Consider the following 274784-nt stretch of genomic DNA (forward strand, 5'->3'; position numbering starts at 1 on the left):
TTCAGGGGAGATGGAGGTCGAACATACACGAATCACTGTGTACTTTTGACACATCAATTCGTCAATTCGTGATGACACGCCCCCCTTAGCTATCACTGGCTGCAGGTGATCACATGACGCTACATCGATTAGCCTACCTGTGCTACATGGGATTTTGCGCACTCATTAGTCGGTTTATGCCTGTCATTATGGTATGTCATCTGATTGCTTTCTTAATATTTGAATTCATAGTAACTATGTTGAGCAAAAAAAGGAAAGTGGTCGGACAAATATGTGCAACCTGAATTTACATGTACTGTATAACGGAACGTGATGGGAGTCAGCGTTCTGCATGATTTGCAATGTCAAGTTGAGCAACTCTAGTCTTGCACTGGCAAAATTAAAGGAACACTTCCTTAAGATGCATGGGGAGAAAAAAGAAACAGACTTTGCTGTGAAAATGACATCAGAGTAGCACCTGTCAAGGTGAAGCTACTCATACCTGAACTGATCTCTCAATAACAACAGCAGAAGTCACACTGATTTGCAGGTAGGTCATTTCATGTGAGTTCATGCACTTTCTTGGTTTTGTTCCTTGAAAAAGGTGACATTAATGCATAATTCGTTAAATACACCAGTATAACATATACTTATGTTTTAAATTTTGAAAACTTTTTTTTTTTTTTTTACTAAAGAAGGGCTCGGTGATTGAGCATATGAAACCGTCAGGGTTCGGTACCACCAACAAGGTTAATCAATCAATCAATCAACTTTTATTTATATAGCGCTGAATCATATCAGAAGACATTTCAAAGCACTTTACAGATAGAAAGCCAACAATGCCCTCCAGAGCAAGCATAAGCTACGGTGGCGGGGAAAAACTCCCTCATTGAGGAAGAAACTCCAGGCAGGACCCAGGCTCTGGAGGGCGGTCATCCGCCTTGACCTGTTGGTTGGGAAATAGAAATACATTGGGGAAAGACATAGGTCAAGTAATACAGAGAGAGTGAGAGAGTGGCAGATAGGCCAGTTTGAGTTTCATGTCCATAGTGCGCTGTTGCTGAATTGGGGGCTGGATTTCCAGGCCTTTGGGTATCCTGTCTTCCATCCGCGTTCTCCACCTGTGGAACAGAGGCGCAAAGACAGCATCGGTATCGTGCAGACAGAGAGTGTGATTTGACAGTAGTAGTAATAAATTCTAGGAGTAGTAATAAATTCTAAGAGCATAGAAAGATGAAGAAAGTGAAGGAGAAGTGACAGACGCTTCAGAGTAACCACTATAACAGGTATAGCAGTGGTTAAGAACCACTGCTATAGAGTTTCTCTTTCTCGCTCAAATACCAAACCAAAGTTCATACTTTCTTTCCTCACTTGCTTTCAATTAGTCATCTTGTCCATTCCTTATCACCTCCTCTTAATTCCGTCATCCTTTCAGTTCTTGCTTCCTTTTAATTTTCCCCATGTGATTTTCAGTTTGCCGTCACAACTCCTCTCCCTCGTCTCTCTCCGTTTGTCTCATTAGGCCTCTGCCAATCTATCTTCCTCCTTTACTCGTTGTTTTTCATTCTGCTCTGCTTCTGTCCACCTCCCTGTCTTGATTTACTATGCACAATACATTTCTCCATTTTTCTTTTTGTTTCGTTTGTGTTGAAAAAGTTTGATTTTTAAAACCCAGTGGAATATTCAAACAGTGAGGCAACCTCTTTTTTAAAATCCAATTTTGCTGCTGGGCAAAACAATGGTATGATGGTTATCACTGTCAGAGGGACAGGGACCTTTCTTTTTGAAGCTACTGTGTTCCATGTTTTTTATTAAAGTTAGTCTAGTTTCTTTCAGGAATCTAAAAATATGTAGTTGTACTGATGATGACCAATAGGCTCTACACTCTACTCGTATATTAAACATTTGTGGGACAGGATAGTGATGATGTAGACTGTTGAACCAGTTTGTTTTTCTATTTTCAAGAGGACTACAGAATAAGAAATTTCATTTAACTCAGTGAATGAGTTTAGCCTGGTCCAAAAAAAAGATCCCAAAAATGTTGGAGGGAATCCAATTCCCTGTGCTGATTCACAAACTATTTCAATGAATAGGACTTATATGCCGGTTTTGTCCTTTCTGGACAGTTTGAGGAGCAGCGATCGAGTGAGTTGTACAAAAAAATGAAGAGAGGGAGCTACTAAAGCACAAAACAGTGAATTGAAAAATAATAACCCAACTTTCTAATAGTAAAAATATTACGTCCTGGAGTCATCTTAATCAGACTACTTTTTTGTAACTACAGGGGTGCATCCAGGATGTACCCCACCTCTCGCTGGTAGTCAGCTTGGATAGGCCTCAGCAACACCTGTGACCTGCAAGGCGAAAAAACGTCTGAAGCCAAGACGACTACTGTTATCTCATCTTCAAGAAGATGGATGGGTGGATGTTGCCCATGAAAAGAAAAAATGTCAAGGTCGTAGCAGCTTCAGAATCTTCATCTCTGCATTTGACTGAGGGCAGGGGTTAGCTCCTAACCACATCCACACTCTGCAATGGACAGCAAAGCTGATATGCAAAAGAGGGAAGAGTGACAAGTAAAGTAAATGCAAAATCTTGAACTGAAAACAACTCAAATAACCATAAACCTAACAATTTCAAGATTGGTGCTCTTCTCAATTTAGGTACAAGCTGTGATGGCAGCCCTCACTCCAAACCAGAACTTATCAAAACTCTTTTTTCCCCGCAACTATCTGTCAACATCTAATCTGATACATGCAAAAATGTTTCGACTCCAACTATGAATGATGCGCAAGTAATTAAATCTTGGGGAAATTATTCTTTGGAGACACTTTTTAAGAGTAAGGAATTTCCAAGCATAACATACAGTAGATTAGATCAGGATGTGCAACAGGATATCTTCTTTGTGGATGAGACCTGTTTCACATCAGTGCACACTATGATATCATTTATCAAGGTTTTTAATACAATACCAAAACATGTATGCTGGAAACAAACCCTGATTTCAAATTCAAAGACAGTGAGAGAAGGAAAGGCAAACAGAGAGAGGTGAAAGAGCAAGAAATCAAAGCAGAACAAAGAAACTGATTGAATCTGGCTCGTTGTTCTTCATTATAGCTGTCACACACACACACACACACACACACACACACACACACACACACACACACACACACACACACACACACACACACACACACACACACACACACACTTTCACCTGCAGCATCTCTCTTTGCAGGACACCAACAAAATTTCCATACTATCCTGCCCTGAGGTGAGAAGAATATGGAGTCTGTCACTGGGATTCAGTAGAATTGGAAATGAAGTGATTGAAGTAGCCTGACAGCACATTCAAATCAGGTTCATAAGTTGATCAGTTGAATTCATAAACTTTACACAACACTAGGTGACATTTTCATGAGCTCTGTTACAGAATATATAATTTATCTTCTCCATTTTCTTTGGCATTGTGCTTAGAACTGATGTGAGATACATAATCACACAAGTGCTTTGACATATAAAAAGTAAGGCACTGTAGATACTTTTGATGTTTTCTCTTGGTTACTGTTGTGTGTTGAGCTGCTGAGGAACAAGTTATAATTCTGCTCAGTCAAATGATTGGAAAAAGTTACTCTCTAATGCACCTTATGCTTTACAAGCACCTCCAGTTTTCCTCCTAAAGAAATACAAGTATTGCAATATTGCCAGTGGTGTGGTGTTGCAATTACACTGGTCTTGGCATAAAAGCAAGAGTTTTCTGTGAGCTCTTGTAGCAGCGATTCTTCCCAAAGCTTAATCACAATAATGGCTAACATACGTAAAACAGACAAACACACACACACTTGTTATTGTAACATTAGAAGCCATGAGGAGGGGAGATTTCTAAACAGTATGAAAAGTAAAATAGAACATACATGTTCGCAGTAAATTTTATGCTGCGCTGATGCAATCCATCCTCTGAATGAGGACACATGTGGCTTCCATGTCTTCCTTTTTCATTTTATACTGATTTCAATACATCTCCTTCTTTTTTTCTCTCAGACAAGGATTTTAATCTGAAATTTTTGGTTGACGTCTCCAGTTGAACAAAATGCCCTCCTACTCCCTTAGATGAAGCTTAAAATTCTCTTTTTAATCAGAAAAAAAGGCCATAAATATTTAGCATTGGCTAGAGGCTTTTAAAATAGTGACCTGTCATCTTTCTCAGGGACCCTGCATATTTTCATTTGATAAATGGATTTTTTGATAGTTTCAGAATGGTTTTTTTCCCTATTTTTTGTAAAGGTTGTAGTGCATATGACAAATCCATCTGAAGTCAGGCTGCAACTTATGCAGCTTGGCACATTGCTGTAAAGCTGTAGCCATACATCTGTGGCCTCATTTGAATGTAAAATACTTTTTTTTTTAAAACTTTCCCCATGTTGCTGAAGGTGACTGAGAAACATCTGGAGTCATGATCATTTATTATCAAGTATGATTCATGTCAAAAGAGAGTCTCAAGTCAATAATGACGAGTTGCACATTTAATCTAACAAGCTCACGCGATTGGTAATTCAATTGACCTGCTTGTTTAGAGCAGACTTGGATACAGCATCTTGCTCAAGGACACTTCAAAAGGCAGTCAGGAGCTACTAAACCAGGATAGGAATGTAAACCAATCAAGATTACCCAATGGGAACCCAATGACAATGTGGATGGATATTCATACATGTGAAAACTCATGATTGAATTCTTTGAATTCATGTGTTAAAGATTCCGTTTTCAAAGAACAGTGTCTACAGTTTTGAGTTATCAGCTACTGTGGGGTACTAGGGGGTAGAAAGTTTGATTTGCTGGTATGGTTAAGACACTATTCTGTGATTAATAGCTGATTTATGGTCTCTTAGAGAAATACACAACTCTTTTCTTTCCTGACTGGGAAATCATATCAAATATGGGGAAAATACTGTCTGGTGGGCCATTGTGTAGAGAAATTCAATCATAAGAATTTTGAGCTTTGGTCAAGGTGAGCTACAAAACCACGGTGTTTGCTTTTTTTGATGCAGTTTCTGCAGTTCTAGACAAAACCTCAAAGAAATATGAAACCATAAAGAAGAAAAATGGAAATCTTTCATCCGTACTATCACAGGCCAGCAATGCACTCGTCATCATGAGCATATTGTGACCAATTTCTTTGGGACGGTGTCAGAGAGATGAGAGAGGATCATGGCACTCAGTAGAGTGCATTTATGTCTGTCATTTCAATCAAGCCATGTCCTCATAACACTACAACCATAGTTTAATGTCAGTGGTTAGACAGCCAACCATTTAAATCAAGTGGATCCAGACCAAATGCCAAAAATACCTAGATATCATACAATAACCATGCATCTCAATTATTGAAATTCAAGTTGTACTCAAATAGAGTTACCCAAGACCCATCCTCCCACCAAGTTTCATTGAAATGTGTTGTTTAAAGGTTTTGAAAAGTCCAAGCAACCAATACGCTCAGTGAAAACATAACCTCCTTAGCAGATGTACCAATCTACAGCCTCAGAATTTGAATATCAGTCAAACCACTTCCAATTAGCAGCTTCAACATACGAACTACAGGGGATTTTGTGCACTGGTCAAACGATGATAATATATTATAAGGTTATCAGATATTGATTTTGGATGTCCATGACATATTTAAGCACCTGAAAAAAAACCCTTGTCCTCACTCACCTAAGACTGCATTGTTATCTCAACCTTTGCTGCTGAGTGCGTACGAGGAACATTGTCACAACTCCCCTCATGTCCTATCCCATCCTATTTCTTCTTGTTACATCCTATTGTTTCCTGTCGTATGTTGTCATTATCCTGTCCTATCCAATCCAATTCCGCCACTTACTCTTCTATTTTAGTCAGTCCCATCCAGCTATGTTAGGCAACCGCGTTTCTTGCTCTTGTGCATAGTAAGGATCAATTCACCAACCTGTTGTTCCAAAGCGATGACCTCAAACCCATCTAGCTGCATATGTAATGTATAACATCCTGTCAATGTCATCCCATCCTAGTTTCTTCTGTCCAATCCCGTCTCTGCTTCTCCTATCCCATCATATCCTTTCCTGTCTCAGCCTTTGTTGTCCTATCGTCTTTTCTCCTATCCCACTGAGTCCCTTCATACTGTGTTCTGTCCTATCTCATCCTATCACTTCCTCTCTAGTATTTCAAACTTTCTCTATGTATTAAACAACTGAATTCTGCCCTTGACTCTTGTCTACTCTGTAGATATGTAATTGTTTGGGGGTTTTATTTTGTGTGTATCTGTGTGAGCCTGATAGTCTTGGAATTTGCTGACTGTAAAGCTAAAAGTTTTTTTTTTTGTTTGCTGGAAAACTTGTGTTTAAGTTGTTTCTTTTTTTGAAAATAAAGATTATTCCCAATTAAAGAGATATCGCTGGATCGGTCATGAAGAGGAACGCACACTGTGATGGCAGGAAGAGGTCACTGCTACAGTTCAGTCGAGTACAGATGCACCTAAGTGGTTTTGGACAGATGGACATTAGACATAAGATGTAATCTCATTGCCTACATGTCCAGAGATTTGTGTTCTCTTCTTGAGTTATCAAACAAATAACTCAATCTTTGCATATTCACATCATTATGTCATCGAGATTACTGATCAGAATGTTAAATTATCTTTTATTGACATTTTAATCCCAATGGATAACAATTTCAGTACACATCCCTTTATGTGATTGGAATTGGCTGCTGATTCAAGAACCAAAACTGGAACTGTCTCCAATGTCAGATTCAATGACATAAAGGTCCTCAAAATTATTCTTGGACATAATATGTTAAGAATTTTGGAGTTGATTCCATCAGTTTTCTTTTTATAAATGGTTTGATTAAATGGCTTTTTATGCTTACAGTTTAAAAAAAGTAAGTTTTTGAAATTGACTGGATCAGAGTAGAAATAATCTCATGCGGCTACCACTGGAATCCAAGTGTACAAATGGAATGAATATATTTATCAGCCGATATTCAGGGTGTTGTATGAGGTTTAATTTCATTTTAATATTTCATCACTTCTCCCTTTCGATTATAAAGGTTTTGAACAATGAGTCAATATAGTCTGTCTACGTGTTTCTACAGCAAGTCATTATTCACACAGTCCATATGGCCACTAACTGTAGTGTGACATTGACGCTGACATTTCAGTGTAACTAAAGAGCCTTGTGTCTGTCCTTACTATTGATCTGCAGTCTCAGCTGTGAGTAGCAGGATGATGCCCTGTGTCACAGACCATAGAACAGGTGTTATAGAGAAATATCAGACTTATGCCCGACATAACTTCTTGTAGACCGTTTGCTATGCTCACCATTTTAACAATAGCACTCAAATTAAAACTCAAAAATTCTGTTTTGGGTCCTGTGTCCTCTCTGACTTCTGTGTGTAATTCTTGTGAGACTCTACTTTAACTTAACCACCTGAAGGTGGAGGGAGATAGCACCACCATGCCATATGGCCAGCGTATTATGCACCACCAGAGCGTCTTAATGAGACAGAGTGCACTCCCCACACATGCACACATGGTTTCATACACACACACACACACACACACACACACACACACACACACACACACACACACACACACACACACACACACACACACACACACACACACATGCACACACACACAAACACAGAGTGAAAGTTTGAAACTTGAGAATAAGCTACAATAAAAGCCCTGTAGTGACACCCAGTGGTAACAGTCTCCCCAAACTTGTGATGACAGCCCTTAACAGAAACAATTAAAAGCTTTCTGATGTTTTGGGGGGGTGGTAACAGCTGTTTAAGCTTTTGACACACAAACAAAATGGTACATTACATACTAAAATGATTTACATTCCACAAGAAAAGAATAAAATATCATAATACTGAACACTGTGGCAACCCAACATGCTTGCATTAATGTGATTTGAACATGGACTTTATAACCTAAAAGCACAGTTCTGGATCTCACAAGACTCTGTAGTCAAGCTGTTGCTCATCGACCTCATCAAACACTTCTTATTCAAGGATCAGGTACGATGTACCACACTGGATACCATATGGCCATATACAATCAAAGGTCATTTCTTTATTTCATTTCTATAGATATCACATCATATTTAATTCTGAATATATTCACTGTCACAAAATGTCACATTTGTCTCAAGTGGCCTTATAATCTGTGACATGCTTCACAAAATTTCCTTCGGCATAAATAAAGAGTCTGTCTGTCTGTCTATCTATCATCCTTAGACCCTCTGATGTGATTAAAAAATAAAGGCAGTGTTGACTCCTGAAACAGCATCAATGCTTCATAGAGCACTTTCTTTGCCCGGGGTTATCTTCAGTACAGAACAATCAGTTTAGGTGAGCCTTAGTTAATTAAGAGAGAGAGAGAAAGAGTGACGTCTGTGTGCTTGCGCACTGAACGGGTGTGTGTGTGTGTGTGTGTGTGTGTGTGTGTGTGTGTGTGTGTGTGTGTGTGTGTGTGTGTGTGTGTGTGTGTGTGTGTGTACATGATCCTTGTACCTTTTATTTTCCCCTCGTAAAAAGTGGACGGATTACCCAACTTTTTTTTCTTTTGAACACATACACTGACACATTTTATGGTCTGAACTGCTTACACAAATGCTGACACACACACACACACACACCTGGAGGGGCTGAACCTGACCACGTAACTCTTTCACAAGGTAGTGATAATACAACATAAGAAAAGCACATTATTGGACAGGGTGACAGAGAGTTGGTCTCCAGTACTTTTGTGAATGTCAATGTAAAACTGTTTGCCTCTGGATTATTATATTGCACTTTGACAGAAAGTAGTCCGCTGGTAAATGGTGGCTCATTATCCAAGTTGATGTGTGAGTAAAATGAAAGTAGAGCTTCTGTAAAGACTTTCAAAGCAGCCTGAGGTGGACCGATGAGGATTTAAAAATCTAGATTTAATCGACCGAGGAATTGAAGATATCAAGGTAAGCTGTTTTCTTAGATTTTAACATGACTTAATGAGATCAATGCCAGTCATAATTTAATGAAATTCTATCCCTCCTTGTGATGATGTTCATCCTTCAAGAAAAAAATTCTAATTTAGGCTCTGTTTGATTACGTTTCCTCTCTGACTGGCAGATTACACCCACCAGGAGTGTAGTGGACGATGGAGGAAAACAAGACCAGAGCAAAGAACAGACACATACGGCACAGGTAAAATGATATGCTTTTTAAAGGTGGTAACGGATGTTTTTTGGGTGGGTGGGGAAGTGATGAGAGACAGAGGGTAGTAATGAGATTATCTTAAATACATTTCACATTTATTTGGTGACAGCATGCTGAGCCCAGCTATAGTTTGATCTTAATTAGTTCCACTGATCAAATATATCAATAGGAAGAGAGGATTTTCATGCTGACTCCTTAGGTAGAAGGAAATGTTCTCATACTACATGCTGCCTTTGTTTTATTTAGCGGAACGTTGAACAAAACTTTCCTGCTGTGGAGGCATACTAGCATTCTGTATTCTCAGGTCGTAATACAGTAACATCTCTATTCCTATACAAGTCGGTACAGCAGGGTTTTTTAATTAATTATTGTGTTATTTTTAATGGCCTCCTATTCCCTTCCTATGTAAAATTGCAACTATCAAAACAGTCATAAAACTAAAGACCTCCAGCAAAGTCACTAAAAATTGAACTATATTAAAACAGTTTCCGGGCTATGCTGAAACAAAGCCCTCTGTGAAACTATGTAATGAAACTATCAGCAGATAATCAGTTGTTTCGCTTGACCCAGGGCATAGATCACAATGCTGTGCCCGTAATCAATATCTGTCCCATGCCAAAGCAAGCAATCCATCTATCCCGGAAACTACCTCTTTGAAATATTGTAATACGTTAATCCTCCTCAATGTCTCTGATCACCATGTCTGGAGTCCTCTCCGTTACTGTAAATTCAATGTTATCATGTTACAAATAAAATTATCATGTCACAGTTTTAAATCTTTTTACAACAATAATTTCCCTATGGGGATCATTAAACTGTACTCCTTCTTCTTCTTCCTCTTAACTTTTCAGGATATCTTGTAGACAATCAAATTAATAAGCAAGAGTGATCAGATCATTGGTGATAACATAATATGTTAACCAAATATTAAAGTAACCTCAAAATTAAATGTTTGGTATTACTTTTTTTAAAAATGCTTTACAAAGGTCCAGGTGGAAACTAATGAAAATGTTACAGATTTCTTCTTTTTGGTAATATTAATATATTTACAACATGGAGCGAAATTAATTTACTTTTTTTTTTTCTTTTCCTTGATTCATGAAAAAAGTCAGATTTACTTTTTCTGGATACAAATAAGAGTTGAATGTTCACATTTGACAATTTATGTCTTTATTTACTCATTTATTTTGCAATTTCACTTGATAAATGTATGAAAATCTTGATTGATTTTTACAAATGGTTACCAAACTGCTTCTCTTTTCATTAACAAATGGATTAATCACATGTTACACATCCAATCTAAACTGGGAGGAGCCATTATGTACAGCTGGACTGACTTTAAATTTCTCTCAATGGTCTTTTGTCTGGTTTGGCAGGTTTACTGACAATGGCTCAAGGAGACAAAGTGTTGAATTTGAGCTCTTTGGACCCAATTTAAATATTTGTATTGGTTTGTCTCAGAGGTGTTACATGTTACATGTTGAATATTGCATTTCACAAGGGGACTCCTGGTACCACTGTCAACAAATTAATGTAAGATGATGGAAAATATCGAGTGGTGTTTGCATAGGCTCATGCTGTAAATACATATTTATTATGTATATGAATTATTTTATCCAGATTGGTTTACTTGTTAGTGAGATGGTTCCAGAAGGAAATTGATGTTTTGTACTGCATGACATTTGTGTTGAGCAGTTCCAGGCAAGAGGCAAAGGTTACAACTTAACGACAACTGCCACCTCTTACTGGAAATCTAATAATTACACAGTGATTTTATTCCCTGACTACTGACCGGTTCAGATAATAAGTAAACCAAAATCTTATGCCATCGAGTTGAAAGGCCGTCTGTAGTTTTGAATGAAATTAATATTACACACCTTGCAATGAGATGCTTATTTCTTCCTGTCAGGAAGCACACAATGAGTGCTTATCGCCCGTTCAGCATCGTTAGGAGGTACATTATTGGTAATGGATATTATCAGTAGTCAGTGGGTATTGTATTACCACGTTTTTATTTGGTATAATTTACAGTTTGAGGAAACATTTAATTTCCCTTGTGCACTGCTGAGCTTGTATATATTACCGTGGCTAATATTATCCCATCAGATGCTGAGTGCTGTTAGGGGAGCAGTGCTCCATTTATATCCTTAATTACATGCTGCAGTTTTAATCACATTTCATCTTTGTAGGTCTGCAGTACAAAGAAAAAAACGGCCATTTCTGTGTTTTCATTTATTCATTTCCTTATTACCAATAAACCACTCACCACTCTTTTCACATAAGAATACCAGAGAGCCAACAATAAAAAATGAAGCAAGTTGAAATGATCTACTTTGTTCTGACGTATGAAGTGGAAGTGTTCCAGAAATGACTCAAACACAAAAACCAAAGTGGCATGTTGACAAGATATCTTAGGAAGGCTATATAAAAGTACACATATTTAAATCAATACTACACTGAAACAAAGAAATCGTTTTTGCACATTGAAAAGATTGTTGTTGGACTCAATTTTTTTTCATCTTTGTATAGATAGAGACCTGGTATAAGAAAAAAAAATATTTGAGGTACACTATGCCATAATGAAAATAAACTCAGCGTCACTTCATTACGTACACCTTGCTGGTACCGGGTTGGACTGTCTTTTGCCTTCAGAGCTGCCTTAATAATTTTGGCAAAGATCCAACGGGGTCCTGGAGACATTCCTCAGAGAGTTTGGTCCTTGATAGCATCAAGCAGTTGCTACACATTTGTCGGCTGTACATCCATGATGCAAATCTCCTGTTCCACCATATCCCAAGGTGCTCTATTAGACTGAGATCTGGTGACTGCAGAGACTATTTGCATTCACTGAACTTATTGTCATGTTGTAGAAACCAGTCTGAGATGATTCCAGCTTTATGACATGGTGAGTTATCCTGCTGGAAGAAGCCATCAGAAGATGGGTACACTGGTCATAAAGAGATGGACCTGGTCAGTAACAATACCTGGGTAGGCTGTGGCATTGAAATGATGCTCAGTTGGTACCAAGGGGCCCAAAGTGTGCCAAGAAAATATCCCCCACACCATTACACCACCACCAGCAACCTGAACCGTTGATACAAGGCAGGATGGATCCATACTTTCATGTTGTCGATGCCAGACTCTGACCCTACCATCAGAATGTCACAGCAGAAATTGAGACAAACCAGACCAGGCAATATTTTAACAATCTACTATTGTCCAATTTTGGTGAGCCTGTGCAAAATGTAGCCTCAGTTTTCCTGTTCTTAGCTGACAGGAGTAGCCTCCGATGTGGTCTTCTGCTGCTGTAGCTCATCTGCCTCACGTTTATGCCCTCAGAGATGCTCTTCTGCATACCTCGTTTTTATTTATGTAAAATATTTTATCCTAAATGTATTGAGTTGCTGCCATGTGATTGACTGATTAGAATTTTGCATCAAAGAGCAGTGGGGCAGGTGTGCCTAATAAACAGGGTGTAGTTTATAATAGTATAATAGTACTTTTAACCCCCCCTTAATTTAAACTTTTCAGCCTGTTTGTCAGTGCTATTGAATAAGATGATGCCATAGTGGAATGGTAAGTATCAGGAACAAACACAATAATTCAAGGTGAAACAAAAAATGGAATTTTGTATAAAGGTGGTACTGAGTTTCAGACTCCAAAGCTGTGGGAACCAAACAGAACACAGAGTAAATAAAATATAATTTAACCTCGATGCTCCGTAAATATAAGTACAACAAAAGCGAGTGATTATGAGAAATGTTAGAAAATATCAATCCCAGCTACTCTGTTTGGAGACGTGCTTTAGGTTACAATACCGGAAATAACTTTTCTTTGAAAATTGTGGGGACAGCCTGACGACATCAGTACTTTGGAATCCGGATGAACTGAATGATCGTGATCCAACCTTGTGCCGTATCACCCAACAACGCCCTGATGTCTACTTAGTTTTGATTGTTGCTATAACAAATTCTAAGATAATGATCAGTGTTATCAACTCAAGGGAGACAACCCACACCCTGATATTTATTGTGTACTTTACATTAATCACCTAGCAGTCGAGGAAGACATGAGGGGTTGATACACACTCTTTATGTCTCTATACGCACACTCAGACGTATTCCATTAGTTCAATCACTCTAAACACCTGCTATATAGTTTGTTAAGTCAAAATGCCCTCTGGGAAAAACAATCATCGATCATCTGTGTTCACATATAGGCTAATACCTTTCATGATGCAACCATTCCAATGGACTAGACAAATAGGCACACTACACAAATATAAAAAAAGAGAATAAGGCAGTGTTATACATTGAGATCTGTATTTTTGTCTCAGAGATACGTGGGATCCTTTCCAGCTGAACCCAGTAGGGGCTGAGAAGGAAGGGAAGAGAAGATGTTTCCAACTGGCTCAGTACCTAGTGGCTGTTATTGTGGGGTTATCGGTCATAACCTCTGCAGTTGTCTCTAAGGTATGACCATCTATTTATGTATCTATTTTATCATTAATTCTGTGCAGAAAGTAATGTTTTTGTGTTTCCCTCAGTTAATTTCCTCTGAGAAAATAGTAAAACTTGAGTGTTGAAGGAATGAACATGTTCATCTTCAGCTTTGAGTTCATGTTGTTCTAATCATTTTTTTTAAATTTGTGAAATTTCACTGGGAACATAGATTTGGATTAAAATGAAATAACCTTCTTGAAAATTAATAAAGGTTTCAGAGATTAAAAAATAAACTGTCTCAGAATATTCAATTCAAACAAACAGCAATGTGCGTGCGTATCTTCTCTGTGCATAATCTCCACATTATTTCTGCTGGTGTGGCTAGAAGATATTAGCACTGTTTATTGCAGGGCAGGGCTGAAATTGTGTGATCCCTTTGTACCCAACTCCATGTTGGCCCACATTATTTTCATTTCTACCCTATCAATGTTTAACTCTGCAGTATAAACATATTTGTGTTTTTACTGTCTGCCTTTTGGATAACATTAATATTAGATATTTGCTTATTTCTCTTGAATATCCTGAACAGTCTGTCTCTGTCAAAACAGGGCTCTCTCCTGGTGTTGTCGACGTTATCCAGTCCCAATTCAATGCGCAACCACAAGGAAAAGCAGTTTTACATGCTGATGCTGGTCTTCTGCCTGGCCTGCCCTAACGTACTGGTTTTTATCAAATCACTGTGGAGGTGCGCCTTCAAGAACTTTGTACAACCCAACATGAGGACCATGGCATCTGTATGTTCTTCAGCAGCATTCATTGTTTATCATTCAATCTGTTTCTCATGTAACTGATGACAAATGTGAATCATGAATTAGAATCTAAGTGACTGAACACCACATGAATCAGCTACCTCATTTACTGACTGTTAAGTCAATCCTGAACACAGGAGCATTCATAAATAGCAGCTATGCCAATATTATGCTAAGTAATTGCAGTGCTGTTTGTCTTTTCCAGATTTGCGCCATTGAGTGTCTGGTGTCTTTTGGTACTTCGGTTTTGGTGCTGGTAGTTATGCCTCAGTTTGATGTGCTGACTAATCTCTTCATCAGTGGAGGAGTCTGTATTGTGTCTGCCCTTCTGCAAATAGTGTTCAGACTGCAGGAGGACAAATGGAAAATCATTTTCCCTTTCTGCTCCCTCATTCTCACTGTCGCTGGTAATTTATTTTCATATTTACTAATTAAAAATGAATTAAGTTACTTGCATTTCAATCACTGACATCGTTCATCGGAAAAAGAGCAAATAGATAACAGTTTATTTCCTAAACTAACTGACAGGTTACTGCCTCCTCGGTGCTGACTACTACGTTCGTGTATCGACATACGTGGACGGACAGGGCAAAGATTGCTTCCTCTATGTTGGAATTGGTATTTTTTCTTCCTTCCTTGTCTCCTTCTGCTGGTGGGAAAACTCATTTCAAGCTGCCAACTTGAAACAGGTAATTAGTTATTTGCATGAAAATTTTCCATGGACCCTTTTTTTTTTTCTCTTACACTCATTAGATAATTGACTTTTTTATATATTATACTAACACTTGTGTACTAACATTTGCAGCACTGGTATATACATATATTGAATTGCTGTAATCAGTTCCATGTTGCCCCCATCACTATCTTTTTATCCCTGCAGGAAACTTTGTCGGATTTGGACGGTTTCAGAGACTTTGTGTTTGTCATCAGTAGCATTCTGAGGATAGTAGTGATAGGTGAGTACCTGGCATTATTGTGACAGTCATCATTGTCCCTATCACCTGTAATCATACATGCTCTTGAAATGTATTACCAACTCGCAACACTGCTGTGATTTGCCACAATTACCTTGCAAAACAAATCCTCATTTCCTACCTTGACACTGGAGAGCAAACATCTGCTTGTGATGTGGTGAATAAGTACAGATGAAATATTGACATTGTCCTCAGGCTATAATGAAAGCTTCAGATGTTGTTTTGAATTTTGTAAACTCATCCACTCTCTTTGGCACAGTATATTCCAGTTAATACCACAACCTAATTTCCTTATTTCTAGTTGAAACCTTTCTTACCGTTACAGATCAGAACCCCTATTTCAGACAGACAACTCATGAATTTGAAGTATTTATTATTACAGCAGCAGAACATGGTTTTGAGTTTGCATCTAGACTCTGACCTCATCACTTCCAAAAGATATGTTTAAGTGGACTGACCTCTAAACCTGAGCCTACCGGTGGATGCTGGGATGGTGATGCTGAAGAAACATAATGTGTCTTCTGTTACATACCGCTTCAAAGCGTTGATGTAATGTAATTGTCAACATTTGTGTGTTCGTCCGTTCATCTGTTTGTTTGTCCATCCGTTCGTCCGTTAGTCTATCAAATATCTTCGCAACCGCTGCAGATAGAAAGATGAAACAAAAAGCGCATTACTCGGTCGGCAAAGGATATGAAAATGAGATGATGACCTTGACCTTGAGAAAACTATGTCAAGGTCAAATTTTTACTTTTGTATACTCAGGAACCGGATAAGATAGAAAGACGAGGGAGAAAGCCAGTGTGAGCAAGACCATAGGTCAAAGCTAGTGCATTTATCAATGACAGTAGGTCAGAGCACTAGCTTTGATCTTTGACATATGCAACTAGGTCAGGGTAAAATTTTGAATTCAGGGGTGTCATGGGATGTTGCAGTTTGTGACTGCATTGGTTCTTGTTGATTGATTTGATTTGTTTGATACAGAGTTCTTACTTTGTTCCTCATATTTTATTGTATTATTATTTTATCTTTTTATCAATGACACTTTGTATTTTCTTTTAGGAGGGGTATACCTGTTGTACCAAGTGTTTATTCAGAAATCCATAAAATGGTCAGAGTTCATCATGAAGGATGATGACTGGGAATTACTGCAAGTAGGGCTGGGCTTGTTTTTCTTACAGGTAGGTGAGAGAAAGACAGCTTACCTTTAACTTTATTTTTTTGAGTTAATGTAAAACTCAAAAACAAACTAATACACACACACACACACACACACACACACACACATGTAAGTTGTAAGTTGGACTGTCTTAATCAAAGCTCATTTGGATTCTTTTCTCAGGCTTTCTGCTCTGCAGCTTGCCACTGGTTTGGTGTGGTGGCCTGTAAGATTCATGCAGTCAGGATGGGCTTTGCTCTGCCAGTCTGTTGCACAGGACCGGCGGTACTGCTGCTGGGATTGATACTTTTCCTAACCCAGGCAAAAGAACTTGGTGGGGACAATCATGGGAGCATGACAGGTGAGGAATTGTCCTTGTAATAACCTGATGTTAAAAATCATTTTGATATGCCAGTTAGATACTAAATGACATCAACAAAATTCTCCAGATCCAGATATGTTTAGCTTTGTTGTCATTACAGCCTTTTGTGAAAGCCTGGTCCATGTAAACCAGGACAACGTATCTGTGGTTTTACTGGAAATCACAAAGAGCATTTGTCACACTTCCCTCGCCAGGTACATGTGTGAGCATGAATATGCACATATTATTAATTGGGTGTTTAGTGTTTCCATTCAGCTTTATATTAACAGTAGTATTTAAAATTTCCCTGTGACATTTTTATACCATTTCTGCTCATGTGTGTGTCTTTAGTGACTTAATAAGATGCTTTAATCTGTCATAAAACTACGTACGCTATCACAGTGCTATGATATCCTACAACACTGAAATGTAGTCAATATTAAGAGTAAATCTAAAGGGTTTTACAAGCATTCAAACTATCTGTTCTAACATGTTTATGGATTATTTGTCTGACAGCTACTACGTACCATGGACTTTTTCAATGCTGGTACTTGAGGGAGTGTGTATGTGGCTGGGTTTTGTTGCGTGCACCTACTATGTGTGGGGGATTAAGGTATGAATATTAATCATTATGCACACACAAACAGTCCCTTCTTTTTAACTGCATTTTATTTTGAAGCATTCAAAAAATACATTCTCCTGCCAAAGAGACAAAATCACAACATGACATATTCGTGAAATTTAAAGCAGTTCACCTTGTCATGTTCACGTAGGTCCAACGAATAGAGAGAACATCTCAGCTCTTTGTTCGTCGCCTCTATGAATCTGCATTCATTGACTTGTCTCTACTGCTCAACACCAAGATGAAGGGGCCAAGAGCCCGAAACCCAGAGAGGTGAGAGGCTTCTTTGTCAGATTATTTGATTTGGTTTTTCATTTGCATATATTCTGTGTACAAATTACCAGTTAGTGCCATGGTGACTATTAATATTTATGCTGAATTTTTCTCCCATATCTTCTCCTTGCAGCAACAATGACATACAGAACACCGTGATCTATCTTTGTGCCACCATGTGGCACGAGACATATGATGAAATGTTGAAGATTCTCACCTCCATGTTCAGGTTAAAGACACTTTCACAGCAGAAACCAAGGCTATTGCACAAATACATAAACGAGTTTATTCTCTTTTTCCAATACCATTTAATGAACTGAAAGTGATTTTTTTATGTTCATCCCAGGGTTTTAGTACACTGTGGCATTACATACAGTGCATGGGAATAGGGGCGCTGCAGGATACTGGTTCACTACATTTTAATGACGTATCAAATTTGACATCAAACTGATTCAGCACATTTTCATCCAGGAAGAGACCCAAGGTTCAAGTAAATGTATGATGGTTTATTACATCAGACCACATGTGATAATTACTCTTTCAGAAGGTCTTTGGCACTCAGACTATTCTGGGACATTGAGATTGAAGGGCATCTGTCCTGAGCAGAGCAGAAGATATATTCCTCTCCTTGGAGTTCAGACAGTGGTGGTGGTGGCTGATGACTAATGAAGGTGAAGCTGATGAGTAATGAAGTTGGTGAAGCAGGAATGAATCAGAGGATGACAGTGCCATGTTCAAAAATACAGTAGAGAATAAGGTCAGATGATAATGATGGTGCATACCAGCTGATGAAACAGCTGATTGCTCAAAAAGCTGCCACAGAGATAGCAGGAATTTTACACTCAATGTGCATGAAAAGCACAAATGACAGAATGGCACACGGGATCATGTTTGGACCAGAAGGTCCACCATGAAGAATGAAGCACTGCCAGAACTTATTTCTCTTATTTTCTTTCATTCTTTAACCACTATATAAAGAAGAAGATAATACGAGAAGAGGCTTTTGCAGTGTTGCTACATTTCTTTGATCATTTGTCTGTTTGCTGTTCCAGGTTGGACCGGTATCGAGGGGATCCAAAACAGGAGCATAAAGATCGTTTTGACTTTGAGTGTCACATTTTTGTAGATGATGCCTTCATGACTGAAAAGGAAACAGGAAAGAGACTGGTTAATTCTTACGTTAACGACTTGATCCACGTAGTCATTGAAGTTTATCGGTGAGAGTATTATTATTTGTCTATCCATTTATCGAGCTATGCCTGCATGTGTATCTAACAATCATCCATCCCTCCGTCCATCCATTCAGTGTGTTTACCAACAAAGAACCAGATGATTTGTCCATCATTGAGATGCCTTATGGTGGCAGGATGATGTTTGTATTGCCTGAAGAAAACATGCTGTACATTCACCTTAAAGACAAAAGTCTCATCAGGAATAAGAAAAGATGGTCACAGGTATGTGATAGTAGCGAGGGATCGCTATCCCATCTTTACCGTTTACTGTCTGTCTGTAGAAACAGGTTAAGTCATAACCTGACATGTGCAATATAACATTGCAGATACAGTATTGTCGTCTCTGTCTGATATGTCTCAGATAATCAAATGATAGCACAGGTACATGACAGATGACCACTGTTAACATTTCTGTGAGGATAAATACTCATTTTTTTATAGAATTTTCCACCTGTCTTTTATGGTCGGTCATTGATTTTCACACATTATTGTTCATGACTTTCAGATTATGTATATGTATTATTTACTGGGATGGAAAGGCTACATTGTCAAGAACCCTCAGAAGATCACGGTGAGAATAAACTGCTTTTTATATGAAATGTACACATATTAGCATACTGCCATCATGAATATAAAATATGTGTTAATATCTATCTTTTTTTCCATCCAGCGTCAGAATAATCCGTGCAGAGAGAGTATGGTCTCTTTGGATGGTGAGATTTTCCTGCTGCCGCAGTATGACAATGACAACAAGAGAAGAAACATTTCCGATAACAACATTTACATCCTGGCACTGGATGGAGACACTGACTTCCATCCTAAAGCTGTGATTTTGCTGGTAGACAGGTTAGTAGCACACAACTCAAACAACTGGTTTATACAATCATAACTCAGGAGAGACACCTACCTTTCAAGATAAACAGACAACTGATAATGTCTTGGTTTTGTAAAAAAAAAAACAAGAACATTGATGTAGTATTCCTTAGGGTTAGTGAGCTCATCTTCCATAGCTTTAGGTATGTTTTTCTTTTGGTTCAGCTTGTTCTTTCTTGTCGTCTCCAGGGATCATAACAAAACTTTATTCCTACATAACCTACTGTACCAGAGTGTATTACTTATGTTAAACTTCTAAAAATATATATATATATTTAGTTTGTGGGTATTAACTGTAATTTCATTTTTAATAATCTAAAAAATTTAAAAAGTAATAATTCAGTTTGATACTTAATATGTTTCACAATAATTTGACACATATTCATTTTGTCACTTGGTTTCTAATTCAGCTAGCTTGGATTACTGGTTTTTAGTTGAAGGCACAAATAAAGATTTCTAAAAGTGGTACAATCTGTGTTTCCATAACAGATTGAGGATGTATGACAATGTTGGTGCAGCATGTGGTAGAATCCATCCCACTGGTATGGGTAAGTACACATTCATTGTAATGCCAAACTACAGTATTACGTACTTGTGTTTTTTCTCCTTTTATTTATGGTAGAACAGTTTCTCTGTGTAGTTGTGTTCTAAAAACTGTGTTATTTGGCCTCAAGTTGTCATGACAAGACAAGCCCTTGATTTTACTTAAAGTTGCTTGTCTTGTGCATCTGACCTATGAAGAGGGCAACAATCACATGAATTAAGGTGTTACCGTTAACACTTGCAAAGTAACTACTAGACCTGAAAAGAGCAAAACACATAAAAAGTCAGATGTCGGCCCTTTATGTGTGGAGCTTAAATGTTGTCTTCATGTCGATGGATGGATGTATGGATAGATGGATCGATCGATAGATAGATCAATCACTCCTGTCTGCTTTCCTAACCAGGTCCGATGGTCTGGTACCAGAAGTTTGAGTACGCAGTAGGACATTGGCTCCAGAAGACAGCAGAACATGTGTTTGGCTCTGTGCTGTGTAGTCCGGGATGTTTCAGTCTATTTCGAGGGTCGGCCCTAATGGATGACAATGTATTGAAGAGATACACAACAACTGCAACCAGAGCATCTGAATACGTGCAATATGACCAAGGTTGGTCCAGTTACACAAGTGCACTCATTATTTGTCCATTACCTAAGTTAGTCTTATTTTTTTCTTTAACCATTCTCCTGCCTATATATATATAGGAGAGGATCGATGGCTGTGTACTCTACTACTGCAACAAGGCTGGCGTGTCGAATACAATGCAGCATCCGATGCTTTCACTAACTCACCGCAAGAGTTTAAGGAGTTCTATAACCAGAGAAGACGATGGGGACCATCTACCCTGGCTAATACACTGGATCTATTGCACAGGTTACTCTCATTTAATATTGTTCAGAATGAAGTTACCATCTGAGGTAAGGTATCTTTCTTCTAGAGGAGATCCAAATTTATTTGATTGGTATGATTTGATCTGAACACGTTTCCTGGTGCTTCACGGTCATGGTGAATAAGCTGTTTGCCCTTACAGTGTATTAATATTAACCTTCTGTGGTTGTGACTTAAATTGCAGTTCTCAAGAGACAGTGAAGAGAAACAGTTCCATCTCCAGACTTTACATCTTCTACCAGATGTTTGCTGTTGGCTCCTCTATCCTAGGTCCAGCATCAGTGACTCTGATGATTGCAGGTGGGTTCAGGTCTGTTTATGACCCTACAAGACCTTTCTTCTTTTGGGGTTGGTCCAACGTCTGCAGCTAACATTTACTTTCTTGCTGCTTTTGTCATTTCCATTTTTCTTCACATTTGTTTCACTTCATCATAATTTTGTCCATGAAGGTTGACTGTAAGTCAAACAGTTTTTGTAATGACACTTCAACCAAAGAGGTAATGATAGTATGAACAGTTTTTTTTATTTGCAGTGAGGTTCAAGGGTTTTTTATTGTGTAGCTAAAAGCATACTCACTTTATCCTGCAGATCTGTATAAATAATCCATAATCATCCATAATAATTTTTTCACACTTTTTCATTTTTCCACACTGTTTTAATCTGCTGTCATGCAGGAGCTTTCCAATTTGTCTTCAAAATCAGCGCAACGCTCTCCATCATCATTGCAAGCATTCCCCCCATCTTCTACATTATCGTCTGTTTTGTAGCGAAGCCTAAAAACCAAATAACCATTGCTGCCATTATGAGTGTTTTGTATGCATTCCTCATGACTGCATCATTCTTCTCTATCATAGGTGAGTAAAAGCATTTTCTAACTTCCCATTTCTCGGCAATATATGGTTATTATGATTGAAAAATATTTTACAAACTTCCTGATCTGTATACAAACCCCACATTTCCTATTTTAGGAGATATGGTGTTACAGGGCACCTTCCTGACCCCCACTGGATTGTTTTTGGTTTCTATGGCAATTATGTACATGGTGACAGCAATACTACACCCGGAGGAGTTTGGTAAGGTTATATTAATGCTATATAATTATGTTTGTGTTATGTAATATTTGTGCATGTTTGTAAGCAGATTTCTGATGTGTTGTGTTCTCCTCTAGGCATGATAATCTATGGTTTGATGTATTTCATCTGTATCCCCAGTGGGTACCTCCTTCTGACCATCTACTCACTGGTTAACATGCATGTTGTTTCCTGGGGCACAAGGGAGTCCAACAAGTAATGTAGTCGTTTTGATTAGAATTCCTTTGGAACCATAATCAATTATTTTCCTTATTAATTTGTCTTCTTTTAATTGTCTTATAATTAGAGTAAGGAAACAAACATCACCGATCGATCATTAAACTCATGTCATTCAGCAGATTAAGTTAACTAAGATTTTAGCAGTAATGTTCATTAAAACAAAAGTTAAGGGTCGCGAGATAGGAGGAATGATGTGTGTGTGGGGGGGGGGGGTTCTGGGGAGGATGTGTGTTATTTCAACCATTTTCAACTAAACACGTGAAGCAGAGAAGAATTGGTTACTATTCTTATCATATAAACCTATTGATCACCCCTGACAACTAAAGGTGCATAAATGTATCTCTGATCAAGCGCAAGTACATAACCAATATAGCACTTAAATTTCGTAAAATTTAATAATTGACAATCACACGTTCAGCCTTGGACTGTTCGGTTGGAGTCAGCCTTTATTCAGTGTGTGTGTGTGTGGTGTGTGTGTGTGTAGCGGTTCGTACTTTGCGACTGAGTTAACATAAAATGAATTGCCGAGGAGTCCTTATCAATGAACAAACAAAAAAAAAAAGTTTTCCCGACTAAACTAATTAATACTGGTGGGGGATGGCTACATACCTGGCAACACACAAACCATGTGCGAATGGCGATCACAATCCTCATCAAACTACCTATTGGGGGAAAAAGACAACTTAAATTTAAACTGTTGCGGTGAAGCACAACGTTAGTCAAGACCTTACGACTGCCACCGCTAGTTGTCTAGCCCCCCAACAAGGACGACCGACGGAGTACCATAGGGGGCGCTCTAGCAACTTATCAGCCAATGAGAAGTGGAAACAACCACTCCGCTACATGTGCGTGAGTGGTTGTCTGTATTTCATGTGGCTATGTGGTGCACTGCGTCGTGCTCCAAGTGTGCCCCGCCTCTCGCCCCCAAGGACATCTGGGATAGGCTCCAGCGACCCCCCCCCCCCCCCCCCCCATCCCAACCTGCCATAAGCAGAACAAGCGGTAGTTGATGAATGACTGGTGTAAATATAATGAAAATATCAGACAGTAACAACCAACAAACTGTGTTGTTGACATGTGACACTTATGTAAAAGTTAAGATATTGAAATCTATCGAGTCTATTGGCTGGATAGATTCCAGCCAGTAGACTAAAGCAGTAGAGGAGTTATTTGTTTTCATTTATGACAACCAGCAGCTCCATAGTATCTATTTGTTTCTTTCTACCAGAGGAGGGGAGGAAGTAAAGAAGAACAACAGTCCTTCTGTGTGACAAAAACTGTCAGAATCTGCTGCTGGACATGAAGATACAGGTGTGATTAGTTACGGATATTAGCATGTCTTCAAAACTGTCGAATCTGCTGCTGGGACATGAAGATACAGGTGTGATTAGTTACTGGATATTAGCATGTCTTCCACCCACCAAATAGATGAAGACATTAATCACTTTTAACCTGCTGCTTTACAGATAACACAGGAAACAGAGAATGTAATGATTCAACAAATCACAGGTCAGACTGTACAGCATGCCCGTCTCATTCCTGCTACGACCCAGAAAACAACTCAACGGGCTTCCGAAAATGTGGAAACTGAAACCAAAAAAGACACAACCACAGGAGAAACTTTGGCTGAAATAGAGAGCAAGAAACTGCTCAATGGCAAACCCGATATGAAGGTGGCAAACGAATATGACGATTCCAGTGACAGGTACTTGTGTTTTTTCTTCCTTCAAGTATGCCCAGCATAAAAAGTATTTGCGAGAGTTTCCCAAACCAGGTAATAGAGGTGATTTACCAATATACTAAATGTCTTAAATACTGTATAATGTAGTATTTGATCTTTTTAAATGTTTTTGTCAATGTCATACCAGGAAACAAAATACCTGCTGCTTAAAAACATAATATATGTATTCTAAAATTATAAAAAATCATGACAAATAATCTATTAGACTTTATTGTTGTTGTCATTGTTATTATCCTTTGGTTCAAGATGCCATCTTGTTTATGTGCTATGAATTCTTTTGAGATTTCATAAAGCTTATACACAGAACCTGCTGAATTTAGAAATAATAAAGTTATAAAGTGGAGATAAGCCAAAGACTCTGTGGGACAGAGTAAGGTTCAAGTATTTCTGCTGTCATACAAGTAGTAGAAATGGTACTGAAGGAAAGATTTGTACCACTAAGAGAGTTCAATTTGTTTGAGCAAATAAACAGTTTGAACTAAGAACACAGAACATCAATTTGAGAACAGCAAGCTGGAGTTCCTGTTATTGGAGCTTAAAGTCAAAATTATACAAAAAAATTTATAAATCTATTCACATCCATTCCACTGGCGATTCCATGCACTAAATATGTGTTCCTGTGTGCAGTGATGACAGTATTAACAAGGATTATTCAGATAATGACTTCAGTCTTGATGGATTGGAATCAACAGAAGAGATCCCCGTCAGCGGTGAGAAGCTTTTCACGCTCTACAATGAGGCCTAATCAAATATGAACACCATTGAATAATGGAGCTGTGTTTTTGTCCATGTAGACTGGGTGATACCAGTGAGAGAAGAGTTTTTGAAGAAGCTGACTTATGCCAACATGAAGAGAAATCTACAAGAACAGATTCGGTATGAATTCGCATCAGATCACAAAGATCATCAGATCACAAGTTAAATAAAAGCATTTTACAAGAGCTGCAGATGTAGCCATTCTTTATTTTACAAAGACCCAAAAATCCTGTATTAGCAAGAGCATGGAGACAGTGGAGAGGACAACCTCCTTCTTAACAGGTAGAAACCTCGAACAGATCTTTAAAACTGACAGCAGGCGCCCCTTTGCTTTGACCGGTCAGAGTGCACGTGCAACCAAAATAACCGTTGCAAATAATATTCTAGACAAATGACTGTTTGTGATTTTTGTAGTTACTATTACAAGGACAAAGACAATAACAGTAACTTTAGAAATAATTGGAATAGTAAGGGTGAAGTCATTTAGTCAGACTTGGAAAAGTAATCTCAAGATAAACTAAACATTACTGCAGGCTGTCTTGGTAATTGACTTCTTTGTCTGGGAAAAGAACAAACGAGCAAAGCAAATCTCTATTACATGAAACTGTTTAACGATGAAATTCATGACAATTGCATTCATTATGATAGTCTGCACAGAAGTGTATTATTGCCTCACAATACTAGCTGATGATATCCCAGATTAGTTTTAAAAGGTTCTGTTTTTAAAAAAAAATTTGCATAACAAAAGTATAAAGTGTTGTCCATTGAAATATTATTTTGCATACAAACTGTTAAACATGTTTGCTGTGCTGTCCCTGCCTTTAGATACGCATTTCGCAACAAAAATGACGACGATGTGTGTGAGGACTTGGTATTAATGTTGACAGACACTATGAACAGAGAACTGAGTGAAGTGGGGCCTGAGGATGTTCTATCAGAAAGCCAACTGGAGGTGTTACAATCTGCACTGGAACAGCAGGTAATGATAATAATATTAGGAGTTCATATGAAGATAATCTGATTAAGTAAATGTGTTGTTATGGGTTGTTAGATATTTAGCAGCAATAGTTCAGTTAGGTTTCATTTAACATACACATTAAATAATATGCAGAATTATATCACATTGAATTTGAGTGTTTTTAGGCAAACAAAATTTAATTTGCTCCAATTTTTCATATTTCACATAGATAAATTAAGACCTCATTATGTAGTTAAAGATGTTTTTCTCTCCAATTTTACGCACTGATTTGTTTAAATCAAGTTAAAGACAATCCCTTCACCTCAAAGGTGTAACAGATAGATTATGAATGCACATAAGTAGAGTGCATGCACACTCCTTTTATACAATAAAATTTACTTACGCAATTGTAAAATGATTTGGTCACAGAAGCCTCAAACAGCAGAAAAAGTTTGGAGTCAGGATCAAGCAAATAGTCAAAATCCGGTGCGATGACCGTATGCTCAAGATGATGATGTAAGTCATTGTTGGTCCACTCCTATCTTGTCTGGAGGCCATGCAAGAAGGGAGGCTTTCAGCTTACAGCAATTGCATACATATTCTTGCAACACAAGTTAAACATTATCATTCTTCAACACAAGATGATGGAAACTATTAAATAGGTGTCAGAATTACTAAAATGTATCTGTGTTCATTGCCAATAACCCCATTGCCAAAATTGGTCACTCACAAAGTAACATCTGCAAAATGATTCCACATGCTGATTTCCATCTGTCCAATATAGTGTAAACCAGTAAATTATTCAACACAAACTGCTGGCAGGTCAAGGGCAACCAAGACGATGAACTGCCTCAACTGCTTGAGGAGAAATTCTTCAGCTGTGTAAATCATCTTTCACGTGCGATACTAAGCTGTCTCAGACAGACGAGCAGATATAAAAGCTGGATGTGGTGGTCCTGGGCTGGGGAGGTTGCATGTGGTTTGGGGTGGTGAGGTCAGTTGGATGTACTGCCAAATACTCTGAAACCACTCTGCAGATGGGAAAAGAAAAAATTCATTCACAGTGGATCCGCTCTGTTTGACATCCCCGCAACCAACACACCAACGATGCAGTCTCTAAAAGTCTAAAAGTGGCACGTTGTGATAAAACAACACATTTTGGTTTGAAGTTAGAAATGGACCTCATAAGGTATAATAAATAAATCATCTTGGCAAACTTGTTACTGGCACAAATTTGAATATGAAAATCTAGGAAATAAATTTTTCATGTCTATGAAAAAAAATTAAATCTGTTTCTTTGTCGTGTGGGGAAAATAGAACAAAAGGAAGTGTTTACAATTTTGTTGAGTGTACTTGAGAGGCTTTTGTATCTCATGTAACCGCCTCCAGGAGAAATATGAACAGATCAATGAGTAATTGACTTCTTTTATCTGGCAGGCTCGTCATAGCCTCAAGACCAGTCGGATGGAGAGATATTTAAAGAGAGCAAAGAGAGCCATTGCTAAAACACTGGCTGCCCCTCAAGTCCAAAAATTAGATGAGGTAAGATGCTGATGCCTCTGATTGGTTCTGTGAGCAGAAATCAATCTACACCCAAAGACGTCCGGTAATACATGATGTAGATGACCTGAAATTTTTGTAGTACCAAAGGCATATCATTAAAACGTAAATAAATAAATGATCCTCATGAAATATTTCATGATTGTCTCTGCGATGATGTCATGTCATTCCAAAATGTAAAATGGCACTTTATTATACTATAGGCTGAGTATGACTTCTGGGACAAGTTAATTCAGCGTTACTTAAAGCCCATCCAAGATACCAAAGAGCATCTGGAAGAAGTCACCAGAGAACTGAAGTCACTGCGCAACAAGGTCGGTCATCTGTATTTATGGTTTGTTCAAACACGTGTTTTGGTTGTGGCTATGTTTCACTTGACAATATCAATATTTAAATGGAGAAATAGAGAAATTGTCTTTGAGACAGTTTAGATCTCTTCACCTAATTTTGGGAATATTTAAGCTTTTCAGTATGCTGGTAACGCATGAAAATGTTCTCCTTCCACCCCACAGGCAGTTTTCCTGTATTTCATGGTCAACGTGCTGTGGGTGGTGGCTACCTTCTTCCTGCAGGCCATTGGGAATGAAGTTATCAGTATAAAAATTCCCAAGTACTATCCAAATGGGACTTTATCTGAAGAATACCTCATGGTTGGACGGACACACAGTCCTACATGATACATATCCTGCAAAAATCAATAATTTAAATATGTGAGAGTAATGCTGTAACTCGTGCCAAAAGTAATCATTGTCATCCTGTTGTGTTGACAGGTGGAACCTCTCAGTTTGATGTTCCTGTTGTCTTTTGCTATACTTCTCCTTATCCAGTTTCTGGCCATGTTATATCACAGGTATATAAATGCACAGGAAATTCCAGACTTTCTGGTTATGTCAGATTTATTCAGAAATGGTGTTTATATGCATAATGTTAAACTTCCAAAAGTATGAGGCAGGAAGCAGAACCTGTCACTGACAGTCTTGTATCTTCTTCTGTTAACACTTCATCAATGTGTGCGTTGTGCAGTTCTCAAAAATGCATTACTTTCTTTCAAAACAAAGGTGCATTAAAGATGCACACTACTGTGCCATTTATGTTTCCTCTATATACAGTAGTTGAATGGTTTATTCATTGCATTTGATATGTAGAGCGGAGCAAAAATCGGTCTTCAGACAAGAGATAGTGCTCAATCAAAGGAAGTCACCTAAATGTAAAGACATGTTTGTTGCTGGTTCATATTTTAGTTTTAGTGAGGATGGTCACAATAACAATATCAATGCAATGACATGAAATTGATTTGAATATTGCCTATTGCTGTATTTGACTGGAATATCTTAATGTACAGTTTTACAAATCTACCTACTTCTGTTTCATCTTGGTCTCTCTCTGGTTGCAGGATCTACACTATGATCCATGTCGTAGCTTATCGGACCACAGAGAAAGACTACATACAGAAGGTTTGTAATAACTGCAGAGAATTAAATGGGATTCTTGTCTGTTTAAATTATATGATGCTATGCAGCTTGGGCCTATAAACAGAGCTTTGTGAAGGAAAAAGGAGTCAATACAAAAAATAAACTAAATGTCATCATTTATTCAAGTTATTTGCAGCTGTTTTGCTCAGCTCTTTAATCTAATCCTGTTCAAGAAAACCATGAATATAAAAAATGTAATGAAATTTTTACAGTATAAATAGTAGGTTTTTTTTAAATGGCTACATTACCTTAAATTTTCAAATTTGAAGATTAGCTTTTCCTTCCAACTATGTATTATTATATATACAGTATATATTATTATTTTGTCTTGTGTAATTTTGCAATAAGCACCCCGATTCCTGTTTTAAATACAAGCAACTGAAATATTCCATTATAACTTGGTATAAGATTCAATCAAATTCCCAGCTGAGGAAGCCTGGATGATATCAGATTTATCATCTTATGATATTTTGTGTTTCTGTATGTTTGTGTTTGTGTCTTCTTGTCATTTAGGATGATGACGATGGCTTGATTCTGGAGAATCTCAATGCCAATACTCTTGCCTTTACCAGTGATGATATGTAATCCAACAAAAGCAACTGCATCTGAAATCAAACAAGCACATACACACATCAACGGCGGTCTCAAAATTTCAGCACTGGTCTTGAAATACTTGATCTTTTTTCAACTTTTATTACGTATAAATAATCAACACTTTTGTGTCTAAGATCCCAGAGTGGCCTGTCAACCCTACTTAGTAAAGGTCATACGGTATAACCTTTATAATTCAGGACTGCTACAGCATTTTTAAAATCATATAGAAGAGTTGAAAAACCACCAAAAAAAAAGAATTTTACTTACATGTGTTTTCAGAATCTGGGTAGATGGAATAACTGGAATCTTTTTTTGTATTAGGGTTAGGGTCGGTGTAAAATACTCTACATTTGAGACAATTACCTTTGACATTTTGTTTTGACTTAATATATTTATTTCCAAATTTAATCACTGATGTAATTCACTTTGATATGTTGAATTTTGATACTTTGTAAAGACAAGTCTTCACAAAAGAATGAACAATGTATTTCTTTTCCAACAGATACTTTGTAACTGTAAAATAACATTTGATTCAAACACATCATAAAGCATTGTGTATGTGTGTTAACAGTATTTAATGCAATGTAATTAAATGCTTTTTATTTAATGCAGCTCATAGGCAGCACTTTTTTTTTACCTGTGTATATTCTGTTCATTCACATTTCAGGCCTGTATCTTGGTTAATTTACCTATTCCTATTTTAGGTGTTTGATTGCAGCAGCTGCTTTTGAGCACACAAAATTATATTAAGCTTCTCATGCCACACCCTTACTCTAGTGGGTTGTTTTTAAGTGCAACACCTGGGTTTTTTTTTATTTTTTATAAAACTAGTTGACTAGCCTATGCTAGAGTTCGAGTGTATTGTTTTTTCTATTCAATCCAGTAATTTTGACTGTGTATCAATTTTGCACCCAGACCTTGAAGGCGATTCGAAGTGGGTAGCTCAACAAAGGATCCGGTTTCTCTTCAGTCTGGCAATCCCAATACCACTACATAAAATGTTTAGCTGTTGATGCCAGTCACATAATGTACTTTCAATGTTATCTTTTTAAAGGCCTGCTCACCAAAAGATTCCTGTTCAGGAGAACACTTAACATTGAAAATCACATACTAAAACAATTGTGTATTCTGATTGCACACCCCCTCCAAAAGACAAAAGACAAAACACAGTCAGAGTTGACCTTTTTTTTTAATGGAAAAGTCATTTCATTCAAATGAATGGAAGAAGCAGACGGTTATTAAATAAAGGCAATTGCAAAGCAATCATCCGATATATATTTGGGGAGAGTTTTCAGCTGAGAGTAAGGCAGCAATTTTTCATTGAGCACAACTGTAAAGGTTAACACCCATTTCATCGCTATCCTGCGTGCCGTGAGCAGAAACACGATACCTCCCACATTATGAGATTGCAGTACAGTCCACCTTAATGGCACCACAAATATCACAGATATCATGTTTTCAAGTCGTGGGGTTAGAATAGTAAGTCCTCTACATTGGACCACGTCTCAGTTCTGACTATCGTCCCAGTTCCCCAAAGACCCAGAAAAAAAAAGTGAACACTTGTCCTCACTGGATAATGCCATCACATGACAGAATTAGGCTGTTCAGTACATAATTTCTTGAAGAAGCATACAATGCATTGTGAAAAGACTACCAGTTGGACTGTGTTAACATAGCATACACAAGAAACCCCATTTTAAAACCAAGAGATGGATACTTGGACAAACAAGTCCTCAGGTAAGGCCTTTACTTAAATTTTGCATATTGGGCATTTAAACTTTTAAATATTTCATTTTGGTTTGTATCATATGATCGTAATTTCCACCTGCAGTAGGAGGTTATTCTCATTTAGAGCCAATAAAAAAGGAAAACCACCGCTGGATCACCCAGATATATCAGTCCACAGGTCGGCATTCGATGATCAGAAGGCTTTACTGTAGCTACGCTTTTGTCCTCTGTTGTTGCCGTTCCGACCATTCCCATTTCGGGGGCCACCGAAATGTCGCCCCCTTCCCCCTCTGAACCTTCCCCCTGCTCCTCCTCCTCTTCCTCCCCCTGCTCCTCCTCCTCCTCCTCGTCGGTCAGAGCGTTTAGGGAACTGCTTCTCTTCTAACTCTGGGAGCTCAGTGGCTACAGTCAGCTGCCAACGACGACCATCAGTCCAATTTTCCTGTTGACAGTGAAAAGCGCATTAGAAATACAGCTAGCTGTCGGCATCGATAAAAAGTTTGACTTTAAGTAAGTGACTTTCACTAATCTAATCTTCGAGAAATTTAAACATTCCTTCAGAGACCTCAGATGAGTTGTGATGAGTTCCAGCAAATTCTTTTGGTTTCAAAATTTAAACAGAACTGCACCACATGAAATCGATTTCACAGACTTGTCAAAGGATTTCAGAAACTTGCATTATCACTTGTGAATTCACAAGAAAATATATGAAATATTGTCTGCTTGTTGCACGTTTGCACACACAAATTGAGGTATGGCGTACACTATATGCTATTTGGTAACATAACATTATGTCGATAAACACTTGGTGCTATGAGTTGCACTACAAATACCCCCAAGCAGCATTAAACAAATGTTAGCTATCGCTGATGTTCTCACCTGAATCTCCTTGGCTTTGTCAGCTGGGACATCGAAGCAAACTCCCTGTAATAAACAAAGTGATGGAGATGGTGAGTGTTTCTGACTCCAGTCTTTCCTGTATAGGTTCGGTGCCCTCAGGAGGAGAGCCAGAGAGGCGCAGAAAGGCCTCCGATGTCTATTCTGAATAACAAAACTGCATACTTAACGAAAAAATTACATGCATTCTTCTGTTTCAATTTTGAATTACAGTAATCCCTCGTGTATTCGCGCTTCAAGATGCCCGGCTTCACTACATCGCTGATTTTTAGTAGGTAGTCACGTGATGCTGGATGCGCATTCTATTGGCTGACAGCATCCGGAAGTGCGCTACGTTCCGGATGCTCACAGAACGCAGTGCACTTCCGTGTATTATAGAAACAGTTAAAAGCTCTTGAAACAGTCTATAAGAGTGTGGGAAAAGGTAATACAGTGCAGTATTTTCCGCACTATAAGGCGCAGCTAACAGCCTTAATTTGTCTCAAAAACCGAATGTGTCCCTTATAATCCAGCGCGCCTTATATATGGAAAAAAGTTTTGGAATAGGCCATTCATAGAAGATGCACTTATAGTCCAGTGCACCTTATTGTGCGGAAAATGCTGAAATCCTCAATTACTCGTGGTTAATGCGTTCCAGGACTGCCCGCAAACAACAAAATTCCACAATATGGAGAAGAACTATTTTGTTATTTTTGGTAATTTAAACGTGTATGAACCCTCCCCATACTGATATTAAACCACAGTCTATCTGTATTACCTTTACCTACACTCTTATAGATTAAAGTACTTTTAAGTGTTTCTTTAATAGACGGAAGTGCACTGCGTTAATGAGTCTCTGAACGCAGCGTACTTCCAGACGCCGTCAGCCAATACAATGCGCGTACGGTATTCACGTGACTTCCTAATTCGCAATGAGGTGAGGCCGGGCATCTTGAATGGGATTACTGTACAGATATAAGGTGGTTTAATATCAGTAAGGGGAGGGTTCATAAACGTTTAAATTAGCGTAAATATTAAGATAGTTTGTCGTTCTATCGTGGAATTTCGCTTTTTGCATGTGGTTCTGGAACGTATTAACCACGAGGAACGAGGGATTACCATACTACTAGTCAAGACAATACTAATCCACGAGGGATCTAACTGTAGCTGATGGTGGTGGGGGTGGCTCTTACTCAACACTCTCCATCATCAGAACAACCTTGTGCTCAATGCCACAGACACAGTAGAGGTGGTTTTCGGCTTCAGAACGAGCCTGTACCCCCATGTACCCCCATTACCCAGTGGGACAATACATTCTTGACTCCTGTCAACAATTTTCTTCTAGAACTCTAACAATGGGAGATCAGCTCCCTCGCCAGGAAAAAAGTACAACACAGAATGTACTTCCTGCAACATCTCAAGAAGTTCAACATGTCAAAATCCATCTGTGACCTTGAACACTGCTTTGACTGACTCGATCCTCTCCTCCATCACTTTCTCTAGCGCTGCAGTCACTGCCATAGACAAAGGCAGCACATCCCTTCAGGAATTGTTCACCTCCCAGAAGCAGGAGGCAGCAGTCCTTCAGGATCAAGACCTAACAACAGTATTTATCTCAAGTCAAACCAATACCACACAGATGGCTTAGTGTCCACAGGTCCTAAATAGCCTCCTGCTGGCGTTTCCATTTATGCCGACTTCATGTTAGCACGATGACACCATGTCAAATCCCCTGTGAGTTTTAAGAGCTCATAAATGTGTCTGATTGCTCATGTCGCGTATGCACATACGGTTTTGTCTTTGAGGAAGGTCATTCTGTGGATGTGCTTCTCAATCTCTTCACCAAGCTGTTCCTTGATTGTTTTCCAGGCGTAACCCATATTATGCATCTCCTGAGAACAAGCCAGCTGCATGGTGGTGTAGCCCTACAAAAGAAAATAAAAAAAGGATGAGACTGGATACAACTGGAATTGGAAGCGGCATCGTAAGCTGTGGATGCATCCTTTTTGTTTTTCATTTGATAAGTGTGTTATTAGTGGGTTATTTGTGATAATAAAACCCAACTTACGGCATCAGAGTTGAGCATTGACCTCTGTTCTAGACTTGTGGCCCCAGAAATATGGGCCAGGGCAGCTGCTAATGCTTCCACAGCTCCTCTTTCTTCAATCAGTTTCTGTGCTGATTCTCTGAAGTAACTGACAGCCATGACTGGAACAGAGTCCAGAAACCTAAATGCATTAAAAAAGAAAAAAAGAATATAATCTGACACTTTACTTTCTCTCTTTTTGGGCAGTATCAAAATCAAGGAAATGAACAGAGGCTTCTTAGGGTCACTGCAAACTCTATTCCTCTATATTTCCTGGTTAAAATTTATAAGGATGCATTTGGCTCTCACTCTCAGGTCACCTACCTGACGGCATCTTTGCTTGACGACTTGATGATTTCATTTGCAGTGGGAACACCGACTCGTCTGAATGAGATGCACTGGAAGAACAGCACAAAATCAAAATGTTGTTTGATCCGCAACAATTAAAACATCCGAAGTATAAGGATTCAAACTAAAGAATGTTTAAAAAATATCTAATTATATACATACATTATGTGTGTGTGTATGTGTGTGTGTGTGTGTGTATATGTATACACACATATACATAGTTTGTGGGGTTTTTTAAAAATAATTTTTGCAACAGTGCTTAAATAAACATTGCTCCTCTTTAAAAGTCTGTCTCATACTACAACGGAATCTAGAGCGACGTACTGCTTTGTTTTCTACGTAGCGCAGCTGGTCCTCCTCTCTCCTCTGGTAGAAACAGATGCAGACTCCGGTCCTCCCTGCCCGGCCAGTACGTCCTGAACGGTGGATGTATGATTCCACATCCTAAAACAAATGGTGACAAACATTTTCAGAAAAAAAGTACGCACTTTCATGAATCATAGAAATCAACAGCTACTCCATCCGGTCAAACAAATACTGTTTCCAATTTCGGTTGAAGGCAACTCACAGAATGCAAATGTTGATTTTGAAATGTATAACTGTTTGATATTAGGTTCTACGCTTTAAAATAGCATACAAAAAATATACATCATAAAGGCACTTTAGAAAATTGCAATGCTATCCTCATGTCATAAAAGCCTTGTTGACTACTGGCAACACTTAACACCTTAGGTGGAGAACACTGGATCACCAGGTCGACTTCAGGGATGTCCAAACCACGGGCAGCGACGTTGGTGGCAACCAGAACCTCAAAAGTCCCGTTCCTGAATCCCTTCAGTGTCATCTCTCTCTGTTTCTGAGGAATGTCACCGTGGAGGGACTGGGTACTCTGACAGCACACACAGAAAATCTCATTAGAAATTAACACTAGAAAATTTGCTTGACTTCCAACAGTGGGTTGGGTTTATATTATCGCGTGTTACATGTTACGTTATGTTATAAGCTTTGGAGTGGGTGTGAGCATGTCCGAGCATGCACGTCTACCTGTTTGATGGATGCATTCAGCGAGAGTTCATTGGCGTCTTTCTTTGTTTCGCAGAACACGATGGTTCTGCCGTGGCTGCCGCTGTAGACCTGGATCACATCGCCGAGAACGGCTGCACGCTGTGACCAGTGGCACTCTATGGCCAGATGCTACAGAGGAAAAGAACAGAGGAAAGACAGACATTAAAGAGAAATACCAAGAAGGGTGAACATGTAAAAATTTTCATTAATTCAGTTGGAAGAGTTTTGCTTGGCCTTCATTACATTTCTATTGGCGTAGACGATTATAAATAATGCTGTTTTTTACTGCAAATTGACTCGCTGGCCTTTCTTGATAGAGATAGGTGAGGGTATTTTATAGTCTCAATGACTTACTGTCCCTGTTTACAGGCGACTTTAAGAGACCCAGCCATTAGAAATAAGATAGCTGTAATGCTTGCTGAATGGAACCCGTGAAACACCGGACCTCTTCAATGTATCACAAAATCTCTCTCTCTTACACACACAGACTTACTTCGACAGTTGTTGCAGCTTTCTGTGTTTTCTTGCCAATCAGGTCGATATGCTTGCACTCTGGTCTCATGTATTTCTTGGCCACATCGTAGACCCAGGGGGGGCAGGTGGCAGAAAACAGAAGCGTCTGCGGGTTGGAGTCAGAGTCTGGACAGGAGCACAAACACGACTTACTAGTTTTACATACATGGCCACAAAACCTCAATCACAATGCAGCGCGCAATCCTGGCACTCCAATCTGAACACTAATATGGACGTGCAGAGAACAGGAATGCTTTTCTTATATTTTTACTCCTGTTTTATATTTTTTTACTTACCCTTGCTATATGATGTGGACAGAATTTCTTCAACCTGTTCAGCAAATCCCATGTCCAGCATTTGGTCTACTTCATCCAGGACAACATGCTTCAGTTTAGAGAGGTCCAGTTTGTGGTTCTGGAGGTGATCTTTGATGCGACCAGGGGTTCCAACCAAAATATCAATACCATTCCTGATAGCATCAACTGGATAGGAAGAATGGAGTTAAACACAATGGTGAGCAGGTGGTTAACACAAAGAATACCTGATGACATTAAAACAAAAAAAAAAGTTTGTGTGAGGGAAAATTTGTGTTTCTGACTTACGCTGTGGGTTGTATGAGCTGCCACCATAAAAACAAGAGATTGCAAGTCTCTTAATGATGTCTTTGAAGTCCTTAGCAACCTGGATAGCCAACTCTCTGGTTGGAGTTAACACCAGCACCTAAAGCCAGAGAAGACACAATTATAATAAAATTAAAAGCTGTTCACATACAACTCGAAATAATGAGATTTCAGTCAATGTAATGAACATATGTGGCTCACTCATTTTATGTCCACCCGTCAAAGTAGAGCTACGACGGGCAGTAGATGAAATATGTATCTACGAAGTTATTGCCATTTGTCACATCAGAGGATCAAATGTGAGAAGATGATCAGATCCTTTATTTATTCATTGACCAAAATCAATGAGAACTATGTCAATCACTCCAACAGAAGGTTTTTTTTAAATTTTATTTTACTCTTGTGAAGCCAGAAGGGAAATTAGAAGCACACTGTCGTCACTCACATGCACATACATAGTGTGTACAGGCCCACTAGGGGTCTGTAAGCATGCAATGGGGTGGGGGGATTAGAGTAGCGGGCAACTCCATTGCGTTGCGCCCCAATGAAGGGGACGGCGCCTTGTTCAAGGGTGCCTCGGCAGTGGTCGGGAGGTGACACCTCCCACTGTCAGCTCACACCACTGAGCCACTGCCGCACCCATGTTGATCAGTGTATTTTACAGATAAATGCCCGGTTTGCTCAAGGAAATACCGCAGCACTATATACTGATATGCTGCTAGATTATCAACTTGTGACAAAAATGACCTAACAGAACAACAAAACAGTGACAAACTCCATGAGTATATAAATCACATGTTTCTTAAGTACACCTTACAACAATGCAGTTACATATTAATTTATATCTATACTAGTAGGAACCCGTGGAAATTCCACGATAAACAATAATATGACTTCATACCAAACATAATGTATGAAAACAAATGTATTAGTATTATAAACCAAGCACACCCAACATATTCAAAAATCTACGTGGTGACGTAACGACTTTGTGTTGGCAAATCAAGGATTGTGCTGGCATTGAGAAGCCATAGATAACTGGAGAAAGAAAGCTAACTATGGTGAGATTGGGAAAGGAGCTCACGTTAAAAGAAAAAGCAGCCGTCAAAAGAGCAAGTGGAAAAGAAATTTTAGAGAAGTGATGGTTCTGTTAGCTGACTACATGAACAGAACTGTATGGAGTTACTAAAGAGTGTTCTGTCAGCTACCGGTCCGTGGGTCATTTGGTATCGGGCCGCACAGAATTAAAAAATGATTTACATTACTTCCGTTTTATTTATTTCGGAGTCGGGAAAGATGTTTTATTTTGTAAAGTGACGTCTGTCAAGCTTGACCGGTCTCGGTCACGTGACAGGTTACCCCTAAATTGAGCGCCCTCCACCGGTCCAGTGTACTGGATTAAAATCAAAGCAGATTATCCTGAGATTGCCCAAAAAGTATCGCAAACCCTGTTTCCATTTCCAAACTCCTGTCCTTGCAAAGCGGCATTTGTTTGTTTGTTTGTTTATTGTCTGTTGATGTCTGCATTTCACATAAAACCACTGCGGATGATTTATTATTAGACTACAGCTGTCCTGGCGTCATTAAGGATTATAGAGCACATGAAGGCCAGTCCGTGAAAAATTGTCTTTGATGAAACTGGTCCGTGGCGCAAAAAAGGTTGGCCTTACGCCATATCGTTCATGTGATTCCTTCTGGCATATGCACCGTCATTGGTCGGGCACTGTGATCGGCTGGGCGCTTGATTGACAGGTAGTGGGTGGAGTTGGTGACAGTGTGACAGCCTGAGACTTTTCAAGTGAGCTTATTCAAATATATAGGGATTAATTAATAGGGATTAATCAGTTATCCCAGTGATTGTTTTTAAATATTGATTTAAAAATATTTTACATTTATGCACTTGTGGTATTTTCTATTATTTTATACCCCCTGAAAGCTGACATGCCAGATGACCACCATCAATCAATCCCCAGAGAAACGGGACACACTACACTGAAAGCCACAAAAAGGAAGGGTCCAAACGAGAGCCTGAAGTTGGTACCGAGGGGAGGCAAACTGGGAGTGGGCCTTTGTGTACAAACCTTTGGAGCCCTGCCTCTGGTGAAGTCTGCATCTTTCTGAAGCTTCTCTATCAAAGGGATGGCAAAGGAGAAGGTCTTTCCTGTTCCTGTTCGGGCTTGGGCGATTACATCCTCTCCATCATACACATGATCAAAGGTTTTCACCTGAATGTCAAACAGGTAAGAGACTCCCCGAGCTGTAATGGAGACCGACGTGACAGTGAGGTGAGGAGAAAAAAACAATGCCAGTGTATGATATATACATGTTCACCTCTGCCTTAATACCTATAGTTAAAAACCAGTGTATGCAAACGTAAACATGAAGCTCACCTTTTAGTTTACTGATGGTGACGTCAGAGATGCGGAAGTTGGAGAAGGCTCCTTCCCTCTGCTCTGGAGTTTCCTCCTTAAACAAATAACTACAGTCAGTCTCTATAATCTTTCATGATATCTCACCTGCATACCCAACAAGGGTCAAGGTAAAGACTTATGAGTCAAATTCAAATCAACATGAGGAAAATAAGCCCTTTAAATTAAATTAAATGACTTTATTCACAGAATTCAGGAGTATTGTAATTAGTTGTTAGTTCGTAGTTGTGACATAACTGATCTGTGTTTTAGACTGTGGGCCAGTCTATTCTTGTATAAATAGCCAAACATCATACTGGTACTTGCCACTATCAATAGAAACTATCCTATAATATCAGTGTTGTCATTTGCATGCGTCCTTGTGTCTTTGATGCACATTTTCTGACAGGGACGCACAATCCTCCGTGCATTTAAAGCTCCCTAGGACGCAAGCTTTACATGCACTTCAACGAAAATATTCACAATTTCTCCACTTAAATTTCAAAATCGCCATTTTTTTTAAAAATCTTGCGCGAGTTTCTCGTCACGAGACTCACCTGCGTTATTCTGCCTTATTAAAATTGACGTCTGCTCTTTTTACGCGCCGCAGTGAGAGTGAGGAGTTAGCTAGACCCTCCAGAGCAATCATAACGTGTCCCTTACACTTGGAGAGTCCTGATTTGGTTTCTCTGTCTGTTAAAGCGCTTTGAAATGTCTGCGCTATATAAAGGTTGGTTGATTATCAAAAAAGATGCAAAAGTTGGAGAAAAACCAAGTGACAATGAATGAAAAACAATCAAAAGTCAATCAAGAAAAACAAATAGATATTACTGACAGAGAAGGCTCTGACAGCTTGGTGCAGTGTCCACAAGTGAATACGGTATATGAACTACAGGCAAAGAAAACTATTTAGTGAAAAGCAAATGTAAAAGAGTATTACTTTTTTTTTTATTTCTTAAACTTTTTTAAATGACTACCAGGCTTAAACATGTTGATAAAACCAATATATTTTACTTTTCTTTCTTTTTACTCTAACAGTTATGACGTAGTTATTACTTTGAGGTAAAATTAACCCTGTAATATTCTAATAAATAATGAAAACTACATGATGGAACTTAAATATCTGGGAAACAACTTCAAAACTGAACGAGTGAAGGGATCCACTCTAATGACTGTAACACAAAGCCAAAATATATTGTTCATCAGTCTATGAATCATACCGTTTCTCTTTCACTGTCTGATTCTCCACTTGATGGGGATGGTGTCTGGAGAGGTGTCTGAACAGGGGTCTGGAGAGGGGTGTTTGGAGTGGAATGTCCATTGATTACTTCTTCTTCCATTATCTTCTTTTGTTTCTTGCTTTTTTTCTACATCCAAGATAAAAATGAAGTCATTGTCTAGTGACGACAAAGGCAAATTTTTTATAGCAGTTGATAATCTCATTACAGAATCACAAGAGAGACTTTTACGTATTTTTTAGTCATTTACTCCAAGTCGTAATACTTTTAAATGCCCACAAGATGGTGCACTTTTGCTGTACGAGAAGCCATACTATATATCATATTCTCACACACTTCAAGTTTTATGTGTTTGGAGTGGAATATCCATTGAAAGCTCCTTGCGCCATAACTTTTGTTTCTTTCTTCTACAAATGGGATAAATAGTGAATTTACTGCTTGGTAAAGATAAAAGAAAATAGAATTACATTCCTCAACATATCCGGACATACTAGCATGTTTCAAACATTTATGATTAAGAAAAATTCTCATCACTGTAGTCCTCACTATATACCGGAAGACATCATCTGGTGTCCCACAGCACAACTTGATGGATTATTAATGTAATCCTTAGCCGTTTTAGATTTAAGAAACTGCCAATTTAGCATGGATATCTACCCAGCTGGTAACACACATAAAATAACACATTCATACCTCTGTGTCTACTTCAGTGACCTTTTTGGTCTTCTGCTTTGGTGCATCAACACCATTACAGTTGCCGTTCATGTCTGTGGCCTCAACGATGTGTCCATTCAATTGGTCCGCTGTCAGGTTTCCCTTTTTCTTTTTCTTTTTTGGTGCTGGAGGTTCACAGTCTGGGTCCTCCTGTTCTTCCTGGTCCTCCAGCTGCTTTTTCTTCTTCAGTTTCTTATCCTCCTTGCTCTTGTTCTTTGATCCATTGTTAGCAGAAAAATAGAACGGGAAAAAGGTTTACATTGTGCTACAGAGAAAAAATTTACAGCAACATCACTGTGCGTGTGTGTACTGTATTGCTCACGATCAAAACGATTTAATCAATTATTTGCATTTTGTAATCGTTCAATCAAATCCTCTATTCACGTACAGGTGGTTATAGTAATCGAAGGATTCATATTCAACACTGGCAACAATCTATTGAACGTCGTGCTTCAAGTTGCGGTTTACTGTTTAGAAAAAATGATGGCTAATAGACGCTATAAACGGTGTCTTCATATATTTTTTTATTTTAAGGTGTTAAGCATTTTGTTTTGTCTACCGTAACAACTGACGTTAAACTACGAGCAGAATCCTGTATTTTTCCACGTGTTCAGTCCGCTAGTCCATGTGATCGGAAAAACAGTCAAGCTAGGCTACCGGCTACGCTACCCACGTCCACTAACATTATCTTAATAAAGAATTTTATCGACTTTTGATAACATATCGTTGCCTATTACAGAATATTAATACATTAAAATTAATGTGAATCCATAAACAGTTTTATTCATAGCTGGCAAGCCAAAAGTTCGCTAGCTAGCTAGCGTTTGGGTTAGCACACTCAACCACATGTTGTCAAACATGGAGCAGCTGGGCCTGACGTCGAACGATAGGGACGGATTATTTACTTCATTCCCGGAAAAACAAACAATTCTGCTCACCTTTACAATTCTGGCCCCAGCGGCGATGTCTACAATGTCTTCCATGGTTTGATCTTCGGTTTCAAATGGGATTTTTGACGGCATTTCGCTTCCCTGTTGGTACCCCTCAAGAGCAGACACGTACGCCGAGCGGGCTCGCGCGGATTAAAAGGAACGTTGATAGTCCCGCGCGCCCTCAGGAGGGCGTGCACGAGCCCCGCGTCGGAGAGAGGACAGACGGGAGTCGGTAGAGGAAGAGGGTGCAGGACCGCCCCCTTGGAGAGGTGCGTAACATTATATTTCATTATTAAATATCGTACCTGTTGGGGGAAAGACTGCCGTAATAAAATTGTATGTGTTTGCAAAATTGTATGTGTTATGTAAAAGAAAAAGAAAAAAAAAAAAGAAAGTGTCACAGAAATATTGAGAGGACAGAACAGTGTTGAAAGTGTTGTATTTTCTCAGTTGATAAACTTGCCACATAATCGCAGATGAATCCCGAGACTTTTACACACATCATCCGGTAGAAGGGTAATCTAAGATGTAATGCTTGTTACTGACCACATGGTGGCGCACTGGGGTTGTTTGTTTTGAGAGACCATTTAAACCAGGTGCTCACACTTATTCAGCATGCAAGCTGTTTATAAAATGACCAAGTCAAAAATAACGTACCTACTACAAAAATGCAAACCATAAATTTCTTTTTTAAATTAATTGAGAATTCTTTATATGTACAATGTATGTTAATATACATTGTACTGTATACTGTAACGGCAGGAACCCTTTTTGCACAACACAGCCCAATTAACTATGTGCTTTTTTTGTCATGTCTGAGTTCACTCTGGTGACTTACACAGAACGGAATCATAGTTGTGTAAAGAACTACATGTGAAAGAGTATCTATCTATCTATCTATCTATCTATCTATCTATCTATCTATCTATCTATCTATCTATCTATCTATCTATCTATCTATCTATCTATCTATCTATCTATCTATCTATCTATCTATCTATCTATCTATCTATATCTATCTACGTCAGGCAGATTGAATCAGTCCTAATTGGAAATAGAACTGTACTGATAACTATATATACTGGATATATAATTTTAAAGTTTCTCTTATATTGAAAATGTGTTACAGTGATACATGTATTACTGAAGTAATGGTTGAACCACTGGTGGATTTGATGTCCAATATTCCAGTAACTGTGTTGTACAGTACATTCAATGTACTTACATGAACCTACATTTTTTTGACATCATAAACAATAAAATATTCAGAATTATATCTGATCGTCTCATTTGCTTCAGCAGTGGATATATGATTGTTTGCCAAGCATTACTGAAAAAGTGCCTGTCTTGTCATCCAATTTTGGGTCCTTGCTTACCTTCTGAGTGAGGAAATGCCAAGCTTCAATCTGGATGTCTTTTTTATTGGAATATCTGGATGTCTTTTATTTTATTGCGGTCTTTCTCTGAGTCATTACAGATTCATGGTTTGATGTAATCTTGAAGATATTCTAATATTTATATGGCACTAGATGTAATGACATACCTGTGCCAAGATAATGGACCTTGGTTTACGTTGAGGTTATTAGCACTGAGATGGCAATCTTTGAAGATCTCAAAAAATATGTTCTGTTTTAGCAGGATGGGATTCATATTTCTATTCTTCTTCTTTTCCTTTCGGCTTTTCCCTTCAGGGGTCGCCACAGGGAATCAATTTCCTCCATCTAGCCCTGTCCTTTGCATCCTCTTCTCTCACACCAACTACCTTCATGTCTTCCCTCATTACATCCATAAACCTCCTCTTTGGTCTTCCTCTAGGCCTCCTGCCTGGCAGTTCAGAACTCAGCATCCTTCTACCAATATATTCACTATCTCTCCTCTGGACATGTCCAAACCATCTCAGTCTGGCCTCTCTGACTTTATCTCCAAAACCTCTAACATGTGCTGTCCCTCTGATGTACTCATTCCTGATCCTATCCTTCCTGGTCACTCCCAAAGAGAACCTCAGCATCTTCATCTCTGCTACCTCCAGCTCTGTCTCCTGTCTTTTCCTCAGTGACACTGTCTCTAGACCAAACAACATCGCTGGTCTCACCACAGTTTTGTACACCTTTCCTTTCATTTTAGCTGAAACTCTTCTATCACACATCACACCTGACACTTTCCTCCACCCGTTCCATCCTGCCTGGACACGCTTCTTCACCTCTTTTCCACACTCTCCATTGCTCTGGACTGTTGACCCTAAGTACTTAAAATCCTTCACCTTCTTGATCTCTTCTCCCTGTAACCTTACTCTTCCACTTGGGTCCCTCTCATTCACACACATGTACTCTGTCTTACTGCGGCTAACCTTCATTCCTCTCCTTTCCAGGACAAACCTCCACCTCTCTAGCTTCTCCTCCACCTGTTCCCTGCTCTCACTGCAGATCACAATGTCATCTGCAAACATCATAGTCCATGGAGATTCCTGTCTAACCTCGTCTGTCAGCCTGTCCATCACCATAGCGAACAAGAAGGGGCTCAGAGCTGATCCCTGATGCAGTCCCACCTCCACCTTGAACTCCTCTGTCACACCTACAGCACACCTCACCACTGTCTTACAGTCCTCATACATGTTCTGCACCGCTCTAACATACTTCTCTGCCACTCCAGACTTCTTCATACAATACCACAGTTCCTCTCTGGGCACCCTGTCATAAGCTTTCTCCAAATCTACAAAAACACAATGCAGCTCCCTCTGGCCTTCTCTGTACTTCTCTATCAACATCCTCAAAGCAAATACTGCATCTGTAGTACTCTTTTTTGGCATGAAACCATACTGCTGCTCACAAATGTTCACTTCTGCCCTTAGTCTAGCTTCCACTACTCTATCCCATAACTTCATTGTATGGCTCATCAGCTTTATTCCTCTAGTTGCCACAACTCTGCACATCTCCCTTGTTCTTAAAAATGGGCACCAGCACACTTCTCCTCCATTCCTCAGGTATCTTCTCACTATCTAAGATCCTGTTGAACAACCCAGTCAGAAACTCTACTGCCACCTCTCCTAGACACTTCCAAACATCTACAGGTATATCATCAGGACCGACTGCCTTTCCACTTTTCATCCTCTTCAGTGCCCTACTCACTTCATCCTGACTAATCTTTGCTACATCCTGGTCCACAACAGCCTCCTCTTCTAGTCTTTGTTCTCTCTCATTTTCCATGTTCATCAACTCTTCAAAGTACTCTTTCCATCTTCCCATCACACTACTGGCCCCTGTCAATAGACTTCCATCCCTATCCTTAATCACCCTAACCTGCTGCACATCCTTCCCATCTCTATCTCTCTGTCTTGCCAACCGGTATAGATCAGTCTCTCCCTCCTTACTGTCCAACCTAGCATACAAGTCATCATAAGCCCCTTGTTTGGCCTTTGCTACCTCTACCTTCACCTTACGCTGCATCTCCCTGTACTCCTGTCTACTCTCCTCAGTCCTCTCAGTGTCCCACTTCCTCTTAGCTAACCTCTTTCTCTCTATACACTCCTGTACCTCCTCATTCCACCACCAAGTCTCCTTATCTACTTTCCTTCCAGATGACACACCAAGTACTCTCCTACCTTTCTCCCTGATCACACCAGCTGCACTTTTCCAGTCATCTGGAAGCACCTCCTTGCCACCCAGAGCCTGTCTTAACTCCTTCCTAAAAGTCATGCAACACTCCTCCTTTTTTAGCTTCCACCATTTTGTCTTCTGCTCTGCCTTTGCCCTCTTCCTCACCACCAGAGTCATCCTACACACCACTATTCTATGCTGTTTGGCTACACTCTCACCTACCACTACTTTGCAGTCACTGATCTCCTTCAGGTTACACCGTCTACACAAGATGTAGTCTACCTGTGTGCTCCTACCACCACTCTTATAGGTCACCCTATGTTCCTGCCTCTTCTGGAAGAAAGTATTCACTACAGCCATTTCCATCCTTTATGCAAAGTCAACTGCTATCTGTCCTTCTGCGTTCCTCTCCTGGATACCAAACCTGCCCATCACTTCCTCATCACATCTGTTACCTGCACCAACATGTCCATTGAAGTCTGCACCAATGACAACTCTCTCACTTCTAGGCATGCTCTGCATCACTTCATCAAGGTCCAACCAGAATTTCTCCTTCTCCTCTAGCTCACATCCTACCTGTGGAGCATACCCACTAACAACATTGAACATCACACCTTCGATTTCTAGCTTCAGACTCATCACTCTATCCGACACTCTTTTTACCTCCAGGACATTCCTAACACACTCCTCCTTCAAGATAACTCCTACGCCATTTCTCTTCCCATCTACACCATGATAGAACAACTTGAACCCTGCTCCTAAACTTCTAGCCTTGCTACCTTTCCACTTGGTCCCCTGGACACGCAGTATGTCTACCTTCCTCCTCTGCATCATGTCAACCAACTCTCTACCTTTTCCTGTCATAGTTCCAACATTCAACGTCCCTACTCTTAGTCCTATACTCTTGCCGCTCCTCTTTTCTTTCTTCGTGCAAACGCCTCTCCTTCTTCGACCAACAGTAATCCAATTTCCACCGGCGCCCTGTAGGTCAACAGCGCCGATGGCGGTCGTTATTAACTCGGGCCTCGACCGATCCGGTATGGAAGTCATAGCTTTGATTCGCATCTTTGATTTGGCAAAAGTTATACGCCGGATGCTCTTCCTGATGCAACCCTCAGTATTTATCCGGGCTTGGGACCGGCACAATAAGACACTGGCTTGTGCCCTCTTGCGGCTACATTGGGATTCATATTTCTATTGTACCTTAAAAATAATTACTATCCAAGAGTGTATAACGATGTGGAACAGTCTTGCACAGCTAGGAGAGCTTTTTGCCTTTTAAGGAGGGCTATTTGCACTAGTGGACATAGTCAAAGATACCATTGGCCATGACTGAATTTCCTCTATCGGTGTCAATAAAGGTAGGTCCTGTCTTAAATTGGCGTCATTCAGTTTTATTGTGCTGGGTTTGCAGTAATAAATGACATGATAATAAAAAAACAGTCTGGGTGGGTTTCTTCACAAAGCGTTACCTGGTCTAGAGAGAAGAGAACCTAAGAGGCAGCTTGAGCTACTGTTCACTTGTAGTACTGACAGCACCTTTGTCACATAACCAGTGTATTTTTATGTGTGACATTCATCAGATCAATTATTCAACATTATCCATATCAAATTTAAATAGGATAATGATGAACTCATTGCTTCACCTCAGTTTTCTGTTTCTGCCACAAGTAATAATGGAGCCATTCTGTTTGATACATCATGTAGGAACACTGTTTCTCTCATCTTTTCTTTATTATCCCATATTGTCTTCTGTTTGGGATGTAAAGAGAACAATTGCAACACCTCTCGATGTAAATCATTGCTACACCACAGTGGCAACAGGACACTATTAGTGGAGAATCCCAAAGAGTACATTGAACTTTTGTTGGCACTAGTGAGATTTTAAACACCTTAGTGTATCTAACATAACTCGTGGGGGTTTGTCTGATTCAGCTAAATGATTACAATTTCTAAGACAATGACGGTACTGCCTTAAGCAACCAACCTCTGTTCAAACACAGTAACGGATGTCTTTCAAGGAAAGAAAGATGACAAACTTTAAGTAGTATTTCAGATGAACATTAACTTCCAGAGTCTGGCAGACATGTACAGTAACTCCCAGTGGTGTGATAACATCGCCAATGTTTGACTATCAGAAGGTAAGGTGGCTGACACGTACATTTGTTTTCTGGACCATTTTTTCCGAAAAAAAGAGCAGACGGGTAGAAGTCAATAGGCTTGTGAAATTCCCGTCCCCCAGAATAAACAAACATCTCTCTCATTTGAATATGTAATCACCAAACTCAGACATTAAAAGTTTTCAACCAGTTCATACATTGAATTTTGACAGACGTTCATACCCTAATCCACTTCCAGATATTAGCCTTTTACCCTAGAGTATAACCATGTTTACATTCTTCCTAGGAACACAAGGTTTGTTAACATCATGGATAGTCAAAACTAGACGTTGACCTTGCCAGTGTTCTCTACAAGAATATGATTATCATATTCACCTCTTTCAGCAGACAGTGTTTATACAAGAATTAACCAGTTTGTTGCAGACACTTTAACAGTTTTACATGGTATTATATTGTCAAAAGATATCAACATGCTCTTTAAAGTCTCTAATTTAATGTTATCCCATGTTATCACAAATCTGTGTTTTTTGGGGGTTTTTTTGTTTTTTGTTTGTTCATTAGTCCATGTTTCTGACATTGATGATGATTTTTTCAACTGTTCCATGTAATACTTGACTTGTCCAAAATTGTAGAGCTCCCAATATTGAAGTGATTCTGTTGTACAGATCTTTGGTGTAGTAACAATTCTTGTCCGTCTTTATTGCTTATATTTCACCAACTCCTCTGCACTCCTGATCACCATTGTTTTCATCTGCTCTGGAGAAAGCCCCTTTGTTTTGATGAAGATCCTGCAGTTGTTCGTCCAGGTGTTGTCGATCAGCCCATTCTTCTTCAGTTGTCGAGCTTTTTTAGCGATATCAGCATTCTTTTTAGTAAGATATAATTACTCTGTGGGGGGAAGAGGTTACTGTCGAGATTTAAATCCCATGGCTTCAAATAAAAATAGAGGCAGACTATTTCTATTTAAGAAACGAATGCCATTAATGTGCTTCTTTTTCATTGAAACTCAATTCTTCACAAATGCAATATTAAGCTGCCCGCCTCTCTACCTCCCCCCACAGCATGCCCACAGGCCCTCTGTGTGTGTGTTAAGGGCCTGTACACACTATATATACATATGCATGTGATTAACTAACTGTGCGCTAGAGAATGCCAATAATTTCCCTACGGGGATCATGATAATACATTTATAATTCCATGCTGATATCCCAGTTAACATGGTCCAGTTATTCTAGTTATTCTGGGTAAATAATAATTTAAAAAAACGACACAGAAAGTAGGCCTAAACTTGGTTTCCTGTATTTAGTTCAGCTGAACATTGAGAGAAGCTTTCTGGAAACCAGCTGAAAGAGGATAGTTAGAGAAAAGGCCAACTCTGACAATGTTTAAAATCACTTGGCGCTTAAGGTTAGTACACGACGTGAAATGTCCTGATTGTGATGAGTCAAGCCAACACTCTGTCTCTGTCTCTGTCTCTGTCTGTCTCTCTCTCTCTCTCTCTCTCTCTCTCTCTCTCTCTCTCTCTCTCTATCCCTCCCTCCCTCCCTCCCTCCCTCTCTCTCTCTCTCTCTCTCTCTCTCTCTCTCTCTCTCTCTCTCTCTCTCTTTCTCTCTCTCTCTCTCTCTCTCTCTCTCTCTCTCTCTCTCTCTCTCTCTCTCTCTCTCTTTCTTCCTTTCTCCATGTGCAGTATGTTCTCCATCTGCGTAGGTTCTGGAAATTTCTCATGCATAGCCTGTTAAATTTATAATGGAAACGATTGTGTCATTAGTTTAGCTTAGCCTCTGTTATGTCATTTTTATGATAATTGAAAGTATCAAGTGACAGATACTGTTCGACTGGACAATAGCCTAGCCTGTCAACTAAAAAATCTGATATGACGCGCAACATTTCCAGGACTAGCATCTTGGCAATTTTTGCCTTTCTTCTCATCATTATGGGGTGAGTAGCAAATCTTCATCACAACATACATGGAGTAATGTACAGCAATTAGGAAAACAAAATATAGAATTTAAACAGCTATTTTTAATTTGAAATGATATTTATTATGAATTTAAACATTTCTACATATAGCTCATGAAGTTTATCTTACCGGGGTTTAACCAGGATGGTACCAGGATGTTCAATTATTGATATGAACACTCCCAACAATCAGTTTTTCTGGTTCACTTGTTGCTGTATGTTTTCACAGGGTAGTCTATATCTACACAGGATACAGTATTTCATCTGTGAGGTAAAGTTTCCATAGCAGAACATGAAGAACAATAAACCATTTTATCTGTTTACTTTACTCGGACATATCTATCGTGTGTCACAGGTCACTTTGGCCTTTGACCCAAGTTAATGTAAAACATACTCAATGTCAACAAAAAATGAATACAAAATTTTTTTCACAACATTTTTACATACATGGATGTACAGCCATTTCTACTCATACCTCATATCCAAAAACGTCAGAGTAGCAGCCCACAAGCTACAGTCAGCAAGAGAAGAAAACATTTTGTATCTGTAAGCTCTAACTTCACCCAAAAAGAGGAGTAAAGTCATGTGTTGTGTTCACATTATCTTTGATGAATCCCTCACTAGTCCATTCTGTCAAATTATTTAGTTTTTTTCATTGTCCATTTCATCAGTTCAATCTTGTCATATTTCTCATCACCATTGTGTTCTCGTTTGAAGTTTCTGCCGACCGCTGGATGGTAATTCTGAGCCAGAGGTGAGTCACGTGACGGAAGCAGAGAGGGATGTCATGACAGCAGTTTGCACAGAAAACAGCAGCTGGACGACGAGAAGCCTAGAAATGAAACCTGGGTGAGAATCTATTTCATTTTTGACTCACAGAAATGAACCCTCGCTCAAATACGGTTACCAAACTTCCTATAACTCCTGACCTGTTAAAGAATAATCCTCATCAAGTCATAAAAGTCAAGGCAGTAAAGCAGGTAAAGAAGATTTATTTTCTGGTCCCATTTGGTTTTACAATACCAACAAAGTTAGGCTTCTTGTTCCGCCCCAGCAATGCTGTGCCCCGGCTGGTTGGACTTTGAGCTTTATCTTTGATCAAACTGATGTGCACACATGAGGTTAAATACAAAGTGTGGCATTTTATACATAACTTTTGTGGTTAGTTCATTTATCTAATTTCTCGATCTGCTTATATATCCCGTCACTGAAGGCATGCTGCATTCCCAGTTGCATCTGACCTTCTAGTTTGTTTTTGTCTAATGGGTCATCACAGTTGTATTTAATATATGTAATCCTTTACTTTATGTGTTTTCTATATATTATTGAATCTTATTGTCCAGAAGTTACTCTTTTGTGAATTTAGATGAATATCATTTAATATTTTCTCTTGTTTTTCAGAGTGAAGTACGCTCAACCAAGCACACAGAAAGGGTAAGGTAGTAAAGTATATTACAAACTGTTGATTGTGGCCTTGTACTCTGTGCCATCAATTGAACCATGACATCATGCACGGCAGTAAATGGCTCAAAGCAATAAAAATGTTTGATCTGACAGAATTGGATTCATCCATCATAACAAAAAACTATATAAGCAGAACTATCAACAAATTTTACATTTCTGCATTTATGTTTACTGGAATGAAAAGAAAATGTCTAGCATATTTGTATCAAGATGGATCCAAGCACAATTCAGTTTTTGGTGCTACTTTGATTTAAAAAAAAAAAAGAGGGGGGGGGGGTTTGAGCGTGCCAGGGCCAAATGTAGATTGGATAGATGTTACATGCTGCTAAGTCTTCTTTGGGTCATTGCAGGTTATGGTCCAGAATTTTACGTGTGTTAAATATGTCATTTGACTATCAATCAGTCAATCAATCAATCAATCAATCAAACAATCAATCAATCAAGTTGTATTTTGGTAGCACTTCTCACAGAGAACAAAAAATAAGAACAGTAGACTAGATGTAGACTGTAAATGAAAACTGTGGGCATGTCCTTCAGCTTGCCCGAAACGATATTCACGACAGTTTTACACAGCAAGCTAAGACAGAGGAGTTCAAGGTAAAGGATAGGCTGACAGATTAAGTTAGACTGGAATTACTATGGATCATGATGTTCACAGATGACATTGCAATCAGTGAAAGCAGGGAGCAGATGGAGGAACATTTAGAAAGGTCCCGGTATGCATGAAGAGGAGGGGAATGAAGAAAAAAGGAAAACAGAATATTTGTGCATAAATGAAAGGAGTGGTGATGGAAGAATGAGGCTACAGGGAGAAGAAATACCGAAGGTGTAGGACTTTAAATACTTGGGTCAACAGTTCAGAGCAAAGGTGAGTGTGGTAAGGAGGTGACCAGGTTGGATAGGATCAGAAAGTAGTTCATCAGAGGAACAGCCAATCTGAGATGTTTTAGAGTCAAAGTTAGAGAGAGCAGACTACATTGGTTTGGATATGTCCAGACGTGAGATTGTGAGGATATTGGTAAAAGCGTGTTTAAGATGTAGCCACCAGACAAGTTGGCAAGAGGAAGACCAATGAGGTGTATGGATGTAGTAGGGAAAGACACGAGGGCAGTTGGTGTTAGAGAGGAGGATGCAGAAGACAGGCTGACATGGAAAAGGATGGTACACTGTGGGAACCCCTAACAGGACAAGACGAAAGGAAAAGAAGAAGGTTTTTTTTGATTTTTGCATTTTTAATCACATTCAAACATTTTACAATTTTACATTAGATGAAAGCACTAAAGTGCTTCAGAAGAAGATGTTTTTGCAAAAACACTTCAATCACATTCAGAACATTTTACAATTTTTCATTCGATGAAAGTACTAAAGAAGAAGAAGAAGAACAACAACAACAACAAAAGTGAACAAAAAAAAAACATTTATTCTCAATGCTGAATTATGTCATCTATGCCAGCCTTCTTGAGATCACTTGGATCAGCCGAGGATATATCAGCGAACGTTTAATCCATCTTGATGAAGCCGATGTCTTGAGCGTATTGCCTGAAGCACTGATGGCACATGTTGAGCCCGTATTTACGAATCAGACCGTGTCTGTTCGAGCAATAAAAAAAAGAAGATTTGATTTTTAAAATTACAATTATTTATTCATAAAAGTCAAATTACAAGATGATCACATTGACACAAAATCCAAAAGAGATTCACACAAAAAGGAATTCACATCAAAAACGAACATTACTGTGTGTTTCCTGAATGAAGAAACCTAACATTTATCAAACTAAAAACAGAGGCTCGTGTCTCCTTGTTGAATATGCTCCATTCATAGTCAAAGTACAGGAAAAGACTTTTCTCACGAAGGGGACAGAAGGGACACTGGCTTGACACAGCAGGGTTATAAACAGAGATGGGTCAGGTCCATTTCCCGTCATCCTGTTGGCCCAGGTAGTGGGTGCTCTGTTACACAGGTTTTTCTTGTTGATCACTTTTACACATTGTTTGTACAGTATTTTTTTGTTGGCCGTGTGCAGGCTGATCTGTCATTCATCTCAGACGAGAGGACCCTCCAGTTCTCCAAACAGGGGACTGATGTGGACCTCTGGGAAAGGATCTTTGCTGTCTGGTACAGTCCCTGTACTATAGTCCAGGAGGAGGCTTCTCTCCCTCCCGGAGAGTCTTTGCCTCCACAGTTGTAGCACCCTCTGAGCCACCCTGGTGGACTGGATGTTCAGCAGGGAGCTCACAGCCTGGGCATCCGCCAGCGCAGGCCCGGCGTTGTCCACCAGCTGCTGGAGGGTCAGGGTCCTGGTTCTGCAAAGGGCTGCTTTTAAATAGGGCCCATGACTTAAAAACACCATGATAAAAAGGAGGCAAACCGTTTAACTTTAGAAACTTGGAGTCCATTAAAAACAGTGCAGCATCCAGGTCCAAGTTACTCACTCATCTGAATATGCAGCTGGCCACCTCTCTCCACGTCAGATCCGCTGGTCCGGTCAGAAACCGCTGGATGAACTGTAATCTGAACGTGGCTGTTCTGCTAGCCAGGTGGATGAGGCCCTGTCCCCCCTCCTCTCTTGACAAAAACAACACTCCTTGAGGCACCCAATGCAGCCCATCCCAGAAAAAGTTAACAAGTTTGGTCTGGATTTGGGCTAGAAACCCTGATGGGGGGTCCATACAGGCCAAGCGGTGCCACAGCTGTGAGGCCACCAGAAGAAGAATAAGAAGAAGAATTTAAGACGCAAATTTGAATGAGGGACAACCCTAAAGTCGTGCCTCTCATTCAGTATGCATAGATACAAACAAACTATAACGTGTTTGGTATGGAAAACCATTTTTTATTCGATCTCCAGCTCAAAAGGGCCAGTGTTCACCATCTAGTGGTCAAAATTGAGCATTGCATTTGAACTGTCTCAAATTGACATATAATCTACAATAATAATAATAATAATAATAATAATAATAATAATACACGCTGGCACAGTGGGTAGCGCTGTCGCCTCACAACACGGCGGACCCGGGTTCGAGTCCCGCTCTGTGCGGAGTTCGCATGGTCTACGTGGGTTCTGTCCGGGTTCTCCGGCTTCCTCCCACCTCCAAAAGCATGCGCTTCAGGTTGACTGGCCGGTCCCAAATTGCCCGTAGGAGTAAATGTGTGTGTGAGTGGTTGTATGTCTTTGTGTGGCTCTGCGGTGCACTGGCGTCGTGCCCGGAGTGTCCCCCGCCTCACGCCCTATGCCACTGGGATAGGCTCCAGCTCCCCGTGACCCGCTGTGACGGATATAGCGGTGGTAATATGAAAATGACTGACTGACTGAACAATAATACATCCCCGTGTCTGCATGGGTTTTCTGGGAGTTCTCCGGCTTCCTCCCACCTCCAAAAACATGCGCTTCAGGTTAGTGTGTGAGCGTACGCGTGCATGGTTGTCTGTCTTTGTGTGTGACTCGGTGGTGCACTGGCGTCGCACCCGAAGTTTGCCCCGCCTCACGCCCTAAAACAGCTGGGATAGGCTCCAGCTCTCCGTGACCCGCTACTGCAGATAAAGCGGTTCGGAAGATTAATGAATAAATAATAATAATAATAATAATAATTCACATTACTGTTTATTTTTATTTTAATCACGGGGTTCTCCCGCTTCTTCCCACCTCCAAAAACATGCGCTATAGGTTAATTGGCCTGTCCGAAATTGCCCTTAGGAGTGAGTGTCCTGGTTGTCTGTCTTTGTGTGTGGCTCCGTGGCGCACTGGTGTAATGTCTGGAGTGTCCCCCGCCTCATGCCCTATGCCAGCTGGGATAGGCTCCAGTTCCCATGTGACCCACTGCGGAGGATAAAGCTGAATAAAATGGATAGATGGATAGCAAATGACATGAAGCCGAGGAGGCATGTTGTTTATATCATAGGCTATACAATTGAAACCAACACCATGACACCTATCCCAATCTTGGATGACACAAGTGGGCCAATATTATACAGGAGGGGACGTATTTCATTTTCAAGCCCAAAAAGGGTGTAAAATTGTATTGCTGTTGCTTCTATAAACACACTCAAGATCCAAAACAAACAGTAGATTAGGAATGAGTCCAATTTAAACAAAGTAATATAAACATCTTCTTTTAATGCTTGCTTGCTGCTTTCTAAAAGGAATTGCCATAATGTAATAATAATCCTGAAAATGACATACAATTTAGTATTAAACATAGAAAGCCAAATTGGCAAAAATTTTATGTTACTTATGTTCGAATCCACCATTTCTTAATCTTCCTCAGACGCACGGATGTGAACTCAGTGACAAATTGGAACGCTCCTCTGGTTTGGGAGGGAACCTTTGACCCAGTGGTTATCGATGCAATCTACAAGAAGATGGACCCAAGAATCGCTGTGGTGGTGTTTGCTGTTGGGAAGTAGGCACAGACTCATTTGGCTTTATCCCCTGCTTAGCTGAATCTCAAATCTTGAAATCTTGTCCACTAACCCTGTTGTGAGGCTACTAATGTGACCCAACTGATTATCTGCCTGATGTTCTGGTATCATAACAGATACACGCGTTTCCTGAAAGGCTTCCTGGAATCTGGTGAAAAGTACTTTTTTGTTGACTTCAGGGTCACTTACTACGTCTTCACGGATAATGAAAAAGAGGTTCCACATGTGAGGCACTGTTTGTTAATATATATAGAATCACACAGAAATGTTAAACACTAAACACACCCCATTAATGCTGAAGGTGTCATTTGTTATTTATTTGTTTTATTTTCACTTTTAATTTTTCTGCTCAGATTAACCTGGGTAAAGGTCGGAAGATTTTAGTGGTTAGTGTCCCCAGTGCCAACCGCTGGCAGGATGTAGTGCTCGGCAGGATGAAATGGGCCACCATCTGTATTGACAAACAGGTAGGTTATATATAATCTGCTTCTCAAAAAAAAAATACACTCTGTTTTTTCATTTGATGGCAGTAGGAGGTGGTTAAAAAATGTCATAGCTGTGTTCTTAGTCAACATACAGTTGTTATAGAAAATAGACACCGCTCAATTGCTTTCAGATTCGTGACGAAGCGGATTATCTTTTTATGATGGACATCGACAGCATCTTTCACAACCGTTTTGGAGCAGAGTCGCTCAGTCAGCTGTCCGTCGTGCTTCATCGAGGATATTATAAGGTTTTACACTTTTTTGATTTCACAGATAAGCCACTTTATTCATTATGTTATGTAATGCTCTGATTTTTTTAATAAAGGAGGTTTTTGCTTTGCCTACTTTTCATTGATTGATATACTCTTGTAAACCATGTGTTGTGAAGATTTGTGGCTCACTTTTTATTCAGTTGCAGGTTTACCTTTCAGTTAATCCCGAACTGAATTCTCTTCCCCACCTTTTTTGTCAGAGTACAAAACGAGCAGATTTTCCATATGAACGTCGACCCTTGTCAAAGGCCTACATTCCTCTTGATGAAGGAGACTACTATTACACGGCTGCTGTCTGGGGTGGATACCTAGAAGACATGTACAAGCTAGTCAAGTAACCAAAACCAAATCATCTTCCAAGTTATTTTCATGTGAAGGACAGCATATTTTAGATTACAATATAGTAGAATTTAAAATTTAGACAATCAAAGAAAAACATTGTCTTTCAAATACCTCAATTTTTTGTTACAGAGGCTTTAATTTATATATTTTCTTACAGCATGCATAATGCTGTTGTTCAAGAACCTTATATAGTTTTAAAGGTTATTCCACTAATTTATTAGGTTTTTCATTATTCAATCTTAAAATAAATTGTTACTCTTACAACGTGATCTTAAATTTCTACTCCTTCTGTTTTTATCAGATACTGTTACATGCAGTCAGAGGAAGATGCCAAGAATAAGATTGAAGCTGTGTGGCAGGAGGAGAGTCATCTCAACAGGTACGGTATCACTATAATTCAGTCCCTATTTTAATATATCAACAAAACTAATACTAAAAATAAAATGTCAGTTATAAAGACAAACATTTTCATCAAGCAATTTCATTTTTAAAAGTTCCGTTAACACTGAAACAAAAAATTAGCTTTGAAAATAATTCAAAATATTCAAAATGTCATTTGATTTTTCAGCTAACTAATTCTCCATGTCTGTTTTGTTTTGTTTTACAATTTCCGCACTGTATATATCAGTGTCACTGGTTTTCAACCCTGTGATACTGTTTAAACTTTCACACAATGGTTTTAGGTGAGATTAAAGACTTCAAAATAATTGCCACATCACATGCTAGTGAGAAATGTTATACATATGTACTATTAAAACCTGCTGTAAAGCCTCACAGACCAGTCATCAGTACACACCCTCCACACAGCTTCCACGAGTTCTCCTGAAACCACCAAAGGCTTGTTTGCTGAGTTTGTTGCATTCCGCTGTTGTTCCTTTTTTCACATTTTAACTAACCGACAGAGTTGAAATTGATACTAAATAAATACAGTGTAACAAAGTGAATAGAGAAGGTAATGACAAAGTGTAAGATTGCAAACTAAAAACTGCAAAAATATTAAATATCAAAAATAAATGTGAAATATTTATTAATTCTTTTATATGAAATATTTTGTGATGTCCCCATTTTGTCATTCTGTTAAAGTTTTTGAGAGCGAAGAGTTTGCGTCTCGTGTTAAAACAACTACATTACTTCAAATGAAGAAGTTTAAATGAGTTTTTGCGTTACAGGTCAGGTTTAGTTTTCAGTATTTTTAATTTCAGTGCAAAGCTTCATTGTCTGTCTTCAAGCCACATAATTTTGTCTCTGTAATGCAGGTACCTGCTGTACAACAAACCAACCAAGGTGCTGTCTCCAGAATACCTTTGGTCCGACTATGATCGTGTGCCCTCAGACATTAAAGTCGTTAGGATATCCCAGCTTGTGAAGAATTATAAAGAAGTGCGACCCAATGGTGGACGATGATGTGAAGTCAGTGACATTCGTGGCATTATTACATGCTCAAAAAATAAGAACCAGGACTGTTGGTTTCTATGTCTGTATTTTGTATTATATAATTGAAGGGTTTGAAAAACAATTATTTTAATCTTGGTTGGTTGGTTGGTCGGTTGGTTGGTTGGTTGTTTGGTTGGTTGGTTGGAAGGTATCTGTTATCAACAATTTTTATGAACATAAACTTGCTGTATGACAGGAGCTCAATCTCCTCACTCAAGTTTTCATTCCAAAAGCCAGGATGTCAGAACTCTTTAACACACATTTTCTAAGAGACCAAAGTAGGATCTCAAATGTCTCTATGTTGTATTAATGTATAGGCATCCATAGAACTGTAAGGATTTTACAAAACGTTTCAGGGAATTTTCTTGTGTGCATAGTATTAAATGTTAAATACTAATGCAATCATATTTGACATTTAGTTTAATGCTTGAAGATGGTTGTTTGCTGGTTTGCTGTCTATGCTTTTTGTTTGCTTTTATCTTTACTGGGATAAATTATTGTGTGAGATTGTTTTTGTTTATACTGTATATTTATTTGCATTAATGTAAAAGTTGTTATTGTATCAATGAATGTATTTTATAAAATCTAACTTTTACAACTATTTACAGTGATTGTTAATATGTATGCATTACATAAAAGTGTCATTGTAGTATTTGGACATTTTCACTAGATCAAGTTGATCAAGTTATCAAGTTACACACGTAAGCTTTGTAAATACTTATCATATGTGAGTATACAGGCTATGTTTATTATTAGAAAACATAACACTATTGGTAAGTTATCCTGCAATATTCACAAAAAAGTACTGTAATAGATTGCTGTTACAAGAAACGAATGATTCACAATCACTGAAAGATAGGGACTACTATTGTGTTGATATGAGATTATGAAAAGCAAAATAATAATAATAAATTTACAAGAAACGTGCATACACATAGATTTATTATTGATCCTTATGTCCGAAAAAAAAACTAAACCATAATCTTTGCCCCACACCTGAATTACAAAAAATGCTAGTGAAAAAAGTGCGTTTTTAAATGTCAATGTCTTCCCATCATGAACGCCTCAACGTCATCAGCCCAAAGCAGCCTGTGACGTTGTCGTGTAATTGCGACAGTGTCGTAAACCGCGGTTGCGTTTGGGATTTTGACCAGTCGCCCTGTGAGCGTTCCTCAGTCGTCCTTCAACATACAGTACAAGTTATTTGGGTTTTTTTTTTACATATCTAAAATTGACACCAACCAAGCATTAAAATTATGGCAGGAACACTTGCAAGGAAAGCTATCGACTACGTAAAGAGCAAGGAGTTCAGGGAATATCTGATGAGGTCAGTATCGGTATTTTATAGCTATATTTTCAACTAGCATGAATGCTAAATTAGCTAGCCGGGTTACAAGTCATAACGAGGTGAGTTAACGTGACGGGCGGCTGAATTAGTCGTTATTTAACAAGAGCTTGTATTTTATTATTTATAGCATTGACATCTCTCATATTGTACTAATTTTCGTCTTCTGTGATCGTTTTCTGTCGTCAGTTTAGTTCCTGCCGTTTCCTCCAGTTAAACTTGTGTCTTCCAACGTTTGTTGGAAGAAGACTCTTATGACTTCATAGGAGTCTAAATGTAGACGTGAAACAATCTAGTGTGTTTACAATGGGTCACAACGTGTCATCCGCTCAGTTATGGTCGGTGGTGAAACAACAACTTTGTGTTGGTGCATTTTTAAAAATGTGGCCGGTCATAAATGTGTTTTTGACTCAAAAAAAAAATTGTTCAGATGTTGGTGTTCAGGATTTTTTTGTGCGTTTCCATGAATCGGCATCATGTTTCAAATAATATAGAGTAAAGGCTGAGTTGTGACCGTCACCTAAGGAGGGGGGCGTTTTTGTTTATATGTGACACAGAGAGAGATGGGTGTTTTATTGCCTTGCACACCATGTCAAGTGTTTCTTGGGGTTTCTGACAGTCTGTGAAATACAGCAATAAAGTTTATCAACTTATTTAATGAGTACTATAGTAAATGCTTGACTTTCTTGATGTAAAAACAAAGCACGATTATGCCATTTGCAGGACATTTGTTACATCCCGCTTCAAAGCGGTGATGTAATTGTCGGTGTTTGTCCGTACGTTTGTTTGTCCACTAAATATCTTCGCAACTGTTACAGATAGAAAGATTAAACAAAGAGCACATTACAGCAAAGGGGATGAAAATGAGATGATGACCTTGACCTTGAAAAAAACTAGGTCAAGGTCAAATTTGAAATTTTGTTCACTCAGGAACCAGATAACATAGAAAGATGAAGAAGGCCAGTGTAAGACCATAGATCAAGGCTACTCCTTTGATCAATGACAGTAAGTCAGAGCAGTAGCTATGATCTTTGGCCTATGCAAGTAGATCAGGGTAAAATTTTGGATTCAGGGGTGTCACGGGATGTTGCAGTCTGTGACTGCCTTGTTTTAATTGTACATGTACTCTAGTCTTTTGTGAACTGTGTAAACCAAACTAAATCAGCTCTTGTTTGATTTGCACAAATCAATTTGATGTTTTTTTCTTTTCTATGTTGACCTGGAAATAATCTGCAGCACGGTACGTACCTACTCTGTTTCGTTCTGTCTTATATTTTGGGCTTTCTGGTTGTGATTGTTTGTCTTTGATCTGTGCTCTACTGTACAGTAATTACAGTGTCTTTTTTACTGTGCATCATTTTCAAGTAGTTCTGTTTTTTTCTTGTATATTATGGATAGAAGTCTTGTTTGCAGGGATTTACAATATAGATGTTGCAAAGTATTCAAATGATAGCTATTGTGTGGTTACATTCTACTTTACAACCAATGAAGAGAGATAACCAAAGCTTATGAAGTTTATGGGATGATGCATATTTTGTCATTTTATATGTATGTGTACAGCATTTCTGGGGTCCAGTGGCCAACTGGGGTCTTCCTATAGCTGCCATCACTGATATGAAGAAGAGTCCTGAGATTATCAGTGGCAGAATGACCTTTGGTAAGACACACAGACGAATGAACATAGACACGCACATGCAGGGTGCACACTATGCCTTCATCGTTTTCAATTTTTTCAGGTTACGATTGTAGCTTGTTCACCACCTCAAGATTACGTAATAAGACATTCTTTATTCTTACACGTAGTTGTGTGTTTTTCTCTCCCAGCTCTGTCCTGTTATTCACTGCTCTTCATGAGGTTCGCCTACAAGGTGCAGCCACGCAATTGGCTGTTGTTTGCTTGCCATATAACCAATGAGAGTGCACAACTTGTTCAGGGAGCTCGTCTCATCAAATATAAGTAATCACTATTCTTTTATTTGTTTATAATTAAATGTGATTGTGAAATGATGTATCATGAAACATTGTACAAAGTTTTCCTGTGTTACTTTTAAACATTTCCTCAAACTTTCTGACTTGGTGCCAAAGTTAGCAGTTTTCAGTTACGTGGTCATTGGAGCAATCCTTATCTTTTTTTTAATCATAATTCCAGTGTGGTTTATTTGCAAGGCTGGAAGTAACTGAGAGGCCTAGCTCTTATATCACGGTGTTTACACTGTCATGAAACTTGCGTTTTCATAACAGGTTCATGTCATGTCATCTATGTTCCTTTTCTCACGTAGCGACAATAATGACTATTGATGATTTGTATAACATGAAACTCACATCGGCACATGATAAGATGATAAGATTTAAGATTTTGCTGTCATTATGTTGCATGGATTCAAACATTTTTGTATGCGCCTTGACCTTTTTTGTTGGTTTGTTTCAGAATGGAGAAGAAGACAAAATCTTAGGGGCACAATGAAGCAGATGCAGAATGGTCACTGCTGAGTGACACAATGCTGCTTCAACCATCCTAAACCTGAACATCTGAACATCCCATATAAACTATGGTATTCACACAATTTTAACCTGATCTTTCACTATTAATAATTATGTTTTAGTTGTTTTAGAATACAGATTGAAAAAAACAGATGTGTCCCTTCAAGAATAACGGCCAATTGTTGACTTTAGATTTTTGTTTCCTTTTATCTAGATTTCTGCAATATTATACACGGCAACAAAAAATTGTGAATGTATGCTAAGTTAATCAGCCTGATAAATGATTTGCAACATTGGATCCACCTGTGGGGTCACACTGAGACACTAGGCCAAAGCATCACCCTTCACATATCATGTAATTTCAGGTCTTCATCATTGATATTTTAATGCTTTCTTTCTTATTAGGTCACTGAAATATTACATCACCTAATTTGACTTTGGGCAGATAGCCCCACAGTATGACAGACTAACTCTTGCTGTTTTTTTCTACTACCCTGAAGCTAGGAATTGTGCTGTAAATGTAAGATGGAATTTGGCATGTTGTTCTTGTTGTAAAAAAATATCAGAGATATTTCAATACAATATATAGAAAGCGCCCCAAATACTGTATAAACCTGTAGAAGAAGATGAAATAGCCTACTGTAGGGAAACTGGACAGTTTCTGGAGGCAAGCTGCTTCTGTACTGTGTTGTCATGTGTAATTCACATTAATTTATTGTCACTGTATAGTGTACTTTAATTCTCCCTGATAAATGGGTTGATTCTTTTGGTTTGTAAAAATAAAAGTTTCACCATCTTGAACAGCAATATTGAGTGAGTAATTGCGGTGTGTGCAAGTGAGGGTATTGTTAGGATCATGTAATTTCTACGACATGAAGACATTTCTCCTTGGTACTGTTAACAAGGTCAATGGTTTGTATTTACACTCAACAATTCGCTCCGAAACCTAATACTCTTAACAAAGGAGGCTTTTCAAAGTCATTGAATACATCAGACATGGCACATCACCCTTTAATTAAAAACAGACTTAACATTAAGCAAATAGGAAAGAACATTTTCAAACCAGAGATGTGTGATTTAAATCCTTTTATTAGATGGAAATATCACAAAGTGAAAATACTTCTTTTAGTTCTGCAACAAATAATGCAGAATGAATTCTCATGGATTGTAAAATGGAAATACTGTATTAACATCAGCAGAACAAATGGAAATGTACATACTCTTCACTCTACAAACAAAGACTTGCAAAATAAACTGCTCTTGATTTATAATCTGAACATTTTTTGAATATTGCTTGGAAATGAAGTGTTGATAAGTGAAGTTACCAAGATATCATCAGAAATAATTAAATAGAACTGAAAATAGTTTTTTCTAGTTTAAAACTTGTATATGCCTGTGAATATGAAAACATATTCATTGAAAATCTACTCTTAATATCATGAAAATTGCATTTCTATGTAGTATGCATACTGTTTATAAGCTGATTTTGTTGGTGCATTTTATGATTTCCACTCAATAATCTAAATTTGCTGTAAAGTAAATGAACAACACAATGCATCATGGTTTATTCATCATGTTTCCTTTTTTAAAATTTTGTAACGCTTTCAAGTAACTACAATAATCACAGAAATAAAAGCAAATGAGAAGTCATTATATTTCCTCCTTGCACGTGGAGATTCAAAGTTTGAAATTCCAATTTGTTAGTTAAATTATGGTGAAAATGTTTTCTGTAATTCATTACTGATAGACGTGCAGTACTGTTTATTTATGGGGTGACAAAGGTGAAAAAGAAGTTCCTCTTTACTTCCAGTAGGTGGCGGTAAAAAACTAAAATTACAAAGTCGATGTCAAGCCGTAAACGAAGAAGAAATCCAACATGGCGTCCTCAAGCAGCGACGAGTGGAGAGCCATCTGCGACAAATTCACCAACGCCCAGTTTCTGAGTGATGTTGAATCAAGAAAAGACCCCAAAAATGACCCGTTCCGCTCCAAATATAAAGCCAGGGAGCTCCTTAGAGACATTTACAGCTCACTGAAGAGTTTCGATGCCGGTGAGGGTGACGAGGACTGCGGCGCTGAGAGCTGCGAACAACGGACGAGCGGGCCGCCGCCGGACGGTCAGCGGGACCATTTGTTCAAACGGGGATTCAGTGGCGACTCCCCGGCCGGGCTCAGAGCCGCAAAACTCGGGGCTGTGGAGTACTATCTCGGCGTCAACCATGTCGATACGGAGGAGTTGTCGGCCGGGGACGAGCATCTCATGAACTGCATGAAGCTGCTGGAGAGATGTCGGGCATCGCCGGAGAACGTGTCGCTGTTGATCCACGTCAGGGTAAGGGTGACCCGGTCTGGAGGGCTGTCGGTACCACCAGTACCACCATGCTAACAGCGTGTCACACATTGACAATCAATAATCAATCAATGGAAATGGCCTGTGGCAACACAGACCTCTCTTCTTTCATTTTAAACTTATAAAGATTTGTCAGATTTATTCACACTCCATCAGAACCATCAGGTGATTATCAGAACATAGAAATCTAGAAAATTACCAATATTCCTGATTTTACTGCAACAGGATAGTAGATGATCCTGTTCACATGATCAATGTCGGTGTTGTCAGAACCAGCTGGGCATACTTTGGGCAAGCCGGGATGAAACCGAGACGGCTCAAGGGTTCCTGGAAATGGCAGAATTCATCTACCAGCATTACATGAAGGAGGTATGGCTGTTGGAAATCACTCAATTAATTGATGATGGAGCAGTAGAGACGGTAGCACAGCCTGAACTGACTGGTTACAAGACCAAAAAATAAAATAATTTTTTTTTAAAAAGCCAGATTGTTGAGCCAAATTAATCAACCTTTTGTTTTTCATGTTTTGACATTTTTTCTGTTCAGGATGGAAGTCCTCCCACTGATATGACAGAGTATTTTACAACGGAGGAAAAGCTTCTAACGCATCAGGAAAGGATTAAGAGGTACTTTCTCTATAACGAACCACATGTACAGAATTACATCTGTTCATATTGACACTGCTATCCCAGGGTTGTACGTGACGTGGCTCCAACTTTCTCTTCTCAGGTTTGAGTTTGCCTACACACATACCATGTACTATCTTGCTCAAGTATATAAAAACCTCGGTGAGTCTGATCTTGTTTCAGTCAAACAAGAGTAAGGATAATATACTCTTCTTTATTCGTGTAAATGTGCTACTTGAATAATAAACACGTAAATGAGAATTTCTCTATAAACTGTTTAAAATCCACTTGCATCCTATGATGATCTCTTGAATAATATTTGTTTTGGAAGTAATGTTAATATATATTTTTGTTTGATTATTCATGTGACTGTTTTTAAGGTGAAACTGAACGTGCTGCTACTTACTGCCACAGTACACTGCAGAGACAGCTGCAGTTAAATCAGTTCAATCCAATGGAGTGGGCTCTGAATGCTGCCACGCTGTCTCAGTATTACATCACTAAGGTAGGATATGGATGTCTTTAAAGGAGCAGTGTGGGTAACAGAGTTCACAACCTGGGAAATTATGAATGCTTTAAAGTATTTTGTTGTTAACATTGTTTTAAGGCTTGATATGGAGTCAGATATATAAATAAGTAAATAAATCATTTAATAATCCCTGTAGGGAAATTAATTTTTTTCCCCACCCTAAATATTCACACACTTTTAATAAACGTTTAAAAAATAGAGGTGACGTGATGATAAGTTGCCCACGGGTGTGAATGGCCTTGTAATAAACTGATTAATGGACACATGAGATAATGAACGGCTTTCACGGTAGTTTGCTTATGATTCAATTGCGGTTGTATGTGTGTTTGATTTTAAGGGCCGATACATGGAGGGGAGACATTGCCTGTCAGCGGCTACTGTCATCTCAGCTTTGGCAGGAGAGATTCCTTCTGAGGCCGCAGCACAGGAAAGTAAGCATTTAGTCTTTAATATCAAAATAAAATACCACTTAGCTCTTTTGTGTAGCTGTTAATATTATGTATCAAAATATGCCTTGAGTTTTGTGGCCAGTCTCTATCCTCAGTCATTTCCCCTCTTCCTCATGCAGATTCCTTCCGTCTCTCTCCTTCCCATTACATCCCTGTAAAAAAAAAAGTCTCTTTCTCCTTTCACATCTTACTATCAGCTTCTCAATCTTTTTGTCCCAGGTGAGACTGAGAGTGAACGCAGAGAACAGCTGACTCAGAAAAGAGCAGAGATTGCACGATGTTGGATCAAATACTGCTTGAACCTCTTGCAGGATGCTAAGAAACTGCTAGAGGTAGTGCAAGGTTTTATGTTCACTTGCTGTGAATATTGATAAATTCTTTGCAGTCAAGTAAAAATCACTTTTCTCTGTGACCAGGACAACATTGGTGAGCTGGATACTGATCGTCAAGAGGAGTTGAAGAGAGCCAGAAGACAAGAGGAAGAGGAGGAAGAGAAGGGAAGGAAGAGTGCTCTATTGTTCGGCTCTGAAGATACCTTTGACTCCATTGCAAGCCTGGAAGAGAAGGTCTTTATACACTTTTTACATGAGGTTGAATTGATCATTGCGGATTGTTGTAGTTGAGAGTGTCTTTGTAGTAGATGAGATCAAACTTTTGCCTTTCTGTTTTGTAGGTACGCTGTTTAATCCCCCTGGACTTTCCTGAAGCCAGAGATGTATTTCTGGTGGGACAAAATTATGTCAAACAGGTACGAGCGACACACATTTCAACACAACAAGCATACACACACTGACAGTTGCCGACAGTGACACTCTCCATGTTTTTCCTCCCTTACAGGCCAAGGAATACTTCCAGATGGACGGCTATGTGACAGACCACGTAGAGATCTTGCAGGATCACAGCGCTCTGTTCCGGAACCTGGCGTTCTTTGAAGAGGATATGGAACGGCGCTGCAAAATGCACAAACGAAGAATTGACATGCTGGAACCCATCTGCAATGGTGCTTCACATGTTTGTCCTCTTTGAATATTTTCATAAGATAGAAGACACTTTGTAACATAATATATGCTTTCATTTTAAGTTTAATATTCGCTGTGTGATATACCCATTACAGGACTAATTTTTTGTGTATTTTTTTATCATTTTTATTTGTTTATTAGATGTGTGTTTTATCCTTTTTACTGATGGGACACCTAATTCTTAATTTCTCTGTATGTCTTCACACAATGCCTCATGAAGGCTTTCTGACAACAGATGAAACAATAAGAGCTTCCATGTGTTGTGGTGTAATTGATTGAGTTTGAATTTTTCTGACTATATTTTCTTGTACAGATTTAAACTCCCAGTACTACCTGTTGCTCCGAAGACAGATGATGTTTGAGTTGGCTGAGACCTACAATGAAATGATGGATTTAAAGCTGACATTGGCCAACAGACAAGCGGATACACAATCTCTGGATAACCACACTATCAAGAAATTCAATCACCTCTGCTCTTCCTCCATCAAGTGTGTGTTTGTGTGTGTTTGTGTATTGATGAAGGCACACATCTATCTATGCATCGACACATATTTAATCAAAATTAAATTGAAATCCTTTGTTCTCCTCTCCAGATACTTCCAGATGTTTCTAGATTCTTTGTGTTCTCCAGAGGGAAAGTTTCCGGAGCACCTGCAGGAAGAGGTGCTCAGACCGGCTCTGGTGGCTCGCTTCAGAGTTGCCCGACTCCAAAGCCAGCTGATCTGTCCCCTGATTTCAGATCAGCTCGCCAACCTAAACAAGTCTTTGGAAGATTACAAGTATGTTGATGTTTTCTTCTCATGCATTCAGACAATTCCTGGATTACATATTGAAAGATGTTCTCTCAGCAGAACTTCTCAGTATAACGACATAACAGTAATAGATTGTTGGTAACGTAAAAGTGTAGGAAATAAGAATAAATGAAAGTTGATGATTGCATTAGAAAGGATGTTGTTGCAAATAGATCAAATCAGTGGAATAAGGAGTGAAGTCTGTCTTTACTGTATAATCTGTTGATAATCACTGTCCTCTTCCTCATTTTGTGTAGATATGTGGCACAGTATTGTGAGGCTCACCCTGAGGCAGCTTCTGCTGTGGAGACGGAACTGGAGCTGAGTAAAGAAATGGTTGGCCTGCTGCCTCTCAAAATCAACCGCCTCAAAGCAAGAATGGCTGCAAACAACTGAAGGACGCCACTGTTCACCAACCGTTTTCTTGCTTTCCTGGTTGCTCATGACGGGCGGTCGAAGCCGTATGAAGCTGTAGGTTTTTTATTTTGCTGTTGAAATAAGATCTGATGTTTTTGAGCTAGTATTTTTCAGCAGTATAGTTGAACTTGGAGCGTCCCTTCATCCGAGACACTACAACATGTCTGTGATTATTCTCAAAAGTGCATAAAAGACTCTTTCTGCTCCATTTCATGAAAATGATATTGTTTGATGTGCTACAGTTAAATAATGTATGCCTTTCCAAAAAATGTAAAATATTTCTGCTGTCACTTAATTACGAATGTACTGTAATCATCCTATGTCACTGTCGGCTAGTGTGTATTATTGTCAGGGCCTTTCTTTAAATTTCATTAGATTCCCAATGAAATGTTAAACATATTATAATGTATATACCTTAACTTATCGCTGTGTCAGTTTGTCTATTAGTCAATTGGTCTCTTATAGTCTCATCAATACATTTTAGAAGTTGTTAAGTTACCAAACTGAGGTGAATTGAAGGTCATCCTGAATCAATAGACATCAATAATGGGGTATTCTTTTATTTTAAATAGTTAATTTCATTCACCGCTGCAAATATCAGCCATCTATGGCATCCATTTAAATGACACCTTTTAATCGATGTCTATCCCCAACAATTGGAAAAACTCCTTCACAGACTTCTGCCTGTTTAAATTGTTGGTGTTTTTGGGGTTTTTTAGTTTTGCTGTTGTCATGGAGCAATTAGGATCTTCTAACACATGGCATGCTGTACAAATGTACTCCTCTGTAGTAGAAAAATGTGACAACTGAAGTTTAATTCGCATACCAAATCAAATACTGTGTAACGACACTTTATTGATCCCTCAGTGGGGAAATTATCTTTTTCTCTCATGCATATATATACAGTATATATACTGTAAATATACTGTATATATGAAATATAGTCCATTAAAGATGAAAATCATCTGGTTTATATTCATTTTCTGATGTTATCCATACTTGTTTTCATTTAATGTAGCTTATTTTCTGTGAATAGTATCAGTTGTGATTACAAGTAAAAGATTAATACCCCTGTATTTTCCGAGTATAATAACAAAGACCAGGTACAGACCATAACTGAGTGAACTGTCAGAAACAACCATTCCTGTGGTATTAACTATATTGTACTGTACATCTAAATTTGCACGATGCTGCCGAAGTCCAGCTTGTTTTATTCCTGTCTCGAAGGAATCAAGTGTCAAATTGTGTTATGTGCTGTAAATATTGTATGTAATGACAAAAATTAATAAATGCAAGTATCTATACAGAAATGTGAAAACATTTTGAAAGAACAAGCTGCTTCATTTTAATATTCCTTTAATACGTTATTTTATATAGACAATGATGATGTTGTGTTCTTGTGCAATCATACAACACTCATTGTGACAAACGGCTGCATTGAAATTTCCATCAGTGTTCAGGTCATGAAGGAAGACGGACAATTTGTTTTCAACACAAACATTCCATGTTGAGTGACTGTGAAATCATCAAAATCAGCCCATTGGTGATGAAGGCTGTGCTTTATTTGGCTCTTCCTCTCCAAAAACTACTCATCACATTTGGCATACTGTCTTCATTATCATTACTGTCAATTCCAACTTTGGTCGGCTCTGCAGCATCCCAAATATATTTGGCAGTCTTTGTTTTTATGTCTGGTTTATGACCCAGATCTGGATCCAGTTGTTAAGTGATAGGATTTCATGTCTGGGTGTTTTTAATTATGATCTGCCCAACATTTTTTTTATTGAACTGACAAAACACTACCAAAAAAGGTAATACCCTATGTCGTAATGTAGAAGACAGTGATCATGAGTACAAATCTCTGGCCCAGGTCTCACCGTGTAATGAAAAACTGAACAACTTTTCAGGTCTTCGCAGGAAAACAGCACATTTTGGTAAACACAAAGTCTTCAGACTCTGGATTTATGAAAGGGAAATACGAAGAAAGAAAGAAGAAGTAGGTTTTTGTCCCTCATCAGTATTAGCACTTCATGTTGTGTGTGTTTGTGAATGGTCATGTGTACTTGAGTTTGGGAGGGCTAGCGCGTCATTTCCTGCAGGAAAATGATTTTTTTTTAAAAAGAACCCTCATTTGACCACTTCCTGCAGCACTGTGCTGATGTCTTGAACAAATCTCTTTCTCTCCCACTCATTTTCTGATGCACCCTTTCTGCAATAGTGCGTCAAACAAAGTGTGGTTTATGATCTTTAGCGTGTCTGTAGTTCAGTTTGATGCTAATTGTCTACGTGTGAAAACAAGTCACTGAAGGAAAGAAATCAAATGTGAAAGAGCATCATAAAACGAATGAAAGAGAGAATTCTTTTGTACAATGCTTACATCTAAAATAAAAGTAATGTGAAATTAGTTAGGGTGACTTTGTACCATGTGTGAGTTGGTGGTCAATCGATAGTGTGATCCTTTAAAAACTGCTCACTTGTGGGACAAAATCACGGAATTTATCAACTAAACACGTCACTAAATAAATGTGGGACTGTTTTTGGGACGTCAGGGGACGTCTGTAGAGGGAGGTGTTCTGTCACGTCTCTGGACTGTCATTATCCTGTTAGTTTTCCAGTCACTAACATATCATCATGCTTTTTCAGATCCGGTCCCACTTGCAGTCAGTTCATTCCCTCCACCTGCTTTCCCTTCGCTCACCTGCAGCCACTCTCTAATCTGTCTCCAGTCCTCACATACCCAGCTCAGCCCTCAGCTCTCCGCCAGATTGTTAAGTGTTCGCCCTGACTCCTCAGCCTTTGATTCCTGCCTGTTATTCTGATTCCTGTTATTGACCCAGCCCGTTTCCCAGACCCTGCCTTTCGTCAACCCCTCTTTGGATTTGTCTGCCTGGTTTTGGATTGCCTTCCTGTGTATGACCAGGTCTGGTTTTTGGACTCTGCCTGTTCTTCTGTCATTTGGTTTGTTGGACTGATTACCCAGTACCTGACCCATGCCTGTATCATTAAACCCTTTTTTTGAGTCTTTACCCGCCTGCTACTCTGTCGTGCTTTTGGGTTCCCCTTGCCAGTCGTGTTCGAGTCGTGACATTCTCATCCTCTGCAACATACCGTATTGGCCCGAATATAAGACGGTGGTTTTTGCATTGAAATAAGACTAAAAAAGTGGGGTTCGTCTTACATTCGGGGTCTAGACGTTATACCCATTCAGAACGCTAGATGGCGCCAGATATCTTTAAAGTGAATGCTGAACTTAATTCCCCAGGCCAAAGTGAACCCTTGTGACGAAGAAGAAAAATAAAAAATAGCAGTAAGAAAGAATAGAAAATAAGAGAAGGGATAACACAAAATGGAGAAACGTTGCGACAAACTGGAGAAAAGTGGGTAGGTTCTCGGATGATAGCAAGGTTGGTGCCACTCAGTCATTTAAAAATGTGATTGCACTTCAGTTTACATATTTAAATGTTCAGATATTAAGATGTGATAGTTTTTTCATGATTCAAATGAGGCAAAATAACATGCTTTTTCTCTTGAATATATTGTTATAATCATTTGTTTCAGATATACTGTATATTTTCTGTATAAGTCTTTAAAAAGAGGGGGTCGTCTTATAATCTGGGTCATCATATATTCGGGCCAATACGGTATTTGAAGGACTGTTTACACATGTCAAGACAAATTAAATAAAGTTATATCTTGTATAAAATAACACATGGACCAGTGCTTTCAAGATGGCTACCAGGCAAAAAGATCTTTTTTTCCTTTCACCATAAAAGTAAAATTTTCTGCAGCCAGACTGCTTACACGACAGTAGTGGTTATTACTGACACAGCATTTTTTCTTTATTTAAAAAAATTTTAATTGATTTTTTTAAAATGAAAATAGACATTAATTCCTATTTATGTGCATGGAGTAATAATTTACTTAGTCATCATGGCTTCTCTGTTGTGAGATAAAAACAGACGGGTTGGGGCTCATATGTGAGCGCCTGGTGGCCGGGCCTCTGCCCAAGGGGCCCGGCCAGGCCCGAAAGGACGACTTAGGCCCAACCTCCGGTATACTCACCGTAGGGGACGGTTGCAGTGTGGATTGGGTGGCAGTCGTCAGCATGGGGCTCGACAACCCAATCCACAGACAAAGAGTCTAGCTCTAGGGACATGGAATGTCACCTTACTGGGTGGAAAGGAGCCAGAGCTTGTTAGGGAGGTTGAGAGGTACTGACTAGATATAGTCTGGCTCACCTCCATCCACAGCTTGAGACTCTCCACTTTTCTGGTGCTGCCCAAGGTGAGAGGCGGCGGGCTGTTGTCAGCTTGCTTGTGGCCCCACAGCTCAGCCGTCATATGTTGGAGTTCACCCCGGTGAACGAGAGGGTCACGTTCCTGTACCTTTGGGTTGGGGATAGGTGTCTCACTATTGTTTCGGAATACGGGCCAAATGGCAGTGCAGAATACCCGGCCGAGTCCCTGGGAGGGGTACTGAATAGTGCTCCAACTGGGGACTCCATTGTTCTCCTTGGGGACCCCAACGGTCACGTGAGCAATGGAAAGCGGTGATTGGGGTGAAAGGCCTCCCTGATCTGAACACAAGTGGTATTCTGTTATTGGACTTCTGTGCTAGTCACAGTTTGCCCATAATGAACACCTTATTCAATCACAGGGATGTCCATAAGTGCACATGGCACCAGGACATCCTAGGCCAGAGGTTGATGATCGACTTTGTTGTCGTGTCATCAGACTTCCGACCGTGTGTTGGACACTCAGGTGAAGAGAGGGGCAGAGCTGTCAACCGATCACCACCTGGTGGTCAGCTGGATCCGCTGGCAGAACAGTGGGCTGGACAGACACAGCAGGCCCAAACGTGTTTTGAGAGTCTGTTGGGAACGTCTGGCAGAACCGTCTGTCAGTGAGGTCTTCAACTCACACCTCCGGGAGAGTTTCTCACAGATCCCACAGGAGGCTGGGGACATTGAATCAGAGTGGACCAGGTTCTCCCCTTCCATTGTCAAAGCGGCTGCTAGGAGCTGTGGTCACAAGGTTTCTGGTGTCTTTTCAAAAAGAGGGACCGAAAGGTGTGTTCCAATTATAGGGGGATCACACTCCTCAGCCTCCCGAGGAAAGTCTGTACCAGGGGAGGATTAGACCTATAATCGAACCGCGGATTCAGGAAAAACAATACGGTTTTCGTCCCGGTTGCAGAACACTGGATCAGCTCTACATTCTCCATCGAGTGCTCGAGGGTTCATGGGAGTTTGCCCAAACAGTCCACATGTGTTTTATGGTTCTGGAGAAGGCAGTCGATCGTGTCCCTCGTGGTATCTTGTAGTGAATGCTTTGGGAGACCGGACAGCTTTTTTTTTGCTTTAAAATCAGCAAGGGGTCTGAATACTTATGACCATGTGATATTTCAGTTTTTATTTTTTAATAAATTTGCAAGAATTTCTACATTTAGGTTTTTTCTGTCAAGATGGGGTGCTGAATGTACATTAATGAGAAATAAAATGAACTTTTTTGATTTTAGCAAATGGCTGCAGTGAAAAATTTAAAGGGGTCTGAATACTTTCTGTACGGTATGTCAGTTTTAAATAAAATACAAAACCTACTAGGTTGTAGAATGTAAAAGGTGTAAATTTAAAAATGTAAATTTAAAAATATTTTTTAGGACACAGTTTTAAGTAGTTGTGTATGACTTAAAAATCCACTTTTGAAATTTAGAACAATAATTGGCTTTGTTTATGGTATTGATCTTTTCAGTCAGTTGTGGTAATGAGATTTTTAAGGTCATATTTTGGAAAATATGTTCAAAAGATGTTAATTTGTTTGAAAATATTTTTAATTAACAGTCATAAATACTTCAGACTTTGTTATTGATGCCTAAAAAAGGAAATTTGTTGATGCAGATATTTTTAAAAATTCCATTCTTGAAATCTTTGAAACCAAGATTTCGTGAGAATGACCAATTTAAAAAACCTTCCTCTTTGAACTTTTTTCTTAACCCCGTAAGTCCTCTAGTCTCTCTTTATATCGCCATCATTACTGTCCTTAAAATCACATGAACATCCCATGCTTACACACAAGATATGACTGTCATGTCTTTTTTCTCAAGTTCCTCTTCCAACGTTTTCCAAAGTAACCTCTGAGACGGCATTGCTGGTCTTACTCTGATATATAAATAAAATGCTCCATCTGCCTGAGGCTGTTTCAATAGTGAACATACCAGGTATTAACTGTTAAAAGACTTATGTTCATGTTTAGCAGCATTCCTATGTTACGGCAAGCCAAACCTGATCTTCAGTTAGAGTGAATGCTATTAAAATATAGAGTAAATCTACTGGTAGGACTGCAACTGGTATTATATTGTAAAATTGCAAGAATTCAGTAATGAACTCATTCAATTCTGATTGTATACTCTAATCCAATCACAACGTAAAACTGCAGTGCACACACGTTCGCAGTATTAAGCTGGGCTGAATTTAAAAGCAAAAGCTCTGACAGGTGTATCATTTGTTATAAAATTACATACCTGTCATAACAAATCCTGCAATTTTTTTCAATACCTGTTTTCAAACATACCTATTTTCAAACATTCTCCTGCAAGCCACTGTCTAACAATGCTGATTTATCTACTCTGACACAAAAGAAGGTGGAACCACCAATCCCTTAGGCAATCCATAAGCCATACATACTTTATTAGACCTTTCTCACTTCTTGAGTTTTTGTCTGGTATCACTTTTTCAGAGAAGTTTCTGTTCCACCATGGATTGATTCTCAGTATTCCTATTGGAACTTGAAAAATGTCCGTCTTCATCACATCTGTGGCAAAATTCTAAATCTTTATCCTCAGGACCTCATGTGACATTTCTAGATGCGTTTATCACCAAAGCAGCAGCTGCACAGCCCAGTTCTGCTCAAGTCTCAAGTAAACCCACTTCACAAGAAAAACTTCTTCAGATCGTCGTCTGGCTTGGATGCCTGTGCTCTGCAGCTTTAGATGAGGTAATAGTCACTGTAGTCACCATGGACTTCAGATTTTTTATCTCATTCTTTAATGCATGAATCTCCTTTTTGCTGTCGTTTCTCTGTCTGTATTGACGCTATGCACAGCGTACTTTTGCCAATGACACCTCATACTCTTTCTCCACACAGATTTTACACAACAAATCCAACAAGTTTGGGAGTTTAGTCGTCCTCATTCTTCATCTCAACTGTTCCAAATGCAATGTGTGGAGCTTCCAAACACTAGGCTGGACCTACATCTGCACCGAGATTGCGAGCCACCTTCACCACCTCCAATGCAGCCCCTTTCAGGCTTTCCAAGGTTTTGCATTTCTTCTCCTTAGCAGAGGAGTCACTCTGATCTACCAGCAGCATGGCTTGTTCACACCCGTGGCGCAGACGACTGACTCTGAGGAAAGTGACAGTACTACCTAGTCTAGTTTGCAGGTCATCCGTAGTTTACTTTCTTGCACTCAAGAAGTCCTGCAGTTGATCAGTGAACCCCTTTGGCTCTGGAACAGTCTTAAAGATTGTAGTAAGTACCCAAGGCTGCTCATGTCCTGGAGACATAATATCAGTAGGAACACTGGGGGGCTCGACTGTTTCTCTGGATTCACATGAAGCCATCCAAATGTTTTTCTGAGTATCCCATTTCCTCCCTCAGACACGCACTCACCCCAGACATTTGACAGTATTTCCGCTTCAGTTTCAGCTTCTGCTGAATCTTTGTTGACAACTAACAAAAAAGCATGAGTAACATTATATCACCATCGCATGTGGCCTTTACCAATCTCATGCACTGTTCATCTGTGTGTGGCTTCCCTACTGCTTAGTAACTGATCCTGCATTTTTTTGCACTCATACTGAGATGATGATGATGATGATGATGATGATTATTATTATTATTATTCCGACAACCATGATCACTCACCTTAGAAACTGACTGGCTAATATTTAAATTCAGAAATGAATTATTTGACTCACTTTGTTATATTTCCACATGAGAAAAGAACCAAATACAATCATTCCTTCATCAACATTTTATAGGGTTATCAGTAAATAATACAAATATAATACATTTTCTGCTTGGCAAACAGACATAAAAAAATCAAAGGAAACTTAAATATGTATTTCCTACAGGGGTTACAAATGTAATATAATATACAGTAATGTAATATAATATGACATCATATAATATATGATAATATAGCATGGTATAATATAATATAATACAGTATATGATAATATAAATGAGAAAAACTAGCGAGAATAAAAACTTTCTTCCTTTCCCTTTCCATACTACCATACCTGGTCTTTGCTGCTCAAGTGTGTCATTTTGTGTTTTGCAGCATTCCTATGTTACAAGTAGCAACAGACAAACCTGATCTTCTGTTGGAATAACTGTTATCAAAATAGTAAGTGAATCCAGTGGCAGGACGGTAACCGGTATTGTGTTGTAAAATTACAAGAATCGAGTAATGAGCTCTTAATTGGATTTTTGATTGTCTACTGACCCAGCTGAGTGAGGGGCTGACAATATAACCTTATCTCGACTCCAGCAGGCCCCTGACCAGCAAGGCAGACAGCTGGCAAGCAGTGGATAGATGGATGTTGTACACAGTAAGAAATAGTAAACACTACTTTGTAGACAAAGTTGTTATTCACAGTTATTTACTGTAACTTACAGTGAAAACTTTATGTTGTATTTTGCTTCCCCCTATCTCTACCAATAAAGCAACATAAAGGTGAATAACATGCATATGCATAATACTGCAGCATAGACACCTTCACAGTTTTCAGCTGGACTGAATTGTAAGAGCAGAAGCCCTCATAAGTATGTCGTTGGTTTATAAAACTAGCCAATTAAGTGAAATTGTCGTTTCCCTTTGTTCTAATCAGAAACACATTATGAATCTTCTGGTATTTCCCCAGATCTCTCTTCCAATTACGCAACCACGATATCTGATGTTTTACACATCTAATGCAAAAGTTTCCACCCAGGATGTTAAGTCATTTTGTACCAGAGAACACTTCAGGAAACCATGAGTCACTCAGAGGGCTGAACTTTTCTAGAGGGGAGTTTAACTGTCTGGGCTCGATATTCTTGTTTCACTCTCAGAAGACGTTTGGAGAAGAATTCAACACGGTCTTGTGATAAAGAAAACTCAAGCTGAAGATGAAACTGATTGCGTTCCTCATCATCTCCTGTCTCGCCTTTCATACCGGAAAGGGTAAGTCGAAGGATGGATTAATCTGTAATCAATAACCTCATTGTTGTTATTATTATTTTACATTGGGGATGGACGTCGTGTGGAGGTTCTTATGACAGTTATGGTGGACATCATTTCGCATCCTGACATTTCTACAATATCAGTGAGCATCCAAAACTGACCATTCAAGATGTTGTGATTGAAAAGCAAATTTAAGAACCATTCACTTCACTGATATTTCACACCTTGTGCCAGAGTACTGTGATTAATGTCAACTCTGACAATTTCTTAACGTCAGTGTTTCTCTGATGGTCTATTTCCCCACTGACTTCACAAAATATACCTGAAATCTAACTTGACACAAGTAAAACTAGACTTTATAAAAATTGAAATGACGAGGGAAAACTTTGACAACCCAGAGAGGAAATGTGGGAACAAAAGCAAATGTTTTAGTTTTCAGAATGAGAGTCAGATTTCAGGGCTTTTTGGAAAGAAACCTTGGTAAATAAAAATCTGATAATGTGATATAACATAACATAAAATAGCAATATTATATATATAATACTTATGAGGCGGCACGGTGGTGCAGTGGGTATAGTAGAGCTGCTGTCGCACAGCAAGGTGGTCCCGGTTCAAGTCCCGCTCTGTGTGGAGTTTACATGTTCTACCCGTGTCTGCGTACGTTCTCTCCGGGTTCTCCGACTTCCTCCCACTTCCAAAAACATACACCTCAGGCAAATTGGCCAGCTCTAAATTTCCCGTAGGTGTGGGTGTGTGTATGTGTGCTTGTTTGTCTATATGTGGCTGCACGATGCACTGGCATCACGGCCGGAGTTTCCCCTGCCTCACGTATATGTTTTGTTTAGTTTTCCTGTGGCCCTACAATGAGCTGGTGTCCTGTCCGGTAAATACTTATCTTTCACCTGGTTGATAGGCTCCAGCACACCTGACTGTAAAACGGGGGAAATGGATGGATGGTCTAACTTTCAACAGCTGTAAACCAAACAAGAAATAAGGGTGTTTTTGAGCCAAGAGTCGGGATTCTTACATCTATAAGATGATATCAAAGTCAACCATGGAGCTGTAAAGAATAAAATATTCTTTACAGCTCCATGGCAAACACTTGAGACACCATCACTTGTGTTAATCTGCTAAATAAAAAAATATGACTGTTACCTTTGTTACCTTACCTTTGTTCCCAAGTTCCTCTTCAAGCTCTGCCTAAAGTAACCTCTGAGATATCATCATTGGTGTTACTCTGATAAGTTAAAAAATTCTGCTAAAATATCTCAGCATGTGTTCAGCAGCATTCCTTTGTTACGAAAAGAAAGATGTGTTCGTAAAACTGATCTTCTTTTGGAATAAATGTTTATTAAAATATGCAGTAAATCTACTGGCAGGAATGTAACCAGTATTGTGTTGTAAAATTAAAAGAATCCAGTAATTAACCGACTGCCAAGAACCCATGATCAGATGTTTAATGTTGTCGTGTTTAATTTGGGGGCAGATAATGCAATTACCTTGAGCTCATTGCAGTCAAACACTTGATAGAAGTCAATCTTCAGCAGTGGAAAATAACCTCTTGTCAGGATGAGGTCAGATCGAAGACTTAAGTTAAGGCTTCCATGTTGTTATTTTTTGTTCTGTCACATTACTGAAGAGAGGAATCCGCCTGCTCACCCTGCAACATTATACAAATACTCTGACTATAAAAACCAGGTTGTGAAATATTGCCCAAAAGCATTTTGCATGAAGTCCAGAAAAATGAGTATAGCAGCCTTGTCTTTCTTTGCATCTCTAGGAGCACCGAGAAGGGCTGTGTATAAGTTTGTGAAATGTAACCCTGAGGGCAACCAGGCCAACTGCATAACTCACAAAAGTGCAAAAATGGCGTGGAGTCCAGAGCTGCCAACCAAACTTCCTGCTGCAGATGCACTCTATCTGTAAGTAGTCATAACTCGACACAGTGTCTGTGTGTGTATAACATGTGTATAACTGCATGTATTCGTGTGATGATTTCTGAAGTGAGTGACTAAGAAAAGCTGAATTATAGAAGACAGCCTGGAGGAATAAAAAAAAACAAACAGGGACTGGAAGACAAAGGACAAGGAGACGAGGGTTGATCATGGGTCAATCATCATATAGTCACAGACTGCAGAAGTAGGGGCACTCATGGTATACACTGTTAATGCTGATCGCTGACAATTTTACTGTATGTAGTACAAAGGTCAAGGTCAAGTGTGTGTGTGTGTGTGTGTGTGTGTGTGTGTGTGTGTGTGTGTGTGTGTGTGTGTGTGTGTGTGTGTGTGTGTGTGTGTGTGTGTGTGTTAGCCATCAATTTCCACTTTTAGACTTCCTCTTAACTGACATTTGGCCTTCTAATTACAACCTAAAGTAAGAAAATACCACAAACCACAACAGTGGTCCACTGCAATATTGTTGAAATCACACACTGTATTTCTATTTATTTCAGAAGCTTTAAAATTGTATATATACCTGTACCTGGAACACAAATAACAATTTGAACTCCCAAATAACTGTATAGAAGCCAATTATGTACTTGAGTTCCACTGAGTTCCATAGAAAAAGTGAAAGAAAATGATACATCATATATCACAGTTTAATGTTTCTCATTCCCAATAAGGCCAAGAAAACGTGAATGGTATTAATTATAGAAGCAATTAACTAAAAATTGAATAATTTGACATCCTGGTTGTGAACTTTTTGTGTACTATTTTTTATGTTTAGGGCCTAAACTTTAGGTACAATAGAGTGGCAAAACACAGAGATAAGTAAGTCACATGGAATTTGATTTGGAGACAGGTTGACTGAATGTGAATATTATTTTTTTAAAATAATAAATCTTATTGTTATTAATATTACTATTAATATCAATATTATTACCAACCATTTGAAGTGGCTTTAAAGTCTAAGGCTATAGCAGCTGCCTCTCTTGTGCAGCCTTGAACAGGAAGTCAGAGGGAAGTCTTGAGAGGAAGTAGGCTGTGACATTTGGTGGGCTGATGCTTCTGGTCTATTGTTTTGTAACTGCATTTGCGTTGGCATGATTCACGTTTGACAAACACTGGAATACAGTACATGTAGTGTACACATTTATTAAACTGGGCGCTGTAATTTTTTTGGGATTAATTTGATTAATTTATTGTCAATTATCTTTTAAAGATAACTTCTCTACAAAACAGAATATAATTAAATCAAGTTGAGATGAAGCTATGTATTGCCCAAAATAGAAGATTCGCTATTTGGAAAGTTGAGAACACAAATATAAAATATGAGGTTTTGATTGCTGTTTACTGATGTAGGCTGCCTTGACACACCTAAGTCCTTCACTGATTTTTAGTTTGTAACTCTGATTCCAGAAAGGCAAAGCCTGTTGAGGAAGAGCATCCACTCAGGGAGGAGAAAGAGAAGAAGGAAGAGGAGGCGGGGGTTAAAAAGGACAAGAAGGAAACACTGAAAATTGAAGACCTGGAGTCACATACTTCTGCATATTATGAAGGTTCTGGACTTGGCGATCTGTCAGAAGACCGCCCCATTGTGAATGCTGAAAGTGAGACAGGCTCTGGTGGTTTGTGGGAAAAGGAAGATGTGGTGCAAAATAAAGGTAATTTTTCTTATTTGTGATTTCAATTACTTTACTTGTCTTCCTGATTCATTACAAACCCCTTATTTTTCTCACTGCAGCGCTGGATGTGATCATCAGGAACTGGATGTACCGTAAGGCTAAACCAGAAGAATGGGAAATGAGAGAAGAACAATTTCTGAAGCTGTAGACAGATACACAGCTGTAGATCTTACACACACGTACACCCACATATACACACACACACACACACACACACACACACACACACACACACACACACACACACACACACACACACACACAAAACATTCAATGCATATTGCATCTGATGGTGGAAACCAGATAGTATAAAAAATGGTCTGTCTATAGAAATTCTTCATCATCCTTCCTTGTGAGGAAGGATCATCCTTGTGATGCTACTCATTGTACATTCTCTGTGTACTACGTTTAGACACACACTGAGCACTGCCGAGGTGCCCTTGAGCAAGGCACCATAGCCCACAAGCAGCTTGTAGTGGTTACCCTTCACTCGACCATCTGTCTCCCCAACTTAGATGCTTACACCCCCTTTCTGTTTGAGTGTTGTACCTGCATTTGTATGTATAAAAATGTCCCCACAGGGATCAATAAACAAATAAAGAAAACAAAAGCAAAAAAACCCAAATTACAGTATTCTAGTCAGTGTTTCAATGTATTTTATGAGGCCTGTTATGTTATTCGTTCTGTTATATTCTGTTATACATTTATACACACACACACACGTGTCTTCAACCGGTGAAGTGAAAGTGTGAAGTGAAAACCATCAAATCAGGTGATTACCTCTTGAAGCTCATCGAGAGAATATGGAGAGTGTTCAAAGCAGTAATCAGAGCAAACAGTGGCTACTTTGAAGAAACAAGCATGTAAAAAGTGTTTCCAGTTATGTCACCCTTTTTCGTTAATTACATAACTCCATGTGTTCATTCATAGTTCTGATGCCTTCAGTGAGAATTAACAATGTAAACAGTCATGAAAATAGAGAAAACATGTTGAATGAGAGTGTGCTTAAACTTTTGGCCCGTGCTATATAAGTGTGTGTGTGTGTGTGTGTGTGTGTGTGTGTGTGTGTGTGTGTGTGTGTGTGTGTGTGTGTGTGTGTGTGTGTGTGTGTGTGTGTGTGTGTGTGTGTGTGTGTGTGTGTGTGTGTGTGTATGTGTCTTTATACACACACACACTCAAAAATTTAGGGTCACTTACAAATTTCCTTCTTTTTGAAAAAAACACAGTTTTTTTTAACTCGATAACTTTAATCAGATATACACTCTATACATTGCTAATGTATGGAGAGGCCCATTTCCAGCAACTATCACTCCAATGTTCTAATGGTACAATGTGGTTGCTCATTGCATCCAGAAGGCTAATGGATGATTAGAAAACCCTTGTGCAATCACGTTAGTGGAGCTGAAAACAGTTTAGCTGGTTAGAGTAACTATAAAACTGACCTTCCTTTGAGCAGGTGTAGTATGTGGAGCATCACGTTTGTAGGGTTGTTTAAACGCTCAAAATGGCCAGAAAAAGAGAACTTTCATGTGAAACTCAGCAGTCTATTATTGTTCTTAGAAATGAAAGCTAACCATATGAGAAATTGCCAAGAAACTGAAGATTTCCTACAACAATGTGTACTACAGTACTGTATCTCTTTAGAGAATAGCACAAACATTCTCTAACTGGAGTAGAAAGAGTGGTGGGAGGCCCCGCTACACAACTGTCTCTAGTTTGAGAAAGAGATGCCTCACAGGTCAACTGGCAGCTTCATTAACTACTTAAGGGTTCATTTTGGTTAATAGTTACTATGTTACGTTATGTTATGTTACGTCCCTTGGCTTGTGAAGGTAAAGGGAACGCAACATAAAACCAGATTTCAGATGTGTAAAGTAAAAATTTGTATTCGATACAATGTGATTTAATTGACATAAACAAAACAAGGTGTAAAAACCCAAACTAAGACGGACCAATGGGTGATGCTCAAAACAAAGAATAAATATAACCCAAAGAGACTCGCAAAGGAGCTAATACTTTCGTAAGATTAAATAAAAATAAACAAAGTGGACAAACCCAAACTCTGAACAGTTATTCTGTTGATTTACTAATAGAAAACAAGATTAAATACAAGGGGGAGCCAGCACCCCTAAACCTAGTGTGTTCTAACATAAATTACCTACTTCTAATTGTTGCGTCGTCAGTTTTTAAAACCTTATCCCTGACCCGTCTCGTCACACAAATCCAAAATAATTAAGTGCCTCAGTAACACACAAGAAAAAAGAAGTCCCACAAAATCAAGAGTATATACTGTATATACTGTGTATATATACACTGTATATTATACACACACACACACACACACACACACACACACACCTGTGATGATTATTTGAATGGAAAAATAATTTCTCCTGCAAGGGAAAATAAATTTTTGATTATACAATTTATTAATAATGATTAATGACACTGATCTCTGTGACAACACAGATGTCATCTGTTCCGGATACCTCCTGAGGCCTGTACCATAAAGCTTGATGAACCTAGCCGAGCTTCCTCTTACTTATCTGGGTTCACTTACCGAGACATCCGCCCTCCGGATTTTCGGTACCATAAAGCCGGCTATTAACTCACTAATTCAATTCAGGCTTGTCCACTCTAGATCTGTGCGCGCTCACATAAAAAGGGCGGAGGTTGCTGCATGCGACCAATCGCAAACATGCAACAAACCGGCCCGAGCCGCATATTTCACAACGGAGGAGCAAACAATAATAATTAATAAGTGCGAGCAAGACAAATCAATAATCCAGGCAAAAAGCAACACAGTTGCAGCTGCCAAACGGTGCAAAGATCGCTGGCAAAAAAATCACCGACTGTGTCAATGCGGAAGTTAGTGCCATTATAATATTACTTCCCCACTATGACTGCACTTGTATATCTGACTACAGTAACATTTGTGTGTTCCATAAATGTATGTGTGTACGACATTTTTCGTTATGGCATGTGATTGTAGCCCTCTCGACTTTATGAACAGCTCTACATACTGTGTTCTTCCCTAGGTTTTTCGGCATCGCCAACAGAATACATAAAAGTACCTATGAATGAATGAATCAATCAATCCATGATTTACTTAAACAAATAATTGATTAATGGCATTTTATCTGTGGCTTGCTTGTAACCCATCCAACGAGGGATTTAAGGACATCATAATAATTACGAACATCACTAAGAAATATATTAACTGTGACAAAAAACCTCAGTGCAATGCACACTGTCTGCGGGACTGTCAGCACGTGGTTGCGGTGCGTTACATTACTGATGTCAGGCTCCATCAGCTGACAGATGTAATGTAACCCCTCTCCCCAAAACCCGTACCTTTCGTACAGTGATTGTTCAGGCATTCCAATGGATTACAGCCATTTCTAAATATTCTCTCGCGCCTGAGTGCTCTTCGCACAAGCTGTGCACCAAGATCCACCGGGTTCTCATAAAACGGACAGCCCATTTTCCAAGAGAACTGATTGGTCAGTAGGTGGGGCTGTTATACCTGCTGAGCTCTGATTTGTCAGTGGGTGGGGCTGTTATACCTGCTGAGCTCTTATCCTGAATTTACCCTGCTCCAGAGCAGGTTAGGTGTTCAGCATAGGTTACCGCGACAACGTGGCCCGATAGAAAGTCAGCCACCTTTATGGTAACGAAAATCCAGGGTTAAGCCTGAAGTTATCTCGCTAAGCCGTAATCCAGCATTATGGTACAGGCCTCAAGAGGCCTCCATGGGTAGATGTTACGGGCATGTCCTACCAGGCTGAGCTGGAAGAAGTGTCTGGGGAGAGGGAAATACGGGCTGAGATTGTTGCCTCCATGACCTGTTGCGGATAAGCGGTTGAAGATGGATGGATGGATGGATGGATCTGTGCGGACGCTGATCACATAAACAATTACAGTACTCATAATAACATTGACAACAAGGTGGGATATCATTCCCAACTTGATATTATTCCCATAATATTCAGCACTATTTCTATCAATATCAGTGATTGCTAACTTCTCACATGATCACAGTTTACATCACTACATTTTATAGGAAAAATGTCCCATTTTCAATAGCCGCTTACTAACCATTTTATCAAATCAGGGATGTGAATAATATACTGTAGCTCCAAGCCAGCTGGGATAGGCTCCAGTTTATTTAATTATCCGTTTTCCCCCAAGAATCATCCCCAAGAATATTGTAATCACTGTAACAATTCTAACCTTGGATTCAACATTCGATTAATCACCCCTTTGAAGGTTTCCTTTTAGCCCCGCCCACACATGTGATCCTGGTCACGTGACGTTCGTCTTGCCACTACCTCCTGGTTCAGACAGGGTGGCTCCGGTCCAGGCTAGTTGTTAGCTTCAACTGTCTAGACGGCCGACATGGTAAGTGTAAAAACTAGTACTATCTATTCGCACCAAACTCAGATAAACAGGCTATTTATTAATAAATACCTAGTATTGCAACCACCCTCGAGTTTCATGTCACAGTCACTATTTAAAACTTAAAAATGTAGGGAAGGCTAGCTGGACGGAGGCAGCTAGCATTTATATGAGGCCGTCTTCGCTTTCCCGGTGTTTTGTTTACAGCTATGGTGTATTTGTCATTAAGATACCGACTAAAATTATTGGCAAAATAAAAGTTTTCAACTTTTAAGTTTTCGGTTTCTAAGACGGTGACGGGACAGCTAGAAAATGTTATTCTTTAGAACATGTAACATGTGTACCCTATGCCAGGGGTATTCAATTAAAAGTCACGGAGGTCCGGTTATAAAAATGTCCTCTTCGTAAAAGGTCCGAACCCAAGTCCAGTTTGTGTCTTATAGCCGGTCCTTATGTCCACATTATCATTTATTATCAATTTTCAATGCAGGTTATGTTTAAATTAGTGCACAGCTAGCTCTTTGACCTCACCATAAATAAAAGTACACCCAGGCAAATAAATTCAAAACTTTTATGTTAGGTTAAAGAACACACAAACCTCAGAATTAAAAATAAAGTGCAAATAGAGCTGAATAATCTTTTTTCTCGTAAATTAAAGACATCCCACCCTAAAGAACTGAAGGCCTTAACTTCATGTATAAAACATTAACATGTTCAGAAAGCATGAATAAAAACTGGCTCTTCCAGGAGGAAAATTCAAAGAAAACTTTCTTCATGATAGAAAGGGGCTTGTGGCCTGCCAGTAACTTACTTATGCACAAGGTGACTTGTTCAAAAGGTGTGCACAGAGCGCACCTGGACTGTTTTGGAAAGCTCCCACTGTTTGGCACGGCCCCCCTCTTTCTTTCCCACCATGACAAGGTGGTGGAAAAAGAGAGGGCGGTGGTCTCTGTCATCGGTGGCGATAGAGACCACCCGCTTCAGATCTATGTCCCCCTTTGTCAGCATCTTGTTGCTGCATACATGTCCCCTCCTCTTGTGTGTGTTAGTGGTGTTACACCCAGCAAAGAGCTCCTTGTCTTAGTGAAGGAACCTGACACACACAAAAACTGGACATTACCAGTAACATCTGTAATGGCCACAGATATGCATGGTGCTCTCTAAATAGCTGCATCAAGATGTTAATATTTCTGATTTTCTGGTTGCTGTTGAATCTGACATTGGGAGTTTTTCCACACATCTCATCTTTCTGTTTTCCCTCAATGTGTCAACAACAGCGTTTAAGCACTCCTTCACAACTGTCCCATCACTTCAAGGTGTTTTATCACTGTCCCTTGCTCTGTGCTTCTGTAGCGGATGGTAAACTCACAGACAGACAGGGTAAAGAAACGATCTGATTGACTGAACTTAGTGGCTCTACTACTGTATTAACTGGAGGAGCAGCGCCCGCCGTCTGCAGCCGTGACCGTCAGTATCAAAATGCGTAAAGAAAATCTACTTTCGTGAATTTATCTATTTATCACACAGTCTGGATCCGGACCGCGGTCCGCCATTTGGTGACCCCTGCCCTTTGCTGTATGCAAGTTGAAATAGTGACAATTCTTGAAATAGTGTATTTTATCAAGGTTTATTGTTTAAAAAATGTTTTTTTTTGTGTGTAACAGCTTTGCAAGTTATTCATTGTGGTAGTTATTGACACACCCTTATACGTTCAATGTTACCCCCTGATTGGATGCACTGTTGCTGAGTTTATCGTGACAGTCCCTCCTGGGCAGCACACTTTATCAATTTTAGCTTTCTAATTTAGAGCCCCCTTTAATTTACGGTCAAGAGATTTAAAATTTACCACTTTGAGGTCACTTGGGGACAACCCTTTGGCTTCATCTGTATGTAGGACAGTCTTTGTCACTATAATTCCTTTACTCAGCTGTTCCCAAATGACCACTCCTTTTTTACACTAACCTAAAATATCCCTATAATAAAGGCAAAAAGAGCGGAAAGAAATGTCACTGTTGGTTGACAGGATTGTACCACTGGCATGTAGAAAGTATCATTGTAGTTGTGGATTAGCCTGAGATGAGCCCTGACCCAAAACCCAGTCTGGGTTTGGTTGAGTGGGTGAGTAGAACTGCATGATCATTCCTCACAGACTCAAATCTGCAATTTCAGGCAGCTCTGTCAGCTGTGTCAGACCATGAGGAAGAGGATTAGTGCTGTAATCAATACTGATCATGTAATGTGTTGTGTTACAGTTGTGTCACCCAAGAACATTACTGTGCTAAAATTTTGATTTTATTTTTTCTCTGCCTCTGTTTTTTTCTTGTTTTTTACAGATTAAGAGAAAATAATTAACTGCCATCTCACAGTTAATCTCAGAAATGTTACACCAACTTGATCCACTAAATGCGCCTGCTAAACTTTGCCTATACATTTTGTCTTAACATTTATTGAAATCTGTTGATTTCTTTGGTCTAATCTTCAGCACAGACAACTTAACCTGTTTTTTGGTGTTGTCTTATGTTTGATGAAATGCTTGTGAATATGTGTCATTGCTGCTGCACAACCAGTTGTCCGTCTAGCTAAATGACTAAATGCATGGTTGTTGCTGTTTCATACAGCACAAACTATCCAAGCAAATTTGCAAATACGTTGTACTGTAGTGCATTTTTAAGTCTCAAGTGTGCAAAATGTGACAGGTTAAAGCATTGTTCAGACAGTCATTGGTTCTCCTGACATCTAGCCCCTCCTGCAAGCTAAAATGTGTGTTTGTGACTTAGCTCTAGCCTCAGGGGAAAAACAATGTGTCTTTGCAGCGCGTGATAAATGAGTAAACCAGTGTAAATACAGATGGGGGAAATTGATTGGATTAGCCTGGCTGCAAATTATGTCTGTGTACAAAGGCAACATTCCCAATCATGTACAAATCCCATGCTTGAACTCAAGTATTTAATTTAATATCTTACTGCAGCTAGCCAGATACCTTGGCTGTCATCGTGATGTGTGCTAATAAACTTTAAAAACCTCAGTTCAATCTTTTAGAGGTTTAAAGTACTTATATAACATATGAAGCAACTTGAGCCATGATTAAAACTATGAGTGACTCATTTTTAGTTTCTTTTATCAAGACAACCACGTAACATGTTGACAGTAGTGGATTTCCCTCTTTTGTGTTTGACAGTACATTATAACTTTGGGGTTTTAAGCTGTGGACTGTTTTTTTCTTTTTTAATTTTATTAACTGTTTTAATCCTCAAAGGGAAATTAAGAGTCCACTCTACACACAGGTTTGTAGATACATGCATATATAGTGTGGACAGGCCTATGTGTACAGGTTTGATGCTATGTTGTCCCCTACATATAACTTCATAATTCCCAGGTTCAGAAAAAGTAAGCTTCCAATGTAGTTACTGTTACTGTGTGTAAATTAATGTATTCTGAGGTCTGCTTTATATTCCAGAGTTTCCTGGGTGGTTTGTTTGGGCCAGTGTGTGAGATCGATGTGCTGCTGAATGATGCAGAGAACAGAAAGACGGCTGAGTTGAAGACAGAAGATGGGAAACTGGAGAAACACTACCTGTTCTATGATGGAGAGTCTGTGTCTGGCAAGGTAGACTGAGTTCCTATGATAGTTCAAGAAGCCGGAGTTCGTAAAGGGATCCTTACACGTGTAAAACATGACTTGAAATTGTCATTTGTTACTTTAATTTAAAAAATGGAGGTCATCGAAAAAGAACCTCTCAGCCATACACAAGGCTAGTTGCATCCCGCTTCAAAGCGGTGATTTATTGTAATTGTCAGTGTTTGTCCATCAAATATATTCGCAATCGTTGCAGATAAAAAGGTGAAACAAAAAGCACATTTCTTGGGCAGCAAAGGGGATGAAAATGAGATGATGACCTTGAGAAAACTAGGTCACGGTCAAATTTAAACTATTGTACACTCAGGAACCAGATAAGATAGACGAGGGAGAAGGCCAGTGTGAGTAAGACCATAGATCAAAGCTAGTGCTTTGATCAATGGCAGTAGGTCAGAGCAACAGCTTTGATCTTTGACCTACCTATGCAAGTAGATCAGGGTAAAATTTTGAATTCAGGGTTGTCACGGGATGTTGCAGTCAGACTGCCTTGGTTCTAGTTTATTGTTGTTTTTTAATCAAGTTGTCTGCTTTATTGAGTAATATCGGAGTCCATTCAATAATAAATTAACTTGTGATATTCCCCTGATTTGCTTTTTGGTTTTTTCATCAAACTAGATTGACTTAAATTTTTTTGAGCCCTCACATGTAATAACGCTTAAGGTACTGTTGCAAGCTTTAAAATATTCCATCAAGAATATATTATGTGATCTATAAACAGATCATGTTCTATTTTTATTTTACTGTCAAAACCAAACAGATTCCTGAATTAAAAATACTGTCAAACCCTTGTTGTGAAGACTTTTTTCTTATTCATGAGCTGATCATCTGTTCTTCTCAAGGTGAATCTAAATGTGAAGCAGGGAGGAAAGCGATTGGAGCATCAGGGCATTCGCATCGAGTTTGTTGGACAGATAGGTGAGTATTCTTAAAGTGGTACGTTCCGTTAATGGTTAATTATGGTAATGGTGAACATTTTTTGTACTGATTCTAGTAACATAGTGCTGATATGTATACTGTGTTTAACACTATACCTCTAAATTATCTTCTGCAAGCAGCTCTGTGATATGAATGTTAATAGTGGTATTCAGGATCTATAGATGTAAAACCCATTGTTTAAGTCGTTGGATTCCTCATGCGGCTGAAAGATTTGATGGAGCATGTGCTTGTCATGTGCAGCATGCCATTGTGAAACTAAGACCTCCTCCATGTGTATTTGCAGTAGGAGGGAAGATCAAGTTTAGTTTGCCATCTAAAATGCTTTGCTGTGGGTTTTAAACTGTCTTGAATGAGGCACCAGCCACTCGCCTGTGAGCCACTAAATCCACTCATCTGTGTTTCAGAGTTATTCTCTGATAAGAGCAACACCCATGAGTTTGTGGACTTGGTGAAAGAGTTGGCTCTGCCTGGAGAACTCACCCAAAACAGGAGCTATGACTTTGAGTTCATGCAGGTGGAGAAGCCCTATGAGTCCTATACTGGAGCGAATGTCAGGCTAAGGTACATATATTCCATCTTTTAAGTGGTGTCGAGTATCTGATGTTTGCAGTGGAACTTTTCCTCAGCTCATCTTTCATTGTTACACCACTGGATGAAGACAGTGACAGACTTTTCTCACAAGGATCATGTATTACTATAATTTCTGAAATAATTTTTCATTTGATGTGCGTATTTGGAAATAAAGGAATATAAGTGTTCAGTTGCACATTTCATATTGTAAAATCTTGTTGGTCAGATAAACACGGCAAATTATGAGATGTAATTTTTACTTGGAACCTTTTTGTTGTTTTGATACTAAATGCTCAATCAGTCAAGGTTATGTTTATGACAGAACTATCAAAATATTAGTCACAGTTTGCTAGTATTGTAGTTATAAATCACAGACATTTGCATTCAGGCCCAATTTGATTGCATTGACCATTGAAAATAAGACTAACAACACACACACACACACACGTTGTTTGACTTAGGTATGTGCCTATGCTTTATGCCATTGTCACTGACTGATACAGGTAAGAATTATTTCTGGATGGCAGCACGTTCTGCTGACTGACTCAAAGCTTGTGTTGTCTCTGTCTTGCAGGTATTTCCTCAGGGTAACAATAGTTCGTCGATTGTCTGACCTAGTGAAGGAATATGAGCTGATTGTCCATCAGTTAGCCACCTACCCAGATGTCAACAACTCAATCAAGATGGAGGTTGGCATAGAGGACTGTCTGCACATTGAGTTTGAGTACAATAAGTCCAAGTGAGATATTAAAATTAAATAATCTGCTCAAGTCTTAATATCTTCAGTACAACCCCAAATCTAAACAGAACCAGTTTGAGTGGCTTCTCTTTGTGTCTTTGTGTTAGATACCACCTTAAGGATGTGATTGTTGGAAAGATCTACTTTCTGCTGGTCAGAATCAAGATCCAACATATGGAGCTACAGATCATCAAGAAGGAGATAACAGGCATAGGTAATTTATTTAATTTAATACTTCAACAGGTAATCCCATCGAGTGATATTCTTTTCAAGAAAAACTCGAATCAGAAAATAAACATCTTAGATATTGATGCTGTAATTGTCATACTCCTCTGTAAACCAACCCAGCCCCAATAATATATAAATTTCTGCCCACCCTATTCCACTTTGCTGGATTGTATTTCACTCACGTAATGTAATCGTTTAGGTCCAAGTACGACTACAGAGACGGAGACAGTTGCAAAGTATGAGATCATGGATGGAGCTCCTGTTAAAGGAGAATCAATCCCTATTAGACTGTTCCTTGCAGGTAACTTCTGCCTCCTCTCATTTTCTTTGTTAACATCTCTGTTGTGATGAAGATATATGGTGTGTTTCTTTGCAGGATATGATATGACAGCCACCATGCGGGATGTCAACAAGAAATTCTCTGTACGCTACTTCCTTAATCTAGTTCTGGTGGATGAGGAGGATAGAAGATACTTTAAACAACAGGTAAAACACTTCTCTTATATATCAGTGTAATTTTTTTCCCAATGCACTGAGACTCACATGAAAACTGCAGCTATTTCTAAAACATCTTATTGCTGTACAAGTTTTCATTCATTCATCTGCCTTTATGTTTAGGAGATTGTTTTGTGGAGAAAAGCTCCAGAGAAGCTGAGGAAAAGAAACTTCCATCAGCGCTACGAGTCGCCAGAGCCCCGATCCGAGCCAGTCAATGCAGAGCAACCTGAGATGTGAGGGTGCTGCCCAGATAAACTGAAAACACACCTTGTGAGGGATGCCACACACTCTCCCTGGACTGAGAACTGTCTCAATACATGAATACACATAACCTTCAGATGCCTCCCTCATCATTTCACAGCTTGTGATATGAACTGTCTCACCATCAATGGTCTGCCGCAGGAGTGAAACACGGTTTGTAACCAATCAAAGTAAGCTGAATGCTAAATGTAAAGGCATGAGTGTGCATCGAGTCGTTATCAAGTCGACCCAGAACTGTGAGACAAAATATTTGATCTTGGTGTCTTAGACTGAAAACATGCACAAACACAAGTGAAGCCATAGAATCATTTTGCTTAATGCATAATAAAACAAGAGCAAAGATGGAAAAGTTGGAGTTTGCTGTAGATGACTACGGCATGCATCCCTTTATGCATCAGGGATTTTGTTTGCAGAATCGGACACCACCTATACTGGACTTTCTCTTACATCCTCCTTCCATCATCCATTTCAAAATGACACTAGCAGAGATTGAAAGTATTTAACATGTGGGGAGCAGTCTGAATGAAGAGCATGAGATCACGCAACACACGCTGTGTTTATTCAAAATACCTGCATTTCAGCTACTGCGATTACACTGTTCTCTCCTTCATTTGTTTAGTAAGGGGTGCATTTTAGACCACTGTTCAGACAAATAGATGCTCAATTAAAAGTTAAGTGGAAGAATTTATTCATCTTTAAATAAGTTTAATCCTATATCCAATCAAGAAATCTGGCTATTGGCTATAAATGACTTCAAGAAGAACAACCCTTATCCATTCTTTTTGGAGTCCATGTTTTTGTACAGTTTCATACAAGACCATATTTTTGGTTCTATGTTTATTATTATTTCAAACATTATTTAAATAATTATTTTAGACAAAACCATCTCCAAAAAATGTCCATTTTCCATCTATATTATTTTTTCTAGTGCCGTCTATGAAATTAAGATAAGCACTGTCTTATTCTTATTCCCAAAGTTATTGAAGTTTGTCTGGCTAAATGTAAACAAACAAAATGATAGCAATGATGGACATACGCATGAAGTAAATTAACAGTGTTAACCTTCAGCACATTTAGAAGCCCATATGAAATGAATTGTAAGTCAAAATGAGTTGATGTTAACTTTGCAGAATTAAACAAAAAGTGTAACTTGGGTGGATTGGGTGTTTGAATTCATGCACCAATGTTGGGGTCATGTCTTATTTTCATTAATATATAAATGAGACTATTTGACTACTTGTACCTGGCAAGCAATCCTCTGTCAACACTACAGAAGAAGTGGTCTCTTATTTTAAAAAAGTTTCAAAAAATTAATTAGTTGGACCTGTCTCTTTAGAATCAGTAGAATACTAAAGATAATACATGAAACCATGTCTGCCATTGTAAGCACTGGAAGGGATACAATGTCAATACACTGTAAAATCTAACCATGTACCACTGTGATGTTGAGACCAGCTGTTAAGGTCCTGCTTCAAGGACACAGCGTTGACGGACGTTTCCAGTCCTGTGTGGAGGTTAAATTTGTCTGATTTACTCTGATCTAGGGCCAGCTTTGCACTTTCCCTTCCATTGCTTAACGTTGTTTATGAGGCTACAGAAGCTGACAGTATGACTCATGGACAACTTCACCTCAGAGATTTCCTCTGTATCTGAAATGAGCTGTCATTTATATAATATCACTCCATGTTTTAAATGGACACATTGTATACACTTTATGTTGCTTTATATATCTTTGATGTGAAATTCACGCTGTTACATGTTTCATAAACTTCTGAACACCCATCTGCAGTCCAGGTGTGTTTTTGGTGAACTGTGTTCTTTTGTTTGGGAACCCATAAACTTTCTCTCGACCCGTGAGACGTTTTCTGTTTTCCTTGAGCACCCTTCAGGTTGAGTTTGTTGGGTGTACTTCAAATACGATCAGAGGTAAATGAAGGTACACCTGAATGCCCAGACCCTCTGCACTAATTTACTGCATGTTAAGCATTCCCCATGTTCAGATCATGCCATCAACATTTCTGTGTTATAGCGTACCCCAAACTCGCATATAAAACTAAAATGGAACTTAAGTAAATTAATACTGTACATCCCATGAGCTTTCTTCAACAGATGTGTAGCTGGGTTAAGAGAGAAGTTTAATTTGAGGCAGTTTGTTCAGGTTAGCATAAAGAACACATAAGGATGCCGGAATTTTTTGAAAACGCATCGAAAACGATTCGCGTCCAAACAACGGGTTTTTCAAAAAAATCTCTGTCCACACGTAAATGCATCAGTGCGTTTATCAACACGTGTATAAGCGGAACAACTCCGAGAACGACAGGAGAGAGGATCGGGACGTGCAGAAATTCATGGTGTTCCTCCTGGAAGACAACCTCCATCACAGAGTTCTCCCACCAGCAGACAGCGCATCCGGCCTGAACCAGAACTGGCGTCGGCGTCTTTGGCGAGGAACATGAATGAATAAATAAATACATATATAAACTTCATGACACGTAAACAGATGAACACATACAGTATTTAAGTCCAAAGCATGTTTATCAACACATCTTCGGCGTGGAGCTGTTATACATCAGAAAATAGCCGGTTTTAGCTATTTTCGCATGTACATGTTGATTCGGGTCACATGCATGACATCACAGCGGTTTTGGTCCCAGGGACACGCCCCCCGGATAAAAAAGTTGCTGATACAGCGTCCACACGACAACGCAGACCCAGTGTTTTCAAAAAAATCGTGTGGACAAAAGGTGTAAACGCAACAAAAAAGTTGCATTTTCGAAAAGTTCCGACATCGTGTGGACGGGGCCTTAGAGTTCCTTGTGTCATCTGCAGCATTTAGAAGAATTAGAAAAACTTTACCAGTATGGACATAAACTCTATTGCACTTCACAACCCTGTTTTTAATTTAAATGAAAAATGAGAGAATTACGATTGTGTCGTCTTCAAGAAAATGAATGAATAAATATATTTGTAATATGCATGCAGTACACACAATAAATTTGAGGTGAACAACGACCGCCATCGGTGCTGTTCACTTACAGGGTGCCGGTGGAAATTGGACTACTGTTGGTCGAAGAAGGAGAGGAGGAAAGTGTGTTCATAGGAAGAGAGAGAAGAGGAACGTCAAGAGAATAGGACTGAGAGTAGGGACGTTGAATGTTGGAACTATGACAGGAAAAGGTAGAGAGTTGGCTGACATGATGCAGAGGAGGAAGGTAGACCTACTGTGTGTCCAGGAGACCAGGTGGAAAGGTAGCAAGGCTAGAAGTTTAGGAGTGGGGTTCAAGTTGTTCTATCATGGTGTAGATGGGAAAAGAAATGGAGTAGGAGCTTTCTTGAAGGAGGAAATTGTTAGGAATGTCCTGGAGGTAAAAAGAGTGTCAGATAGAGTGATGAGTCTGAAGCTAGAAATAGAAGGTGTGATGTTCAATGTTGTTAGTGGGTATGCTCCACAGGTAAGATGTGAGCTGGAGGAGAAGGAGAAATTCTGGTTGGACTTTGATGAAGTGATGCAGAGCATACCTAGAGAGAGTTGTCAATGGAGCACTCTTCAGTGGACATGTTGGTGCAGGAAACAGAGGTGATGAGGAGGTGATGGGCAAGTTTGGTATCCAGGAGAGGAACGCAGAAGGACAGATGGTAGTTGACTTTGCAAAAAGGATGGAAATGGCTATAGTGAATACTTTCTTCCAGAAGAGGCACAAGAACATAGGGTGACCTATAAGAGTGGTGGTAGGAGCACACAGGTAGACTACATCTTGTGTAGACGGTGTAATCTGAAGGAGATCAGTGACTGCAAAGTAGTGATAGGCGAGAGTGTAGCCAAACAGCATAGGATGGTGGTGTGTAGGATGACTCTGATGGTGAGGAAGATGAAGAGGGCAAAGGCAGAGCAGACGACGAAATGGTGGAAGCTAAAAAAGGAAGAGTGTTGCGTGACTTTTAGGAAGGAGTTAAGACAGGCTCTGGGTGGTCAGTAGGTGCTTCCAGATGACTGGACAACTACAGCTAATGTGATCAGGGAGACAGGTAGGAGAATACTTTGTGTGTCATCTGGAAGGAAAGTAGATAAGGAGACTTGGTGGTGGAATGAGGAGGTACAGGAGTGTATACAGAGAAAGAGGTTAGCTAAGAAGAAGTGGGACACTGAGAGGACTGAGGAGAGTAGACAGGAGTACAGGGAGATGCAGCGTAAGGTGAAGGTAGAGGTAGCAAAGGCCAAACAAGGGGCTTATGATGACTTGTATGCTAGGTTGGACAGTAAGGAGGGAGAGACTGATCTATACCGGTTGGCAAGACAGAGAGACAGATGGGAAGGACGTGCAGCAGGTTAGGGTGATTAAGGATAGGGATGGAAGTCTATTGACAGGTGCTAGTAGTGTGATGGGAAGATGGAAAGAGTACTTTGAAGAGTTGATGAACGTACAAAATGAGAGAGAAGAAAGACTAGAAGAGGCGACTGTTGTGGACCAGGAAGTAGAAAAGATTAGTCAGGATGAAGTGAGGAGGACATTGAAGAGGATGAAGAGTGGAAAGACAGTCGGTCCTGATGATATACCTGTAGAGGTGGCAGTAGAGTTTCTGACTGGGTTGTTCAAAAGGATCTTAAATAGTGAGAAGATGCCTGAGGAATGGAGGAGAAGTGTGCTGGTGTCCATTTTTAAGAACAAGGGAGATGTGCAGAGTTGTGGCAACTAAAGAGGAATAAAGCTGATGAGCCATAGAATGAAGCTATGGGAAAGAGTAGTGGAAGCTAGACTAAGGGCAGAAGTGAGCATTTGTGAGCAGCAGTATGGTTTCATGCCAAAAAAGAGTACTACAGATGCAGTATTTGCTTTGAGGATGTTGATAGAGAAGTACAGAGAAGGCCAGAGGGAGCTGCATTGTGTTTTTGTAGATCTGGAGAAAGCTTATGACAGGGTGCCCAGAGAGGAACTGTGGTATTGTATGAGGAAGTCTGGAGTTGCAGAGAAGTATGTTAGAGCGGTGCAGGACATGTATGAGGACTGTAAGACAGTGGTGAGGTGTGCTGTAGGTGTGACAGAGAAGTTCAAGGTGGAGGTGGGACTGCATCAGGGATCAGCTCTGAGCCCCTTCTTGTTCACTATGGTGATGGACAGGCTGACAGACGAGGTTAGACAGGAATCTCCATGGACTATGAAGTTTGCAGATGACATGTGATCTGCTGTGAGAGCAGGGAACAGGTGGAGGAGAAGCTAGAGAGGTGGAGGTTTGTCCTGGAAAGGAGAGGAATGAAGGTTAGCCACAGTAAGACAGAGTACATGTGTGTGAATGAGAGGGACCCAAGTGGAAGAGTGAGGTTACAGGGAGAAGAGATCAAGAAGGTGGAGGATTTTAAGTACTTAGGCTCAACAGTCCAGAGCAATGGAGAGTCTGGAAAAGAGGTGAAGAAGCGTGTACAGGCAGGATGGAACGGGTGGAGGAAAGTGTCAGGTGTGATGTGTGATAGAAGAGTTTCAGCTAAAATGAAAGGAAAGGTGTACAAAACTGTGGTGAGACCAGCGATGTTGTTTGGTCTAGAGACAGTGTCACTGAGGAAAAGACAGGAGGCAGAGCTGGAGGTAGCAGAGATGAAGATGCTGAGGTTCTCTCTGGGAGTGACCAGGAAGGATAGGATCAGGAATGAGTACATCAGAGGGACAGCACATGTTAGAGGTTTTGGAGATAAAGTCAGTCTGAGTCTGAGATGGTTTGGACATGTCCAGAGGAGAGATAGTGAATATATTGGTAGAAGGATGCTGAGTTCTGAACTGCCAGGCAGGAGGCCTAGAGGAAGACCAAAGAGGAGGTTTATGGATGTAGTGAAAGACATGAAGGTAGTTGGTGTGAGAGAAGAGGATGCAGAAGACAGGGTTAGATGGAGGCAATTGATTCACTGTGGCGACCCCTGAAGGGAAAAGCCGAAAGGAAAAGAAGACACTGAAAACAAATTTCTGAAAGAGTAAGCACGCTTCATTTAGTAAATGTTTGAATTCAGCTAGAGAAGAATTACTTGTTGCCTGTTTAGATTTTACTCTTTATTTTCCAGTATTTTAAATATTTTGCGTAAATAAATGATAAATGATTAATAATCTGATTCAAACATTGCTCACTTACGGTACCCGTTTTGTCTATATCATAAATACAAATAATTTTATCTTCAAAAGCAACACAGGCACATTTGTGGGCAGCTATACGATGAGTGGTCCTGTCCCACGTTGCGGCGTCAGGAAGCATTTGGTGACCGTCCTCTGAAGAAGTTTTCAGTAGTTAACCAGCACGTTTTCACCCGCTGAACAGCATGGCTGGGAAGTAAACCGGGTCCGTTCATATCTTACAGGCGGAACGAACACGTTACAGACCCGGGGTCCTGGAGGATGTCGGTAAACCGGTGTATGCATCTGTTTTCTCTGCTTCAGCGCCACATTAACACCCGGAATGCTCGCACCGTAGCCGGCGGCTGTCATGACGTCTGTAGGTCTGTTTTATTCCATAAACACAGTCCGGTCGGTGTCGCGGGTTCCAGCAGGCATGTTTGCTCCGACGGTTCCCCTCCCAAACCCCCGGACACCTCTCTGTTTATCCCGGTCCCCCTGAAGACCGAGTCAACAGAACATTCTAGTGTCGGAGCAGAGCTGAGCAAAACGCTGGATAGACGTGAGTTCACCTGAGCTGAGCTGTGTTTTTGTCTCTAAAGGCTACCTGAAATGTCAGGTGTCTAGTATTTTCATCACATTGTATATTCCAGATTTCTCAATATAAATTTTTTGTTCCTTGTCTTTCTGTTTGCTGATTAGCGGAATTACTGAAAATTGTCAACCAGTTCTACAAGAGGAAGGAGATACGGAAGCTGGCTGCAGACAATGGTCTGGATGGTGAGAGATTTTTATTTTAATTTACTGTAGTGATCTTCCAAGGGAAATTAATGCATACATATTAGTATGTACAGGCCCCTGTAACACACACACACACACGCACACACACACACACACACACACACACACGCACAAGGGGGCATGTAAGCTGCAATGGGAGGGAGGGTGGCTGGCAGTTCCTACATAGAGCACCCAAATGAGCAGCTTGTAAAAGGGGGATGGCGCCTTGCTCATGGGCGCCTCAGCAGTGCTCCGGAGGTGTCACTGTCTGCTCACACTCTGAGGATGGCTGGGCGGGAGCGGGAATCAAACCGTCGATCTTGGAAAACTGGACGACCCGCTCTACATCTGAGCCACTGCCGCCCTCCTAGAACTGGACAGAAACATTTAAACTATAGCAACCCCGAACTAATCTTATGTGTCCATCTAGTTTGGCCATTGTTTATGATAACAAGAGTATTATCTTTACAAAATTATTAGGGACATTGTATGAAATGTGCAAGGAAGCATGATGATTTGCAAAACTCCATATTGGAAGCAGCACAAAACAACATTTCAAATGTTAAAAATAAGCAAATCAATTGTTATTTAACTACGTGTAACATTAAAAACGTTTGAACAGGGTCGTGTTTATCACTGCTGCATCACGTCTGAAACACTAAGCATTTGGGAACTGAGGAGTTTGGAACATGAATCCTTTCAACAAGTTGCTAAACTCTCATAGCAGCTGCTTGTTACTGCATTAATGTTGTGTTTGAGAAACTCCCTGATTACCATGTACAGTACTCTAAATAAAAATAATAGTAGACCATTTAAAAAAGTTATTAACTGGAAAAAATGTATTTAAATATCCAAATTAAAGAAGACAGATTTCTTTCAATTCAGGGCTTATGTTTTCATGTTTGACAGTGCTGAGGAGGCCAGTGGCCACTTCTGTTACCTGATGAATGTTGTCATTAACCAGTCGTTAAGTACATTTACTACAGATATGTGATATTAATAAACCTTTAAAATTGATCCTAAAGTGAAATATTTCTGTGAAAAGTGGATGTCGGTGACACATTTGAGTAATGAGCTCTCACTGATGGCCACTGTCGAAGCGGGTTCCGGTTCTGCAGCTGCCTCGATCTGAGGCAGCTGCAGAGCAAGGCACACAAAATTTAATCTCTTTATTTTGACCCTTGTGTGTTCTTTTTGTGTGTGTGCGCACAGCTCGTCTGTTCCACCAGGCCTTCATCATCTTTAGGAAGTATGTCATGGAAACCAGCTTACTACCTGCTGATCTGCATATCATCCTCAGTGACATCTGCTGTGGAGCCGGTTTGTGGGATTCCTAATGCAAATCTTACAATGTGTTTGTTTGAAAAGATCATATTGATGGTTAAAATATTCATTTCTTTTTTATTTTAGGCCATGTGGGTGATATCTTCCCATACTTTATGCGCCATGCCAAGCAAGTCTTTCCTATGCTGGACTGTATGGATGATTTAAGAAAGATCTCAGACCTCAGATTCCCTCCTAATTGGTATGTTTTATACTTTATAATAGAGCCTGGCGCAGCAATTAGATCGATGTGCTGTTTATGCTAACAGGGTATTTAAAAAAGCACGACTGTGTTTATTTTTGAATCTGCTTGGATGGACAGGTACATCCTCGGATGATGTCATCCCGCAGGATGGTGGTCCACTCAGAGCTGCTGCTCAGTCCGCAGGGAATGCTTACATTTTTGAACTCGCTCACACACCAGGCCTCACAATGACATTTAGGTTTGGGCTCATTCCATTAGCACCACACCCAATTAAAGTTCTCTAAATTCATCAAGTGTCTTTGTGGTTTGCTATGTACAGCCCTGTCATGGTTGCCAGCAGTGGGTGTGGGTGTGCTGTGGAGAGGTATCACAGCTGTTTCTGTAGACTGTATTTTTCAAGCAATTTTAAATTGGAGAGAAGGTTAAAATGAGTTGAATATAATCCTTTGAATAGACGTCTGACATTGGAGTCAACAGTCCATTGCAAACCTTGGTTTATTGTGTGTGTGTGTGTGTGTGTGTGTGTGTGTGTGTGTGTGTGTGTGTGTTGATCAGGTATCCTGAGGCTCGTGCCATCCAAAGAAAGGTGATTTTCCACGCTGGTCCCACAAACAGTGGTAAAACGTACAAAGCCATTCAGCGCTACTTGGCAGCTAAGTCTGGAGTCTACTGTGGGCCCCTGAAACTACTGGCCCATGAGATCTTTGAGAAGAGCAACACTTCCGTAAGCATTTTTCACCTACGGTCGTCTGTTTTGCCTGAAGGAGAACGCCACAATTTTTTATTGGTGTTGGAGAATTCTACTGCAAAAATTAAAAAAAGTTACAAGTGTGCAAAAGACAAACTGCTATATAAATCCCCCAAAATTTCAGATGGAGCTGTTCCTAATGATCCACTTGCATTGTGGGTAATCTGTGCTGCAGGATTTAACAAGGAAAAACATTGGATGTAGTTAAAAGATGATTTTGGTTCTGCTCCATGAGTTTTGATGACTTGATATTGTGAAGAAATAAAGTACTACTTGTGAGCTTGAGATGATTTAAGGAGAATGTGGCTAAATCGATGGAGAGTTCGTTGACTTTTACATTTTGTTTTTTGTTGGAGTTGTGTCTCAGTGTTGATCAATAGTTTCTTAGCTCTGAAATCTGTGTTTTTAATATAACATGTTTTATCTCTTTCTCACATTTTCCTTTGTTATTGAGGATTTGTGTGTGTGTGTTTGACAGGGGGTGACATGTGACTTAATTACTGGAGAGGAGAGGACCTTAATGAACCCAGAGGGTACACCAGCTAGTCATGTGTCCTGTACCATCGAGATGTGCAGTGTCACCACTCCGTGTAAGCAAACATAACTTGGAAATATTTCGGTGGCATAAATGGAAGGGTAGCTTTTCATTGGCCTTTGCATTGAAATCAGTTTATAAGGCAGCATCAGAATAAGAGTGAATATGACTCTATTCTCTTCAGATTGACTTCAATAATGGAGAGTTAACGTATCATAACTTGGTATAGAACAAGGTTTTGAGTTGTGATAATTCTAAATACATTATTTCAGTGATTGCAATTATTCATCTCCCCACCTATATACAGTGGTACCTCTACTGACGAAATTAATTGGTTCCAGAAGAAATTACGTAAGTAGAAACTTACGTAAGTAGAGACGCGTTTTCCATGCAAATGCCCTAATCCGTTCCAAGCCCACAAAAATTCAGCCAAAAATGTTTTATAAAGCATAAAAATGCATCAAAACATGTAACAAATACATGTTACGATTAGATTATTACACAATAAATGAGTTGTGCATAACGAAAAAAACAAAGAATAGAATAAATAATACTGACGGTCATTTACCTTTTAGCTGCTGTCCCCATAGTTTTTTGCCCTCTTTGGTTCATGCGCTCCTATCTCACGATGCCGAACAACAGAGTGAATTCCAGTCCTCCTTCTGAACTTCTCCAACCACCCACGCGATGCCTTAAACTCCTTAAATTTCCTTTTGTTTTAATAACGTGGCGATTGTAGATGCATTACGGCCATATTCTTTGGTGAGATCAACCAAACGCATCCCTTTCTTACGCTTTTCTATGATCTCTTGCTTTGTTTGTATGGACAAAAAAACTCTTCGTCTTTTCTTTTCGTCTTTTCTCCGTCACTTTCTTGGGGTCCATAGTGAATACGTACTCAAAAAGTTATTATATTTGCGCAAAACTATCAGACTAAGTCACGGGTCGAGTGCCGAATGCCGAGACACTCCATATTCCATAAGCACCGATCTAACTCCACACAGAGGTGGAGTGGCATCCCTCTTAGCCAATGGGAAGCCAGGAAGATACGTAATAGATAATAGCCAATGACAGAGCAGCTATGAGAATGTTGCATTCAGGAACCTGTGGGAGATTCGAGTAGCAGCCGATACTATGTTTATACATTACGTAGGTTGAAATTTCTTTCGTAAGTAGGGGTAATATTTTCATGCTGAGAAATTTCGTAAGTAGAAAATATCGTAAGTTGAGACATTCGTAAGTAGAGGTATCACTATTTGAATAAGCTCACTTGAAAACCTCACACTGTCACGTTTTAACTCCACCCACTACTGCCCAACCAATCACGGTGCATCTGCCAGAAGGAATCACGTGAAGTTTTTTGAAAACGCCGGGTCTGCGTTGTCGTGTGGATGATGTAACCGAAACGTTTCCTGTCCGGGGTGCGTCTCCCTGTGACGAGTGTGTGTGACCCGTGTCTACATGTACACACAGAATGGACGGAGTTAAAACTAGCTATTTTCTGACGTATAACGGCTTCAAGTCGAAGACGTGTTGATAAGCATGCTTGACAGTTGGATATTTGTTCGTCCGTTTCTTTATGAGTCATAAATTTTATATATTCATTCATTCATTCACGTTCCTCGCCAAAGACGCCGATGTCATTTCTGGGTCAGATGCGCTGCCTGCTGGTGGGAAAACTCTGTGATGGGTGCGCTTGGTTTATAATACCACTACATTTGTTTTCATATGTTTGGTATGAAGTCTGATGTTTTATCGTGCAATTTCCACGGGTTCCCGCTAGTAAATAGAAATAAAATTAACCATAGATTCACATGTTCTGAGTTTTGTTAATTTTTCAATAAACATTTTAATATGGAGATCCAATCATAAAATACAATTATCAGCCATATCTTTAAAATTATTGATTACCTACCAAACCAAAATCTGTTTTCCTTATTTGATAAAGCTAAGATTGAGACACTAACATAAAATATATTTGTGTGTGTTTCTAGATGAGGTGGCAGTAATTGATGAAATTCAAATGATCAGAGATCCTTCCAGAGGCTGGGCTTGGACTAGAGCACTGCTGGGTTCGTAACACTCTAACACAGACAAACACCAACACACATGCACAGAATACCTCCAGCCGTGCCTCACCTGCGATCAGAAAAAAAAAGGAAAATGAAAGAAATTAATGGTTATATTAGCCAGTGATGTGTATTATAAAGTTATTTTCTGTTTAACGTCACCAATTTTAGATTTTTTTTTTTCTGAACTTCACGTTTACCGCTGAAATACTGATTAGAGACCGGCAGTGAGGCACCAGCCAGCCGAGACTTTTTCTTGGGACTTTTCTGCCACAGAATAAGTGACGGCAAACTACAGTCTATGGTCAGCGAGTCAAGTGCAGCCATTCATTTATTTTCTGCTCGCCTTGCCTTACTATAAAAATGGAGGATTACATATCTCAACTCAAAATTTTTTCGCCGCTTTTGTTCAGAAGGAGCTGCACATGGACTATATTTATGAGTAAACATAACATATAAACAAACATGGAGGTAACATTTTTTAACTCACAGAGTGCCAAAGACGTCATATTTCGTCTTATAGAATCCAAACGTTGAGTGCCAAAGACGTCATATTTCGTCTTAGGCGTTTTTTATAGGGAACGTTAGATCAAAGCGTTTCGCACATTCTGTGTGATTTTCAGCCTTGTATTCCATGTATTCCGGTCGGGGGCAGTGTTTGACACCCCAGATCACCAGATAAAACGACAAAGAAGCGTCGGTGTTGGGGCAGTAGTGGAGAGAAAAATGGCGAAGCGCAAGGCGAAAGCATGTGGAGGAGGCAGGTTCAAGCAGCTCACACTGGCACAGAGCTTGTCTGGCAGTGTAGCTGCTGGGGAAATGAGCGACAGCGGTAAGGATCGGGGTGCAGGAGATGCACCCAAGGAGGTTGAAGACCGGATCGGAGGCGAGGAAAGCGTGGCGGGTTGTAGCGGGGCCCCCCCGCAGTTCGGCGGCGTCCCACACGGGAGCGCCGCTGCGGAGGGTTCTCCGCTGCGTCTGTCCGGCGACGGTTCTGACTCTGAACCGGACCCGGACTCGTCATCTGACTGGATTCCGTCGGAAAGCAGCAGGGAGTCCTCCCCAGACCCGTGGGAGCCCACGGAGGATCTGAGGAGCAAAGGTAACTATTTTGCTACTTTGTTGCATGATGTAAAAAACACGCGTCGGCCCTCAGTCTCCCATAAGTTGTTCCCCATCCATGAATGTATTACTCTTTTGTGTAGAATGGTACTTATTTCAGGCATGTGTGTGTATATATGTATAATATGTGTGTGTGTATGTTTTGTAGAATAGTACATATTTCAGGCATGTGTGTGTATACATGTATAATATGTGTGTGTGTGTGTGTGTGTGTATGTTTTGTAGAATAGTACATATTTCAGGCATGTGTGTGTATATATGTATAATATGTGTGTGTGTATGTTTTGTAGAATGGTACATATTTCAGGCATGTGTGTATATAATATATATATATATATGTTGTGTAAAATGATATCCTACTTATTTCAAGCATGCATATATATATAGTGTAAAATTGTATATTTCTATATTTTACAGTCCCTAAAACGAGTAGAGGACGTGCATCTGCAAGAGGGAGAGGTGCGAGGAGACGCCAATCACTGGAGGTGGATGAAGGTGTTTGGGGTCATGATGGCTGGAAACCCACTAAGTTCCCATTCGTGGCAACCCCTGGTCCCCAGAATGCGGCTGCAGACCTGGATTCAGACCAGCCGGTTGACTTCATGGAGCTGTTTCTGACTGACGAGCTGCTGGGTCACATTGCCTCTCAGAACAACCTATATGCACGGCAGTTTATACAGGCCCATCCTGAAGCTCTGCCACACTGAAAAGGGGTACGTGTCACATGAGGAGGGCGAGGAGAGGGAGGTCGAAGACGTGCTGCAAACCAGGTCAGTCAGAAACAGAGACCCAGAAGGCAGACTCGATGGCCTGATGTCCAGGCACAAGCTGGAACGTTTGAGGGCCACCACAAAGAAGGCACATCCCTCAAGGAAATGTCGGGTGTGTGTTAGAAGGGGTGGGAGGAGTGAGACCAGGATGTGGTGCAAGGCCTGTCGTATTCACCTGCATGCAGGAGAATGCTTCACTGCGTATCACACGCAAAATAAATATCATTGATTACACCCACACACACTCACCTGTAAATGGTTCTGACAGTTGAGAGTGAAATGAATGTACTTTATGTTGTCTAATTTTCAAAACTGTTATAAAATCATTTGTTCATCAAAAAATATTTTTCTAATGTTGTTTTCATTGTTTCAATAAGTAAAAGTATTTTCAGCAGTTTGATGTTGGAGTTTTGCTTGAATTTGCTTCTGTGCAGTAAAACGTCATTATCTCTGTTTTCTGGTCAAAATCAGCCGTTTTTGCTGAAACCACCCTGTGTTCTACGGGCAATAACTAAACACACATAGATGCTAGAAACAAACTTTTTTTTTCTGATGAAAGAAGACAGTCTAAAGTTTCGGGTGATATGTGGAATGCTTATGTAGCCTAAAAAATGAATATTTGGTGGGCCTTCAAAATTCAGTGAAAATGCTCAAAATCTCTGGCACTGGGGAGCTGTCCGCTCTGAATGTGTCTGGCAGTCAATGAGTTAATCAAATGTGTTAATTTGTGTGTTACAGTCTGTACGTGTAAATAATTCTAATAATTCTGCTCTCAGACTTTAAAAATAACCCACTCACTGTTGCTAATTAGATGGTAAATAAGCTACACTGTAGGTTCATGTTTGTAAATCTATGACGAAATCAGTGCCTCAGCAGCCATGAACCTCACCGCACGTCACTGATATAGTGTGTGTATATACAGGTATATTTATATATACATATACACAAGAGTGCGCACACACACACACAAACACACGCACACACACACACACACACACACACACACACACACACAACATGTGTCTACCCTAAATGTCACTCTGCTTCGGGCTAAACTAATGTGCATCTTCAAAATTCTTCAGTCAAACTCGGCATAATATTTGCAGGTGCAGTATAAGAGCACTAAGCAGTGATTGTAATTTTCTGAATGTCTTATTTTGCTTGTTTTGTCTGTCTTTATAATCTTGTAGGTCTTTGTGCTGAAGAGATCCATATTTGTGGGGAACCTGCAGCCATAGACTTCGTCAGAGAGCTGATGTACACAACTGGAGAGGAGGTGGAGGTAAGGCTGTAAAAAAAAAAAAAAAAAGATCTGAAGCAAGGAGTTTTACTGGTGACATTTAGCTCTCCCTCCTCTCTCTCTTTCCCTTTATTTAAGGTCCACAATTATCAGCGTTTGAATCCATTCAAAGTCTTAAATTATCCCATCAAATCATTGAAAAATTTGAACCCCGGGGATTGTATTGTCTGCTTCAACAAGAATGACATCTACACCCTAAGTAGGCAAATTGAGTCCGGAGGAAAAGAATGTGCAGTAATATATGGGAGCTTACCTCCAGGTCAGTATGGCATGTTTGCCTTTCAGAAGATGAATGCAGTGTGTCCATTCATGAAGGACTTCAAGTAATTCAATCAAAAATCTGAGCTGAGTGTTCTTTTCAGGCACCAAGCTGTCGCAGGCCAGGAAGTTCAATGACCCTGATGACCCCTGTAAGATACTGGTCGCTACAGACGCTATTGGAATGGGCCTTAACCTGTGAGAACCATCTTACACACTGAAATTTGATGCGTCCATAAAAAATGTAGTCACCAATATTGGTTTTCCTTGATTTCAGTGAAATTGTTTTTCAAAAATAATTTGAAATGTAATCCGTGTCCACATGGGGACTTTGCATTTGTAGTGTTCTTGTGAAGTTCACATAAAGTTCTTTACAAAAAAACACTTGATCTCCATTTTTTTGTCTTTCTCTTCCTCTTTCTCTAGGAGCATAAAACGTATCATCTTCAACAGTCTGATGAAGCCTAATATTAATGAAAAAGGTGAAAAACAGATGGAGGTCATCAGCACGTCACAGGCCCTGCAGATAGCTGGCCGTGCGGGGAGGTTGGTCTCGTTTCACTTCCATCACATTTCAAAACCAGTTCCATATTAAATACAAATTTTTTCCCCCACTTCTTTAGGTTCTCCTCGACGTTTAAAGAGGGAGAAGTTACCACCATGTACAGCGAAGATCTAAAGGTTCTGAAGGAAATACTGAGCAACACTGTGGCCCCCATTGAGGTGATAATTTAAACAGAGACACACTCAATACACACGTTAAAACCAAGATTCAACGTGTGTTCATCTCCATCTCAGGCTGCAGGTCTCCATCCTACATCAGATCAGATTGAGATGTTTGCCTATCATCTACCTGATGCTACGCTGTCAAACCTTATTGTGAGTACAGCCATGTACCCATTGACTCTCTCAAAAACTATTTCATGTGACTGTAACAGTTGGAGTATTGAACTTTTGAACATAGGGTACTGTAATGGTCATGAAACAGCAAAAAACAAGGGCCCTGCAAGTTTCAACTTCTGAAACAGCAGCTTGAGAAAACACAGTATATAAGATTCATGGATTTTATGTCTTAAGAGATATAACGTAGCCTTCACTCTTCCACTTGAGAGGGACCCAAGTGGAAGAGTGAGGTTACAGGGAGAAGAGATCAAGAAAGTGGAGGACTTTAAGTACTTGGGGTTAACAGTCCAGAGCAATGGAGAGTGTGGAAAAGAGGTGAAGAAGCGTGTACAGGCAGGTTGGGTGGAGGAAAGTGTCAGGTGTGATGTGTGATAGAAGAGTTTCAGCTAAAATGAAAGGAAAGCTGTACAAAACTGTGGTGAGACCAGCGATGTTGTTTGGTCTAGAGACAGTGTCACTGAGGAAAAGACAGGAGACAGAGCTGGAGGTAGCAGAGATGAAGATGCTGAGGTTCTCTCTGGGAGTGACCAGGAAGGATAGGATCAGGAATGAGTACATCAGAGGGACAGCACATGTTAGAGGTTTTGGAGATAAAGTCCGAGAGGCCAGACTGAGATGGTTTGGACATGTCCAGAGGAGAGATAGTGAATATATTGGTAGAAGGATGCTGAGTTTTGAACTGCCAGGCAGGAGGCCTAGAGGAAGACCAAAGAGGAGGTTTATGGATGTAATGAGGGAAGACATGAAGGTAGTTGGTGTGAGAGAAGAGGATGCAGAAGACAGGGTTAGATGGAGGCAACTGATTCGCTGTGGCGAAACCTGGAGGGAAAAGCCCAAATGAGAAGAAGATGTCTTTAGAGATATGACAGGTACAAAAGTTGAAATGATTCTGATTAGTATCGTCTTAATGAAGGTCTAGCGAATATTATAAATAAAATACAATACACAAGATCAGTTCTCCAGAAAAGACCTCTATCCTTTAAGGCGTTCATTAGAAGTTTGGCTTCCTTAATTTTTGTGAGGCATTTTTATGCTGCATGAACCTTTTCACACTCACACAAGTTTCTATGTCCATTTGACTCTAAGACTGCAGAACAAGTTTAAGCTCAAGTTTCATTGACATGTTACACATGAAACAAGCAGTATGTATACAAGCAGTATACATACATATACATACATAGTAAATGCCATTTTTGTTTATTCATTTTGACATGATGAATATTTTAAATGACATTATGATACCAGGCTGCGCATGAAGAAATACGCTGGCATGAAGTACGCTGAATGAGAAAATTAAATTCTGAAATTTACACTTGCTGTTCACAAAGCTTTTAACAGTTTGTTTTGTCACTTGGGTATTTAAAAAAAATAATTCTACTTAACACTGTGACACCTCCCTCTGTCTTTCTTGTAGGACATATTTGTCAGTCTTTCTCAGGTGGACGGTGTGTACTTTGTCTGCAACATTGACGATTTCAAGTTTCTGGCTGAAATGATTCAGCACATCCCACTGACCCTGAGGTCGCGCTACGTCTTCTGCACCGCCCCAATCAACAAAAAAGAGACTTTCGTTTGCACCTCCTTCCTAAAGGTGAGCATGAGTAAACGGTGGAATCAGGCATGCGCTGAATAGAAGTATGCAGACGGAGAAAATGGCTGATGACCCTCAGTAGGAGGGAAGAAACAAAAATTAGTCGCAACAGCAGTGATTGGTTTGGCCGGTCCCTTTAGTGTTAATGCAATAAGGGTACAGATACAGTGCGCCCTCGTTACTCGCAGTTAATGCATTCCAGGAACCACACGCGGATAACAAATTCCGTGATAAAGTGACAAACTATCTTATTATTTACGGTAATTAAAACGTTTATGAATCCTCTCCATACTGGTATTAAACCACCTCCTATCAGTAATACCTTTTCCCACACTCTTATCGACTGTTGTGCAGTACATTTTGAATCGTCCTCAATAAGTGCAGCTGAATTTCACTGCTTTGAATCATTTTATCTTTCAGTTTGCCCGTCAGTTCAGTCGAGAAGAACCCTTGACCTTTGACTGGGTCTGCCGTCTTATCGGCTGGCCCGTTGCTCCGCCCAAAAACATAAAAGATCTGGCTCACCTGGAAGCCGTTCATGATGTATTAGATCTATATCTCTGGTTAAGGTAACATCATGTCTCAAAATCTTTGTCATGTCTGTGGGTGTTAGACTGGATGTAGTCTTGCATTATATTTGAAAATGTGATGCAGTGTCTTTTTTTATTGTGATTGAACAGGAACCATCATCATTATGCTTATTTGTCTTATATTTGAATTTATTTGAATTTCTTTCCTCTAGCTACCGCTTCATGGACATGTTTCCGCACACAAACCTAGTTCGAGAAATCCAGAAGGAACTTGATGACATCATCCAACGGGGCATCCTAAATATTACCCAACTCATCAGCGCTTCTGACTCAAAAATGAATAAGGTCATGCAGAAATCAGACAGCAGTAGAGACCAAAGGACACAAAACATGCCAGAGCCAGTGATGGATTCTCTCACTGCTCAGCTAGTGAGAGACGGGAAGCTGTCTCACAGTATGCTCCAGCTGCTGCACAGAGAGTGGGCTAAAGAGCAACAGCAGAAAAACATTAAGCAGACCGCACTCGACAATGAACATCACAACATTGATGACAACAGAAAAACAAAGTGATGCTGTTTCCGTGGAGATCAGTAACTGGGACTTGGAACAACCGATCTGTAGATAAAGTGCAATTCAATGTTATATACGAACCTTTGAAATGTTGAAAGTATCAGTGCAAGCTTTCAGATAAAACTACCATTAAAGAAAAGGCCAAACTCAAAAATATACCAGTTGTAAGTAGTTCTGAAAATCATTTTAATAAATGTGTTTCCCCTGCACGGGGATTTTAGCTCCTCATTGCTACCTGTGTCTAACAGGTTAAGTGACTTGACTTAAAATCACTGTTTTGTTTTTTTTCTATTAAACCACTTCATTCAACTGCAAATATCACTGACTAAATAAACGTTTCTGTAAACATTTTGAATAGATTGAATGGAGCACAATCTGTTGGAAGTTCCCAGATGAGATGCCATAATTTTTAAAATATTTTTTGCTATGTTAAATTGGATGACAGTAGTGAAGTAAAATGCTGCTACTGTATGTTTTAATTGTCTTGATTTTATTTTTCTGTTGTGTGATGTAACTCACTCCTGAGACCAACCACATTAAAAAACAAACAAACTTCATGCTAAATGCTAAAGGTCGGATTGAATTTGGGGCTGCAAAGGGATTTAGATTATTGGATTATTAGGCGCACTGTCGGTTTTTGAGAAAACTAAAGGCTTTTAGCTCCACCTTATAGTGCGGAAAATACTGCACTTGTGCTTAGATCACTGGCTGCCAATGACGTCTAGACCTCAATGAAGTGTTTCAGCTCCATTACCAGTATAGTCCTACGGCAGTGTATGAAATAATCCCCAGTCAGTGGCAGTAGAGCTGTGTTTGGACGAGCGATAGGGGTCTGTTACCTTAGAATAAGTAAGGGACCGCAAAACTTTGGAAGTCTGATAAATTCAGGCGGTCTGTAGATTCTCAGTGATTCAGGTCATGGTTATCCAAAGCTTTCTAAATGAATCCACTGGACTTCAAGAAGTCTCACCTCAACTGGTGAAACTAAATCCAAGAGGCTTCTTCAGTTCAGCCACCATTACTAGAATTGAATAACCCTCTTGGATTTAGTTTCATCAGTTTAGGGATTTTAGAAAAGTTTAAGACCATAAACATCTGGAACTGTGACACTTATGGGAATGATCAGTGAATTTGAAAAATAGATTAAATCACATGATAATGTGAGAGTCGTGCTCTAATAATAAAAAACTAGTGTGAGAACATGGTTATTACCTGTTCTGCAACCCTTGAAATGATAGTGATAAATAATAAAGAACAGGATAGCAATGGTGTGAGAGCTCACACCATTGTTATCCTCACACCAATTATCAACATGACAAACATTCCTACCAATCCCTAAAAGTTAAGCTCTGTTCATTTATTCATGATTATTCTGCAAGAAGCTTTAGAATGAATTCATCATATTTTACTGTATTCATTATACAGTGTTTAAACTGTCCACTAAAATGGAAATACTCCAGATAAGTTGCGCACCAGTTAATAACGTTTTCACAAGATTCAGACAAGTCAACAATTTCATGCATGATCCAATGTTTCTGCAGGACTTCAGTTAAGATATAGTTTACGTCACCAGATCCACAAGAAAACTCAAAAAAAGTCGAGTATTTTGTGAAGACTTAAAGATGGGTGGAAGTGGTTGGAGAAATGGGTTTGACTGGTTAATCATTGTGTTAGAGTGGAGGCTGGTCTCTGGCAAGTGGACTCTGTCATTTGGAACAAAACAAGGCTATCAGCGTGGGACAGCAGACAGAAGCGACGGGCATTCTGTGTGCTTTTCATCAACACTTCCCTGAGATGTGTGCAATCGTATCATGAACTGACAGAAATACATCAACAAACCCAGCAGAGAATTTTAATGGTGTTGCGTGATCAACATGTTGGCTGTTCATCTCGCATCCTTCTATTTCACCAAACTCCAGGAAGACCCCACAAAGAAGGTAGGAGCTGCTGCACAATAAAACACTGCACAAACATTGACTCAGTTCTTGGTCCAGCTGTCGTTTTCAGTCTAAAGTGAATAGATGACACAGACCAGATGATCTGTGACTGGCAAAGATGTCTTTAATGGATATATGAAATAATGTCTAGTAACACTTCACCAGAAAAAAAGCACTGCTTAATGTATACACTATATATCCTGATATCTGTGTTCAGCGTTGGCATGCAGACGTTTGGCAGACATGCTCATAATCATCTGTGTTAAATCCAAAAGATAAGGCAGTGAGGTCAAAGGTTGTAATTATAACTTACTATTGTCTTCGTTGAGTAATGATTAACGTCTTCTGGTGGTCCTCCCTTTGTGCAGATGGGATCAATAAACATTCTCACAGGGACAATATATTGACTCTCATAAGGATCACTGCATAATCAAACACAAACACCGACTCAAGGTGGCATGGCCGAAGGGACCTTGTCCCTTATACCTGTTACCACGGGGATAATTCAGTGTACAGGGTGGTACTGAGTGTGGGAAGGTCCACAGATAAAGTTTGGATTTCCTGCTATTTTCAAAGGAACTTTTTAATGTTCTTGCTACAAAACCATCCACAAAAAACATTGCCTTTCTATAAGCTAAGCTTGAAATAAACAGAAAATCTTGTCTAAAAATATACCATTAAGATTTTCTCTTGTCAAGAACAAACCTGTGAGAAAAGTGTGCATTAGTCCTTCCCTCAGAAGATTTCATCTGTCTTTGCCTCCATGCTTGCTCTGATTTATGTGTTCTTTCACCTTTTTTCCCCCTAGGTGGACAGGTTTCTCTATGCCATGCGTTACCATGATGACCAGTTAAACGACATTTCAGCTCGTTTCCATGCTGAAATGAAGAAAGGGCTTTCATCCGATAGCAACGCCGCAGCGTCGGTGAAGATGCTGCCGACACATGTCCGCTCCACTCCTGATGGAACAGGTGACTCTCATTCATGTTTCACAAACTTTGTCAAGCTGCTGTGTATGTCAAAGGTTTGTGAAGAAACACATCATTCATGCCATATGCACATACAGTATATGCAGAACAAAGCAGTTAGCTGTTGTCTCCCTCGTTCACTCCTGCAGAGACAGGACAGTTTCTGGCATTGGATCTTGGTGGCTCCAAGTTTAAGGTGCTCCAAGTTAAAGTGAGACAAGGCAAGGGGATTAGGACGGGAGGAGTGGACATGGAGGAGACTATCTACCCAATACCCAAGGAGCTACTCAGTGGAAGAGGATCAGAGGTGGGGAGTGAAAAATATAGGGGGGGAAAGGAGGTAGAAATATAGGAGAAAACAAAAAAAGCTGGATGATTCTCCATCTTCGTGACTGACTGTCTTCTCTGCCTCTCTGTAGCTGTTTGACCATGTAGCAGAGTCGCTAAAGGACTTCTTACATAAAAAGAACATCAGTGTGGTGAAGAAACATCCTCTGGCCTTCACCTTCTCTTTCCCTTGTGAGCAGTCCAGCTTGGATCAGGTGAGGACATCAATCCATGTCTGTTTCAGGGCCTGCGTCTGCAATGTATGTCACTCTGTATATTTTCTTTGAAGGGTGTATTGATAAACTGGAGTAAGCACTACCGTGTACGAGGCCTGCAGGGCAAAGATGTGGTCCAGACGCTCAGTGAGGCTATTGACAAAATCGAGGTAGGTCCAAATTCACAAGGCTACATTAAAAACATCATTCTTTATTACTTAAACTGCATGACTCATATAATTTTCCTTTCATCAGCCATATGTCAATATTTCAAACTATACAGGGTATGGATGTAGAGGTGTTAGCCATGGTTAATGACACAGTAGCTACCATGATGACCTGCGGGTTTGATGACCGCTATTGTGAAGTTGGACTCATTATTGGTGAGTTTGTCATCTTTAAGGAAGAAATAATCAGATTTTGTTCTCTCTTGAAGCTGTTTGAGGGAGCAAAAGTCAGTACTTCTGAATACGGATCCATTTGTGCGTTTGAACGAACATTAAGCTTTTTCTTTGTGTCAGTAATTTCTGCCATACATCTGCTCTTAGGAACGCCTGACAATTTAATGTGATTTTTAAAAACATAATAGACTCATAAATCTCAAGGAAACTGAAAGAGACCTTCCTGAACATTCAAAATGTTTAAATTTATTTATTCATTTATTTTGCAAATTAACTTGCAGTGCAGTGGCAACACTGGTGCAGTGGGTAGCGGTGTCGCTGCAAAGCAAGGCAGAGTTTGCATGTTCTCCCTGTGTCTGTCTGCGTGGATTCTTTCCGAGGTTCTCCATCTAAATGCATGTGTGACTTTAATGATTTCATTTGGGTTTAGCGTTGGCGGAAAATTCTTCCTGCTAAAATGAGAGTTGCTAATTCTCTGAAAGATTATGAATTACGAACACAATGTGATGAATCATCTGGCTTTAATACATACCGTTATGGAGAGCAGCACTGTGGCAGTGTAACTGCCAAGTGTAAAATCATTCAGTTTTATATATCCATTTAAAACCATCCTAACAAAAGATTTACAGACGACTCTGTCCCTATCCTACACAGCACTATCTGTGTGATTTCAATCCGTCCTGCAAAAATCTGATTGGGACTTTTCAGACTACACACGAGATATGCGACATCAATCTGAATGGGCTAAAAATTGGATAAAGGCAGCTAGTCTGAACAAGGCCAAAAGAAAATAATACATTTACAGAATGAATTCTTTGCATTAGAGACTGTTTAGGATTAATTCTGTATTTCATGGTGCAACTGATATCCTTTATGAGCAGAAAATTAATGTAAATGCTTCTTTTTCATAGTCTGAATACAAACACACGGATTGATATTGTGAACATTTGCGTGTTTAGGCACAGGCACCAATGCGTGCTACATGGAGGAACTGCGTCACGTCGACATGGTGGAAGGAGATGAGGGAAGGATGTGTGTGAACACTGAGTGGGGTGCCTTTGGAGATGATGGGGCTCTAAATGATTACATCACTGACTTTGACAGGGATGTTGATGCAGCTTCCAACAACCCTGGAAAACAAATGTGAGAAAAGAAAGGATTTCTAATGACGTGTTGCAGCATGTACAGTATGTCACAATGTGACAAAGCCTGTTGTTTAAATGTTCTATCATTTGTCTCCCAAATTTAGCTTTGAGAAGATGGTCAGTGGGATGTATCTGGGGGAGTTAGTCAGGTTGGTTGTATTGAAGATGGCTAAACGGGGACTTTTGTTTGATGGATATGTATCTGATGCCCTGAAGACCAAAGGAAAAATAACCACTGCACAAGTAGCATCCATGGAGCAGTAAGTTATGCGTGTTTTTCCATCACATCTCTTCTGCCCCAGAAGAACAGTTGATGCGCTGAACGTCTCCTACACATATTGTACTTGATGGTTTCAGGTACAAATACGGCCTGAAGAACACCAGAAACGTTCTCAAGGAGCTTGATTTGACTCCATCGTTTGACGACTGTGTTGCTGTTCAACATGTCAGCACAATAGTGTCCTTCAGGTCCTCAAATTTGGTGGCTGCAGGGCTGGCAGCAATTTTGAGTCGAATAAAGCAAAACCGCAATTTGAGGAAATTGAGGATCACCGTGGGTGTTGACGGAACGGTGTACAAAACACATCCACAGTAGGTTTTTTTTTTTAACATTAACCATAAAATACCTGATATGGCAGTCATGCACATTACTACACCTTTTCCATATGGTAGACAATTGACATGTGACAGTTGATAGTATAAGTAATCAAAATGAAAATGAAAATAAACTTGCAGATTCTTATTGAGTGTGAGTCAGACTTCCAAATTGGGAAAAGGTAATAGAACTAATGTTATCCCTGCTACCAAAAATCACGACTTTAAACATAACAAATTACAATTACAGGTATGCTAAACGTCTGCATAAAGTTGTGCGACGGTTGCTTCCTGAGTGCCATGTCAGGTTTGTGCTGTCTGACAGTGGTAGTAGTAAAGGAGCTGCGTTGGTGACGGCAGTCGCTCAACGTCTGACATCACGAAGGCACCAGGTTGGGATACTATATGTGTGTGTGTGTGTTCTTGAGCTGTATATAGCATGCATCTTAAAGAGAGGACAGTTTAATGCTATCACATCATGATTTTTTTTTTTAATGTCAGGTGGATGAGACGCTGTCCCCCTTCAGACTGAGCAAAGATCAGCTGTTGTTGGTAAAGAGGAGGACCATGAGAGGGCTAGAAGAAGGGCTGACGAGTAAAGTCTACTCTTCTATGAAGATGCTGCCGTCTTTTGTGTACCACACCCCTGATGGCACAGGTCAGAGATCTGACTAACACACACTGAACTAGAAGAACACTCTACACTACACTTCTCCTATTCCAATTATTTATTGAACTTTCCCGGTTGTTTGTATGAAAAGCCATCAAGCCCCTTTGGCAGAACCCTGCTAACAAACGACCCAACATATTTTGGTGAAAACTTGTTTTTTTTTCTTAATTGCCCATGCCCTAGACTAAATTTGACAAAATTATATGATTACTGCTCATCAGTGTATTAATGTTTGTATTTTTTCCAGAGCATGGAAAATATCTTGCTTTAGATCTAGGAGGAACAAACTTCAGAGCATTGCTGGTGTACTTTAAAAATGGAAATTCACGAAGTTACCATAAGATCTATACCATACCACTGGAAATAATGCAAGGAACTGGAGAAGAGGTAGTTAGTGTACAAGCACATAATGACTTAATGACAGCATACAAATCAAATTAAACTAGGATTTAATCCCTGCAATGAGGTAATGTTGTCTACAGTTGATCATTTTCATTAAAAACTTCTTTGTTTGTTTATCTGCAGTTGTTTGATCATTTAGCGCAATGTATTGGTGACTTCCTGGACTACATGGGGGTAAAGAACGCTCATCTTCCAACAGGTTTCACTTTCTCCTTCCCCTGTGAGCAGACAGCTATTGACACGGTAAATATAAAAATAAGAGAGTCTTCTCCTCAGTTGCTTGTTACATCACAGAGAGCAACCAATGATCAATCAATGAACAAAAAGACAAACTGAAACTGTGCCTTTTCAAAAGATTAATACACAGTAAAATAAATGGTAAAGAAATAAATACAGAAAACCTAACTTTTTAACCTCTGTTACTCCTGCAGGGCAAATTGGTGAGTTGGACCAAAGGCTTTAAGGCCACAGACTGTGAAGGACATGATGTTGTTAACATGTTGAGAGAAGCCATCAAGAGACGCAATGTGAGTCAGAAGGTCACTCAGTTGATCACACAGCTCTGCCAAGGTCAAACTATCCTTGTTATCTATCCTTCTCCAAAGTGTTTTGATTTCTCCCTTGCCCAATCCTTCTACATGTTTAATCAAGATCTGCCTAGTTTTATAAATGTGTACTTTGTTGAAATAATGAAAAATATGTTCCATAGTCTGAACAATCCACTAGATCCAATCTATATATTAATGAATTCTGTGTGATGTGGAAGAACTCAGTTTAATGAAAATCCATTGAGTCACTTTTGTGCTGCACAAATCATCAGGGTAAATCAGGGTAAAAATTCATCATCCCTTGTGCCATAATCCAAGGTAAAACACATTCAAAAGCCCTCGCCCAAATTAAACAAGCAAGCAAGGTGGCTAGCTTTCTAACAAACTACCGGTCACTAATTAAACAAGAAACCAAACAGCTCATCAATCAGCAGTCTGCAGCATGACATTGGGGTTATTAAGTGGGCAGATCCTTTCACTGATGTTTCGCTAAACAATAACACAAGTGTTTCTGTTTGTAGGATTTTGACTTGGACATCGTAGCTTTAGTCAACGACACAGTTGGGACAATGATGAGCTGTGCCTACGAAGACCCTCACTGTGAAATTGGACTAATTGTTGGTAAGTGTATGTGTGTGTGTGTGTGTGTGTGTGTGTGTGTGTGTGTGTGTGTGTGTGTGTGTGTGTGTGTGTGTGTGTGTGTGTGTGTGTGTGTGAGCGAATCTGATCAAAGCTGAAATTAATCATGTTTAACATAATGCTTGGCGTTGTAGATAAGATGGTTCATTTTACAACGTGGGCTTTGAAATAGTCTTCTAGTATGTTTATGGTAAACATCACTGTTAAAAACAAAGTCGTTTGCATACAGAACATTTGTAGTAAATATTCTGAATACAGGTGTACCATGGTTTACGTTGTTTCGAGTTACGTCGAGTTACGTTTTTGATTATGGAGATTATGTCATTTTACTCAACTTTACGTCTATATGCCAAGAATATTGGAATTGTAAAATCCCTAGTAATTCGTTACAATGCTACTGTACAAAATATAAGAAAAAAACCACATATTATCAACCTGTAGCAATCTCCGTTACCCGCAATGCAGAAGTGACAGAAGACGAGGCGGCGATGTATGAAACGACAAAGTTTTTTCTTCACTATATTAAAAGATAAATTTTTATTGTTTGTAAGCTTAATGTAGATTTGTATTAACCAAACATTATTAAAAATGCAAAGAAAGTATGGGACAGAACTCAGAAGAGTTATTTTCAGTTTGGCCTGGAGACAAATTAATTTGTTGCTTTTTGACTTACGTCACGTAACCTGAGGTATACTTGTGTTTGCTCTTCATTCATGTGACTGCAATGTTTACATGAACATAACCCAAGAATCAACCATGTAAATCTGTTTTTTAGGAACTGGAAGTAATGTTTGTTATATGGAGGAACTGAAGAATATTGAGAAGATTAAACTTGAAACTGGGAAAATGGAGGAGGATGCTGAGAATTCAAGGATGTGTATAAACACAGAGTGGGGGGGTCTGGGTGACGATGGCTCTCTGGATGACATCATCACGTCATACGATACTGAGGTGAACCACGACTCAATCAACCCCGGAAAACAACGGTTAGATTTATGTGTGTTGTGTGTGTGTGTGTGTGTGTGTGTGTGTGTGTGTGTGTGTGTGTGTGTGTGTGCGCGCACCTGTTTGTATTCTGTATTATAATGTTCACACTTTTGTAATGGTTGGGTTAAGTATGTAGTTGTGTTCTCATGTATGTAGTTGTGTTCTCATGTATGTCGGCTATTTCCTGACTTGTATATTTTAAATCAAATTGTATACCATGCTCCTAATCCTAGACAATCTAACAAATTATGCACTTCTTTTCAATTGTTTAGATTTGAAAAGCTGACCAGTGGGATGTATTTAGGAGAGGTCGTCCGTCAGGTATTGTTAGATTTGACCAGAAGAGGTTTGATCTTCAGAGGACATGTCACTGAAGCTTTAAAACGACCTGGAATATTCCAAACCAAGTTCCTGTCACAAATAGAAAGGTAGGAGAAAATGTACATGTGTTTGAATGTTGAACACAGACACACAAACACCAAAGCCACACATGCACACCTGTAGAGGTTTTTATAATCTGCCTCTCGTCTCAGAGAAAATTCCTACGTGTTAGAAATTAATAGAATTTACCTAAAAGTTAAAACAAATGGTTTATTGTAGAGTGGTCAGAGTTGAATACAGAATACAAGATCTCGGGTTCCAGCTCCGGTCACACTCAGTAGCGATCACAAAGTGGGAACCCCAAACAATAGACTAGGTTGGTTTTATAGTTGTTGTCAAATGGAATAGTATTTTTTTCTCTCAGAACTACCCATCTAAATCCGTATTTGGTGTTTCCTAAGCTAACTATGTGATTGGCTAAGTACACTCAACAAAAATATAAACGCAACACTTTTGTTTTTGCTCGCATCTTTCACGAGATGGACTTAAAGATCTATAATTCATTCCAGATACACAGTACCATTTCTCTCAAACATTGTTCACAATGGGCCGTGCATTATCTTGCTGAAACATGAGGTGATGTTCATGGATGTATGGCACAACAATGGGCCTCAGGATCTCATCACGGTATCTCTGTGCATTCAAAATGCCATCAATAAAATGCACTGGTGTTCTTCGTCCATAACAGACGCCTGCCCATACCATAACCCCACCACCACCATGGGCCACTCGATCCACAACATGAAATCACCCACACGATGCCACACACGCTGTCTGCCATCTACCCTAAACAATGTAAACCCAGATTCATCTGTGAAGAGAACACCTCTCCAATGTGCCAGACGCCATCAAATGTGAGCATTTGCCCACTCAAGTCTGTTACGGCGACGATCTGGAGTCGGGTTAAGACCCCGATGAGGACGACGAGCATGCAGTTGAGCTTCCCTGAGACGGTTTCTGACAGTTTGTGCAGAAATTGTTTGGTTATGCAAACCAATTGTTTCAGCAGCTATCTGAGTAGCTGGTCTCAGATGATCTTGGAGGTGAACCTGCTGTATGTGGAGGTCCTGGGCTGGTGTGGTTACACGTGGTCTGCGGTTGTGAGGCTGGTTGGATGTACTACCATATTCTCTGAAACGCCTTTGGAGACGGCTTATGGTGGAGAAATGAACATTCAATGCATTAGCAACAGATCTGGTTGACATTCCTGCTGTCAGCATGCCAAATGCACGCTCCCTCAATGCTTGTGGCATCTGTGGCATTTTGCTGTGAGACAAAACTGCACATTTCAGAGTAGTCTTTTATTGTGGGCAGTATAAGGTACACCTGTGCACTTATCATGATGTCAGATCAGCATCTTGATGTGGCACACCTGTGAGGTGGGATGGATTATCTCAGCAAAGAAGAAGTGCTCACTATCACACATTTAAACAGATTTGTGAACGTTTGAAATGGTAATACTGTGTATCTGGAATGAATTATAGATCTTTAAGTCCATCTCGTGAAAAATTGGAGCAAAAACAAAAGTGTTGCGTTTATATTTTTGTTGAGTGTAGATATGTCACACGATCCTTGTAAAGACAAAAGTTGGGTAGTTGTAGAAGATAGAAGGTTGGTACTTTCCCCAGAATTCAAGACTCACCATGTGAAAGCTGGAGAATGCATTTGCATCTTGTTTGCTACTACAACCATGCATACTGTGCCAAGCATACTATAAAACAATTCATACGGAATACAGTCTACTAATCTTGAATGTCATTTTATTACATGAGAACACATAACCCTTCAAGGTGTATGTTCAACATTACAGTAAATGTATATATTTTATTGTTAAGTTTGTGTTGTCTCCCCCTAGTGACCGCCTGGCGCTACTGACGGTAAGAACGATTCTCCAGGAACTCGGACTTGACAGCACCTGTGATGACAGCATCATTGTAAAAGAGGTAGAAGATTTGAAGTAATGAGCAGGACTATGCTGATTTTGCCAAGACAACATTTTTAGTGTGTAAAAAAAGCCAACAATAGGTACAACAATTGAAAATAGCTTTTCATTATACAAAACCTGACAACTTGGTAGGGCAGTGGAAGATATTTTTAAGCAATTACTTTTGATATACTGACGAGAAAAATGGTTGAAGAGGCTGCCAAGTACTCAAGAATACTTTTAAGCATCAGTTTTCCCTTCAAGTTATGGGAAAACGGACAGCAGGACAGAAAGACTGAGATTGGGGATACAACTGCCCAAACTGAGCCTCCGCCATAGGGTGAAAGAACTCAGACATCCAGTGAGAGCCCAGAGAGCAGCCTTTACTCCTTTGTTTTTAAAGTAGACAGTATCTTTAGTTGTCTGGTATGGAAGCCTCCTGGGTTCTGTCCTTTGGAGGCTTCTCATGCATGTCCAAATGGGACCCCAAGACAGACCCAAGTCTTCCCATTAAATGAGATAGGCTGGGAGTGCCAAGACGTTCCCCACGAGGAGCACCAGCTACAAAGTGATGCTTGAAAAAAGCCGTCTTGGTATATTCAGTTCAAATGGCGAACAACATCACCTCATTCAGGCCATCAATAGTCATGTTTGCAGCAGTCACTGCAGGAAATAATTGCCAACACTACTTTAGTCAACCTGATTTTTTCTTGTCATGTCAGTACACAACATCATAAAGCTCTGTTGGCAAACTACAGGTAACATATAAACTATAATGTGGCTCACACTCAGAAGTCCTCAACTTCTTCAGTAAGAATTTAAAACAAAATGTCAGAATGCAGTAGCCAAATAAATGTGTTTTTTTTTAATGCCAGAGATTAAGAGTATGACATTTTGAAATATAACAATGCCAAGTTATTCATGTTCTGTCGCAACCTCACTTTGGAATTCTGATTTTTTTTTTCATTGGTTGAGTGATATGATATTTTTTGAATCAGCAAACTGTAACACCAACAGTTTGTCCAGTGCTGCAATAATGATAATTTCCATTATTATCAAGGTATGTGGAGCAGTGTCACGTCGTGCAGCTCAGCTGTGTGGGGCAGGAATGGCAGCAGTGGTTGATAAGATCAGGGAGAACCGAGGACTGGACCATCTGAACATCTCCGTAGGGGTAGACGGGGCACTCTACAAACTACACCCACAGTGAGTTCTCATTTTCTATTGCTGTGTTGTGAAACTAGAGCAAAACCACTTAAAAATAATGAATTTATGTACTCTTTTGTCCTTCATTTTGAATGATAAAATGCTGCTTTCTCTTCCTCTGCTGCTTCTTTCTAGTTTTTCTCGAGTAATCCAAGAGACAAGCAGAGTTTTGGCTCCTCGGTGTATTGTGACCTTCTTGCCTTCTGATGAAGGTAGTGGAAAAGGCGCTGCCCTGGTTGCAGCTCTGGCCAGACAGAAGCATGACTGAAAGAAACTTTGTGTGACTTTTCTTACAATCAAGAATACCAAACTCTCGGAAATTCTGCTTGCTGCAAGTGCTCTTTTCTGGTCTTGGAAAATAAAAATTTTAAAAAATCCAAGTTTTCAACAGCTTCTTTCCAGTAGACGGCAAGAAGCTGCACCAAAAAGAAATAACAAGTATAACAAGAATAGATAAGGGTTTCCCTGAAAGATCCCTCATAGGCCTCTCACCAACAAGCACAACCAGTTATTGGGCATCCAGCAACCTGGGGCTACTGTGTCTAACATTCTTTACAAACATAACAAACACTGACCTCTGAAATCTGCCAAAGCAATGTCTTTATAAAATTACCATGTACTGATTAAAGTCTCTGCCTTTGATAAAAGTGCTCAGTGGTTGGTTTTGGAAAAAGAACAATCATGTCAAAAGTCACACCCTGACACTACTGAACAAAAACTACATATGAAGCTGTCCAATCTGTAAGTACAGTTCTGTCAGAATGTGCTGATGTTGTGTAAAAAGTGATTTACTGAACACTAGAACTGAATAGTCTTTTCCCCTGAAACAATCACTTGCTCCTTGAAGTGTGTTACCATTCACCGACTGCTTTATACTAACAACGTTTCATGTTCAAGAGGACAAAAACTCTCACAAATGCAGATATCTAGGGTAATTTTAACATATAAAACTATTTGTATATTTTCAGCAACTCATAGTTCTTTTTGTGCTGGTAATAACGCTGAATATCTCATATCAATCTAAAATACAGTGCATAGTGGATAAAGGTGAGAGAAAGAGCAGGTGTGGGTGTGTGTCAGGGGTTAGTCAGCGGTGTTGATGAAGGGCCGGAGGAGGACAGGAATGCTGCTGACCGCATGTCCTGACAATAAAATCATTCTGTTCTGTTATTCTGGACTGACTCTGTCCTTGTGAACGAATGCCTGTCTCTCTGCTCTCTGTCTGTCTCTACATCTGTGCAATTTGGTCATCCAATGCAGTCTGTGTGCTTCATCGGTCTTTCTGGAGTTTCACACAATCCTGTATCTTTGTCTGGACTGAACTGATTAAAAAGCAAATACTGTAATCAGAAATAAGGACCTCAAAGATGACACAGACACTTAAGATTTGAAAATAAACATGTTTAATATGATATGTCTTTGTGAGCATGATTTTCAGACATTCTGTCAGGCCTTCGGTTCAAAAATTACAACAAGGCTGTGAGAGACTGCAACATCCCGCGACACCCCTGAATTCAACATTTTACCCTGACCTACACATTTTTGTACCTCTGGCTTCCTGAAAATGTTGCTTTTTGTTTTGTGATTGTATCTCATCAGGTTTCAGGGATGTGTACCTAAAAAGAAATACAGTGCGCCATTGTTCCTCGCGGTTAATGCATTCCAGGAACCACACGTAAATCACAAATTCCACAATCGAGCAACAAACTATTTATCTTATTATTTACGGTAATTTAATCGTTTATGAACCTTCCCCATACTGATATTAAACAACCTTTTATCTGTATTACCTTTTCCCACACTTTTGTGTGTCACTGAAGCCCTAGACTCACAGAAAGTAGAACACTCCGGACGCCATCAGCCAATAGAATGCGCGTACGGTATCACGTGACTGCCTTCCAAAAACCCGCAATGAGTACAAAAGTTGAAATTTGACCTCAAGGTTAAGGTCATCATCTCATTTTCAACCCCTCTGCCGTCCGAGTAATGTGCTTTTTCTGCCATCTTTCTATCTGCAACGGTTGTGAAGATATTTGTTTGACAGACAAACACACAAACACTGGTTCACAATTACAATACGTACATCACCGCTTCATGGGATGTAATTAAAGTTATCGTTTGCAAATTATATTACTATCTCAAAAAGTAAATGAGTGTTAAAATGATCATCACACTTACTGTATGCTAATGCACTGAAGATGTAGGAAGGCTGATAGTAGCAAGATTGTAAAGAATACAAAAACTAATACAAAGCAAAACCAAAGCTTCGAGAAAGATGGAGCAAAGGAAGAGAGAAATTAGAAATGATCAATGAAAGGAAAGAATGCAGAGTGGTGACAGCGGGTGTGTGCTCATAGAATTGAAGCAGTTGCTAATCTGTCAGGGATTAACATGTTAGAATGCTACCGTCCGAGGGAAAGTCTCTTACACACACACACACGGTCAAACTCAGAGCCCTTTAATCCCACACTGTCCTGGCAGTGAGCGAGTAGCTTTAAACCACGGATACATCGACTGCAGCTTCAATGGAGCAGCTCACACAAACACAGCTGGGCTGCTGAGTCTGTAACTCACGCTGCTGGGATGTCAATGACACCGAGGACACACTGCTGTCTTCTGGCGAGGACACACCGCTGTCTTCTGTCACCACTGCCTCGTCTTCCACTTCCCCTTTCTCTCTCTCTCTCTGTCTCTCTCTCTCTCCACATCCTGATACAGGACTTTTACTGTACATCCACACATTTACTGAGAATTGATTCAAATTCTGTTCTATCAGAAAGGAATTTGACTGTATGAATTCATTAATATAGGTGAATCTGCTTGAATCGTAGCTACACTTCCCTCAACAATTTATAGTGTCACTGGTGGGAGGGCACATGCATCCTAGCAGGGTTTGGACTGGTCACTTTGCTTCTTCTTCTTCTCCTTTCGGCTTTTCCCTTCAGGGTTCGCCACAGCAAATCAGTTGCCTCCATCTAACCCTGTCTTCTGCATCCTCTTCTCTCACACCAACTACCTTCATGTCCTCTTTCACTACATCCATAAACCTCCTCTTTGGTCTTCCTCTAGGCCTCCTGCCTGGCAGTTCAGAACTCAGCATCGTTCTACCAATGTGTTCACTATCTCTCCTCTGGACATGTCCAAACCATCTCAGTCTGGCCTCTCTGACTTTATCTCCAAAACCTCTAACATGTGCTGTCCCTCTGATATACTCATTCCTGATCCTATCCTTCCTGGTCACTCCCAAGAGAACCTCAGCATCTTCATCTCTGCTACCTCCAGCTCTGTCTCCTGTCTTTTCCTCAGTGACACTGTCTCTAGACCAAACAACATCGCTGGACTCACCACAGTTTTGTACACCTTTCCTTTCATTTTAGCTGAAACTCTTCTATCACACATCACACCTGACATTTTTCTCCACCCGTTCTATCCTGCCTGTACACGCTTCTTCACCTCTTTTCCACACTCTCCATTGCTCTGGACTGTTGACCCTAAGTACTTAAAATCCTCCACCTTCTTGATTGATTGTCACTTTGCTTCATGGCTGCCTAAAATATTTGCCTGGCTATTGAATAAAATCAGGAACTAGGTACTGACACTAACTGTTGTTGAGTACACCGTATGTATACTCAACAACAGAAAGTGTGAGTTCTAAAATGAGGGAACACTGGAAAAGTCCTCTTATGAATCATAAGACTGAATGAAAAGAAGTGACCTGCGTTGACTGTTACAGCTGTGTGAACCACGTCAAACGGTACATGACCTTACGACTAGTGATGGCAGTTCGACACTGAAGCTTCGGTACACGTTTCAAACCCTAGAACTACAATTCAATAGAACCACTGCTTCGGAGCTTGCTTTGGGGCGGAAGATAGTCACGTGACAATGACGTCCAAAGCAGCAACTGCTTCGTTTCCCGAGGGAACCACCTGACTGGTTCGCGGTCCAAGGATGTCATTCATTGACACGCCTTCTAACTTGTGACAGTTTTGAATGTTAGCACCAAAACTCCTTTGTATACGCTCTGGAAAATGCACCGTTTGTGGGTTTTTGTCGGAGAGTTGTTATTGCTGTTGTTATTGCGTTGCGTTGCTTTTTTGGATCGTTGGATCATTATGGAGCAGTCAGGGAGACAGGTTGTTCTGAAATGTGGGAACACTTCATTCTGATCTCTGCTGGTAAGGTAGGTGTAATGTCACATCTGTAATGAAGGAAGTTACATGTCTAACAGTAACTAGCGATAGCTATGGTCTACCATCCGTGTATATTGATTAATGATAATAACTTATGCTGTTTATGTGACAACTTTATAGATTCAAACTGTATTATTATTGAAAAATAATTTTCTGTCCAGGTCTGGTTGGTGTGTTCTGCTGAACTGAAGTATCATGGGAATACTTCCTCCATGATTAGACACTTCACTGCCAAACATGGAGCTGCTGGAAATCAGGGGACCCCAAATCAAGGTTGGTTATATTATTATATTATTAGACACACTAACACAATGTGGTCTGGCTGTGTTTCATGAGTCGTAGGCCAGCTTAACTTAAGTGTAGTTTCACATTAATCTTCTGGTATTATTTTAATCATTTACTTTTTATTTCTGTCCATTTGTCCTAGTTGACCGGAAGCGAGAGCTGGATGAAGCTCTGGTAAATCTGGTGGTGAAAGACGCGCAGCCTTTTTCCATCGTGGATGACTGGCTTCAAGGAGTTCGTGGGATTGCTTGATCCCTCATACGTTCTTCCATCCAGGCAAGCTCTCAAGAGCATGGTGCTTCAGAAATATGAGGTAGAGAAGACCAAGGCCAAGGCTGTAATGGTGAGGGTGGAGGCTGTGAGTCTCACTGCTGATATGTGGACATCTTTGGGAAACATGGAGGCCTGTCTTGCAGTGACCTGCCACTACATGGAGGACCCGATGAAGCTGGCAACAGTGCTCCTGGGAGTGGTGCCGTTCCCTAAAGCACATACTGCAGCTAACACCAGTGCAGCCACAACATCTCTGATGGAGGAATGGAGACTTAAGGGAAAAGTGACCTCATTTGTGACTGATTTTTTTCCAAAAAGTTAAAATGCTGATGATTGTTGTCGTGTTTGTCTTTGAGATAGGAACCTTTGGGAAACGCTGGACCGAGATACGTCGGATTCAAGGAGGGCAAGGAATGCTACTGCATACGCAACTGTGGAGGTGCAGCGGTACTTTACCGAACCACCACTGGCCAAGTCAGAAGACCCAGTGGATTAATGGAAGAACCACAAGAATGTTTACCCAAATTTGTTTAAACTTGCAAAAAAAATGTATGCACCCCGGCTTCATCTGTTCCATGTGAACGAGTCTTCTCCAAATGTGGAGAAATTGTCACTAAGAAACAGACTTAATCCAAATACTGTGGAAAAAATAATGCATCTCAATAAAAATCTTTGACCACCCTCATCCCAAATTATCAGCCCTTCCATAGTTGCACAAGCACACCCAACCAATACCAGATTTTCCCTGCATTTGCTCCTCAACAACACTCCACACATTTGTCAATTATTATAAGTGCATAGAATATAATATTTAGTCTAGGGTATATCAAAATTTAAAATGAAAGATACTTTAAGTCCAAGCAAAAAGGAGATGATTGTGCATGTGTGTAGTTGAAAGCTTCTTGTCGAACTAACTTGCAGTTCAGGGTTTGAACTTCGCCAGGAGAGGTCACTATAACTGAAGCTTCGAGTAATGAACCCATTTTTGAACCAGTTGGCTCAAATGATTCAGGGCTTCACAAAAGCTTCATTTGCCCATCACTACTTACGACTTCTGTGAAGCAGTCAAACTGAAATTCCACCTCACCTTCTTCCTTCTTTCTGTCCTCCTGTCCTCCTGTCCTCCTTCTACTTCCTTGTTAACCGGGAGGAGCTCTCTTCTTCCTCCTGAATTTGCACGAGACAGAGGTGGAGCAGCCAATCACAAAAAGAAGGGCGTGGCCATCATCCTGGATGACGGCCCCGCCCCCCGCCCCCCCCCCCCTCCCTCCCCGCTCTTAAACCTGCTGTCTCACTCATGCTTCCTGCTTGGGTTTCTCACATGCTCGCAGCGGAAGAGCCCCAGCTGCCCGTGAAGCAGCTCGTTCTGTTCTAAACCATTCCAGAAGGAGATCGGAGTGTCTCCTGTGGTGTGTGACGGATTGTTTGATCGAAGCAGAAATAGAGCTTAGTTTGATTTATCTTTCTTTTCTTTTTTTGGTACTGTTTCATGTTGGATACATCTCTATCCTACAGTAGGTGACAAATAGAGAGTGTGTGTGGGCGTGTGTGTGGGGTTTTTTTTTTAGTAAAAGAGGACCAGGATGATTGCGGCCCAGCTACTAGCCTATTACTTCACTGAACTCAAGGATGATCAGGTTAAAAAGGTGAGTGCCTCCTCTTTAATACCCCCCTCTTTTACCTGACATGACCCTTGAATGACTTCCAGGCCGGTGGGATGAGAGGTCAGTGGTGGAGGAGTGAGGAGCGATCACAGAGCTTGTCCACTGTCATTCTAACTCTGCTCTCAGACTCTCAGTACAGGGAACCCCAGTCCTATGTATCTATGAGGAAGTGAGGAGAACAGCATGATTGGAAATACTTCATGCCGCTCTGGCTGTGCTCATTACACAGTCAATGAATCATTTTTTAATAGTCTCAGGGATCTACAGCAGTAGTAGGCAGCAGTATTGTGTCTTTTCCATAATGAGAATGAACCAGATAATATACATGGTGACTTCCACATAGCAGGTGGTCTAGTGTCTCTTCCATCCATGCTCCGTAAGTTAAAAAACCAACTACATTCTCCACAATTCTCCAGTGTCTTTGTGGATGTTTCATTACTGGAATATTAATGTCTGTATTTTGTCACTTGACGTGATGTGGCTTCAGGTGTAAAACTCACTGAACCAGTCAGTTTTCAGCAGCACTGTTTGAGGATGGATTGTGGGTAACTTGCTTTTCCTGCCTGTAACACTCCACCGGTTCTCCTCACGCAAATGTGCCTTGAAAACCGCTATCGGTAAATATTAGTGTACATTCCGACTCATTTGTTTCCTGCCATATTGTCCCTTTACATCTACCGCAGCTTTCTCACCACAGATGAATGGATCAGTCTTTATTCATACTATTCACAACACACAAAGCTGTCATTCTCAGGTGTGCCTGGTCTGGGATCAGAGTCAGGAAAGAGAAACGGTGTTTGTTAGGAGCTTGGATCAGATGAAACCCAACACACCTCACTCCCTGCCCACTCCTGTCTTCCTCTCTCTGCCTTCCCCAAAATAGGCCAGCTTTGAATCATGTGACCAGAGGTGACGGGAGGAGAAGGCTTACGCACAGTCGTGTCCACTCACACACACACACACACACACACACACACACACACACACACACACACACACACACACACCCTGTGCCAGGTTTGAGGCTATTGTGTCTGTGGCTTTTGTATTGGCCTTAGCATCAACATCTCCAGTGGTGAAACACTCAGCTCAGTGTTTAGGCAAACACAAGTGATGGGATACAAAACTCATCATCAATAGTGTGTTTTCAGGCAAAACTGTGAATCCCTCAGTTGTGTGAGTGTGAGTGTGAGTGTGTGTGTGTGTGTGTGTGTGTGTGTGTGTACGTGTGTGTCAGTCTACTGCAGTGTCCTTGAGTAGGATGGTCTGTGTGTGGGTATAGAAAGTGAAGGTGCAGGAGCCAGCAGTGTATAGGACGGTAGTTTTCCACTTGGTTAGAGCGCACACAAAATACACACACACACATACAGCAGAGGGGTCTTTTACTACTTCCTGGAGTGTCCTCGTAGTGACGTGTACCAATCAAGAGGATTGTACACAGAGAAGGCGGTTGGGTGTGCTCATGACTGTGTTTTCTTCTGGTAACTCACACCCAGTAGGTGTGTCAGATGCATAATGAGGGGACAACGTGTCTTTAAAGACCTCAACAGAGAATGTTTCTATGCATTAGCTATTTGTTCGAGCTTTGTGAGATCAAATGATGCGCCATAATAATAAAGTGCTTAGAAATGGTTTCTAGCTGGAGAGTGCTGAGTCAGGGTTCAGCGATGCTATTTCCATCCTGCAACAGAAAATAACTTGAGTCCTCACTGAAGTTTGTTTGGGTTTTTTTTTTTTGTGCATAAAATTACTGTAAAAAAAAGAGTCTACGCCGTACTTTGTGTGCATAATGTCATTCTCAGGGGGTCATATTTTATTTAATGCCAGTGTTCCACAAATAAGAGGCAAGCTGTGTACAGCAGCGGTGGCGTCTAGTGTGAAGTTTTGTATATGAGTTGATCTGCGCTTTGTAACCAATGAAAAGGCATGCATTTATCCTCCATGAAGGTCTTCTGCTGATGTAAGGCCTTGGTGTATGTCACATTCAGAAAAACTCTGGTGTTATTTGGAGGACAGGTTTAGAGATAGCTGCATGGACTTAACCATAAAGGCCCTGTGAACTAAATGTAGCTACTGTGGATGGACTCAACGTCTGTTCAGAACCACTTCTCATTGCATGGATTCACTTGTTTAATTGTGTGACTCACAAAAATATTACAAAACAACATTTATTCTAGATGAATGTGATGAAACGTGTTTCAGACAGTTGCTCATAAAGTCAAATAATGACTAGTGTCAGGAAAATATGGAACAAGAGTCGTCGGCATAGGGTGTATCCCATCATCCGCCATGTGATTAATGGACTAATTAGCTCTGAATGAGCTGAGTCTCTCCAACTACAGTTAGGTTTCCCACAGCTATTGTTCCCTCTGGAACCTCAGCTATTCAAGGCTTCTTGAACATTTTAAAGTTCGAATGGCGTTTGGAGATGAATGACTGGATATATCGACTCATCAAAAGATTGTGAAGATCTGTATGATCTGTTTACCTGTATGTTCCATGGAGGTTTTTAAAAAATGAAAAAAGTAGGTATATAGAGTAAAAGTCATCATGTTTACATCAGTAAATAAAAAGATTTCAGTGATGTATTCAGTCAGCTGGCGGGTTTTCACCGGTCCTGTGGGAGATTACTGCCTGTCTGCTCCTCTTTCACTGGAGGGTTTTGGAGTTGGGCATAGAATGCTGTGATGGTAGTGAAGTGTATCTTGTCACCAACGGTTTCACCAGTGAAACGTACCCACACTGTCACACCTTTCCTCTGTGCCTCAGTGTGGGAACAACTCGTGTAGATGCCTTTCAAAAATGCTGCTTGCTGTAGATTGTTGAGGCTGTTGCGAAGGAAAATCTTTGTCATCCCTCCACATGAGAGCCAGTTTCATCATAGCCATAGTTTTTACAACTTTAAGTTGTTATAATCTTCTGGTTCTTGTATTTTGCTGAGTTGTAGTTGGCTTATTATTTATTACTGCAGTTGCTCAACAGGACTGTTCACTATATACCTGCACTCTCTCAACAGACAATAACTAATTATCTCACATGCATTAAGAAGGCAGTACATTTCTGACACTTATTTGAAAAGCATTGTAGGTGAAGAGCTCATAAAGCTGGTTAAAATAATTCCCTAAGAGTACAATCTGTGCTGACTTGGTGGTATGATATAGGGAGCAAATTCATATATTTTGAATTGTTTTGAGTATGTTTGTATTTATTTTTTGTATTTGAACCAATTAACAAATGCTGTTGGCAAGCTGGAGCAAATCCTCAACCACCAAAGAGTCACTGCAACTAAAATGTCTCTACAAACTAATGACTAGACAGCTATGTAAAATACAGCTCAGGATTGTGAATGGGATGTGACGTTTACTTAAACGTTGGCTACCGCGTGACAAAGACATGTCCTAATGAGCCTCCATCCCAGGGAGACTCCACATTTAGGCAGAATATAGGGAATGTACCACCTACAGTGAATGTAGCTGCTGGATCAATGCTGCTGTGAGATTCGCAGGGATGTGGTATTGTTAATAACAGTGGTTACTATTAGGTGTTTGTCACACATCCATTTGCAGTTCCACGTCTAATAATATACACATGCATCTCACCAGACAGTCTTTGGTTGTGATTGCTCAATAGTTTTAAGTTGAAACACACCTAACTGAGTGGGTTTTGATTTTTGATTTTTTTTTTTGCAATTGTGAAAGTCCATTGTGTGTGTCACAAATATAAATGCCCAACTCCTGTTTCCACCCACGATTTATACTTTTACTTTTATCATTACTCTACTATGATATCCATTTTATTTATGGTTTTTATTTTTACTTTTGAATATATACATATTATCAAACAACAAATCCAAATGTTCTTTTATGTACAATGAAGTAAATGTCTAACACTGAAGTCAAGAAAATGGCAGCTTTCTTTTCATTTCTTCTTCTACTGTAAAATCTCTGTTTCAAGTCCACACATGCCTATAATGTCATGGAACTGATTGCCAAACTGAAGAGAGTTGAAGAAATGCTGTAAACGTGTGATCTAAGAAACGGGAAGTTTCAACATTCCAAAATGATGTCTATTACAATGTGTGTAACTAATAAGTGGTAACACAGTGAATAAAAACCCTGTTTGTTCGTGCTTTTGTAAGTTTATGTGTATGTGACAAAGTGACGTGCGGTGAGGTTCATGGCTGGTGAGGCACCAACGTCATCGTGATCACGTGATCAGATTTACAAAAATATGAACCTACAGTGTAGCTTATTCACCAATTAATCAGCAACAGTATGTGGGTTATGTTAAAAGTCTCATTGCAGAATTATTTACTTAACACACAAATAAGCATATTTGATTAAAAAGTAATGTTACCTACCTGTTAATATGTCAGGTTTACTTGTAAATGAAGTCCATGCGCCGCTCCCTCTGAACAAACGCGTCAATAACTTGCTTGTAGAAATTGTCCGTATCTTCCTTCAGTTTGTAATATGTAATCCTCCATTTGAATAGGCGAGCAGGAAAAAATAATTGCTGCACTTGACTTAATGTAGATCGTAGCCTGCATTCACTTATTCTTCGGCTGAGGAGTCCCAAGACGAATCCCTGGGATCACCAGCGCCCCCCATCCATGAGGCCAGGTATTTTTGTGCCTCACCTAGTGCCTTTTCACAGCGGTTTCAGGACCGCTCAACTCAAGAAAGACGTTACACACATGCAGCTGTTGACACAAAAACACTGTACATTATATACATTAGCTAAATTACGGGAATTTAGTTTATAGAGCAAACGTGTTTGAACATTTTAATAGCAACATATAAAGGGACAGCATTACGGTCTCGCTGTATAGCTACCAGCACAGCTATCTGAGCTGTTGCGCAATCCATGGTGAGACACGGCTGGCTGGTGTCTCACCGCAGGTCTCTTCTGCGTATTTCAGCGTTAAATGTGAAAATTCAGCGATTTTGAGTAATAATAACCTAAAATTGGTGATGTTAAATGGAAAATAAGTTTATAATACACATCGCTGGATAAATATTAGCATTTATTCCATTTTCCATTTATTCCATTTTCCATAATGGCAGGTGAGGCCGTGGTGACGGACTGATCAGAAGGTAAATGAAATATATTATCAATACTTTTTGTAGTCTTAGACTTTTGATCTCTGTGACCGGCTGGAATAACCAACGATGCATGTAAATGTGTATTCACTTCGCTTGCTATTTTTATGCCTTTTTAAATTGAAATGAAAAATGATTATCGAATGTGGGGGGGGGGTCCACTGCAGGATACCCCCCCCACACACACACACACACACAAAATCATACTATCGAATATTGAGGAAAAAATGAGTGTCTAAGTGTCTAAGTCAAAGTTAAATGTCTTCTAGGCCAAGTAAACAAAAACTTCTTGCAAGTAAACATTGAGTAATATTTTGTATGACTGTATCTTCACATAGTGAATGCAAGTTTTTAGTTGTTGAATCTGTCATTTAAACCTGCATAAAGTAGGATAGAAATAAATTTAGTTCAGCTTAAACTGTTGACTTTTGTGTATTTTTGTTGGTAGAAGATTTTACCCTCAGAATGCACCAGAATGCAGGAAAACAACCCCATTTTCTAAAACATTTCACGGGGGAGGCCCCGGGGTTTCCACACCCCTCTGGGACAAGCGTTGCGCCGCCCCGCTGTCTTGGGCACAGAATGTGGCTTTTTGTGGCTTCCTAAATTCTTTTGCACTGAGCCACAGTGGCTTAGTCATACTAGCTCCTAGTTGAAGCCCAGCAGTTACTAACCAAAGGGGGAAACAATCCATTCTGTGTGTCTGGGACTTTTTTTGTGTTGAAGGTGTTGAAAAAGGTGTTGAGCATTGCTCTTGATACTGGTATTGTACTGAAGGTCAGGGTTCCTGACAACCTTATCACACACAGAGTGTGATGCAACAGGATTGTTGAACATCCTGTTCCACATCCTTTGTGTCTCGCTTCTGCAACAGTTTATACAGTTGTGAGTATTACTATGGAGTCAGTTTCATCACTGTTACACAAAACTCCTCCATGATGCATTTCACTGATAACAGATCAGCACAGAGTATCCTGTACATTCTGGTGTAGCTATGTGTCACACTGATGATGCTATGCTTTTATTTTATTATCTGTTGACTGTATATGACCAATTTACGATGTTTTGAGTTGTAGGTTATTTCGCAATAAGGCAATATAATTTCTTTTACTCTGATCCATTTATGGGTTTTTTAAGGAAGTGATGAATGAAATTTTATGGAACGGAAAATTTTGGTTTTTTTGTTCTGGACTGTGGGAAGAAGCTGGAGTACCTTGAGGGAACCCATAGATTCAAAACCACAGCATAATGCTGTGGGACAATACCACAAACCATCATGCCCTCCAATTGCATTGTAATAAATGGAATATGTATCAGTTATAGAATAAGATTAGAAATTGACAATACAATTCTTGCTAACTTTCAGATCGATAAGTACTTGTACTCCATGCGTTTCTCGGATGAGACGCTGCTGGACATCACGCAACAGTTTCGCAGGGAACTGACCAAAGGGCTGGGTCGGGACACCAACGCCACAGCTGCACTGAAGATGCTGCCGACGTTTGTGCGATCAATACCTGACGGCTCAGGTTAGTGCATTAAACGTTTAACAAAAAGCTTTCTAGTCTTAAACCCAATTTGCCCATTTTGTCACATGATCACAGGCATTCATCACATAATCATCACTCAATAAGGTCGTCCTCTTGCATAATACCAATCTACTTCCTTTCTAACTTGTTATAAGCAACATAAACTTTTGTTCTTAAGATTCTGAAAAGAAGAGCCAAAATATTTCCTGCACTACGACTTGTAAATTTCTTTTTACTGATGCTCATTAGTTTACATTCCTTTGATTCAGCAGACATGCCATGACCTTGTTTCCAATGTACAGCAAAAGATCACAATGATGACATGGAGTCTTTTATTTTTTATATAGAATCAACAACCATTTCATGAAACCAGTAGTTATTTGGTAAATAGTTTTCTCCAAAACTCTCTAGAACATCTAATTAATGAAGATTTATAGTGTGATGTGTTTGTACTGGCCCACTAAGGAGTAAGTTCTGGTTGGAAACAGACTGCATGTGCAGTTAGTTTGTAGGTACTGCCTGCTTTATCTCCTCTTATCAAAAGTCACTACACTCTCTGAGTCAGATACTAATGAGTTGTGATAAGCAAAGGCAGCTGTAAGCCGATTATGTTTCCATTCCAGACAGGAAAAAAAACTAGTACTACTGCTCCCAACTACTGTTTGGCTGTGGATTTACTATCCACTCTAATTTATCGGTTGGAATAGTGCAATTCCATCAACAGTGATTATCCATTGTGTTAGTGTTAGTTTACATAGCTCATTTGATGGACGAAATTACTGTTTAAATATATAAGTTGTAACCCCTTAAACAGTGTTTAAGGGGCTAGAATTATCACCACACAGCAAGAAGGCTTAAATGCAAAATGTGCTGCAACCCTTTGTCTCGATATCTTATTTCCTGCTTTACTGCATAGTATATGGAGGGATTGATGGATGAACTATAACTTAAAGAAAAGAAAAACCATCTGCTCTAATGCAGCTCTCCATACAATACATTTGAGTGTAGTAAACTTCCAGTTCAGAGTTAGATGATGTGCTCGCCAGTAACAGACCTTTACTGTTGTAAAGGAAATTAATGCTGAAAATGGTTATGTAAATGTAGATGTTAAAAGGTCTGACTGCAGGTTTTTCCATCTTTCCTCCGCCTCTCTTCCAACCTTTCCGATCCCTACAGAGAAGGGAGACTTCATCGCCTTGGATTTGGGAGGCAGTAACTTCAGGATCCTCCGTGTCAAAGTGAGCCACGAGAAGAAGCAGACTGTCCAGATGGAGAGTCAGATCTACGAGACGCCAGAGGACATCATTCACGGCAGTGGGACGAGAGTGTGTTCATTTTGAATTACACACCAATATAAACTCACCGTTCCATCAGCTCCAACTGAGAACTTGTCCCTCATCCCACATCTGTTCCAGCTGTTCGACCACGTTGCAGAGTGTCTCGGTGACTTCATGGAAAAACAGAACATCAAAGACAAGAAACTTCCAGTCGGTTTTACCTTCTCCTTCCCCTGCCGGCAGAGCAAACTAGACGAGGTAAAACGACATTAAGAATAGCTCTATAGATCAGATACTGATCAAATGTTTGGGTCAAAGCTAATAAGCATATTTTTTTTACAGTTTGCTGTGTAGTAGATGTGCCATAGTAAACTTTTCATCCATTGTCTTTCATTCAAATATCTCTGCAGGGCATTCTGGTAACATGGACTAAACGTTTCAAAGCCAATGGAGTGGAGGGAATGGATGTTGTCCAGCTGCTCAACAAAGCTATTAAGAAGCGAGGAGTGCGTTCTCTTTGACCTTTTTGCATCAATTTGATGTCACACTTCTGTAACTTGAAATTTAAAAAAGAGAAAAAAAGAATCCTCAGAAAATGTACTGACTTTGTTTAAGGACTACGATGCTGACATCATGGCTGTAGTGAATGATACTGTGGGAACAATGATGACCTGTGGTTTTGACGACCAGCGTTGTGAAGTCGGCATTATTATTGGTAATTCAACATTTTACAACATGTAAATAGAGATGCAATCAACCAAATTCAAGAGTGTATATGACTTTCTAGTAACCCAACCAACCAGAATCTGTTTCTGAAGGACGGAAAATGCCTGCAGTCCATTTAATGAGTAGAAACATGTTTCTCTTTGTGAAGGCACAGGCACCAATGCTTGCTACATGGAGGAGATGCATAACATCGACCTGGTGGAGGGTGATGAGGGCAGAATGTGTGTGAACACTGAGTGGGGAGCCTTCGGAGACGATGGAAGGCTAGAAGACATCCGGACCGAGTTCGACAGGGAGATAGACCGAGGCTCGATAAACCCTGGACAGCAGCTGTAGGTCAAACCCAAAATATTACCGCTTCAGTAATCTGCCTGATTAAATACTCCTTATGATGTGAGGAAGTGACAAAGTCAGATTTTAGATGTTATGGTTGTAAGTGAAAAGAGCGATCTCTGCTGTTTTGAATGAATTTGTTTTTAAAGTAAACACTCTGTTTCCAATTAGAAATTTAAATTGCAGTAGAGGTGGGATTCCATCCCTGCTATTTTTGTGACACTGTGCTCTGGCTTGTCAACTTGCATTGTTTGCTGGTGTCACAACTGCTGATGCTAGAAGACAGAAGCTGAGTGTTGGTTCTCTCTGGTGGCATCTTCAGCTATTACAGAGTTTGTTGGGAAGAAAAGTGTATACAGTATAGTAACAATTATGCAAATTTGTTTGTCTGTTTTTCCCTGCATCCCAGATTTGAGAAAATGGTCAGTGGCATGTACTTGGGGGAGCTGGTCCGTCTCATCCTGGTGAAGATGGCCAGAGACGGCATGATCTTTGAGGGGAGAATCACCCCTGAGCTGCTTACCAAGGGTAGATTTGAGACCAAACACATCTCAGCAATAGAAAAGTAGGTCTTAGTATCATTAACCATGTGAAAATCACATCATAAATTATATAAACGGCAAAATTTTGTATACTGTGTATATTTCCATTTTGTTAAATTCTTTTTCTTCTTTTTGGTTAGGAGTAAGGAGGGGTTGTCCAAGACCAGAGAGATTTTATGCAAACTTGGTTTGGAGCCCACCACTGAAGACTGCATTGCTGTCCAACATGTGTGTATAACACTGTCCACATTACACTCAAGTAATTTTATACAGTACTTTCAAACTATTGAAAACTTGTATAGAAAGTAATCATCAAGCATCAAAGTAATGTCATTCAGTTTATTTTGTGATATATATTTAGATACCTTTGATTTTTAAATGTTCTTTTTGATCATCCTGCTTTTAGGTTTGCACTGTTGTGTCTTTCCGGTCTGCTAACATGGTAGCTGCCACGCTGGCAGGCATCCTGCTGAGGCTAAAGGAAAACAAAGGAGCGACACGACTCCGGACCACCGTGGGCATCGACGGGTCTCTATACAAGATGCACCCACAGTCAGTGACAATACTATTAAATATTGAATAAAACTGTGTGCATTTGTGCTGAATGTCTCATTGAAACGTGACACCCTGATATATCTCTCCAAGATATGCCCGTCGTCTTCATAAGGCAGTCCGTCGTTTGGTCCCAGACATCGATGTGCGGTTCCTCCTATCAGAGAGCGGCAGTGGAAAAGGTGCAGCCATGGTGACGGCGGTGGCTTATCGACTCGCCGAACACTCGCGAGAAATTGCCCAAACGTTGTCCGAATTCCGACTGACGACCGAACAACTGCTGGAGGTGAGGCCAGCGAGAGGCTGTGCTGTGTTGTAGTGGTTGGTTTGTCTAGGGTGCGTGTTCATGCATGTTTCTTAGAATATTCATCTTACATGATATACATTCCTTCAGGTTAAAAAGAGAATGAGAGAAGAGATGCAAAATGGCCTTTCAAAGACCACTCAAGACTCTGCTACTGTCAAAATGTTGCCCACTTTTGTAAAAAGCACACCTGATGGCACAGGTAACACACACACACACACACACACACACACACACACACATACACACACGGTGCTGAAGCTCATCCTTTTGTTTCTGCTTAAAATCTGAACAAGTACATTTTCCCCAAAAAGCTTTTCATGATGCAACATGTGAGATTTTTAATAGATGCCACACTAGTAAATTTTTAGATGATCAGACATGTAAACCTGGCCTAGAACTAAACTGGCCAACACAGAGTAGCAAATTGCAATTACATATTTAACATGTAAGTAAAATGAAAAAAAAAAGACTGTTTTTTCCGAAATGTAGACAAGGATTTATTTTCCACTTTGACCTCCTCAGCTGTTCTTATGGAACAAATCTTAAAATGCATCTCAGATGTGTTTGAAGATTTACGTGTCCCTCTCTGTTTGCCATCCTGCTTTGTTATTCAGAGAATGGCGACTTCTTAGCTTTAGATTTAGGAGGAACCAACTTTAGAGTTCTGCTGGTCAAGATTCGCTCTGGCAAGAAGAGAACAGTGGAGATGCACAACAAGATCTACGCTATTCCTCTGGAGGTGATGCAGGGCACAGGAGAGGAGGTGAGAGCCAGCCCATCCATCTGGGTTAATGAGGCCAAAGCGATGCAGATGATGGATTCAGACTTTATGTCCTTCTTCTCTTCCAGTTGTTTGATCACATTGTGCAGTGTATTAGCGACTTCCTGGATTACATGGGGATGAAGAACACTCGTCTTCCTCTGGGTTTCACCTTCTCATTCCCCTGCAGACAGACCAGCCTAGATGCTGTGAGTGTACAACCATCCATTCTTGTCTGATGTCTTACACTGTCGCTTACTTTCCTGAGAGGTTGAAGTCATGGGAACCAGCAAACGCGGTCCAACTGGGTCCGTTTTTATCTTCACAGCAAGAGAGAACTCTGATATGCTTGCATCCTTTTAAATACAATCCTATTGTGTGAATGTGTGCAGGGCATCCTTGTGACATGGACTAAAGGCTTCAAGGCAACAGATTGTGAAGGAGAAAACATTGTGGGACTTTTGAGGGAGGCCATAAAGAGGAGAGAGGTAGAATATGAGGAACAGCGTCACTCAGTAATATGGCAGGCTGTGCCACGCTGTAGACTGTAATGACATGTTTTTACACATATATTTATTATGTTTCTTCCTTAAGGAATTTGACCTGGATGTAGTAGCCATAGTGAACGATACAGTGGGAACCATGATGACCTGTGCCTATGAGGAATCCACCTGTGAGATTGGACTCATTGCTGGTTAGTTTGCCTTTCAATGACTTGTTGATTCCTATTGTATTCAGATTCCTCTACCCTACAGTGTTCATGCAATATGTTCAAATCTAGGAACCGGCAGTAACGCATGTTACATGGAGGAAATGAGGAATATTGAACTGATAGAGGGGGATGTTGGACAGATGTGCATTAACATGGAGTGGGGGGCTTTTGGAGACAACGGATGCCTTGACGACATCAGAACGGAGTATGACCGCATCGTTGACGACTTCTCCCTCAATCCAGGCAAACAAAGGTTATTAATCTAATTGTGTATGAAGCCTTAACATTTGGATTCCTATTTATTCATTCATTTATTTTAGTGCTGTCAGGCGGTTAAAAAAATTAATCTAATTAATTAAAGGATTTGTAATTAATTAATCTAATTAATCACATTTTAATCTCATACCTGCTAAAGGCCCCCAAATAAAGAATTTGAATTCTAGGACATTAAAATTGTAGTGCATGACTAATCAATAGAATGCACCAAGAAGAGAAGATTTGAAATCCACATTTTTATTGGTTAAGTGTGCTTAAAAATGAAATTCAAAAGAAAAAAGGTCAAGCACATCAGCAAACCAGTTAGGCCTGGTGCATTTCTCAAAAATACAATACAAATACAGTTAAATAAAATAAATTCAGGAATAAAATAAGGCTGAATCTCAAATAGGCACATAAGCAGACTCTCTATCAAAATGAATACTAAAGCTGACTCAATACAGCAATTCAAAATGAATAGTATAACATGCCTCTAATAAGGCAACTAAATAGCAGGATGTCAACAGGCTTTTCCTTTAAAAGGGTAAGTTAACGTTCAACTCTGTTCTGGACACTCAAAGACGCCTTACATCGGATCCATTATTCATTCACTCCTCATTCATACTTGGTGATGGTAAACTACGTGTGTAGCCACAGCTGCCCTGGGGCGGACTGACGGAGGCGTCTACAGCTCAGAATCACTGCGTTTTTGTTGACAGTCCCGTCTTTGTTCTTTTTAGAAATAAACATTCCGCCCAAAGGTCCGAGTGGTCTTGCCTCGCTCTCCTGTGTCGCGTCCATCTCTGTTGTTAGTCACTCTGCTTTTGACTAGTGGCGCAGGTAGGAAGTGACGTCACTGCAGCCTACAGGTCACTCAATGGGACAAATTTAAAATGCTTGCGCATTGACGTGCCACTCACGATTAATTGCGTTAACTTTTATAGCGCATTAATTTGCAGCGTAATTAATTAATCTAAAACGCGTTAAGGTGACGGCCCTAATTTATTTCTTTATTTGTGTATTTATTTACATTTTTGTACGTGTTATTACAACAGACTTCACACCTTCATCAAATTTGCAACGCCAACAACATCTGAAAAAGAAAAGAGCTGACGGGTAGAAGACATTTAGCTTGTGATTTTCCCGCCCCAGAAACAACAAAGACCTCTCTCTTCACAATATGTTAGCAACCAATTTATGCATTAAAGTTAGCATTCAGTTTATTGTGGCGCATTGTTGTTTTAACCAGCTCTTTAGCTTCATTGTAGATTAGCAGGGCTCTTGATTTGATGTGACAGTGTGTTGTGTAGCTCCACAGCCACACAGTCTCTCAGATAGTATCACCAGTCCTTCATTCCCCCATCAATGTAGTCACAATATCTTAGATCCACTGAACTGTTATTCCAAATATCCTCTGTCGTCTCAGACGTGACCCTGAGCTGCTCACAGTGACATTTTACTTAGGAACAGCAAGTTTTGTTAGTATTATAGATGATCAAGACAAGAATGTTCTTGCTGTCTCTGTACACAATGTTATGATTGTAATAAATAATTACAATCTGAAAAATTAACCAACATTTCCATCAGTTCTGTAACTTTGCAATGTCAAGTCTTTTTATGCTTTTTTAAAAAAGACAGACAGGGTTCTTAGACTCTCAACTTCTCTGTCCAAATTGTTCCAAAGTTCGACACCAGTAAAAGAGAAATAAAATGTTTTTCATGTAGTTCTTGATTTCTTACAAATGCTGTGTTTCCTCTCTGCTGGTAGTTGGACTCACTATTCTGGAGTCGTGCTAGTATATTTTGTGGTAAACAGTTGTTGGGTGCTTTGTACTTGAGTTGAACAGTCCTGTAACTTATGAGGTCACATGAATAATTGATTTGTGTGAGTTCTCTAATGAGCATTGTGAAGAATTATTATGGCTCTTTCTTGGAGTGAGAATAGAGGCTTTAATCCCCTTTTATATGCGTTTCCCCACACCTCAGCGTAGTAGTTCATATGGGGCAGGACTAATGCACACTAAATTATATAAAGCACCTTCTGAATTAATTGGTTCTGAGTTTTCCGCAGTATGGAAACACTTCTGTCTAGTTTAATTTGCGATTGCCTTACATGAGGTTTCCAGGTTAGCATCTCATGAATGATCACCCCTAGATTTTTGTATTCAGTAGCCCGTTCTATATTTACCTCGTTCGCAGCTTTGTTTCCTGCTTCTTTTCCCAAATAACAGGTATTTGGTTTTACTCAGATTCAGCAATTCTTTATGTTGAATCATAATTAAAGCTCATCAACTGTCTGGGCTCATTGATGTATATCATCTCCTGTGCATAAAATAGTATTGTCATCAGCAAAAATATCATTTTTAGGCCATTTCAAACCTTACATATGTCCCAATTTGATATATTGTGAGCTCTTCACCCACTCCACTACTGCACCCCTAATTCCAAATTGATTAAATTTCTCAATTAGAATTAAGAAATATATAAAGAACTGTCAGTTTGCCTGGATGCGGGCTTATAAATGTGTTTTGTGCTTGCATTCACTGTGTACAGATACGAGAAAATGTGCAGCGGGATGTATCTTGGTGAAATTGTGCGAAACATCCTGATTGACATGACCAAGAGAGGATTCCTGTTCAGAGGGCAAATTTCAGAAACACTCAAGACCAGAGGCATCTTTGAAACAAAATTCCTCTCACAGATAGAGAGGTAAGAAAGAAAAACATGTTTGTGTTTTGCGTGATGAGGTGAAAAGTGTCATGGGTTTTTGTCTGTCATCTTGCTGAGTTCTGGAAGTGGCAACACCAGCAAAACTAGTTTTAACCCTGCATTGCATTATCTTTGCTTCTTTCACTCTCAGGCTATTGATGTCTTCTAAAATCCAACAGGCGTTTTAGACTACTGTAGTTAATTTCCCCACTGCTGATGACTCATTCTTTTTCCAGTGACAGATTGGCTTTGCTACAGGTGAGATCCATCCTGCAACATTTGGGACTTGACAGCACCTGTGATGACAGCATCATAGTGAAAGAAGTAAGACTGACAGTCATTATAGTGCATCAGAAAGCATTATTGTCTTTTGAAGAAGGTTTAATTTTCACCGATATCGGCTGTTTTATTGACTGTTACCATGATAAGTTGATGGATTTTAATTAAACCTGATGGATTGATTATCAATTAGATTTTGATGTTGGGTTTAATTACATTTATTGACCTTCTAGTAGTCACGCATGATTTCTAAATCTTAATTCCAGTAAATACACTCGGTTGAGTCCAGTTCAATCTGATCTAAGATTCTTGCAATACCTCCTGCTTTAATAAAAGAAAGTTCAGTTGTTGATATTGTTTCAGAAAGTCAAGTTTGTAACCTTTCAAAAAACAGTGTTTCAATTGTTTGTCTGCTCCATTTTAATCAGGGAAGTGTGTCTAGCAGAAAGGCCGTTCTATATTTCCGTTACACTTGCCTTGTGACAGAGGCAGGCATATGTGACTAGACAAAAAGTTAAGCTTAGCTTATTTCATCATATCTGTGGAATGATATGATCTTTTCTTGCCTGGTAAACTTAACAATCTATTAAGTGTTGCAATGATGATAATATTTTTCTATTGCTACACAGGTATGTGGAGCCGTATCGCGCCGTGCAGCTGAGCTGTGTGGGGCGGGAATGGCAGCCGTGGTGGATAAGATCAGAGAGAACCGAAGACTGGACCATCTGAATATCGCTGTAGGGGTAGACGGGACGCTTTACAAACTACATCCACAGTGAGCTGAACACGTCACAACACTACAACACAATTTACTGTCCACCGTGTAATGTATGAACAAAGATAAAATCCAACGTAGGATGACCAGCCTATGCAGTCTGTCTTATCAAGTATCAACTACTGACACACAGTCAGCCTTAACGTGTTGTATATACCGATGACGTTACATTACAGCTGAAGAACTGAATATCCATGTTCACCTTTTGTTAAAATGTGTCATGATATTTCCCATTCATCTCATCATAAAGATGATCTTGCGATAGATGAAACGCCTCACATTAATGTTGAGCCTCCAACAAGCAAAATCGCCACATCTTTTCACAATGTTCACGCGCTACATGCATGGACATTCATTCAAACAATACTGCTTGAGGTTAGATAGTTAGATTCCACCTCCCTTCTTGTATCACACTGTGCACATATCATCTTACCATGACTATATCACTTGAGGTCATTTATCCTAGCTTGGTTTCCCAGTGTTCACTCCTCTGTACTCTCTTCTCTCTAGTTTCTCCAAGATCATGCACCAGACGGTGAAGGATCTGGCACCTCAGTGTAACGTTAAGTTCTTGCTGTCAGAGGACGGCAGCGGGAAAGGAGCAGCACTCATCTCAGCGGTGGGCTGTCGGATGAGACAGGAGCTCAACAATAAATAGGAGCCATGTGTTCGGCCTCACTCTTACGGCCCCATTCTACCAAGTCTCACATCTGTTCTCACCCCTTGTCTCCTTTCCCCCCCGAGTCAAATATAAATGAATATTACAGTACTCCACTGACTGACAGAGGGAGGATGTAGCTTTCTCTGCTGTCACGTAACAGTCACAAATGATGTAGTAGTTTTACTAAATTACCGATGAAGCGATATTTAGACTTGTAAGGGTTTTGTTTGTTTGTTTGTTTTTATTTCTGAGCTTGAGATTAATATAAACGATGAAAAGATCTGTAAAAATATACTGATTCCACATTCTCTCATGAACTGCTCTCCATCCCCATCTAGAGGATTCTTTTTCAACTGCTGTTACTATGAACAGATGTTCAACAGTTGCCAGGTGGTTTTCTAAAAGCACTGCAGAAAAAATGATTAACTTTTACAGAAGTGGGATAAAACGGTGTTTTAGACCAAAGTCTCTCTGCTGTTGGACCAAAGATATTATGAGGTGTTATTTAAATGTGGAATGAGATGAAAGGGAATATTTTTTTGCTTTAAAATTTTAAATATCTTACCCACATATAGTACAATGTACAAGCAGTATCATAAATGCATTGTTACTGTTTATTCTATTTTTATATTGAAAGATTCTTCTGCAATAAGGACGTACAAAGGAGGTCATCACATCGGCAGACAATTTTACTGTAAGATACTAATGAGATGATACAAGAGAGATTTATATTGTTTAGGACCTGTAGGGAAAGCCATGTCATTTGCTTGCTAAATGTGCACACATGGTCTAATTTATGACCATAAACTTATTCTATAATCTCTAATATTTGTTCAGGGAGTACTTGTATTTAATTTCTGTACAGAAATCCAGGTGATGGGACTGATTACAGCTGTTAATGACTTATTTTTGTCTAAGAATACGTCTGGCCTCACAGTGAGACTGTGGTTTATCAGCAACCAACATGAAACTGGAACGTGGTGCTAACGTGAATGCCAGTGATGTAAAAGGAGAATTGATAACTGGAACTTAATGGAAATACAGCTAATCCTTATACTCACTCTTGGTACTTGACTCCTAGAGGCACAAAATATTTAATGTGAACTACTTCATTGTTTATGTAAGTAGCAAAGGTCATATTTATTTTTCTCTAACATAATTGCTTTCAGTTAGCGTCATCAAAATTTTAGTGACTTGGTTCATTGGCTTTTTTTGTTTGACATTTAATTATAGAGACCAATACTTGTTTAGTTTTGTATTTCCTGTACTCCTTTCAGCTTTTCCTCTTCAGGAGTCACCACAGTGAATCAATTGCCTCCATCTAACCCTGTCTTCTTCATCCTCTTCTCTCACACCAACTACCTTCATGTCCTCTTTCACTACATCCATAAACCTCCTCTTTGGTCTTCCTCTAGGCCTCCTGCCTGGCAGTTCAAAACTCAGCATCCTTCTACCAATATATTCACTATCTCTCCTCTGGACATGTCCAAACCATCTCAGTCTGGTCTCTCTGACTTTATCTCTCTTGCGGCTACATTTTTGTGTTTCCTCTATTATTTTTCTGTTAAAAGACAAACATGTTTAAAATCTGGATAAGTTGAAAGTTTTGTTTCCAGGGTCAGATATTTATGATGCTACAATTCATCTACTGCCATTTTTGTCAACCACATGCTGGTTTGTAGGAACGCATAAGCACAAGTTCAACGACGGAATAAGAAGGTTTTCAGGTGGTTGCCAGTGAGAAAGCCAGCCCTACGTCAGATATCTTATCTTGGGTTGTGTTCACAAACCCTGACTGAATCTGATCAACTCTAGATAAATAAAGGTAAATAATGACAAACCTGTGTAATTCTGATGTCGTTTTGTTTTGGGGGGGGGGTTGCCACAATTGTTGCACCTGTACTCGTCATTCACTTTATTTTTTGGTGAACTTATGCTCTCCAACAGGCAAAAATAAAAAGAACACCAACATACAGAATGTCATGACATCACATTTAACAATGCAAAACAGTGATTCAAATAAAAACTTTGTGATTCAGCTTTAAAATTAAAGTACGACACATCAACAATAAAGTAGTGAAATACAATTTTTAAAAAAAATCATTTACAGGGACTAATTTTCTAGTGAACGGAACAGCTAATATTTCACTGCATCACTGTGGAGGGATCCTAATGGATGCCTCATCAACTTCAACGTGAGTCTACCAGTGTTTTCAAGAATAAAATGGGCTATTACAAGCATATGCCACAAATGATAAACATATTACTCACTTATTTAGGGCACAAATAATTTAAATGTGGTTTAAAATCATCAAGACATTACAAGGATTTTCTGATGTTGACACAAATTACAGAATTTACGACAGTACTGTGGTCCAATTTTAAGTCCACTTAATCACACCTAATAATAATTTACAATACAATTGTCAGCTGATGAGTGTCATATTTCACATCTGTTCTCAGCAGCAATTAGATTTAAATTCTTATCTAGACTCTGCTGTACACTGACTAAAGAAATACGATGAACCAGTGAAATAATTGCACAAACGTACTGTATGCAACCTACGCATGTGACAGATGAATGAACAGCAGTACACATAGAAGATAAATAAAAAGTTAGATTCAACAATGATTGTAGAAACAGGGTGATAAGTTGAGTTTCCTCTGCTTTCACTAGTGACTGAAACTTTCAGTCACTCCATATTAGCCCCACTGCTCCACATATTCTGAAATTTATTCTCTTTCTCCGAAATTGGATTCTGCCCACCCATTTTGCAGGAGACAGCTGAGGTGTATGACTGGCTGAATGACAGCGGTATCAACAAGAAAAAAAAAATACAATGCTGAATGCATACGAGAATATCTCACACAAAATTACTTTAGTTAAGTTTTATCTGATACATTAAATTTCTGATCCCTCAATAACTAAAGATCTTAATCTGCACCTCGGTGCAAATTTTAAATGCTGACAATAAGAGTTGCCATCGACTGCTGCGCATTTTTAAAGTACTGTATAAGAAAAATGAAATGAAATTCAAAAATGTCCCTTTGTTTGAAGAAGACATCCAATGTTTGGGGTAAAGAAACCTCAAATGAACAACATTAACAGTTGATCCTGATGCGGGTCCACTGCTCATTTATTATTAAGCAGAGAAAAGCAGAAACCATAAATAGAAATGTGAATCATTTGCATTAAAATATCCACAGTCGATAGCCTTAGTCAGCAGTGACAAAACAGACTTCCTGACTAACAAGAAACACTTACTTTTATGATGTAATGCAATAAGACTCTGGTGTAGTCCCTACAATTTACAAATGTTTTCATGTACATGTATGACCACTTTTGCAGCAGCAAAATATCCATTAGCTTCACAGTCGCATTAATTCAAACACCTATTTAAAAAAAGGTGATAGTCCAAAGTTCAGAGAGCAATCAGCCCTTTTCATCAGAGTTCCACACAACGAAGTCATCCACATATTTCAACTCTGATTGGCTCTCTTATGTTACAATGGCTACAGTCTCTCCATTTCCAGCTCTCCTGCAGCTGTAGGAAACCCTTGGGTCTCTTTACAGCAGTCAGTGGGTAGGCCTATGCTGCATCAGTTTGACAGCTGAGGATGTTTCATCACCAGGTGTCTTTGCTATCTGTAGGCTGTACGTTTTTGGTGAGGTCTCGTTTTTAAGCATGCGAGTATTTTTCTCAAGCATCAGCTCAGTGCTTATATCCATTTTTGTGTCAAAGGTGTTGGTTCTGATGGAGACGTTTGCGTATGAACTGTCCTTCCGGTGGCTGCGCGTCATGGTGACTCTGAAGGTGTGTGTGTGCTGCAGTTCCATCTTATCCTCCTCAGACACTTTGATGAAGGGGCACCAAGAAAAAGCGTGACGGAAACCTGCACGAAACCTGCAAGAAAGAGCTAGGCGTTGGTTTTCTGCTCTGGAATGGGGGAAACTCCTAGGTCTGAATGTGCCTTTTACCTTTGGTTCAGACAGCAATAAATGATGGGATTGTACATGGTGGAACTCATCGCCAACCAGAATATGGCCAGATATACCTAACGTGGAAAGACAGTAAGATGCAGTAGAAACAAACAAATCAGATGAACAGGCGCTAAGGCAGCAGCTGACCTGTTGAATGTAGTGTTGTTTATAAATTTCCTTGTTGAATGATCCTAATATGAAGTAAACATGATAGGGCAGCCAGCACAGGGCAAATGTCACCACCACAACCACCATCATCTTCACCACCTGGATGGAGAATCACAGAGGGAGGAACAGAAATAAGTGTAAAAAAAAAGAAAGAAATCAAATGGAAGTAAAATCACTTAATCTATGTCAGTCTGAGTTCTCAGATCATAGTGAAACATAGTGAAGAGCTGCATGACCTTTCTCTTGGCTGTTATCTGGTTGTGGTAATGGACTGTCGCCTCTCCGGGGATGTGCCCACCCCAAAGCGTTCGACCAACTAAACTGTAGGTCACAAGCATCACCAGCAGAGGAAGCAAGTAGATCAGTAATATCACTGCATACTGGTAACTGCAGATGGAGACGGAGAAAGTCTTATCTCATGATCATTTGGCGTACATAGTTTATTCACAGCAATAATTATTATCTGTCTCAAATATTGTTAATTGTAAGCCTACATCTTCAGAAGAGTCCCTCTGGATGGTATTAATAACCTCTGCTTGCAAAGCTCACTTTACTTCCACCCACCCCATGTGCTGATATTTAAATGTGGAAGCATGATATCCTATAAGATGGACAATTACAACCTTTTATGAGAATCATCATATCTGCTACTGATTTTATGTTGAATAGTCCTTAAAAATTATAACCTGTAATGTTAAATTTTTTCTCTTGTCTTGCTGTAAGTGTTACTGTGTGTTTTTTTGTATTTTTGTCTTGTTCTAGCACCTTAGTTGATGTGTTCCGCCGTAATCGTCAGGCCAGTCAACCATACACACAGTTCTGGGGTAGTAAAATTTTGTCATGCTGTAGTAGCACTGAGGAAAAGCCAGTAAGATGGCTACAATCCAAATGAAAGCGATCACAACCTTAGTGGAGGTTGAGGAGAGGCGAGGCTTTAGAGGGTGGATGATGGCCATGTACCTAAAACAAAATAAAAAGGTTTATTCTTTCAGGTATTAAGTGTTGAGCCATCAAAAATCTAATATTCAAATCACAGAGAGTTTATAGAAGTAGAATTCTGTGTGTCGAAAGAAGAGTGAAGTGCATATATTTATTTTTCCCACTGATGCCCTGAAAGGCAATGATTTAAAATTTGTGAATAATACTGAATAATGAAAGAAATTTATTAACCTTAGTGAATATATATTAGATCATTTGAATCGCCATGGATAAAATCGCCTCTATGAATAGAATGATCAGAATCTTTCAGAACAAAAAAATCTATACATCAGGATGTAAAATGTAAATATAAAAATTCTAATAAAAAATATAGAAAAAAAATTTAGTCAAGCTAGTTTGTTCATGATAGCAGCTCTGTTTTATTAACAAGGTTCCAATGATATGAATAAAGTATATTGATAATGAAATGTTTTACAATATTATCAATGTTAACTGTTATAGTCACATAATTCTGCTGTGACTATGAATTATTCATTATATTTCAGGACCAAAATCAAAGTATTTAACTGACTGCAGACCTTTTTAGATAAGTGTGCAATCATGCATCAAACAATTTACATTAAAGGTGCAATGCTAAAGGTTGTGGCTTCACAGAGTCAATGTGCAGCTCTGAAACAAGAAATATTTCAATAATTAAAAAAAGACGGTTCAGTAAATGCTTTGAATAATCTGTACATGAGAGAATAGTGCGATCTTTTTTGACTGTTACTGTCAAACAACCTTTGTTAGGATTTTGTTCTGATTGTACATCGACTTCAACTTTGTTGGCATCACATCAGATCCAACTTTGAAAGGAAGGTAGAACTTTTACAAGTGTGTGAATGTGGCAGATAATTATAAGAATTTAGACATTTTTTGAATACAGATTATGCTTGACAAAATATCTGTGTACCGTAATTAGTCGTGAAAAGTGTGACAAGTAAAATGTGGGATTATGCTTCATGATTCCACTATACCAATGAGGAGGAGTCAATTAGTTATGAGCACATTCAGCACCTCATTTCATCTGTCCTGGTCCATAAAAAAGAGCCACAAATCATGTATGCCATGCTTACATTACAGAATAATGAAATAATGCAGGTTCAACAAAGAACACAGATTTCATCAATGAAATATCCTCTGTAGGGCTACGGTGACTCAGAATGCAGTTGCAGCTGCAGATTGAGGAGCAGATTGACTATCCATGCTTCAGTACGCATTAATGACATCTGTATCCCCACTGCTCACTGACCCCTATCTTCTTCATGCAGCATCTTTCTCTGGTTTGGGTTACAGGTTGCTGCTGCTGATGACCACGTTTGAATGAAAGGTAATTTCAAGAGTAGTTGCTGTTCTCTGTCAAACTCCTCAATGATGAAGACGTTCAGAATTCAATCAGTAAAAAATAAAGTGAAAACATGGTGCTATTTGGCTAACCAGTGTACTTGATTTTTATGAACAATAAATTGATGTAACACAGGCTGTGTAGTAATGTGGCAGTTAAAAGGGCTATTTGCTTAAGCAATGTGCTGCTGAGTTGACTGATTCAGTAAGTGGTCATCCATCCCTTTCTGACTGTTTGCATAATGCGGCTCCTAAATGGGATGCTGCAGGAGAAAAGCTGGATCTGTCTTCCAAATGCTTCCCGTTTGCTGGTGCAAAAGAAAAGATTTGCTTTGCTGCTGACCTGTTCATGTTAATGCATCAGTTAGACAAGATCAACACCTTATCTGTGATGCGAATCTACTTTATAAAACTTCAAATAGCTGGATTTTTACTTATAAAATTGTATAATTTCAAATGTAGCTTTTTACCTGTCAACTGAGATGGCAGCCATTGAGTATATTGAAGAAAACATGGCAGTGATGGGGAAGAAGTTTTGAAATCGGCAGTAGCCCAGGCCAAAGTACCAATCATTGTGAAGCGCATAGACGAAGTTAAAAAGAGTGTTGAATGAGGCCATGGAAACATCAGAGAAGGCTAGATTGACAATGAAGTAGTTGGTGACAGTCCTCATGCGTCTGTGAGCAAGAATGATCCAGATCACTGTGATGTTCCCAGTGACAGACACCAAGATGATAAGGGAGTAAGCTATGGCCCAAAGAGCCACCTAGGAGAGGAGAGGAGAGAAAAAATATATTCATTAAGGCAGCATAACAAAATCATACATGTGTACTGTATAGATTAACGACACTGTACATGAAAAATTGTGTTTTGTTACATTTTCAATGTTCACAAAATATTTCACTTTTTGCACATTGTTAAAAAATGCAAACTTCATACACATCTATAAGATTTGTCTATGATGACAGCAGCTTTCATTAATAAAGCAACTCTGTTAATAAAGAGACACACTCATTAATGCAAAGAATACAAAAAAATATATCTAAATTTACCTGAAAGCCTTTGCTCTTGTCATAAAGACTAGATTAGATTAGATTTTATTTTATTTGATTAGATATACTGTACTTTAATGATCCCAAACTGGGAAATCCACAATCTAATCAGACTAATCAGAATACTTGTATTCTGACTATTGCGTGTATGCGGTTTTTTTTTTTGTTTTTTTTTAATTTTCAAGCGTTTTGAAGACAATCTCACCAAATGTAGATTGAAAAGTAAAAAAATTAATCCATTCAAAATGCTGATTTTGTTGTATCATGATCAAATTATTGTCTTTCATTAGTTGCTCTGATCTGTTCTCTCGGTGTCCCCTCTCATTCGTTCCATCAACGGGACAGAGCTGGCCCTCACACGACATACATTTCAGACCCCGCGTTATTGTCTCACCTGCCAGTCGGGCTGCTGGAACTGATTCCCGGTCGTTTCATTTCCGTCCTCCAGCCAGTCGGCGGTCACTGATAAGGGGAATGAAGTGCCCTCCATATCTCGTTCAACGTCTTGAATTATACCTTCGGCGTCCATGTTTATTTTAATCCAGGATCACCTGGTGATACAAATATTCTGACTGTATGCGCGCTGCGCGTCATGCGTAATTTGGCACAGAGTTCATTAGTTTGCATTCAGACTATTCAGGTACCATTTTTCACATAAAATATAATTCTTAAAGATTAGTTTAATCTGGAAAACTTTGAACTGTCAACAAAACTGTTTAATATCTGCACTCTAATGGCAACAACGCGCTGGGTGTGAAATGCACTGTCCACTTGATTTGCAGTGATTTCACTGCACAGTCGCTTTTTGCAAATTTGACCTTTCAGGATTTCGAACACATCCACATTGTTAAATTACACTGTTGGAGCATTTGTCGCCGAATTAATAATCATACAAATCATACACACCGTATCAGGATCATGCCTGGTTCCACAATCTACTGATACTGAATCTTAGCAGCTCATGTTACTTTCACTAAAACATTTCCTGGAGTGTTCAATAAAACTGGACCTAAGTCCCTTTTACTTCACATTTGCTTAATCTTCTAACAACTGTTGCATCACAACAAATTCAATGAATGATAGCATACACAACAAATAAAATCGGATTTATTTGGCTATAGTAAGAAAAACTGTGAAGAAATGATGTATTGGACCGTGTCAGAGCCGAGAAGTTCTGCACAAAAATGAATGTATGATATATGTCAGATTAGGTTCTCCTTTCTTACCTGTTTGCTGTCACAGTCGTCACTTCAGCGCCGATTTGTTTCATCCATGGTTCAACAAACTCAAAAATGTGACTCCTGCGTAACGGACAACCTGGTCCATCCAATAACCCCCCCCCCCGACATCTCTCTGTTTCTCCCCCTCCGACACACGACCACACGGACACACTCCTTCCTTCTCTCATGGAATGTGCTGCTGCCTATGGCACAAGCTGCTGAAGGTGACGGAGACGCACAGACAGGCAGGCACACGACTGTTTTCACTAGAGGGGGGGGGGGGGGGCATGCGTTCTCTCAGCATGACCCCATCTCACACAACAGAGATGAACAGAGTGTGAAGACAGAACTAGTCAGTGAGGTACAAGAAGGAAAATGTCTGGGGAGAGAGAGAGCTGCATAAAGAGTTATTGAGGAGGTAAACACTGAGGTCCTTTCCTTCTCCTGCTGCAGTCTGAGCAGCTATTTCTGCCTTTGAACGGTTCAAATCATTTTCTTCTTCAGTTACTTCTTTGTAGAATATACAGCAGCTTAAAGTCGACACACAGAGGGGCAATGGCTGTGACTTATTAATCTTCATCATTGTATTTTTGTGGATGTACGTGTCAAATCTCGCTTTACAGATAACATTAATTTTGATGAATACTTCAGGATCTCTATTCCAAAAAATTTTGGGTCAGTAAAAGAAAACTTGTGCCGTGGCAGCAGTCCAACATCATGTCTCCAACAAGGTGTAGATTCTGTAATTATACTAAACGTTTCTTCAGCCACTCAGGATCAATAGAGCTTGTGCTCCTTAGTGCTCTTTGTGTGGGCTCTGACATGAATGAAGAGGTCACACCTTATTACAGCATGACTATGGATTTCTGGTGGGGCTTTTGAAAAGTGAACTTTCAGTGATGAGTCTCACCATTCCTTTGCGTCACTCTCTAGACAACTCCTGAAAGTTCTGTTTTGTCTTAATGGTGTAAATGTGTTAGTGTTTGTACTCACACCTGTCAGCTGACCAGCAATGAAATATCAATTATAATTTGAACATTAATGAAACTCGTCCGATTTGTTACTTCAGTTGAACGCTCCATCAAGTGATCTGATAAGTAACTCAAAATACAGAACTTCATGTCGCAGATTTGAAATGGGATTCATCACAAATGTTGGTCGGCATGCTTGTAAAGTACAGCTCACATTTTAAAAACTTCTCTTGTCTAGCTTTTTCTTCTAAAACTTGCTAAAACATTTAAGCAACATGTTTATGTACTGTTGGTTTTAAAAGATGGAAGAAAAAAAATGAAAGGAGTCCTATTAAAATTTCAACAAATGCATAAAGGCACATCGTCCCACTTCAAACATGTGCTGCATCCATTCTGTTGTGTTTAAAAAAAAATAGAGATACATAACTACATCACTTATGATAGGTATCCGAAACAACACTTACATAATCACATTATTATTTTTTAGTTAGAAATAGTGATTGTTGTATTCAGTCAGGTAATTGAACACATGCTTTTCCTATAGCGGACCTCCTGCTCAAATGCTGCTTGAGGTCTTTTATCAGGTCAACCTTGGCCATTCGTCAGTCAAACATTAACGCTGAAGGCGCCCAAAACCTTCACTGCTCACTTCACAGGAAATCAGGGAGGCAAACATTATCCTTTTATTTCAGTCAATTTTTGAAAAATCACCTGTTTTTCATTATTGATTTGATTTTTCATATGACCATGTGTACAATATTCCTTTGTTGTCTTTAGTCACGCTGTGTTTTAATGCTCCTTATTGTGTTTTTAAAAGTGCTTTTAGAAAAAGCTCTTTATTAACAAGGTATTATCATTTGTTTATGCAAGCTGCTGATCCTAAAACATAATGTAGTGATGTGTGACAACTTTATGTTTCTCCTCAAACAAACAGCAGGATAAAACAGGCAGTGTGAGGTATTAGCAGTGGTTTCACTGTCCAATCCATTCTAAACCGCTTCTTCTAAATACCTCCATGGTTTTTGATCTAACCTGTCTTGTTGGCTGTCAGTCATTCATAAAATTTTCACTCTTTCTTTGCTTTGTGTGTGTACAATATGCACTGCATATGTGTACTTTCACATGCTCACAGATTCTTGTTGGCCGGCAAACCCTGGTGAAGGACACGCTAGAGGGTAAAGGGAGAGGATTTCAAAGTTTTTGCCAAGCTGCTGTTACTCTGTGAAGTGTGGTCTCCTGACTGAACCTGATCCAGTAAAACAGATTTGATTCTCCATGACCTAAAACTAAGCAATAGATAAAACTCATTTTTTCCACACTAAATGGAGTATATAATTGCCAACGTTGGTATTTTTAACTGCATTAGGATAAAAATCCATGTTGAAAGCTGAAGCAGAGCCGTAAAGTAAAATTTCAAACTTCCTCAAAATGTGAACAAATACTTATGTTGTTGCAAATATGCATGTTATTGTTTTGTATGATTCAGGTGCAAAAAAATAATGATATTCAGGATTATTTTTCCTAGTATTTGATCACCTTCTCATGAGATAATAGATCATATTTTTTTCCTTGGATCAGCACACAGTGATCAACGTTTTTCCATGAAGTTTGCCATGTTGCACTTCCATGTTTGCACAGTAGCAGAGAAATGCTAGTCAAACTCCATTGTACATTTTTAGCAGCCATCATGGTTGGTTGCAAATAACAACCACACCTCTGTGTCCCATTGAAATTTACACCCTGCTAATTTAATTCAAGTTTTCTCTTTCAGTTTTTGATTTACCACTTTTACCATAATTCACCCCCAATACAATACATGAATTATGTCCAGTAATGTTTATGCCCTCTTCTGTACTTCACCACCAGAGGACGGCATACTTAAAAAAAGACCAAAAAAAGCAGTTGTTTGCTCTTCATACTCCTGCTGGGATTACGCAAATCTCCATGTCCAATCTGAGTTTGAAGCATTTGTCAAATTAATGTAACTAATCAGTGTGTCAGATTGTGAAAATTGATTTACGTGGTGTTCATTTGTACAAAGACAGTTTTAGAGCTCACAAGATATACACATTAATTTCACCAGGAGGTGCGCATATATTAATGTAGAGAAGTAGTTTTGCTTTTTGATATTCTGAATCGTCTTCGAACTTAATTTTCTTTCTTAATTTCATGGAAATATAATGTTTAAGGTGAGTTCTGAAGGGCTGTGAGTTACCGGCTGGCTCAAGGCCGGCAACAAAAGGGAGGCCACACACAGACGTCGCAGTCAAAGTTGGTTTTATTTAACTAAAACAAATGAGCAAAAGTAAGTGTAGAATATGGACAGGGTTCAATTAGGGATGCGGACACTAAGGATAGATTCCGGCCACAGAATCCTTTTATCAGCTTTATTCTGAGCAACAGGTAAATGTGTGTGTGTGTGTGTGTGTGTGTGTGTGTGTGTGTGTGTGTGTGTGTGTGTGTGTGTGTGTGTGTGTGTGTGTGTGTGTGTGTGTGTGTTTCAGTGTCCATAAAACGCACACAAAACTAAGAACGAGAGTTTTCCATGTCTGCTTTCATCATCTCTGAGCATGAACACATCAGCAGCTCGTTGCATCTGCTGTTCAGGTGATGGGGCGTTCAAGCGCATCTCGTAAATACTAGCGCTGAGTGAATAGGCTTTCAGACAGTATGTATGAAGGGTATCAGTCATGTTAGCCGTACGTGGATGAGTGAATCATAGTGTAAAACGTGTTGTGAGGTGCAACAAACCAAACAAAGTGATCATACTGATGAGGCTGCAGTAGGCCCAGCTGAGAGAGAGAATGTGACCAAAAGGGCGGTCCTTAATGGGCAGGCCCAACCCAGAATGGTGGGCACTAACAGGCCCTCCCGGCTCCGCCTACCAGCCAACTCCTAGTAGCTGCAAGAAAGACAGACCAGTGAGACACAGTCAAGCAGACTGCACAAGGTCGTGACACTGTGACACTTCAACACAATACACATTTCATAAAAGAATGGAGGATACGCCGTACACCGATGTCTTCACCAAGTGTTAAAGCGAGCCTTTGGCAGTTGTAGACCCTAACCCTAACCCTAACCCTAACCCTAACCCTAACCCTAACCCTAACCCTAACCAAAGAGGACGTGTTTACCTTTACAGTCAGTCAGTCATCTTACCGCCGCTGTATCCGCCGCAGCGGGTCACGGGGAGCCGGAGCCTATCTCGGCGGCATAGGGCGTGAGGCGGGGAACACTCCGGGCACGACGCCAGTGCACCGCGGTGTTTACCTTTCCAATGACACTAGTATTATGTACTGTATCTATTCAAATTGGAATATATATATATATGTTAAAGAGGCACATCACCACTCTGGCAGCCAAAAGAAACTCATGACACATTAGAAATACTGACTTGTGGTTGGCTTCTAAGGGTCAGGCTAAACGTCTATAAGAGGTCACTCTGATTGGTCGCAGTCCTGAGTTTGGAGGCTCCCGGGACTTTTAAAAGTTAAAAATTCACATCTTAGTGATGTTGTGTTAATCTGTGTAATGACAGTTACAAGACTGTGTGATTGGAACAGTGTTCAGTTTTATGAGTTGTGGCAGCAGTGGCTCAGTGGTAGAGTGGACGGTAGAGTGGGTCATCCAATGTTCCTAAGATCAGCGGTTCGATTCCCGCTCCCGCCCACCTCGGAGTGTGTGCTGACAGTGGGAGGTGTCAGCTCACCACCGGAGCACTGCCGAGGAGCCCTTCAGCAAGGCGCCGTCCCCCTTTACAAGTTGCTCACTTGGGGCACACCATGTAGGAGCTGCCCGCCACCCTACCTCCCACTGCATGCTTACAGGCCCCTTTGTGGCCTGTACACACTAACATGTATGTATGCATTTGACGAGTTTACTAGAGTGTGGTCTTAATTTTCATTTGGGGATCAAATTAGTTTACAAAATTAAATAAATAAATAAAAATAAATAGTTATGAAGCCACCGTGACAAAGACTCCTGATGTGTTTGGTTGATGATTGTTAATGATGCTGTGTGTGTTAGTGTAGGCCAGTCAGCTTAGCCAACAACTAACTTATGCTGTTTGCTAGTTAACTAACATTTGTTAAGGGCAAGTAAAAGAATATGCAAGTTAGCTGCTGAATGTATTAAGTAAAACAGCTCCACAGACAAATATTTTAATATTATCTCTCCCCTCTTATCAAATCATCTTTGGATTGTGTTAACATTGACCTTTGGTCAACAGAGAATGAGGAGAGAGGAGAGGGATCAAGATGGTGAGAACGTTTACAGTCAAGTCCATGTTACTGCTACTATGCATTACATTATTTATTTTTATATACATAATGCCAAGACAAGTTTTATAAAATGCAATGTGGATCAAATCAGCTAAAGATCAGCTTGGTTCACAAAAAAGAGCCTTCCAACCAAAATGGTTCCAGTGTGCTTTCTGTTTTGCTTGCAGAGTGTTTGGTAAAAAGCTCTCTTAGAATTTGTCAGAGGTTGTGTCAAGAATTGGAAAATGTCACATTTCACACAAAATACAAGCACTTGTATCTCAGTAGGACTCAAAATCTATTTTCATTTGCCTGCAACAGAGGAACTCATTTGCACAAAAAAGACTGATTACTTTTATTTATTTTTACATAGTTCATCATTTTCATTTCATTCCATTCTGACTGTATTCATTTAGTGATGCCAATGGTGGAGGTGCATACTGAAGTAATAAAATCCATTTTATCTGATTAAAAATGGATTGATAATACGGCCCAAACACTTATTATGGGCATTTATTCTGACGTAGCCTGGAAACTATTTCACTATTGTTGCTTTTAGACAATATTGTTGAAACAAACACACTTCACCTCACCATCCTCTGACCAATAAATGTGTTTCCATCCCTAATAAAACGACCTCTCCGTTGTCCTATTCAGTTTCTCTCATCGTCAGCTCCATCCACCCATCCATCCACCCATCCATCCATCCATCCACCCATCCATCCATCCATCCACCCACCCATCCATCCACCCATCCATCCACCCATCCATCCATCCATCCATCCATCCATCCATCCACCCATCCATCCACCCATCCATCCACCCATCCATCCATCCATCCATCCACCCATCCACCCATCCATCCATCCATCCACCCATCCATCCACCCATCCATCCACCCATCCATCCATCCATCCATCCACCCATCCACCCATCCATCCATCCATCCATCCACCCATCCATCCATCCATCCATCCATCCATCCATCCATCCACCCATCCATCCACCCATCCATCCACCCATCCATCCATCCACCCATCCACCCATCCATCCATCCATCCATCCATCCATCCACCCACCCATCCACCCGTGACGCTGACGTGCGCTCCCAGGTGTGGTGACGATGCAAACGCGGAAGTGTGTGTTGTCAACAGCAGAGCGCTCCGCGGCAGGGCTGTCAGTTCAGCAACGATGTCAAACAACGACGACGTCCGATACTGTCATAAATTCTCGTATATATTGTTGAAATTCATCCTCTTCTTTTACGCCATCGTCTTTTGGGTGAGTACCGTGTGCGTTTCTGGAAAGGAGCGTCCGCTTTGGCCGCGGTTCGATGCGCTGGACGGGCGGGGTGTGCGCGGCTGGCTGGGCTGCGTGTCAGCACTGCCTCCATCAAACCACGACAGATGAGTAGGTTGTAGGTAGGACGCGGTGTACTCCTCCGCGGGGGGGTGAAGCAGGTGGTCACAGGTGTCGAACCGTGGCGGAGTGTAAAGTAGTGCGGTGGTGCCGGCTGAGACTTGGATAACCGGCTGCTGCTGCGTGGCCACACCTTCCTGTGTGTAACCTGTCCTCACCTGCTTGAACCTAGATAAGACACACACACACACACACACACACACACACACACACACACACACACACACACACACTCCAGCTGTGTTGCCATGTCTGTTGTGATCAAACTCCCACCACACCAGTCCACCTGTCTGGGACACCACGTGACAGAGCAGTGACATGTTGTCAGTAATGACATCACGTGACTGAATTAAATTGTAGGTAATGACAGGGTTTGCCCAAACTCCATAGTAGTCACAGGGTATTATCTCACATGTCATTACGCCTGTAACAAAAACACCTACCAGTGGAGTCAGGTTGGAATCATTAGTCTGATGGTTCATGTCTGGACCTGTTTGATCAGTGGTGATTATCATCCAGTTCACTAACTTAAAAGCTTTGAAAAGTACTTAACCTCATTGGACATTATTACTTCAGCCATACTGCAGTTTTCATAGATGCTCTGTGGCTGGCAACATGGTTCCCTCTGCCAGAGCTCATTTTCCATGTGTCTTTGTTTGTCTGCTTGCAAGGTACCAGAAAGATTGTCAAGACTGGGATGAGATTATTTAATTTTGAAGCAGTTCTGGGTATTATTTTTTCAAGTCAATACCTTTGTAATTTGCCAGTCTAACAAAAACTTAATTCAGATATATTGAAATCATGATTTCCATATTGCCCTCTTTGTAATTGGCGGAGGTATTCTCTCTCATTGCATCGTAGTTGCTTTTACCTGCCTTTTATCGTGATTTCATAAAAACCACTCTATGTATTTTTAAAAATTGTTGGAGGAGTTGGGCACATTGCAGGATAACAAAGTAAAAATCTGGTGTGGACCTGGATTAAAGTACAGAATGAGTCACAGGGTATTTATCCTGTGACTTTTATTATAATTGTTTTTTCCTACTAACTTTGAAATAGAATAATAATTATTATTATTATTATTTAAACAGTTTGATAACAGGGTCCTTGTCAACTTCTAAGTTAATGATTAATATCAAAAGTATATTCTTATTCCTCATATTAGTTTTGAAAGAAAGGCGGTAACTTTAAGACATGTTATTTGAGTCCTGGAGACGACACGCGTTTCAACAAAAGTCTCCAAATTACTTTGAAAGAACAGAAATGAGATCTTCTGTGTCCATGATGACATGCATTATGTCAGTTTTATAAAGAATAACAGTTTTGTGCGACAAAATGCTGCAGCTGCTCCCGTTCACAATAGGACAGATTGCATTGATCTAGGCAGACGGCTGATTGACATAAACTTAACTTACAGAAAAAAATCACATCCTTTGTGTCTGTGAGACATTCCCTAAATTCTTATTCATGGATAGAGAAGCAGAGATGCATCCCTCATATGAGAATACTGAAAATGAAAGAATCATAAATGATATTAACTTAACCCCTACAGCTTTTTGATTCAGTTGCGGTATAGACATCCTCACCACCAACCGTCTCTCAAGAACGTGGTTTAGCTCATTATGATACAGTCAAATGTAAAGAGCAGTTTAGATCCCATTATTGCATCTTCTAAGCAATGTTGATGGAAGAAAATGTGCAAACATTCTGCATTATATGCCTGCTGCTTTATTAAAAGTACTAACAGCGTACTGGTAAAAAAAAAACAGCTCTGAGGCACCAATTTAAACCTCTTATGAGCACTGCAAGCTGTAATTGGTGATGTATCTCCCAATTTCTTGTATTTAGTGAGAGAAAACCCTTTTTTAAAACAGCAATGGTAATGCTAATGTCATGTTTAAGACTCTCGTATATTTACTGATGCTATATGGAAGGCTAGTTGTTGATATTATTAGCAGATTTCTATACACGCTTTTGAAAACATACGCTGTTTGTCACACGGATTCGTTGTGCTGCTGGACAGGATGTCCGTGTCCTGGAGATCAGCAGCTGAGGCTGCAAATAGAAGAAATGTCGAATCTCAGCTGAACAATGGAGAGGAGAGGATTAGTAATTTCCTGATTACTGCAGGAAGCAATTTTGCCATACAAGAACAATGACTTGAGAGGTTTTGCAGCTGACAATCACAAAAGCCAACATTAAAGCATTAAACAGCTTGAACAAGTCTATGATCCCAAATACCATGTGTTTTGTAATTTCAGAAGTCATTCTGAGTTGTGTGTCACATCTCATGCAAATCCAAAGTTTACATTCAAATGACAGAGCACATTGGACACCAACTTGACTGTTTAATGAGTCACATTTCAATGTGATGCTGGTGACTCGCTAAAATTTATGAGCAGCCATGGTCCCATCTGTGATTTTCCCATTTATTATTTACTTCGATCAGATGAATTTTCAAGTCAGATTTTAGAAACGACTGAATTTTTGTTTTGAGGACTAACTTGTTCTCAGCTTTGAACTTATTATTCCTCTGGCTTGATTTCTCCTCTGTCTCTAATATGAGGTTCTCTAAACCAAACACACACACACACATTGGGGCTCATCAGTTTAACAGAGGTCTTTCACTATTGACTGGTGAACAGTTTTAATTGCGCTGGGATTTGGGAATTGTACTGTAAGGACTGATACTGTTGTTCTCTGTGGGAACGTGTTCAGTCCTCGACATTCCAGGAACCTTTACCGGTATTGCGTTTCTATCAAATGAACATGACCTGTTGGTTTCTTGTGAGTTCATTTATTTGGTGTCAAAGTTGTGTAAAGATCACCAAATTTGTCCTGCAATGTGCTTCAAAATAATTTCTATTTACTTTCATTTTAATTATTTCACATACATTTCTACATTGAAATCTCATTTTTTATTATTTTTTTATGTTTACATGTAGCTTGATGTCCTTTCCTTTTCAGCAGTGTCGGTCTGCCTTCACAGCAGTAAGTCCAGTGCACACCAGCCCTTTAAAAATTGTTTAAATAGAATGTAATATGTTAAATAAAGCAACTTAACCTTGGCATGATGCACTGATACTGTCACGAAGTCATCTGCAGCTAAGTGCACGCTGATAAACATAGCACAGCCTGTGTTATTATATAATCCCAACTGTCCCTGTTCAGATTTGTTTACATGAGCAAATTTGATTTGTCCACTCTTTATAAAGACGACGATAAGCGATCATCTTTACCAAGAAATCTGAGAGTTGCTGTGTTTACTGCTCTAAGTGCCCTCCTCTCCTTTTGATGGAATGTGTGTTTTGAGGGGGGCCAGCGACCATCTCACGGTACGACACCATAACAGACAGCAAGCAGGGACTTGTATGGAAAAGACATCATGGTGAATTATAAACAGCTCCGGGAACCCCAGATCTCACAGTGGGCTAATAGAACAAAACACTTCTTCCCTTCTTCATCCTCTTCTCTGACTTGCTGTCTGTCTTCATTTGGGAAAGCTGAAGATAGATGGCCTGGTGTCCGCCGGGGTCTGCTGCAGCTTCTCCTTCCCTCCACCCCTACACCACCCTACAAAGAAAAGGTTAAGTGGTCAGAGTTAATGGATGGATGAAGGCAGGTAGAGAGGAGGCAGACCAAAATTAGCAGCAAAACTGCCAAAGATGAACAGTTTCTAATGAAACATGCTGTGATCAAAGTCTTTAGTGTGTGTGTGTGTGGGGGGGGCTCTGTGTGTGCATGTGTGTGCATGTGTGTGTGTATGTGTGGGGTTTTTTTAGAAGTCATTTGCTTCATAGAAATGTGAGACTGTTAATAAGGTCAACTCTACTTTCCCTACTAAGATGGAGTGAAATCTATCACAGCCACAGGTGTGAAGTCATTATATTTTAAAGCCATTGAAAACACGTTTAAACAAGGCCAAGATGAACACTGTTGAATTTAAACCAGGGCTTTACTTCACATTCACCCATTGGTTCTGACAGTTATAAGTCACCATAGTAACAACTGGGATCTTGAAGGTTTTTGTTTATTAAATTGTATTTAATGTGTATTAGTTAATATTAGCATGTCAATACGTCAAAACTATGATGGATTAGATGAAATAATTATAGGATAACATCAATATTGACAGACTTGAATGGCCAGAACACAATTTTAGTTCCCTTAGCACTGAAAACCCATTTGTCTGTGTTTGCTGTCCTGTACCATAAACTTTTCCTTTAAAGTGGACTTTGTCTGAGGAATAGTGCTGTGTAGTATTTTCCAGCTGAATGTCTGGTTGTACTCAGTTCAAGGACCTTCATTGATCCTATAAGGGCAATTGATTTGTAGCAGTTCATACATTCAACCTCAGCAGACAACTAGGGATCGTTAAATGTCAGAGGCAGCAGATAAACAGGTGTGGGATAAACAAGGTACAATAAATAAATACATTAGATCAAAGTCAACAGTAAACAGTCTTAAATTATACAATTTATAGATGTATGATTCATTTTCCTAGACTCTCTTGACCCTCCTGGATATGTGAAATAAAGGCCTATAACTTGGTTTGCACTGTGCTTGGTGTCGCTTCATCTAGCTGATCACACTGCAGGATTTCCATTGCATTACAGCACATCTCATCATTTGTTTTAATTGCATCTGGGAAGTCTTTAAAGTGTTCAATTTCAGTGGAAATCACTGCAGGGAAAGATTTAAAATGTGATTATGCAGAGTATTTAGACTTGAAATTTAACTTCCACTAATGAAGAGAGAAGCTGTTACCTATTCCTGTTTTATCAGGACATTTCAGCCCAAAGATAACGGGATCATAGTCGTCTGAACCTGGGTTGAGTGCGAGCTTTATTTGTGCGTTTGTGTTGCAATATGATGACATGTTCGAAGTAAAATGCATGAGACAACAAAACAAACAGGTGAAAAATCAAATCTGTCAATTACAAAACATTCAGGATATATTCATTTTCATTCAGTCAATTATTTGTAAGTAGGTCTGCAAGTATTGATTAGCTGACCCATGGCAAGTATGGTGGATTCAACGCAGAGGTGTGGGGTGTTCAAACGATGGACAGTACCGATTCAAGTCCATCGCTTTTTTCCTGAAATAAAATTAATGGGTTTCATTTTTAGCCATGCCAACATAACAGACATATCTTTCATTGTTAGCTTCCAGCTGCAGTATCCACAGGGGGCTTTTTCTTTTCACCCAGGTCCTAAGTCAAATCCCTCACCTCCAGGGATCTGTCCAGCAGTTGGGTAAATAACAGGATGGAGTTTTCTCAGTGGTTGTATTAGCTGTGAATTTATACACATACACATTTGTACTGCCAAGATGACATTCTCAATTAGCCACAGCTGATTGATGGACTGTTATATCAGCGAATCAACAAAAATATCATCTAACCTAAGCTGACCACAGAAATATTTCATACAATTGTAATTAAAAACATTTTTTTATGGTTTTTATCGTAGGCACTGACAATCATTGGCTTCATAATTAGTTTTAGTGTATTAATATGACATTGAAGTTATGCAACTGGATATGCAGTTCGCAAAACGACAGGATTTACTGGTCTGCTAGTTATTTGAAAGTGAAAAAGTTGGGTTTAGCAGGTATCATTAAATATTACTGCAGCATGGCTTTTTAAAAGATGATTATCTTCACTGTGGTTCAGGTAATAAGTCCTTGGCCAATTGATTCGCTCTTTTCCAGTCCTAGATCCCATTACAATTATATTTGGGAGGCATATGAGCAAATAAACAAAGATTTACCTGAGGAGATGTGTTGATACATATCTGTGTATTTGTAATATAAAGTGTGTTGCAGACTTGTTAATGCAATTCAATTTAAAACACTTCATTTACACCTGAGGGATAAATGCACGTGGGAATGCACACAGCTTACAGTCTGCTTTTCAGGCAAGTAGTGACATGAAAGTAATCATTCTAATTATAATTAGATGAGATCCAGGTTGGTGAAATTATAATCACCTGTAATATTTATTTTAATTACTATATCTGCATAAATCCTCAAGGAGTAGACGAAATGAGTGGATCTCTGTTACTTTTCCCATTGAGTAACGAAGCGCAGCTGAAATACATCTTTCTTTTTTTATTCTCAAGTTGTGCTGACAGGATCCAATGTTAATGAATGTTCTATGGTCCTCTACGCTTTCAAAAGGTTAACAATGTCCGGCTTCTGTCCCGTGACAAATCCTCAGTCACCAATATAAAGCAACAAAATGTCAAGGCGGGAGCAAGTCTCAAACTCAGGGGAAATTAACTTGTTTGGTAGGGTAGTGAGTATATGGAAATGTGCATATGGAATTGGATGATGTAGGAGTCTAGCCATGCTTCAAGATGTTCCTAAGAGAGGAATTTTCTTGAGGGAAGTTCCCTTTAACTAACAAGTATGGAACGTTGCCTACAAATTGCCTTTAAGCCAATGTTTGTCTGTTACTTTTAGCTAATTAGCTCACAATAAAAAACAAACCCATAACACATTGTTGTGGGCCATTAGTTTGACTTCTGTTTTGACAAAACCATGATTGGACAAATTAATATTTTGACCTTATTGTCTACTTCTGTACCATCATTTGAAAAATTGTGATTCAACTCATCCAAAGTTCTTTGTGTTTCCATCTCATTGTGTTTGCAGTTGATAGGAGCCTTTATCTTGGCCATTGGCATCTATGCTGAGGTGGAGAGACAACGCTACAAGACACTGGAGGGAGTGTTTTTGGCCCCCGCCATAATCCTGATTGTTCTGGGAATTGTAATGTTCATTGTTTCATTAATTGGAGTCTTGGCTTCACTGAGGGATAATCTAACCCTTCTGAAAGTGGTGAGTGGTTGCTAGGATTCATAGAATGTGTATGTAAATGCTCAATTTATATTTTAATTTCTATAATGACTTTTTCTTAGTACATTTGCATTTGTTCACTTTCTTGTTGAAACAGCAATGTTGGCAATTTTACCGTATTAGTGCTGCTGACTCCCTTCAAAACATGTTTAAACATTTGAAAAAAATGAAATGTACAAAGACGAACACAACCAGTATAACATGGCACTTGTGTAAAATTTTAACTCCTAACGAATGAGGCGATATTACTGCGAGTTTGTTCGTATAGCCAAATATAAGTACCGTATTTTCCGCACTAGAAGGCGCACCTAAAAGCCTAAAATGTACTCATAAACCTGTAGTGCGCCTTATAATCCGGTGCGTCTTATATATGGATTAATATTCATATTAATATTGGTTAAAAACATGATCGCTGGAAAAAAAGCCGGCAGTCTGGCCGCCAGTCATGCCGCACTCCGCCACCAGAGGAGCCCCCTCACAAGGCACTCAGGCCTACGCCCCCTAACAACGGTAGTCAAGGGGCGTCACCGAAGTCCCGGCTCTGACTGAGCTGCTCTCAGACGGTAGAGCAGACTGTAGGAGCACCGGTGATTATATACAAAACATAAGGAATTTTCAACAATTCTGTTAATAAAGTTTGACTGACTGACTGATCTCAGTATTTTCTAACTATTTGGCGTCTGAAATAACCCACTTTAAACTGAATTGGTCTAAAAAATGCCATTGTGCTGGAATCTGGAATCTAGTGACGGTCCATTCTATTAGTCTGTGGAAACACGGAGAAACTGGCATAAAGGTGAATGAAAGACCCTCAAAGCTGAACTTCCAGCCTTTTCTGAAATTTCAAGAGCAGAGTCACTGCTAGACAAAGGTGTCCTGTGTGCTGCAATTGATTTACAAATGTAGTTGGTAGCTCTGGGCGGGCGGCGGAGGGGCGCATTCAGGCTTGTGTATTCTGTCTGCAGCGACGTGCTGTGAGATTCACGGCGGTGAGACACCGACGTTAAAGTCAGTTCTAGAAGTAGAACAGCGTCATATTTTCCAGTAAATTAGCAAACTGACATTAAAAACTAGTTACAAATAGTTTAGGACACACAGCAGCAAATAGCTGCACCTCACCTCCGACTGGACTACCGATCGATCAAAACAATATTTAATTAATAAACGAAGACGAACGTCGGAGCTTAAATATCTGTTTCGAACTTCAGATCAGGAAATAATCCGCTCTGTTCGCACTGACTGCACTCGTAATGAATTTAACCAGTTTTTAATGTCAGGTTTTTTAATATGCGTGTTGACTTCTTTCTAAGATGGCAAAGTGATCAAGTGATCAGGTTTCCTTGATGAGGCTCAGAATGGCTTATTGACATAACATTAGGAGCCATTCAAAGGTAGTCAGGAAGTCATGAATACAATCATGACTGTCTGAGCAGCGCGGCTCCATCTAGTGGACGGATTGCGCAACTACAGCCGGTGCAGTTTATCAGAAAAAAATTATTTTTTATTGTGTGTGCCTTATAATCCAGTGCACCTTATATATGAAATAAATTATAAAACAAATTATTGAGGGTGTGCCTTATAGTCCGGTGTGCCTTATAGTGCGGAAAATACTGTAAGTCAAATGTTCTTATGTTGAAGACTACTTGTACTCCAGTGACACAGGCAGTCTTATGCATGCATTGTAATTAGAAATACAATTGAATATAGCCTTTTGTGCCTGAGATATTTGCTACAAACACATTAACTGTGGCTACACTGTGAAGATTAGAACCTTTGTGATATTGATTTCAGACTGATAAAAACCTTACCCTGTTTGTATTAAAGTTTATTTATAACTTGATGAAGACAGGTAGATAATATAATGACTCTTCCTCTCCACTGTGTGTTTGGTTTAAGTTCATGTACACCCTGGCTATATGTCTCATCCTGGAGCTGCTGGGGGGAATACTGGCGCTGGTTTTCCGCAACCAGGTGAGTCATATAAGGTATTGATCAGTAATCAGACGATGAGAGCATTTTGGAGTGACGTTCTGCATCCTGCGGAGAAGTTAAGAAGTTTAAACCCAGATAGTGACAGAGTGATGCCTGAGACTATGATTTCCTCACTCTGAATACGTGCCCCTTGAAATTCATAGTTGCTTCAATAAAATGTATTTTTATAATAAAGGTTTTTGTTAGGATACAGCTCAGTGACCTTTGACAATGAATCTGTGATGTAGGACTAGATGTTCATATCCCTCAATAAATTAATACTTATTGACCCGATGAGAGTCCGTGGAGTTCAAATGAGTGTAGGCATCCTTCAGGTTGACAAGTGGGTGCCCTCTTCCATGGATGTTTCACTGATCAGCCCACGACACCTCCAGAGGTTCAGCAGTGAGTTCCAGTGTCCCAGGTTTACCCCCTATGTGGATGCCATCGGATCCCTTTTCTTCATTCACAGCCATTGGCACTCAGCAGCCCTTGAGGGGTCCCTGACCACCTGCCTGTTGGCCTTCCCTCACACTCCCACCCCCCTGAGTAGTCTGGATGTTGAGGTGGTTACAAATCTGCTACATCAAGTTTGACATTAAACTAAATCATCATAGTTTTAGCTACTTTTGATTACAGTATTTGTTATTTGCAAGAAGTGGATTTTCAGGGTCTCATCTAAAGTATTACTCAGATCTAGATCATAATATCTGTCAAAGCATTGGAGGCATCATCCATTCAAAAGATGCAAAATCATAATTTTCCCAATCTCACAATGGTAAAAAATCCTGTTTACTAAACGGACTGTCCTTGAGGCCATCGCCTACCACTCAAGATGAGAAAGCACAAAGACGGGGAGCATGAATCCATGGGACATAAATGTGAACCCATTCCTCTTTCTCCACAGATGCGGCCGCCGTTGAACACTGCCCTGAACATAACAGAGTAGACTAAAAAATGTATTTTATCTTTTTGCGATGCTTATATTTCCATCTCATTTACATAATAATCATATCACAACGACTGATGCATGAAGCATTAAACTGCTTCACATTATTTTTATGAAAGGGTTTACGGAGGAAAGAGTCAACTCTGTAGGAACTTAAAAAACACTTTTCTGTTCTTACAGTGTTATGAATGTCTGTTTCAGAGATAAACAGAGATTCAGAAAAAACTATCAACATTATGAGCATACATCTGATTGTGTTCATGACAACTTGATAACTATTGAAATACATTCACTTTAGTTTATAACTGTCTCATTTACATTTAGATTACAAAGACATATTAGTGCAGAGGAAATATGTTCATTATAATAAGCCTTCAGTTTCTTGTATATATGAGTAGATGAATTCTTCTTTTCTGGGTCTCATTTCCATTAATACCATGTTTTAGCTGAGTTTGCAGGAAGTTCTCCAGTGATGGTTGAGGTTCTCCTGTCTTAAAGGGAAATGAGAAAAGAAATGTGCATATTGTAATGAAGCACTTTTCTCCTTATAGATTCCCTGAGAAGGCCTGATTTGTTCAGGGGAAGGAGCAAAGAAAATATATTAAATGAAAGTTTCAGGTCATTATTCTTCGATCAAAAGAGTGAAGCCTTTAGTCTGATGCATTTTTCATTCCATCACTAATGGGACTGAATAAGAACGTATAAATAAGGTAAATCAGTTGGAAAACATGACTCGTAACCACAACAACAACCTCGTCATGAGTTACAAATGTTTATTACCACTCTGACTGATGTCGTAACCTAAGGATGTCCTACCACGGCGCCAGATTGGCACAGACAGATGTGAGATCTCAGAATGCCATGTTTTGGTGCTCCAGTTCAAAGGATCGGTCACCTTGAACAATCAGAGTAGCTGTCAGTCCATTCCTGTCCTGTGTATTTAGAAAATAACACGCACCCGCTCCATTCCACTAGCACAAATGCACAGTCTTGATTTATTTTATTCCTCTTGATTTATTTGATTCCTTTTCCTCCTCAGACTGTGGAATTGCTGAACAAGAACATCCGAAGAGGAATAGTGAACTACTATGACGACTTGGACTTCAAAAACATAATGGACTTTGTGCAGAAGAAGGTAAAGTTCTCATCATCACTGATCATTCCTGTCCTATACTGACAAACGTCAGGGATGGTGGGTGTCAGTATTCAGATATCTTATAATGCACTGCTGTACACAACAAACCTGTTAGCCTTGCCGTGCTAAAGAAAAACTACATCATCGCTGAGTTCATCTCAAGTGGTGTCCAAAATAATCAGAACTGTGTAGCGTCATCACTGCATACTTCTTCACAGAGGGCATCATGCTGGTACACACACAGCCTGAAGCCACAGATCTCATTACCAACTTTTATCAAGCACATGGGGATTGCCTTATCTCGGGGGCAGTAGACTGATCACAATTTGAAATGAAGAAGTTGCCTGCAACAAACACGAATGATTGATGGGAGATGGAAGAAGAAGACAATCTGTCTGTCTGCAGGCTACAAACCTTACACTTTGTAAACTGATATAATGATATTTTGGAAGATTGGAGGCTCAAAATGATTTTCTTGTTTGGATGGCAGTTTGGCATTTAACAAAGTGAGGCTCAAGCACCTGCTCCAGATGAAACTTCTCACTGTGGACATTTTCAAATTTATATATAATAGTCTGAACCTCCAAATGGAAATTATTGCTTCTTCTCAGAGATTTGATTACTTTCATACTTGAAGAAATATTTAAAAATTTTCAGGAAATGTAGGAAATGTTAAGAAAAATCAATTTTTTGTGCTCATTTAACTGTTTTAGTGTCAACAGGAATAATTGTCAAATATTGATTTGGAATGCAGTTGGATCAAAAACAGTTCTTCATGATACAAAAAGAGGCCAAGTTGGCATGAAAATCCATCCGTTTTCTTTCTTTCTTACGGCTTGTTCCGCTGTCATGGGGAGCTGGAGCCTATCCCAGCTGGCTTAGTGCGTGAGGTGGGGGACACTCCGGGCGCCACGCCAATGCACCGCAGAACCACAGACCCAGAGACACAGACAAGCACGCACACACACACACACACACACTTGCGCCTATGTTCAATTCTGGGACTGGCAAATTAACCTAAAGCGCATGCTTTTGGAGGTGGGAGGAAGCCGAAGAACCCAGAGAGAACCCACGCAGACACGGGGAGAGTATTTTCAATAATTAGATAATTATACCATGCATATACAGTATTTATTATAGTATTGATGATATTAACTTTCTGCTTGCTTTGGGAACAACAAGCAGTATCTCTGTGTTGGTAGGGCAGCAGCAGCATGAAGCTTTTCAGGTATAATTTTCCTGCCAGTTAAAAGTGGCCGGTTTGCTCGAGTGTTCTATATCAGGAGAAATTGATGTGTTTTCAGAAGGTTGACAAGCAATCAGAGTATGATTGTGATGAATTGATTTCCAGAAGTGAAATGGCCTAAATAATAAAGCGCTACATTCGTGTGTGAGTAGAAGAATCAATTTTGGCAGTTCTTTTTCTGTGTGTTTGTCAGTGGCTGCATGGGAGTTTTGGTTGCCTTTGCACTTTTCATGGCACAAATATAACGAGTGCATTTATACTGTACGTGTAAATAATGGTGTTGCTGTGCTGGTAATCGTCCTGTTCAAGATATGAGCTGAAAAGAGTCCCATTTATATTTACTTTACAAACATCTGCCTACTACCATTGACTTCACATTGCTCTCTTGACTGACAGAAAGCAGTATTCTATCATGGGGAAGTAGTATATGTATGTGAAGAATGTAGGATTTAAAATATTTTAAACATAAATATATTTGTAAGGTATTTAATGTGTCTGTCCTAACAAAGGGATGCATACGTGATTTGGTGAGTAACGGATATTAGTAAATGTTTTCCTAATTTTTATTTCAGTACAAGAAACGTCAGAATCTATAAGTTGAATGGAGTTAAAAGTTAAGTCTATAGTAGTTGACAACTGTTCTTCAAAAATATCACATTATATATAATATCAACACTCAGTAGTGGCGAATACATCCAATTCAGAAACACTTTCAAGACCTGAAATGTTGGCAGTGGTGAAGCCGTAGAGACTTTGTTTGAGACTTGTGACTGTCATGCTGTCATTAACAAAACTTCTGCGAGCTGGACTTACTTTTTGTCACAGTTCCAGTCACCCGTACACTGAGCTCTGCATCAATTTCAGATCATTTCATTGATTTAAAAAAATTCAGACAGACAGTAAACCGCTTCAGGGATGAGTTGATCACAAAGAGACCTGTCTACCATGTGAAAAGTGTCAAAACACAAATTACAACCTGCCACGGTGGCACTTCCCTGAATTGACGATGTGACAACCACTGTTATTTTACACCATAATTGGCCAAGTTTCTAAAGTTTTTAAAATGTATTTCTGGAGCTCTGTTTTTAATAGCTCACCTGTAAGCTTTTTGTTCCAAGTAGAAAAAAAGTGTGGCTTTAAATCAAATCAAGTTTGAAAAAACCGAGGATTAGAGCTGGAGAAAGAGAGAACAATGTCATTGTGGAGCCACAATACAGAGCAATGGACCAGTGTTGGGTGAAGATGGTCTTTGTGTCTGTTCTGGCAAAATAGATTTCAACAACACAGGGAGTCCACACACACACAATTATCTAAACCCAAACAAGTTAGTTTAATGGATAAGAATTTAAATGCATTCAGGATTACTATTACAACAACACATCATCAGTAGGTTAAAACTAACCTGTGTCATGACAGTCTAACCCCAGCTCACATTCTCTATTAGTGGGAATGTGCAGTAGTGTGATCTCTGTGTTGAAATAATTCTACTGGACTTGTAGGAAAAGCTTGAAGACATTTTGTCTGTCATCCAATAATTATTTTACACTATAATTGGCCAGGGTTCAGTTCTGCAACTCCAGTTCTAACCAGCCGGTGGGGAGTTCCTTCAAACTTGCCCTACAATAGCCAGTCTGACCAATAAGCTCAGCAAAATTGGTTTTATGTCTTTTTGTGTTATTGTGCAAAAAAATGACAAAAAACTTGACTTCCTCTTCCCAACAGATTTCATTGTTGGATGAAGTTTAAACTGTGTGAAGGTCATGGGAAAAATCTCTTTTTCTGCTTTAAGCACCTCCTATATCTCAGAGACAGATGCTCTGAAAATTGCTCTGACAACTGCTGTTGTCAGAGCAATTTTCTGCAGAGGAACATAGTTTGGTACGTTGTCACAATAGTCTTGTGGAAATGTGACATTTATTCCATGAGAAGTAGGTGCATGTAATTAGAAGGACAAGGATGATTTGATGATTCTTATCGTATTTAAATTGCTTAAACACTCACATGAGTAATCACATTGTTGAGTAAGACAAGGCCTATATTTCCATTTTTTTAATACGTCTCATCAGAGGAAATTGAAGCGACGCCAGACACCCACCCACAGTAACACCACAAAGCACGAAAAGAGAGAGGAATAATTCATTAGATTTTGCATGCCAATCACTGTCAGTGCTGTCACAGACATTGCATCAAGACTTTGTGGTTTTTAACTTGAAGTTATTTCAGATTTATAAAAAACAAAGCCATTCAGTCATTTGGACAGGCACTCACTTCATTTCTTCTGCACAATGTTGTTTGCCACAAAAAAAAAGGATCATGCATATTTATAGGTTCATTTTGGATACCAGTGGTGGCATTTAGGAAAATCAGTGGTATTTACTGAGTACATTTTCTAGAAGTAAAAAATGTGAATGAGAATGGATAGAGAAAAAAGTATGTTCCCATGAAAGTGCAATAAATATTATATGAGAAAATGCAATAACAGCAAACACAAGTAAATACTGGGATGTTGATAAATTCTTCTCACTTGCACACACAGTAAGTACTCAAATGTTAGGAGGTTTTCAAGGCCCTCTTTCATTTGCTCGGAGGACTGCAGTGACTGGGTAACATCAGCACATTCATTCAATTGTTGTGAATGTGTCGGGTCGCAGGGGGCTGGGGCGTATTGCTGCTTTCTGCCATGACGAGGGGTTCAACCTGGTTCATCAGAGGTCCCAATGAAGACAAGCCACCACTATATACAATTTAGAATCATCAGTTCACCCATACTGAATGTTTGTGATGTCGGAGCCAGAGAACCGGGTTAGGGTTATATCTGTTGTGTGAACATCAGAAAGATCTGAAGGGAATGATGTGAGTGAGCAAAAATGTTTGAGTCCAAAATATACTGTACCTGTTTATCACCGACAGGTCTTAATCGGGAAGGCATAATCTCACCATAATATTAAAATGCTTCTTAGAGGACCTTTGATGGTTGCAGTGATTATATATATTTTAAAAAAAAAATTAATTAAAGGAACAGGAAAGTCTAAATGAACCAGGTTTAAATTTTAAGTACATAAAGGTTTTGGTGGCATTTTTATTTTTTATGATCAATGGGGACCTTGGTCAAACAAAATACAGTTTATCATAAGTCACAATTTGCTCCCTCAATTATAGACATCAGGGTGAATCCATATCAGCGTCATTATATAAATTTACGGCAAGCGACAACATAACAAGCCAACATTGTCACACTTATTTATCAAGAAGTCATCTCAAACCATCTCATCATCAGATTAGGAAGAGGAGTTCCCTGTGAACCTAGGTGGGGTTGTAATTATCCCCTATAATTACCACCCAATGTTATAACTGCATTATAAATGCAAACTATACAAGCCCCTATATGATACCAATCAAGGAGATAACCCCCCTAAAATCGGAGGTAATTAGTTTAAATTAATAACAACCCACGGGGGAAACAAACCCAATCAATTGACCTGTCTATCACTTTTGATATTATTTACTTTTCACGAATGCCACAATTGCATGATTACCTGGTCATAAAAAACATGCAATACCTCCAGTAGCTCCAGACATGAATTAATTATCCACTAAACCTTGGGAATTCAGAATAAATACCACTGATTGTCCGAAAATTATCTTACCTTCAAAATCATCCGGAGTGAAGTGCTCATGGCAGATTCTTGGATCTTTGGTCATTTTGACCCTGTTGATCCTTGCTTTCCATTACTCTCCAATCTTTCCAGAAGGTATTTTGAAAGATAGGTTCTTATCTTTGTGTCTAACCATGATTTTATCAGATGTATTGCTTCATTGATCGTACTGTGCTACAATGGCTGCCCTGACTGATGAAGCAACAGGTGTCGTTGATGACGCATGACCCCACGTGACGGGGCTGCTGCAGCACACATTTTATTTAACATGTCCTGACACCAGGGATGCCAGACATCAGGGAATTTTTTCTTTTCTTTTCATAATGATAAACAAAATATATATTACTTTTCAATGAGTTTCTTAAACCTTTAACTAGTTTGTTATTTTTACCATTATTGACTGCTGATTTCTGACTCTTCTTAAGTGACGGATAATTGTAAGGTGATCACGGCTTCATAATGTTGGTGATGTGCACATGTCTAGACTGGATTTTTTGTGGCACTCTAATGAAACCTTGTCCCCTAAGGAAATGCATCAATGGTGGTAAAAAGCATATAAATGCCACATAAAACACATAAAATACATAAATGCCCACTATAGTAATGTTAGTTGTACCTTTTCTTGCTGGAGCCTCTTGGTTGGGTCATGTTTATAAATGAGTTCTGTCATAAATGGGTTGCATAAAAAGTCAAAATCTTTCATCAACAATAAGTGATGCATGTTTATTGACATGAATGTAAGTAGATTTGCGTAATAACATCACAAAAAGAGCAGGATCTAGTATGTAACTAGTATTGTTTAAAAGAGAGGCGGTGCTTCACTTTGGACATCTGTCTTGATTAACCTGGAGAAGCTCAAATTGATCAGTTTGGTCAACAAATGGTGTTCTGTGATTAGAGTGTAGGGTTGATAGGAACAGCCTATCAATAAAATGAGACAATCAGTTATTTGGAGAGGTTATATTAGCGGAGGCCCTCTGTTGCTGCATCTTCTTATTTAGTTTTATGCAAGATGATTGTTCTACAGCAGCACGGCACTGTGGATGAAGGTTAGACTTAATATCTGATGGAGTTGGCCGGTGTTTTGGATGCTTATGGAATCTGCCTTTGCCTTATGTCCTTTCCACAGAACATTTACAGTGCACCCTTGTTCTTTGCTGTTAATGCATTCTGCGATAGATCTACGAACTGTTTATCTTATATTTATTTTAACTAGTGCTGTCAGGCGACTAAAAAAAATCTAATTACAGGATTTGTAATTGATTAATCTAATTAATCGCATTTTAATCTCAGACCTGCCAAAGGCCCCCAAATAAAGAATTTGAATTCTAGGACATTACAAAATTGTAGTGCATGACTAATGAACAGAATGCACCAAGAAGAAGATTTGAAATCCACATTTTTATTGGTTAAGTGTACTTTATAAATGAAATTCAAAAGAAAAAAGGTCAAGCACATCAGCAAACCAATTAGGCCAGGTGCATTTCTCAAAAATACAATACGAATACAGTTAAATAAAATAAATTAAAGTCAGAAATAAAATAAGGCTGAATCTCAAATAGGCACATAAGCAGACTCTCAATCAAAATGAATACTAAAGCTGACTCAATACAGCAATTCAAAATGAATAGTATAACACGCCTCTAATAAGGCAACATCAATAGCAAGATGTCAACAGGCTTTTCCTTTAAAAGAGTAAACTAACGTTGTACTCTGTGTTCTTCACATGTTTTGCATTTAAATGATACTTTAGGCTCGAGCTGCTTCGGTGATATGAAAATTCTCTTTTACAAAAGGTACAAATAATAATAATATTAATAATGGATTAGATTTATATAGCGCTTTCTCAAAGACGCCTTACATTGGATCCATTCTTCATTCACTCCTCATTCATACTTGGTGATGGTAGCTACGTGTGTAGCCACAGCTGCCCTGGGGCAGACTGACGGAGGCTTCTACAGCGCAGATTGGCAGCGCAGAATCACTGTGTTTTTGTTGATAGTCCCGTCTTTGTTCTTTTTATAAATAAACTTTCCGCCCAAAGGTCCGAGTGGTCTTGCCTCGCTCTCCTGTGTCGCGTCCATCTCTGTTGTCAGTCACTCTGCTTTTGACTAGTGACGCAGGTAGGAAGTGACGTCACTGCAGCCTACGGGTCCCTCAATGGGACAAATTTAAAATGCTTGCGCATTGACTTGCCACTCACGATTAATTGCGTTAATTGTTATAGCGCGTTAATTTGCAGTGCAATTAATTAATCTAATTAATGCGTTAAAGTGACAGCCCTACTTTTAACGTTTATGAACCCTCCCCATATTAAACCACCTTCTATCTGTATTACCTTTTGAACCCTGTTGAACTGGGTTGTTGAACTTGATGTACCTTACTAAGTAGAGTTTTAATTATGCAACTACAGTATATGAACTAAATGGTTTAAAACCTGTCTAAAAATTAACTAAAGTGTCCATCACACAAGAGAAAGGGAGTATGCAGGGAGGAAAAGATGACACTAAAGGGGATATTAAACTGAGGTAGGCATGTCTGTAAGAATAGATGGAATGTGTACAGGGGTACGAAGAGAAATGTGTGAACACTGCACTTTTTTTTCTGCTGAGAAAAATTGCCCCGTGTCCACAGATCCATCTGCTCTGCTTACATTGGTAACATGAATTAATGTTTTTTCCTCGTGCACCTAGACCATTTACAAAATCATTGAATCCATCTTTTACAAAGAACCTGCTCATTAAAGGTATAACATTTAGATGTTTGATATCAGTTTGATTTCTGCTGATTTATTGTCCCTGTTTTTCCTCTACTGCTGTCGCTAAATTGTTGTGGGAGAGCACATGATGGATAAAGTTACTGGTGCACAAATCCCACCATGACTGGAACACACAAACCTTGTTTAAAGAGAACTACAATTCCAGGCATGTCCGTTAGTGCTGTCACTTCTGCTCTGCCTTTGCCCTCTTGATCTTCCTCACCACCAGAGTCATCCTACACACCACCATCGTATGCTGTTTGGCTACACTCTCACCTACCACTACTTTGCAGTCACTGATCTCTTTCAGGTTACACCGTCTACACAAGATGTAGTCTACATGTGTGCTCCTACCACCACTCTTATAGGTCACCCTATGTTCCTGCCTCTTCAGGAAGAAATTATTCACTACAGCCATTTCCATCCTTTTTGCAAAGTCAACCACCATCTGTCCTTCTGCATTCTTCTCCTGGATACCAAACCTGCCCATCACCTCCTCATCACCTCTGTTTGCTGCACCAACATGTCCATTGAAGTCTGCACCAATGACAACTCTCTCACTTCTAGGAATGCTCTGCATCACTTCATCAAGGTCCGACCAGAATTTCTCCTTCTCCTCCAGCTCACATCCTACCTGTGGAGCATACCCACTAACAACATTGAACATCACACCTTCTATTTCTAGCTTCAGACTCATCACTCTATCTGACACTCTTTTTACCTCCAGGACATTCCTAACAATTTCCTCCTTCAAGAAAGCTCCTACTCCATTTCTCTTCCTATCTACACCATGACAGAACAACTTGAACCCTGCTCCTAAACTTCTAGCCTTCCTAGAAGTTCTCCTGGACACACAGTATGTCTACCTTCCTCCTCTGCATCATGTCAGCCAACTCTCTACCTTTTCCTGTCATAGTTCCAACATTCAACATCCTTACTTTCAGTCCTATTCTCTTGGTGCTCTTCTTCTCTCTCTTCCTCCGAACGGAGGAACGCACTTTCCTCCTCTCCTTCTTTGACGAACAGTAGTCCAATTTCCACCGGCACCCTGTAGGTCAACAGCACCTATGGCGGTCGTTGTTAACCCGGGCCTCGACCGATCCATAATGGAAGTCTTAGGTTTGATTCGCATCTTTGATTTGGCAAAGGTTTACGTTGGATGCCCTTCCTGACGCAACCGTCTGTATTAATCTGGGCTTTGGACCGGCACAATAAGACACTGGCTTGTGTCCTCTTGCAGCTACATTACATCGAGGCCATGTTACATCCAGGTTATAGTCGATCCCTGAGTTACATGATATCAGGTTGTAGAAGAACTGGGAAACATTTCTCCCAGAACGATATTGTAGGTTGTCCTGAGTCTGTCTGCTACGGTATACCTCTGGCAGTGGTAAACTTACAAATATGAAATGAAAAGCCAAATACTCGATAGTACAATATAGAATTCATTGCTGCGACCATTATGAAAGTAGGTCAGGGTAAAATTTTGGATTCAGGGGTGTCACGGGATGTTGCAGTCTCTGACTGCCTTGTTAAATCTTTTAATGGCCTGAGTTGGTATTGGAGGAAACACGGCAGAACCTCACAACAAAGAGAATCAGTAAAACGTAAATTTGGAAAAAGAAATCACTGAAATTTGAGATTCAGAAGGAAGAAGTGAAATGGTCTTACCCTGTTGCCTTTGGTTTATCTTTGATTGTAAAAACCTTTTAATTGCTAACATCTAAGCGTCCATGAAAGCTGTCCCACTATTGCTTCATGGATGCGTGAAATAATGATGGCAGGGAGATCATGACGAAGTGACCTCTGCTTTACAGCACCTAATTTGAACAATCAACTGGCCAATTTGCCATCCAGTCGGTCACTCAGTCAGCCAGTTTGTCAACGAGCAGCTGGTCATCCGTCAGGGAGGCACAGAGGAATTAAAGAAAACCCATGATTGGATTAGATCTGTTGTATTTGACTAAAACTTGAACAAACAGATTATAATATACTCAAGCCTTCAGTCTGATGAGGATTGTCTGAGAGGATGGAGGGGCGTCGATCATCTCCACAGCCTCCCTGCTGTTCCAAGTCTTGTGAGAGAGTAGCCCATTAGGTTGCTCTGGTGAGGATGTACAATAAATCCCCTGAACTGGACTTTGACATCAGTCTTCAAAGTATCATGGTGTACTTCCTGTTGGATGGTATTATGATGCACAGCTGCACCCAACAAACTGGAAACTCGATGCAAAGTTCTTTTATGGACTCATATCTAAAAGTTGCTTACGTGAATCACATTATAACTGCTTTGCCTTCCAGTGAGCTTTGCTTAGGTTCTTACCGGGGTCCTGAACAAACTTCACTCTTTGGAGTTGAGTCAATAATGAGAGAGTAACCTCCTGGCAAGCTGGCATCATGTTAGGATACTCATCAAATTGCTTCTCAAAGAGCAGCCTCATTTTTCTTCATTTATTCATCTTTGTTGTTTACTTGTTGTCTAATCCTCTCGTACTATCTCTCTCTTGATGTCTGACCCTTAAATCTATTCATTCTCTCTTTTTTATTGTCTTCTCTACTGACTTTTCCCTGCCAATAGAATATTTTTGCTCAGTAATTCATGATTTACTAACAGCTCTCTGGAGCAGCTGTGCAGCATCTATCTGGGGACCTTACAGGGTTTATGTAATGTGTTTGAGTGCCATGAGTTGGTGCAGTGAAATTAGTTCATTTAAAGCACTTAGTCAGATAGTTATCATATTATTCAAGTTGTTTATAGATTTCCATATAGTGTGTATATTCTGTTGTAACTAATAATACAATAATGCCTTCACAGTCAGCTCTTTATCTTTGTGCTGGCAGCAATCTGGATGGTCATTTTTCTTTTAAGCCTCGAGGATGTAACATCCATTAGTTCTTCACAACTTTTATAGGACAGCCCAGTTTTTCACTCTGCATCACTCCATTCTTGGGGAGCGCCAGCTGAGAATATTTAGCAATGTGCTATCTTAATTTCTACTTTACACCTTATGTTATATTCTAATGTATATTTGACTTGTGGTTGTCCAAACAGTCGTTAAATTGTATGTCACTGGAAACTCACTACAAAAAATTTGTAGCTGCATTTTGAGGAGGAAGGTGGGAAAAATGAAGAAAAATGAGAAATATGGCATAGGCCATGAGCCAAACTGCCTTGACCAAAAATATCATTAAACCTTCAAGTCCCATCCTTAACTCTCAGCCCAGTGTCTGATCAGATATAAGGTTCTGCTCCAACTCCATCTTGAGCTGGCTGTCATTATAAATATTTTGTACATCGTGATCAAACTGAGCCACCCAGAGACGTGTTTCAAGCTGGCAGCAGTGATGAGGTGGCTCTACAAATGTTCATGACAAGTAAATGAGGGTTTCTCATAACAGCCTGCGACAAAATTAATTAAAACTTCTTGTAAAAAAAAGTTTGAAATCCTTGTGCAGTGTTTGTCAGGCCTGTCCTAGTATTCCTGTACCCAAACACATGGGTTACATCAGCAGTCTTTACAGAGATTTGATGACAAAACAAAGGGAAAACAAACCATTCAGGACAAAGGGCCGCCTGTAACTAGTAAGATACTATGCAGACAGATGAAGTTTGCTTTGCTTTTATGCATGGACAGTTGTCATATTAATATTAAATGTAGTTATAATAATAATAATAATGCAGCGGTATTTCTGAGAACACAATCCAGAGGAGCTTTTCATCCTCTGTTGATCAAGTTGTTTGAAGCGGTGTTGAGTCGTGACTCAAGAGCTCTGAGCCTTAAACCAAATTAAAATTTGCCTCCTTTAACTTAAAGTTAATTTATTTTCTATTTGGGAAAAAAACAAATTCTTCATGGTTTGAGATAAAGGGTAATAAAAGATAATTGGTTGGTGTGCTTCTTTCTGAACCTGTGAAACAGCAGTAAGATGTCAGCAGGTATCAATTACAATTACCCATCATGGGTTCATTCATTATCAGGGTGGTTTTTTTACATTTCCCTTCATATGTTGATGTCCATTCGACTTGTACTCATCAATTTTTTCATTGTCGTCGTTTCTGCCCTAGTCTCTCCTGACATCTCTCATATCTTTGACAGTTTAAATGCTGCGGAGGTCAAGAGTATAAAGACTGGTCGGTGAACATGTACCACAACTGCTCTGCTCCTGGTCCATTGGCATGTGGGGTCCCTTACACCTGCTGCGTCACCACTAGGGTACGTATCACTATTCCTGTGGCAGCGGTGCTTTTGAGTTCTTTATTCTGCTTGGCTTACTTGGAATTTTGACCTGCGACGTGTTCAGATTTAATGAATTTTGTGTGATAAAGGGAACACTGCTGAAATACTCTAAAAAAAAAAAAAGTAAAATTATATGTATTTTTATCTTTACCATACAATAAAACATGCTGCTTTAAAATATGCTAAATTATGGAATTATCTGAATATGCTTTGGCTGGAGCCACCTATTCACAGGTGCTGTTTCTACTGTATTTGTGCTAGTTATAGCTGTCACCCAGGAAAGTGAAACGCCCATCGTGATTATTTATGTGTGTTGTAGGAATTACCTAAAGGGCCTGCATGGTGAAAGCATGAAATCATTCCTGGCTCTATAGTTATGAGTCTGTGAAGCCCTGAACACTCAGATGTGTATTTCATAATGGCCATTTGTATGGAGTTATGTTGAAATTGCATCTCATTGTTGTTGCGTCAATTATGCCTTTAACATGCTTGGCAAACTGGCAGAACAGGACTCTTTAATTTATACACCCCCGTCCAAGAGCTTACAAGGACAAAAACAATTTTTAAAAATTATTATTTCACATCAATGATTGTAGGACATCAGCCAACAGTTTGATGTCCATTGCTGAACTCATGAAAGTGCTGTTCCTTTATCCATATTGTCATAATGAGGGTTATGGCTCTTTATTAATGTTTCATGAATAAGCAGTCCTGTGTTACTGTGAGCCGTTTGTGATAATGTGAGGCTTAAAGGAAGCAAAAGATCAAGTATTTCTTCTTGTAAATGCTTGATGCCATGGTTCCAGATCCTAAGGGCCACAAACTTTTTCTTTGTCTCTCTTTTTGAATATGGAAAGTCCACAAGTTCAAATGTATAAAACATACCTGCTGCATACATTCTGAAAATCTCAAATTCACTTAGGCTTCATGCAAAGGCAAAAAACACAGTGAGGTACAGATCTGAGGTGGACTGAACCATCCATCTGTCCATAATGTACACATAACTCCCTGCATTATGTTGACTTTAAAATAAGCAGGTGCAAGAAATGTATTCTTGCTACAAATCAACTTTGGGTGAACTCTAACTTTAAACTCCAAAATAATGTTACTCTATTTATTCATTTAACATTTATTCATTTGAAAGAGGAGCACAATAGAGACCATTCAGATTTGTAAGGTGAGGCCACCCTTGTATCGGCTGTGAATGGGCAACAGGCAGGGAAACCAGCCCTCGTCTGTGTGCTGGAGACTGGTCTTGATTCTTGATATCCACTCCCTGTAAATTGATTTCCTTTTCTCTGCTTCCTTCTCCTTCAGCCTAATGAAGTAGCCAATACTTTGTGTGGGTACAAAGTGTTGGAAAAAGAGGTAAGAGTTTAACGACTGATGTCTGTTTACCCTCAAGTTCAACTCTTCACCTTTAATGTTAGTTTCACATAAGCAGAATTTAAGCACTAAGTGAAGCCAGCGCTAACAGGTAGTCTGTCTTTCATAGCGATTGGACTTGATTAAAACAATCCACATCAGAGGCTGCACTGATGCTTTCTTCATCTGGTTGATGGACAACTACAAGATTATGGCAGCAGTGCTGTTAGGAATCCTGCTGCCTCAGGTACACACACACACACACACGCACACGCGCACACACACTAACCTCCAGCACCAGGAAAAAGTTCTAAATTGCAAATGTTTTGAGGGTTTTTTTTGTGAATATTTTCACAAAATTGGTAAAACAATCAATGCAGCAGTGAATCCCAGTCATTGTTTTTTTAGGTCAGTTTCAAAGTTGAAGGTAGGCAGATAAATATACCTACAATAATTAAAATGCTAAATATTATTTTTGCAATACCTTGGCTTTCAGAAGTATTAACTATGATGTTATGATTAAAATAGATAATAATACAAATGTAACACAGGAAATTCATATAATGTGGTAATAAAATGCTGATGCACCCAGGATGGAATTATGTTTGATGAAAATTATTTATTTTATCCCTTACAATTCCTCAAAGGATCATTGTTTGAGGACATCATCAGCTGTTCTCTCTCTCTCTCTCTCTCTCTCTCTTCAGTTTTTTGGTGTTATCGTCAGCTGGCTATACATCACTCGTGTTGAAGATGCTATTAGTGAGTACGGTCACTATATGGACGGACTGCTCAACTCAAACATGCATGAAAGAGCATCAAAGCGTCATGGCCGTGTGTCCAAATGGTTCAAGTGTATGCCAGATATCGACTGATGAAAACAAAAAAGCAGCTTCACTCCAGTCAATCCAGATGGAGCCACGGTGGAAACATGTCTTTGAACTGCTGGTTTACTCTGTGATCAAGGGAGGAAATGTTGTGTGGTTTTTGTTTGAATTGGCGACATCCATACTTCTGCGAAATTCAAGTGTTAACACACTGTGCATTTACACATTTATGTGTTTTTGTCTGCATTTTGTCTCAGGGATAAACACAGAGGCCAATACAACCACTTATGTTTCTGGTTTTATATGAAATGAAATGACTTAAATCTTTGTCACAATTTCAGTCTAAGACACTGAATTATTTTCATGCTGTTTTATGTATTCATTGTTTTCCTCCATGAACTAAATAAACCATTACTTGACTCTTCTATCATTCGATTAATTGTTTTTGTTTCCAAAAACAATTAATTCTAATGGCAGTAATAAATTTTATTCGAAAGCGCCTTTCAAGACACTCAAGGTCACTAGACAAAGACAAGTACAGGAACGAGTACATGAGCAACAAAGATTAAAATTTAAGTTTTAATTTGATCGCTAATAAGTTTGTAAAAAAAAGAGGACACTGATCAGCTCCTTCCTTGTTGCAGAAAAAAAAATCTGACACTGTAAAGCATCCATACCTGAATACTACATGATGAGGTTGTGTGTGTGTGTGTGTGTGTGTGTGTGTGTGTTTTCCCCATGTTTCTCCCACCTCTGCTCCTCTGTATAAAAGAGAAAGCAGACGGCTGAACCACATGTGGTAGAAGTAAGAGGTGGTTTCTTTGTTATAAAATTACATATAATTACCATATACTTAGACATGGACCATTTTTTTCATATGAATATATTTTGCAGGAAGACTTTAAATATCAGTTTTGAACAACAATCACAAACAGCCTCTCAGGCTTTTTTGAATGACTCATTTGTTTGGCTCACCTCATCATAATTACTGGACATTTCGAACCTTAAACGATGTTGGTGCATTATTTTTATAGGCAGCTTCACAGAAATTGTGTTCAAGGTCTTTCAATTTTGTATCATCAGTTAAACTGCAGTGTTATTGAAAGACGTTTGCTGTACGTTGTGCTCGCTGAATGTGGAAAATAAAATAATTAACTGATGTTTTTTGAGAAGACAAGCACTGAGTTGATTTTCCCCATCAGTGGGTATTTGTTGGTTGGCCTTTTTAACAAATTATGGATGACATTGCATCGCACTGCACATTCTACATGTACACTATACTGCCAAAATATCCACTCATCTACCTTGACTCGCGTATGAAGGTAAGTGACATTCCTAATCCAAAGGGTTCAGTATGATGTCGGCCCACCCTTCGCAGCATTAACAGCTTCAACTCTTCCGAGAGGGCTGTCCCTGAGGTTTATGGGAATTCTTGACCATTCTTTCAGAAGCGCATTTGTGATGTCACACAATCCATTCCAAAGGTGTTCTATTGGGTTGAGCTCAGGACTGTGCAGGTCAGTCAAGTTCATCCACACCAGACTGTCATCCATGTCTTTATGGACCTTGTTTGTGCACTGGTGTACAGTCATGTTGGAAGAGGAGTGGGCCAGCTCCAAACTTCGTGCAAAGTTGGGATCGTGGAATTGTCCAAAACGTCTTTGTATGCTGAAGCATTCAGAGTTCCTTTCAATTGAAAAACAAAGGTGCCAAGCCCAGCTCCTAAAAACCAACCTCACCCCATAACCCCCCCATCCAGACTTCTCAGATTGTCAGATGGAGGAGTGTGATTCATCACTCAAGAGAACATGTCTCCACTGCTCTAGAGTCCAGTGTAGTTTTGCCCTACACCAGTGCATCCAACTCTTTGCATTGCACTTAGTGATGTATGGCTTGGTTGCAGCTGCTCGGTCATGGAAACCCATTCCATTACGCTCTGCACACTGGTCTGGAGCGACTCTGAAGGCCAAATGAAGTTTGGAGGTCTGTAGCGATTCTGCAGAAGTTGGCGACCTCTTTATGTCCCTCAGCATCCACTGAACCCGTTCCATCAGTTTACATGGCCTCCCGCTTCGGGGCTGAGCTGCTCGTTCCCACACACTTCCACTTTCATATAATACAGCTGACATTTGACTGTGGAATATTTAGGAGCAAGAAAATATTACAACTGTATTTGCTACACAGGTGGCATCTTATCACAATTCCACACTGGAATTCACTGAGATCCTGAGAGCGACCCACTCTCAAATGCTTGTAAAAGCAGTCTGCATGCCTAGGTGCTGATTTTATACATCTGTGACCATGGAAGTGATTGGAACACCTGACTCTGATTATTTGGATGGGTGAGTGAATACTTTTGATAATTCATTGTATATTAAAGGTGGGAATATAATTGAGACAGGTTTGTGCTTTGTAAAATTAATTCCAAAATATAACCACACAAACACATCGTCTTGTACGCAGACCTGTAATCTGTTTTATCCTCTTTATCTCACTCCTGTTTGTCCCACCGCTTTTATCCCATTAATATATTACTTCTTCCATTTCCACAATCGGCCCACCTCATCGGCAAGGGAGGAAAAACCTGTGAATGATCAGGAAGGAGTGGTCTTGTTGCTCTGCTCCACCCACACGCAGCTTCTATAATAACATGCTTTCCTCCCACCAGCGGATATACAGGATTACAAAGCTGACACAAAGTGGTTTGTTTTGTGTGAGCTGATTTACAGCAATCAATACCCCATTCAAAGATAAAGAATGTTGTTTCACTAACAACCAGACCTTCATAAACACTGGCTGATAATTAAAAAAATATTTGACAAATGGATTTGGGCAAAATTAATTGTAATGACGAAAACAGTTTGATTTTGTTGCATCATTTTAGGTACAAATGTCAAGAAAAAATGTCAAATGAAAAGTTAAATAATTTACTTCAAATACGTAATGGAAGTAAAGTGATTTCAACACAAACTTGAAGTATGTTGCATGAGTTCAGACTAGGGGTGGAACCCCACTGAGACAAAAGAAGAGTGACAATTTAAAACCACATGGAGCTTTTGTCCTGGTAGTTGTCTCCACCGTACCTCTGTACCCCCACCCCCTTTCTCTCCATGAATCGCCACCACTGGATGGCTCCGTCAATGGACCGCAATTTTTATCACAGGTTTATTTTTTTAATGTTTTTTTTTTTGAAGACCAAACATAACCGCTAGGTTTGTGGGTAACATATAGCACTCCACTAGGTCACAGGAGTCACTTTTGTGGAATTAAAAACCTTGACTTTAGGCTCAACACACTTCACTAAACCATTAAAACGTTTTTTTGCGGTGGAAACAATTCATATTCTGTGAGATGACCCACCAATGTTGGTTATACACACACCTGCCCTCTGTAACATCAGCAACATCAAAGCTTTCTGCTGCAAAATTACTGGGGAGAAAATGACGTCTACAACAGTAGAACTGCGTCTGGGGCAGGGGCAGCATCCCTGGGAACATGCCGCTGGCTTACTGGAGGCAGCTTTGGACTTCTGGCCTAACCAGTGACGAGCCCAACATGATCCACACTGAAGACCTGTGGGGTTGACTGACAGACTCAGCTTCAATCAAAGTAGCTCTGAGAATTGCTGCCTTAATCAATGCTGGTAGGGGACCAACTAATTATCAATGATGTAGAAGTGTGAACACTCCAGTTGTGTCACTTTAGAAACACTGGTATGTTGCATAATATTATTTTTTTTCATATCTCTTACATTTAAATTTTCTAAGGAAAAAATACAAGTTGTTGTGTGACACAAACTGCTCAAATTTGCAAAATAAACAGGAATTCACTTTTAAATCCTGTGAGTGCAGAATCTTTAAATGTATTCCACATGAGTTTGACACTATGAAGCATCACTGACCATACTTTCCACATTTGTGTCCTCTTCTGCTTTTTCTGTGAGAAGTTAGGGGTTGATGCATGTGACTGTCGGTCATCTCCACTTGTCTCACTCAGACCGTCTGTCTTTTGAGTTTTCACTTCTCCTTTTCGACCGTTGACGCTGAACCCCATAAGCAGACAGATGAATTGAGAACATGGGGAGTGTGAGTGCTTTGCTCTCAAGCAGAGGTGGATAGCATCATTTGTATTTTTTTGTAGTTTTGAAACAGATGACTATCTAAAAAATAGGATTTACGAAATATTTTTTCGTGCAGGTTTTCAGTATTCGGTGACAATGCTGATAATGAGGACGGATTCAAGCAGGTTTATGAAATGATCAGGAATCTTCACATTTAATAAAACAAAACATCATCTAAAAATATCTCAAAAACAAACGCGTGTGATTCTGTGCGCTGGCTCTTCGGGGTCAGTGCACTCTTAAATTTTCATCAGTAGTCTACCACCTTCTGAACCTTTCTGCACCTAAAGTATTTTTGTACTGTATTTTAAATTGTCTCTAGGAGCTTGTGTAGGTTATTAGTCGTAGTTTAGAAGCTGACTTCATGTGCTGCATTTCTCTGACTGAATAATAATCAACGCATCTAAAATCTTTCAATAAACAAGCCTCAGAGAAGAGATTTCAAAATACAGCCAGAAGAGGTAGTAAACTTCTATCCTGTTATCTCAGGCAATAAATACAGGAGATGCATAAATAGAGATATTGTGGGTTTGGACCCTCCCTTGCTGCACAAATTGAATCAAGCTGCTCATATTATCATCACACTATAGCACATGTACCGGCAACTATATATGTGTGGCTGTGTGTACGTGTGTGTGTGTGAAGACAGGAGATTGCTGACTTGTATTACCAATGGCTCATTAGTGCAGTTCCTGCAGTGTTATTTATCATGTTTTCCACTCCTCCAGGGGACTATTGGACCCGCTAAGCTGGTAAACACCCACACACACTCATGTACACACACAGTAAGCTGTCTCCTCCTGCCCTTTCAACCTCTATTAATGGACTGCGTGTATAAAGTTAATGGTCCTGGCATGGCTAATAAATTGTTGAATTAAAAACATGCTGTGGTCTACAACGCCATTTAACTCAAATGAAATCAGAGCCTGTAGACACAACTCAGCTTAGATTGTATCACAAAACCAAATAGTGTAATATTATTTCCCGGGAACATGAAAGAGCAGAAAAGAAAAATGTGAATCAAACTGTTTCAGAGGACACCTCTGCATTTGGCTGCCTGCCTGCCAACAGAGCCTTTCTTAAATCAGGGGAAGAGCATTTGAAATCAATGTAGCATAGATTATGGTTCGTTTGCTATTAGGTTCGCTTTGATAAGTTCAATTCGAGTACTAATGGACAAAGATCTCATCTAAACATATATCCAAGGATACAATTTCCACAAGTACGAGACAAAGTAGGAAAGATCCTTCTATAAACTTGTCTTAATACTACATTTTGTGCTCAGACTATAATAACAATCTGAAGCATTCAGATTATTAAGTAACATTGTACCCTGTGATGAACTGGCGATTAATCTAGGGTGAACCCTGCTTGAATGCAGCTATGATAGGCTCCTGCAGAACCCATGACTATTTCAGATAAGCAGCTCTAGACAAGACAATCACAATCGTCTCGTCTTCAAGAAGAGGAATGAGCGAGTGACGTAACGTCCATTCTCAAACACACATTCTCTATGTCATCGGTTTGGGTTTTCGCTAGAATATGAAAGTCGGTTTTGCTTTATCCTTTGTGTCTTTGTCTTTTCCCACTCATTTTTTGTAAAAGATTACTTTCACCTGTCTGTCATCGCTCTTCCCTCCTTAGTATTTCTCCGTTGCTCAAATCAGATCGAGTTATTTTGATGATTCACATTCTTAATCACAAACTACCTTTATCCATGGTAACTCTAACATGAAACTGTATCTATGGTAGCTCTGACGTCGATGAATCTGTCCTCCAAAACAGCACGTATAAACACAATCGAGTTTCAACACTGATCTGCATCACCACCACCAACAACAACAAAAAAACATCGATGAGACAACCTTTGGTATTCAAACTGAAATAGACGTGCTAAATGGTCATCGAGCATGAAACTGCACTGGAGGACAACAAAAACATGATTCATGAACTGATGATGATATACATTGTCGTTATCATCTTCTCTGGTTTTGTTTTAATTACTCAGATTGCCGATGACAACAGTAACATGTTCGTGCAGAGCAAGACATGAACTCCTATCACATCCATGCCATTCATGTCGCATGGAAACAGTTATGTGAAGAAGTTAAGACAACCCTTAAATAATCAGCACTTTAGTGAGAAATGTTGCTTTTATTCATTTCTGGAAAAGAAAGTGACTTAATTACAATTACACAAAAAAATTGAGAGTGTTTTCCTCATCAAACAAAAGATATGAACAAAAATGTGTATTTTAATGGAGGAAATATTTAGTATTCCCCCCTGTGAGATGCTTCTTGTAGCCATCTACCAGTCTCTGACATCCATCTGAGGAGACTTTGCCCCATTCCCAGAATTCCCCCAGCTGTGAGATGTTTCAGGGGTTTCTTAAATGTACAGTTTCTTTCAAGTGACCCCCCAGCGTCTCAATGGGATTTAGATCCAGGCTTTGACTTAACCAATCCAGGACTCTCCACTTCTTAGTTTTTAGACAGTTCCACTTCAGTTTTTTTACAGGTGGTTTGACATGTTCCTCAAGTCCCCTCTCACACACAGCAGAATTCATTAACGATTCTCTGATGGTGAGCTGGCCAGGTCCTGCTGGAACATAAACATCCCCAAACCATGACACTTCCACCTCCATGCTTCAGTGTGAGGTTCTTTTCTTCGAATACTGTAATTAGTTTATGTCAAACATGCCTTCTGTTGTCCAAATAATTCCGTTTTAGACTCACCTGTAAGAAGAACATTATTCCAGAAGTCATGGTTTTTGTGTATGTTCTCTCTGGCAAACTTCAGTCTGACCTTCATGTTTTTCTTAGAGACCAAAGGTTGCACACCTCCCATGAAAGTCACTTTCTGACTATACTGTAGAGCCATGCACTTGCACATTGACAGTAGCAGGAGCCTGCTGTAAGTCAGTCCTGTGATGAAATTGTGGGATTTTTGATAACTTCTTTAAGTGTCTTGCAGTCTGCTCTGGGGGTGAACTTGCTTAGACGACCAGACCTGGTCACGGTGGCTGTTGTTTTGAATATCCTTCACTTCATGAGACAGCATCAGACAGCTCTATGGATCCCACCATGGTGCCCACTCCCACTTCAACAGACAGGGGCACGCCAAACTGATGTCTGAGGTGGCTCCTTCAAAATGTTGGGTAGAAAGATTCTGATCATGTCAGGCCACATATAAAAGTGTGTTCTTTTTTCTGTTCTGATAACATTTGACTTTGTGCAACATTTACACAAAAAATTTGAATTCTTACTTGAGTTACTTACTGCTTTGTAATCTCATATGAGAGGAGTTTTGAAATCCATACCTGTTATGAAACACACATGTGTAATGGGAGTCCTCACAAGCGTACACACACTCCAAGATTTGAAAATAATAGCCCATAACACTCTACAAGATTTCATTAAGATCATCGTGCCAGAGGGAGCAATGAAAGCTCCACTTCACATGATCACCAGAGAAGCAGCTGGGTAATGTAAACAAAATGACTGATGACGTTTCTTTAGGGATCCATCTTTTATACAGCAGCTGAGAATACATGATCAGCAGGGCCATTCTATCCCTCAGCAAGACCCTGAGGTGGGGTTTTAATTGTCTTTTTAATATCTGTTCAGAGTTGTAAACTAGCTGTAGTTAAGCGCTCTCTCTCTCACTGGCTAATTTTAGGCTGCTGTGTTATCTTCATGCTGGTTCGAAGCTGAACAGAACTGATCATTTTAGTTGTTCATAGAACACCAGATACTCTCACATGAACCTGTGCTCCACATGCAAATGTTCCACTCGTGTGACTTGATTCAGTGTTGATATTTATTCAACTCACACTAAGTAGCCACAATGTTTTGAATGTATCAACTCATAGTACCACATAATGACAGCTAATATTATGTGAGACTCATTTATTAGTCTGGTAATCGCTCTGATCTGATGCTGGCATTTAACAGAGATGAAGCCACTCAATAGAGCAACTGCAGGGATGGATTGAATCTGAAATGCAATAACTGCACAACAAAGATCTCATTATGCATGGAATCATCAGGAAAGCATGTTACACATTATGTTTTGCATATTTTATCAGTTACTTTTATTTAAGATAATTATATGATATGGCAATTGAACTGGTCACACAGTCAGTCTGGGTATGTCTCAAAATGCATTTATTTGTTTGTGCATTTGTTTATAAATGCATAAAAGTGGGCCTTAAGGTCCATTTATTCTTTCAGACTAATTGTAATAGAAATTCGGAATATTTATCCATGGAGACAAAATGAGAAATTTAAAAAAAAGAAATTACCCCACTTTATAGATGACATTGTTCTTTATGTTACAGAAGAAATCAACAAGAAGCTGAAGCCTTGAGAATGCTAATGGGCTAATAAACACTACATTGGCTTTTACATGAGCCAAACAGGTGATGGAGTTCAGTGTTTCCTCTCCTGGGTTCTGTTCTAAGAGTTAGGGTCAGGGCCATGTCTGCAGAGATAATCACCTCCTACATGAGGCCGGCCTCATTATCCGCAAAGGAGGAGAGATGATCAAACAGATGCAGGAGCGTGCTAGAGTTAAAATGATCCTGATCCTTAAGACGGATCCCAGCCACCAAACATTGACAAACCATCATTGGAGACTAGGATTGAGCCGGGTACTCGTTTCAAACGAGTATCCGGTACAGATAACAAAGTTTTGACGAGTACGAGAACGATACGAATAAAACTCGACAATACTCGTGCTAGTAAAATCCTCAAAACTGACTGTCTTCACGCTCTGTGATTGGTCAGCCACACACAGAGCTGGCCCCTCCCTACAGAGACTGCAGCCAGAGCTTTGGCTGTTCTGCCCCACTCTCACACACACACAGACATTGACTGATCTCTCTGTGCGTTAGCTTCTCTGTAGTTCACGTTGCTCTCCTTGGGTTTTCTTCAGCTTGCCTACATATCGGTCTATTTAAGATTACTGTACTCGGTCAACTCAAACTGCTGTTGTTCTGTTTAGTGTTAACATGTGTGTTAACATGTGTGTTAACATGTGTGTTAACATGTGCTCAGTGTTTCCTTACCATCGTTGGTATTTTGTTAATTACTGTTGTTGGTATTTTGTCCATTACCATTGTTGGTATATTGTGCCTTTCCTTGCATTGTTGTATAAATTGTTGTTACAATGTAATAATTCTTGTTGCCTATGGTGATGCCACCATGATGCAATTATTGTAAAATTGTCCTTGAATGAAGTAGCGGTGAAACTCAATGTGTTAATCACTGAATGACGAACTGGGGTGGAATTTAAAATGTTTCTTCTTCCCACTCCTTTTCAGGCAGAATTGTATTGTTGAATTATGTACTTCGTTTATTTGTTTGCTTAATTAATTAATTATTTTTTCTTCCTTGCCTTGCCTGAAATAAATGAATAAATAAAAATAAATAAAAAAACACGTTTCTTTTTTTGTTTTATTGCACGTATGCGGTGCATTTAACCAGACAGCTGAAAACTGCTTTTGTTGCATCGTTCACTGCCTCCACCCCGGTCGGTTTTTTTGTTGTTTTTTTCTTTTAACTGCTTGCTCTTAGTTTGACACTTTCTCACATCAGTTCAAATTAATACTTTATATTCTGTATAGATACAGCATACTGTTACATGGCGCGCGTGCGCACATACACACACACACATACACACACACATGCTGTCTCTATCTTAGTCACACACACATGCACAAACTGACACACACACAAACACACACACACCTTAACACTCGGCCTCCCAGAATTCTACAACTACTAAAACTCCCATAACGGGTGATTTTGACTGCTCGGACATTATTCGTATAGAAGTTGTATTATCATTGAAAATATCTAAGAATAAATTGGTGGAATAGATTAAAAAAAACATCAGGACACTAAATAAAAATATAATGATGGAGTTTTTTATTAATGTAATTGACATAAGATAACTTCTCTGCAATTGCACTTCAAAACTCAAACTGTGAAATAAAAACAACTGTATCCTGCTTCAAAATAGATTGATGTCATCATGGGACCTTAACGATAAAAATTATTAACTATTATGAACATTCAGTAACGCTGTGATGGCTGCCAGCCAGCTGGAGACGCTGCTGTTACAACGCCAAGTTGTTTTACTTATGGCTCACAAATACTCATATTTCCCCCATTCAACACAGGTAACTTCTGTTGAGGCGGGGAAATATCACCACTGATAACGTCTTTACTTCTCTTGAACTTTCCATGGCACTAAAGGCCCAGAAAACCAGCCTAGTTGGTCAGTAAATAAGAGTAGACAAGAGCTTCCTCCCTCTGTAGAGGAGCAAAGAGCCCTAAAGAGGTGCTGAAATGTGACAGTGCAACCCTAACAGTCTATCAAAGCTAACCAAGGAAAAATGTGTGTGAGAAGTCCTTCTAAAACAGTATTCTGAATAGTGTACTTAAAAATGCTGTGACAACTTCTGTCATACAAGCAGTTCTCCAGAATGATAGGTTTGTTGGGACAACCTAATAACCACATAAACAGTTCTTTTAAAATAACAGGAACTTGAATTCACTAATTTCCTTGCACAGATTGCAATGATAACTTTTTTGTTTGTTGAACTTGATTTATAAATCTATGTATTTAAGATTTATCGGCATCGAAGAAGGAATGTTTATCATTCAAATTGCTTTTTTTTGTTTAAAAATACAGTAAATATTTTATTACTCAGTTATTACCCCACAGCTGTTCTTTAGTGACATGTACAAGGACTACTGGGTCAAATGAATTTCAAAGACCATAAATCACGCTAGACAAGAGCAGTTCATAAATACCAGTATATCACAGCTGTTGTGTTTGAAAATAAAAAAGGTTGGTCTGTTACCTCAGAATTGCAATTTCAAGTTCATGGAGGGGGGAGGCGAAGATGGATGAAGTGAGGAACACCACCCCCTTCTTTGATACCTTCTGTCCAGTGGTCTTTGAAGAATATTCTTTGTCAGAGCTGCTCAGTAGCAACCCTCACTCGTGGTTGTACTGAATAGAACTGAGGATGAACTATATGCCCTCACACCTGAACATGCACTGTGACTGAGAACTTATGAAAACCACTCAACAGGCCTTTGCAAGCAGATATTGGCTAAAACATACACATCTTTTTTCTTTCTTTTTTTTTTTTGTCACAGATGAGCTCTGCATGTCTGAATATCCTTTAGTGCTGTATGTGTGTGCTCTTTTGTGTCCATGTTTTGTATTTCACACGTGTGTGCACATTGATTTATGTTATTACATTCTTATCACTTTATTAGTAGTAATTATTTCCTCCCCCTCACCAGCATCCCAGCATGTGACCACAGTCACATGATAAGGTAAGTGTCATGACACAGGAGGACACTTACTTCTGCTTTCCGACCTTCATTGTCTTTATTATTGGGTAAAGTTGCCTCTGCATAACCTTGGTGTGTGTGTGTGTGTATGTGAGGTGGAGGTGGAGGTGTGTCCTGGAAAGGAGAGGAATGAAGGTTAGCCGCAGTAAGACAGAGTACATGTGTGTGAATGAGAGGGACCCAAGTGGAAGAGTGAGGTTACAGGGAGAAGAGATCAAGAAGGTGGAGGATTTTAAGTACTTAGGGTCAACAGTCCAGAGCAATGGAGAGTGTGGAAAAGAGGTGAAGAAGCGTGTACAGGCAGGATGGAACGGGTGGAGGAAAGTGTCAGGTGTGATGTGTGATAGAAGAGTTTCAGCTAAAATGAAAGGAAAGGTGTACAAAACTGGTGAGACCAGCCATGTCTCACCACATATTCACTACCAATACATTCACTATCTCTCAGAGGAGAGATAGTGAATGTATTGGTAGAAGGATGCTGAGTTTTGAACTGCCAGGCAGGAGGCCTAGAGGAAGACCAAAGAGGAGGTTTATGGATGTAGTGAAAGAGGACATGAAGGTAGTTGGTGTGAGAGAAGAGGATGCAGAAGACAGGGTTAGATGGAGGCAACTGATTCACCGTGGCGACCCCTGAAGGGAAAAGCCAAACAGGGAAGAAATAGAAGACACAGTTTGAAACACACAGGTGTACTGGAGATCATAACTATCAATCAAAGGTACTGTGAAGATCCACACAGGCAGGCAAACAACAAAGCTACCTCATATTTACTTTACAGCCAGGGTCACTTGTTGTCTTGTGTCCAGGGTCACACGACTAATCTGTCATGTAATAAATGTTTTCTGGCTGCAAGTTAGACTCTCCTTATGTTTGCTGTCCACTGGTTGCGTGAGCTGGACTCCCTTTTCATGCAGGTACTGGTGGTCAGGGAAGAACATGTTTACTCAATGCCATTTGTACCTTAATATTTCATTTTGTAAGGCATATTGTTTCTCCTCGTGGAAGACACTATGGAATCTTATCACTGATGTTATCCCATTGTGACCTGAACTGCTGGGCTGCACGGGTAAATGTCTCAAGATGCACATTTCTACAGAATAATTTATACCTGCATTGCAATATGTTTGTGAAATTGCTTCTTTTGTTCAGTAATGTAGCAACACTACTCTTCCGGCTCTCAGCAGGAGCGGACATCTTTCTTCTGTTTCCTGTTGTCACTATCTCTCGAACTCGAACCCACACTGACTCTCACTGATTCTCTGCAAAATGACGAGAGGAAGAGGAAAATTGGAGGATGGGAAGAAAAATATGAAGGATACTCTAGACCAGATGGTCTCTTCTATGAAAGAGTTAAAGAGTGAGTTAAACAGCGACTTTCGTAAATTAAGGAGTGACTTTCATAAGTTAAGGAGGGACTTTGTAAAAAGTTGGAAGAAAAGCTAAAACCGTTGCTAGACAACATGGAAGAAATGAAGGACGAAATGAAGAAAATGCAGAAAGACGTGAATAAAAAAGACCAAAGAATTGTTGTCTTAGAACAGGGACGACAAAGAATGGATGATTTGGAATAAAGCATTCGTATGAATGATGTGATCATCACTGGAATCAAAATCAAGCCGAGGAATTACGCACATGCTGTGGCCAGAGGAGAGGGAACTGAACAAAGCGCTGACATTGAGACTCTGGAGCAACAAGTGAGTTCTCAATTGAGGGATCTGGAGATACAGTAACTATACATCAGACCAGATTGAGACATGTTACCCATTACCATCTGGAGGTAGGAGACCACCTGCAGTGCTGGTAAAATTCAACAATCATAAACACAAAATTGCAAATTGAAGGTGTGAAGTCTGTTATATTAACTTGTCTGGAAAACAAACAAACAAACAAATAAACAAACAAACAAACAAACAAATAAATAAATAAATAAATAAATATTTAAAAAACATGCACCAAAACTCTTCCTGTGTCAATCTGCTGTGGGACACATGGGCATATTGAAAAGTAGGCCTATGCCTTCTAGTTAAGTTTGGAGTTGACCCTGCTATACAGTTGCTGACGCTAGCAACGAACATGCTTGTTTCTTAAAGGGACCAGGCCAGCCAAGTAATGAATTGGTATTTCTTCATTGCTGTTTTTTTTTGTGTGTTTGTTTATTTGCCCTGCTGCATTTTGTCTCTAGGTCATCCTTCCATATGCCCCATTCATAGTGGCTTTGTTCATTCCTTTTTGATTATGCTGGTGGTTCTCCTCCCTAATAGTGTCTTCTGCGTGAAACACTCTTGTACAAAGCTGGACTCACACTGATACTCGCCCTTTGTAGGGAGATTGCACTGGGGACACATGAAATCGGTGTGTATTTTAACTATGACACGGTGTGCTATTCTGTCATTTTACCAGATTTTAAGATTTTAAGTGGATGTTGCATGCCTTGTGCTGGTGTTGGGACTGCTGTCTGCATTTTTTTGTCTCCTCAGGGGCCGCCTTAGCAAAGGTTTCACATCTGCTGATCTGACCTTCCTAGACTGAGGAGAACTCACCAGCATTTTGCAACAGTATGTTTTAAAAATATCTATTTTAACTGTTTTATACCCTTTTTTTAAATTAAATTAAAATGTATCGAAGTACAGTTATATACCTGTACCTGCCTCTGGTCAATTGTCCCTTAGTGGGGAAGTTATAGAATTAGCCAGATAATGTCCTCACCCGGTACCGCAGTACATTCACCATTGGCTCCAAAGAATACAGTAATAGTCATTATCTGACTTCAGCATCTTCTATCATTGATCATCAAATCTTCCTGTGGTCCATCGATATTCCTTACAGGAGCGTATGTATGTTATTTATAAAGCACAGGTGCTTAAAAACAGTTTTAAAATGTCTAAGACTAAATTCAAGTATAAATCTATGAAATTTTGAAGCCCTTCATTCTGAGGTTCAGACTTGAAGCTGCGTCGATCATCCCCCATCTCAAGTGAATTATTTCTATACCATGTTGGGTGATGATGAACCCACTGATACAAAATATGTGACAGTATATTCCTGAAAATCCTTAGTTGAAGCTATAAACACAGAGATACTGTATGTTCCGAATTAAAAAGCAGACACACACTCAAATATGCTGCCAGACTTTTATGCTTAATTTGTATTAATGAAGCAATGGCTGCAGGCTAGTTTAGGCTGTTAACTTCCAAGACACACACACAGTCACCTGCCAAATCATTGCATGACACACATCCTCACAATTAGGAAACTACATAAGCTGTTAGATTTTTTTATTGGTTCGTCTGCCCTGAAAAATACAATATTTCAGTTAGTTCTGTCAGTGAACCTCATTACCTAAGCATCCACATGCAGACTCTGGCTAGGAGATTAAGAGTTTGTCATTCTTTAATATCTCTCTGCAAACAAAGCAGAAAGATAGGACCTAATTGTATATTTTTCTCCATGGTAAGCATTTTAAATGTGAGTTGTCTGACTGGACTTGAGAGTTTCAATCAAGAAAGGAGAGCTGTGGAAGCAACACTCTCCAATCCAGTATTATGGCTGTCTTTTCAAATAGGAGTGATTATAAAATCTATTTCTAGAAATTATTTTGATGTGATATTTATTAATCAATTGCCAAGTATTTTGTTGTGGTAAAGGTTGTTCTGAGTCGATTATCTACTCCAGGTTGCTCCATTTCTCTTCCTGTTGCTGCTGATTGTCGTGAATGACCCGTTTTGCTTTTTTCAGGAGTTTAGTCTTCATGAGAGTTGAGAATGATTCTGGTCCCTAGTTATGATTGTAATTCTTTCAGACAGCATTAAAATCAGGGAAATGGCCTTTTGATAATCTGCATTGGGTGCTTGATGAATTACATATGCAACCACATCATGCACATTAAAAAGCTTCATTAATATGTAGATTGAGATCAGAAGGTTTGTTAATACTGATACAGAGTCTCCCAGTGACCATATAGCGCTCTGTCCTTTCTTCTTCCACTTATGTGTCTCTTTTCTTTCTTCTTTCTGAAAGCCTGTGACCTTTAGGAGTAGCATCTTGATAAATAGATCGTGGAGGTTCACGGGCAGTTATAGACTCACCCTTCAATTCCCCTGAGCTGCTGAAAGACCACAGATCAATACACATCAGCTGTCCCCCAAAAGTCAAACTCGACAATACCACTGCAAATGGAACTACTGCGTGGTGCCTCTATGACATTATTGTTCACGCTTTGATTCTGTTCTATTGTTACTGCCAAAGAATTGTCTCAACAGACCGCAGTTTGCAAGAAACACTCACACTAGTCAGATAAGACATCTCAGGTAAGACGGGCGGCAGCGGCTCAGTCCACTAATTCTTGGGCTAGGGACCAGAGATTGGTTGGCTCAAGACCCAGGTCAGGCAGAAAAATTTTTTGAGTTTGACCTAGCAGTGAAGAAGCACCAGCTCACCTACTGAGCACTGCCGGGGGTTCCCTTGAGCAAGGCACTGCTCCCTTTATAAGTTGCTCACTGGGGGCTCACCATGACATAGCTGCCCGCCGCCCTACTTGTCATCTGCATGCTCACAAGCGCTGTGTGTGTGTGTGTGTGTGTGTGTGTGTGTGTGTGTGTGTGTGTGTGTGTGTGTGAGTGTGTGTGTGTGTGTGTGTGTGTGTGCGTGCGTGAGTGTGTGTCACAGGCCTGTAGACATACAGTATATACTCTGCATGTGATTAACAAGAGCCTAACACTAGAGTGCACAATAATTTCCCTTTGGGGCTTAATAAAATCGATCTAATCTTTAAGAACATATTTCTGACATGCTGGCACAGTAATCAACACTGTGGCCACCATGTCAGATATATGAGCTTGTCTGGGATTTGAACTCAGGACCTCTCACAAGCTTCACATGAATGGCTTATTGGTTCAGGAAAGTGATTCTTGCTGTGGATGCAGGGGGTCATGGGTTCAAATCTGAGACAAGCTCATATATCTGACATAGTGGTTAACACTGTTGCTTCACAGTAACAAGACCATGGTTTGGATCCCAAGATTTCCAACGTGTCCTTCCTGTGCAAAGTGTTGCATGTTCTGTTCCTTTTCTGAATGGGTTTTCTCCAGGTACTTCTGTTTCCCCTACCATAAAAAAAACCATGTCTCAGGAACATTGTGGTGGCGCACTAAAGTCGCTGGGCCTCAGGAATGCCTCTCCTCTCTTACCTTGATATTTCTTTGTACAATATGTATAATGACAAATAAAACATCTTATTTCTTCTACAGTGTGTCTGGAAAGTTGTCACAAAGCTTCAATTTTTCAATGTTTTTATGTTGCATCCTTATTCAAAAATGAATTTGTTTTTCCCCTCTGATTCTACACACAATACCTCATAATGGCAAAGTGAAAATAAGTTTTAAAGTCGGCCTGTGGTGAATTTGATTAATTGGGCATCATTCTATTGGGTTTCACCCATTTGGAGCTTGAGAGGTCCTGGTAAGGAGAAGGGGCAAAACTGTCAAAAAATAGATGTGCCACGCTTGTAGCATCATACTCACTTTTGTCTCCATTACATGACTCTTTCAAAGCTGTGGAACCGATACCGCATTTTATATCAATAAAATCTTATGCTCCTTCAAGCCAAATGAGCTGTTTCATTATGTAATTAGGTTTAATATTACCCCAGCTGTGGGTTGCTCCATTGGGAACATAGTATTGTGAAATGTGATTGTTAATCGGGACCCCATGAGTCAGATGACAATGAGTGAACCTAATTATGCTACTTTTTCTATGGTATTGTAACTGTCAAAGACCAGCCTCATTGAGCATGACAAAGAGGGAGATCAGATTAAACACATTTTATGCATGTATAAGACATGGAGCCAAAAGCAAAAAATAAAATAAAATAAAATACAGTAGACAAATAAAATGCACCAGTGTTAATCAGGAGGGAGATAAATTATCAAGCCTCAGCCTCAAGATGCCGACTCAACGCCTCTAACTCTTTCCACCTACAAGCATTCTCCAAAAGAAAGACACACCCAAAGGAAATGCAGGGAAATATAAGCAAGGAGGAGTGGGTTGTCACAGAAACACACTGTTGATCATTGAAACACCCAGGAGTAACCTGATCAATACTAAGGAAGTGGGGTTATTTATTCAAAAACTAACAGTCTATTTCTTGTTGTAAACGAGAATTGTTTTTAGGTTATGTTCTAGAGAACTCTACCGTGACATAACAGTGCTCATTTTGGGAACATCTGACTGTGGAAATTACCATGAGAGAGAGAACTTTGATGTGAATTGAACTCTTGAGATTTTGTAAATAATGCGGCTCTTGAGTTTCTTATGTTTATCTAAGCTGAAATTGTATCTCACAAAACTTTAAAGCAAGGACAGTCATCATCTATTAGTGTATCTTTAATTAACACCTGGACCACCAGGGGGACAGAAATATAGCAGTGCTTTAGTGACTTTAGTTGTGAGGATAAGCCATTGTGTACTGCTTTTGCAGAGTCAGGTCAAGCTTTTACATTTAATGTTATCAAAAGTAATTATTCTTGTAGACTTCGTATATTATCACATTTTGATTGCATTTATTTTTAGTCTGACGGTCAAGAGGTCTTTTTGCAATAAGCTGAGAGCAGAACATAAAAAGAAGACCCAGTGTCACATGGACACACACCAGAAATGTTCACACGGGTGCCATCTATGAGCATATCCACTTCAAACGTGGTATTTCAACATTGTCATCAACCCCGTCTCCACACACACACACGCACATGGACACACACTGACACTACTCCCCCTCCACTACTGCCCCCAATTTTCCGACAGCTGAGGACACTGAGCAGATGATGCAAATTTGTATTAAAAAATAGAATTTTAGTTCAACTGGACTTTACAAATAAGAGTGAAATCTTTGCAGAATGAAATGGTGGAGAAGAATCTGTCATGTCAGCATGTGTGTGTGTGTGTGTGTGTGTGTGTGTGTGTGTGTGTGTGTGTGTGTGTGTGTGTGTGTGTGTGTGTGTGTGTGTGTGTGTGTGTGTGTGTGTGTGTGTGTGTGTGTGTGTGTGTGTGTGTGTGTGAAGGGGCCACCTCTCTGGTATGTTATTGTTCAACCATACTGACACACTGGACTCCCTTCTAAACTAACAATACCATGAATGGTTCTAAATTTAAAAGCCTGGTAGGGTCACAAAGGAATAAAGTAAAAAAGAATTTCAAAGAATATGTGTAAAAAGGATTTAATATTTTACGATAGTAATAATCAAAAATTGAATCTGTAAAACATCATAAATTTACTTCATACTGTACTTTTTTCAAAAGTCAATCCAAACTTGTTTTATATTTGAGATTGGACAACCAACTTCAATTCTAAAGAGTGAGGCTGGACCATGGACCACTCGTAAACAAACAAACAAACAAACAAACAAACAAATATATAAATAGCATCATGGGCTGCAAAGTAGACAGAAGCAAGTCTTTCATGGTGATTAACAGCATTGACATGTCAAGGTATTAAATCAAAATGGCACTGAAATGAATACAAAAGCTGCAACTTTTTTTGAGAATATGTCTTGAAGCTGTTCTGTCGTATTTTAAGAGTTTTCCAGGTTGACTGTCACTGACTGGTTTACCTGGATATCTGCTGTCATCTCCTGGTCGCCATCTGCAAATACAAATGTACTCTTCAGAAGAAACGGAAATGTCATGTAATCTCAGGTAATGCTGGTAATGTCAGATAGTGTTGGTAAGTAATATGTTTATTATGCAATGTACAATTGAAAGAGGAGCAAATGGATGAACTGCATGTGGATCTCTCTTAGAGGTTGTAAACAGAAGGAGGAGGATAATTAAAACTCTGTGTTCAAAATAACAAAAGCAAGGAGACAATAAACGACGTTAAGATGGTTCACAAAGCCAAAACTACAAAATGAAAAACAGTGGAGACTGTTTCCAGCAACACATCAGAAATGCTTCAGATCAGATCAAACCAGTCAGGGTCGGATGAGTGAAGTCAATCACGGGGAAAGCAGAAATAGTGTGGGATTTTCTGAGGTGTGGCAGGAAGAGGCTTCAGCAAGGTGTTGAAAAAACATACAGACAGTACACATGCAGTAAAAAGAATTATAAGATAAACTTACTATAAGATAAACGCACACAGGAGAGAAATCTTAAAATTCCAGCGTTTGCAATAAAAGCTTCATCCAGCATTCCCATCTCCAGAATCGCATGAAGTCTCACTCTGGTCAAAAACGTTTGTATCGGGGGGGTTCAAGCTGGTAGGAAACATAAATGCATGTACGGATCCACACAGGGGAGAAACCTGCACCAACTGTAGTAAAACCTTTAGAGAGAAAGCAAATCTTGTCAAACACACAGGGACTCACTCTGAGGAAAATCCCTTATTTGCTCTGTATGTAGCAGGAAATTCAGCACTCGGTCTAGTCTAACAGGCCATGTGAAAACCTACTCAGGTGAGACACAATAAAGAGAAATACTGTAAATTAAGTACCCAGACTGAGGGCTTTACTGTAACATTTTTTGGTATACAGACAAAAAATTAATTTTCCCTTTATTACATTTAAGATGTGTATCACGTGACCCTTGAAAAACCTTTTCATTGAAAATTTTTGATTTTCCATCATTGGAAACATCTTATACTCGATTTGAAAAAGATAAAAGTCCAATGTGACAATCATACTTAAATAAATCATTAACTTGGTTATCTCTGGTGCAAAGTTATTTGCACCAGAGATATTTGTAGCTGGGGCAGTGCGGTGTTAGTGCTGTCGCCTCACAACATGGTGGGTCCGGGTTCGAGTCCTGCTCTGTGTGGAGTTTGCATGCTCTCCCCGTGTCTGCGTGGGTTCTCTCCGGGTTCTCCGACTTCCTCCCACCTCTAAAAAGCATGCGCTTCAGGTTGATTGGCCGGTCCCAAATTGCCCGTGTGAGTTAGTGTGTTTGTCTGTCTTTGAATGTGGCTCCGCGGTGCACTGGCGTCGTGCCCGGAGTGTCGTCCGCCTCACACCCTATGCCAGCTGGGATAGGCTCCAGCACCCCGTGACCCGCTACGGCGGATACAGCGGCGGAACGTGAAAATGAATGAATGATATTTGTAGCTGGTACTATGTCGAGGCTCAGAATTGAGTTTGATTACAATGAGTGGCTTAAAGTGCGAGACTTATTCAAACCAACTAACAGGCCATAGATACTTCAAATTAACACAAGTGACAGTAAAATAATGGTTGGAGACAAAAACCTTCCAACAAGACTACAAACTTATGGAAGGGTAAAACAAAGCCCAAACGGGGCTGAACTAATTAATAAATGAGAACAGAATCCCTGAAAATACAAAATTCCAACTTAAACTAATGAACAAAATAAGATAACAACAAAAAAAGAAAACTAAACAATGGAAGAAAATATGAACATGAATTTTGTCAGCAGTGCTATTATGAATAAAAACCGGCGGTTTGTGTGTTTCTGATGGTGTGCCAAAAACAATTTCTTCTGTCTTTTTTGTGTTTATGATGAGAGCGTTGTTGCCACTCCATTCAACCACCTTATTTACCCTCTGTTGGTGCAGTCCCACGTCGCTGAGGTTATTTAGGAGAGAAATTAAAACCATGTTACCAGAGTACTTCAGAATGTACTGGTCTGGTCTGTTACTCTTACCTTCAGACATTCTGCATTATGACAGCTGTCAGTGTAAAGAGTGATAAGTACGGCTGAGCTCACACAACCCTGTGGAGCGCCAACATTTGCAGTTAATGCTGAGGAGATGGTTTTGTTCACCTGAAAACACTCCAGAATACTGCTGGATTTAACTGTTTTCTCTGCTATGGGATTGACGTATGGCAGTGTATGACTGATCTCATCCCAAGTCTTGTTATTTTGAAAGAACCTAAAAAAGTCATCAATGTCCATTTTCCAAGGAATGATGGGGTCAATACTGTTGTGTTTCTTAATCTGCCTGGCTACAGTGCTGAAAATAAACTGAGGGTTGTCTTTATTTTCCTCTATTAGTGCAGAATAGTAAAAAGAACAAAGAAGCAAGAAGACGACCGTCACACATTCACTAATGCTTGTTCAGTCTGGAATGATACAAAGTATCTGTCTAGCAGTGTCACATTTCAATATTGCAGTGATATACTGTATGTATAACTGTATGTACATCGTTTAGAGGAGTTTGGCAGTGTTCAACAGATAGAAAATGTTCTTCAGTCTGCTGGTTTTATTTTTATGGCCCAGTAGGGTTTGCCTGATGTCAGCTGTTTCAAACAGGCTGTAACCAGGATGTGATGTGTCCCTTGTGATGTTCACTGCTTTCTTGATGCAGCACGAACTGTGCTGTACCACTGTACCTCTACTGTACCACACACAGACTCCGAACCAGTTTCTCAAAAGCACTTCATCACCACAGGGGTGAGTCAGCCTTGTAGTTGGTAATATGCTGGACTTCCTGCCACACCTGCCTGTTGTTGCCTCTACCAACTCCCAAGGTAAATCTTTAGAATAGGGGTTCAAATTAAAGATAATCAGGAACCTTTTTTTGTTTTATAGTCTAAATGGGTGATTGTGGGTTTTGTGAAGGTGTCAGTGTCGTCCTGTTTTTGTTGACCAACAAAAAAAGAGATGTCTGTGTAGGTTCTGTCATCCAGGTCATTGTTATCCAAAAGCTGTTTTGAGACGATCCACTGGACGTTCTTAACATCCAGGGGATTGACTCAATCAGCTTTTGGATAACAAATAATTAGATTTTATCTTTCAAATTAAAAGCATGTTTTTCATTAACTTTTGAGAGAAATGTGCAGAACCGGTCTAACTTTAATTTTTCAAAATGTCATTGACTGTGTAGGGAAGCGTAGAGCTGCCAGACCAAGAAAATAAAAACCGGGACGTATCACGTTATTTCGTGATACGACTTTTTCACGTTATAACGTGAAAGTATCACCTCCCGGTTTTTATCTTCCTGGTCTGGCAGCTCCACGCTGCCGTCACTGTGCTCCAGGTTCAGCGCGCCTAACACCAATAGGCGACGGGGTGTCTTAGCGGAAGTGTCTCCGTGACGTCATTTCCGTTCCGCGAATTTGGAATTTGGCGCCGTAGATGTAAGATCGTCACTAAGACGTCTCCACCGTCTGAACCAGGAGGCTGGTCGTTTTGTTGGACAGGTTCTCGGTCGTGAAGCAGCAGAGTCTCCACACTGCTCTAATGTTTGCGTTTGGTTTACAACGTCCTCGATCCGCTAGCTAGACAGCATCCCGCTAATCCTCGGCTCGTCTGAGGCGAGACGGACGGCCACGGTCCGCTCTGAGGAGCGGTCTGTCAAGATGGACAGGACCAGGCTCAAGAAGGTACGACCGATTTAGACTTCCGTAAGATAAATTAACGGTTTATTTTTCATGTTTTATTGAGATCTCTTGATAACACAGCTGTGTGTGTGTGTGTGTGTGTGTGTGTGTGTGTGTGTGTGTGTGTGTGTGTGTGTGTGTGTGTGTGTGTGTGTGTGTGTGTGTGTGTGTGTGTGTGTGTTTGGATTGCGTTCCTTTTACTCCCCTTTACGCCGAAACAATTGTCATTTTATACAACTGAGGGTTCATATGACGGATAAACATGCCTCCTAAGAGGCAGGTGTTCTCTAAATGAATGGGAACAGTCATTTACTCCTGAAATGTCCAATGTGCTCCACTTGGAAAAATGCTCCCATTTAGAGCAGCAAACCGATGATGTATGTGGAAGAAACTTCTAAATATTTGCTTTGTGGTTTTTTTTGCAGGCATCAGTGGGGCAGAGGAGCATCTCAGCCTTTTTTTCTTGTCAAAACCATAAAGAGGTAAAAATGTTAATAGTTTTTTTGGTCTTACACATTTTCTGTACTGTCATCTTGATGTCCAAGTGTTGATGGAAAATCTGCTACTAATATTATGACATCAGTATCAGATTTTCTGCTACTGATTTCTGATACACACATACTTTTTTTTGGAGATAATTATTCCGTGTGTATAATGTTGAATGTAAGCATTTTACCAATAATAATTTTCAGATAATAAATTCAACTGCTTTTCTTATAGGACTTGTTATCTTCCTCAAAATTGTCCATCACTGGTGGTACACTTCCCAAAAGTGAAACTCAGATAAAAGATGGAGGAATCTCTGGCATCAGACCACATTCACCGTTAAAGAGGAGTATCATCTTGGACCTTGAAAACCTCCTGCCCTCCTCACCAGAGTTTCTCCTTTCTGTTCCCGAAACCCCAAAAAGTCAGATCAAGGTAGATTCAGCTTCCTCCTCCAGAGGCAGAAGTCAAACGATCCCCCAGCCCAGTAGAAAGGTAACAGGCCTCGAGACGTTTGGCCAGCTGTCTTCAGTTTGTCGTAGTCCCCGATCCAAAGGTCACAGGGTACGGAGAGCTATATCAGAGGGTTATAGAAAAAGTATGAGTGAAGAGGGATGTTCAGGCTCTGCAAAAAGACTCCTCAGCCCATCTCCAGAGTCCAGCAATTCCAAAAAACAAAGAGCTGCCAATCCATTGGCTGAAAGAGCTTTGTTTAGTAGTAACAACCTGAAGGCGGCGCCACCTTTGATTGGTTCTTTGAAGACTCCTCATTTCTCCAGTGACCAGTCAGCGGGTTGTAGTGAAGAAGTTGAAGTGGTCCTCGATGGCAGCAAAAACAAAATGTCATCAGTGGAGTCTGCTTGGATGCAAGATGAAACCGAAAAAAATTCTGGTTTGGATGTGATCAGAACAGATCAGAAAGCCATTGATCCAAAAGAAAGCCCACACACTCAACTGACTGAGATTACTCACACCCCAACTGCTCACATGCGCACACATACCGCACAAAGTATCACACCTGTAATGCAGGTAAGAGACGAATCGGAGCCTGACAAGATAGGAGCCACAAGAACAGCATTGGCTCCAGTGAAACAAGACGATGGCACATCATCAGGTCAAAAACAGAATGAAGGTACACTTTTTAACATTGTGATTGTATATCATTGTAATCAATACATTAAATGCTTAATGTTGTTTCGTATAAGTGCTACGGAAGAGACAGAACTCTCCCCACCACACTGATCAAGTGTTTGACCTGAATGTCCGGGTGATGGACCCTTGGTTATAGTCAAGGTTGTCATTAGTAGGGATGCAGCTTTTAAGACAAAAGAGACTAGATTTGACCTGTGTGTTACGATAAAATTGTGAGTAATTTTACATTGAGTAACTTTTTCACAACATGCTACCTGCAGGAACAACGGATGCATGTCGTGAGGAGGAGAGGCTGAATGAGAGCTGGTTTGCAGAGCAGATGGACAATGAAAGTCTTGTCTCCGAGGAAAAATCCAACAAAAGACGGTGAGAATTAGTTACCTGGGGTGAGCGATAAAACCTAAAACTAATGTTTCATTGTAAAGGGACATGAGATGAAACGGAAGTTGTGGAACAGGATGCAGTTCTGGTGTATAAATGCATTCAAGTGCTGTTCAAACACTCATGTCTGGGTGTCAGGCCATCTGCCTATTACCTACAGCATTGTATATGATATACGTCGGCTCTGTCCCCAAAGTAAGGTGCCTGAACATGTGATCCTAACTGGAGGAAGAAACAACCGCTACTGGGTTTTAGGGGTGGAGGAGAGGCCTGGCCGTAAAACACTGACGATCTCATGCTTCAAATCTCTACATCCGACTGAGAAATGTGTGCTGAAAGACGGATGGTAATGCTGTTCAAGCCTTCCACTATACACTCAAGATTTATAAAAGTACATTATTATTTATCGTATCAGTCCAAATGCTGAACAATTACGACATAAACCCTCTGTGTGTCATTCTTTGAGAAGTCATTTGACTTTGTATCTTAGATGAAGAGTTTATCATCACATACAGATGCGATGTAGAAACTATGTTTTTGTCTACCTGTCTGTCTCTATCCCCTCCCTTTCCCTGTGTTGATAGCTTATGAAAGTTCTGATTCTTTGGTAAGACCTTAGCTGTTTATGAGCTGGTGCCTGTTTTTATTGAAGTCTTCAATTTATTTCATCTTGTTTTCATCTTAACCTGCTCAAAAAATATCTTTCAAGGGAGGAAATGCCTGTTCGCCACGGTGATGTGGTTCATCTGGAGGGCAACGGTGACGGTGGATCCTGGTTAATAGACCGGGAGCATGGCTTCCTGGTTTTACTGCCCGATAGCCTCATCTCAGGTACCAGCATTTCGAGCTCCATCCAATGCATGAGGCGAGCTGTACTGGGAGATATGTTCAAGGTAAAAGGTTTTACTGACGTGATGATTAATACCGCTTTGTTGTTTCAGAATCTGTCGGGTGAATGACTTCAGATATTGCACAAATACTCAGTTGCATTCAAGGTCAAAGGATGAGGTCACTGATGTCACAAACTAATAATCACTGTAATGTCAAAACTAAAATTCTGTACCTTAGATGCAATTATACCAGTATGACACAAATGGCTAATATATTGTACCAAAGCTATGATTTTATCATAGCTCTACGGTGACTTGAAATTCTTTTGCATCAACGCTTTTATGCCCAATATTTAATATCGTAAGCTAGAAAAAGGAGAAGAAATTGTGATCATATTTTATAAAAAAGTTGACGTAGCTCTTTGTCAGTTGTCAGTTCTCCACTGTAAACATTTCTGGTAGTGAAGACATGATTCTCACTGGTACTCATGCAGAAACCATACACCAGTGTTCTCGTTAATATGCGTCCTTGCGTCTTTGATGCACATTTTTTGACAGGGAGACAAGATCATCAGACAGCGTGCGTCACTGCGACACAAGCCTAAAATACTTACAATTAAAAAAAATTGATGTTATCTTTTTACAAGAGACATTGAGTGCTTTCTTGTATAAAAAACAATCAAAATTTAATGAAGAAAAAGAGACAGATATTACTGTGAATAGTATGGATAAAGACACAGAAGAGCGAAAACCAGAAAAACTCCGAACATTTGTACCACAATTGTTACCATGGGTGAGGAACGGCTAAATGTCAGCGCCCAGGACAAAATGACAAATTTCTACACACACAACTTATAAAAAATGTGCTTGTGGAGAAATCTCTTTCAGCTTGGTGCAGTGTCCACAGGAGAATACTGTATATGAACTAAAGGCAAACTACAGAGTGAAAAGCAAAAGGAAAAAAAACTGCATTACATCATCCTTTATTTCTAAAACCGTTTCTTTTTTTAAGAATGATGACTGGACTTTAGCATTTTGATAAAAATACTTTATAATTTAACTCTTTCCATTTTATTTTAACAGTTATGACACCATTATTAACAAAATCATTAAAACTAAGTTTGTTTAGTTGTTATATTGTACCAACAGCACAACTCAATCCTTGCGTATGGCTTTACCGTATATTCTGTTATTGCTGTAGGAATGCATAAATGTCATGTTGGGATGCACACTTTTTTTTAAAGCGCATCCCAGGGATGCACTACTTTCTTGAGGTAAAATGAACTTGGATACACTTTAGATTACTAACTTTAGAACTGCACATAAAGTACTACCTTCAGGCTTCATTACACCCAGTGGGAGTCTGAACAGACGTGGATGTAAAACTAAAAACCTGACTGGTGCTCAGTCTAGTCGTCTCCTCTTCTCTCTGTTTGCAGAGTTTTGACGGTGGCTCCAAGCAGATGCTGAAAGGCACCATGGTCCATGAAGTCTTTCAAAAAGCAGCCACAGCTAAAGATTTTTCTTTGAAGACACTGTCTGATTTGGCTGATCAGTCCCTCTGTAGCCCTCAGTATCTGGGAGAAATGTAAGTGGTCAGATTCTACAGTGCAGATACTGTATTTCCCTACCTGGATTGATTCCATCGTTCAAAACTAAGCACTTAAATGAAGACTTAATCATCAAAGTCATTTTGAACACCAGCAAATGGCTTCCTGTTGATTCAACCCTTTTTTGCGTTGTGATGATAGATCCTTTTGTCTTTTCTGTTTGTCTTTTGGGTTTGTTGTGTTCAGTAACGTTTTCCCTGTACCTCTAGGTATCGTTTGGGCGTCAGTCAGGATGAGATGAAGGGGGAACTGTATGAGTATCTGCCCTCATTAGAACAGTGGGCAAAGGAATACCTCAGTTCTCTAACACCAAAAGCCATCAGTCTCAAAATGTTAGTATAAACACACACACACACACAAACACACACACACAGTGCTGCATATTTATTACTCATAGTATTTTTGTCACCTGTATGTTTGTTTCAGCATAAAAGGTTTACTAAAAGGTTTAGTTAACATTATTTTGCTCCTTTCTCGTAGGGTTTCAATCCACTGAAAATCAGTTTTATTCAAAGTAAAGTGATTCCATTTTAGTCTGCTCTTCATCCGGTTATCGTTAACTTTTCAGTAAATCTAGTCAAGCCAAAACCAATATTATTTCATGTCAGATGTATCTGTTCATCATCTGATGGAAAGGAAAGCGGGTTGGATGATTAAGAATAGAGCTTAACATTGAAGGAATTGAACCAGATGTTGAACATATTTTAATTTACATATTTATTTTTAACTTTGCCATCGTCAAACTAACTCTTTAAGGGTAAACTGATATCTTTCCGCCCCTCGACTTGACCTGATAAAACGAAAGACTCTGAGCACAAGCTGTCCTCAGGGAAACTCCAGGGGGGAGCTAGGCGGGTCCTTCGTGATTGGGATCAATCTGTTTTCTATTTAAAACATGTTGGTAATGTTTTGTCGGCTGAATGAGCGGATTGCTTGTTTGTCTGACCCCAGCCTTAACAGCAGAGATCCAAGCAGGGGTCAACAATCGGAAACTCTTGCCACGGTTGCAGAATTGGTAGACATTGAAGAGAACGTGTGGTCTCCAAGGTTTGGTCTGAAAGGTAAAATCGATGTGACGGCACGGATTCGAATCCAAAGACCACGAAACAGAAGTCAGACAGCCCTGGAGGACAGGACCATCCCCCTGGAACTGAAAACTGGAAAGGAGACGAACTCGACAGAACACCGCAGTCAGGTTGGTGGACCGCAGCTTGCTTAACAAGGCAGACACACACGCAGACTCGTTTGGTCAGCTGAGACGAAACATTTAGTCACACCGCGATAGATTCAGGATGTCCGTCTCTGTGTTTCTGTGTGCGAAGGTCATCCTGTACACTCTAATGAGCCTGGAAAGATATAATCCTGAAGCTGGCTTCCTACTCTACCTCAAGACTGGTAGCCTGCACCCTGTAGTGCCGAGTCACATGGATCACAGAGGTGCAGTACCTCGACACGCTTAGCCTACCTGTACCAGCTGTGGACAGTCACATTGATGCTCTTATCATTAACTCTAGATGAAACCTATTATTATGTATCAGTGAAGAACTCAGTGATCTGCTGTAGTCGCATCGAGACGAGCTTTGACTTCTTTCCCAGCAGCCTCTTCTCCATGGTATTTATTGCTCCACTGTTTGTCTCAGAGCTCTTGAAGCTGCGGAACACTTTGGTTCATCACATTCACCACTGTGTGGAGCAGGAGGCAGGGCGGAGCCATTTGTCAAGACTTCCTGATATGGTGTCAAATAGACAAATATGCCAGTATTGTCCTCAGAGAAGAAACTGTGCTTTATATGAAAGGTAAACTCTTAAAACCTGCTCTGAATCCATGTTAATGCCACACATTAACAGTTTAAGTCGTACGTCAAGATAGGAGTTTATTTTATTCTGTGATTGAGCACTTAAGTAAAAGGACTTGTAACTCAAATGAATTTTCTCCATTTAAAATAACTAAAATAATTTTAATCTTCGTAAAAAAAAAACAACAACCCCTGAGTGTTTATTAATTTGTCTTCTTGTCTCCAGAGCGATCGATGACAACTCTGAAAACATCTCCGAGGATGTTGTTCGAGATTTCCTGCAACAGGAGACGAGTCACCTGACCCCCCTGCACATAAGTTACTTTTCCCATTGGCTGCTGCTTTGCTGCCTTGAGGCGACCACCATGGAGTCCAAGAACGACCGGAAGCATGTCTGGCTTGTGTCTGCAGAGGAGCGGTAAGACGCTCTCTAAATTTATGAACACCTGCAGTCTGTTTGTCCCTGAATGCTCAACGTTTTCCCCTTCTAGTGAGAGGAATGGAGGCTGTGTGGGGAATCTGCAGCTCGGCGGTCCAGTGACGGCGCAGTCTGCAGGAGTTTTCCTCCATTGCTTCCAGAGATCCGGCACAGTACCGCCAGAGGGTTTGGACAAAAGCAACTTGGTTAGCGGGGATCGTGTTGTTGTTAGTGACGTCACCGGTCGGCTGGTGGGTTTGGCGACAGGATACCTACGTGAAGTCGGCAAGACGTCTATCAGCTGCACTCTTGACAGGTGAGAATGAATCCGCATAAAGGACACCTGAATTGTTTGGGACTATTTTTCAACACCTGCTCAGTTAAACTCCCTAATCTGATTTACACCTGTTGGATTATTGTGTTTTGCAGAGACTTGTCTAATCTTGGTGGAGTTTTGTTCCGACTGGATGGGGATGAAGGTGTGGTGGGCCTCAGTACACACCTCACAAACCTGTCCAACCTAATGGACAACTGTCAGGAAAGGTAAGTTCCACGTAACCCCATGAGATTAGACAGGTGACTGTTAGTTATCTCCTCACACGTGTTATGTTTGGTTGTTGTGTGAAGACCTCTGACTTTGTCCTGAAAATCGATCATTTTAAACGGCCACATCTGTTTGTTCAGTGATCGTTTGAGGCGGCTGGTTGTTGACCTTCGTCCTCCGGAGTTTATTTCCAACCTCAGCTCTGTTCTTCCAAGAGAGGCCAAGGACACTGTGGCCAAAATCCTCCAAGGTGAAAAGTCTTTCAGGCAGTCTATTGGTGACAGATCAGCGCTGAGAAAGTCCCTCACCTTGTAAAAGGAAGGGGGGGGAAAAGAGAAACAATGAATAAATAACTGATCTGTGCCTTTATCTGTGTAAAGAGTACTTTGTCACCATATTCCTGACATTTCTACCAATTCTCATTAAAGTTTGTTTTAATCGGTTCTATTGTAAGAGAGGATGATGGGAAAAAAATTATTATTTTTTTTTTAAATGAAGAAAATTTCTGGAGTCAATCCTTTTGTCTGGATCTGCTTCAATGTGGAATGGTGTTTTCCGTAACTTCTTCCCTAAACGTTGAAAATGAGTTATTTGCCAAAAGACAGTCACCAAAATAAACCTTCTAACTTATTAGCAGCACTGATATTAAAAAAAAAAGTTCCCTCATCATTTTTTTTCCTACACAGAAACCTCTCCTTACTGTATGTGTTTTTTGTGTAGGTCTCAACAAACCTCAGAAGCAGGCCATGAAGAAGGTGTTGTTATCCAAAGACTACACGCTGATTGTTGGAATGCCAGGCACTGGCAAGACCACAACTATCTGTACACTGGTAAACTAAACCAAAACCCCAAGTCCACACCATCAACACCCCCGTGAGACTACGGCTCTAAACGCCTCTCCACTATTTTTATTTCTTTCCCTCCCGATCTGTTTGTTCCTCGCTCTTCTTGTTAGGTTCGCATCCTTCATGCTTGTGGTTTGAGTGTGTTGCTGACGAGCTACACCCACTCAGCCGTGGACAACATCCTGCTGAAGCTGAAACGTTTCCGGGTTGGGTTTCTGCGTCTTGGTCAGGGACATAAGGTGCACTGCAGTTACTTCATGTGTGAACACTGTGTGATTCAAGTTTGTTTGGGGGTTTTTTTGTTTCATTTTGTTTTTCTATTAAAGAAATGGTTCACCCAAAAAAATCTAAATTAAAAGTCCAGATTTATTGTGTAAATTTCTTACCATGTTCCCCTGTACTTTCTCTTTTGCTCTCCGCCTGCAGGTTCATCCAGACATCCTACCGTACACAGAGGAAAGTATGAAGAAGGGAATTCACACTCTCTCAGAAATGGAGCAGCTTTACAATAAAGAAGTTAGATTTGACTTTTTTTTTTTTTTTTAAATTTTACATCGAGGATTTGTAATCTAATATCTTGCTTCAAGACTTTTTAATATATAGATGTATATATATAGATCAACTCAGACCCTCTCTTTCTGTCTAGCTGGTCCTGGCAACCACCTGCATGGGCTTGAAGCATCCCATTTTCACACGTCGTCGATTTGATTTCTGCATCATTGATGAAGCTTCACAGATCAGCCAACCTATTTCTATAGGACCCCTGCTCTACGCAAAGAGATTTGTCCTGGTTGGAGATCACCAACAGCTTCCACCAATAGTACAAAATCCAGAAGCTAGGTTTGATGTGTGTGTGTGTGTGTGTGTGTGTGTCTATGTGGTGTTGGTCAGCGTGATATGGGTGAAGCAGGAGTCAGCTCAACAGATTTTGTGAAATGAATGTCCTTTTTTTCCTCCAGGTCACGTGGAATGGATGAAAGTTTATTTAAGCGACTGGAGCACCACAGCGAGGCAGTGGTCCAGCTCAACGTCCAGTACCGAATGAACAGGTAGACAAACTCTTAGGGGGTAGGGGGAACTCGTTTCTTGCATCATTAATTGTAAATCATTCTTTTGACTATCCAAATGTTTTTTGTCCTCATCACAATAGTGAATTTTGAAACAATCTCTTAAGAGTAAGAAAATATTTTAAGATTGTGGTGTTTGACAAACAAGTTGATCATGTAACTATATAGTTTTGTTAATTATCGCATAACTGACCATTAATATCCATCTATGTAGTTATGTATCAAATGTTGAACCTTTGCCTTTTGAGCATCAATTGAGAACAAAAGGAAAAGCGTGTGATCAGACTGATGGTGATGAGTCATATCATGATGCAGATGGTCTCAATCTACGAACACAGTTGGGTCTGAGAGGCTGTTCATTAGCTCAATTACTTAACTTATTATTTATTAAATTTCAATTTATAATTGTCATTTGAGGTCATTTAAATGTCTTTATTACTCTAAATACTACAAAAATACTACTCCCTAAGACTTACCAGAAACAATTACATGACATAAAAACAAAGCACAAATGAAATTAAATATTGTAGTACTGTTGTGTAAGTTACCTTTATACCAGTACCGGTTCAAAGTTAAGGACCGGTACAACTGCTTTGGAAGGAGGAGTTACTGTCGCTTGGAGGCAGAGATCATCACCACTATCATCACTTACCTTATGCTTTTTGCCAAAACCACGAGCGTTACTCTTTGATTTATCAGCCATGATAATCAGTAAAGTATCCAAGGTATGAAGTGTGACACACCGAGATGCCCAAAGAGACACGTACAAGAAAAAGATGGGAGATGAGTGTTGGAGAAGCGTGAACGCAGCGGTGCTGCTTGGCGGGGGGGGGGTTACGGCAGAAAAGGGAACTACAGTAGTCAGGTATGGAGGCGTGCAGTTCCTATCTATGAACATTCGTAAGTCGAATGTTCTTATCTTGAGGACTACTTGTACTATAGAAGTTTTGTGTTCTTTTACCCAGTAAATCTCCATCATACAGTCAATATTGTTTTGTTGGTCTTTGCAGTCGGATAATGTCTCTCAGTAACTCTCTGATGTACGGAGGCCGGCTGGAGTGTGGATCCCAGAAGACGGCCACCGCGCTGCTCACGCTGCCGTTCCTGCTCTCCGTCCAATCAGAGCTTAGTTCTCACGCTAAGACAGATCCTCTGCATGACCTGGCTTGGATACAGACCACATTGTTGCCAAGCAACCCTGTTTGCTTCCTAGATTGTTCAATGGTTGGTATACAAAAAGTATTAATAACAACTTTTAACTTATAATTGCGAAACATGGATACACAAATACAAAAAAACCATATACCTTAAAGGACCCAGATGAGTGTGACAGAACTGTAACATGATGACATGTGCTATTAAACATGACACTGGTGAACCAGAACATGAGACATTCAACAGGACATTATGAGGGAGAGGTTAGAAAGGGAGTTGAGGATGTGTGTGTGTGTGTGTGCTTCTTTTAGGTTCCAGCTCTGGAGTCGGTGGAACAGAATGGAATTAGCAATCACACTGAGGCTGTTATCATCCACAAGCTGCTTTCACTGATGATAAAGGTTTTATTTTAAAATTTAAATCAATATATACACAGAATATTTCTATTTATATTTCTTATTCTATATCTTTTGCATCAATGGTAACAAAAAGTAGACTGTTTTTAAACAGTTTTAATTTGAATTCTTGGATTACAGTAATCTGTCCAACCCGCTACTGGTGTTTTACCACCCCCCGTGTATACAACCCCTATTTTAACATTGGCTCTGATATGCTATGAAAGAAAATAAAGGTGTTTGAAAATGGACTCACTCATCCTATCATCTGCTTGTTATTTCAGGCAGGATGTAAGCCTGGAGATATAGGCGTTATTGCCCCCTACAGACAGCAGTTAAAGTGTATCTCTGCACTTCTGCAGTCCTCTGTATTCACTGGAGTTGAGGTGAAGACGGTAGACAAATATCAAGGACGGGACAAAAGCCTGATTGTTCTCTCCTTCGTAAGGAGCACTCCAGAGGAGGGAAAAGTAAGTGCTTCTTTTTCCAAGCTCCCTTTTTGTCTTTCCTGTCTCCTCTGTGAGTTCATCTCGACGTGACTCAACAAGTAAGGGGGAACTTGAGCTGATTTCCTCCTGCATCTCCATTCATAGTTAGGAGAGCTTCTGAAGGACTGGCGCCGCCTGAATGTAGCCATTACCAGAGCCAAGCACAAACTGGTGATGGTGGGTTCTGTCACCACACTGCGACGCTACAACCCTGTGGAGAAACTGCTCAACCATCTCCAGCAAGAGAACATGATATCCTTGAAATACTTAGTTATTTTTGTGTCTTTATGTACTGTATATCTAAAAAACATCTTAACACTTGCTGAAGCTGATTCTTTTACCGTTTACTGTAGTTCTGCTCAGTACTTGTCCTGGGTTTTACCAAGTTATTTCCTGAACCATTGTTTCACATTGTTCAGCTCCCACAAGCTGCCCACAAAGCCATCCCGAGCTTCTCCCTGTGACGAGTGTTTCACAATCTACACAGTAATAACTAGATGATTTCAACAGGGCACGGGTGTTTGTCTGTCTGCAGGGTGCTGAATAATCTGTCAGGAATCCCTGCTATCCTGTTTACCTCTTAAGCAACATTATTGTTGGAATCAATGGAATCGACTTCTTTCACAGCCTTTAGGATTCAAACAACGCGGTTTGTTATTAAAAATCTCATTACTAAAATGCATGCATTGTGCTGCATTTTTTTTATATTTCCTCAATTTTTGTTTGCACTAATTTACACTAACACTGCAAATTAATTGCTGTCTTATGGATGGAACCTGAAGTGACGTGATGTTAGTGTGACTGATTACGTACTCTGACCTTCAGTAATAGATATGGAAATAGTTTCTCTTTTAAAACATGTCGGACCAGACAAGCAGATTTCAAGCTCCACACTGACAGAATGATTACAAAGGAAAGACGCCTGGTATAAAAAAGAAAAGAAAAAAAAAAGACGAGATATTAAATCTGCTGGGACCATTTTGAGCATATAATCTCACGCTAATAAACTAGGATGTGTTACTTTATTAATAGTCCATTATGATCGGGGCAGGTTTGGGTTAGCTGACATTCAGGCCATGGAATTTTATGTTGGATGTTTCTGTATTTTGATGATATTGTAATTTTTTTGAATTTGTGTGAATAAATAATGTAAACCCAAAGTATGATGCTGTCTTCATCCTGTTGACACATTTGAAGTTCTGTCAGTATGAGACAGATCAATGTGGACGCTAGTGTTCAGGTGTTTATTGGGAGCAGCTTTTCTCTCATGGTTCAGTCATGGTCTATGCCAGTGCATTTACCCATAATCCTTTGCATGTTTATTTCTACAGTATAATGTTTTCCATTCAGTGCAGACTGAATGTCCAGTTAGGTTGATTCTACCATGATCAAGCTGGAGCTTGGTGTAGTTCAGGTGAGTTGGATTATTTATTTATTTATTTATTTATTTATTTATTTATTTAGTATTAGCAGTAGTAGTGTAAGTTTTAGCAGTAGGAGCAGTAACATTGTAGTTACTGTAGTGTAAGTTGTCTCCAAACCTCGCGATAACTAGCTTGTGCGGGTTTGCTGACACCTGGAGGTCGGGACAGGAGCACCAGGGAGGATCGGTGACTGTAAGATCATTTCCTGGTCAAAGCTTTTGTCTTCTGTCTTCTTTCCGTCTTCAGACATGTTAATACTCTCTGACCGCGTCTGTCCGTCAAGAATTGGAGTAGTTGACCCCCCACGTTTGACCGCTGTCAGTGTCCTACAGTTAGCTTTAGCTGTTAGCATGCTAGCTGGTAGTGTTAAGCTAACATGAACGGTTAGCATAACTGGAAACCAGATTGAAAATAGTTTTCCGTCATGAGCCATAAATAAATGTGTGTTTGTGAATAAATGACATCCAATTAAGATTTCTATGGAAATGTTTAACCAGGTTGGAAAGTCTACTTGTGTTCGTCCGCAAACGCTTTTCGATTGACTTGGTTTCCCTGCTGGGAGGAGGAAGTAGCTGTTAGCGGAGCCGGCTGCTGCGGAAACACGCGTCCAGCGATTATTACCCGTTTCATCCTGATGTCATTTCAGATTATTTAATAATCCCAGGTGCCATGTAAGACATTCATAGCTGTTGATAGTATTAAATACTAAAACATAAGTCAAACGAACAAATTTACTAAATGCAAACCCATTTCAGTGCAGGCAGTTTATCACTTATGGACAAGTTTGTACACAGGTAATTTCACATAATTGTTTTATCCTTAATCTCACATGGGTCCCAGGACCTCCACTCAGGGGGCGCTTGGAGGTCAGGTTAATCTGGAATCACTAGATGATGTGTCTGTGTAATTGTTGTTGGGTTGTGCTTTCAGAAACGGTGAGGATGTCTTTGAATGAGGAGGGTTATGTGGTCCGGATCAGAGGACTGCCTTGGTCCTGCACACAGGAGGAGGTCGCCAGTTTCTTCTCAGGTGAGACTTTACTCCTACTTGTAGACTTGGGGTGTGAACAGTCTACACTGTATGTAAGACTGAATTTTATCCTTAAACTCAACGTTTTGGGGTTTCTTTACGTCAAAAATGTGTCGATGCTTTGAGGTTTGTCTTCACGTCCATGGTTGTTCGTCTAGATTAAAAGACAGTGGTTTTAATAAATCGACAGAGAGGCATCCCATTTAAATTGAGATGAATCTCAAATCGTGGCACCGCACCATAACAGCCTCACAGTTTTATTTAAGCTGGTTAGCCTATCTTGAACTTTGCACAACACTGCAACCTTAAGTTGTATTTTAAGAGGTGTAATATTATTATGAATGTGGCAAGACTTAAAAAGCAGGTTTAATTTAGCAGAATTTAGCAGTTAACTCAAACAATAAGAAAATCAACTGAAAATGTATATACAATGGATCTGCAGCACCAGGCGTCGGAGCTCCCATCCTGTGAAGTAGAGGGTGAGCTCAGTTGTCATTTAACAGGAAAGTGACTTATTTGTGATGTTAATGCATTCCTTACAAATATAGTATTACTCAGTTTGGATGGTGATTGTGCTGCATTGTAGGTCATTCTTCGTTTTGCTCATGGAACACTGGTTCGCCATTTAAAGTCACACAGTGAAGCGACATTGTTCGCCCATTGTCCATGACTTGTTCAACAAAAGGACTGGTAGAGAATGGTATTTACTGTCAAAGTTGCAAAGTCCCTGTGTTAAACAGGCTGAAGTGATTTCAGTGCTGCAACACTATTGTGCTCAACCCCATTGTATCTCTAAGTAAAATTGATTTGTGATTATAACTTAGATTCTTCTTTCATTCCTTCAGCATGTTTTGTTCCTAAACATAGAAAGGACTATTTTTTAAATTGGTATCTCAACCTATTGTTTAATGTTTAAGACTTCAACAATCCTTGGCTGTCAGCATCTCCTATGAATCATGATAATTGTATATTATGTGATTCTACTTTCTGGGAAATCCAAATGGTTCAAATTGATCGATCCAGTTATATCTTCTAAGATTCTTACCCGGTCTCAGATCATGTATCAGAAAAGGCATCATTTCAAGGAAATCTCCACCAGTCTTTCTGCTTTTCCAGACTGTGACATTGTTGGGCAAGTAAACGGAGTGTGTTTCACCTACTCCAAAGAAGGCCGTCCCAGTGGAGAGGCATTTATTGAATTGAAAACATCCGAGGATTTCAAGAATGCTCTATCCAAGGACCGCAAGTACATGGGGCACCGATACATAGAGGGTAAGTAACGTAGTCATACCATACTGACATTATAGCTAAATTTGTGTCAAATTTCTTGTTGAATAATTAATGTGTTATATAAATTACAATGAAAGTGCAACAAGCACAGTTGCTGCAAGTTTGAAGGTCTTTTTTCTCAGAATGATTGTAAAGTATGTCAGTTTGTTTTAGTTCTCACCTTTACTGATTTCTCTGTGGAGGAGCTTGTGTGAATGAAAAGCTTCCAATTAAACGATTAGTTTAGTTGATCTATCAGGTCTTTACATGTTAATCTATCTCTCTGTGTGCCTAAATCAGTGTTCAAGTCAAACCGTAGTGAGATGGACTGGGTGCTGAAACGCAGCGGTCCAGCTGACTATGACAGCTGCAGTGGTTGCATGCTGAGACTTAGAGGACTTCCCTACGGCTGCAGCAAAGAAGAGATTGTTCAGTTCTTCTCAGGTATATTAAAATTTGAACTTTACTCTCTTTCAGTGTAGCGATAAAACAGCATTTATGTTAACGTGAGGGGTAGTATTTCCAGATATGCTGCTCAGTAAAAGTAATCTTTTCTATATCAACATTACAGTGAAAGGATGCTGACAGACCTGCAGCTAGCTTTTACATGAACTTCCAGTGCAAGAAAGACAAATGAAGCAATCGCACGGACAGAAACGTCCAGTGCATGCAGCCGCTAAAAAGAATTCACTCGTGTATTGGCCAGTATTTTTACATATTCCCGTATCAGATAAAATATCTCTGGTCAGGTTAAGAAAAATAATGCAGATTTCCAGTGAAGTTAGTTTAAGATATCATCTGCTTTCAGATATTTCATTTATTTCAAACTCTAAAGGTAGACTTTTAAAGCCACAATGTCTTGATTTTCCATGACACCAGAAAAACAGTAGGTGATTTTCTCATTAGAATGTGCTGCCAGCTGTACTTAGACATTGTTTTCCACTTTGCTTAGCAACCCAACAGTGTAAATTAGCACTTGCTATCCTATATTTGTCCAGACCTGAGCCAGTGTTATTACATTTGGGATTTCTGTACAATTACAAAGTGGTATTATTTTTCCTAACAGTCTTTCAGCATGTCTGTGTAACACGGCCCAAAGGCATTCTGACTTTTGTTTTTGTAGGGCATGCAGAGTATGATGACTTCATTGTCCGTCTATCAACTATTACTAGGCTACTTACCATGTTCTTGTAATCTAAAAGCATACAATGATTGTAGCACTGAGATTTATTTTGTTGTCTGCTAAGGAAAAAAAATTGTCTACTCTCTGTTTGATGTTATAGCTGCTGACGGAAAGGCCGTAATTGTCTGATTCTGCTGCTGGGTGTCAAAGTCTAAATTATTCATCTGAGATGCCAACCTTTTAACGTCAACTTAAACCAATTTGTAGCTGATATTTACTGTCATGATACCTTTTTTTTAAAATCCTGAAAGGTCCAGTGATTCAGTGGGTGTTGTTATATTTACATATCTATCAGTCTACCTACCGACCTATGTATTTATGTGTGCTTGGGTTGAAGGGTTGAGAATCGTGCCAAATGGGATTACTCTGCCAGTGGACTACCAGGGGAGGAGCACAGGGGAAGCCTTCGTGCAGTTTGCTTCAAAGGAGATAGCAGAAAAGGCTCTGGGGAAACACAAGGAAAGAATAGGGCACAGGTGGGACGGACGGGAAAGGGACGGGCTGGACTGGGATGGGCTTCTATTTTAGGTTATAATGGGTGGTCATATTGGAGTAATTTGGTATTTATGGTATGGGCACTGTTATGGTTCAATGATAAGCATGGGTTGGTGTGCATAATTATTATTAAACAATGATTATGTGGGTTGTATCTGTTCAATGCATATGGGAGGGTTAATGGGTTTATGTACTGTATCAATGATAACATGTTGATTAATGAAACGATTAATCAAATAATCCATGGAATGAAAGGTAATGATGTAATATATGACTTTGGTGTGAGATTTTTATGCTATAGAAAGCTTTGCTGTTGACTTGGAAGCTCATTTTAATTATCAGACCAATATTTGGTGTTGCTTTAATATCCCTGTAGACATGAACCCTACGGATGCATTACTGTGAAAGAGGGGATTAAGTGTAGAAGTATAGCAGATGATAGGCAAGGTAGTGTTTATCATAAGGCATCCAATTTTTGCCAAGCCCTGAATCATTGAATCAATCAACACAACACCTGAAAGGATTTTTTTTTTACTGTAAGTAATAAAAGGTGAGGTTGGCATAGACGTTCTAAACCACGGCCCAAAGCCCTGTTAAGAATGAAACTGTTGTGTGGTCCAATCATTCACATTCTCAGCTTCAAGTTAAACTACTAGGTAGGGAATAATTTGTTTTTGGTGTTTATTCTACTTCAACCATTTCTACGCCATGACCTTTTCCTCCGCTCCGTTCTGCTGCATGGACCTCTTCTATTGCAGGTACATAGAGATCTTTAAGAGCAGCCGTAATGAGATCAGGGTCTACTACGAGCTGCCCCGGCGGGGGCTGGGAGGCCAGAGACCAGGGCCGTACGATAGACCCATGATGGGAGGACCCAGAGGAGGGTATTTTGGACCGGGTTCTGGTCGTGGTGGGGGTCTGATGGACAACATGAGGAGTGGAGGGGGCTATGGAGGAGGTAAGCAGAAATTAAACTGAGATGAGGCTGAGATCCAAATATTTTTCACCTTTTTTAACATTAGTTCCTTAATATTTCACTGGAAAAGTGTCTAATCAGGTGTTATGCATTGAGGTGAACAAGCCTACCTCAAAGAGATATGAGAAATCACATTGAGCGAGTTCAAGCATATTTAAGTTATTTTTTGCTTTCTTGTTAGTTTTATGAGTTTTCAGTTTTCATCTCAGTTTTATCCATTTTCACAGTACAGAAGAATCTAAATACAAATTGTATCTTTCAGTAAAATCAGTAACGTGCTCAGGTGTATAAATGTCTGACATTTCTTTTTAAGTGACCCTCCTAGTCCCTACAGTTGGCCTATTTCATTCCTGTCATCAGTGCTTTCACCGTGATGTGGTATTAATTTTTCTTGAAGATTAAAGCTTCCTTTCTCGGTCTGTGTTGGTGTGGCTCTAGGTTACGGCGGCTTCGACAGCTACAATGGTTTCAGCAACTACGGCTTCGGCAACGGCATGTTTGATGAGCGAGTGAGAGGAGAAAGAGGAGGGAGAGGTAAAGTCCAAGTTTCATTTACGGTCTGTTCCTTTGACATGCTGAGTTAATGTTTGAAAGCCTCAGTTTGTAGAGTTAAGGCATTACAACATGAGTAGTTTTTATCTTTTTACCAGCTACGTGACTATTTTTTTATTTTGTGTGTGGTAATGTGGATGTGTTTGGGTGTTTTGGATAGGGATGGGGGGCCACGGTTACAGTGGTCAAAGTGATTCTTGTTCAAGCTTCCACAGTGGCCATTTCGTCCATATGAGGGGTTTACCCTTCCGTGCCACAGAGGGAGACATCGCTAAAGTAAGAACACTTACCATGAGACAAGCTACCAGATTGTGCTGAACACACAGGGGAGAACAAGTGTTTGATTTTGCAGGTTTTGCCACTTACAAAGCACATAGAAGTGCTTTGTAAGTGCACAGTAATGAATATCAAATATCTTTGTCAACAACCTCCTTCCCTCATTAAGTCGTGGCTGGGTCCACGGATGGCTCAAGACCACGGATCAATCTGGGCAGTGTACTTGGATATTTGACAGCTGTGGGAAATTGATTAAAAGTATTATAATATGAGATGTTTTAAGTTCTGTTGTTGTGATTATGTAATGCAATAAATGCTTATTAATGATTATCTGTGATTATCTGGATTTTAGTTTTAAATTGTGTCACAGTTGAAACAAGAACTCTTTGATGGCTTCAGCTGATCTGTTTGTGTCGGCCTGTTCAAGAATGTATCTGTACGTCTTTTTGTATGCAGTTCTTCTCTCCTTTGAATCCACTGAGGGTCCACATCGATGTGGCTCTTAACGGCAAATCAACCGGAGAAGCAGATGTGGAGTTTCGCTCCCATGAAGATGCCGTGGCAGCCATGTCCAAAGACAAGAACCACATGCGTACGTCCACTTATTTTACTTTGCAGTTCTCCGTCCTTGTGATTATTCTTGTGATACCACTCACTATTCTAAATGTTCATTACACAGAACTTCTTTCTCAAGCATCGGCACAGGAGATCAGTTATAGTGACAAATAGAATTGAACACATGTATAAGCCACTACTGTTTTGATAACTTGATTGAGTTGGAAAAATTTTAATGAATTAATTCTAAAAAGCATATCTTTGCTTAATTGATCAGAAGTAAAGTAAAATGACAAAGTGTGTTTCGTGGGTGACTTCTTCCCATTACACTTTTAACTACTTTCCAAAGTAAACAGGAGAATTTCATTTCCATGAGCGAGCACGCCATGTTCTTTGATATGTTTGTTTTCCTCCACAGAGCATCGCTATATTGAGCTGTTTCTGAACTCAACCTCCAGTGGAGCAGGCGAAATGAGTATGTTTTCAAACACTCCTGTGATCCAAATAGAGTTGTTATTTCTCCAAAAATGTGTGCTTCGATGACTGATATGTATGTATTCCTGGTTGCAGGTCGGGGAAGCGGTGGTTACTACAGTCACTCAGGAGGGGGTGGAAATTCACGGAGCAGCGGGCTACGAAGTGCATACTGATTTTCTTGTTCTGTTCCACGTTTGTCTCCCATCTCCATAGGCCACATTTACTTGATTATCATTTCTAAGTTGGATAGCTGATCTGAAGTCTGTCATTTGTTACGTAAGAGTCATTCATTTTATTGTAATTGGACTAAAACATCCTCTGAGATAATAGAACAGACAGAAGTGACCTGAACAAGCACTATATATACACACACACCATTCCTAAAGGCATATGAAGAACAAAACTATCAAAATTTTGGAGCCATTCTAGGTGCTGAACTGAGTGGATGGAAAATTTGAGATGTCTTGTTTCTTAACCAATTGAATATGAACAGTTTTTCATTGTTCACATGGAACGTACATTCTTGGTGATGATCATTTTTTCCTGTCAATTTTAAATGGCTATTGAATTACCATAACCTTGTTTCAGCTTTCAGTGAATTTGTTGGAATGCACTTTAATTCGTTTGTAATGTTATATCTTGTCACATCTCACTATTAGCAGGGGATGCAATTCAGTGCAAATGCAGTAAGATCGAAATTCTATAGGATGTAAATTAAGAGCAGAAGGATTTGATAGATGAAACAATCTGAACGACGCTGCACTGTTTGGATCAGTTGTGATCCGTTGGAATCACTTGTTAACTCCTGACTTGTCCAAATGAATGAATGCTCTTAAGGGAGTGAAACAGTTTAGCATGTTCCAGGTGATAAAAGCTTTGGGTGAGGTTTTTAAAACATTTTAAGTCTTGTTTGTTCTGATACAGATTTAAAATAGAGTTCACAATAGCCTTCCTGCTTTGAAAGTTTGATAACTGTGAGCCAGTGTGTCTTTTTTTTATGTATGTTTTTCTCAGTTCATTATGAAATTCAAAAGTTGGATATTCCACTCTCAAAGAGTGGAAGCACAATAAAGCCTCTATAATTGAGCTGTAAGTTAGCTTATGCAGCTGTTGTACATTTTGACTAATAATAAATTTTATATTTAGTTCTTTTTGTCTTTTTGACTCTGAAATCACTTTAGAAAGGTATCAGGGGTGGGAATACATCTGATTTTTACCAATAAACGGTTGTAGGGTATCAGTGAAAACGATTTTAAAAAAAGGAAATAGACTGAGCTAAAATGATTTGCACTGACAGTAGAAAATAGAATGTCTAACTTTTAATCATACTGCTACAGTCAAGGCAACATGTTGGTGGCAACAGTTCAATTGGGACAATAAAATCAACTTTATACAACATGGTATCGATACTGTACAAGAACTCCCATTAAAAGCAGGGAGAATTGTCAGCACTTCATTGTACAAAACTATCAAGCCTGTGCAGATAAGACACATTTGCCTATAGTGCTTCAGAATGATGCGAATTGGTGAGTTTTTAAATATTTGGCATGACCAGAAATACTTGTTTTAACACTGCAGACCTGTTTTTATCCCTTCAAGGGAATAAATACTTCCAGTTCTTGAAATAGTAATGAGGTTGTAAACATGTACAAAAACAAGTACAAAACCAGAATGTACAGCGATCATTTTATAATCCATCACTAGAAACAACTAAAAATCAAAATCAGTCTTGATTTAATAAAAAAAAAAAAAAAACCTCGAATGGTACAATAGCAACATGTGCTTTTCTGATGTCTCCTACATGCTTTCTTCTAGTGAAACCTTGTTTCCTGGACTGAAAGTAACAATAACTGCATGTAATAAAAGGAAATACAGTATAAATACAAAGAAGTCCGTCAGGCAATCAAGTAGTTCTGTGTGTGCAACGCAAGTCTTACAACTGAACATGTGTTGCTGTCCTGGAACCTTTAAGTAGCATCGTTCAGTTAGTGTCGTCAACGAATACCTTTGAGCTGTGTGCTTGGCTAGTACATGCTACGTTTTGCTACTCTGAAATAACCCTCAAAACATAGAACTTAATTTTGGCAACATGAGCACAAGTAGGTTGTAGTTCTTGTATTCACACTGACGCAAATTGGACCAACTTTAAAAATTAGATTATTTTCAGTTTATTTTTACCTCAACAGGGAATTAATCCTGTGTTGATGGCGTAACTTGAGTGTTCTCATGAATATTCCTGGAATTAGCATACCACTTATTCTGAGACCAGCAGGTCGTTTCATTCTGCACTGATTCCTTTGTTGTTAATGATGAATACAGGTCAGGTACAACAGGTTTGTGTTGCTACTGTGAAACAGTGACATAATGGGGATTCACTTCATGACACATTTTAATAAGTCAGTTTATATTTCAAGTTTAGCATCAAATAGGTTGGGTTTGGCCAATCAAGTTGATCTTCTGCGCCTGTGTAAATGTTGCCTTAAACCTTGTGTTCATTTCACTCCACCCAAAAATCAAAATCAGTAAACAACAGTAATAAGACCATCATGCTGTACGTAAAAGTCTGGCTATACATGTTAATGCAGTTTGAGTTTTGTTACGGCCTTTTAGTGATGCTGTCCTACACAAGACTGGTGGTTCTCTTTGTCAAACACCTGCATCCAGCTGCAGCGGTGCTCATCACAGTGTAGTTTCACTTTTCTGAACTGAAATTTCTTCCCCATCTAAACCAAAACATGACACGATGAGTGTCACTGTAGGCAGGCACTACTGTTCACCTCCACCAGTGTCACACTATGTATGAAAGGCCAGAAAATGACTAAAGGCAGTTCTGTTATGCAATTCTTCCTCTGTCAAGGTCATCGATGTAAAAATCCATTCAATAAATGGTTTCTTGTATAACTAACATGTGGGATAAATAATTTCACTATCTTTAAGTCACAGTTTATAACCAAAAACATTTCTGTCAAGACATTTTGGCCCTAGTTGTTGCAGATTTATGTGTCTGACTACACAAATGTTTGTACAGCAAGTAGTGACAAAGAAATGGTGCAAATGATTCGTGTGACTTTTTCAAGCTGTAAATGAAGTCACATGTTCAAAATGTTCAGACCCACAGTCCATTTTTAGCAGCAAATACTGAAGTGAGAAACTGGATGATGGGTCTGAAGGGGAGAAGGGCTGTGCTCAGATGTTTTGTTGCAGTCATGTAGTGTGTGTGTGTGTGTGTGTGTGTGGGGGGTCCTTCATGTCGGATTGGAGGAGCATCGTTGGAGCAGGAGGGCGTGGCAAGTGTCGCAAACTCTGACGGGCTTTGGTGAGGCGGGCAGAGGCAACTCATTATCAGAGCAGCTGTTGCAGAAAATCTCTCCACAGTTCCTACAGTGATGCTGGAGAGAAGCAGGAAGAGTTAGAACCCCCCAGCGCCCGAGAACGTTCCTCCCTTTGGCCAGTCAAACTAATTCAGTCTTTTCACATGAAGGACTGACCTTTCGTCTGGAGATGGAGAATTCCTTCTCACACAGCTTGCAGTGGCTAGCGTCCTTGTCCTTCAGCCAAACCTGCCCCCCCTGAAACACAGTTACTCTGTTTCACACTAACGTTACACTTTGGAAATTATCAAAGCCGTCTTCACTAATCCAGACTCAGCTTTGATCTCACATCACCGAGATGGAGCTGCGACGAGATAGCAGACGAGATTTACTGTTGTGACTGAAGGGATTCAGCTGGTATTTTTGTTACTTTTTGGACTTGTTACTCTACCTGCAGAGCTTTGTTGGCTTCCTTGATGTCCTCAATCTTCATTTTAGATCTGGTTACAAAAAGATTTAAAGCAGGTATATAAGCAAACAAAATAATTTTAAAAATATCTATAAAATCATCAATTGCATATATTTAAAAAAAAAACAAAACTTTTTCCTGTTTTCATTTACAAAGGTTTCAAAGGCTGTTCTATCTAAAACATGAACTGGTACAAACTGATCCTCCAAGCATTTCTAACTTAAAATTCATGACAATGAAAACTGCACTTCTTTTAGAATAGTTTTTGGTTTTTGGAAGCAAACTATAAGTTCAGGCTGCTGCCAAAACAGTCTGGAATCATGAAAAATGAGCTCATTAAACAACAGTCGTTGTCAGCTATGACAGAAACAAACATGGAAGAGATCATATTTTGGTGACGTTCGCCGACGTTCCTCCTGACTCTTTGATTCTGCCGGTGTTTTTAGTGACAGACAAACCAGTAAGATGTAGGACTACGTTTTCTGGTTTTATCACAATTTGGTATAATGTGGTAAATAACAATCCTATCATTTTTATACATTTAAATGTACAAATTTGACATATAATATACCTTGAACAAGGTATATATTTCTCTTTTAAGCCTCTGAATGGTCACTTTTCTAATTAGCATACATACTCGCTTAGTTTGAAGCCCAGTTCTTCGAGCGCTTGTTCTTGGTCCTCACAGATGGTCTTAAGCTGGATGTTTTCATCCTGGAGACGATGAAACTCCTTAGGAAACAACACATGACATCAGATTATTGCTAGGTCACACACACAGCCATAAATAAAGAATTAAGTATTACAATAACACACACAAGGTACTTTATTCCCTCTTCGTTTACCGTTTTTAGTCCGCTGATCTGCAAGGCCTCGGTGCTGAGCTGAGCCACCGCATCCCGCTCTCTGCCCAGGTCGTTTTGTAATGTCTGCCTCCACTCCCTTTCTATCTTTAGATCCATCTCCAGCTGCTGGCTATGGAACACCACACACACACAGATAACACCAATATAATAAGAGTAACAGCGGACTGAGTGTTAACAGAGCTCTGTATTTTAGGAGCAGTACCTGTATCTCACAAAGCTGTGCGATGCATTAAACTGTCTTTATTGTGATTTACTGGTTTGAGGTTGAGTTTTCAGTTTCAGTTCAAGCAAAGAAAGCATCAGCATAAATCAACGGTTTATCATACCACACAGCTTGTGCTCTATTTGCTATATTGTGTCTCTTAACATTTCCCTACATCGAAACTTGAAGAATGTCTTCAGATGGGCTTTACTCACAGCTGCCGTTCTTTGTGTTCAATCTGCCGCTGCAGGCTGTCGGCCTTATTGGCAAAGTCCAACTTGAAGCGTCTGGTTCCCTCCTCAGCAAAGATGCGGTGCCTCTCTGCCTCCTGTAATCTGCACCATTATAACCAGGGACAAACTCAGGACCATGGAGAGAAAAAACTGGGGATAGGCAAGAACTGGGGAAGACAGGAATGTTAGGGACTGAGGTGTCTGGGGGGGAGAACAGAGAGGAAAAAATGTCTGAGAATCGGGGAGGATGGCATTGAAATGTTCATTGAGACAAAACCAGGGAAAAACTGAAAAGTGAGCGACATGAGATGAATCATGGGGGTTCAAAACAAAACATAAGGAATAAATAACGCACGATGACATAATAAGGGACATTACCTGAAAGCAACTGAAGGCTCAAGAAAGAGTTGGTAACTGAACGCAGCATGCTGTCTGCATGAACTATAACTTCCATGTTAGAGAGCACGTTGGAAGTAACGTCCTTGATATTATTCTACACTGAGGAGACATTCACTGACGTACCACAGGCATGGACTTTGAGCTGAATTACTCTCTTTAAAAATCAAACTGCACGACCCGGATAAAAACAAAGACACCCAATAACTTCAAAACATCTAACTTTATTGATCACATTAGTAAAAGACAGTAGTTGTGAGTTTTTAACAGCTGTACTGACTGATTATTATTCTACAAATTGTGTGTTACAGTACCATGAATATGGAGTTGGAATATGTAATTACTTCCTGATCTATCACGGAAATCAATATATATGCCAATACGAGACTTAACAACACATTCACGTTCCCTGTGCAGGAGCACCAGAGGTTTACAGCTGTGTCACCACAATTCTTTTCACGCGGTTCAGTTTTGTAAGTTCTGCAGAAGCAAATCATGTACAGTGAGCTGCAGCTGCTGATCCTGTTGCCAACAACCAGAGATGTGACCCGTCCTTCCAAAAGTTCACCTCAGGATCATATGGAAGATATAAGGAGGGGACAGGCCGTGTCCAAAATCAGTCAAGCGCGCAAATTAAAAAAAATAAATTATAGAGATAGATAGATAGATAGATAGATAGATAGATAGATAGATAGATAGATAGATAGATAGATAGATAGATAGATAGATAGATAGATAGATAGATAGATAGATAGATAGATAGATAGATAGATAGATAGATAGATAGATAGATAGATAGATAGATAGATAGATAGATTGATAGATTGATTCTCATTGTGAAGGCCCCACTAGTCGGGTCAAGCAGACTCTCAAACTTATGCAAATTGTAAAATAAGCACTCAGCTCCTTCATAGAACTCAGTGGAGGAGTGTGAGCTGACTGCAGACTGATGAGTGGACCAGCGTGGTCCAGACACATCAGTCACATTCATTGGTTGTTTTTCTGCTGTGTCAAAAAAAACTATAATCGGTCAAAAGATGCACTGGCCTCTCTGGCCTGCCTCTCCTCTTCACTCCAATCTGTGTCCATGGCAATCACTCGAGCCAGGGATAATTATCTGTATGCTGCATGTAGTTCCATGGCTAAACCTAAGCGGTTTATTTTTAAATAAGATACTCCAGAATCATTTCAGCCCTACAGATGAGCAAGAGACTGATTTCAGACACGGCGAAAATCATCACAGCCAGTCAGAAGCAGGTCAGGAGACGCAGCAAACAGCAAAGTAGCAACACATTACAAGCAGGAAGCTGTGCACCAAACCCCGTCTGACCCAACGTCTGTAGTGAGAGGAGTTTATCTGACTGATTTAGAAACCATTTGTTTGGGTTGTATGAAGAGTGTTCCTGTTTGTATTTAGACCTGAACAGTGTTGGCTGCAGTCAGGTAAGAAAACAGCCAAACACACAGTCACTACCTACTTAACATTAACAATTATCATTTAGTACAAACAGCAAAGTTGTCTGGGGGGGACTGCTGATGAGGGTGATGTCTCAAACCACACATTTCAGTTTCTGGCTGCTTTCAGGCCATAAAAACCACCCGAAAATTGTGTGCAAAAAAACAGGAATGGTCCTTTAAGTCCGTGTGTGTGTGTGTGTGTGTGTGTGTGTGTGTGTGTGTGTGTGTGTGTGTGTGTGTGTGTGTGTGTGTGTGCGTGTGCGTGTGCGTGTGTGTGTGCGTGTGGTAACATGTCTGTCCTCAGAAGGAGATGTCCTTGACAAGCTTGTACTGGTGCTCTGTGTCTGTGCTGGCACACTTGACAAACGACATAGCAAGCGTTCTGGTTTGACTCAACAGATCCTTATCACTGCACGGGAAAAAAAAATTGGGTGTGTGGGGGGGGGGTGATGTAGGTTTGAAGGGAGCAAAATGGACGGATGGATGATGATCGGATGTAAAAAGACAAACAGAAGGAAGGAAAGGAGGAGGAAAGAAAGGAAGAAAGGATGTCAATACAACATTCTAGGTGGCCCCGGTTACATTGAACATTTGACTTCTGTTACACAGAAAAGTGCAAATAAAATGCATCAAAACATCCGATTTCAAGTTTCCAGGTTCACATTGTCATCAGTTTGTTTTTGAGGTCTGGCCCTCCACAGGGAGCACAAGAGCAATGACAGGAGGTGGGGAGGAGAAACAGGGAAAGCTGATGTAGAGGGATAGATGGATTCAGCCAGGGCCAACAAAACATGGATTCTACATTGAACTCTACCACAGCGACTGTCTACAGGAGACACCAACATCTGAAGCAGGATTGTTTTAGTCTAACTGCTGGAATACTCTGATCAGGTTTATCTTCATTCAGACTTTTCAACTGCAACAACATAATAATCCCAATGAAGACTGCGTCTGTAACCGGGGTCTGTGTCCTACCAGCCTGCACAAACTTTATCAGCAAAAAATATTCACAACAAATCACAAACAAGACTGAACAGATTCAAACCAATGGGAGAGGGGAGTGGAAGGATGGACCATGTTGACTGATAAACAATGGGGTGACAAGGTTTCCTCAGGCAGTCGTGAACCAGCGGGTTTCATAATGAACGATACCGATAAAGAGCTACACATACACTGTAGGAACAGCCTAAGAGAACTTACATGTAGCATGCATGATCATTTCAGCAGCAGGGTTTCCCAAAGGAAAGTGTGCAACAGATCCTCGGACTCTGACATGTTGAACCCAAACTCTCTACTCCAGATCTTATATTCTAATTCATTTATTTGTGAGCAATGACCCAAATAACAACATTCAATGTACAGCATGACAATTTCTGTGTGAAATCGTGCTTCTGAATGTTTCCCCTGAAGCCTTAAACTTAAGTTTTCTAAATCTGTATTTCATGTATTTCATGTTATAACATGAGTAGAGTTAGCTTGACTTCAGGCGCTGTGTAAAATATTTTCAAAAGAGAACACACCAGCCCTGACCATTTCTTTGAAAATTCTGACATCTTTTGTTGCAAAAGGAAAACACTAGTTTGCCATTTCGTTAAAATTGAAACTTACGATAAACAAATCTTTAAAAATCTTCAGGGGGAAAGCAGCTAGCTCACATACACTTGTTAGGACTGCCTTCTACTAATTTATCATTTCACTTAAGCTTAAAAGGTTTTAAATTGAGGAACCTTCTATATCTGGGAGACAGAGAAATTAGTCATCTGGGAGGAGAAGAGGATTATCAGCCTTTTAGGAAACCCTGACTCTGACCAGACAAAACTCAAAAATCCTTTTTGTCCACGTATTTGCCATTCCTCTTCTGCATATCTTGAAATGTAACAAGATAATATGAAAAACAGATATTTATCTTCGACAATAGTTCTGTTATTTGTGTTTATATAATGTAATTGTTTACTTATAATAACAATAATTATGCCTGATTTTGGATGAAAACTGAAAATTATCAAGATATAATTTTGTTTAAATATTAACAGTAAAGGTTGTAAGAGGTTAACGGAATTATGCTTATTTCTTTAAACTAAGGAAAGACCTTTGGTGTATTTGGGACAAAGTGATTTTCCTGTTTTGGTTAGTGTGTGCTGTGTCTTCACAGGCCAGGTATCTCACCTCTGCTCCAGCTGCTTCATGGTGGCAGTGATCTGATTGGTCTTCTCCTCCAGACGACTGATCATATTGTTCTTCTTCTTCATCTCATCATCAGACGACTGACAAATAAAAACGGTCAGAAATGGTGGCATAATTACAGTTTTTGCAACGTGTGCAACAGGACAACGAGTGTGTTTGTACCTGCATCTTCTGGTACATTTCTACATTGATGGCCTTGACTTCGTCCAGTTGATGTCTCAGTCCGATCAGTGTGTCCTGTTGATAACAAAATAAATGAATGAATAAAAAACAGTGACTGAGCGTGTATGAAACTTTTTATCATTAAAAAAACCAAAACTTTTCCCTCTTCTTTTAACTGTGCCTGGCAGTAATGCAAAACTACTGCCAAAGGATGGCAGTCATATACCTACAAGGTGTTTGTCACTGCTATTTTCAAAAGTTTTCATTTCCTCATGGCAGACAGTCTACTGTATTAATAATACTGACTGATAATCGTATTGTATTTTTGCTTAAAAAATGTTTGTAAAATGGAATCCTTGTCCAAATGTTATTGTAATTTTAAAATTAAATAAGTGATTTTTGATTTGTTTTAAATCTGAGCGTTCATCCAGTCAAAGCTAATCAAGATCTATACAAAATTGAAACGCATCATCACAGCTAAATAGTGGGGCGGTTTGGAACTCAGTTTCTAGGCCTGAATGCTTTAGAGCTGGTAAGATATTACTGTTATACTTCACCCCTGGGATTAATAAAGGATTCTGATACTATATACTGTACAAACATCCTCATGTCCTCCACAACTTGAGGTCTGAAGAGCAGACACATCCTGTTTGCATCTAAATATATGCAAGTATAACTAGCGATTGTGACTTTTCATCAAGTGGCTTCTATTGATCGGAGTTAACCATTGACAAATTTCATTTACAGTATAGTGTACTGTATGTTGAGTATACAGTATGTATGTATATATGAACCCATATCGCTCTGTCTATTGTTGAATACTCATGTTATTGATTTCAGCTCTTGAACTCTTATATTAAAGGAACACGAGGTGAACATGCTGACCTGTTTTTCATGAATGTCTTTTTCCAGAAGTTTCATGGCCAGCTCCATTTCCTGTTTCATTGACACTTGGACTACCAACTCATTCTCCACATCCTAAAAATAAAATCACACACTCATATAAGAATAAGTCAGCGTATATATTGTACACACAAGCAGCTGCGGGCTGACCTGTCGGAGCTGACACTCCTCCTTCAGCTGCCTTCGAGCCTCATTGTACATCTCATCCAAACCCTGACGTGACTGTTTGTAGGTGTCTCTCTCCACAGACACGTCGCCTTGGGTTACCTGGAAGAATAATATCAACAGGAAGATGTCAGTCATGTCATACGTCAATCACAGCAGTTTGCAGTGGATCAGTAATCACTTGTATTTAGTGTCTGTGTACCTCTAAATGTTGTTGTGCCTTCATTAGAATTAAGCTGTTTTCACTCCTTAACTGCTGGTTTTCTTCCTGGAGTTTGATGATGTTGTTCTTGGCTATGGCCAACTGTACAGACAAACACATGCACTTCTTAAGGATAGTATAACAGTAATGCATCCATTGACTTTGTGACAACATGTTGACTAATTATAACACCAAATTATATGGATTGTAGCAAGGCCTAGCAACCAGCCAACCAGTGAAGCAGAATCTACAGAAGCTGTAAGGAACCACCGCAGAAACAGATACTTAATTTAACCACAAATGAAATCTGTTTCAGGAACTAATAAAAAAACAAAAATATTGAATTTCCCTTTGTGTGTGGATCTACTCCAAAATGAAAACTAAATGTATTCTGTCATAGGATCAACTCTCCCACCAGATTTCATTCGACTGAAGTCGTAAATTTGGTATCTGTAACAACAAGACAAAAGAAACAAAAAACTGTCGCCTATGAAAACACAATGTTGGTGATGGATTTTATTATAATGCCAATATGTACATATTTTGTGTGTGTGTCTCACCTCTTCTATGAGTTTGGAGTTGGACTTCTCGAGAGAATCCACTCTGCCCTGAAGACCGTGAACTGTAGAACTAAACACATGATCACAGACAATGGTCAAAGTTCTTCATGGTACTTGTTAAAGTTCACAGTTCAACAACAAATGTTCCTTCTCTAGATTATTTACTGCACAGGACAGCATGACTGTGACTTTTATGACACTCACAAATTTAGAGGACAGAGCCATTTAATCCACAGACAGGTTTCTTAACATACGAGGATTGTTTTGGTCTTTAGCTGTTTTATAGTAGCTACATTTAAAGAAAACTTCATTAAAGGTACAATTCCATTCAAGGCAGCAGGTCTGTACAGGTTCATTTACACTACTCACAATAAGTTAGGGATATTGGTATTTACATAAGTGCCTTTCCTATTTTGTCTGAATTTTAATGAAATAAGTAAAAGTTTCCTTTGATATTACTAATACTGAATGAGAAGAAACACCATTTTCATTAGTTGAATATTTAGTACCCCAAAAATTTAGACAATAGCAAGGATAGCCCCAAATAACAGAACTGACAATGTCAGTAGCGGGTGTTTCCACCATTTGACAGCTTGACAGCTTGACAGCAGCGTCTTATGCTCCTCAGTAGCCTCATGATGTTGTTCTGAGGCAATGCGTTCCACTCTTCCACAAGTGCTACACGCAGTTCTGCCAGGTCACGTGGGGGTGGGGTACGATCATCCAGTCTCTGCTTCAGCTGGTCCCAGACGTCCTCCATGGGGTTCAGGTCAGGGGACAGTGCTGGCCATATCATATGAGGCACCCCGACTTCCTGAAGTCGAGTTCTGACAATTCTGGCACGATGTGGTGGAGCATTATCATCCATGAACAGAAAGTTGGGGGAGTGCTGGCGGAATTGGGGGATGATGGGTTCTCTGATGTCTCTACGGTAAGAACGTGCAGTGACTGAACCATCTACAATAACCAAATCTGTTTTGCACTGGCTGCTGATGCCTGCCCAGACTGTTGCACCTCCTCCACCAAAGCGAACCCTGCGGACCATGTTGACCTGGGCGTATCGCTCACCTCGCCTTCTCCAGCAATGCTGACGACCATTTCTGTGCAAGGTGACCTGACACTCATCAGTGAACAGGACGGTGGACCCCTGCTACAATGTCCAGGTGACATGGTCTGGTGCCCACTGCAAACGTTCACGGCGGTGTCTTGGTGACCGCAACAGTCATTTGGCATGCAAGCCAAAGCGGTGGACTCGGTTGCGAATGGTTTGTCTGGAAACGTGAATGCCCCTCACATTTCGTCAACGGGCAGCTGTGTGGCAGTTGAGTACATGGGTCTTTAGGTACTGGTCACCACTATGTCACTTATGAGTTTCTCAAATTATCCCTAACTTATTGTGAGTAGTACAACTGAGACGCTGGGACTGCGAGTCCAACCACCTCTGAATGAGTAACAATCTGTGATCTAATGAATCTGTCAGGAGAGATGAGCGAAGTTTCACTTCAGAAACAATCAGGTCAAAAGTAACTGACCACTAGATTTATTTTTTTATCCCACAACCAAACAGTCCCCATTCTGCCATTCCTTGAGGCCACCAACATGCAGACTACAAATAAAATATGAATTACAAATAAAGCAGGATGACCCATCTCAGTCAGTTGCAGTGGTTGGCTACAAAATTACGTACAAAACTTTAGAAAATCATACAGAGGTCTGTCTCTAGGTAAGAATAAATGATACTTGAGTTGCCGGTTCAGTTCCTCCACGTAGTTCTTCTGATCCAGGATGGATGCTATCTGGCTATTCCTGTTGCAGAGAAAAGGCACATAAACAGAGTTAAGCATTACAAATTCAGGAGCCAAAGTGCATAAAATAAATTGGTAAGACGAAAGCCTTACCGTTCTTCACTCCTGTAATCATCAATGTCATTCTTCAAGTACATGGAGAAGTCTATCACCCCGACCTCGAATAGAGAAGAAACAAAGAAATGATTTCACAAACAATTTGATCAAATGTGTTCTGTTTTAAACTGTCACAAACCAGTGATACTCGTGTTCCAGAAATCTGATTTAACGATTTCTTGCTGTGGTGTATGTCACATCATTGTAAACCGAATACATCTTTGGGTTTGTGAATTTTCTTTCCCAAACTACAAAGAGTAATTAGTATGGACACTGGGAAATTGAACTAGTAAGCACAGGACACAGATATATGTCTGGTGCACAGTTATAATTTTTTTTGGTCTAAGGAGTTCCTGTGGTAGTTACCTGAGAGTCCAGGTCCTCGCCTTTGACACACAGGTTAGCATCAATAACATTCAGGCCTACCAGCAAGCCCACAATCACTGATCCCTCTTCCTCTAACATCAGAGCTGAATTCTCATAGAAATCACTGTGGAGGAAGAAACAACAAATTTTCAAAGAACAAAGGGCTATATTTGAATCTTTTAATTAAAACAAGCACAAACACTATATGTAGCCAATAATATGCACAACATATCGCCTAAGATAGGATCTAATAATATCTAATAAATCACTTCAGACACAATCAGGTCCAAACTAACTGACCACTTCATTTACCAAACATTCACCATTCTGCCTTTGAAGAACATTTGTCGCAAAAACTTGTCCAAACAAGTTTTCCATATACCTAAGTAAGTCCTTTCTGGTGGTGAGGAGCTTCAGGTAGTCGGCCAGTCGTTTCTGCATGAGCGCCAGACGCAGCCAAGCTCTGGCTCTGCCTAATGGAGTCCTGGGAAACACACACACACACACACACACACACACACACACACACACACACACACACACAGGTGATTAGAGCACACTTAAAAGGTTTTAGAGGTGTAAGCCTCAGTATGGCATCTTTACACTGTTTTTATTCCAATGTTTACATCTGGTTAGATTTTTTATTTTCCTGAATCTTTAAAGCAAACAGCAGTTACGTTTGCTCATTTTACCGTCTAATCGTTGTTTTCATGATTCATTTCACCTCTTTTTTGAATACATTACTTAGAGAAAGAACAAGTCACCATTCTGCGTTCAATCCTTGGCTCCCTATTTGGTGTTGCACAAATCTGATCTGCTGTACGTCCGTTTTAGTCTAAATCAACACCACCAAAGGAAACAGACTCCGCTCTCAGTCTAACACAACACACCTCTTCCTCTTTCTGCAGCATCAGACAACACAAGATTATTACTCACTTGACTCTCTACCCAGAAGCTCTGCTCCACTGTCAGTGTGAACTGTGTAACAGTAGACACGATGTGGATATTATGTGTGTAAATGAGATTGACCAGAGACCACTAGAGGACACTATTCATACACAACATAAATGTAGGGTTTAAAGTTGATAAAGGCACCCAGAGAACTTTGGATGTATCCTGTTAACTTTACCTCTATGAAATATTTTAGTGTCTCTATATGATCACAAAGGACAAATGAATACTTGGTGACAAAACAAGTATTCATTTTGAAGCAGGTTGAGATGAAAATAAAGCCCACTCAGGGATTTTTCCTGCACAGGTTCAGGTCATATGACTGTATGGTTGAGTAGTTACTCCAGCATGATGTTTGAATAGGTTGTTCATGAGCACACACTGGTGTGTACTCATGAACATATTCCTTACTTAAGTCCAGGCAGATCTCGTACAGAGGCTGAGATCTCTGCTGCTTCAGGACACAGTTTCTCCACCAGCTCCAGAGGACCCCAGAGAGATTTATTAAACCCCAAGAAAGACTTCTTTACTGGATGAAAGAGAACAAGATACGTATAAACTAGTGGATAAAAGTACAGGAATGACATTCTTTAAAATACAGGCATAACTAAAACACAATTTTGCAGTTTAGATGTGTAATTTCAATAAGCTGAGATGCAACAAATCTAGCGAAACACACACTACCGACACCGTCTAAAACGTCCCTCTCTTACCTCTGAGGCCGTGCTTGAGGCAGTGCTCCATTACAACAAAGAACTGCTGCAGAGGTGGGTAGTCCGAGTCCAGCGTACGTCCAAAGCTCAGAGCAGACTCGATCAAACCTTTAATGCTCAGCTTGGCCATGTTCAGCAGGTTGGCTCGCTCCATGGCCATGGGGTCCCTCATGGCTGCAGTACAAAAGACACACGCAAACAATCAACTTAACAGACATAAATTCCAAAAGATCCCGCAGTGGATGTATTTTATTGAAGACAGATGGTTAGGAAAATCTCATTAAAGATGTCCCTGTTAATTGTGATTATTGGTTTTATTTTTATCTCTGTTTTTAGCTGGGTAGGTCAGTTAAAACCAGTTCTCATTTATAATGATGACCTAACATTCACCTGTGAGAGACACTGGAGGCAAGGTGGGTGAAGAAGCTTGTCCAAGGACACAATAGAGAATAACAAGGATGGAGGAGGTTTCGATATGCGACCGATGAGTTTATTGGATGACCCGCTCTACCAGCCGATAATGTTAATTTTCAAAAATAAAAAAGGAAAGACAGAAAGAAATTGCTCAAATTCCAGAAAACAAAAAGATTTTCACTGGTTCACAGGATTTGTGCACATCAAGTTTCGTGAAGTTCAACTTGTGATCATTCATTCATTCATTTATTTTTTACTGCTTGTTCCGCGCCGTGGGGATTGCTGGTGCCTATCCCAGCTGACTCCCAAGCGAGACGCAGCAGACACTTCAAACACGACACAAGTGCAGACAAATGCGCAGAACAAGACTTCAACCAAGAAACCCTCTTGTTGTGAGGCGACAGCTACAAAATGCTAAAAATGTGATAAATAAAACAGAAAATAGATAAATAGGAATAAAACAGAAGCTAAAAGGCAGCACTTTTTAGCTGTCCATAGTGATTCCTCTGGTCTAGACAGTGGCAGAAGAGCTGACCTAAGATCACACTATCACAGCTAAAGCTAAAGTTGACACCCCCCACCCCACCCCACCCCCCGAAAAAGCAATAGTCTGAGGTCTAACTAACACACTTCCATTACTGTTGCAAAAAAAAAAAAAAAAAAGAATCATAATTAGAAATGATCAAGAGGCCCTGTTACAATGAATGCCTGAAGTTGTGAAGAGTTTATAATGATTCAGATTTTACATAATTAAAACCAGACCTGAGCTGGATGCCAGCCGATGGGCCGACAGAGAAAACAGAGCCTTTAGTTCTGCTACAACACAGATAATGACTGGGAGAATGTTATTACCAAACACTCCAGCTTCCTAAACGTTGACTATGTCCTATTTTATCTATTTTATATTATTTCAACTGAATATACAGTATTTGGATTTCGGACCAACTGGGTCCAGAAGTGATGGTTACTGTTTACAATACTTAACAACGATATCTTTTCCATTTATAAATCTGGGCAAACCATTCAACAGGATAAAGAACAAACTGTTCAAATCAAAACAGCGTACAAAGTCGTGACCATTCCTGGAATTGATAATGCATGACAATGTCAGCATCTGTTTCCATCTAATAAAGGCAGGAAAACTACATTCTACAGTGGCTTCAAATGAATGTCAGACTCTGTGAAACATGACGCTTTAATCAAGAACGTGATGGAAACTGACTCAAGTTATCTTATTTTGCCCAGTAAACATTCACATTTTCAAGTATTCTTTGTCTGCATTCGAAATCCAAATTGCAACTATTGAATTAGTCCCTAATAGATCATAAGAATCACGGGTCCACCTCTGGTCCAAATGTTAATGGTTTCTTCCCACAAACAATTTATATGTGTGTTGTTAAAAATGATGGAGGAAAAAAAAAACCCTGTCTTGACATGTTCACCAAAAGAATTTGTGATTTCTGAACTCTACAATTTCCTAGAGACAAAACTAACATCTTCAGATGCTTACATCTGAAACCCAGTAACACTGAATGGTTGTTAAAGGGAATCCAAAATCAGATATGTGCATATATCAATACTGGTAATAAGAAATAGAAAATATTCTTTTATTTGACGTATGGACAAAAACCCAGCAGTGTTCTCAGGATCTGCATCAGTGCAGGTTGTGGTGGACCAGATGGTTCCTGGTGCACAATGACAGCAGGAGGCGACACCTGGGAGCTCCGGGGAGCAGACAGCAGCTTCATCAGCTTCCACTTCAGCAAATCCTGACATTACCCTACCTTGGGCCGACCAGTCCCCGGGTAGAGACGTCCTATGCTCGGACACTTTGGGCAGGACGTGGATGCTCCCTGAAATGGTCTCAGATGCTTTCCTTGCCAAAGCGAAGATGGGAGCCTGCCATCGCCCGTCTCCTCCACCTCCACCTCCTCCACCTCCTCCACCCACTCCTGCTTTCAGGCTGCTGCTGCTGCTGGATGCTCTATCTCCAGCCCCAGATTTATCCTCCTGCAGCCTCAGGATCCCGAACACCTGAGCCTTCTCCCTGCTGGAGTCCGCCTCGGACAGAGCCAGGTCGTGCTCTGCAGCCGATGCCATGTTAGCCGAGTCCCTGAAGAGAGCTCCCGGCTGTGGGGCGGCGCAGGAGCGGCTTGCTAACCGTTCGACAGCGTTAGCTTGACACACTCTTCACCCCGCGACCATGACGACAATACGAACGTGAAAAGAAGAAGAAAATCCCCGAGACGCCGCTAGCCGAGGCGCTGACAGCCAGACTGCGTGTGTCAGAAGCGGAGGAGTCGCTCTACATTGTTAGCGTTAGCACCGCTACCTAATGACTATTTTCCGTACATCGTGTTGCTACTGACATTTGTTTACACCCGGCAGACCTGACCCACTCCCGGCTCCTGGCTCCTGACGGCGCCCCTGCACCCAGCGGAGAGAGGGCGGTGTCGTCAAGGCTCACAAGACACACAAAAGACAGCACTACGTCATGGTTTGTGGCGGCTGCCGTGTGCTGGACGTGCTGCCCTCTGCTGCTCAAAGCTAGAATTGCACGGCTGCCCTCAGGTAGTGGATGTTTAAATCTGATTGGTGGATTGTCTTTTTACTTCCTGGGTGGGAGGAGTCCTGTTGAAATGATGTCCAAGCTTCATTAGTAGTCGTTAAAAGTGGCATTTTATGTTGAATGTGGAAAGACGATTGGTTGATGCAACGGCTGATAATCTGTAAACTTGTCAATCAACCTAATATACAATGGGGTTTTTTTGATTCCATCTGTATTACATGTTTGATCAAGTTCTTACTTGGATTGGGACATGGCAAAATTCTGTTGTTACTGAGTATGGTGGGTGATGTGAATAACCACATTACCTATATATTTTGAATGGATTTTGACCTTTAATGCGAAAAAATAGCATCAACTATAATTCCTTTTGTTGTGGAATATAAGTTCTAAGAAACTCGACTTCAATTTCTGGTCAAAATCATAGCAGCACATGAAGAATTCCCAACCTTTAATGTTAGAATGGAACATGCAAACAAATATAAAACCAAATCCACTATACTCTTGATTGGTTAGCTATTTGAAAATTGTAATTGGTTACTGTGATAGTCTTCATTTACTCTTATGCAGAACAGATGAAATTCCACTAATTTTCATTCTGTAGAAAATAGTTTGTTACTCCTAGAGCAGTTTCCTGCCTTAATCTAAATTTGCTTAATTTTATGTCAATTCATTGATGTGTGTGGGACTGTTGTTTGTATGTCTACACTGAGACCAAGTTGCGGTGTACAAGGTTAATGCCACTCAAATATTACTTTCAAACCTACCTTGGCTGTAGGCTAGCCGCTCCATACTCTCACTGTGAGTAATGCCCCAGCGATGGAGACTCTGAGGGGAGTACATGGCTGGTGGGGCTCCCCTTTGAGTCCTTCTTTCTGTTTCTTCAGATTTTTTGATATTCCGGAACTGGTTGTCCCTCCCACCTGAACTGACATGGGCCGGTTTTTCCTCACAAGGCGTTTCCCACTTTTGATTAAGTTTGGTCACAGTCTCAAGATGTATTGGGATTCTGCTGAGGTGAGCGGAATAGTCTGGTGACAAAAAAAAGCAATAAAGACAGAAATAGTAACATATTGAAATAAGGGAGATTGGACAAGAATACGAACTGCTTCTCTAGACATCTCAAATTTACTGAATACTTAACCATCCTTGGTCGGAAAAAAAGAAAAATGCACATAGTTTTGAGATGAACAAAAAGAGGGGGGAAACACTTTCACTCAAGCGTGGTTATTGTCAAATTAATAGTAATGATAAATCAAAATGAAGTTATTGATAACAGAAAATATGCTCGAATGATATGGAATCAAAGTTAAATTGTCTACAGTCCCCGTAACAGACCATCACATCCCTGCCTGCCATTTATTCTCACTCATTTAACCATCATCATTTAAAAACACATGACAACTTTCATTCTCTTGGATGTTGGTACAGTATTCCCTCAGTTACAGCCTTCAGCAGCTGAATCACAATACCGTCTACCGGATTGGTTGGAAGGTTTCACCTTTTCCTGAAGCAGTAGTTTATGGGCACTGAATCCAGTGGACCTCACTGAAAAAGTCCAAAACTCATCAACTGAGGAATGCAAGCTCTATTAAATCATGTGGTGAAATAAATGACATGAACACAGAGGTTTCAGTGAACTGCAGTATGGGCCACTCCTGTTGTGCTGTTTATGACTGTTTACCACATTCTCTTTCCCTCTCTGTTGTAAAAGCTTATGGTCGATCAGGAATCAACTGACTGGTTTCTTCAAGAGCTGCACACTCCTCAGCTGACTGTGCTCTGTCGGTGTTAATTCTCTAAAAGCTGCTTCTCAGGCCACTCAGGGGAGAATTCATAACTCAGGCCGAGCCTGTACTAAACCAAGCCTTTCTCTTTAGCACCATTTCTTTTTCTGTTTACCCAGCTGATGCAATGATTCTTTATCTGCATGTCTTTCGATCCAGATTCGTTATCCTTTTATCTCACTTCTTAAGCCTGGTTCCTGTTTGCTTCTCGATGAATGTCATGAGTCACTGTCAAAAATGTGTGCACCACATTATCTGTTCATTCCTTTGTTTTCCTGAGTTCATACATTTTATGCTGTTTGATGTCTCTACTGCACCAGTCTACCATCACTCACTGTGCTTCAGCAGTTTTATGTAATGGTTTAATATTATCTTGATGCAGAAAAGTGCCCAATTATATTAATATCAATATTTGTTGCAAGAAAAACTTCATGGGTGTTGACACGCTTCAAATAAAACACACATTTCCTCTTCCATTCAGAACCACACCTACACAGCAGCACAACTAAAAACAAATTGGGGTGTTTATGTCATATGACCACGTTTCTGACTGTTGGACCACCCTTTGCACATGACACACACTGAGCAGCTCAATAGCCTCCAGTAAAAGCTCTTCCAACCAATAGGGATGTGTTTATCCTAGTAGCCAGCCTTTCATTCTGCAGCACTCCTATACCCACAGATTCTGGTACAGATTTAAGATACATCTTCAAGTCATTTTGACTGTCAGGAAACAACAGTGTTTATGTAGGCATATAATGCAAAAGTGGTAAGGTGTAATATGTGATTAATTATCATTAGCGAGGGCAGGGGACAGCAATTACTGTATATGTGAGGCCTGAAATATGAAATGTACATTCACCATCATCATTCCTTGTAAATAGTATGTTCATTCTGTGAATATCAGCACTCACCTTAGTAGAACGACAACAGCTGATCTACATCAACGCAGCATATCAATACACAACGGTCCACTAAAGGAAAGTCGCCCAGGATGCAGTGGACCCAGAGGAAGCATCTACAGATCTGAAGCATTAGCCGGTACATGAACTGGAGACATCGCACAGAGAAACTAAAGCCATCACCCCACACTGCAGCCAATCACAAGAGCGCAGGAAGGCTGGAATAGGAGGAGGGGGAGGGTCTCTGTCTTTTCTTACGAGGCAAAGCAATGAGAGGACAGGAAAGAGGGAGGAAGCTTGTGAGGGGATGGATGCAGTGATGAGATGGGAAAGAAATGCCGGGTAGGGGGAGGAGAATGTTGACAAAATACTAACACGGCAGCAAGGAACATGTCACCTACCCACACAGCAGCACAACACACTGTTCATCAGAATGTAACACACACCTCCTCCCTCTGTGTGCTCTGCCAGAGGGAGGAGGTGTGTGTTGGGATGAGCAGAGACAATATGTATGCAGTAAGTGACTTTGTAGCTAGCAAGGTGAAAGTCACTTCAGCTAGAGTACCAAGTGAAATATAAAATACAGCTCAGTCTAAAAATCATCACAGAACAAAAGTAGGGAAAAATATGACGTTCTTGTACACTTCAGTTGAAGACAAAAAAAATCAAACATTTCATGGTGAGTTCAGTCATTTATACTACAAAATATGTACAATCACATATATTTCCACTTTGTACGAGTGTCCAGTTGGCATTAGACTTTAAAAACATATAGCTTGAAAAGGATCTGTGCTTCTCACTTGATTTGCCAGCTGTTTTTGTGAAAAGGCTGCTGAACACAAGGTGTGCATTCACAAATCTGAATCAGATTGTTCCTCTAATGTAAAACACCCATTTTAGCAGCAGCTGTTTGTAGGTTTGAATAGGAAGACCTACAAAAGACATGGTAGAATAATTACATTGAGAAAAATATTTAATTTACAATTGCTGAGTTCTGACCTACAAAAGAAATCTGAAATAAAGTGGGTTGTGTAAACAAACACAATATATAATTCCCATAAATGAAAAGCTTTCAGTTTAGAATTTGATTAGGAATATGAAAATCTTGACAATGAAAACTAAAGATCAGGTGGTTCCTAATAAACACACAAGGTGATAACACAGTTGACAAGATACATTTCAGATATTGATGTCACTTTTTTATGAGGAAAGGGTATAAACAGTTGCAAATATACTTGAATACTTGAAGAATTCTTTTTATAAAGTACACTTTTATTGTTTTTTGATGAGTCCGTTAATCCTCAAACTCTGCAGCATAAAGTACTTGCTGGAATTTCATCCGTACCTCCATTCTTTTTTTAATGGTAAGTCTCTTCAGTGATGGTAGAAGGCTAAGCAGAAACAATTCATCTTCGTCTCTGAGGCCTGTGAAAAACTCTGCAGACCTTTTCTCAGTTTCTGTCGTGGTCTGTCTTTGGTGTTCAAGAGCAACTCTCATCTCCGGACTGACGTTTGGACTGGGCTCCACCAATGAAAAGCTACTACTAATAACAGGTTTTGTAACATGTTTCTCATCCATATCTTGCTCTCTCTTCAGGTCATCGCTGCTTCCAGCTCCCTGTGTGGAGTCAAAGCAGGATAGGATATAACAGGTTAACAGAAAAAACAAGTGCAGCGGTACCTCTACTTACGAATGTCTCTACATACGAAATTTTCTACTTACGAAACGCCTCAACAGGAAAATATTGCCTCTAGTTATGAAACAAATTTAGAGTTACGAAAGGTAAAAATACAGTATGGGCTGCTACTCGCAGCTCCTATAGGTTCCTGAACCCAATATTCTTACAGCTGTTCTACCATTGGCTATTACCTAGCATCCTGGCATCCCATTGGCTAAGAGGGACCTCTGTGTGTAGCTACATAGGTGTCTATGCAGCGTCCTCGTCATTCGGCCCTCAACCCATGAGGTGTTCTGATAGTTTGGCGCAAATATAATAACTTTTTGAGTACGTATTCGCTATGGACCCCAAGAAAGTGACGGAGAAAAGAGGAAAAGGAAAGACGAAGAAAAGAGTTTTTTTTGTCCATACAAACAAAGCAAGAGATAATAGAAAAGCATGAGAAAGGGATGCGTTTGGTTGATCTCGCCAAAGAATATGGCTGAAATGCATCTACAATCGCCACGTTATTAAAACAAAAGGAAGTTTAAGGAGTTTAAGGCATCTCGTGGGTGGTTGGAGAAGTTCAAAAGGAGGACTGGAATTCACTCTGTTGTTCAGCATGGTGAGATAGGAGCGCATGAACCAAAGAGGGCAAAAAACAATGAGGACAGTTGTTAAAAGGTAAATGACCATCATTATTATTCTTTACTCTATTCTTTGTTTTTTACATTATGCACAACTCTCATTTATTGTGTAATAATCTAATTGTAACATGTATTTGTTACATGTTTTGATGCATTTTTATGCTTTATAAAACATTTATGTCTGAATTTTGGGGGGCTTGGAATAGATTAGGGCATTTGCATGGGAAATGCGTCTCTACTTATGAAATTTCTTCCAGAACCAATTGATTTTGTAAGTAGAGGTACCACTGTATCGACTCGCATGAATGTTTTATTTGTTTGGTAATCACTGCATTATATCAAGGTATTATACAGCATTATATAGTATATAATACATACTGTACAGCAGGTAAAGCATTTATACCCAAACCTCCTCCTGGGAACACAACAGGTTGAAGAGTCTACAGACACAATGTGTAGATAGTGGTGTCTGCCTCTAGGGACCTCTCAGTTAAAGACGACAAATGGAGGATGAGACAGTCCCGATTGGTGATATGAAAAACACTGTGATGGATACAGTCAATATAATTTGAATAGGTGCACTGCATGGTCTGAGAATCTCATGATTTTCTATCTGAAAGGGTTGTTTTACGTGTGTATACACTACCATCCCAATGTGCCTTGGTTAGTAGCCTATTTGTCTATATATAAATGGATACATCCTACCATAAATACATCCTACACACCCTACTCTAAATCTTGACATACCAGGATGGAGATCAGGCAACAGAGTTGCAGTCCTACACGCTTCTCTGAGTTTCCCCTACTAACACTAATTTAACTAATACACACCCCATTAAGACTGTGTGTGTCCCTCGGACCTATAGAAGTGTTAGACTGTTAAAATCTAGCAATACTGGTTCAATTAACCATTGTAATTTAATTCACATTAAATGTTTACACAGACAAAATTCTGACAGGATAATTAAATGTGGTCTTTTAAATATTAGCTCATTATCATCTAAGGCTCTTCTAGTGAATGATGTAATAATATATTTAATAAACAGATAGGCCAGATAGAGTCAGTGTCTTTACTGTTATAATTAGATTTATTGTAGGTGCTGACAGGAATGTCAGGCTGCGTTCACCGACTCTTGGGTTGTTGTCTGCTATAAAACTGTTGTCATATGTATTGTTTGATGTTTTAAAAAAATATCACGGCTTTATCTATCTGTTATTGATGCATTGGCAATAATGTTTTAATACATCCATAACAGTAAAACAAAGTGGAATTGAGAGAGGCTGACCTTCTCCAGGGTCGCATGATACTTCTTCTCCATCAACGTGGTGAAGTGGGATCTGCCTGGCAGGCAGTTGTGATAATCCGGGTTGAACTGTTTGATCGTCTCCTTAATCCCTCCATCGTCCACCACGGACAGGGGTTTGCGGTCCGTCACCAGCATGTCCGGGACGGACTCGGTCAGGACGTCAGCTGGCTTTTCAACAGAGCCGTCCGTTGAAGGAGGACGCATTTTTTTGGCACTGAAACACAACGTTAGAAAACATCAGCTTGGTCACATTTCCTATTCAAATCCACGAGTAGCGCAAGTAAACGACGTAAACGCATGTTCACATGCGCTACATGCGCAGCGCACGCTTACGCTAATAGTAGCAGCTAACTAGCAGGTTTACCGAGCCGACGGTCCCTCTTCATCGTTGTCATAAATCACAACGTGCTTCCTTTTCAGGTGTTCGTGCATCATGGTCGTGCTGCCGTGGAAGGCAAGTTCTGTCTTGCAGATATTGCATTTCACACTTGACACGTCTGTTTCCTTAAAATGCTTCCACACAGTTGAGACCCGCTGCCGCCGATTAGACATGATAATAACAAGAGCCGGTCTGGTACAACTTCTGGTGACGTCACGGGTGACCCGGATCACCGCGACTGCGCATGCGTGTGAAGGGCAGGAAGGCTGAAGGGGAACCAGAGTGGAGAGAGTTGACTTATTTTTGGGGTTTTTTTTGCAAAAACACTTTAATCACATTCAAACATTTTTACAATTTTACATTAGATGAAAGCACTAAAGTGCTTCAGAAGAAGAAGAAGATTTTTTGCACAAAAAAAAAAAAACTTCAATCACATTCAGAACATTTAGAACATTTTACAATTTTTCATTAGATGAAACTTCAAAAACACTAAACACTCAAAAACACTAAACACCAATAAACAAAAGGAAATATAATATAAAACTTGGTGCATTATAATAGGAAGTTTGCATAAGTGAGGTGGTCATCAACTAAAGTGCATAGGACTCAACTCTTTTTGCACTTTATTTTTAATTCTGAGGTTTGTGTGTTCTTCAATCTAACATAAAGGTTTGGAATTTATTTGCCTGGGTCTGCTTTTATTTATGGTGAGGTCAAAGAGCTAGCTGTGCACTTATTTGAACATATCCTGCATTGAAAATTGATAATAACTGGTAATGTGGACATAAGGACCGGCTATAAGACACAAACTTGACTTGGGTTCGGACCTTTTAGTAAGAGGACATTTTTATAACTGGACCTCCGTGACTTTTAATTGAATACCCCTGGAGTGGAGTATAACTTTATTTATCCCTTAAGGAGGTTCCATCAGGGAAATTGATTCCTCCGTCGCACTACACACAGCACAGTAAGTACACAAAACACAGAAAAAGCACACCGAAAGCACCAGCACAAAGAAAGTAGTACAACACCAAATAGAAAGATTAATAAATAACCCATCAAGAATATATAAATAGAAAATCATAAATAGGCATAGAAATAAAGAATAAACAGGCCTAATTAGTCTTGGGTAGAGTGAAATGTCTATAATGTTTGCATTGTTTTTGCTGTATTGTCTGTCATCCCTCAGCTCTCCTGTGGACTTTCTTCTTCTTCACCTCCCCCAGAGAGGAGTTGAGCAGTTTAATGGCTCGGGGGATGAAGGAGTTTTTAAGTCTTTTGGGAGTCACAGCCTCTGGCTAGTGAAGAGATTCAGACATTATACACATGTTATTTGCTAATAACATGCTTCTCAGGCTTCTCTGGTTGTTGGTAACGGTGTGCAGAGGGCGGCTGACATTGTCCATGATGTCCAGCAGTTTGTCCAATGTTCTCTTCTCTGCCACCGTTGCCAGAGGGTCCAGCTTCATCCTGACCACTGAGCTGGCCTGAATGATCAGCTTCTCCATCCTGGAGAGATCCACCTTTGGCAACCTCCCTCCCCAACACACCACAGTGTACGACAGGACACTGGCGACCACAGACTGATAGAACATCCACAGAAGCTTCCTGCAGATGTTGAATGCCCTCAGCCTCCTCAGAAAGTACATCCTGCTCTGTGCTTTCTTGTACAGCTGCCTCGTGTTGCTGGTCCAGTCCAGCTTGTTGTCCAGCCCACAGCCCAAGATATTTATAGGTCTGTACAACCTCCACCTCCTCCGTTCTATCAGAACTGGTCTAGGCTGGGGTCTGTCCCTCCTGACGTCAATGACCAGTGACTTAAAGGTGCAGTTTCAAGAGGATAAACATTTAAAAAAAAGAATTGACTGTTAAATTGACTGTCGTCAATGTCAATAGGGTAGATGAGGAATAATGAAGCGTTTTGACACACTGTTAAACTACTGTATCAATACGGTTTTACTGCATACTGTCACTGCTGGACCTTGAAAATCCAACAAGGCAACCTAGTTGACAGACTCAACTGGCACTGATTTATATACACAGTTATATAATTTACGTGATTGTATTTCATACTGTAGTATTTAATATCTTCATTTCAATAAAAAATATTTTTAGATACAGCCAATAAATAATGTCAACATGGGAAATCTAAGTGAATTTGTTTGAATGAGGATGCTTGTGTGCCTGGGAATTTTTTTAAACAAATTTTTACAAAAAAAAAAAATGATTACAGCATTTTGAAATAGAGACTGTTATCCCCCCCCCTTTTTTTTTTTTTTAATGTCACATCTCAAGCTGTAGAAAACACCAGCCCACAGGACACAGATCCGGCTAGAGGCTTCCTTAGTTTGACACGTCAGGGTCAGTTCAGAACAGCTCCTCTAACGGTGGTTTGAGTGAGTCAATATAAACACGACTCAGCATTAGCTCCTGAACACTCCACCTGAGGACTGAGTCATAATCCCACAGGATGACACCTATAGTTCATGAAAGTCCAAAAGGAGGACTATGACTACTGTAATCAGTGCTGATAGAAGATACTGTATACTAATTATTGAGGGTGTAAAAATATCGTATACCACAGTTGTGTCACCTGTTCTAATGTGGTAAATTTTCTCCGTTTAAATTGATAATAACATTTTAGTTTTTGTTCTTTGTTAAACAAGGAATACAGTATAAAAAGAATAAATAAATGTTACTGTTTCATTAAAATGGCCCAAAAATGTGGAAAATACAAAAAAACACTTGCTTTTTGATCAAAGCTGGACTGATTGGTTGATTACAAATAAATACTGTCAATGCAAATTCCAATCTTTGGAATGAATATATATCATTTGTAATACAGTATAGTGATATGAATACTGTGTTAATAAATTTTCATTTGACAAAATTATAACCTCATTTGGCATGCTGCTTTGCCACGTTAGGGGAAAAAAAGGTTAGCTTGATATTTAATACAGTACTGTATTCTTCAAGCCTGCTGTATGTTCCCAAAACATGTCATGGTGCTAGGGTTACAGGTTAGCAGGTACACAGAGAATGTCTTGAACAAACAACCAAGCAAGTAAGCCAGTAACCAAAGCTCATGGAACAAGAGCTAAGGTTAGATTGCAACTCAATACATTTTGGCCGAACAGTGGAAAAAGAAAAATAATCTGTGACTTGTCAGCCGTTTCCTAAAAGTTACGCCTCATCGCTCAGGCTGTCAGCTGTTAGCGTCAGTGTGTTGGACATCAGTGAACTCCGTTCATTCAAAATAAAAGCTTGGAGAAAGTAAGACTTGATGAACATAATGTTCCACAGAAGCGTGTCTTTTGTATTATAATTATACGCATGCACTCAAGCGTGTTTAACACAGACTTCATCTATAATTCACCCCTATAGTTGTCACATGAAAATAACCACTCATGACATGAGAACACCATCATAAACATACATTTCCACGTTACAGTAGTTCACTGTATTTGCACACCTTCGGTCCTTTTCAGTCTTTTTTCCTCTTGCACTTCAGACGATATTCTTTTGGATGGAGGCTGACCTTACATATAAAACACTATATCAGTGCCTCCACAGCTGTGATTGGTACCGTATAGTGCTGTATTTAATGCTGACAAATAAATTTGTAAATGAGATTTCTTGTCACTGACTGAAAAGTATTTGCGCCTGCTGTCACAGTCCTTTAAGTCAGTTACTACTTTAGTAACTTTAGACCTACTTTCATTGATCAAAGCACTAGCTTTCATCTACGGTCTAACTAACACTGGCCTTCTCCCTCGTCTTTCTATCTTATCCGGTTCCTGAGTGTACAAAAGTTGAAATTTGACCTTGACCTAGTTTTTTCAAGGTCAAGATCATCATCTCATTTCCATCCCCTTCGCTGCCCGAGTAATGTGCTTTTTGTTTCATCTTTCTATCTGCAACGGTTGCAAAGATATTTGGTGGACCTACGGATGGACATGAACACTGAGAATTACAGTACATCACTGCTTTGAAGCAGGATGTAATAAAGTAGGTCAGCATTCTAAATGGAATGACGTTGTAGAGACAAACCTGCACACCGCAAAGTTTTCCTGCAGGAGGCGCTGTAGGACAACATTCAGGATACGGAGACAAGTTTGGAGGGCATGGAGACCACATCCTATCCTTAGAGGCAGTAGGCCTGAAGATGACAGAAACAAGATGAGCTCGTCCTGGAGAAGCTTTAGGGATGGACATGTTCATTGTACACATAAAGGCCTGAGATAGAATTGTAGAATACAATCAAAATAATGCGTGGCTGAATGTTCTGTGACATCATCAGAAATATTTAATGAGTTTAAGAATATTTTCATCAATGTTACTGAAACAAACTGGTGATTATCACTTCCTTCAAGGGTGCTGATTATGGTACAACTATGATAACTGGTTTAGTGTTTTTTATACATACATAAAATATTGTGAAAAAGTCCAATTGTTGCACATATATCATAATAAATCACTACTTCTCTGTACAGTTTTATCCTCTTTTTTTTGGAAAAGACTGTCAAGAAGTCCCCATGAATCAACGTTATGAATGGGTTTGTTGGTATCAAATACTTTTTGATATATTTTGCATTTGTTTTAGACTGCAGCCCTGTCCACACGATGACGGACTTTTTTAAAACGCAACTTTTTAAAAACGCATTGAAAACGATTTGCATCCACACGACAGTGTTTTCAAAAAAATCTCCGTCCACATGTAAGAGCAGCAGTTTCGTTTTCGAAGACGGCTATAAGCATGCCAAACCATGTGGTGGCAGTATTGAGTCAAATTTTACGGACGGGTTCGTGTGTCCTTCTTTTAACTTATTTGGCCCTTTTAGCATTCAGTTACATTGATCTTTGGATCTTATCCTTCAGGTTGAGGCCTCGTCCACACGATAACGGATATTTTAAAAACGCAACTTTTTTGTTGCGTTTACACCTTCCGTCCACACGACAACGCAGACATCCAGAATGAAAACGCAACTTTTTAAAAACGCTGGCCAAGGTGGATTTTTTAAAAACGCTGGATCTGCGTTGTCCTGTGGACGGTGTATCCGCGACTTTTTAAAAACGCTGACGTCTTGCCTGCGACGAAAACTGCTGTGACGTCATATTTATGGGCCCGTGTGTTATGACAACAAAACACGGAGGATTCCTATCGGATAAAATTTGACTCAATACTGCCACCACATGGTTTGGCATGCTTATAGCCGTCTTCGAAAACGCACTGGTGCGTTTACGTGTGGACGGAGATTATTTTAAAAACGCTGTCGTGTGGACGCAAATCGTTTTCAATGCGTTTTTAAAAAGTTCCGTTTTTTAAAAAATCCGTCATCGTGTGGACGGGGCCTCAGATTATCAAAGGAGTGAATTTAAATGGAGGTTAATTTGAATAGTATTTAAATGGTAACCATGCAAAGACTAAAGCCAAGTATGATGAATATTTACATCATTCATTTACATATGAAGGTCTGGGTGCTGACTTGTGATTTATCAAGCATTGTCCCTCTTGGAGACTGTGACACTGGGAAGACCCCTCATATGGAACACTCCAGATTACAGGGAGAACACAATGGAAAACATCACTTTAAAGAATATCAGCTTCAATCACAGGGATGTCACAAGTGATGACATGTCCAGTCACACTGACAATTACAGTACAGCTGAGTAGAGACCCCTTTTATTGGGTCTGTTAGGGGTGTAACCAGTCATTTTTGGGATTCACAGGTGATGACACCTGAATATAATGGAAAACACAAAATATATAGGTGGCACCAAGGATAGTTAACAGTCTTATTACAGCTTGACCTATGAACTCAAACACTTATCATTTCAGAGCCATTGCTTTAAAAAACACAAAGTAACTGCAGTGCCAATACACATGAAGGTTCACCATGGCTGACTTTTTCACGTTTCATGTGTAGAAAGCATCACTGAGATCTCTGTACATGTGTTCAAATAGTATGGTATATAGTATTTCGCATAGGATGTTATATATCGTGTTTTCTAGTCCTTGATAGATTTTTTGTTAGTCAATAAATTAATTCTTAAAATTTTGTCATCTTAACTGCATATATCTTAAGAAATTTCAAAATAACGGAATAGATAACCCAGTACCCCCTTTTATGTAGTTTATTCTTACCGTGGCTAGAGAAGTGGCAGGAAACAATTACAGCAGGTTGTCCTGACAATGTACTTATTTCATTTAGTTTACCTTTTTTTATTTTATATACTATAATTATCCCCATATATATAGCCAATTGTATGTATGTATGTATGTATTGCCAATTGCAATAAATAGCCAAGAGACTTAAAAAGTGGCAGTCTGCAGTTTGTTTCTCACTAGACAAGTGTTTTGATACCATTAGTGTGTTAACTAGTATTGTGTAAAGGCAGCATGGAGAAGGAACATTGTTGAGCCACTACTGGGAAACTCCTTGAAGAAAGTAACTTATTTCAGAGGTTTGGTAAAACACAGGGATTAATATTCTAACTGAAAGAAAGAGAGCACACAATATGGCTTTCAGATTAAGGAGAAGAAATTCTCTTGTCAGAAGACAGGTGTAATTTCAAACATTACATATAGGAGGTGATAATTTAGATTATTGACAAATAAAGTAACCAAACACAATAATGCCTGAACATTTTCAGCAGACCACTATCTTCCTACAGAGACTGTGGAAGATGATCCGTCAACAGAGAGGGATCCACAGGAGAGCAGAGCAGCCTTCTGTGATGAGCTGCAGCAGCATGTTTTCCCATTTGTGTCATTTGAGATCTCATAAGAAAAGCCATTTGGCAGCGTCACCAAAAGAAAGATACACAGGCCTGGTTTGTCAGGTGAATGGAAACAGGTTACAAGGAGATAAAATAGCAGTGTGTGCATGTATTAAATCAAACAATTAATTTAAAATTTCCGAAATTCTCTGAATTGACCAATTCCACGTTTTGACTTACAACATAGATCCAGTGTGTGTGTGTGTGTGTGTGTGTGTGTGTGTGTGTGTGTGTGTGTGTGTGTGTGTGTGTATAGATATACTGCATATATATATATATATATTTATTTATTTTTAATTTTTTTTTTTTTTTACAGGAATCATTTTGATGATAGCCGGATTATGCAAGTTATTGCAGCAAAGAGAATATTTATATGTAGCATCTTAGCATCTTGCACCGGCCCAGTAAAAGGAAAGGATGAATCACAGTCAGCCACTGATGTTACTGAACAGATGCCTGTACAGTGAATATGCAGTACTTTGCTCTGCAGCGGCCTTTAGAGTGGTTGTTGTGTCTTCGTTTTCTCTGCCTGGCAGTCCAGGAATTTGAAACGCTGACCTTCTGGACCCGAGGTCAGTTCAGCATCCATTTGGCTACTATACCCTGCAAATGTTTATATTCATTACTCATGTTTGTACTCTATGTCCTGTTGAAGTCTTGTTTGACACAATGGACCCTCACAAATAATCTCATTTGTGCGTATTCAGTGAGTCTACAATAAACAGAAAAGAAGGCTTCTTCATGCTACTGTGTTTGTCTGTTTTCTGTCTTATCCACCCTTAGTGGGTGACTCAACATCCCAACTTGTTCACACACACACCCACGAATGCTCTGTGACGTGAGTGACATATTTATCTTTAGAGGAAAGGAGGGGGTAGAACTGAGCAAGACACATGTCCTAAAAACAGACGCCATGCAGGTAGTCCGAGATAAGACCGAACGCTGTGGTTAAGATTCCAGGCAGGAACCAACACCCTAAGCCAGTGAGCCAGATACAGTAGTGTAGACTAGTGACTGATCACAAGGCCAGAATGTTTGAATGGGCAGCTAAATGGGTAGATCATCAGTCATCGTCAAACTGCTTCATCCGCCGTCGTGGGTTGCGGGGTGCTGGAGCCTATCCCAGCCGACTGGGGGCGTGAGGCTGGGGAAACTCTGGGCGCCATGCCAGTGCACCGCAGTGATAATCTAACGTCTTCAATGTTGGATGAAACGGGCAAAGAGACAACTTCAAGCTCGAGTCACCCTTTGGAATTTGTCTGTCTTTGTGTGTTAATACAGAGAAGGCTTTTCCCAGATCAGTGATAAGTGTCACCTCAGTGGGGGCTTTGACACCTGGGCTGGTGTAAAGGTTGGAGGTGGGGGAAGGTGGGGTGTGAGAAGTCTAGGGTTCACACCTCATTGATGGTAGGAGATGATCCTGTAACTGTGCTCCTACTGCGCGCGCGTGCGCACACACACACACACACACACACACACACACACACACACACACACACACACACACACACACACACACACACACCACACACTAAATAGTAGCTGTGGACATTAAAGTAAAATTCAAAGCTTTAGCTCATTCATTTGGTTGTTGAAAATTGTCGACAATTTTCACACTTTTTATCTGGTTATAATCATAACCTTTTAACCCCCCCCCCCCATTGATTCTGCTTCTTTTAATCTTGATTATATTCACACAGAATTGCAGTAGTAAGCAACGATACATCTAAAGTCTTTCATGGAAGCATAATCTGTGAAATGACAACTACTATAAAATGTTGCATGGCAACGTTGTCAACAAAGCTGCAGGACAAAAAAAGTATGATGTCATTTTTCTTAAAGATGATGCAATTTTTTCCCCTTATGTCTGGTAATTGCATAAAATACTAATCGATCCTGGATGTCTTGAAATGCCCAACAAAGAAAGCAGTTCTATTTATAGAACATCTCTGCTGAAGATGATAAAATTCTGGAGGAGATCAAACCCTTGGGATGTTCACATACTGTTTCAGACACGTTACGATGCCCCACACTGCCTGTGTGCCTCCATGAATGTAACGGCTCACACCATCTGTGGACGGCCTGTCCATCAATACCTGAATACTTCTGTACATCGTTTATGTCGACATCGACGAATCATGGCAGCAACGTCTCGACTGTTTCAACAACAACAAACATGGCGGTGGCTGTCGGAGGTCGAGCACCTTTAATGTAGACCATTAACCTTCAACCGTCTCACAAACAGGATCACACACACTCACAAAGAAAAACACATACACATCCTGTTCCTTTTGACAGACACATGTTAGTGACTCAGTCTCATTTGTACTTTTGAAGACTTCTCTCAGTGTCTTTAAACCTTTCTTGTGTCTTGTTTATCACCATCCTCATCCTCATCAACTGTCTCCCCTCACCTTAACTTCTCATTATCACTTCCGTAACACTGAACATGAGAGTAACAGATACATGCCATTCTGCCCATTAGAAGATGTATTGTATCTTGAAATGTTCGCATGTGTAAACGACTTCCACTGGCAGTTTTTGTTTAATTATGCAGATGAAATTTAAATTAAATTATCTTTAAACCCTTAAACCCTGTGAACAACATTGTTGCCAGAAATGGAAAAATTCCCCTTCACATTCTTAAAATGTTAGCGTTCACACAATAGTGTCTTGGAAACAGGCATATGTTCAGACAAAGCCACAAAAATGATTGAAAACACTGCAGCGTGCTAGACAGGGCAGCGGCTGACAGTTCAGAATCAGCACCAAAAATTTAGCGAAGAAAATTTACTTCGGAGGGGTTTTAATAAGCTGCACAGTCTGCAGTATAAACCAAAAACAGTACAGTAATTAAATATTGTTTCTTGTTTGTTTGGCTGAAACTGCTGCCATCTTTTTCAAGACGGGTGACATTTTTACAGTTTAAATGTTTTTTGTTTGCTCTTTACTCTTAGTTCTAAAGTCTTATTTCGTATTCTTACTTCGTTTCTACGTTCTCAAGCAGAGCAGCGAACAAACAAAGTATTCGGATGCTAAAGAAACGGACAAACTGTAACATATGTTCAGGTTGGAATACTGTTGGCCCTTAAAGAGTAGTGTGTTTGGTGTGTGTGCATAAGTGTGTGTGAATGTGTACGTGTATTTGTGTGTACTAGTATTCAAGCAAGTTGGGCTTTAGCAGTAACACACTAAAGCCCAACTGAACATGCTCACACGACCACTTCATTGATTAGAATACAGGTACCGGTAGTCCTCAACATATGAACACAGTTGGTTCTGAGAGGCTGTTTGTAAGTTGAACAATCCCTGTTTGTCTGCAGATATCCCAGATGAGTGAGCTATTGGTGTTGATGAACGTATGAGCAGTCTGACTGCTCTCCTAGGTTTCACTCTCATCAAAGAGTTTCCAGTCCAGCATTTACAGCCATGACTATGATTTACACAGAGGGAGACGCCACCACAAAGAGACAGGCTTTTACAGGGCAGTTTAACTACTATTTTCCCTTTTTTTTTTTCTTGGTGCATTTTCACTCGTGCTCTTTTTGATTGACTTGAGAACTGAGTTAAATTCACAACCTAGTTGTTCTGGTTGGCAACAGAAATAACATTGCCAAAAGACTGTTGCCCCTTCTTACTCAGACATGCGTTATAACCCATAAAAGGGGACGGGGAATGCAAATCGTAGATTTCTCAGACTTGGGGCCTTTCATAAGACAATGGTTTTACCTTAAAATACTAAACTTTTTTTTTGTGTGGATGATTCTACAATAATCAATGGGAAACGCATATTTTCCCTGAAAACGATGACGATTCCTCTGAGGATGATGACGGCAGCCTAATACATACACATGGACAGAACACAGGATAAATCAACAGCAACACAAAGGTCGGACCGTTTGTTTTTCTGCCTGTGCTACAGACTCTGTTGGGTTTATTCACAACCTTCCATTGTAGATTTTCTCTACCTCCCCCAATGTTTATTTTGCGGTATTGATTTTTAAAGGTTACGCCATCAACTACTTGCTTGGCATGCATATTGCAGTGTTTTCAACCATTGTTGTGCATTCATGTGTACCAAAATGGTTTTGAAAACATCCAATGAAGGAAAAACCTTTTTTAGATTTCAGCAAACTGTTGCCATATAAGGTCATTCAGATACCCCAGAGCTGAGAGGTGACCCTATTGGTTGTGTACAGTACAGCTAACCAAAGCTCAGGCCTGGATGATGACTACAGCTAACTCTAATAATCCTGGTTTAAAAATCCTTCAAGCAGTGCAAATATTTTACACTAATACTAATATTACTACTAATATTACTAATATTTTTGTCAATTCCCAAGCGATAGCCCCACAAAGCTAAAATAACTCTGCTCCTGAACGTTTCCGGCCAGCCTCAGGATAAAGTCAGGGAAGAAAACCACCATTTTGAGCATGATGCAAACAGGATGGAAAATGGTCACATGCTGTGTCTAGAGTAGAAAATACTGTACGTCTTAGTTAAAGAGGAGTCAGCAGCAGACAGCTCTTTGTCACCTGTTGAAGATCAAAGCACTTTTCTGGAGTTATTATCCTACAGGCGGACGGGTGTCCCCGCAATGAGCTGTGGGATTTCCCTGTTATCCCGACCTTTGACCATGACCTCATGTCCCCACCTACCAAACCTGCCTGTTGGTTAACCTGGTCGTCATGCATGTGACCCATCAGTACTTCAGAGGAAGTCCCAACACAAAGTCATCTGCAAAGGGTTAAAGCGAAACAAGTGAGAAAGAAAGATGGGAAAGAAAGTGCAGGAAAGGAACAAAGAGACCCACCAAGTCAAAGTGTCATGATTCATGTATTAACACAGGAATGTCATGAAGAAGTGGAACAAGCATGGTAGTTCCCAGCAGAGGGGGGGGGGGACAGCCTGAGCATGCAACTGATGATTGTGTTTACAGGAAAATCTGCAGTAAAATTAATGCCATGTGCACTGCTGCATTCATCATCAAAGAACCTACACATACTGTGTATTACTCACTTTAGTATAGAACATACCAGCAACAGTTATATATAATTCAAACTGAGGGAAACGCGGCTTAAATTGCTATCTGGGTTTACTGAAGGGATTGGCTGATAGGAAATATGTTATTAATCACTCAACTTGAATGATAATGCATGAAGGTAGCTGTGTGAGAGAAGAGGATGCAGAAGACTGGGTTAGATGGAGGCAACTGATTCGCTGAAGGGGAAAGCCGAAAGGAGAATAAGGATAAGAATAAGAACGATGCAGTCATGCTTTCTTTTTATTACATCCCGCTTCAGAGCGGTGATGTATTGTTATTGTCAGTGTTTGTGTGTTCGTCCGTTCGTTCGTTTGTTCACCACATATCTTTGCAACCGTTGCAGATAGAAAGATGAAACAAAAAGCACATTACTCGGGCAGCAAAGGGGATGAAAATGAAATGATGATCTAGACCTTGAGAAAACTAGGTGAAGGTCAAATGTCAACTTTTGTACAGTCAGGAACTGGATAGAAAGACGGGGGAGAAGGCCAGTGTGAGTACTGAGTTCAATTCACAACCTGCATAGGTAAATCAAAGCTCATGCTTTGATCTACAGACAGTTCTTTGCACTAGCTTTGATCTATGGTCAAAGCTAGTGCATAACTTTGACCTCCCCTCAAACTTTGACCCTGACCTACCCTTAAAGTCGCGGGATGTTGCAGTCGCCGACTGCCTTGTTTGTTATTTGTTTCGATTGAGAGAAGAAGAAGTACACTTTATTAATCCCCACAGGGAAATGACATAGTTGTAATTACACATTACAAATGACATAGTTGTAATTACACATTACAAATGACACAGTCACTCAGGTATTTTTACATGTTCTTTGTGTTAGTTTATGACAATCAGTGTATACACAAGCCCCGTGAAACACAGCACACAGGGGGGCCTGTAAGCATGCAGTTAGTAGTTAGTACACACATAGGGAGGCAGAGTGACGGGCAGCGGCTTCAGGAACGCGCCCCAATTGAGCAGCTTGTAGGGGGGACGGCGCCTTGCTCAAGGGCACCTCGGCAGTGGCTGGGAGGTGAGCTGACACCTCCCACCGTCAGCTCACACTCCCTCCAAGGATGTCCTGGCGGGAGCGGGATTCGAACCACCGATGGTTGGGGCGATCTGTCTACAGGACATCTGCTCTACCACAGGGGAACAGTTAATGTTATGGGATGTTGAGTTTTGGAGATACTGTATGCAAAAGTTTTCTTTGAACAGTCAGGATTTACAGGGTGGCAATATTTCAGGACACCCAATTCAGACGTTTTCTATCAGAAATCACTAAGCCAATAGACAGATGTAGGAAAATTAAAATGATGCTACGTCTACTGAACAATTATCTGGTATTTTAAATTTGATTTTAAGATTCCAGTGTTAATATATATGTATTTGTAGAACTGGTGAACAGGGAAGCCAGTTTGATACAAGGCCACACATAGAAAAACAAACATCCATTCTCACTCCCCTACGGTCACTTCATCACCTAAAGGTTTGGTGGTGGGAGGAAGTTGGAGAACCACAAGAGAACCCAAGGAGCGACAGGAGAACATGTGACCTCCACACACAAAAGTGTCACTGCCAGGAGGACCAATCAGCTATGATCAATACAACGTTTAAAAGGTTTTCTATCAAGTCACATGACTGTAACAGAGGCACATGAATGTACAATGTGCCCTCACGCATTCGCGCATCAACACTCGCGACTTGACCTCATCGTGGATTTTTGGTAGGCAGTCATGTGATACCGGAGGAACGAGGGCGCACTGTAGGGGGCGAGGAACGAGGGCGCACTGTAGGGGGCGAGGAACGAGGGCGCACTGTATTTGTTGTTGTCGAATCAGATGTCTGCGTTCAGGAATGTTCTTAATAGAACCTGCACTCAAGATTGATGCGTTTTTACTGATGTTCAACCAAAAAGAAACAGACAGGTATAGTCAGTGACATTCTTATGTTGACCCCAGTGGAGATTAAATGATCTAAACCTCTGCACTACACAGAACAAACTTCCTACATTTATAGTTGTGGTGAGGAGGGACAGTTCTTAGCATTCCATGGTTGTCCCAGAAACTCCACTCAGACAAGCTTGATAACGATGCAGAGCAAATACTTCAAATAAGAAATAAGGAGCTCAAGAAAAGATGAGAGAAATAAACAATGGAAAGTGGTCTGAGGGTTTAAGAGTCAAAAACAATCTCAAAAACACACGTACTGTAGTTGCAAGAAGCTACAGATTGCATTCTTACATAGTAAATACAGATGTCTTGGTCAACCATGATGTGGTCAGTAATGCTGTACAGTTTCTGTGGTTCAGTTGTCATTGAGCAATATCGCAAAGCTATATAATGTATTCATTATCATCTATCATCCAAAATCACATAGAACTGCTAAAGACAAAGTCTAGTTGCTAAATCTGAAAAAAAGGAAAGTTCAAACATTAGCTGTAGCTCACTGAGCAATGCCAAGCAGTCTGTATTAAAATTCTAAATATTAACATCACAAAATTTCTAATTTTAATATATGTAATTATAAATTAGATAATATATAATTAGATAATAATGCTAATAAACCAATGCGCGCTGTGTAGGTCATGGAACAATAAGTAAATGAGTATGTGAAATGGTTCATTTGATCATTTTATGTTTATTGTAATTTGTTAATATGTTATTAAGTTTAACATTTACAAATATATACCTGGACCCAGTTCGTAACTGGGAGACAGCTACAGGGCCAGGGATTCTATACTGAAGAAACCAGACCTGATGAGATGATTAGCAGCAGGAGACCATGAGAGGAGGCAGCTGGAACGAGCTGAGTCGGTGGATTAGGCGGTCACACCCTGGAAAATCAAACAGAGATGGGGGGGGATACAGACTAGAACGGAGGGGATAGGGAAATACAGAGAGGAGAGGAGAAGGAGAGGAGCGGGAAAAATTGTCAATCCTGACGTCAAGCAAACACAACAAAAGTGTGTGTAAGAAGTGAATTACAATCACACACATAAGCTGAAGGAAGCTGCAGACATTTCGCTGCCGCTCCATTCGATTCTCCATCCTCCAACACACACAGACACGTATCCTCAGAACAGGCAAAAGACTCACACCTATTCATTTTTTTTCTCTGTTGTAAAATGATGTAAATCTTATAAATCAGGATAATAATTGTCTGGTGACACAACATGGATATTATCAACAAGAACTAAAGGGCATTGCCACTAATAAAAAAGGCATTAGTTATAAAAAGTTAACTATATATTTAAGGCACATCTGATCATGGAGACAGTGGTGAGAGCCCAACAACATGGGGAACAATTTAGGTGGTTGACATTCAACCATGATTATAATTTGGGCTCAAACACAAAACACCACAACATGGAATGAATCTATTCTGCCAAAACAGGAGGACTCTCCAGTTACACCCAAACTTAATGTAGAAAGAGGGAGGACTACCCGGAAAAAGTCCTTATGATGTCTTTACACTGATTTTATGCCTTAAAAGTCTTTCCCTGCATCATTGTGACGGTTTAGAGACATGTTTGAAGTTGGGCTTTAGTCCATCCATCCATCCACTTTCAACCGCTTCATCTGCTGTGGCGGCGCGTGGGGAGTCTATCCCAGCTGACTGAAGGCGTGAGGCGGGGGAAACTCCGGGCGCGACGCCAGCCACATACAAACACACACACACACACACACACAAGCACACACTCTCACTCCTAAGGTCAATTTGGAACGGCCAGTTAACCTGAAGCAAATGATTTTGGAGGTGGGAGGACGCCGAAGAACCAAGAGAGAACCCATGCAGACACAGGGAGAACATGCAAACTCCACACAGAGTGGGACGCTAACCCGGAACACCCTTGTTGTACGGCGACAGCGCTAACCACTTCGCCACGATAAATTTACCCTCAGTGTTGAAGGCAGACAGAAATATTCTGAGCCATTCCTCTGGACTCATTCATCGGAATTTGTTCATGTTTGCATCCACTGTGTGTGGTCTTGCTGTTCCGATCTGAGTTTCAGCAGGTCACCTTAGGTAGCCCAGATGGCCTTCTCTTTAGCCACATTCATCAGGCCAGATGGGAGAAGCTCCTCTGGGTTAGCCTCTCCGTCCACATGTATTGAAGAAAAGACAATCTTCTCACGTGCATGAACCACCTCAGTTTGGGTCCATTTATTTTCTACATGACATTGAAAAATGTTGAAAAAAATTATAACAGAAATTGCAAAAGAAAAAAATCCTTTGAATGTTTTGAGACAAATAGCAGTAATTATTATGCTTACAGGCTCCTTTTGAGCATGGCTGTAGGGTGAACATGGACAAAAAGCCCCATTATTTAATAATTCTGGAAGTGAACAATTGCTTGTCTGTTTTTTAGGATGCACATAGATGAGTCCAATACTAACTTGAACATAAAGTAAAATGTCTTCAGTAAAATTTGTAGGCTTCCATTTTTAAAACCAACTTGTCTGGAATCTGGATGTGTGAAGGAACCAAAACTACAATTTCAGAAAATGTTCAAAGCCACAGCACTGACACATAACTTTACACAAAATCAAACTGTGGCTATGAGTCCACCTTCCAAAGAAATCTGTGTCCATATCATGGATTACTTAGGAGCAGATTGAGGACTGCTGGACTTTTATGAGCAGACCCACACATGGATGTCAGGATAACAACATACCGAAACCCAAAGTCCTTAGTTTATGTTCAGGTTTCATGAAATCAATGTCAGAAAAGCCTGCAGCCAATCAAGCCAGAGGGGCCCGGTGGTCTCCACAGTTTCACATTAAAAACATCTATTTTACTTGTGAATTTCACAGGAAAATATTTAAACTGCTGACGAGACTGGGTAGGTATGTGGTGGTTGATTTGATGGATATTTGTTTACAATTCTCATTGGGTTTAAACAGTAATTGATAACTTTAACCTCATGTCAGTTTGCCCTTTTATATATCTCGTTACTGGAGAGAAGTTGATTTGTCTTCATGTGGTGGACAACGTGGGCAAAGACCATGTCTCTACAGCGTTGCTGGTTTCACCTTGCCTTTTGATTCTGGTAGAATCAGAACACGGCTAGCAAGAACACACATTTGTTCAAGGACTAGTCTAAACTGTTTTCAAATCCTTCAATATATGAATAAGCCAAGTTTTTGATGTGGTGTTACTAGTAGGGCTGACATTGCAAGGCCAGCCAAAGCTCTTTCATTTTAACGCGGAGTAGCAGCCACCAACGAAACAGAGGAACGTGTGAGTATGACATTTATTGAGTCTGTAATTGAGACGTGACAGCAGATAAAAGTCGTGCCAAGGACCTGATTGGATCATCAGTCAGTAGTCATTTTCCCAGGAGAGATTTTTCCATTTTGTGGCAATACGTAGCCAGAAGTTGGAGAAGGTAATGCAATTGCTTGTATTTATTTTGTGTGTGCGTGTGTGTGTGTGTATGTGTGTGTGTGTGATTGTTTGTAAGGAGTATAACTCAAACTGATTTGAACACATTTGAATGTAATTCTGTTGAAATGTGAGCCCTGGGGAGAGGAGCAGCTGATTAGCTTTTGAAGCTTATCCAGAAGTTTTGGGTCCAGAATTTCATTGTTTCACAGATGCTACTATGGTGACGCCATAAATCCAGCCTACACTTCTGTGCGTCTTGTTGGCTTGGCATTACGTTTCTCACAAACACAAATCCCTTCAGTCAAGTGTCAGGTGAGAAATGTCAAACAGGTCAGTGGCAGCGCAGGACAGTTTATGACGTCGGCGTGGTAAGTGTGTAAATGGGGCGCTCTCCAGCTGCCCTCGGGTTGTTAATTGGGTCGTTGGACTTTTGTCCAAACACTCGGTAGAGTAGCAGAACGCTTTGTTGAACGCTTTTGGTGCTAGTTTGAAGTTTGGCATTTTAACGTGTGCTGTCCTACAAGTAAAGGCAACACAACACACTGAGGTGATGGTGTTCCCAGCTCAGAAACAACTATTCATTTGCTAATTCACCTGTTTGCGATGCCCCTCCATGACACATTCCTTGAGATCAGACAGACTGCAGAGCCCCCACCCTGCATTCATGTATTAAAAAGGTGGGGGTCCCTGGAGAAGTGCCTCAGAGGAGATGGGCTGACATATGGTCAGCAGACCACTGCGCTGGGTGGAGCAGGGTGTGTGTGTGTGTGTGTGTGTGTGTGTGTGTGTGTGTGTGTGTGTGTGTGTGTGTGTGTGTGTGTGTGTGTGTGTAGCGGGTAGGTGGGGCTGCTGAATGGTCTGACTGAGGGTACAAATGAATAGACAAGTGGTTAGAGACAGTTGAAACTGAATATTAATTTCCACTGTTGGTGTGTGTGTGTGTGTGTGTGTGTGTGTGTGTGTGTGTGTGTGTGTGTGTGTGTGTGTGTGTGTGTTTCCATGTCTGCTTGTATGCATGTCTGTTTCCCTTGATTAACAAATGAATTTAAAGTATAATCATTCTTAATTTCAATAGTATACAGTGTTGTAGTTAAGGGTCTTTATATGGATCCAAAAAGACTCAAATGTCAGACAGAACAGTTACCATGACAGATACAGTGATTATAGTAAAGAATAACTAAATTGAAGTCTTCAGAATTTATTTTAGATATAGTAATTCAGTCCCTATCAAAAAAAGACAAAAAAAATAAAAAAAAGTGAAAACACAGTTTTTATAACGGCTATAGAAGGAATATTTCACAGAAATAGAATGGGCATGACAAACAAAACACATTTTCATTAAGACCACTCGGTTTCAGTGACTGCCAAAAATGTGTCTGGGTCCCTCACCCTTTGTCTCCAAAAGATTTAATTAAAATCTGTTCAAGGCTTTTAGAACAATCTGTCCAACAATGAAAAATAAATACCTTTGTAATAGAGTTCAAATTGAAATTGACTTTAATATAAGAATTTAATATCATTTTCAGAATTTTGCAAATGTGCATTTTGTCTCCTTCGAACCTTAAGAACTGTTGCTATGTTTCAATCTTTTCAAGCTATTAGAGTTTCATGTTTTTATCCTGTTTGTTTTAGATTGGCCAGATGGTCTAGAGGCAATGTCCTCAGTCAGCTACAACATTAGAAAAATGTGTGTGAATGCAGTGATTAAAGTGGAAATGGGATAACGTAGGAGCAGGTTGCCTCGGAGGGTCAACCTCGTTTCATCAACATGTGGGAATTCTTTCAGTCTGCCAGTCAATTCCTAAACATAAACACATCCAAACACACGCGCGCACACACACACACACACACACACACACACACACACACACACACACACACACACACACACAGAGAGAGAGAGAGAGAGAGAGAGAGAGGGTTTTTTTGACAGGCTATTTGACTGAATGGCCTATTGCCATGGTTACAGCAGCACTCCATCAGTCCATTCAAGGAACAGATGGCCGATGTGCAACAGGAGGCATATGTTTCAGTGAACACACACACACACACACACACACACACACACACACACACACACACACACACACACACACACACACACACACACACATGGATGCGCTCCGACTCAGAGGGAGGGTATTGAACAACCAGCAGCATATGTTCCACTAGTCAGGGAGCATTCATTCAAGAACAGAGAAGGAGAAGAGGAGGAGGGCAGGGGCTTGGGCAGGGTGAGAGATGGAGATGGACGAAAGGCAAAAGAGTGAGGGAGGGATGGGAGAGACAAATAAAGGAGGATGAGAGAGGAGAGGGAAGTGATTGGAGGAGAAGGGAGGGAGTAACAAGAGAATTCTGATCACTGGAAACATAAGCACCTGTGAGGACTTCACACCTTTGATTTTTGGTTGTAAAGGAAAACTTCATAATGTACCAAAGGAAATACATTAAAACACATCTAAGCTATTAATGAATTCAGCCATTCACCTGTTTTAACACTGTGATGTCAAAGACATAAATATTTACCTCTCAAAATGAGAGATCACATTGCACTCTGACTCCTGTGAGAAAAAACATGTTTTGGCACTGTGAATATCAATAAGAATATATCTATATCATTGATATCTTTTAAAGAAATAACAAAGAAACTATTAATGAAATTCATATTAATCAAAGTATTATATATAATGTAATTTTTTGGGGGGTTACTGGCCCTGAGACTTGGGCTCAAACTATGAAGTATATTTGTCGCTATTAAACTGGCAGAAAGCAGTCATGGAGGTCATGTTGTTGGTGATGGCAGCAGGATGTCCCACTGGGGACCCTCTTCACACACTGGCCTCTGTAGCTTCAGCTTTACTCCGACAAAAGCTCTGATTACATCCAGGGGGCTTGAACTACTTATGCTGCAAAGTCAATGTACATGTGATTATTATTTAATTATTATTATTATTCAGATTATTCATTTAAGATATTTCTTTATTAGGTCACACACGGGGAAATTCAAATTTTCAATTTTAAGTTAAATTGATTTCTGTTGATAAGGATTTTGAATGCTATTCAGTGGCTTGCAAAAGTGTTCATACCCCTTACATGTTTCAACATTTTATCACGTTACTACCACATACAATAAGTATACTATATTTTATTGTAAGTTTATGTTATTTGAAAGCCCCACAAATTATACGTGATTCATAAATATTTTATACAAACAACTCTCTTGCTTCAATTGCAGCTGCTAGTCTTTTCGGGTATGTCTCTACCAGCTTTGTAAATCTAAGGAATTAAATTTCTTTTCTTTGCAACGCAGATCCACCTCAGTCAGATTAGACGGAGAGCGTTTATGAATGACCGTTACCGGATCTTGTTACAGATTCTCAAATTGATTTAGGACTCGTCACTAAGTGCTGTTGCTCTCTTCACCCAGTCCATCAGGCTGGAGTTCTGAGTATGCTGGGATGGGAAGAAAGAGCAGTCTGGGATTGTGTGTGTTGTCCCCAGCTAAAGAAAAGAGCTTATATTTATAGACTGCTGTAAATATAGACGGGTTATATTTGGTCACTATGGCTCTGTGTATTTTTGGACAGCTGTCACTTTGGTGCGTGCCACTGTAAAATCAACTAAAACAACAACAAAATACCAGAGAAGTTTCTGCCGCCAGG

General features: G+C 39.9%; 17 protein-coding genes across 27 annotated transcripts; 13 read left to right on the forward strand and 4 right to left on the reverse strand.

Moving 5' to 3' along the window:
• Positions 1-9160: 9160 nt before the first annotated feature.
• On the forward strand, positions 9161-29249 carry chs1 (chitin synthase 1). The gene is made up of 33 exons (XM_068311581.1): positions 9161-9207; positions 13556-13691; positions 14270-14455; positions 14676-14877; positions 14999-15159; positions 15351-15426; positions 16507-16625; positions 16787-16964; positions 17086-17179; positions 17481-17577; positions 17738-17859; positions 17993-18088; positions 18912-19076; positions 19166-19313; positions 19597-19662; positions 19762-19937; positions 20454-20512; positions 20912-21112; positions 21208-21376; positions 21576-21691; positions 22066-22245; positions 22360-22464; positions 22560-22677; positions 23448-23550; positions 24168-24406; positions 25070-25152; positions 25237-25318; positions 26024-26177; positions 27594-27698; positions 27920-28030; positions 28229-28366; positions 28487-28566; positions 29110-29249. The coding sequence occupies exons 1-33, from the start codon at positions 9161-9163 to the stop codon at positions 29246-29248; spliced, it is 4251 nt and encodes a 1416-aa protein (XP_068167682.1). The 3' UTR covers position 29249.
• Positions 29250-30952: 1703 nt separating this feature from the next.
• ddx21 (DEAD (Asp-Glu-Ala-Asp) box helicase 21) lies at positions 30953-42476 on the reverse strand. The gene is made up of 16 exons (XM_068311116.1): positions 42317-42476; positions 41358-41591; positions 40647-40793; positions 39409-39484; positions 39100-39275; positions 37001-37118; positions 36695-36880; positions 36379-36524; positions 35865-36014; positions 35548-35709; positions 35145-35264; positions 34797-34870; positions 34455-34614; positions 34177-34311; positions 32390-32434; positions 30953-31952 (listed from the first exon to the last, which is right to left on the reverse strand). The coding sequence occupies exons 1-16, from the start codon at positions 42398-42400 to the stop codon at positions 31704-31706; spliced, it is 2262 nt and encodes a 753-aa protein (XP_068167217.1). The 5' UTR covers positions 42401-42476; the 3' UTR covers positions 30953-31703.
• A 6069-nt stretch (positions 42477-48545) lies between these two features.
• On the forward strand, positions 48546-63493 carry mpc1 (mitochondrial pyruvate carrier 1). Of its 2 annotated transcripts, XM_068314265.1 has the most exons (5): positions 48546-48555; positions 59607-59727; positions 61302-61398; positions 61566-61698; positions 62170-63493. In XM_068314265.1, exons 2-5 carry the CDS (start codon positions 59653-59655, stop codon positions 62192-62194), a joined length of 330 nt encoding a protein of 109 aa, XP_068170366.1. In that variant the 5' UTR covers positions 48546-48555; positions 59607-59652; the 3' UTR covers positions 62195-63493. The 2 variants fall into 2 exon arrangements, with proteins under 2 accessions (XP_068170366.1, XP_068170365.1); XM_068314264.1 differs by lacking the exon at positions 48546-48555 and having other exon boundaries at positions 59539-59727.
• On the forward strand, positions 49742-58913 carry LOC137596661 (globoside alpha-1,3-N-acetylgalactosaminyltransferase 1-like). Of its 2 annotated transcripts, XM_068317358.1 has the most exons (11): positions 49742-49961; positions 50212-50253; positions 50700-50831; positions 51384-51416; positions 55710-55844; positions 55980-56088; positions 56217-56330; positions 56480-56596; positions 56821-56954; positions 57264-57341; positions 58219-58913. In XM_068317358.1, exons 1-11 carry the CDS (start codon positions 49897-49899, stop codon positions 58364-58366), a joined length of 1107 nt encoding a protein of 368 aa, XP_068173459.1. In that variant the 5' UTR covers positions 49742-49896; the 3' UTR covers positions 58367-58913. The 2 variants fall into 2 exon arrangements, with proteins under 2 accessions (XP_068173459.1, XP_068173467.1); XM_068317366.1 differs by lacking the exon at positions 50212-50253.
• A 118-nt stretch (positions 63494-63611) lies between the features above and the next one.
• kifbp (kinesin family binding protein) lies at positions 63612-69711 on the forward strand. Its single transcript, XM_068314263.1, has 13 exons — positions 63612-64554; positions 64843-64941; positions 65119-65198; positions 65302-65360; positions 65579-65703; positions 66065-66158; positions 66396-66508; positions 66593-66742; positions 66850-66924; positions 67014-67176; positions 67509-67683; positions 67789-67974; positions 68244-69711. Exons 1-13 carry the CDS (start codon positions 64099-64101, stop codon positions 68380-68382), a joined length of 1914 nt encoding a protein of 637 aa, XP_068170364.1. The 5' UTR covers positions 63612-64098; the 3' UTR covers positions 68383-69711.
• A 7758-nt stretch (positions 69712-77469) lies between these two features.
• srgn (serglycin) lies at positions 77470-81879 on the forward strand. The gene is made up of 4 exons (XM_068322437.1): positions 77470-77626; positions 79407-79548; positions 80986-81230; positions 81311-81879. The coding sequence occupies exons 1-4, from the start codon at positions 77572-77574 to the stop codon at positions 81397-81399; spliced, it is 531 nt and encodes a 176-aa protein (XP_068178538.1). The 5' UTR covers positions 77470-77571; the 3' UTR covers positions 81400-81879.
• Positions 81880-85554: 3675 nt separating this feature from the next.
• Positions 85555-94366, forward strand: vps26a (VPS26, retromer complex component A). The gene is made up of 9 exons (XM_068310020.1): positions 85555-85652; positions 89107-89256; positions 90126-90201; positions 90627-90783; positions 91367-91531; positions 91639-91745; positions 91959-92060; positions 92136-92245; positions 92378-94366. Exons 1-9 carry the CDS (start codon positions 85650-85652, stop codon positions 92492-92494), a joined length of 987 nt encoding a protein of 328 aa, XP_068166121.1. The 5' UTR covers positions 85555-85649; the 3' UTR covers positions 92495-94366.
• A 4390-nt stretch (positions 94367-98756) lies between these two features.
• Positions 98757-111669, forward strand: supv3l1 (SUV3-like helicase). 2 transcript variants are annotated; one of them, XM_068311972.1, is made up of 17 exons: positions 98763-98908; positions 99018-99172; positions 99313-99390; positions 100603-100710; positions 100801-100915; positions 101474-101642; positions 102145-102256; positions 104196-104273; positions 107353-107444; positions 107541-107721; positions 107825-107918; positions 108147-108266; positions 108344-108443; positions 108519-108599; positions 110038-110214; positions 110635-110783; positions 110957-111669. In XM_068311972.1, exons 4-17 carry the CDS (start codon positions 100647-100649, stop codon positions 111312-111314), a joined length of 1890 nt encoding a protein of 629 aa, XP_068168073.1. In that variant the 5' UTR covers positions 98763-98908; positions 99018-99172; positions 99313-99390; positions 100603-100646; the 3' UTR covers positions 111315-111669. The 2 variants fall into 2 exon arrangements, with proteins under 2 accessions (XP_068168072.1, XP_068168073.1); XM_068311971.1 differs by having other exon boundaries at positions 98757-99172.
• LOC137593300 (uncharacterized) lies at positions 104288-106727 on the forward strand. The gene is made up of 2 exons (XM_068311973.1): positions 104288-105372; positions 105810-106727. Exons 1-2 carry the CDS (start codon positions 104997-104999, stop codon positions 106097-106099), a joined length of 666 nt encoding a protein of 221 aa, XP_068168074.1. The 5' UTR covers positions 104288-104996; the 3' UTR covers positions 106100-106727.
• A 1445-nt stretch (positions 111670-113114) lies between the features above and the next one.
• LOC137593116 (hexokinase HKDC1-like) lies at positions 113115-125030 on the forward strand. Its single transcript, XM_068311744.1, has 20 exons — positions 113115-113251; positions 114060-114222; positions 114369-114526; positions 114639-114761; positions 114836-114931; positions 115045-115144; positions 116122-116305; positions 116412-116567; positions 116665-116898; positions 117152-117293; positions 117403-117559; positions 117819-117958; positions 118097-118216; positions 118405-118500; positions 119043-119142; positions 119936-120146; positions 120420-120575; positions 122384-122471; positions 123513-123658; positions 123794-125030. The coding sequence occupies exons 1-20, from the start codon at positions 113189-113191 to the stop codon at positions 123924-123926; spliced, it is 2766 nt and encodes a 921-aa protein (XP_068167845.1). The 5' UTR covers positions 113115-113188; the 3' UTR covers positions 123927-125030.
• A 4697-nt stretch (positions 125031-129727) lies between these two features.
• LOC137593109 (hexokinase-1-like) lies at positions 129728-148440 on the forward strand. Its single transcript, XM_068311732.1, has 21 exons — positions 129728-130055; positions 136542-136704; positions 137881-138029; positions 138120-138239; positions 138392-138487; positions 138597-138696; positions 138856-139039; positions 139450-139605; positions 139723-139810; positions 139989-140134; positions 140228-140420; positions 140529-140640; positions 141056-141204; positions 141291-141410; positions 141594-141689; positions 141796-141895; positions 141983-142166; positions 144722-144877; positions 145114-145201; positions 145786-145931; positions 146442-148440. The coding sequence occupies exons 1-21, from the start codon at positions 129993-129995 to the stop codon at positions 146587-146589; spliced, it is 2757 nt and encodes a 918-aa protein (XP_068167833.1). The 5' UTR covers positions 129728-129992; the 3' UTR covers positions 146590-148440.
• Position 148441: 1 nt separating this feature from the next.
• tacr2 (tachykinin receptor 2) lies at positions 148442-155508 on the reverse strand. The gene is made up of 8 exons (XM_068311754.1): positions 155343-155508; positions 154511-154667; positions 153535-153830; positions 151508-151702; positions 150979-151129; positions 150722-150841; positions 150572-150648; positions 148442-150497 (listed from the first exon to the last, which is right to left on the reverse strand). Exons 2-8 carry the CDS (start codon positions 154643-154645, stop codon positions 150170-150172), a joined length of 1302 nt encoding a protein of 433 aa, XP_068167855.1. The 5' UTR covers positions 154646-154667; positions 155343-155508; the 3' UTR covers positions 148442-150169.
• Positions 155509-161635: 6127 nt separating this feature from the next.
• On the forward strand, positions 161636-188126 carry tspan15 (tetraspanin 15). Its single transcript, XM_068317590.1, has 8 exons — positions 161636-161847; positions 168644-168829; positions 170744-170818; positions 172807-172902; positions 184660-184776; positions 186118-186168; positions 186296-186412; positions 186873-188126. Exons 1-8 carry the CDS (start codon positions 161758-161760, stop codon positions 187038-187040), a joined length of 900 nt encoding a protein of 299 aa, XP_068173691.1. The 5' UTR covers positions 161636-161757; the 3' UTR covers positions 187041-188126.
• A 21472-nt stretch (positions 188127-209598) lies between these two features.
• Positions 209599-222137, forward strand: dna2 (DNA replication helicase/nuclease 2). Its single transcript, XM_068315941.1, has 25 exons — positions 209599-209810; positions 210233-210289; positions 210528-211425; positions 211706-211811; positions 212023-212172; positions 212536-212719; positions 214096-214244; positions 214476-214598; positions 215218-215461; positions 215589-215703; positions 215907-216063; positions 216289-216480; positions 216554-216796; positions 216910-217023; positions 217165-217274; positions 217745-217854; positions 217980-218108; positions 218296-218385; positions 218516-218709; positions 218829-218918; positions 219947-220160; positions 220403-220492; positions 220771-220956; positions 221080-221226; positions 221385-222137. The coding sequence occupies exons 1-25, from the start codon at positions 209787-209789 to the stop codon at positions 221436-221438; spliced, it is 4170 nt and encodes a 1389-aa protein (XP_068172042.1). The 5' UTR covers positions 209599-209786; the 3' UTR covers positions 221439-222137.
• Positions 222138-222329: 192 nt separating this feature from the next.
• hnrnph3 (heterogeneous nuclear ribonucleoprotein H3 (2H9)) lies at positions 222330-230355 on the forward strand. 4 transcript variants are annotated; one of them, XM_068320545.1, is made up of 12 exons: positions 222665-223069; positions 223154-223192; positions 223329-223427; positions 224544-224699; positions 224997-225140; positions 226217-226355; positions 227133-227332; positions 227789-227884; positions 228063-228178; positions 228635-228770; positions 229152-229208; positions 229304-230355. In XM_068320545.1, exons 3-12 carry the CDS (start codon positions 223340-223342, stop codon positions 229381-229383), a joined length of 1212 nt encoding a protein of 403 aa, XP_068176646.1. In that variant the 5' UTR covers positions 222665-223069; positions 223154-223192; positions 223329-223339; the 3' UTR covers positions 229384-230355. The 4 variants fall into 4 exon arrangements, with proteins under 4 accessions (XP_068176642.1, XP_068176639.1, XP_068176646.1 ...); XM_068320541.1 differs by lacking the exons at positions 222665-223069; positions 223154-223192 and adding an exon at positions 222330-222388; XM_068320538.1 differs by lacking the exons at positions 222665-223069; positions 223154-223192 and adding an exon at positions 222535-222590.
• A 159-nt stretch (positions 230356-230514) lies between these two features.
• On the reverse strand, positions 230515-250072 carry rufy2 (RUN and FYVE domain containing 2). Of its 5 annotated transcripts, XM_068333695.1 has the most exons (20): positions 249934-250072; positions 248000-248263; positions 244253-244426; positions 243951-244068; positions 242971-243072; positions 242589-242712; positions 242220-242284; positions 242062-242127; positions 240322-240391; positions 239762-239863; positions 239545-239661; positions 239377-239469; positions 238492-238566; positions 238312-238409; positions 234274-234393; positions 233836-233965; positions 233628-233722; positions 232973-233021; positions 232699-232779; positions 230515-232599 (listed from the first exon to the last, which is right to left on the reverse strand). In XM_068333695.1, the coding sequence occupies exons 2-20, from the start codon at positions 248073-248075 to the stop codon at positions 232456-232458; spliced, it is 1899 nt and encodes a 632-aa protein (XP_068189796.1). In that variant the 5' UTR covers positions 248076-248263; positions 249934-250072; the 3' UTR covers positions 230515-232455. The 5 variants fall into 5 exon arrangements, 4 of the variants coding, with proteins under 4 accessions (XP_068189796.1, XP_068189719.1, XP_068189872.1 ...); XM_068333618.1 differs by lacking the exons at positions 248000-248263; positions 249934-250072 and adding an exon at positions 246451-247238; XM_068333771.1 differs by lacking the exons at positions 248000-248263; positions 249934-250072 and adding an exon at positions 247036-247233.
• A 534-nt stretch (positions 250073-250606) lies between these two features.
• On the reverse strand, positions 250607-254087 carry LOC137597650 (E3 SUMO-protein ligase ZBED1-like). The gene is made up of 3 exons (XM_068318355.1): positions 253898-254087; positions 253513-253747; positions 250607-251539 (listed from the first exon to the last, which is right to left on the reverse strand). The coding sequence occupies exons 1-3, from the start codon at positions 254083-254085 to the stop codon at positions 251216-251218; spliced, it is 747 nt and encodes a 248-aa protein (XP_068174456.1). The 5' UTR covers positions 254086-254087; the 3' UTR covers positions 250607-251215.
• Positions 254088-274784: the final 20697 nt, after the last annotated feature.

The sequence above is a fragment of the Antennarius striatus genome, chromosome 1, assembly GCF_040054535.1.
Source record: "Antennarius striatus isolate MH-2024 chromosome 1, ASM4005453v1, whole genome shotgun sequence".
Taxonomy (NCBI): Eukaryota; Metazoa; Chordata; class Actinopteri; order Lophiiformes; family Antennariidae; genus Antennarius; species Antennarius striatus.

Excerpts from the sequence above, each read along its gene's own strand:
- rufy2 (XM_068333618.1), bottom strand. The coding sequence starts at position 246,766 with ATGGCATCGGCTGCAGAGCACGACCTGGCTCTGTCCGAGGCGGACTCC. Across the intron at positions 244,069-244,252 it reads CCTCAAGCACGGCCTCAGAG|TAAAGAAGTCTTTCTTGGGG; the intron begins GTAAGAGAGGGA and ends TCTTTCATCCAG. Across the intron at positions 238,410-238,491 it reads AAATGTACCAGAAGATGCAG|TCGTCTGATGATGAGATGAA; the intron begins GTACAAACACAC and ends TTTATTTGTCAG.
- dna2 (XM_068315941.1), top strand. The coding sequence starts at position 209,787 with ATGGACAGGACCAGGCTCAAGAAG. Across the intron at positions 215,704-215,906 it reads GAGTCACATGGATCACAGAG|AGCTCTTGAAGCTGCGGAAC; the intron begins GTGCAGTACCTC and ends TGTTTGTCTCAG. Across the intron at positions 218,109-218,295 it reads GTCTTGGTCAGGGACATAAG|GTTCATCCAGACATCCTACC; the intron begins GTGCACTGCAGT and ends CTCCGCCTGCAG.
- srgn (XM_068322437.1), top strand. The coding sequence starts at position 77,572 with ATGAAACTGATTGCGTTCCTCATCATCTCCTGTCTCGCCTTTCATACC. Across the intron at positions 77,627-79,406 it reads CGCCTTTCATACCGGAAAGG|GAGCACCGAGAAGGGCTGTG; the intron begins GTAAGTCGAAGG and ends TTGCATCTCTAG. Across the intron at positions 79,549-80,985 it reads GCTGCAGATGCACTCTATCT|AAAGGCAAAGCCTGTTGAGG; the intron begins GTAAGTAGTCAT and ends CTCTGATTCCAG.
- mpc1 (XM_068314265.1), top strand. The coding sequence starts at position 59,653 with ATGGCAGGAACACTTGCAAGGAAAGCTATCGACTACGTAAAGAGCAAG. Across the intron at positions 61,399-61,565 it reads CAGTGGCAGAATGACCTTTG|CTCTGTCCTGTTATTCACTG; the intron begins GTAAGACACACA and ends TTTCTCTCCCAG. Across the intron at positions 61,699-62,169 it reads GCTCGTCTCATCAAATATAA|AATGGAGAAGAAGACAAAAT; the intron begins GTAATCACTATT and ends GGTTTGTTTCAG.
- LOC137596661 (XM_068317358.1), top strand. The coding sequence starts at position 49,897 with ATGACGCGCAACATTTCCAGGACTAGCATCTTGGCAATTTTTGCCTTT. Across the intron at positions 50,832-51,383 it reads AGCCTAGAAATGAAACCTGG|AGTGAAGTACGCTCAACCAA; the intron begins GTGAGAATCTAT and ends CTTGTTTTTCAG. Across the intron at positions 51,417-55,709 it reads CAACCAAGCACACAGAAAGG|ACGCACGGATGTGAACTCAG; the intron begins GTAAGGTAGTAA and ends AATCTTCCTCAG.
- LOC137593109 (XM_068311732.1), top strand. The coding sequence starts at position 129,993 with ATGATTGCGGCCCAGCTACTAGCCTATTACTTCACTGAACTCAAGGAT. Across the intron at positions 140,421-140,528 it reads CGACCGAACAACTGCTGGAG|GTTAAAAAGAGAATGAGAGA; the intron begins GTGAGGCCAGCG and ends ACATTCCTTCAG. Across the intron at positions 141,411-141,593 it reads GACAGACCAGCCTAGATGCT|GGCATCCTTGTGACATGGAC; the intron begins GTGAGTGTACAA and ends GAATGTGTGCAG.
- chs1 (XM_068311581.1), top strand. The coding sequence starts at position 9,161 with ATGGAGGAAAACAAGACCAGAGCAAAGAACAGACACATACGGCACAG. Across the intron at positions 20,513-20,911 it reads AATCCATCCCACTGGTATGG|GTCCGATGGTCTGGTACCAG; the intron begins GTAAGTACACAT and ends TTTCCTAACCAG. Across the intron at positions 24,407-25,069 it reads TATGACGATTCCAGTGACAG|TGATGACAGTATTAACAAGG; the intron begins GTACTTGTGTTT and ends TCCTGTGTGCAG.
- hnrnph3 (XM_068320541.1), top strand. The coding sequence starts at position 223,340 with ATGTCTTTGAATGAGGAGGGTTATGTGGTCCGGATCAGAGGACTGCCT. Across the intron at positions 223,428-224,543 it reads GGTCGCCAGTTTCTTCTCAG|ACTGTGACATTGTTGGGCAA; the intron begins GTGAGACTTTAC and ends CTGCTTTTCCAG. Across the intron at positions 225,141-226,216 it reads GATTGTTCAGTTCTTCTCAG|GGTTGAGAATCGTGCCAAAT; the intron begins GTATATTAAAAT and ends CTTGGGTTGAAG.
- supv3l1 (XM_068311971.1), top strand. The coding sequence starts at position 98,893 with ATGTCGGTAAACCGGTGTATGCATCTGTTTTCTCTGCTTCAGCGCCAC. Across the intron at positions 108,267-108,343 it reads ATAGCTGGCCGTGCGGGGAG|GTTCTCCTCGACGTTTAAAG; the intron begins GTTGGTCTCGTT and ends CCACTTCTTTAG. Across the intron at positions 110,215-110,634 it reads TTTGCACCTCCTTCCTAAAG|TTTGCCCGTCAGTTCAGTCG; the intron begins GTGAGCATGAGT and ends TTTATCTTTCAG.
- kifbp (XM_068314263.1), top strand. The coding sequence starts at position 64,099 with ATGGCGTCCTCAAGCAGCGACGAGTGGAGAGCCATCTGCGACAAATTC. Across the intron at positions 65,704-66,064 it reads CTCAGTATTACATCACTAAG|GGCCGATACATGGAGGGGAG; the intron begins GTAGGATATGGA and ends TTTGATTTTAAG. Across the intron at positions 66,925-67,013 it reads GACAAAATTATGTCAAACAG|GCCAAGGAATACTTCCAGAT; the intron begins GTACGAGCGACA and ends CCTCCCTTACAG.
- ddx21 (XM_068311116.1), bottom strand. The coding sequence starts at position 42,400 with ATGCCGTCAAAAATCCCATTTGAAACCGAAGATCAAACCATGGAAGAC. Across the intron at positions 36,015-36,378 it reads AAGCTGCAACAACTGTCGAA|CATCTGGCCATAGAGTGCCA; the intron begins GTAAGTCTGTGT and ends TTTCCTCTGTAG. Across the intron at positions 34,615-34,796 it reads TCAAGCAAAGATGCCGTCAG|GTTTCTGGACTCTGTTCCAG; the intron begins GTAGGTGACCTG and ends TAATGCATTTAG.
- LOC137597650 (XM_068318355.1), bottom strand. The coding sequence starts at position 254,085 with ATGTCTAATCGGCGGCAGCGGGTCTCAACTGTGTGGAAGCATTTTAAG. Across the intron at positions 253,748-253,897 it reads GAAGAGGGACCGTCGGCTCG|TGCCAAAAAAATGCGTCCTC; the intron begins GTAAACCTGCTA and ends GTTGTGTTTCAG. Across the intron at positions 251,540-253,512 it reads ATCATGCGACCCTGGAGAAG|GGAGCTGGAAGCAGCGATGA; the intron begins GTCAGCCTCTCT and ends GACTCCACACAG.
- tspan15 (XM_068317590.1), top strand. The coding sequence starts at position 161,758 with ATGTCAAACAACGACGACGTCCGATACTGTCATAAATTCTCGTATATA. Across the intron at positions 172,903-184,659 it reads TGGACTTTGTGCAGAAGAAG|TTTAAATGCTGCGGAGGTCA; the intron begins GTAAAGTTCTCA and ends TATCTTTGACAG. Across the intron at positions 184,777-186,117 it reads CCTGCTGCGTCACCACTAGG|CCTAATGAAGTAGCCAATAC; the intron begins GTACGTATCACT and ends CTTCTCCTTCAG.
- vps26a (XM_068310020.1), top strand. Across the intron at positions 90,202-90,626 it reads CGAGTTTGTTGGACAGATAG|AGTTATTCTCTGATAAGAGC; the intron begins GTGAGTATTCTT and ends TCTGTGTTTCAG. Across the intron at positions 91,532-91,638 it reads TTTGAGTACAATAAGTCCAA|ATACCACCTTAAGGATGTGA; the intron begins GTGAGATATTAA and ends TCTTTGTGTTAG.
- LOC137593300 (XM_068311973.1), top strand. The coding sequence starts at position 104,997 with ATGGCGAAGCGCAAGGCGAAAGCATGTGGAGGAGGCAGGTTCAAGCAG. Across the intron at positions 105,373-105,809 it reads GGAGGATCTGAGGAGCAAAG|TCCCTAAAACGAGTAGAGGA; the intron begins GTAACTATTTTG and ends TATATTTTACAG.
- tacr2 (XM_068311754.1), bottom strand. The coding sequence starts at position 154,645 with ATGGACGCCGAAGGTATAATTCAAGACGTTGAACGAGATATGGAGGGC. Across the intron at positions 153,831-154,510 it reads TCCAGCAGCCCGACTGGCAG|GTGGCTCTTTGGGCCATAGC; the intron begins GTGAGACAATAA and ends CTCCTCTCCTAG. Across the intron at positions 150,649-150,721 it reads AACAACACTACATTCAACAG|GTATATCTGGCCATATTCTG; the intron begins GTCAGCTGCTGC and ends TTTCCACGTTAG.
- LOC137593116 (XM_068311744.1), top strand. The coding sequence starts at position 113,189 with ATGTTGGCTGTTCATCTCGCATCCTTCTATTTCACCAAACTCCAGGAA. Across the intron at positions 113,252-114,059 it reads AGGAAGACCCCACAAAGAAG|GTGGACAGGTTTCTCTATGC; the intron begins GTAGGAGCTGCT and ends TTTTCCCCCTAG. Across the intron at positions 116,899-117,151 it reads GTGTACAAAACACATCCACA|GTATGCTAAACGTCTGCATA; the intron begins GTAGGTTTTTTT and ends TTACAATTACAG.